General features: G+C 42.8%; 5 protein-coding genes and 1 long non-coding RNA gene across 9 annotated transcripts; 3 read left to right on the top strand and 3 right to left on the bottom strand.

Annotated features, from left to right (window-relative positions):
- Positions 1-61,943: 61,943 nt before the first annotated feature.
- LRP8 (LDL receptor related protein 8) lies at positions 61,944-207,583 on the top strand. 2 transcript variants are annotated; one of them, XM_075833009.1, is made up of 19 exons: positions 61,944-62,079; positions 63,153-63,275; positions 140,904-141,032; positions 154,143-154,271; positions 181,289-181,657; positions 181,750-181,872; positions 182,413-182,541; positions 185,112-185,231; positions 185,864-185,989; positions 188,327-188,498; positions 189,228-189,455; positions 189,799-189,917; positions 190,380-190,519; positions 191,118-191,259; positions 192,299-192,451; positions 194,058-194,294; positions 196,457-196,525; positions 200,232-200,410; positions 202,017-207,583. In XM_075833009.1, exons 1-19 carry the CDS (start codon positions 62,004-62,006, stop codon positions 202,053-202,055), a joined length of 2,802 nt encoding a protein of 933 aa, XP_075689124.1. In that variant the 5' UTR covers positions 61,944-62,003; the 3' UTR covers positions 202,056-207,583. The 2 variants fall into 2 exon arrangements, with proteins under 2 accessions (XP_075689124.1, XP_075689125.1); XM_075833010.1 differs by lacking the exon at positions 63,153-63,275.
- LOC142657714 (uncharacterized) lies at positions 165,723-174,739 on the bottom strand. Of its 2 annotated transcripts, none has more exons than XM_075833012.1 (2): positions 174,557-174,739; positions 165,723-168,444 (listed from the first exon to the last, which is right to left on the bottom strand). In XM_075833012.1, the coding sequence occupies exon 2, from the start codon at positions 168,404-168,406 to the stop codon at positions 166,742-166,744; it is 1,665 nt and encodes a 554-aa protein (XP_075689127.1). In that variant the 5' UTR covers positions 168,407-168,444; positions 174,557-174,739; the 3' UTR covers positions 165,723-166,741. The 2 variants fall into 2 exon arrangements, with proteins under 2 accessions (XP_075689127.1, XP_075689128.1); XM_075833013.1 differs by having other exon boundaries at positions 174,609-174,739.
- Positions 200,972-208,192, bottom strand: LOC142657715 (uncharacterized). Of its 2 annotated transcripts, none has more exons than XR_012849968.1 (3): positions 208,070-208,192; positions 204,938-205,355; positions 200,972-202,823 (listed from the first exon to the last, which is right to left on the bottom strand). It is a non-coding gene; the product is annotated as an uncharacterized LOC142657715 (long non-coding RNA). The 2 variants fall into 2 exon arrangements; XR_012849969.1 differs by lacking the exon at positions 208,070-208,192 and adding an exon at positions 206,140-206,258.
- Positions 208,193-214,157: 5,965 nt separating this feature from the next.
- On the top strand, positions 214,158-220,764 carry MAGOH (mago homolog, exon junction complex subunit). Its single transcript, XM_075832142.1, has 5 exons — positions 214,158-214,331; positions 216,990-217,048; positions 217,255-217,365; positions 218,109-218,191; positions 220,535-220,764. The coding sequence occupies exons 1-5, from the start codon at positions 214,244-214,246 to the stop codon at positions 220,632-220,634; spliced, it is 441 nt and encodes a 146-aa protein (XP_075688257.1). The 5' UTR covers positions 214,158-214,243; the 3' UTR covers positions 220,635-220,764.
- A 6,750-nt stretch (positions 220,765-227,514) lies between these two features.
- CZIB (CXXC motif containing zinc binding protein) lies at positions 227,515-240,596 on the top strand. Its single transcript, XM_075833008.1, has 8 exons — positions 227,515-227,619; positions 229,474-229,557; positions 230,755-230,811; positions 231,024-231,105; positions 233,060-233,091; positions 234,630-234,707; positions 238,753-238,818; positions 240,323-240,596. The coding sequence occupies exons 1-8, from the start codon at positions 227,614-227,616 to the stop codon at positions 240,398-240,400; spliced, it is 483 nt and encodes a 160-aa protein (XP_075689123.1). The 5' UTR covers positions 227,515-227,613; the 3' UTR covers positions 240,401-240,596.
- A 545-nt stretch (positions 240,597-241,141) lies between these two features.
- Positions 241,142-251,298, bottom strand: CPT2 (carnitine palmitoyltransferase 2). The gene is made up of 6 exons (XM_075833007.1): positions 251,194-251,298; positions 248,492-248,673; positions 245,895-245,975; positions 245,686-245,792; positions 243,235-244,539; positions 241,142-242,076 (listed from the first exon to the last, which is right to left on the bottom strand). The coding sequence occupies exons 2-6, from the start codon at positions 248,647-248,649 to the stop codon at positions 241,745-241,747; spliced, it is 1,983 nt and encodes a 660-aa protein (XP_075689122.1). The 5' UTR covers positions 248,650-248,673; positions 251,194-251,298; the 3' UTR covers positions 241,142-241,744.
- Between the last annotated feature and the right edge of the window lie 1,871 nt (positions 251,299-253,169).

The raw sequence follows: 253,169 nt of genomic DNA, 5'->3' as shown, positions 1-253,169 counted from the left end.
GAATTGTATCCGGCACACTTTTAGGTTTTTTTCGGTCGTTAGACATTCATCGGGCACTGAGACGTACTGGGGACTGTTTTCACATATAGCCACTGGCATCACGATAAAAAAAACTAAAAAAAACAAAATAAAATTCACTTTACCTTTCTATGAGTGTGCCGAATACAATTCCTTCCATTCCTTCAACTATTAGGCCCTGTTCATACAGAGTTTTTTTTGTTTCAATGGGATGCAGAGGCGGTTTTTTTTCCCCCGGATTGCTTATAGCGGCATGTCCTTTCTTGCTGTGGCTTCTGCCTCTGACCTCCCATTGAATCAATGGAAGGCAGAAAAAAACCTGCAGTGCTCGTTTACAAGCGGTTTTTGTGGCACTTTTTGCACAGAGTCCTTGCACTCAATGGCTGTGGGCGATAAACGTGGCAAAAAAGTGCAGGCGAGTTAAAATGTGCCTCAAAATTCCTGATTTTTTTATTTTATTTATTTTTTTACTTATAATGTTGCAATGTATTCATTAACTGTAATGCCATTCTGTGTGGCTCCCAGCGGTCCTGTGTGTCTGACACTGTTATGGAGGAGCTGCGCAGCTAACACTAATGGGGGGGGGGGGCATAAACTGGGCCTATCACAGACCTAAGGGGGAGGGCATGACTGGTATTCTCTTTGGTTCCCTTTGAATCCCTCTATCCTTCAATGTCCCCTCAGGCCCTGCACTATAATGCAGCATATCAGATTTACCCAGAGTGAGATGTGGCCAATGCAAGCTGTTCTCTCCATTGTAGTTTATGGGAGTTGCACAACACCCCCAATATTAGAACCCCACCTTCCAGACATTTATGGCTTATACAGTCGATATGACATAAATGTCCCAGATGGTGATACCTCATTATGTTTTATCGCAGCCCTTGGGAGCGGTACAATCTGGCATTGTGGCCCTCGGACCAGAAAAGTTTGCCGTAATCTAGAGGAAAGAGGAGCTGTATAAATCCATATGCAGTGAGCTCCCCCTAGAGGTGGCTGTATGCAACCAGAAATATATAATTTATCATGTCCGAGCTCCCCTTTACAAATATATTATGAAATTAATCAGAACAGAACTTTGGACCTAAAAAAGTGGACATTAACTTTGATGAAATATAAAGATTGTTAAGGTATCTGCGCTACCATAACCACTTCCTAATAAAAGTCATTAGGTCACTCCTAAATCCAAAGTATAGAATCTATAGTATAGATTATTAATTAATATACATAATATAAAAATGGCTGATACAAAAGATAAAAGGTACATAAAATAGAAGGTGTAGAGTCCACAACCTGTTATACATCTGCCTGCAGCTTGATCTATAAGAACAGGTGTAGTTTAGTTTGAGCAGTAAAATAAACTTTACTTTTGACGTAAATGTAAGCATTATGCAAACTACACGCACATAATGTAGTTATATGCAGTACCTATTAATGATATATAAATATAATTTTGATGTTGTGTCAATATATTTTACAGTGCTTTGCGTGTGACTAGGAATTTAAACATTAGGCAGTCTCTTCCTGTCACAGATACAGGTTCAAGTTGGCCATAGACACCAGATAGTTTTCAGCCAAGCAATCATTTGGCCAACCGCTATCAGCCCGGATGCCCCATTTGTCATCTACATGTGGTGGCACATTGCATTTCAATAGGTAGAAGATCTCGCGGGGAAACAATAGGATCGGGCTGGTTAAAATCCAACCTACCCGATCCATGATGCCCCTGATGGAAAATGCCATGGGACTATTATGGCAACCCCCAGGGACATCAGATTGTCAGCGGTTCCTGCCAAAATCCATGTGATCTGTCAATTCCTGAGAACCTGAACTCCTTCCCCTGTAGAGAGAGTACTTAGAATCTCTGATACATACAGTATGTCTTGCATATTTAAGAGATTTCACCCTTGGGAAAGATCTGATTATCACATTACAATGAGTTTGTTACATTTTCACCCTGAGGGAAAAGACGATGGCAGAAGAAGTGACAGGACAGGGGCGGAAGGTGATTCAGGTAAGCGTTAAAATGACAGGGCAGTGAAAAGGGTGGGGATCACCGGTGAAAATATGTCAAGGGTGGAGGCTGTATTTCGGAGAGAGAGGAGGATTCATACTTGTCTACAGGTGGTAATATTCTGCTCCTGCTTGTCTAGATCGGCCTACAAGAGATCGGGAGCACGCTGATGACGTCAACTGCCCGGCGCGATGACGTCACTGCATCATGCCGTCCACGCCGGGCCACTGAACTCGGTTAAAAATCATAAGTCAATTAGGTAATAAAAAGGGGGCATAGAAGATGTTAAACCATTTTCAGTGTTAATGCTGCGTTGCTGATCTATGATACTAAAGTAATACAGTAAAAAGAGTTCTTTAAATCTTTTCTATACATTAAACAGCACTTTACAAATAAACAACAAATGTTTTCCTATTTAAAAAAATTTAATATATTGCGTGTTTGATGTGTAAAGCCAGTAATGAGAAAACTCTGATAGATTGGGGGGGCGCCTTTTTATAGTTCGCCTCAGGCAGCAGAGGGGCTAGGTTCACCCCTGTCTAGATGTCATCAGATATTAACAGTCAGTGCTACAATAAATAAGTTAATTACAAACCGTTTAGTGAACTACTTGGGCTAATAGAATCAAATTAATCGGGTATTCCGGTTTCAGAAAATATTTATTGTCATTTATTCATTCAATATCTGCTTGTAGTCTTTGAATGGGGACCTTTATTGTTTACTTCCTGAGGCGGAAAATCTGTCCTTGTTCCTTGTGATGTGTTACACATTTGCACAACACATTACATTTAATGGTTTTGTTTAATTAAAAGTTATACAATTTTCCAATATACTTTCTGTATTAATTTCTCACAGTTTTCAAGATCTCTGCTTGTTGTTATTCAGTAGGAACATTGTTTACTTTCAGTGAATAAATTCTGTCCATGGTCATGTGATGGATACACAGGTGCTGGGATCATTAGAAGACACCGCTCTGATACACATAATGTAAGGGCTGATTCACACGAACGTGTTAAACGTCCGTGGGACGGCCGTTGAAACAGTGGCTGTCCCACGGACCTATGTTATTCAATGTGGCCGTTCACACAGCCGTTGTTTCAACGGACCGTGTGAAGGGTCCGTGGGAAAATAGGACATGTCCTATCTTTTCACGCATCAAGCATCCCTCCATAGACTCTCAACTATGGGGGATGCGTGACATCGCGTCCCGCAGCGCTGAGCACGGATGCGCAGCGTTCGGGTGAATCAGACCTAACTGTAACGAGCCCAGCACCTGTGTGTCCATCTCATGACGATGGAAAGAATTGTATCCGCTGGAAGTAAACAATGAATGTTCCTATGGATTAACCGCAAGCAGAGATCTTGGAAACTGTGAGGAATTAATACAGAAAATATATTGGACAACACAGCCCTGAAGAGGCCCCAGCATTGCTGTTTGTTGTGGGAACAGGGTTATGAAAGCATCATTTAAAAAAAACCAAAAACATTTAAACTACTCTGGGGGGGGGGGGGGCACAAAAGGGGGCATTAATTCTGTATGGGGGGGTGCACAGAAGGGGGCATTATTGCTCATCGGGCACAAAAGGCAATGTTACTGTGTGGGGCCTAAAAGGGGGCCCTATTACTACTGAAACAGTTTGGGGGCTAATGTCTGCCCGGTATTGTGGGTATCAGTTGCAATACTGCACAGCCATTACCCATCAAAAAGCTTTTAGCTGCACTAAATTTTAGAACCACGCCAACTTGTATCGCGGCCGCAATCTGTGAACACAGCCTGAAGACAATAAAGGTTGTTCATGAGAGGGGCCCTCTCATGAAAGCTTTGGACTGAGCCCACCAATGTGTTAAAACGACCCTGGTACATGGCAGGGACAGTCCCAGATTTCAGGAGCTGTTTCTGGAGGGTCTGTGTATGTCCCGCTAGTGCCACCCTGTGCCAACGCTTGCTCCCTCATTTCTTTATCACCTCATTGTGTCGGACCCACCTACAACAGGCGACGTTTGGATTTATTTCCATGGCCACTTTAAATTCCCAATCCACACCTGCTGGCAGCAGCTAATCTGCAGGTAACAAACATGTCACATCCCCTCTTTCCCCCAACACTGTCCAGAACGCTTCCATAGAAGGCAGCCGCCCATACATGTGAGTTGGTCGGCTGAACCCATGGCTATAAGCTGGTTCGGTCGACTTTTACCTTATGGCCTACTGTTATCAGAGCTCTGACTTGTAACACACCATACACCTGTGTGAGCATCGCATGACCAGGACATATTTTCTGCCTCTGGAAGTAAACACTGAAGCTCCAGTTTCAAAGACCACAAGCAAAGATCTTGAAAATGGTGAGTAATTGAAGTGCAAGGTATATTAGAAAATTGCATAGCTTTTCATTATAAAGTGAATACGTTTTATTTTCTGAAACTGGAGTGCCCCTATATTTTTTACTATTTTTTTTATTAAACTTTTTAAAATATGGGGTACTGGAATAAAAAGGAGGGAAAATAAAAAACAAAAACAAAAATAAAAGAAGGGGGGGAATCCCCAGAAGGCAATTTGGTTAGACGAGGTGCCCCTATATTTATATAAAACCCATTTATACATTTTCTCATAGATTCTGGCCTTATCAGTTCTGTTTCACAGCTACATACAGTATTGATGTAATAGCATACATTGTAAGTTACACCTGATTCACTTTATTGGCCTTTAAATGTCTTTATACATGAAGTGGTGATGTGTAATATAATAAAAGTCAGTATGTGTCTATTTACTGTCTTAGAATTTATTACATATTACACTGCCTCAGGTACATGTTTTCATATTCCTATGCCACATTACTTAAATATTCCCATTATAGGATTCGATAGACAAAGTTATATAATGCCAGCCACTCCGTACAGTCATGTCACGGACATTTCAGCTCCGGTGGCGTTAGATCGCAAGTAAGAAACCTGAAGATGTAACCGTAACATTAATCACACAGTGACATTAAATGACTGACGGATTAACACATTTGTACCTGCTGAACATGTCTTATGTCTGGAGGAACGAAGTTACACAATTTTTTTCAGACTAATGTATACATTGAAAATATAAAGTATTTAGTTACAGGATGAAGACTTGATATACAGTACCGTATTTTCCGGACTATAAGGCGCACCGGATTATAAGGCGCACTTTCTATGAGCGCCTTGTAAGCAATCATGTTTCATATATAAGGCGCACTGGATTATAAGGCGCAGCACATTACCGTTAAATAAACCATTGCTCAGACTGCAAGTCAAAATTTATTACACTTTTTAACAATAACTTGCAACTGGTTCAGCTGTAATTGCAAATCAAAACGTTAAGGGTATGTGCACACACACTAATTACGTCCGTAATTGACGGACGTATTTCGGCCGCAAGTCCCGGACCGAACACAGTGCAAGGAGCCGGGCTCCTAGCATCATACTTATGTACGACGCTAGGAGTCCCTGCCTCGCTGCAGGACAACTGTCCCGTACTGTAAACATGATTATACTACGGGACAGTTGTCCTGCAGCAAGGCAGGGACTCCTAGCGTCGTACATAAGTATGATGCTAGGAGCCCGGCTCCTTGCACTGTGTTCGGTCCGGGACTTGCGGCCGAAATACGTCCGTCAATTACGGACGTAATTAGTGTGTGTGCACATACCCTTACCGTACTTTTTCAGTTCATTCCTCCACCAGAAATCCATCAAATCCGTCATCTTCAGTGTCGGAGTTGAACAGTTGGGCGATTTCGGCATCAAGCATGGGGTCCTCCTCTTCATTATCCGAGTCGGTTTCGTTGCTGCTGCTAGGCTCTTCAGTGGTGATTCCAGCCTTCCTGAAAGCTCGGATGACACTGGAGACTGATACATTCTTCCAGGCATCCACGATCCACTGGCACATAGTGGCATAACTCGCACGGCGTTGCCTCCCTGTTTTGGTGAATGTGTGGTCACCTTCTGTCATCCAATGCTCCCATGCAGCTCGCAATTTAACTTTAAATGACCTGTTGATGCTGATATCTAGCGGCTGGAGCTCTTTGGTTAATCCACCAGGGATGACAGCAAGCTCCGAATTAGTTTTCTTCACTTGGGCTTTGACAGTATCGGTCAAGTGGGCGCGCATCGAGTCACAGACCAATAGGGATGGGGATTTGTGAAAAAAGCCACCCGGTCTCTTGACGTAGACCTCCCTCAGCCACTCACTCATCTTCTCCTCATCCATCCAGCCCTTTGGGTTAGCCTTAATGATGACACCAGCAGGAAAATTTTCTTTAGGCAAAGTCTTCCTCTTGAAAATTACCATGGGTGGTAGTTTCTGGCCATTAGCCTGACAAGCGAGAACTACAGTGAAAGAGGACTTCTCATTTCCTGTGGTACGTATAGATATCGTACTGGTCCCTGTTTTCTCAACAGTACGGTTTACGGGGATATCGAAAGTGAGGGGAACCTCATCCATGTTAATAATGTGTTCTGGCTGGATATTCTTTTCATTTATCTTGGTTATGCAGTAGGTGCGGAAAATGGCCAGCTTCTCTTCATAATCCTTTGGTAATTGCTGGCACACAGTAGTTCTGGTGCGAATGGAGAGATGACGCCTTTGCATGAAACGAAAGCACCATGAAGGACCTCCTCGAAAGTCCTTGATCTCCATGTCACGTGCTAAAGCAGTGGCTTTGAGTCTAATAGAGACAGTGGAGACGCTTCTACATGCGTTTCTCTGTTCCATAACCCACTGTTCTATTTTGTCCTCCAACTGTGGCCACCTTGCTTTGTTTCCTCGGAAACTCAGTTTGGTCTTCTTTACTTGGCGGAGGTCATCTTCTTGTTTTCTCCACTTACGCACCATGGATTCATTAATGTTGAATTCTCTTGCAGCTGCCCTATTTCCATGCTCTACTGCATAACTTATAGCTTTAAGCTTGAAACCTGCATCATAAGCATGTCTCTTAACAGGAGGCATTTTTTGGGGTAGTGGGTATAGTTAACGCTAAAGCAAAGATATATTGCAAGGATCCTACAGAGCTGTAAGTATCACTCAGTGTGGCTCCTGATTACGGTGGCCGTAATGCTCAATCCATTTATGGATACTGTAAAAACCCAAGTGAAGAATAAATTCATAGGCGCACGGGGGGGAGGAGCATGGTGTGTGCTGTGGTATGCCGCCGCCGACCCCTGCCGCCCACGATAGAGGTAAAGGATCCTGTATGAACCCCTCTCTTTACTGTCGGGTTCATATATAAGGCGCACCGGATTATAAGGCGCACTTTCTATTTCTGAGAAATTCTCAACATTTTATGTGCGCCTTATAGTCCGGAAAATACGGTAACTTATTGTGCCTTCAAAGAAATAGAACTTGCCAGGGCAGTTCTTGTGTTCCTAAAGGAGCAGCAGCATGGGCCCACATCTATCTTGTAGTGACTACTTGTTCCATATCAGTGTCCATATTGTGGCTGATCTAAATGGTTATTTATCACAATTTCCCCACCATCTAGACCCAAAATAGTGTAATACAGCATGTCTCTATCTAGTATATGAACACATGTATTATTATACATTAATCCCCTCCCCACAACACAAACTTTGATCCAATGATCTGTGCAGAAGACGCCAAGCTATATAATCGAATACATTCCTTGGACGAGATATATAAATTACCCCTGACCTCGCCGCCCTCGAAACACTGAGGGTTCGGGCATCCATTTGGCAAATGAGGTTCTATGTGGATAATTTTGCAACTGGGTCCAATAATCTGCATGCACCATGCAGTATGTCCTAGGAGCAGGGCCAAACCATCCATAAGGCGAAATGAGCATCTCGCCTCATGGGGCGGTCTGCTGCCTCTCCGAGGGGGCGGCGGCGCCAATGAAACCAGCCACCGTCACCCCCTCCTGCATTACAATTGTACCTGTGTCAATAGGATGCAGATACAATTACATGCATACGCACTGAATTACAGGGCACAGAATGGCTTGCTTTGCCACTCAGCGCCTTTTAACGACGTAAGCGGCACGATGACGTTATTGCGCCGCTTGCGTTGTTCAGCCCCAGCAGACCTGCTTAGAAGAGAGCATGCCTGCATTGCAAGAGGACGGCATGGGAACGCGTTTAGGTAAGTATGTAAAGTTGTTTGTTTTTTTTGTTAAAATTGTGAGGTGCTATATGTAGAGAACTCTCTACAGGGGGGGCGAGGTATGTGGGGTCTATATGTGGAGCACTATCTACAGGGTGGGGGATATATGTGGAGCACTGTCTACAGGGGGAGCTGTATGTGAGGACTATATGTGAAGCACTAAATACAGGGAGTCGGGGCTATATGTGGAGTACTATCTTCATGGGGTCTGTATGTGGGGGCTATATGTGGAGCACTATCTACAGGGGTGAGGGTTATATGTGGGGCACTATCTACAGGGGTGGGCTATATGTAGAGCACTATCTACAGGGGTCTATGTATGGGCCACTATCTACAGGGGCTGTATGTGGGGCACTATCTACAGGAGGCTCTATAGGGGCATTATGTATGTTGGGCAGGGCCTACTATCTACAGGTGATCTATGTAAGGCCCTATATACAGGGGGCACTATCTACAGGGGCTCTATGGGGGGCAGTAGCTACAGGATGCTCTATAGGGGGCACTATGTACATGGGGCACTGTCTACAGGGGGCTCTATGTAAGTGGGGCAATGTCTACAGGGGGCTCTATGTGGGGCATTGTCTACAGGGTGATCTATGTGGGGCACAGTCTACAGGGGGCACCGTCTTCAAGGGGCTCTATGGTGGGGCTCTATCTACAGGGGGCAGGGTGTGTGTGTGGGATGCATTGTATGGTGCTATTATAATCAGGGACACAGTGTATGGTTCTATTAGAATTAGAGGTGCAGTGTATGGCGCTCTTGTATTTAGGGCCGTTGTCTTCGTTTATAGGTGCAGAAATGTTTGAAAAATTAGAAGCTGAAGACATCAGAGCGGAAAATTACAGAAATGGGCCATGGCCGGGAGAAGTCATCATGGAGGTCTGGACCGGATGGAGACGTCAGCTGTGAGTCACTTAATGTAAATGTCTATTCTGCCTCTTATCAGTACTGTAGTCACTGTATGATCTGCAGCGAGATATTGGGTGGTATGATTTTTTTTTGTGTGTGGCTGCTAGTGATGTAGAACAGCCATGGGAATGTCAATCAAGATCTGGGGGGCGCCATTTCAATTTTTGCCTCAGGCAGCAGAAAAGCTAGAATCTGCCCTGCCTAGGAGCAGTTAAAATTCAGAGAGCCATTAGTGGAGAAGGGTTTGGGTGTAATTTTAGATCATACACTAAATTAGGCCACCTACACATAAAGCTAAATGTGTCCATAGGGCTTTATTAGCCCGATGGAGGCCCAAAAAGTTTCCTTTTGGCCACCATCGGGCTGGTATATGTCAGTATACCTAAAAAAAACCAGTATGGAATAGCGTAGTAGAGTACGCTATTCCATCCTTTGGATTCCAGTCACAAAACGTATACTTTAAGCATATACATTTTTTTACATTGGGAGCTTATAGGTGATGGACGGGTGGCACCCCTCACAGGCCTCCATTAAACGAGTACATCGGAAAGCTCCAGTGATGTAACTGTTTTTATATGGATAGTTTATCACTGGAGCTTCCCCATTTAAACTCACTTTTTGCCTGTATCTCCAAAGAACAGTCTCAAGAGAGCGGAGTCGGCAGTGTCCGATTCTCCGAGGCTGTTGTGTGAGGATGGCATAGGCTTGAGGAACGAATTGCAGCTTGTAGTGCTGCAGGATGGCTGGCAGCAGCGTTGGAGTGTCCCAGGAGAAGGAGGCTTCATCTCTCTGAATGCTCTGTGGGACCCTGGGGAAGCCCATATATGGACAGTGACATCATGAGCTTCCCCAGAGCCGGAGTCCCCAGGCAGAACGTCAGAATTAAGAGAAGGGAAGATCTGAATCCTTACGTTCTGTCAGGGGACGGCAGCTATGGCAGCGGCTCATGGGGTGAGGGGGCTGTATAGACAATAAATCCCACTATGTGCCTTTATATCAGGCTATACGCTGAAGCTTTCTGTCGGAGGACTCCTCCCAACGTATATCGATGATGGAAGGTTCAAATGTAAGGGTATGTTCACACGTAGTCAACAAAAACGTCTGAAAATCCAGAGCTGTTTTCAAGGGAAAACAGACCCTGCTTTTCAGACGTTTTTTTTACCAATTCGCATTTTTCGCGGCGTTTTCACGCCGTTTTCGCGGCGTTTTTTAGGTCCGTTTTTGGAGCTGTTTGCATTGGAGTCTATGAGAAAACAGCTCCAAAAACGTCCAAAGAAGTGTGCTGCACTTCTTTTGACGAGGCTGTATTTTTACGCGTCGTCGTTTGACAGCTGTCAAACGACGACGCGTAAATAACAGGTCGTCTGCACAATAAGTCGGCAAACCCATTCAAATGAATGGGCAGATGTTTGCCGACGTATTTGAGACGTATTTCCAGACGTAAAACGAGGCAAAATACGCCTCGTATACGTCTGAAATTTGGCCGTGTGAACATACCCTAAGGGGTCTAAAAATGTTCACTGCCAATCTGGTGCTTCTAAGGCCAGCAGGAAGCGGTCGTGTTTTAAAAGAGGCACTAGGAGGCTGGGTAAATTGGCTGTCTTTCAGGGGAATGTTCTCTAGTGCCACACAAAATAGTCATTATGTGATGTCTTCTCTGATTGTAGTTGTTCGCTTTCCCAGCATTCTTCATCTAGCCCAGAGTAGCATGAAGACTTCTTCCATTTGTAACTCACCTCTGCAGAGTTTGCTGTCCATAAATCTTTGGCTCCTTTCTTTTTCAGAACATGCCGACCCTCTTTAGCAACTCAAACTCCCTATCCTGCTACCCTCTTTAATACTGCCATCCTGCTGCATCCTTTATTAGTGCTCACCTGGTGCCCCCAATACAGCACCTGCTACTATCCTGTCAGCCACAATGTCACCCATGACAGGCACACATGCCCCCCATGACAGCCACAGTCACCCCCATGACAGCCATAGATCCCCGCAAGACAGCCACAGATGCCACATATACCCTCAATGACAGCCTCAATGACCCCTAGATATCCAACCACATATGCCCCCATGACCCCAGCCCGCACTTTTCTTGCCCTGGCCTTTTTCTCTGTCTGATATGCGTTGCTCAGGTCAGATGCAGTTAGGGCCTGTTCACATCAGTGTTGGGCTTCTGTTTGGATTTCTGTTAATTTGTTCCATTAGAGGAACAGGTGAACGGAAAGACAAACGGAAAATATTGTTTCTGTTTGTATTACCATTGATTTGAATGATATATTTTGTTTCAATTTGTCTCCGCTAGTTTTCCATTTCTTTTAATGGAAACAATAGTGTAGCACACTACGCTATTGTTTCCATGAAAAAAAACGGAAACGAAGCAGAACGGAGGTAAACTGAAACAAAAATATATCATTCAAATCAATGGTAATACAAACAGAAACAATACTTTACGTTTGTCTTTCCGTTCATCTGACGAAACAGATGACTGGAAATCCAAACGGCAGCCTAACGCTGGTGTGAACAAGGCCTTACTGACATTGCTCCAACATCAGACAAGCAGCCACCACATCACCCCCGCTTTAAAAATTGAAGCAGGCCGGGGGTCTGGCTTGAGAAACCCCTGACAATCCGCTGCTCTAGCTGGGGGAATCTGCGGCTAGCCATACATTTCCCCTGCAGTGGCTGCTTCATGGAAAATGTATTATTACATGAGGTCCGACTATGTAATGCATGAACGGGCTAGGTCCGCCAGAGTGACAGCTGTCCAGGACATATAAAGGGTTCTCATCATGAGCTTCTTTCCTGTTCATTAATACTCAATTGTATTTGTGTCCTGAAGACACAAATCAAATTAAAAAGAGCAGTCGCCAGGACCCCTGGAGTAATAAGCAAAAGACCTGGTGAACGTGCCCATTGTACCCAGTCCTAACGACGCCACTGATGTGAACTATTTGGGCTTCATGTATAAAAGCTAATGCATATAAACTGGCACAATACCAAAAATTCAAAATAGACAAAAAAAATTATATAAGAGTGGCTGCAGCATTTGGTCTGTACTAGTTTTAATATACAAGACGATTTATTTTAATCTATGTTCATTAAAATTTCAAGTTATGAGTGTGCAATAACAGTTATACCCATAAGGTGGCGCTGTTTTCTGTTTTTTCATGGCTGTGGAAGGAGAATTACATTTGTAACAGGCTCTTTTGAGACACACGTTAACCATATAAGAGCCATCAATGACTGAATGCATTGCTGTGGACAACTTATTTTGGCAGTACACATTAGATAAAATCGTCTGTACCGGAATCGGCCAATGGTGTATGGTGCAGCCAAACATCGGTTGTTTATTTCTCTCTCCGTATTAGAATAAATGGGTGCCAGCCGATCCAAGTAGGCATGTATGTGGGAGAGTCAGGAATTATAGCTGTCCACTGAACCAGCATTTAGACAACAGCTATCTTAGATGTATGGCCAGCTTAAAGAGGACATGTCAGCTCTCCTGACAGTCGCATTAAGTTGCAGACATTGTGCGACTCAAGACATTCTTATAGATGTTTCTGTCGCACCATTGTTGCCTGCCAAAAGTCGGCGTGTATCAAAGCTCTGTCTTGCACCATCACATGACCAGGACAGATTTTCTGGAGATAAACAATCAACATTCCCATTCAAAGACTGCAAACAGAGATCTTGTTTCCTTGTGAGGAAAGTGAGTTGGAGTTTAGCTGTCTCCAGCATAGACTTCAATAGACAGGGCCATCGTGGATGTGTGTCCACCTGTCCTATATGTGGCTGCGATAGGGGGTCAGAGGTTGGAAGGGGTCCCCACCAATTTTTAATCCAACCTTGGGAATACTCTATTAATCCCCACAGTATATACTGTATATCATGAGGCTTCGTTCATATCTCCGTTCATGGGTTCCGTCTGACCTTTCTGTCATGGGTTTCCATTTGTCCCCGTTCTGTCGTTTTGACTGAATGAATAGCGCAGTCGACTACGGTATTGGTTCCGTCAAAACGAAACCATTTGCAGCGGATCTGTCACCATTGAAATCAATGGTGATGCAAACGGAAAGCTATGGTTTCCGTTTGTTTCAGTTTGGATTCCGTTCACGGGTTCCCCTGAAAGCTCAGACGGAATCCATGAATGGAGTCCCAAAGTAGATGTGAATGAAGCCTTTATATTTTTTGCCATGTCCGTAGTTAGTGTCAAGCTGTTATGACGATCACACAAGTCACAAGTGATATGACCGTGTAATTTTGATTTTCTCAAACTGATAAGAACTCACAGCGTGATAACAACCGGAACATGCGAGAAAGTGTCCTGACTACTGAGGATTCTGCTCCTGAGGGAAATAAGTGTTTAAAAGACAGTATATCAGTAAAATAATAGACGGAAATCCTGCTCTGTCTAATTTTTTTCAAAAACATCACTGATCACGTACTCATTTAGCTTTTTCCCCAAAGAAATACAAAAATAAGTTGTATTTATTAAATGGCATCTCCCGACAGACCTCTTTACTTAGAGAAACCTGCTGTTCTATTGTTTTTACCATTGATGTTGATGGAGCTTAAAATAGAAGGCATTCAAAACAGAAGGATGTGTGAACAGATCCTTAATCAGTAAGATACATGGTTGTCACTGTCAAGTAGCGTTATATTACTGGTGTACCTGCCATAGAGGCAGGGCATGCTAGGATCATTGGGGGAAGGGGGTGCAGTACAGAACTGTTTCCCCTGAGTGTCCTGACACAGTCAAAGTGGCCACCTGCAGCTGCCACTAGAGGGAGCTCACTGCATACAGCGTAATGCGGCTACCATTGAGAATACTAGCTGTATACATCATATTCTGTTAGCTCCCCCTGGTGGTGGGTGCATGCACCAAGTTAGAACATTTTGCACATAATTTAGGACCTAAAAAGAGAATGGTGGACATCAACTTTAATAAAGGCGTATTAGATTTGGCAGAGCTCTGAGTGCGGGTGTTGCCTGTTCTTAATTTTGCTATAGAGCTCTCTGATTTCTACATTACATTTTCAGGATATTAGATGACCTCTTATTATTTTATTTGGAAAGTTTTTAGGCAAAATCCAACTGTTGATCATTATGGTTTTTTATCAGGGATAATTTGCTGCTTCTCAAGATGGATTTTTAAAAGCATTCGATATCACTAAGTTCTGACCGTATGCAAACACTAACTATATGATAGAACATTTCATGTGTCTGTAGCTGCAAAAAACCTCATCCACGGCGTAGAAACAATAATTGTATAATATAGCATATAATGTGTGTTTAGCCATTAGGAACATCATTCAAGGGCAGCGCATCTCTCAACACAATAAGGCTTTGTCTTCAAGCTTAGCTGTAACTTTCTCATTAATTCAAATGGAGCAGAACTTATCTTGCATTTTTACAGGAATGTCTATAAAAACACCACTTGACAGCTTAGGGTATGTTCACACGGCGGGGGTCCGTAACGGCTGAAATTACGGGGATGTTTCAGCCTGAAAACATCCCCGTAATTTCAGCCGTACCGGCATGTGCAGGCGCTTGAACGCCGCGTCAATTACGGCCGTAATTAGCGCTGCTATTCATTGGAGTCAATGAATAGCGGCTCCAATTACGGCCAAAGAAGTGACAGGTCACTTCTTTGACGCGGGCGTCTATTTACGCGCCGTCATTTGACAGCGGCGCGTAAATATACGCCTCGTGTGAACAGACAAACGTCTGCCCATTGCTTTCAATGGGCAGATGTTTGTCAGCGCTATTGAGGCGCTATTTTCAGACGTAATTCGGGGCAAAAACGCCCGAATTACGTCCGTAAATAGGCCGTGTGAACATACCCTTAGGAAGCTTAGGGCAGATTGTCTTCCATTTCCCCTTTCATATCTCAATAGGTACATTTGTCAATCACATTCGATGGGTCATGTGCCAATCACATTGCCAAGATGTGCCACATAGGATATCGGTGGTCATGCATATGTTTTTATAGGCAATCAATTTCCATAAAATCGATTTATAAAGTATTGAACAATTTAGTCTCAATCTATGGTTCAAGCAAGTTTACAGAAGTCACAAGAAAAACCACTAAAGGGTCATGAGTATACATCAAGCATAAGAAAAAAAAGACATGGGCGGCAATTTATTAAGACTGGCTTTTCATACGCCAATCTTTATAGCATGAAAAGTTTGAGCAAACTGCGACACATTTATTAAGAGGCGATAGCCTCTTAAGAAATGTGTTGCATCTTTAGGCTATGCTGTGCGCCGCAATTGTGGCACAACGAAAGCGGCCATGCGCCATCCATTCCCCCCCCCCCCCACATGGGCAATGAAATAAAATAAAAAAACACATTCTCATCTCCCTGCTCCTCTTCTTTCTTCCGGATCCCCTCAGCATTCCAGCGCGGCTCATTTAATAAACTGACGTCGAGCAGCGTCATCAGTGCTGCATCACATACAATGTCATGCTGACGGAGCCTGAGGGGAGAAGAGGAGCGGAGGAGTGAAGATTTAATTTTTTTTAATTTAATTTAGTTTTTAAATGTAACTGTCCAATGGGGGGTAGTTTGATCGGGGGAGGGGGGCAAGGTATGGGCATGAGCCTCTACCTTGGCACCCAGCCACAAACACTACAGAAGTCCATGGTGCTATGCCACAGAGACTATAAAGAAGCCGCAACGTTCGTAGCCGCGGCCCCTTCAGAGAGATGATTGGTGTTTGTGCCAGGAATTGGACCCCCACTCATCTGATATTGATGATCTCCCCTAAGGATATGCCATCAATCAAAAATACCTGGTGATTTTTCTGGGGAAGCCACGACTAGCCTGACATTTCCCCTTCAGCAGTATTACATGGCAGCCATTCAGATAAATGGCCGTCCATGTAAACTATGGCGGACTCATGTCTGCCAGAGTGGAAGACAATCCCCACTAATTGTGTGTTACCTGTGGCAAATACAAGGCACATCACTTCTCATTAGTGAAAGGGGCATCACTGGCCCTGATGTGCTGGGCACCCCGACATAAATAGTCGTCACCTAGTATCTGTTGTTTCCTGTGTAGGATTGCTGCGGTCAGAATGGTCTAATGGAGTATTAAACTATTTTGCACAAGATGATAATTTAAAGGCTTTGTACACCTTTAAAAGGCAATTTTTATTTTTATTTTTTTAATAAAAAGCTTAGTCAGTGTATTTGGTGCAACTTTACAAATACTTTTTATTAAAAATTTGTTTTACTTTTTTAGATACAGCTGCTCTGTATTCTCTATACAGAACAGCTGTATCTAGAGCAATTCACTGAATCTGTCAGTTCCGCAGATCTGACGGGTTCAGAGACAGCGGGTCCTGCGTGTCACAGGATCAACCTGTAATCTATCAGATCTAAGATATGAACTTTGATGTGATGGATAACAGGTGCATCCTGTGTGTCAGAGAAACGCAGGACCTGCTGTCATTGAACATGTCAGGTCAGCGGCACTGATGGATTCAGTGAATAGCACTAGACACAGCTGCCCTGTATAGAGAATACAGAGCGGCTGTATCTAAAAAAGTTAAACTAATTTTTAATAAAAAGTATTTGTTAAGTTGCACCAAACACATTGATACATCTTTTTATTGAAAACATTTTTTTAAATTGCCTGTCAAAGGTTTTACATAGCCTTTAAATTCTCTATAAAACAGAATACTACCCTGATACCCGCTTTCTTCCAGAAGTCATTAAATAAGCAAACAACACGTGTGTATTAAATATCAGATAAATTGATAATTCCCATCAAGTATTAAATATTTCAGAGAGAATTCTTGCAGCACAGATCATGAATGAGGGGAGTAGTGGTTTGCTGTGAGTTGTGTGATCAGACTGCCAGACGGTAAAACATAGATTCCAAAATTATTAAACTGCAGTACACTGGACAGAGCCCACATCTCAATGAGCTGATCAATAGGATATCCACATTGGCCCAATATGTCTTCTTGTCAGCTGCTAAATGGGCTGAATACTGATATCACAACTACTGAAAATGTAAGAACATGTAAAGAAAATATCTAGTATTGCTGGATAGAAAAACACTCAATAATCAAAATGTTTACTGATTGTTAGGGTGGCAAAAAAACAATAAAGAAATTAAAAAGGACAAAATGTGCTCAGAATGTGTAAATCAATCTCCTATAGAAATGTATTCCCTGAGGGCAGATCATGGGGTGACAGCTATAGATACAATGGTGCTTGTGGTATATTTACATAGTAAGATTAATAAAGGACACTCGATCATCAAGTTCAATGGTTCAATATCTTTTAGACCTAGCTCTTTGATCCAAAAGTAGATTTTAAAAAAAAACCCTCGCCAACTGTAGCCAATATTGTCCTAATGGGGGTGGTGTGTTAGAGAATCCTTCCTGACCCCTCACCGCAGTCGGATAATTTCATTCATCACTCCATTCAAGATCAATTTCAGCAGGTTGTGAGATAAATGTCTAGCCCTTTTTTAAATCCGACCGTTGTTTCAACGATTAATTACACTTAGTGTAGGGGATTCCAAACTTTGACTGCTCTTACAGTAAAGAACCCTTTCCTATATTGTTGTTTCAATTGCCTTTCCACCACCACATGTAAAGAATGTCTCCTTTGTTAATTTGTACAGTTCTTAGAATTGATAAATCATGTACCTGTTCTTTGAATTGACTCGCCATGATGTGTATCGCATATAGCATCATGCCAATTGCATCTCATTGTGCACCCGTGAAGTATCCATTATGGATATGTAACTCTGGCCATACACCGGGATACTGATGTTACGATAACGGTTTTTAGGCTAGGACTCCATGGTGACATTTGGTCGCCCACCAGTCATGAGTGGCATTACCACAACTCAATGTCTCTGTATAGGAGAAAAAGTTATGCGAAAAATTGCAAGAATTCTAAAGGGACTTTTTGACTCAGGAAAACATTGAGTTTGTGCACAAGTCGTAGTAAGACCTTATTCACACGAACGTGTCAGTTTTGCGTGTGTAAAAAACGCAGCGTTTTTCTAGCATTGCAGTTCCGAGTGACATCCGTATACGGTGCGTGTCTGCGTTTTTTACGTGCGTATGTCATCCGTATGTCACACGTTATTTACGTCAGCAAAATAAACTAAAGGAGGTGGTTTTTTTCCTCATCATTTCTTTAGCAACTGTTGCGTGAATCATGCATAGCACATGGATAACGTCCAAGTGCTGTCCGTGATTTTCACGCACCCATTGACTTCAATGGGTGCGTAATGCGCAAAAAATGCACAAGAATAGGACATACAGTGAGTTTCACGCAGCGGACACTCGCTGCGTGAAAAACACTGAATGTCTAAATGGTCCCATTGAATTGCATAGGTCTGTGTGACGTCCGTTGTTTTAACGCACGTAACACGGACGTGAAATATGCTCGTGTGAATAAGGACTAATACGCCTTGTCCAAATACCACTATGTTGCATTATCAGTGGTCCAATCAATAACAGAAGAAAATGAAGAATAAAACCTAAATTTACAATTATGGAGCTAAATTTTTTTATAATTTTAGTCCAATAAGCATCACAATAATCATAGATAAACATTTGTGGGAGCATTTACACAAAGTGGTCGTTTTTTTGGATGGCCAAAAACTGCATGTGGTTTTACTGCAAATCACCACAGTTTTCCAACATGGTTTCTACAAGTGAAAATTGTTAATTGGCTGTAAAATCGCAGACGACAAACTATTGCAACGTTTAAATACAGAACGTTTTTTGATCCATGATGGGCAGCTTTAGTACATATTATATACACATTGACTATCTGCACAGGTTTTTCCTACAATTTTACCATTATGTAATGACTTAGGGCTCATGCACACGAGCGTATTACATCTCCGTACTGCCTCTGACGTGTACAGAGCTATAATACAGCGCCCAAACAAGTGTATGGGTCCTCACCGTACCTCCGTATGGCTTAAATCTTGTATGGAGGTATACAGAGGTTTTTTTTCTGTGCAATTACATACGAATCCGTCAGAAAAACAATGGTGGCATGCTCCATTGGACGCCATATGTACTAAGGTATCTTCAGTAGAGAATAGCTTTGTACATACGGCACCGGACAAAGACTTTGCAGCGGCACACGGAGGTCATACAATATTTTTAATTAGCCCGTTGGAACTTTTACCCTTTAGGCCAATTGCTGTTGCCTCAGTTGCACTGCTGTTTCGACAGTCCCTTTTATGACATAAGCTGTGTCGTGCTGGACTGTCCTACAACTTGTAATAAAACTGCAATTTCCACAGTGAGCCGGAACATCTGCGGAGGCTGTAGTATGGGAATAGGCTTACTCCGGGAATTAATCATCTTTCTTACCACAAAACTAAGTTTCATCAAAGTTTAATCCTAGATCCATTCTGTCATCTCTCAGTGAAGTCCCACAATCTGGCATCATCAATCACTGATCTGTCACTGGTCCCATTTTACTTGCCATAAATCCAACAAACTGGTGCAGATTTACAGCATCAACAACACAATCTCTATCTTTATCGGATTTTTAGATCCGCTGATAACCAGCCGTAATCTTATTATCTGTTATTTATATACCAATATATTTCCCAGTGCACAGAATGGATCGCCCACATTGGTCACCTTCCTGAATGGGGCTCACAATCTAATTTCTCCCAGGCACATACATTAGGAACAGTTTCATAGAGAGTCAATTAGCCAAAGCATGTTTTTGGAGGCCCAAATAAGCAGTGATGCAAGCCAATAGTGTCTTTTTTGAGCCACAGTGCTATACAAGGTATAAAAAAGCATAAAAAGCATATATATATATATATATATATATATATATATATATATATATATATATATATATTATGTAACATGCAGAATTGCAAAAATCTAATTCGGTGTTCAGTTTTGGGCATTGGGAAATTTATATGCTGCCTTTTGGACATGATATATAGATTGGTACCTATGTCTTTTTTTTTTTTAGATCACGCCCCATTGTATATAGAGCTCATATCAACAAGAGTATTAAAGCCTCATGCACACAGCCATAATATGATTTGTGTTGTACGAACCCATAATATAGCTTTCATAGCCTTCTATGGGACCCATACGGTAAAACCATGTGCCTCCATTTATATATATGCCATGCAGACTTGCATACTGTATTAAACCAGGTGCACACGTACATTTTTCATGCAGTTTTTGGCTCCGTTTTTTGAGCCGAACACAGGAGTGGATGAAAGAAAAAAGATCCCTTTGGATCCACTTCTGGCTTTGGTTTAAAAAAGTGAGACAAAATGTGAGACAAAAACTGCATCAAAATTCTGTGTGTGATCTTGGCCTTACAGCAGAATTCCTCCGTAGAAAAATTGTTTCTAAAGGAGAATATGGTTCCTCCTGGAAAAACCATACGGTGGCACACACAGTGTCTACGGTTTCATAATTTGAAGCCATAGGGTCACTACGTGCCGCCCTACAGGGTCCATGCAAGCTGCTTTGCCACATGCATTAGCCCTATATTAGGGATCTACTTGTAATATATGGCTAATAGGTGAAGCATAACTATATAATACATCTCCACCTTTGGAGTCACTAAATAATGTATTCAGAAAATGTTATAATGAGCAACAATTTGCTGGTGGACTTCACAACCGACCCCCCGTGCCCTTGCAATTTCCACTGCTGTCATCCCCTATTATTAGAATTGCTCTCTGTCATTAAGGGAGCAATATGGATAATAGAAGTTTATTAGGAAATGATCTATTATGCAAATCCCTAAAATATTGAAATAGCCCAAAAGGTGAAGCTTCAGTTAAAAGGGGTTGTCCAGGCACAGACAACTGATGACCTATCCACAGGATAGGTCATCAGTATATGATTGGTGGGGTCCGACACCCGGACCCCGCACCAATCAGCTGCTCTGGCTGCCTCCTGGCTGAATGTCCACTGAATAGCGACCCTTTTCAGGGTACGGAGCCATCTGCTTCTGGCTCCGAACTCTACATACACTCAATAACATCCAGCACCCGGAGGCAGCCAGGGCAGCTGATTGGTGCAGGGTCTGGGTGTCGGACCCCCACCGATCATATACTAATGACCTATCCTGTGGATAGGTCATCAGTTGTCCTTGCCTGGACAACTCCTTTAAAATATTTTATAACCCTGTTTGCATTTGCAAGTATGAAACATCTGTATTTTCCTTTGATGATTCTCCTACAAATGCGTTATTCCCTATGGCACAATCAATTTCCCATAAATAAAAAATACCCCTCTTATACCAGGCATTAAAAGATAGTGACAATTTGTAAACTGTAACTGGATTGAATGTAGGAGGCAAAGCAGCAGCTTCCAAGTTTCCTCTTGCCATATTCAGAGATTTATGCTGGAATTAAAGCGTATTAATGAAATCCTCAGATAATAAGAAATCTAGTCTTTTGTAACCAGTCTACTAAAACATAGGCTTATTGTGGTGCAAACACATAAAGAATTGTTCACGTTAAGCAGCTTGGGTCTCTTATCCACGTGTTGGAAAGTGAATTCTCTTGTATATGGACGGCTAAAATTTCAAGGTGCACATTGCCACAGGCATTAACGCGTTCAAGGGCCAAGAGCAAAGCCGTGTGAACAGAGAATGTACAGCGGCACATAGAGGTCCGTACAGATACCTAGTATAGTCCAGTAGGCACTCTGTATGTCGCGCAATGGTGCCTCTGTTAGGCGCCAAATACTCTCCCCGGAGCAGCGCTTCTATGGGAGAATACTTCTATAATACAGCATGCCACAATTACCTGTCACCTTTCCTGACATTTTTATTTGAGTAAATTCTTATATTCCTCATGAAATAACAATTCTGGAACATCTTTTCTTAGAACTCTGTGTTGTGCCATTCCTCTGTTATTCCTCCTACAAATGAATGAATACATTGACAACTGGCTCTTACCATTCCCCTTGTCAAAGGGGTGTGTCCCTTCACAGTCTCACTCTGTCAGCACTTATTGGACAATGTCAGATTATGTATGGACATGCCCCAAACTGGTAACACCTACTTGTGAATTATTCATAAATTTCTAGGAGGAATAACAGATGAAGGACACAACGTAGAGTTCTAACAAAAAATGCTCTAGGATAGTTATTTCATATGAAATACAATTATTTACTAAAACAGACATGTCAGGAAAGGAGACAGGTCCTCTTTAATCAAGTAGAAAAACCTCCATATGCCTTTATATGAGACCTAATTTGACAGAATTCTCACATGGGGATATAATGTAATATAACATTGATTATAACTCAATAAATGGTGACATATACTCATTAAACAAAAACATCTAAAAGAAGTTCATCAAGCTTTAAACAGGTCAGAGCTAGGAACATCCACTGTACACCCTCCCAGATTGGAGTTTAGTGGGTTTAGTGGGTTTAAGGGTTTGTGCACATAACTATACTACTGATTTGTATGGTATTTGTAAGCTATTCTTCCCTTAAGGCAACATATGGTCGGCTCCTGGAGTCTCTCTGGAGTCTGTAGGGACTCTGTGTACTGCCATACTATGCACACACCATCGCCTACAAGCTGAAGTGGTCATCTGGGCAGCGGAGTGTGGGAGATGCCTTACCTGCGGATACTCAGTGAATCAGTGATTAGGCAAGAAAGAAAGCGCTTTTTCACACTGTACTATCTAGCTCATACACGGAAGCAGTCTACACATTATTTTAAAGGGCATATGGGCATGATATCAGAGGGTTCCCTGCTCAGGACCCCCCTCTGTGAGCCAGAATGGACAGCGCCTCTGTTAGGCTACATTCACACGACCACAGGGCCGCTCCATCCATGAGGCGAGGTGAGCCTGTTGCCTCAAGTGGCGGCCTGCTGCCTCTCTGAGAGGGTGGCGGCGCCACTGAAACCAACAGCCGCCACCCCGTCCTGCACTACAATTGTATTTGCGTCTATAGGACGCAGATACAAATACTAGCGCTGGCAGGGCAAGGAACATTATTTCTTTCTCCTCCATTCAGTGCTTTTCAATGACGTAGGCAGCGCGAAGACGTCATTGCGCCACTTGCGTCATTCAGCTCCAGCGAACCTGCTCAGAAGAAAGCAGGACTGCGTTGCCTGAGGACGGTGCTGGAACAGGATCAGGTGAGTATGTTAAGTTTTTTATTTTTTCGTTAACAGTGTGAGTGGCATTATGTACAGGGTGCTCTATCTACAAGGGGCTTTATCTACAGGGGGCGCTATATACAAGGGACTCTGGGGTGGCAGCATCTACAGGAGGCTCTATGGGGGGCACTATCTACTGGGAGCTGTTTGTGGGCTACTATCTACAGGGGGAGCTATGTAGGGCACTATCTCCAAGGGGGCTCTATAGGGGGCACTAGCTACAAGGGGCTCTATGTGGGCACTATCTACAGGGGGTTCTATGGGGAGCAGTATCTAGAGGAGGCTCTATGGGGGTACTATATACAGGAGGCTCAATGGGGCACTTTCTACAGGAGGCTCTATAGGGAGCGCTATGTATGGGAGCACTATGTTACAGGAGGCTCTATGAGGGGCACTGTATAAAGGGGGCTCTATGAGGTCACTGCCCACAGGGGGCTCTATGAGGGGCACTGTCTACAGGGTCTTTATGAGGGGCACTCTACAGAGGGCTATATGAGGGGCACTGTCTATAGGGGGCTCTATGGGGGCATTATCTACAGGGGGCTCTATGAGGGACACTGTCTACAGGGGTCTTTATGAGGAGCACTGTCTACAGGGGGCTCTATCTATGGGGGCACTATCTACAGGGGGCACTGTGTGTGTGTGTGTGTGTGTGTGTGTGTGTGTGTGTGTGTATGTGGGACACCGTGTATGGTGCTTTCATAATCAGGGACACATTATATGGTGCTATTATATTTAGGGCTGCAGTATATGGTACTATTATATTTAGGGGCGTAGTGTGTGGCAACATGAGAATTTTATCCTCGTTTATAGGTGTGAATATGTGTGAAAAGTGAAAATCTGAAGACATCTCAGCGGCAAACTACAGAGAGTTTTGGACATTGAGAAGACGCCACCTGTGAGTCACTCAATGTAAATTTTTATTCTGCCTCTAAAGTAGTCATTGTTGGATCTGCAGCGAGATGATGGATGGTATAATTTATTTTTGGGGAAACAGCATATCCTTACTATTGTTCGGGCCATGCTGGAAGCTGTAGTTTTATGCTGTACAAACCTATACAGCAGGGGTTAAACTGAATTTGCAAATGATCTCTGTAGTGAGCTGTATTTGTGCTGGTACTGTATATATGTACTGAGCTTTGTTCTGGTGCTGTATGTATGTACTGAGCTTGGTTCTGGTGCTTTATATATGTACTGAGCTTGGTTCTGGTTCTGTATATTGTAACACCCACGGCCTCGGACCGTCGTTCCGACTTACCCATCCACGGACTTGTGAGTGCTGGCCGGCATCGCCTTCCTAGGAGACGTCAGCACTCACTTCCATTCCGCACTGCGCACTGCGCTCGCGGCCGCTCGGCCTAAAAGGGACAGCACACGCACCTGTAAATCGTTACCAATTAGCCCATGATCACCCTGGACTATAAAAGGGCTCTGCCCTCTCACTCCTTGCGTGAGCGTTGTTCTGTATACCCATGTTAGTCTTAGAAAATGGTCCCATAGTGTTATCCTGTACCCTTTGTTCCAGTGATCTGCTACCTCTATCCTGTGTCCCATGCTGTATTTGTTCCTGAGCCTTAGAGTGTTGGTGTCGTGTTGTGCCACCTGTCATGCCTGCTGTCTTACACCACGTCTGGTGTCATCTGCCATGCCTGATATCATCTGCCACGTGTTGCATAATCTGCCTTCAAGTTTCATCTGTGCCTAAGCCTCTGCTACTGTTTGGACTAGCAAAGGTACTCTTGTACTAGGTCTTTGTATAGACTGTTGTTTGGCCAGCTGCTACTCAGCTACGGCGGTGCGGCCTAGAGGGTCCACATAGCCAAGGATCGTGACATATATATGTACTGAACTTGGTTCTGGTGCTGTATATATGTACTGAGCTTTGTTCTGGTGTTCTATATATGTACTGAGCTTGATTCTGGTGCTGTATTTATGTACTGAGCTTGGCTTACCATTGTTCGGGCCAGGCTGGGAGCTGTAGTTTTATGCTGTACAAACCTATACGGCAGGGGTTAAACTGAATTTGCAAATGATCTCTGTAGTGAGCTGAATTTATGCTGGTACTGTATATATGTACTGAGCTTTGTTTTAGTGCTGTATATATGTATTGAGCTTGGCTCTCGTGCCATATATATGTATGAGCTTTCTTCTGGTGCTGCAATTATATAGGATATATTTATAATAACAAAATTGCAGGGCTGATGGAATTGTTGCAATTCATTGCATATTTAATGGGAACCTGTTGTAGCGTCCATGGCCACGGGCCGTCGGGTTTACTCACCTCCCGACGCCCGCAGCCATGGATCCGTGAGCGCTGGTCCCCATCTCCTTCCTAGGAGACGCCAGCACTCACTTCCGCTCCAATCTGCTGTGTCCCGTAGGGTGCACGCGCACGCTCGTGCCCGACCTTAAAGGGCCAGCGAACGCACAGAGGAAATCGCCATCATCATCAACTGCCATGATTTCCTGGTCTATAAGAGGGCCCCAGGCCTTCTGATCCTTGCCTGAGCGTTGTTAGTTTTCCCAGTCTGTCTTTCAAATGGTCCCTTAGTGTTTCTTGTTCCAGTTGTTACCCGTGCCCTGTTACCTGTTCCTGTATCCCGTGCTGTTCTTTTTCTTGTGCCTATTAGTGTCGGAGTCCGCCACGTCCTGTGTCTTCTGCCACGTCCGGAGGAATTCGCCACATCTGGCGCAACCTGTGGCATCTGTGTCATTTGCCACGTCCTGTGTCTTCTGCCACGTCTGGAGGAATTTGCCACGTCTGATGCAACCTGCGGCACCTGTGACATCCGCCACGTCTTGCGTTACCTGCTGCACCCATCTCTATCAGTGCCAGAGCAGCGGCCACTTTCTGGACTATCCAGGTACCCTTGTGCGGGACTTTGTATTCTGGGGTTCCTGTTGTTTGGCCAGCTGCCTCCCTGCTACGGCGGTGCGGCCTAGTGGGTCCACTAACCCACCTCGTGACACCTGTCAGGTAGTTTTAACCACTTGAACCGCCACCATGCGGTAATACATTGTATTTTTGTATGCTTTTTTCATATGCAGCAAAATTTATAAAATCAACTTTTAAAACGGCGCACACTATATGCTAATTACTCTATAAAGGTTCATGGGGCGGTGCCGCTATCTTGAAGAGTCACGCAGTCCTGACTCCAAACCCACCTTTCCATGCTTGATTGACATCTCCCTGGCTGTTCTACATCACTACCAGTCTCCTCCAACTTTTTCAGATACGACATTGCTTTGTTATGTACCATGCAGCGAGGTTTACTCTGCCCGGCTTCATTGCTGCAGCGCGCATGCCAGGGGATTACAAGGCAACGGCGCATCTGCAAGAGTTGAAGGAGGCTGGTGGTGATGTAGAATAGCCAGTAGGATGTCAATTAAGATCTGAGGGAGTCACTTACATTTTTGCCTCAGGCAGGAGAAAAGCTAGAATCTGCCCTGAACGAAAATTGTATTTTGCGACCTGTAAATAACAGATCTGTTGTCCGGTTTTGCAGTCCGTGTGTCATGAGTGTGTCCTCCGCATCCATTTTGTATGTCTGCAAACATGGTCCGTATTGCAACCGTATTCACAGATCCACAAAAAAACAGAAGGCAAGAAATGATGTCAATAGCTTATTCCAAACCCCCTGAGAAGGTAACATGATCCCTGTTGCATAGGAGCTCATCCGCAAACCATGCACGACATATGGACAGCACATGGATGGCATCCGTGTGCCGTCCGTGGTTTTCACGTTACCATAGACTTGAATGGGCGAAACCGCGCCACAAACATGGACAGGAATAGGACCTGTTCGGAGTTTTGCGGCCCGGTCCCATGGCTCCCACACGGATCTGTGAAAAAAACACGGTAGTGTGCAAGGGGCCATAGAAATTAATGGATCAGTATCTGTTAAAAAAAAAAGGATAGCGCACAGATGAAAACAATTGTGTGCATGTTGCCTAGGAGTGGCTCCTACTTTGGCTGGCCTGTCCCATTCATGCATTAGATGGACAGCCATTCATTTGAACGGCCATTATGTAATGCTACAATTTCCCTGCAGCGGCCACGTCAGGGGAAATGTATAGCCTGACATGGCTACAATAACCGTTGATCGCCGGGGATTAGAAAAGTCTGATCCACAAACTTCTGTTTTAAAATAAGTTGTCTTCATGAATTGAAATCTTACAGATGACAGATATTGATGAAGCACTTGTCCCATGATAGGGGAACTTTAAGAAGTACTATTTGAAAAGATAAAAAGACCACCACACCATAAGAGAAAATTCAATGCACATTTTTGATTTATGCTATTTTATAATCTTTGAACCTTTACTATGGTCTTTGTGCAGAAATGCATGGAAATGTAAATCAATCAGCCCAAGTGTGAACAAGACCTGAGGGTTCTATTCTATAACAGAGGGGCAGAAATTCATGCCGCTAAGCAGAGTTTGAGTGACAGGTAACAGAAAAGGCTGTGGTAGGTCACGGGAATTCAAGTTTATAATTTGTACTAAGCCTCAGCTGAATGTTCTGTGTCTCAGTCACAGCTGAAATTGCAATATGTATTCATTGACTTCGTATGGTGAAAAGCAAATGCAGAAAGAATTGGGCAAAGGACAATGGGTGGTATCAGGTGTTCGCCACATAACACAAGAAGAACAAGTAGCTTACATGAAAAACCTTATTGTTTAAATGTAATTTTACGACTTCTCATCCCCCTAATCCTGACATTATAATTGTATACTGGAGACCTAAAGACATAAGGCACAAAAATAAGTTAAAACTACTTTACTTTAATAAAAAAGGAATTAACTGAACTGAAATGACTTTCCCTTAAAGCAGACTTGGTAAGGCCTGAGATTATGCTAAGATTCCTATGAACGCCAGCCTTATATACAGCCAAAGTATGTGGACACCCCTTCTAACTAGTGAGTGCAGGGCTTTCAGCCACACTCATTGCAAACAGGTACACAAAATCAAGCACACAGCCATGCAATCGCCATAGATAAACATTGGTTGTAGTATTGGTTGTGCTGAAAAGTTCAGTGGCTTTAAAGGAACAGTGTCACCACAAATTTTTTTTTCATGTCAGTTTAATGTTAGTGTTTTATTAAAAACATTTTTATTTATTTGTGTGTTTGTGTGTTACTTTTTTCTATTTTTTCACTTTTTCTTCCCTATGGGGGCTGCCATTTTTTTTTCCATTTCTGTATGTGTCGATTAACGACACATACAGACATGGAATACGGCAGCCATAGTCCCATAGGGACTGCGAACGTGGCCCGTCCCATCCACTTCTGTGTATGCCGTCTGTGTGGGAACTGCGCATGCGCCGCTCCCACACAGTCCAATTTGAAATGCGCGCCGTCCGGCGCCATTTTCCTGTGGACCGGAAGTCGCGGCCGGACAGTAAGATTACTACTTCCGGTCGCGGCTTCCGGACTTGTGCACTTGGACCAGCGGCAGCAGACGGAGCGGACGGGCCGGAGGGAGCCGCGGCGGCAGGAGCAGGTAAGAGATTTCTATGTATGTTCGTGTTTGTGTGTGTTTACTACTGTATGTAAACCTACTACACTGTGTGTTAGCTCAAAAAATGGCGACACAGTGTAGGAGGTTAGACCGTTCAATCCCCTCGTTTATCCCGGCACTAGCCAGGATAAAGGAGGGGGGATTCTCAGAGCTCACTAGAGCGAGTGCTTTTTTCCCAATTTTGCAGCAAAAAGCAATGTGGTTGCTTTACCACATGCAATGCTGCAATTTTGGGAATAGCTCCATCTAGTGACCAGCAATGGGAAATATTATAAATTAGAATCTAATTTATAATATTTCCTGACTCGTGAAAAAAATAAAAAAAATTTGAACAATGTTTAATCACCTACACACTAAATGTTTAATTAAAAAAAAAAAAACATGTTTTGCTGGCAACACATTCCCTTTAAAGAGTCTCTGTCACCAGATTATAAGTGCCCTATCTCCTACGTAATGTGATTGGCGCTGTAATGTAGATAATAACAGTGGTTTTTATTTTGAAAACTGGGCATGTTTTTACATTTTTACAACCTGTTCGTTGTAAAGAGAAGTGTATGACGCTGACCAATCAGTGACCAATCAGTGACCAATCAGTGTCATACACTTCTCTCTATTAATTTTTAGCAGTACTCTCAACACAGCGTGATCTCGCGAGATCACGCTGTGCAGTCACATACTCCCACATTAACTTTACCGAAGTGTCTTGAGAGTGAATGGACATCACCTCCAGCCAGGACGCGATGTCTATTCACACTCCCAAAACTTCGGTAAAGTTTCTTGAGGACTTATTCACACAGCACGGCGTGATCTCGCTGTCATTCACAGAAACTTTACCGAAGTGTCGGGAGTGTGAATAGACATCGCGTCCTGCCTGGAGGTGATGTCTATTCACTCTCAAGACACTTGGGTAAAGTTAATGTGGGAATATGTGACTGTACAGCGTGATCTCGCGAGATCACTATGTGCTGTGTAAATGAATGGGGAGAAGTGTATGATGCTGATTAGTCACTGATTGGTCAGCGTCATACACTTCTCTTCACAACGCCCAGTTGGTAAAAAAGTAAAAACTTGCCAGTTGTCTATTAAGAAAGTAATTAGCATAAATCTAAAATTGTGCATAACTTGCTCAAAATTGATCGTTTTTCAAAATAAAAACCACTGCTGTTATCTACATTACAGCGCCGATCACATTATGTAGGAGATAGGGCACTTATAATGTGGTGACAGAGCCTCTTTAAACTTGGCACTGTCATAGGATGCCACATTTGCTACAAGTCAGTTTGTGAAATTTCTGATCTACTATTATTGTAAAGTGGAAGTGCCTAGAACTAACAGCTCTGACTGGTAGATCAGGCAAACTAACAGAGCTGGGCCACCGGGTGCTGAAGCACATGGCACGTAGAAATCGCCTATCCTCTGTTATGTCACTCACTACAGAAGTCGAAACTGCCTCCGAAAGTGACAGCAGCACAAGAAATGTGCAACACGAGATTCATGAAATGGGTTTCCATCAGGGGCGTAACTAGGAAAGACTGGGCCCCATAGCAAACTCTTGACTGGGGCCCCCCCAGGTGCCACACGCAGCCCCCCTTATAGATAGTGCCCTCTGTAGATTGTACCATACAGCCCCCCTGTAGACAGTGCTATACAGCCTCGCCTTTAGACAGTGTCACACCCAACTTGTACATAGCACCCCTGCATCCCCCTTGTAGATAATGCCATAAAGCCCCCCGGTAGATACCGCCATAAAGCCCCCCGGAATGAGCCCTTTTTATAGTCCAGGGTGATCATGGGCTAATTACAGATATTCCTCATGTGTGTGCACTGGCCCTTTCAGGTCGGCTGCGAGCACGCGCGCGCACCCTACGGGAACTAGTGCAGCGATACGGAGGTGAGTGCCGGCGTCTCTCAGGTGGGAGATGCCGCCCGGCACTCACTTGTCCATGGCCGCGCCTGTCGGGGGGCAGGTAAGCATGACAATCCGCGGCTGTGGACGTTACAAGAACCAAGATCAGTACATATATACAGCCCAAGAACCAAGCTCAGTACATATTTACAACACCAGAACAAATGCTCCCAGCATGGCCCGAACAATGGTAAGAATATGCTGGGAGATGCTGGTTCACAAAAAAAAAGTTATACCACCCATCATCTTGCTGCAGATCACACAGTGACTACTTCCTGGTATTGAGACTGTCTCCGGAGGGCGCACCCGCTCACGCGTGCATAGTCTTAAAGGGCCAGTGCGCGCATAATTGCAGGAAGTCTGCAATCAAGCCCAGAATGCTACTGGACTATAAAAAGGGCTCTGTCCTCTTGTTCTTTGCCTGAGCGTTGTTCCTTACCCAAAGTTTGTCTTGCAAATGGTCTCCTAGTGTCTTTCAGTTCCCAAGTGTTCCCTGTTCCTGTATCCTGTATCCCGTGCTGTCCAGGTCAAGTGCCGTGCTGAAGCTGTTGTCGTGTTCTGCTACTCCACGCCTGACGTCTACCTGCTGCCTGGTCCCAGCTGAGCCTGCCTTGCTACTGTCCGAGTTGCCACAGGTACCCTTTCTGGAGTATAGACTCTGTACTATACCTGTTTGGCCAGCTGCCATCCCGCTACGCGGTACGGCCCAGTGGGTCCACACCCCGCATCGTGACAACTACAGTACTGATTGGAGGCAGAATAAACATTTACATTAAGTGACTCACTGGTGACATCTCAGATTCTAGTTCTTTTTCTCTTTTCTTCTCCCTCCGGTCCAGACCTCTATGATGGATTTCTCCCAGTCACATCCCATTTCTGCAGTTTTGCACTCAGATGTCTTCAGCTTCTCACTTTTAAAACATTTCTGCACGTATAAACGAAGATAAAATTCTCAACACCTCTAAACATAGTAGCGCCATACACTGCACATCTTACTATAATAGCACCATACACTGTGTCCCTGATTATAATAGTACCATACACTGTGTCCCACACACACACTGTGCCCCCTGTAGATAGTGCCCCCATAGCCCCCTGTAGATAGTGACCCCCATAGAGCCTCTGTAGATAGTGCCCTACATGGAAGCCCCCTGTAGATAGTGCCCTACATACAGCCCTCTGCAGATAGTGCCCACATATGGACTCCAGAGCTGCAAGGCAATAGTGATAACCACTGCGCCACCGTGCTGCCCTACATATAGCTTCCCCTATAGATAGTACTCCACATATAGCCCACCTCTGTAGATGGTGCCTCACATATAGACCACCCGTGTAGACAGTGCCCTACATATAGCCCCCATGTAGATAGTGCCCCACAGGTAACCCACCCCTGTATATAGTGTCCCACATATAGCCCACCCCTGTAGATAGTGCCCTACATATAGCTCCCCCTGTATATAGTGCAAGAGGGGGTGGCTGTCGCTAGCACCGGGGCTCCCTCCGGTGTTAGTGATGCCACCGAGTATGAGAGGGCCCGTGCCGCTTGGCCCATAAATGTTAGAAACTCGGCGGCGGTGGCGTCACTACCGATGTAGCAGCCATGGCGGCGCCACTGGGCATATGGGGGGGGCGTGCCGGCGGGCGGCACGGGCCCCCTCATGCCGCGGGCGCTGTAGCAGCAGCTATGGCTGCTACAGTGGTAGTTACGCAACTGGTTTCCATGGCCGAGCAGCTGCACACAGTCTAAGATCTAAAAGCACAATGCCAATGCTTGAATGGAGCACAATGCACAATGCCAAGCGTTGGCTGTAGTAGTGTAAAACACGCTGCCACTGGACTCTCGAGCAGTGGAAACGTGTTCTCTGGAGTGATGAATCATGTTTCACTATCAGACAGTCGCATGGACAAATCTGGGTTTGGCAGATGTCAGAAAAATGCTGCCTACCGGAATGCAAAGGGCCTACTGTAAAATTTGGTGGAGGAGGGATATTGATTCTGGGTTTTTAGGGTATGGGCTAGTATCCTTATTTCCAGTGAAGGCTAATGTTAATAATACAATGATATTTTAGACAATTGGATATTTCCAACTTTGTGGTAACAGTAACGAACGCTGCGGCTTCTTCAGTCAGCTGATCGGCAGGTGTACCAGGAGTCAGACACCCACCGTTCTTATATTGATGACCTATTTCTGAGCGTTGATACAGTTACGGCGATTCCAAATTTACAGTATATTGTACTTCTACAGCTCTTCTATTATAGGGATTGTACCAGAATTGACAATTATCACCTATCCACAGTACAGGTGACAATTGTCTGATTGCTGGTACCTCAACTGATCGTGAGAACGCAGATCCCGAACCCCCCAGATTCTTTCTCACTGATCGACCGCAGTGAGGAGGACTTTGAATGGAGTGGTGGTTGATCATGCGTGCTGCCATTCCATTCATTGTTTATGGGTCTGGCGAAAATAGCTGAGTACAGAGATGTTTTCATCAGTCCCATAGCCAATGGAACAGCAGAGACATGTTTGACCGCTGCTCCATTCAACCTTCTCCTGACTGCAGGTGGTGCAGTGAGAAGGCACCAGGGTTTTCAGAACCTCTGTTCTCACGATAAGGTGGGGGTCCAAGTGTTGAGGCCCTAAGCAATCAGACAATTATCACCTTATCAGACAAGAACCCCTTTAAAGGAGTTGTCCAGTCCCTAACAATTGATGGCCAATCCTCAGGATATGCCATCAATAGCGAGCGCTGCTTCCCCTTCATTTCTAGTTGCTCACTTTGAATCGTCGACACGGATCTAGCAGTGATTCACAGGTATTTCAGCCGCCTTCTCCCATTCACTTCAGTGGGAGAAGAAGGCTGCAATACCTGTGAATCGCCGCTACATGTGTGTCGACAATTCAAAGTGAGCAAGAAGAAATGAAGGGGAAGCAACGCGCTGCACCCCCTTCAAGACAGCTAATATATATGTATATGTATATATATATATATATATATATATATATATATATATATATATATATATATATACCCAAGTAGGTTTCTGTTTACTCATTGTTGGCTCATAATAAGGCAGAGTTGCAGCTGACAATACTACACCCGCTTAGCTAATGATCTTGTTTTTCCCATATCATTTTTCCTTCCGGTTGTAATTATACAGCTATTATAAAATAATCCAGCTGAAATCCCAGCTACTTTGACATAGAGTACTGATAATGACAGATTACAATTGGTATCATAAATACTAGGATTCAGCTCGGCAGATAACCTGAGATAACGCTCACATAATGATATTGCATCTGGGTTCATTAACACTTTGCCTTTCTCAACAGTCACACCCAGGGCCGGACTGGCCACCTGGCAGTTCTGGCAAATGCCAGACGGGCCACTGAACAGTGGGCCGCCTGCTGGCCGTCCAAACGATCAGTGTCGGCTCAGGCAGCAGGGTACAGCATTTGTAAGGGGGCGGCCGGCACAGCAGCTAAGAACTGCCGTCCGACTGTAATAGCAGCCGTGGTCTGTGCTGCTATTACTAAATCTCCCTGTGTAAAATCCCCCCTCCAGCCCCCCCCCTTCCCTGCTCTTCACACAACCTCTCCTCCTCCTGCTGCTGTTACCAGTCGGGACGTGAGGGAGGAGGAGGGGAGACTGTCGGTGGGCTCTGTGTTGGGCTGTGAGCTGAAGTGCTGGAGTGAAGAATCTCCCCCATCAACTGCTGAACTCCCTCCACAATTATCCTACATAAAAGTAAGTGCATGTGTGTTTACAATGTGTACCTTATATGTGTATAATGTGTGCATGTAATGTGCATATTTGTGTGTCTGTAATGTGTACATGGGTATATATATATATATATATATATATATATATACATATATATATATACACTACCGTTCAAAAGTTTAGGGTCACTTAGAAATTTCCTTATTTTTGAAAGAAAAGCACAGTTTTTTCAATGAAGATAACATTAAATTAATCAGAAATACACTCTATACATTGTTAATGTGCTAAATGACTATTCTAGCTGCAAATGTCTGGTTTTTAATGCAATATCTACATAGGTGTATAGAGGCCCATTTCCAGCAACCATCACTCCAGTGTTCTAATGGTACATTGTGTTTGCTAACTGTGTTAGAAGGCTAATGGATGATTAGAAAACACTTGAAAACCCTTGTGCAATTATGTTAGCACCGCTGTAAACAGTTTTGCTGTTTAGAGGAGCTATAAAACTGACCTTCCTATGAGCTAGTTGAGAATCTGGAGCATTACATTTGTGGGTTCGATTAAACTCTCAAAATGGCTAGAAAAAGAGAGCTTTCATGTGAAACTCGACAGTCTATTCTTGTTCTTTGAAATGAAGGCTATTCCATGCGAGAAATTGCCAAGAAACTGAAGATTTCCTACAACGGTGTGTACTACTCCCTTCAGAGGACAGCACAAACAGGCTCTAACCAGAGTAGAAAGAGAAGTGGGAGGCCCCGCTGCATAACTGAGCAACAAGACAATAGAGTCTCTAGTTTGAGAAATAGACGCCTCACAGGTCCTCAACTGGCAGCTTCATTAAATAGTACCCGCAAAACGCCAGTGTCAATGTCTACAGTGAAGAGGCGACTCCGGGATGCTGGCCTTCAGGGCAGAGTGGCAAAGAAAAAGCCACATCTGAGACTGGCTAATAAAAGGAAAAGATTAATATGGGCAAAAGCACACAGACATTGGACAGAGGAAAATTGGAAAAAAGTGTTATGGACAGACGAATCGAAGTTTGAGGTGTTTGGATCAGACAGAAGAACATTTGTGAGACGCAGAACAACTGAAAAGATGCTGGAAGAGTGCCTGACGCCATCTGTCAAGCATGGTGGAGGTAATGTGATGGTCTGGGGTTGCTTTGGTGCTGGTAAAGTGGGAGATTTATACAAGGTAAAAGGGATTTTGAAAAAGGAAGGCTATCACTCCATTTTGCAACGCCATGCCATACCCTGTGGACAGCGCTTGATTGGAGCCAATTTCATCCTACAACAGGACAATGACCCAAAGCACACCTCCAAATTATGCAAGAACTATTTAGGGAAGAAGCAGGCAGCTGGTATTCTATCTGTAATGGAGTGGCCAGCGCAGTCACCAGATCTCCACCCCATAGAGCTGTTGTGGGAGCAGCTTGACCGTATGGTACGCAAGAAGTGCCTATCAATCCAATCCAACTTGTGGGAGGGGCTTCTGGAAGCATGGGGTGAAATTTCTCCCGATTACCTCAGCAAATTAACAGCTAGAATGCCAAAGGTCTGCAATGCTGTAATTGCTGCAAATGGAGCATTCCTTGACGAAAGCAAAGTCTGAAGGAGAAAATTATTATTTCAAATAAAAATCATTATTTCTAACCTTGTCAATGTCCTTGTAAAGGATCTGCCAGGCACTGCTTCAGGGTTAACTCCCAGAATTAATCAGTCAACAGCTGAGTGTACATCCCTGAGACAGACACCAGCTTCCTCCACTCAGGCTGGCAGGCTTAGGAGTGGGAGAGCCTATCGCAACCTGGCCAGACTCAGCTAGCTCCCGCCCTCGGTCTATTTAAGCCTGCTCTTCCTGTCCATCTGTGCTTGTGAATTCTTTCCCTGAGGTTTCCTGGCCCAGCTACAGCTCCTGCTACTTTTTGATCCTGCTCCATACAGACCCCGGCTTACCGACTACTCTTCTGCTTTTCGCTTTGTACCTCGCACTCTCCTGGCTTGACTCGGCTCGTTCACTACTCTGTTGCTCACGGTGTTTCCGCGAGCAACTGCCCATTTCCCTTGCTTGTGTTCCCTTGTTTGTTTGTCGTGTTTGTCATGCACTTACTGAGCGCAGGGACCGCCGCCCAGTTGTACCCCGTCGTCTAGGGCGGGTCGTTGCAAGTAGGCAGGGACAGAGTGGCTGGTAGATTAGGGCTCACTTGTCCGTTTCCCTACCCCCCCCCACCATTACAAATTCACAAGCCCATACCTAGTCTACCCTGGTCCCTGACACCATTATGGAACCCCGTGAAACCCTGGCTCAGCAAATGCAGGGTCTCTCCCTACAGGTCCAGGCCCTGGCTCAGAGGGTCAACCAGCCTGATGCTACCTTGGTAGTTCCCCTCACCGCACCCCTTGAACCCCACCTCAAGTTGCCCGACCGGTTCTCAGGTGACCGGAGGGCTTTTCTCTCCTTTCGGGAGAGTTGTAAGCTTTACTTTCGCTTAAAGCCTCACTCCTCAGGTTCTGAGAGCCAGCGGGTGGGTATAATTATGTCCCGGCTCCAGGAAGGGCCCCAAGAGTGGGCCTTCTCCTTGGCTCCTGGCGCCCCTGAACTTTCCTCCGTTGATTGTTTCTTTTCTGCCCTCGGACTTATTTATGACGAGACTGACAGAACTGCCTTTGCCGAGAGTCAGCTGGTGACCTTACGTCAGGGTAAGAGACCTGTTGAGGAGTATTGCTCTGACTTTCGGAAGTGGTGCGTAGCTTCTCGGTGGAATGACCCTGCCTTAAGGTGCCAGTTTAGGTTGGGTCTGTCGAACGCCCTGAAAGACCTGCTAGTTAGTTATCCCTCTTCTGACTCCTTAGACCAGGTTATGGCTTTAGTGGTACGACTTGACCGACGTCTCAGGGAACGACAACGTGAACGTTTATGTGTTTTTTCCTCCGACTCCCCCATGATGCCTCCCGAAGTCCCGTTGCTTCGTTTCTCCCCTAAAGACTCAGAAATACCTATGCAACTCGGGGCCTCCGTGTCCCCTCAACAACGTAGAGAATTCCGCAGGAAGAATGGTCTCTGCTTCTACTGTGGGGATGTCAAGCATCAAGTAAACAACTGTCCCAAGCGTAAGAATGCTGCCAGAGAGCTCCCGCGTCTAAGTGATCATCGGGGAGGTCACTTGGGCGCACAGGTATTTCCCGTAAATATGAAACGTACTAAGATATTGCTTCCCTTTCAGGTCTCGTTTGGTGGTAGGTCTGCTACCGGCAGTGCCTTCGTGGATTCAGGGTCCTCTACTAATATCATGTCTGTGGAATTTGCTATGTCTCTCGCTATGCCTCTGATTGATTTGCCTAAACCTGTTCCGGTAGTGGGTATCGACTCCACTCCTCTTGCTAATGGTTATTTTACACAGCATACCCCTGTTTTTGAACTCCTTGTTGGCTCCATGCATTTGGAGCAATGCTCCGTACTATTGATGCAGGGATTATCGTACGATTTGGTTCTAGGTCTTCCCTGGTTGCAGTTGCATAATCCTACGTTTGACTGGAATACTGGGGAGCTAACCAAATGGGGTAATGAATGTTGTACGTCATGTTTTTCTGTTAATTCTATTTCTCCCCCTAAGGAGGTGAATACGCTACCCGAGTTTGTTCAGGACTTCGCTGATGTTTTCTCTAAAGAGGCCTCCGAAGTATTACCGCCTCATAGAGAATACGATTGCGCTATCGAATTGGTACCAGGAGCTAAGCTTCCTAAGGGTAGGATATTTAACCTTTCTTGTCCCGAACGTGAAGCCATGAGGGAGTATATCCAGGAATCCCTGGCCAAGGGTTACATTCGTCCCTCTTCTTCTCCGGTAGGTGCTGGCTTCTTCTTCGTAGGGAAGAAGGATGGGGGTCTTAGGCCATGCATTGACTACCGTGGCCTGAATAAGGTCACGGTAAGGAACCAGTATCCCCTTCCTTTGATTCCTGATCTCTTTAATCAGGTTCAGGGGGCCCAATGGTTCTCTAAATTGGATCTACGGGGGGCGTATAACCTTATTCGCATCAAAGAGGGGGATGAGTGGAAGACTGCGTTTAACACGCCCGAAGGCCATTTCGAATACCTCGTCATGCCCTTTGGGTTGTGCAATGCCCCTGCGGTCTTCCAGAACTTCATAAATGAGATTTTGAGAAATTACCTGGGGATATTTCTTGTAGTGTACCTTGATGACATATTGGTGTTTTCCAGGGACTGGTCCTCCCACATAGAGCATGTCAGGAAAGTGCTCCAGGTCCTTCGAGAAAACAAACTGTTTGCCAAAATCGAAAAATGTGTATTTGGGGTACAGGAGATACCATTTTTAGGTCAAATCCTCACTCCTCATGAATTCCGCATGGACCCTGCCAAGGTTCAGGCTGTGGCTGAATGGGTCCAACCTGCCTCCCTGAAAGCGCTACAGTGTTTTTTGGGGTTCGCTAACTATTACAGGAGATTTATTGCTAACTTCTCGGTCGTCGCTAAGCCTCTTACGGACCTCACTCGCAAGGGTGCTGATGTCCTCCATTGGCCCCCTGAGGCCGTCCAGGCTTTTGAGACCCTCAAGAAGTGCTTTATCTCGGCCCCCGTGCTGGTTCAGCCCAACCAAAGGGAGCCATTTATTGTGGAGGTTGACGCGTCCGAGGTGGGAGTGGGGGCCGTCTTGTCCCAGGGTACCAGCTCCCTCACCCATCTCCGCCCCTGTGCTTACTTTTCTAGGAAGTTTTCGCCCACGGAGTGTAACTATGATATTGGCAACCGCGAACTTTTAGCCATTAAATGGGCATTTGAAGAGTGGCGCCACTTCCTGGAGGGGGCTAGGCACCAGGTAACGGTCCTTACCGACCACAAGAATCTGGTTTTCCTAGAATCTGCCCGGAGGCTAAACCCGAGACAAGCTCGATGGGCGTTGTTTTTTACCAGATTCAATTTTTTGGTTACCTATAGGGCCGGGTCTAAAAATATTAAGGCGGATGCACTGTCGCGTAGCTTCATGGCCAGCCCTCCTTCGGAGGAAGATCCTGTTTGTATTTTGCCTCCAGGTATAGTCATTTCCTCTATCGAGTCCGATTTAGTCTCTGAAATTGCTGCTGATCAAGGTTCAGCTCCTGGGAACCTTCCTGAGAACAAGCTGTTTGTTCCCCTGCAATTCCGGCTAAGGGTACTTAGGGAAAATCACGACTCCGCACTATCTGGCCATCCAGGCATCCTGGGTACCAAACACCTCATTACCAGAAATTATTGGTGGCCTGGTTTGCCTAAAGACGTTAAGGCCTACGTCGCCGCCTGTGAGGTTTGTGCCAGGTCCAAGACTCCCAGGTCCCGACCAGCGGGCTTACTGCGTTCGTTGCCCATTCCCCAGAGACCTTGGACACATATCTCCATGGATTTTATCACCGATTTGCCTCCATCCCAAGGCAAGTCGGTGGTGTGGGTGGTGGTAGACCGCTTCAGTAAAATGTGCCACTTTGTGCCCCTCAAGAAACTACCCAACGCCAAGACGTTGGCTACCTTGTTTATCAAACACATCCTGCGTCTCCATGGGGTCCCCGTCAATATTGTTTCTGACAGAGGGGTACAATTTGTTTCATTGTTTTGGAGAGCCTTCTGTAATAAGTTGGGGATTGATCTGTCCTTCTCCTCTGCCTTCCATCCTGAAACCAATGGCCAAACGGAGAGGACTAATCAGTCTCTAGAACAATACTTAAGATGTTTTGTCGCTGACTGTCAATTTGATTGGGTTTCTTTCATTCCCCTCGCCGAATTTTCCCTTAATAACCGGGTCAGTAACTCGTCAGGGGTCTCTCCCTTTTTCTGTAATTTTGGGTTTAATCCACGGTTCTCCTCCGTTTCACCTGGTTGTTCCAACAATCCCGAGGTGGAGGTCGTTCATCGGGATCTGTGCACAGTCTGGGCCCAGGTTCAGAAGAACCTAGAGGCGTCCCAGAGCATACAGAAGGCTCAGGCCGATAGAAGACGTTCTGCTAACCCCCTGTTTGTGGTCGGGGATCTGGTGTGGTTGTCATCCAGGAACTTGCGTCTCAAGGTTCCGTCCAAAAAGTTTGCTCCCCGGTTTATTGGGCCGTATAAGGTCATTGAGGTCCTCAGTCCTGTCTCTTTCCGGCTGGAGTTACCCCCGTCTTTTCGTATACACAACGTGTTTCATGCCTCCCTCCTGAAACGCTGCTCCCCGTCCTTGGCCCCCTCGAGGAAACCTCCTGTTCCCGTCCTCACCCTGAGGGGGTGGAATTTGAGGTGGCCAGGATCGTGGACAGCAAGATGGTCCAAGGCTCCCTCCAGTACCTGGTCCATTGGAGAGGATACGGGCCCGAGGAGAGGACTTGGGTACCCGCCCGGGATGTTCACGCTGGGGTATTGGTCAGGAGGTTCCACCTGCGTTTCCCCAGTAAGCCAGGTCCACTTAGAAAGGGTCCGGTGGCCCCTCATAAAAGGGGGGGTACTGTAAAGGATCTGCCAGGCACTGCTTCAGGGTTAACTCCCAGAATTAATCAGTCAACACCTGAGTGTACATCCCTGAGACAGACACCAGCTTCCTCCACTCAGGCTGGCAGGCTTAGGAGTGGGAGAGCCTATCGCAACCTGGCCAGACTCAGCTAGCTCCCGCCCTCGGTCTATTTAAGCCTGCTCTTCCTGTCCATCTGTGCTTGTGAATTCTTTCCCTGAGGTTTCCTGGCCCAGCTACAGCTCCTGCTACTTTTTGATCCTGCTCCATACAGACCCCGGCTTACCGACTACTCTTCTGCTTTTCGCTTTGTACCTCGCACTCTCCTGGCTTGACTCGGCTCGTTCACTACTCTGTTGCTCACGGTGTTTCCGCGAGCAACTGCCCATTTCCCTTGCTTGTGTTCCCTTGTTTGTTTGTCGTGTTTGTCATGCACTTACTGAGCGCAGGGACCGCCGCCCAGTTGTACCCCGTCGTCTAGGGCGGGTCGTTGCAAGTAGGCAGGGACAGAGTGGCTGGTAGATTAGGGCTCACTTGTCCGTTTCCCTACCCCCCCCCACCATTACAGTCCTGACTATATTTTCTAGTCATTTTGCAACTCATTTGATAAATATAAGTGTGAGTTTTCATGGAAAACACAAAATTGTCTGGGTGACCCCAAACCACTAAATGATTTGACTTACGCATATGTGCATGGCCAGATTTAGCTATAGGTACAGTAGGTCTCTGCATATATGTGTGTAAATTAGGTAATCACAGTGCTGAGGGAATAAGAGGAGGACACCCAGGGGGGAACAATGGGAAAACTGCAGAGGGATCTAGAGGCTGCGAGAAGCACCCTGCAATGTTCTGCTTTATTTTGAAAGAGCAAGCAAACATTTTAAAGACATACATGACGTAAAGGCTATGAAAACCTTTTTTACATATAAAATTGTGTATAAGTTGATTTGGAACAACTTTTAATTAGGTTTTTATAAAAAAAGAGTTTTTACTTTTTGAGATACAGCTTCTATGTCTCCTGTATAAATAGAAGCTGTATCTTGCCCTCTTAGCCGAATCCGTCAGGTCAGCAGGACTGACGGCTCCAGTGAGTGATGGCTAAGAGGGCAAGATACAGCTTCTATTTATACAGGAGACATAGAAGCTGTATCTCTTTTTTTTTTTTTTTTTCTCAAAAAAAAAACCCATTTAAATGTTTACATAGCCTTTAAAGTGTGGCCTGTAAAACTGATGGAGGAAGATGATGGCAACAAATATGTAAAATCTGAGGAAACAAAATTTTCGAATGTGACCATATGGTCCGCAGCGTGTGGACGAGCCCTTATTACTCCAGCACTCTTTATATTAAGACTAGCGTATGATCCCCCTATGTATATTAGATAGTATAATAAAAGATTCCAGCTCTTTCAGCGTCTTCAATAATTCGGCGCACAGACATCGTCTAGGCAACAGCAACAAACAAGAATTTGGTTCAGTATTCCATGTAGCAATATTAGGACTTTATTGTAGAAGACTTGACGTAAATACGGGTCCATTGTCACACGTATTCGACCCGTATTCCACCAGTATTTACGGACCCTTGCCCGTAAATACGGGTCCGGTGTCACCAGTATTCCACCCGTATTTACGGACCCGTTTTCTCTTCACTAATCGGCAGCCCCTTCTCTCTATGAGGATAGAGAGAAGGGGCAACCATTTCGGGCAGAGTTTCTGCAGCGTTTGTAAGTAAAAAAAGTTCATACGTACCCCGGCCGTTGTCTTGGTGACGCGTCCCTCTTTTGACATCCAGTCCAACCTCCCTGGATGGCGCGTCAGTCCATGTGACCGCTGCAGCCTGTGATTGGCCTGTGATTGGCTTCAGCGGTCACATGGGATGAAACGTCATCCCGGGAGGCCTGACTGGAGGAAGAAGACGAAGAAGAGTTCTGGGTAAGTTAACTTTTAATACTATTAACTCCAGCGGTAGTTACTGTCCCGGGTGCTGAAAGAGTTACTGCCTATCAGTTAACTCTTTCAGCACCCTGGACAGTGACTATCCCCTGACGTCGCCTAGCAACGCTCCCGTAATTACGGGTGCACACACGTAGCCACCCGTAATTACGGGAGCCCCATAGACTTCTATGGGCCTGTCCGTGCCGTTATTACGGCCTGAAATAGGACATGCAAACGGGAAGGTACCCATGGCCAATAGAAGTCTATGGGCCCGTAATTACGGGCCGTAATTACAGCTCGTAATTACGGGCGTTTTTAGGTTTGTGTGCATGAGGTCGTAAGAACACGGTTGGCGTTCAATATGTGTGAGTATGCTGATCTTTTTACTATTGTGTTGGGTGTATTTTTTAAGTTTTCTACAATAAAGACCCAATATTGCTTCATGGAGTGCTGGACCAAAGTCTTGTTTGTTGATATTAGAGGATATCATTATTAAGCTTTAGTTAAATAAAACTATTCTAGAAAAAATGGCGGTCTCCACTGTGTAGCCATTCCACCTGTCAGATATGATACGTTAAAGGCTATGTAAACTTTTGATTGCATTTTTTACATATATATATATATATATATATATATATATATATATATATATATATATATGTATATATATATATATATATAAAAAGGTCAGTCAGTGTGTTTTGTGCAACTTTATAAATAGTTTTTATTAAAAATTATTTTTGCTTTTTGAGATACAGCTGCTCTGTATTCTCTATACAGAGCAGCTGTATCGTTCTGCCCCTGTCAGAATGAAGTAGACTACGGTATTGATTCCGTCAAAACGACGGAACCCTTGCACGACTGAGACGAACGGAAACCATTTGCACCGTGTCGTGGAAATCCATCGCTCAAAATATATTAGACTGAAATTTATACGAGTCCCAACAGACTCTCAAGGCCAGACTCCATTAGTCAGAATCCTAATTAGGATATTTCACCGATATATATCGAGAGACGAGAAGAAAACACACAGACACGCTGAAATGTTCAAAATTCTCATCTGAAGGATTTATTACCAAACTCAAACTGTTAAACTGAAATTCAGAAGGGGTGTAGGCTTGAGGTAAACCAATCAGAGACAATGTAACAATATTTGTTATTCAGTAAAAAGCATACAATAAAATACATCCCAGATACATCATTATAATTCTTCACACATTATGTTTACAGGTTTCTTATCTCTCTTTTGGACAGAATGTCCTCGTGGAGATGGGGGGAGACCTTCCCTCACGCATACTTGCCATCCCCCCATCTCACTCCCTATCCAACTTCACATGGGAACCAAGGTCAAAGATAAAACATACGAAATCAACATTACTTGTATTAAAGGAACAATGACTTTTCTATTCACTACAAAAGAACCAAGATGGGAACTCCAGACAAGATGGCTGCTGCACGAAACTAAATCATTTAAACATTATCATTACTTTCACATAATACATATCTTAGTAATTCGGCCTCCTGCTTGATAATTCACAATGTAATTTCATACAGAGAATATAAGCAAATAAATCATCCTTCACAAACCTCCCTTTTTCTCATATTAAATTACAGAAATTATATATTATGATTATGAAACTCAAACAATATATCAATAGGGCCACAACTAATATGATGCCATCACCAATGTCCGGTTAGGGTATGGGGTCCCACCAGTGTATCGACAAGTCATGTACATCATCGTCCTCTTCTTCTCCTGTCTTCTGATTAGAACACTTGATACTGCTGACGGATTCACTCAGGTCTTTGGTCTTTACTTGGAATTTTGCTGATGTCATCACGACTTGATTTGGTCCTTTTCATCTGTCAGACACCGTCTCTTTTAGTTTACGTCACCGGGCTATACACAACACCTCATGCTGTGAGCCTGGTGTGAGATCCCACGTAGGCGGATTAGTGGGGTGTTATTGTGACCCCACAAACCCTCCGCTCATCTGTCTTCTTACTTGTCTGGGCGGCTGCTTGGAATTGTGACACTGCCGTCAGTTCATGACAAACGCGTTGTACTGGCTCCGGCTGCTCCTGCCGCACCTCAGTAATGGAGTTCATCGTATTAAAAATCTTTTAGTTCATGTTTACTGCCACTTGCTCGGGGACCCCAACCCTTGTCAATTGTTACTAATCTGGTGATAACATCTACGTAACAATGTCAGGCCCTTAAACTAAATCAAACAAACACCTTTTATATAAGAAAAACGTCTCTGTTCCAATGGACAGGGCACCTAGAAGATGTGTAATTATTGGGTACATTTCATTTGCACTTGGTGTCACGCTTTCCAGCAGGATTTGTACCTTGATCTGATCTGATTGCCTGGAACATTTCCAGCTCACAAAAATATACACAGATTCAACATGTTTATCTGACAAATGTCGCAAACCAATTTTCCTTACTCTAATTTGTATTGCATGGGGAGGCCTCTCAAGGTCTGTTCTCTTTGTGGGAGGCGGGTATGATAAGGTTGGCACCGGTCTACCAGGACTGTTCTGTAGGCAAATCAAACAGCTCTAACAGAATTTAGCAGCAACAGCTGTAAAGCCTGGGACATACCAATTAGATCTTACCAAATCGATCCTTGCAGTCTTGGGGCCTATGTGAGGTCATACACCATCAATGCAAAAGCCATCAAGAGTGCCTTGGGTCTTACCGGTTCATGTTCCCTTATCCGTCCACATTCTGTTAGAATCTGGTTCTCACGCCTTCCGCTCCCAGTTGGACTCTTCCTGTGGAGAACAAGCTTTTTCATTGTATAAACATTAATTGATCTTAATCAAATAATTAATTTGAAGAAAAACATTAACAAATAACATCTTTACATCAAACATTCACATTGAGCAATAACTAGAAATGATACATGCAAACTCATTTTTCTTCTTTATATATATATATATATATATATATATATACACACACACACACGAACACTGCACAGAATTTTCCTTTCACAATAACAACAACAAAAAACAAATAACTAAAAAATGTTTTCAAATGGGAATATTCCACTTCTGTACCTTTTATCTGACGCATGACTCTAATAGTCCAATGCTAAAGCTGGTCCAGAACTTTACATAAAACTTAACTTCAGTATTTAATATTCCCACAACACTTCTTAAATACAATTATTAAACAAACTAACTTTGGAATAACATCTGGAGAACTGCTGATACCTTATTATTGTACAAACATCAGGTCAATACTTGGAATAACATTGTTCCCCTGTCACTTGCACACAACGTCTGCAGTGGGGAAAATACAGGCCGGGCTTCAGGCCCCCCTGAGAACAGGTCTACACACATGAGCACTTTGTCATACACTTCTACCTCGGGTAGTTGTATGTTCTGCAGTCGCTGGGACAGGTAATCTGGCCGGGCTGCACTTTTCACAGGTACCTTTGCTGTTTTACCTATGTCATGCCGTGCGCACATCATGCCGGCTGCTACAAACCTAGTGGTGGCATTATTGTATCCAGGGACAAGCCAATTTACTGACACCTGGCTGCATATACCCTTGTTGTCAGTTCTGTTTTCTCTTGCTCTCTCAATTGGCTTACCCAATGATCCAATAAAGTTCCTACTACCAATGGGCCCATAATTGTGGGCGATGCCAAAAGCGTACCTAGAGTCAGTGTAAATGTCGGCCGTCTTACCTTCTGCCAGGTTACAGCCTCAGCGAGCACCTCCAGCTCCGCTCCTTGAGATGAACAAGAAGGTGAGAGTGGTTTCTGGGTAATTTACCTTGTGCCTCGTATCCTGTTCTACACATGCTGTATATGATAAAGTATGTATACATTACAAATTTACATTGGAAACCCATGTCACATATAGATAGAACATTTCAAAAGGGTGGAGTTTTATTGTTCCACATTTATCTGATGATCCAGAACACTTGTAAATCCCACCCCACCAGGTCATGTAAATACCTGATTAATACAAAAACAAACAAAATATGTTACTGAAATCTGGCATAAAATAAACAATATTCAAACAATTTTTTTTGTTTTGCCTTCTCCCCATCTAAATCTGTAAAGACTCATCTGTGAGTGACGTCACCTCACCTCCTGTGTAAATTGGCTGGAGGGGGATCTGGAACCATCTACACAGAAAAACCTCAAAATATAAGTTACTGTCATACACATTTAATCTGGGTTACTCCTTGAAACTCATACACATTTTGTAGATCTCCTAGAACCAAATTCATTAATTCAAAACAAAATAAAACACAAAACAAAACTACCTGATCAGTCCCTTCACCATTGGGAAATCTTCAACCCTTTCTCAGCCACTGGGATAGGGCAGTGCTTGGCATAGCTCCCTCTGGCTGTGAAGGGGTCATAAAATTGCCTGTAAAAAGGAGAACAAAAAACAAAAACTAAAACTACCTGATCAGTCCCTTCAACATTCCCTCCTATTTGGACTCTGCGAAAGTAATGTAGCAGGGTTCAAAACTACATATTAACATAATGAGATTAGGCACTCTATCGGGGGAGCACTAGTTTAACCCCCTGTAATACACAACAGCCTGGAACAAAAAAGATTACTTTCTCCTGACAAAAATACATTTTATCTTTAAAATGACCTGCAACCATTTACCTGTAAAACATCTCACATTTTTAAAAAATAACATTTAGGCAGCACTATAGCACGTGCCTCATGTGTGAAAACAAAAACAAAACAATTGTAATTAGTTATTCAATAACACAGAAAATAATATATCTGGTAATATTAATTACTGCAAACCAATAAGCTGTACATAAGAATAGGGAACAGAGGGGGTACATACATTTTCAAGACCCCGTGTCTCACAATATCTGTAGTTTAATACATTTGAATTAACATTAAAACATTCCAACAATAAATCTTATCACATTATAACACATTAATCTGCAGTGTAGCTTTTATATTTCTACAAACAGATCCAGCCGGCTGTAATATTTTTCTCGCTTGGTGTAGTTACAGACGACTGCGCTGCGCGAAAATAAAACACGTTCCATAAAAAAATGAAAAAAAAAGTAGAACTGATTTTAACCCCATACACAAAACACTAACATTTTTAGACATTACTGCTGTTAAAAATAGGAAACATACAATATAGTTCTGCTTTTATTGTGGCCATTAGTTTCAAACTTCAGACATGTTACATTACACACATCACACAGATGTCTCATCACATCACACATGTTCACATTGCACACATCACACAGATGTCACATCACATTACACATTACACTCCCCCCGTTCTGACCCACGTTAGTCACTGCAATGTACCTGGCTGCTCCATTTTCTTCACTCTTCCAATGAAAATTTACACCTGTATTTAAATTGTTCTTTCTCACATGCAAACATCCTTCTTACGGCTGCCAGCCTTTTCAACAATTTTTTTCAGTGTGTTATTTTGCCTTCACATACTTTATAATTAAAGCCCCAGCTCCTTTTGCTCATTCTAATGTTGGCCGGGACCAGTGCCCCAAAGCATCTTTGTCCAACTTCCTCCTGACCCCATGGTCGGAGAGCAGTAGGGTGATTTCCGGTAAATCCCCCACCTCCAGGCAAACAGGCCACGTTTGCCGACAGATATCTCAGACCAGTCTATCTCCTAGACTGTCTTACCAATACGATATCAAAAGTCGTTCCTCCAGACATTCTAGCAGTAGGATCCTCTGATCCCTCACTGGATTGAACATCAAGAACAGACAAAATGCTGCCAATCAACAATTACAAGAGCAAATTCTTCAACACAATCGACATTCATGAACCTCCATTGATTCAAGCAGGAGTTGGTAACACTTCACTTATGCAGAACACTTGCTGCCGGGGGGTGTCTTTCAGTTCATAGAGCCCATGATGTAACATATATCCCAAACTCTTTCCTCTAGCACTTTGCAATGGTTTCACATGCAAATTATATTTGGTAACATATATATATTATCCTCCCCGCTCAGCCGTTCACTCTGTGGGTTGTAGTTTAGGGGGTTGTTATCTATGTTGGTGATAATTTCTTTACGGGCTATGGGTCTGATCCAATACCAATGTTCTTCACTGTAATTACTACTACGACACAGGTGGCACCTGGGATAAGTGTCAGGGTCATTCAATGAATACAGGATGTTATATTACAACGGTATTCAATCCAGCGGTCTGATGTTATACTACTACAGACTTAATTACTTGGATGTTATTTAACATCAAAGTGTATATGCCGGATTATCATGTGCTAGAAATGAGTCTGTACTGATTCCCACCTTATGCCAGTCTGGCAATGCATACAACTGGTTTATGGACCCTTACACACAATATCACTGTCTGGCAATGAGCCAGGAAAATATAAATGATTTTCTAATACAGTATTCAAAGTTTTCCCTATTGTACTGGGTAATGGTATTGAGTGCAAATTCAATATAGACACAATTGCTTCTCCTTGCACTGGATTCTACATTATCAGGACTTAACCATTGAAGCCCCTGTGGTACTACAGGATATTACTCACAACTATCTCACCTACAAACAGTCAATACCTCCCAACTATAATCCCAGACAAACGGGTAACAGAACAACTATTAATCCTCAACAATTTTACACAACTAAATAACAAATAACGCTACAACAAAGCAGCAAGCAGAAGTTTTGTTTTTTCCTCACAGTCCAAAACAACTCTTTGCATTTCAAATACTTCACATGTGAGTTACGACTTCTCTCTGCCATGCGCTACGTCACTGCATTCCAAAGGCTTCTCACAATTTTTCCTAGTTAACTATGTATTTGCTGGCAAAAATTCTCTCATGTCTTTCATATCAACAGTTTAAGATCACGTACACACCTGCAATCCTTCATCACACAAAAAGCTTCAACATACCTTTTTGGATCCATCTTGCAACCCACTGACTAAGGAGTCTCGTCCATAGAAGTGACGTTCTGACAGCTGGATTCCAAGGCTTACGCAATACATGTGTGAATGGTGTAAGAATAAGCTCCTTACCTACCGCGGTTTTTTGTAATTCACAGATGCAAAGCCAGACCTCTCCAGTGACAGCTTATCAGACGTGCAATCTTCCTGGGTTTTATCGGCACCATTACTGTCGTGGAAATCCATCGCTCAAAATATATTAGACTGAAATTTATACGAGTCCCAACAGACTCTCAAGGCCAGACTCCATTAGTCAGAATCCTAATTAGGATATTTCACCGATATATATCGAGAGACGAGAAGAAAACACACAGACACGCTGAAATGTTCAAAATTCTCATCTGAAGGATTTATTACCAAACTCAAACTGTTAAACTGAAATTCAGAAGGGGTGTAGGCTTGAGGTAAACCAATCAGAGACAATGTAACAATATTTGTTATTCAGTAAAAAGCATACAATAAAATACATCCCAGATACATCATTATAATTCTTCACACATTATGTTTACAGGTTTCTTATCTCTCTTTTGGACAGAATGTCCTCGTGGAGATGGGGGGAGACCTTCCCTCACGCATACTTGCCATCCCCCCATCTCACTCCCTATCCAACTTCACATGGGAACCAAGGTCAAAGATAAAACATACGAAATCAACATTACTTGTATTAAAGGAACAATGACTTTTCTATTCACTACAAAAGAACCAAGATGGGAACTCCAGACAAGATGGCTGCTGCACGAAACTAAATCATTTAAACATTATCATTACTTTCACATAATACATATCTTAGTAATTCGGCCTCCTGCTTGATAATTCACAATGTAATTTCATACAGAGAATATAAGCAAATAAATCATCCTTCACAACCGTATCCGTCACCATTGAAATCAAGGGTAATGCAAACGGAAACCTCTGGTTTCCGATTGTTTCAGTCAGGTGTGAACGAAGCCTTAGATGTGACAGATTACAGGTGGATCCTATGTGTAAGAGACAAGCAGGACCCGCTGACACTAAACCCACCAAGTCCACGGGTCATAGCGAACGATAAAGCTGCTTTGTATAGAGAATACAGAGCAGCTGTATCTCAAAAAGTAAAAATAATTTTTAATAAAAACTATTTAGAAAGTTGCACTAATCACACTAGCTGACCTTTTTATTACAAAATAAAATAAAAATGCCATTCAAAGGTTTACATAGCCTTTAAGAGAACATACAATTGATTCTTCCTCATTCCACAGTAGGAGTCATGTAATTCATGTTTGACAACTCACATGCAATACAGAGAAATCTCTTCCTCCTTCCTTCCTGTATTGATTCATAAGGGACAGTGCTAATTAGATACTTCATTATCGTAGACGTTAGGGTCTGTTCACACTCTTACTAAAAAATGTCTGAAAATACTGACAAAACAGCTCCTGATTTTCAGCCAGTTTTTTAGCAACTCGCGTTTTTCACGGCCGTTTTTGGAGCTGTTTTTCTATAGAGTCAATGATAAACGTCTCCAAAAACGGCATGACATGTAAGAATACTCATTATTGATACTGTCTTTTGTATGTTTTACATGAATAACTAGCTCTGAATTGTTTGTATAGTTATATGTAAACAACTTTTGCTGTATTTCCTATTGAAATCAATGGGCAGATATTTGGAGGCGTTCTGCTTCTGATTTTTCGGCCGTTTTTCAAAAGCCTGCTCTCTCTGCACAAATGATATATTACAAAGTCCTATCCTCTCCACAGACATGAGCTCCAAGGCAAAAATTTCCAGTCTGGTAAACAGCCTGCTTTACAGTGAGGCTGGGTTCACACGACCTATTTTCAGACGTAAACGAGGCGTATTATGCCTCGTTTTACGTCTGAAAATAGGGCTACAATACGTCGGCAAACATCTGCCCATTCATTTGAATGGGTTTGCCGATGTACTGTGCAGACGACCTGTTATTTACGCGTCGTCGTTTGACAGCTGTCAAACGACGACGCGTAAGTTGACTGCCTCGGCACAGAAGTGCATGACACTTCTTTGCAACATAATTTGAGCCGTTCTTCATTGAAGTCAATGAAGAACAGCTCAAGATTTCCGAGCGTCACAGACGCCTCGCATAATGCGAGGAGGAGCTTTTACGTCTGAAATGAAGCAGCTGTTTTCTCCTGAAAACAGTCTGTCTTTTCAGACGTAAAAGCCTCTCATCGTGTGCACATACCCTGATTGTTAGAACTAAGGGCCTGTTCACATCAGCGTTCGCTTTCCGTTCCGGGGTTCCGTCTGAGGTTTCCGTTGTGGAACCCTGCAACGGAAAGTCAAACGTAAACCACAGCTTCCGTTTGCATCACCATTTATATCAATGGTGACGGAAACACTGCTAATTGTTTCCGTTTGTCACCGTTCCGGCAGGTTTCCGTTTGTTCGACTGAATCAATAGCTCAGTCGACTGATTCCGTCGGAAAAACGGAAACCTGCCGGAACGGTGACAAACAGAAATCATTAGCAGTGTTTCCATCTCCATTGATATCAATGGTGATGCAAACGGAAGCTATGGTTTCCGTTTGACTTTCCGTTGCGGGGTTCCACAACGGAAACCTCAGACGGAACCCCGGAACGGAAAGCGAACGGTGATGTGAACAGGCCCTAACAGAGTGTATAGTCTAGAAAGCTCAGTGACTTTTACATTGTTACAAAAATCCCCTGTATTATCAACAAGCAGAAACTGTGAATATTTGCCAATAATGGTACACTTCAGGATTTGAACATTTGGTTTAAAGGGAATGTACAATTTTGCCACCATTTTTTTATTGCTCCAGTTCATCTACAATAAGGGTATGTTCACACGGCCCATTTTCGGACGTTTTTCGGGCCGTAAACGCCTGAAAAACAGCTGTAAAATTGAAAGCAGAACACTTCCAAACATCTGCCCATTGATTTCGGCGTTCTGTTCCGATGGGCCGTTTTTTTACGCAGCCGTTTTGAAAAATGGCCGCGTAAAAAAAACGGCTGCGAAAGAAGTGCAGTGGGACGTTTTTGGAGCCGTTTTTCATAGACTCTATTGAAAACAGCTCCAACGGCCATAAAACACGCTGCGAAAACTATGCGAAAAGCGCCGCGAATTGCTCAAAAAACGTCTGAAAATCAGGAGCTGTTTTCCCTTGAAAACAGCTCCGTATTTTCAGACGTTTTTGACTCAGCATGTGAACATACCCTAAGAAAGGAAGAAACTTTGCAATTAGTCTTGACAAAAAATATCCTACAGTTTTGTGTCTGCAGCTCCTATGATGTCTTATGTGTCTCTAATGTTACAGACTACAAACAAACCCTGTGTAGTGTGATCCTGGAGTCATATTCCCGTCTCTTATCAGTATGTTAACAAGAAGTAGAGGACAAAAGGACAGGGGAATGACTGCAGTATCAGACTACACAGGGTTTCTTTGTAGTCTGTAGCTATGGAGACACATAGGTCTGCAAAGGAGTTGAAGACTAATTGAAGAGTTGCTTTACTTCTTATTTTAGATGCATTGGAGCAATAATAATAAAAATAGTTGCAAAGGTATAAATGCCCATCCTAATTTATGTACTAGAATTGAGCTGAACCAGGCATTGGTGTTGTAGGTAGGGGAGGGCTCCGGTGTTTACTACTATCTATTTATACTGACATAGTCCTTATACATGAATTTCTATGCACAAGATTGTCCCAGTATAAATAAAGCTACGCTTTGGCCATTTCTTTCGAACATTGTCTGCAAAACTAAAGTGAACGATAGTTTGCAAATATCGACGGCAGATTATACCTGACGAAGATGTGATTGGCCAGGCTGGAAAATTTTCGGCCCTGGATCGTTTAAAGAGGCTCTGTCACCAGATGCTCAAATCCCTATCTCCTATTGCATGTGATCGGCGCTGCAATGTAGATAACAGTAACGTGTTTTTTTTTAAAAAAACGATCATTTTTGGCCAAGTTATGAGCAATTTTATATTTATGCAAATGAGCCTTTCTAATGGACAACTGGGCGTGTTTTCTCTTATTTCCAACTGGGCGTGTATTGTGTATGTACATCTGGGCGTGTTTACTTGTTTTACTAGCTGGGCGTTGTGAATAGAGGTGTATGATGCTGACGAATCAGCATCATCCACTTCTCTTCATTACCACCCAGCTTCTGGCAGTGCACAGACACACAGCGTGTCCTCGTTCGTCTGATGCGATGAAGTTCCTGTGGGAGGAAGTGACGTCACAGCGTGATCTCGCGAGAACACGCTGTGTGTCTGTGCACTGCCAGAAGCTGGGTGGTAACGAAGAGAAGTGGATGATGCTGATTCGTCAGCATCATACACTTCTATTCACAACGCCCAGATAGTAAAACAAGTAAGCACGCCCAGATGTTACAAACACAATACTTGGCCAAAAATGATTGTTTTAAAAAAAAAACAACTTTACTGTTATCTACATTGCAGTGCCGATCACATGCAATAGAAGATAGGGATTTGATCATCTGGTGACAGAGCCTCTTAGTGTATGGCATAATTGGCCGAATTCGGAGGATCATTTCCAACTTTGCACTGGCCCCGGGAGTAAATTTAAAAAAAAATTGATTCCGTTTGGCTAGTGTACTCTGTCATGTTGCTGGTGGAATCGTTCGTACGAACGATCCCACGGACGATTGATCGGCCGTATTCTGGCCGATCAAAGTCCTGTGTGTATGGCCTGCTTAAAGGGGTTGTCCCAAGATAAAATGTTATCCCCTAACCACAAGATAGGTGATAACATGCTGATCGTGGGGGTCCGACCGCTGGGACCCCCACCGATCACGAGAACAGGGATCTGGTTCCTCTGAATGAATTTACTGTCTATAGGACTGCTGGAGATACCCGATACAGCACTCGGCTACAACCGGCAGTGCGCGAGCTGCCGCTTCATTCATTCGGAGGAACGGGACCATTCTTCTGATCGCTAGGGGGTCCCCACCGCTCAGCATGTTATCACCTGTCCTGTGGTTAGGGGATAACATTTAATCTTGGGACAACCCCTTTAAGTGAGCATGGACAACTATCAATGAGACAAGATATGATATGAATATACTGGGAAAATGAAAATCACCCTGTAACACGCTGCTGTTCCCTGATGAGTATGAATTTCAGAACCAGGCTTGTGTACTGATCAGTATTTTTGAAGCTGGCTGCTGTGTCCTCTCGCCCCTCTTGAATAATGAGTGAGCCACCTACTGCTAGTGGCATAGTAACAGGGGTTAAAGCATTAAAAATTGCCCTGGAGCAGTGGTGCCACCGCTGCGTCTCCATATATTGCACAGGCTTAGCTCTGCTTGGATCTTCGACTCTCTTTGAGATCAATGATGCACCATGACAGCCCATTTAACATCTGTCTGACACTTTTTGAATCTAAACGTTGATGTTGTGTATATATAGCAGAGTTGACTCTAGTGACTTTCTGGCTCAGTATCCGTAGAACAGAGTTGTTTAGAGATGCAATTGCACACTCTGCGCCTTAAAATCTATGGCGTCAAGCTCATAGTTTACGACAGGGCTCGGTAGCTTCCAGTAAATTAGTAGTTTCTGCTTGAAGCAAAGTAATTGTGGATACAGAAGAGTGATTCCCTACAGTTCCTCTATGGCAATGTATCTTTTTAAAGGCTATGTAAAGCTTTTGAATTGCCGCGTTTTTTGCGGCCGGAGTTTCGGACGGAAAAAACGCAGAATACAGTAGCAGCATAGGGGATGATATTTAACAAATCTCATCCACATGCTGCGTAAAAATTCAGAGCAGAAATTTACCTGCGGTGCGTATTTTTCGGACTGCAGCATGTCAATTCCTGCTGCGGAAAGTGGACTGAATTGCTGTGTTTTTCAGTGGAGATGTCACCACCTCCTAACATTGAGAAAAACACAGCAAAATACGCACCATTTTCTCCAGTCTAAACCGCAGGAAATAGTACGCTTTTGCCGCAGCGGAAAGTCTCTGACTTTCAACGGACTTGCTGCAGAAATTTTCTGCAACAATTCCGTTGTGTTTGGACAAGCCCTAAAAAGGTCAGTGTGTTTGGTGCAACTTTATAATTCGTTTTTCTTTTCAACAAATTTTATTGAAAGTTTTACAACAAGGTAAAGGGCATATTTCGAAAACACAAATAAATAATACTGAACAAAAAATCAATCTATACACTCAGCAAATTATATTGCAATTATAAAGACAAAGTGTCGAATATTCGTGGTTGCAGTAACAGTAAATATGCAGGTTCGATATAATAAAAGAAACAGCATATAGACAAGAGACGAAACAGGGGGGAGTAGAAGGATTGGGAAGAGTATAGCGGAAAGCTGGGAAGGTAAGGGGGGGTTGTCGGCCAGAAATCTGCTATGAAAGAAGTCGTTTGACTTTAATAAGCAGTAATCATAGTGGCAGGCAGGTGAGGGTATGCGTAGCTAATCCAGGGTAACCAGAGCGACTCAAATCCGGCAACTCTATCTAATAAGATACTTGTAAGTTTTTCGTTCACAAATATCTGGTCTATTCTGGTTTTGACCTCTGCAAAAGTTACTGTACGTTTTTTCCAGGAGTGGGCGATAGTTATTTTAGCAGCCAATAGGATATAAGAGAATAGTCGAAATTGTGCATTCGTGAGTTCTGGAGGTTTGTAATGGAGAAGAGCTATCCTAGCGTCCCTACGTATAAGTATGCCGAATAAACTTTGGGCGAGGCCAAACACCCTACTCCAGAATCGTATAAGCCTTGGGCAGGACCACCAGATGTGGAGCATGTCACCGGGAGTGTGGCAACCACGAAAGCATGAGTCGGGGTAGGTGGGAAAAGCGCGGGCAAGTCGACTAGGAACCAGATACCACCTCATCATGACTTTATAGGCTGATTCTAAAATTTATAATTCGTTTTTATTAAAAATTACTTTTACTTTTTGAGATACAACTGCTTTGTATTCTGCAAACAGAGCAGCTGTACCTTATGCTGAACCCTTTTACCTGTCAGGTCCGCGGGACTAACGTCTTCAGTGTCAGCAGGTCCTGCCTGTCTCTGACATGCAGGATCGAGCTGCTATCGATCACACCTTGGCTTAGTTCATAACTTAGCACTCCAATGTAGCAAAAAAAGTTGTTTATTCAGTCAACACACAGTTACAACGTTTCCGTCCTACTATGGGACCTTTTTCAAGCCTTCATGCTTGAAAAAGGTCCCATAGTAGGACAGAAAGGTTGCAGCTGTGCGTTGACTGAATAAACCTATTTTTTTGCTACATTGGAGTGCTGTTGAATTTCGTCTACATTTATCAACAATCCTTGGATCAATCGGGATTACCCGCTTGCACCCATTACCATTTTGGATTTGGACATTGAGTGCTGCTTTTTTCTGTTTGTGTAAGTTCATAACTTAGATATGATCTTTTACAGGTGGATCCTGCGTGTCAGAGACGGGCAGGACCCACCGACACTGAACCCGTCAGTCCCGCTGACCTGACGGATTCAGGTCTTAGAAAACGATACAGCTGCTTTGTATACAGAATGCAATGCAGCTGTATCTCAAAAAGACAAAAATATTTTTAATAAAAACTAATTATAAAGTTGCACCAAACACACTGATTGACCTTTCTACTTAAAAAATAAATAAAAATCCCTTTCAAAGGTGTACATAGCCTTTAAGTTTCAGTTTTAGCAAGGATTTGGGTGAGTATAGATGGGTACTAAACAGCAACACCATCATCTTGAGTCTCAATAGCAGCAGCTATATCAGTGGTGGGACAATCTGACTGTTGGTTGGGGTTTCACAAAGCATTGCAGCATGGCCACATTGTGTTGCATGTTTCCAGACAGGATAGTATGATGCAATGAAATAATGTAGGCCTTGTCATGATGCAAGGTTACTATCTGTTGACATCCTATCTTGCTAGGTGGCTCAAATTGCCACGAAGCTCGGTCATAAAGCCATCATGGTCTATAATACTCTGGTACATATCAGCCTAATCACTTGCAAAGCCTCATTCTGCAGAGGAACCTATCATTATTTTATTAAAAGTTATAGGGGGGGGGGGGTGTACAAATTTATTAAAAAGCATCCCCTAGAAACCCCAACAATCTGTAAAAACTAGGAAAAGTCTGTAACATGCTTAAAGGGGTCGTCCAGTTTAGAAACTCCATATCAATATACCTTTTCAAGAAATTGGGAGTTAATAGAGAGGAGTCCTCTGTTCAGGACCATCATCTCTTGGCCAGAGTGGAAAGCAGTTACAAAGGATGTGCCCTGTCCCACATTACACAGAAAACCTATTGATATGAATGAACGCTGTGTAATACTTAATTTCCCCTCTGGTGGCGCTGCAGGGAAATTGAACACTTACTGTCAGGTTTCCCCAGGGATTACAGCTGATCACTAAGGATTCCAGCAGGGGGACGCTTTGTGATCTGCTTATTGTCGAGGGACCTTTCAAGTAACTGTTGTCCATAGTGGAGAACCCCATTAATGTCCTCACAGGTCTCTCACGCTCTTGTCCATCAACTAGGCTGTAGGTTCTGGTGACCTTGGCCGTGGTGAAATTTCGTCCATAGAGATGTAACGTTCTACGGCCATTGGATGATGACCTCACTATGGACAAAGTCCTACTTGCAGCAGTGTTCTCGTGAGGAATTTAGATAAGTACATTATAAAAAAAATGTGGTAGACAAGGGGCCCATGACCTTTATTGGCTAGAGGCATTGTGTGTCTCAGTGTAAATTAATGGCCCATACTGCACTGGCGCTATCAGATCACAGCTCCTGGGATCCGCGGTTGGCTGCGGCAGGAGTTGTATAGCCCGAGCCAAATTTTGGAAGGAGGATGGAAGCAGAATTTATTTAAGAAGAAGAATGTTGGCGGAATCACTATTCTGTATGCAAACAAGTTGATAAAATACGCCTGTCGTTCATATTACAGTAAATTGTGAACTTATTAGTATGAGTCAATCTATTAATTTGATGTTATTAGGAACCATTTAAAATCATCTGCCGCATAGTTGATCCTTATTTTAATGTAATTGGGGACATTTGAAATATTCATCAAGAAATCATGAATGAGATAACCTGTGACAAGAATATGTAAAGCCATCAAAATCCTGTTTCATACACAGTCCTTTGATATGGTACGCATGCCACTTCAAAGGCAATGGAAGCTTTTTTCACAATAAAGTAAGTAATACACATTTACTTGAAAGAAAGAGCGATATCGCCGTCTTTTTCAATCCTGTAGAAGTAAATTTCAAAGCAATTTTCAGGAAAAAAAATGTAAGAATAGAATCATTTATAAAAATGCAGAACTTTATTGAGGGGCTACTTGAAGATTATAAATATACCTTTGGGAATCGTCCCTATTTGGGACTTGAGTCTTGAAAAATAAAATAATTCTGATAAATCAGGATTTCATAATTCACTATCACTGAGCTGCTGAATATGGTGGGGCGCAAACTAAATTAACAGAAGTGTGTATCCGCTGTTTTGCAGAGTTGTCGGCAGCCCTCTGTAGGATTGGTGAATGGAGCATATGCCTAAAAGCAATATCTAAAAGATGGAGATGAAAAAGAATTCTCTGCAGATCCACTTATGACCAATAGGTGGTCACAAGCTGCAGAATTTGTACAGATTTTTGGTGCAGATTCCACACCAAAAATGTGCACCAAAATGAACATATAAATTCAAACACAGTGGAAAACATTGGCTCAGATATTAGGGCATGCTAGGAAAATTATAATCCACAGGAAATCTTATGGGGTCAGCAACCTCCGCTCTCCAGCTGTTAGGAAACTACAACTCCCAGCATGCCCAGACAGCCAAAGACTTTATTATTCTAGCAAAAGTCTGTTAGGGCATGCTGGGAGTTGTAGTTTCACAACAGCTGGATTGCCAAAGGTGGCTGATACCATTCTTTTCTGTCGTGGTTTGTTTGTGCAAATTGTTAGGAAAGCACCAGTGACCAGGGGCATGACAAGCTCTTTTGGCCCAAAGTATAAAGCTGGTAAAATGCCCACCTCTTAACATAAAACCATAAAATAGTGGCACACATAGATCAGTGCTCATACAGAAGTGGCATCCCTAAAAGTGTTTATATGATTGAACCAACCATCATAATAATAATAATATAATAACACCAGCCTGTCCAATGCCCATCTAGTAATTCAATTCTTATATCTGTCCATAAAGTAGAAGCAGTCACTCTGCATATATATCAGTGCCAGCCATAGCACCCATATGATGGTGCCAGTCAGTGCCCACATTATTATAATAGCACTAGCCACAATGACCATATAATAGCAGTATCCATAGTGTCTGTATAATACTACCAGCCATAGTGCGCATAAAATAGCAAGTAATAGTGCCAGCCACAGTGCCCATATAACTCATTGGGGTCCATCAGGAGGCAGCTGGGCCTTTGGCTGTGTTCACACTGGTGTTATGTCTTCCATTCATAACAGAAGCAATGGATCAGTCATTCAACGGATCCAAGCGATGAGGGATGGACCCCTTTGACTTAGTGTTCGTTTACACGATGCGTTCAATTCCGCTGCGGAGCATAGGCTGCGGAGCGGAATTTGGTGTCCGCAGCATGCTCTGTCTGTTGCGGAGCAGTGGCGGACTCATGGCGGAATTTCTCCATTGACTTCAATGGAGATTCAAAGTTCCGCAATGAAGTCCGCAGCTGTCATGCACATGTCATGTGTGCTGCGGATACGTCTTGCTTTTTTAACTTGACATTTCTTCATTCTGGCTGGACCTATGTATTTCTAGGTCTACAGCCAGACTGAGGAAGTCAATGGGGCTCCCGTAATGACGGGAGCGTTGCTAGGAGACGTCTGTAAATAGTCACTGTCCAGGGTGCTGAAAGAGTTAAGCGATCGGCAGTAACTGTTTCTGCACCCGGGACAGTGACTACCGATCCCAATATACATGTATCTGTAAAAAAACATATAAGTTCATACTTACCGAGAACTCCCTGTTTCTGTCTCCAGTCCGGCCTCCCAGGATGACGTTTCAGTGTAAGTGACGGCTGCAGCCAATCACAGGCAAAGCACAGGCTGCAGCGGTCACATGGACCGGCGCGTCATCCAGGGAGGTCGGGCTGGATTCCGAAAGAGGGACGCGTCACCAAGACAACGGCCGGTAAGTATGAAAATCGTTTCCTTTCACTAGGGAAAGTGCTGTCCCTTCTCTCTATCCTGCACTGATAGGGAGAAGGGAAGCACTTTTCCCGCAGTCTGCAGCAGCTAGTCCGCATCAATGTACTGCACATTTTGTGCAGATCCGCTGCAGAATCTGCAACGCAGATTCTGTGCGGCATCGATGCGGACAGTTGCGGAGGAATTCCGCCATGTGTGGTCATGCCCTTAGAATAGAGTCCGTCAGGATTCTGTCAAGGTTTCTGTCATTTTTACATCAAGAATAGCGCTGCACGTTGACTTCAATGGGGAAAACTGCAACATTGAGAGCAGTATATAAAAATATAATGGCAATTTTAACACATGATCTGAACCTGGCCTAAAGCTTTTTCCTTCTAAAACTTTTACTTGCAGTTCTCATTGCGGTGTTAGATTTCCCATTAAAGTCAATAGGGAGAAACCGCCAAAACACAGAAGATCTTGCTGGGTAATAGCCTAAAAATCCAGTTCGCTACAATGTAACATCCGGCCACTGCAGTAAATTACACGAACACACATTCACATATTTTTACTATCTAAATTTATATTCGGAATTTTTCTGCCACGTTAAATAGAATTAGGCCCCGTTCACATGCTGCAGATTTGGATGCAGAAATTTCTGCAGCTGAAAATCAGTTCCAATCATATATATGAGGTTATTTCTGCAGCAAGCACAACATCTGCAACATTATCGGTGTGCACGGGGCATCAAAGTTTCCTGCTGTCCTGGGACTATACGGTCTATCCTGAGCACTGCTGAGACTTGTAGTCCCTGGTTACAGTGCAGCCTCTAGAGAAGGTTATCTCCGGGATAATAAAGAGTTAACTGTAGTTTGTTTTGCATTTCCTCTCTTTCCCACCCACAGGGGGCGTGTTACACACGGCAGGTTGACAGCAGCCACGCCTATCCTTCTGATTGTCTCCGCATGGCTCCGCCCCCTGCTTGTCAACTCTTACGTGTAAACGCTTGAAGGTTCCTGGAGTCTCCGCCCACTGCAGGTCACACCCCGTGGGCGGAGCGCCGGCCGTCAGTGCTCAGGCTGCCGGCTCCATGCGCCCCGGGACCCGGTGGAGGCACCATGAGGAGCGGCTGCAGCAGCGGGGCCATCCCGGGCCTCCTACTGTTGCTGGCGCTGGGGACCCGTACTTATAGAGGTAAGGACATGGTTGACGGGGTCGGGGCGTTTTGCCGTACAGTTTTCATTATCATGTTCATCCTTCTCCTGTGCGGTGTCTCCTCCTCCATCACATCCAGGCCGGGCTACATCAGCACCAACAGCCGCTTCTGACTCCGGCTACCTGCCATACGTTACCCTCATCTGTCTGTGCCCATCTCATACCCCTGCCGCCTCCCACTCCCTAGATCACCTCTACCCATGCAGTTCACCCTCTGTGCCCTTTCCCACACAGCACACGTCACACGATGCGACTTTCTAGCGATTTGCAGGCATGCGACTTTCTTTTACTCTCCATAGTGTCAGTGGAGCTGCCCCTCAGTTATGCACCATTCCCATTGACCCCTATGGGAGGTGACTGCAAAGTTTTTCTAGGTTGCTGTGTGAGACTGTGTATTGAGTGGCCCGTATTGGGCATCTCAGTGCTTGCCCATGGGCCAAAATATGGCACAATGACTCCTGCGAAATACCAGTGTAGCAGAACTTTGCCATCTAACCCTGATCCATACAAGGGCAGAATGTAATAGTACCAAGTGGTGTGCAAGTATGTAATAATGTAGTATGTGCCGCCTTGCCCAAGACCACTCGTGCCCACTGGAATACAGCACAGCTACATGAATTCTCTAGAAATACGTTGAGTAGCACAATATCGTGACTACATTGGGAAGACGCCGACAAAAGTAAGTTTTGTGTTATGTGACACTTTTTTTTTGTTATAATGCCAGGAAAATAGTCAGTGCATCGCCAGTCACACAGAAGTTACATCGTGCAACCCGAATTGTGCAACCGGGCATTGCTTGGCACATATCCCTGTGTAGTTTCACACTTCGCTTACCCCCTCGTTTAGTCTTGAGCTTCCCCTGGTACATTATCTCCGGAGTGCACCCCTGATTTACAATGCCAAGTCTGTACTGGATCATCGCCCCCAGCCTACCCCCACTTACCATTCATATTCACATCACACCCATCATGTACCCATCACAAATTGGCTCATCCTCCATTCACCCCCCTCACCAGCCAGTACCCAACTCACCATCTGGCTTTTTCCCCCAGCGCTGCCCCCCTCCGATTGTGAGGAGAACCAGTTCCAATGCTCGAACCAGCGCTGCATCCCCAGCCTGTGGAGATGTGATGAGGATGATGATTGCTCGGATAACAGTGATGAGGAGGGCTGCCGTGAGTGTGGGGTCCGGGGGGGGGGGGGCGGGGGGCGATTTGTTTATGCTGTTCATGAGCTTTGGGGAGAAAAATCTTCATAATGTTCTCTAGATTCCAGTGCTGTGTCCTGTACGTCTGCTTTACTGGCTGAGCTGAGATTCCCTTAGGGCCAGCGGGATGCTGTTGGTAGTGAAATGCCCATATGGGCATATGTGTGTCTACACAACATTGCATTGATTGACATAAAAGAGACATTACATTGACGATGATGCAAAGAAAAGAGGTTCTTAAGCATCTGGTCTGGAGGTGCATTCGCTTGTATAGTTAACTTCATTCTCTGCAATCACCTAAAACGCCTTGTTCACACAGTGCAGATTTGATGCAGACTTTGCATGCATTTTTTAAGCCAAAACTAGAATTGAATCCAGGAGAGGAGACACTTTAAGGGTATGTTCACACTGAGTTTTTTTTGCAGGCTGAAAAATCTGCATTCTGAGGCAGATTTTGACCTGCCTGCGCTTTGTTTGCTGCATTTTGCTGTGTTTTTCGACCACGGCCATTGAGCCCCGTGGGCAAAAAAAACAGTGAAAAACTCTTTCTCTGCCTCCCGTTTATTTCAATGGGAAGTCAGAGACGGAACCACGGGAAGAGCATGTCGCTGCTTTTTCCCACTAGCGTTTTTTTCCTGCTTGCGTGAAAAAAAAATGCCTACGCCTCCCATTGAGATCAATGGTAGGCAAATTTGGGAGTTGTTTTGGCGTGGTTTCCGCGTCATAAACAGTGCCATAAAACTGTGTGAACTAGGCCCAAGGCCTTCCTTTATATATTTCTTCTATTTAGGTTCTGATCCTGGTTTGGACTTGCAAAATCTGTATGAAATCTCCCCTGTGTGAATACTGACTGTAAGCAGGAACAATGTGACGGCAGATCGAGGGGTGACCATTCCCAATGATTTCCCTGGGAACCTGTCAACAAATTACACAGCGCCATTTATGGCTTGTCGTACAATTGTCTGTGGCCTGTTCATGGATTGCAGAGACTAGGTTTAACCCACAGCTGCCGTAATGTGTAGTCAGCCCTCTCCTCCTTACAGCAGGAGCAGAGTATATTCGGTTATACCTTGTAATGCATTTTTGTAATATATGAGATTGTGTCCCAGGTAGCCGGTGCGCCTAGAAATTTGCTGCTGGCTCCTGAATTTCCTAGTTGGCACATCAGGGGCATAGCTAGGGGGGCGAGCTCTTGGTGCATGTGCCAGGAGGGCACCAATAAGCCAAGAAAAGCCTAGCAACGACTCAAGTACCCTTCACTAGGGCTGGGCATTTATGACCTAAATCAAAGTCTCGATTAATTGAACATGTAACCTCGATTACTTAGGCCACACCCATTTTTGCATGCTACGCCATTGAATTTATATTGATCTCCTGAGCCTGCTGTATATAATATACTCCCTTACACTGCCCCCACCCATTATATTGCTCATCCTAGTGCTACCCACGCAGTATATGCCCTATAGTTGGCCTCTACATAGTATCATGCCCCTATAACTGACTTCCACGCAGTATAATGCCCGTATAGCTGCCCTCACACAGTATAATGCCCCCATATATCCACCCCACAGTATAAAGTTCCCCGTAGCTGCCCCTACGCTGTATAATTCCCCCACAGCTGCCCCCAATAGTGTCTGATAAAAACAACATACATACTCCCCTAACTCCGTTCCAATGACGAGTGGAGGAGATCCCTCTGGGCTGTTCGGCATGGCGCAGACCTGCGCGATGACGTCACTGCCTCGTGTCCAGCGATACATCATGAAAGGTAGAGCAGAGACCTTACGGTCCACTGCTCTACCATTGGATTTAACTGTATCTGCGTCCTGAAGATGCAAATACAGTTTAAAGCGGAAAAATATAATTGATAAAACGCGCTTATCAATTGCGCTGAATTTCGGTTTTGATTATTTTTCGATTCATTGCACCGCCCTACCCTCCACTCAGATAAAGTGCATCAAATATCCCCAAGTCTATGATCACACACCTATTGAAAGCACAGCATGAGGACAGTGCCCGGGTCATGGCATTTACCCCCTGGGAAACCCGTACCACACTTTAGAACCTAGGGCATGCGCTTGTCAATAATGGCAATATGTCAATGGTGTAACGTGACGAGGATCTTATATTTCACATCCTGGAGCCGCAGTGTTTGGACAACGTTCTTGTCCTCCAATAATCCACAAAATCCGTTAATTCTATTTGTGACCTCCGTCTGACGAGCAATGGCTTCGGTTTGACCTGACTTCACATGACCACCTGAGAAGACACCTGTTGTATGGGCGCTCTGCGGCATCTAGGAGAACGGGCATTTCTCTAGGTTTATGCTTCTCCTTATTCACATCATATCAATGTTTATCAGATCCTCTGGATATCGCCGCTCTTTCTGAATGAACACGATCACCCAGATCTCATTGGCTGCGGCACAGCATCAGATAAAGTCACGTGTAACAGAGGTGCCCAGTAGTAATGCCGAGCTTATACACACACCCCTGACCCTGTGCACTCGAGGGTGTTTCTAGCATTAACCATTGCAAGCTCCTTCCCTCCAGCACTGATTCCAGTGGCATTTCTTACACCATGATGGCTGACGAACATGTGGCGGGTGTTTATGCCATCTGGGTGTACACTGCATTAACGTGGGTTATAAATCTTTTATATCCCCAGTGATGTATTACGTTGCTGCTTCTGGTATTGTCTCGCACGTCTCTTCTGTGAACACACAAACACCGCAGTTTCTGGTTACACGAGGAAATGAATAGTCGTCCTGCTTTGTCATGCTGTCAGGGCATTGTCAGTCGCCACGCCTCATGGTGACATATGTGCCATTAATGCGGCCACACTTCCTATTCGGGAACATTGATGTCGTCATTTGATTTGCATTTACTTTTTTTTTTTCCCTTACATTGCCTGAATATTTAGGAATTATACTAATGAATTTTCTGTATGATTGTGTAGATGTGTTCAGTGTGTTACTATTCTCTCCATTGCAACGCTTAAAATTACGCTTGTCTACATGTAGGGTGAGTTAGATATTTACGGCAGACTGCACTTGGGTGCACTGTAGGTTCAACCAGTTAAATGTAAATTTTTTGGGGATGGAGAGAGGCTTCAAGATGCATTTTGGTTACGCTTATCTCGGGAACTAAAGACCGGTCTGGGAGACCTCATACACATTGGATTATTAAAACCAACCCTTTTCCTTCTTAAAAAAAATGCCATCTGGGACACAACTTTTCCTGATGGGACAACTTTTTTCATTATGCCTTTTGCAGCCAGTGCCCCTTACACATCACGTCTGCAAGACTCGTTTTCCCGTTCATTTTAGATCAAAAGGAAGATCGGATCACCGTACAGCACGATGTGAAACGGGCGTAAGCTGGAGTCAAACAGGGTGTTACTAAAGGTGGTGGCTGAAGGGGCGGATTGGCCACCCTGCCACATAGTAAAACTGTGACGTTATTGTGCATTATTTTTGTATTCTGATGCGGTGTTCATTCTTATGTGACATCACTGTGCACACTAATCCCACATGTGACATCACTATATGCAATAACCCTTTCCTATGACTTCACAGTGATTTATTATCCATGTACTTTGTCATCACTGTGTAAGGCCCCATGCACACGACCGTAAAAAACCTCAGTTTTTGCGGACCGCAATTGCGGTCCGCAAAAACGGAGCCATTCGCTTTCATTCAACACTGACCCCTTTCCGTAGCACTACGGAAGGGTGTCAGTGCCGTGGAAATGTTCCGGGAATTATGGAACATGTCCGTTCTTTCGCATTTTGCGGGCCGTGCTCCCATACTTTGTATGGGAGCACGGCCCGAAAATGCGGCTGTCAGTCAGCGGCCGGCTGTGCCCGCAATTGCGGGCCGTGATAGCGGGCACGGTCGTGTGCATGGGGCCTAAGACTTCGTTCACATATCCGTTAGGGCTCTATTCTGACATTCTGTCTGAGCGTTTAGTCAGAATGGAGCCCTGACTGAAACAAACGGAAACCGTAGGTTCAAATGGTTCCCATTTGTCTCCGTTGTGCAAGGGCTCCATCAATTTTATTGAATCAATAGCGTAGTCGACTACGGTATTTATTCCGTCAAAACGACGGAACTCTTGCACAACGGAGACAAACGGAAACCATTTGCACAGGATCCGTTTATTATCACTGGACTGTGACATCACTATTATGCCTGTACTGTAACTTTGCTCGGCTTATTATCTCTGTAGTGGGATATGTATATGTGTATTTTCCAGCTTCTGCGACATAACTAAGATTTATTCCTGTGCAGTGACATCACTGGCCTTTTTCATGGACATAAGTATATAAGGTGCAGAGTAGGGCTGGGCGATTTTGCCAAAATATAAAATCTAGACTTTTATTCAACACTTTGGGCGATTTTCGATTTGAATCTCGATTTTTGTATTTTTTTTTTCCTCTTATTTTTCTCCCCGCTAGCACCAAGCGGGCACTCGAGCGAGATTACATTATAGTGTCTGTAGTGTAATTATGGCCCCATAGACTTCTATTGGCCACGGGTACCTTCCAGTTTGCTTACGGAAAGGTGCCCGTGCCGTTGAAAAATATGGAACATGTCCTATTTCAGGCCGTAATTACGGCACGGGCAGGCCCATAGAAGTCTATGGGGCTCCCGTAATTACGGGAGCGTTGCTAGGCGACGTCAGGGGATAGTCACTGTCCAGGGTGCTGAAAGAGTTAACTGATAGGCAGTAACTCTTTCAGCACCCGGAACCGTGACTGCCGCTAGAGTTAATAGTATTAAAAGTTAACTTAGGGCCTGTTCACATCACTGTTCGCTTTCCGTTCCGGGGTTCCATCGGAGGTTTCTGTTGGGTGAACCCCACAATGGAAAGTGAAAGTGAAACCACAGCTTCCGTTTCAGTCACCATTGATATCAATGGCGACGGAAACATCGCTAATGGTTTCCGTTTTAACGACGGAATCCATAGTGGAGTCGACTGCGCTATTGATTCTGCATAGACTGCAGAAATCCAGGTCATTCCAAAGGGTTCACTTTTGCTTACAACTGCATCAAGGCAAAAAAAAACACACAAAAAAAAACATGACCGGGACACCTCCCAGAGGGAGGAGGATAAAGCTTTTTGTTTTTGAAAAAACTGCATGGATCCAATGGAGCTTTCTTTTTACCTCAATGTGATCCGTTGCTACTTTCTGTAAGGCTTTGTTCACATGGTGCATTTGTTTTTTGTTTTTTAAGAACTAACAGGGGTGTATCCTAAACCGAAAAAATGTATAAAGGAAAGGCCAAACTGCTCATACTGGACAGAATCCATGAGGAAAGCAGGGTCCTGCTCCCATAATATCTGTATTACAGAGGTATTCTCCCTTTTACTCAATGCCTGATGGAGGCTTCATACAGCAGTACACAGAATAATTTGGACCTGTAGTGACTCCTTGTGCCGCCATACATGAGTCCTGGAGCTACACGGTAGGCTTTGTTCACACAGTGCAGTTTTTGCACATATCACAAAAGTTCAAGTTTAGAAAGCATGAGCTGTTCAAAACGTATCCACTTTGCTGCTACTGTAATACGCGGCAGCATATTTTCACAGAAATTCCACAGCATTTCCATCTCGTGGACAGGAGGCCTTAGGGCTTTATGCACGCAACCGGATTATGTTTCCGTATAACCACTGAGTTATTGAACGGAGTCGTAATATAGCGCCCATACAAGTGTGACGCCCTAGTAATATGACGCCCATACAAGTGTATGAGGCTCTAGTAATATGATGCCCATACAAGTGTATGACGCCCTAGTAATATGACGCCCATACAAGTGTATGAGGCTCTAGTAATATGATGCCCATACAAGTGTATGACACCCTAGTAATATGATGCCCATACAAGTGTATGACACCCTAGTAATGTGACACCCATACAAGTGTATGAGGCACTAGTAATATGCTGCCAATACAAGTGTATGACACCCTAGTAATATGCTGCCAATACAAGTGTATGACACCCTAGTAATATGCTGCCATTACAAGTGTATGACGTTCTAGTCCTCTTCTGTATTAGAAATGTGGTTTAATTTTTTTTTTTTTTTCTGGATGGAAGGTGCTTTGGGTACCAGGATGAGATACGCTGCGTGATTTTTATGCAGCGTGTCCGACCCGTGGGAACCCGGCCTAAGGGTATGTTCCCACACACCGGATACGCTGCAGATTTGATGCAACAGAAAGTCTGCAGCAGAATCTCAAGAAAAATGCTGGTAAATCTGTTACGAAGATCTGCACCAAATAGTGTGTGTTTCTTGCTCCTATTTCTGCGGAAAAGCTGCGTCTAATCTGCAGCGGGTTTACCTGCGGATTTAGTATTAAACATTGGTTATAGCAAAGTATATGTGCGCATGCGGACTTCCAGCGGTTTTTACTGCGTTTCCGCTGTAAAAACAACGTAATCAAAACAAATCTGTTCTGCTCCCCATTGAAGTCTACGGGCCAAACACGCAGCATCTCCGCACAGAACACGCAGCATAAACTGACATGCTGCAGAATTGAAAGTCGCACCACAGAACACTCTCTGCAAGACTTTCCTGCGTTTTTTTTCCTGCGCAGCGTGGGCATGAGATTTTCTGAATCTCATTCACTTTGCTGCCGAAAATGCTGCTGAATTTCCGCACAGATTCCCGTTGTGGAAATTCCACAGCGTTTACACTACACTGACCATAGTGTGTATTGACGGGGTTAAAAACTGCACAATAAAATTGTACCCCCGTTACCACGCTTTATCAATACACGTAAAAAGCACGCAGGCAAAAATGTATCTGGTTATGCTGCGCCGTTTTATGTAATAGAGACAAGACTTGTAGTCGCCGGTAGTTATTGTGCACGGCGTGGATGATGCAGAACAGGAACTGACCGTGTAATTGTATATTCACGGTAAACAATCTGAAGTTTTTGTGAATAGGATCATTGAAGACGATCTCTGCTGCGAAGTCACATGCGTTATCTGCGGGGAGAAGTCTGGGTGGGGACTGGATGGATTCTGAGACGTCTTGTAGAGATGTGTGAAGTTATAATGCGAGCAGTAGGGGTTACGGGAATGTTAAACTGAATTATTAATGTCAGTTGTGCCGGATATAACAATAATTGGTAAAGGGCCATTAGATTTTGAGCTGAGCTTTCTTTATGCAGAGTTTTGACATTGCATGTGACGGCTCTCTATGAAGATTTGCTCGGTGTGCACTTATCTGATGTACATATCACGCTCCTCCATTCTGGCAGTGGCGGATGATGGTAAGATACAGGATGGAAATAGGCAGATCAGTTAGTTGCAATGCTGGGTGCTATATTTATACCATATAACTAATGAACAGTGTTAAGCTCAGCTCTGCTACACAGTGCAGCTGAATCAGCACCACTCACAGAGGACAGGGCTTACATCGCTCAGAATGACATCACTATTTCAGGATTTAAAGGAATATTCGAGGAGACCCTATAGATGACCGCCACATATACTAGTTTTTTGTTTTTTTTAAATAATTCATTTTACCCCTTGTGTGTGTTATTTACCTGTGTTTAAAGTGATTATCTGGTACTTCTCAATCGGCAGCAGGGCAGGGGATTGCATTACGTAATAAACTAAGATACCCCTCCCCCCCCCCCTCGTTCCAGCGCGGAAGGCCTGTTCTCCCCAACTCGGGTCCAGAAAAGTTTCGGTCACATGCCACTGCAGCCAATCGCTAGCCTTCGTGATGAATCTGCCATGAATGGTACATGAACAGGAGCTTCCTGGATCGGAGTGGCGGAAAATGGGACCTCAGTGCGAGAGCGAGGGGCACTTCAGGGGTGTGTATATGTTATATGTTCGTTATGTAATCCCATCCCCTGCCCTGCTGCCAATTTTGAAAAGTCCCAGATAAACCCTTTAAGCTAGGCCTTAAAAGGGCACAAACCTAAAGGCTAACTTTAGCCAATTTTCCAACTTCGTAATGCACGAATGTGCCGGATCCTCCAGCGTGATGGACTATGGTGCTCCATACAGTGCTGTATTGGAGATATTCTCCCTGAGAAGCAGTACTTCTTCTCGGCTAGCGCTCCGTAATTCGGCGTCCGATGGATCACGTCAGGATTTTTTTCTTCTGTTGGATACTGAATGTTCTTTTGTACGAAAACGGAGGCCTATAGAGATGCAGTAGGTCGTCTTGGAAGTCTCGAGTAACGTATTATGGTTCCATAGAACTCAGAAGCTTCACAAAGCCGTAATACGCAGTTGTTCATGTGGCCTGTATCACACTCCTTCCCCTACTTTTATTTCTTGTGATATTTATCATGCACACAAGCAAGTACACGTGACTTTCATTTTACTGTATCAAGAAAAAAGTTGTGCATTTTTTTTCTTCTTGGAAACATTTTCTAGAGACGTAAAATATAAATCACATTTCGCTGTCATGACGTTTTCACGTATGTTTTGATTGCATTCCTCTAGACAAAGCCTCCGTCTAGTCCAGGCCTAAAGCAACGTCGGTAATGTTTGTCCAATGCGGTTGTGTGACAATACGTAATATACGGCATGCCCTAAGTTTTCTGTTATTGCCGCACCTTTAGAAAGGATTGTATAATATTTTAAAATCATTTTATTATCCTTGTAATAAAGTCGATCTACAAAGCCGACGGGGCTGTATGGAGTGCTCTGATAATCTAACGTTGCTTTTGGTGAGACTTATTTAGCGGTCCACAGTTTTGTGTAAAGCTCCCTTCTCTGATCCATAGCTAAAAAAAATAGTCTATCTAATGTACCCCATGCTCCAGCTGGGTACTCGAAACTGTAATAACCTGCAAAATGTGGAGCTGCTGTGGAGATCCAGTGTGGTCACCCGTGGTGGCAGGGCCTGTTGCTAAGCAACCACCTAAGCTCACTTTTAAATTATATTCACTAGGGAGCCTGAAGGATTCCCTAATGAATGGGAAACTCCAGCTAAGCCGTTGTGATATGGTGTATGGCTTTGCTGGTTGACTCTACGTAGATGTAAAATTGACCTCTACGGAAGTGTTTCCACTATCAAGCACTAGACCTTGTTTTTTTTTTTTTAATGTGTTCTTCTCTAACTTTTTTTATTTTTTCCTCTTAATTTTCATTTACAAAGCAGGACGAGTGGCTTATCTTTTCATATTCTGCTTTTAAGCGGATTTTCCTCAACCTGACTTGGGTACGCGGCTTGTATTATGTTTACCTAAAGATCTGGCAATTTCATTCTCTGTTTATAATAATCCAATTTAATGCAGGGTTTTATAATAACCTTGTTGAATAATTTAATCCAATAGTGATTTAAAAATGTGCAGGGTGAGCACATGTATAGTCTGTATGCAATGTGACACATAATTATAAAGTCGAAACCTGGACATTTTTATATTGGATTTTGTTTTTTTTAATACTCTCTAATCTATTTGCTGCGCTTTAGACATGAGACATCGTAACATTTGGGGAATTGCTTCCTAACCAGTCTGGGTACTAAAACCGGATTGACCGTTTTGTAAGTATTTAGAATTGATATATATTTTCTTTTTATCAGGTATTGACAAACTTGCCAGAGGCAGGCTGAGACGTTGGTATGGGTCCCCTGTGGCTAAGGCCCTGTCCACATCAGAGTTGCCCTTCCGTTGAGTGGTTCCGTCTGAGGTTTCCGTCGGGTTAACTCCTCAACGGAAAGGGAAACTGCGCTATTCCGTCAAAACAATGGAACCCGTTCACACCGGTGACAAACGGAAACCATTAGCAAAGTTTCTCTCGCAATTGAGATCAATGGTGAATCAAACGCAAGCTAAGGTTTTCGTTTGCATTTCCGTTGAGGGGTTACCCGACGGAAACCTTGGACGGAACCCCTCAACGGATGTCAGACTTCTTTACCCTCGAGTGATAATTCCTTTTACTGCTAGAGGCAGAAATCTGATGCGTTTGCTCGTTCATAGGCACATTGCTGCCTTGTTTACACAGAGCAATGATCCGGAGCGAGCGTTTGTACGAGCGCTCAGTCAACTGTTCATTGGCCCGTGTCAAAGGGCCTTAAGGGAATATCGCTAGGACACTAGTCCTGGCCTATGTCCAAGAATTGGCAATGCTAGCGGGAGTGGTGGGGATGGTTGGTTATGCACATTTTTTTGGATGGGACTTCTCATCTGTGTAGTGTTTGTTTTTTTTTTTTTTTGAACAATCAAATTTTTATTAAATGTCATAAACTTATAACTGGGATGTAAATCAAACCTCCCTCATCTGTGTGTTTTAGTAATAGTTGAAATGTTGTTTTATGCATCCTCCCTTATTTGTGTCCTGTGTGTGTTTTTTTTATTTTTTTTGTTTGTTTTTTAATATACTTTTTTTTTCTTCCGCAAATGCAGAATTTTTTGCATTTCCTGGTCATTTCTTTAATAAACATGTCCCTTTTAACATTGAAATAATTGTTGGGCTATATATCTATATGCACTTAGAGATCGAGAATGACAATTTTGAATATAATTATAACCCCAGTTAAATAGATGTGGACGCTCGTCGCTGATGTTGCTACACTTTGATCCGTCTCGTCCATTAGTCAGATTGTCTCTGGAGAAACCTTTTAACCTGCATTGTTTCCGTTAGTGGGCCTCAGTGAAGGGCCCTTGAAACATGTCATATGCATTAGTACACTTGAGTCTTGGGTAAAGGCTGTGAATTTCCCTTTACTTGTACTTTACACTTAGATGACGGAGTCATCAAATCAAACTGCTTTATTTCAGAACATCGGAGCAACGTGTTTCGAAAAGTATAAGTCTCCATCAGGGCTTATTCAGATGAACGGGCTATACGTCCGTGCAACGCACGTGCTTTTTCTATTCTGCTCCTCGGACATAGCGGAACAATGGAAAGCTGAACGCAGATGTGAACAAGGCCTAACGTTGCTGTGTAGGTTAAGCAGTGAATGGACAAACCAATATTTATTCATATATTTCCAGGAGGAATAACAAAAACACAAAATAGTTCAATGAAATAATTTAATGGAGAATGCAATTATTTACTAAAATTTACATGTCAGGACAACTTACTGGTTCATTAGCTTTGCAGCCATCGACTCCACACATGTGCCAGTGTCTTATAAAGGGATTCCTACAGTATGTGACTAATTCTGACTATAAAGCCCATTACGCAGTTGCCTTTAAACACCATTTTACAGTTTACATATAGATATAATCTACACAAACTGTTGAGTCTTTATTTCTATACATTGCATTGCTTATCTTGTACTGGTCCTAAGTTACAACCTGTATGATATCCCAGAGGCACATAGTTCTATACATCCTGTGGCTATCAAGGTATGCTGGGAATTTTTTAACAGCTGAAGAGCCTCAAGTCGAAAACCACTAATCTAGATATTGAGCCAGCAAAGATTTCAGCTCTGAAGGCCTTTAAAAATACGTGGAAATTATTACAAATATTGTGCAAGGAGCCTAGTTTTGCTTTTCCTATAGACTGTAGCACTTGTATGTTGAGGTGTATATATTAGATCCCAATGTGGGATTCAAACGTTGCACCTTTTTTGATGTTGCCTGAATATATCCGTCTTATACCCTAAGATTCGGAGTGCTGCAAGATTTTATATATATATATATATATATATATATATATATATATATATATATATATATATACATTTAAAAAAAAATTACATGTGTAATTACATTTTTTTTATTTGATTTTTATAAAGTGTATAGTCGGCTTTCACTGAAAACAGTCACTTATGCATTTACTAAATTTGTGAAATCCTTGCAAACTCGCAGAACCTAGAATAACGGAAATGTCAATGATAAGCTGGTGGGAACGTATAACAGAACTACTTTAATAACTGAGATTTATCATATAGGATTTGTGTAATACATCTGGGGATATGTTTAGTAAGTCACCATTGAAAGCCACCGATTACAGGAAACCTGCATTAGATGGGAAATACTGGAGGGAAGATCAGTGCCTCATAAATAAGGACTAGTAATAGAGCAGGGCTCTGATTCTGCTGGAAATAACACATCTGCTGCATGGACAGTTCTGTTGTGTATTCATGGCAGTGATCTGCAGTAAAGATCCACTATTTTGCCACCCAATGACTTTCATGTTCCAAATACAGAACAAGAATCACAGGAGGATTGGGATGGATCGGAAGCTAATTTAAAACTACTGCGGAGATATCTTGGAGGTGTCAGGAACCAGACCCAGAAGGGGCTGTGCATGACTTCTATCTTTTGGTGTTCTTTGAATCTGTGAGCCATGACCCGCACCCTCAGGCCCTTAATGGGGCGTAACGCAGTATGGGGATGCTCAGTCCTTGTTCCCTGAAGAGGAGCCCCCCTCCATTAAAGGGTTATTCCATTGTTGTGAAGGACCTTGGTATTCTGGTTACAAATAAGCTAAGCATCAGTACTCCATGTCAAGCAGCAGCTGCAAAAGCAAATCTGATTTTAGGGTGTATAAAAAGAGAGATAAAGACCTGTGATTCAAATGTAATATTACCCCTCTAAGTCCCTTGTAAGGCCAAATCTTGAATATGGAATTCAGTTTTGGACTCCACATTGTAAAAAGGATGTAGGAGGGCTGGCGAGGGTTCAAAGACTGATGACTAGATTATTAATTGGGATGGTAGGTGTCCCTTACAATGAAAGGCTGGAGAAATTGGGCTTTTTCCACTGCGGTAGAGGTGATTTTATTGACCTGTATAAATGTGTGGTCAAAGTACTAGCACATAATATGTTCTTTCCAAGGACTCTGCTAAAGACAAGGGGACATTCATTGCATGTGCAAGAAAGACGTTTCAGGCATCAATATAGGAAAGTGTTCTTTTCACTTAGTGGTTAAACTATGGAAGGCCCTACCCCAAGAGGTAGTAGTGGCCGATATGTCAAAATTAGAAAGACTAGATTATGCTTTACTGACAAAAGGCATTGACGGTTATGATCAAGCAATAAGACGTGTAATTGATTAAGAAAGGTTGAACTTGATGGACCTGCGTCTTCTTTTTTTTTTTTTTTTCCAACCTATGTATCATGCAAAGTTGACATGCACAGGCGGCCGTTATTTGTGTATTTTAAAGAGGATCAGTCCTCTCTCCTGACATGTCAGTTTTGGTAAATAACCGTAGTCCCCATGAAATAACAATTCTGGGGCATCTTTTCTTAGAACTCTGCATTGTCCCGTTCTCCTGTTATTCCTCTTATAAACTTACGATTTAAATTGACAACTGGGTGTTACCAGTTGAGGTTTTGACACTACATAGACTGACCATGACCAATCAGTTTGACAAGGGAAATAGTAACACCCTGTTGTCCATTTATTCATACATCTCTAGTAGGAAGGAATGAATGAGGAACCGCAAAATGCAGATTTCTAATACAATTTTTACAGAATTTTTATTTCATGGGGAATAGAAGTATTTACTAATCTAGACATGAGAGGAGACAGGTCCTCTTATAGATGTGCCACCTCAGGCCGGCCCAGAAGTCAATTTTATTTTGACTGCTCAAATCTGTGGTTTCGGGGGGCACTGTATGGTGCTTCTTAATCTGCATCTCAATAAGAAATATATGACCATCTCCTATTTACTGTAGGACAGTGACACTGTAAATGATAAATTAGATGCTGGAAGAGTTTTTACTTTAACTGTGATCTGCCTTAAAGGAATTATCTGGTGAAATAAAATTGATGGCCTATCCTCCGGATAGACCATCCATATGTGATCGGCGGGGGTCCGAGACTCGGCACTCCTCTGCCGATCAGCGGTTTGAAGGAGCAATGGTGAGCTTTGCTTCCCCTTCATTTCTTACATAGCTCAGCACTGCACAATGCCAACCCATTCGTAGCGGCGGTCCAGTTCTACAGCTTCCTCACATTCACTTGAATAGGAGGAAGCTGTAATACTGCGCACAGCCGCTACAAATTTGACCGCATCGTGCTGTGCTGTGTGCGCATTGAAGTGGAAACAGCGCTTCCAGAACACTGCAGCCCCTTCAAACAGCTAATCGTCGGTTGTGCCGATAGTCGGACCCCCACCGATCAGATATTGATGGCCTATCTTGAGGATAGGCCAACAAATTTTATTTCCCCGGATAACTCCTTTAACATGTTGCTTTCGTTTTTTGTGGAATAAATCCTTCCAATTTCACAGTTACACTTGTGTGTAGTGTTTAGGGATCTCTCTATTAACGAGAGCTGATAGAGCCGCTAACAAAGAGCATTTCCTTAAGTGGCTGGCGGCATTATGACTGGCCACCGCTTCCCTTATCAATAACCGCTGGTCACCGTGGGTTTCAGGAGCTGAACCCGCTGATCGCTGGGCTGGCTTCTATCTAGTTGGCTTTATAGCCCAACCCTGTAAGCTGAATGGTAAAAGAGCACCGTGGACACTTGCCCTCTCTGGACCTTGGTAGGTGTTAAGGCCCTTTTAAACGGGCCAATAATTGGGAAAACGAGCGTTCACAGAAAGCTCATTCCCGATCATTGTGCTGTGTATACAAGGCAACGATCAGCCGATGAACGAGCAAACGCGCGTTCGTCGCCTGATTGTAACGTTTATGCTGCAATACATATTATCGTTGTCGGCAGCACATCTTCTTGTGTAAACAGAGACGTGCTGCCAACGTGATGGAAATGTATGGGGACGAGCGATATTCGTAACAATCGCTCGTCCCCAAACATAACTCCTTTTTTTTATTGCATTCATACTATGTGGTTAATAACTGCATGTTTTATGTTGTTTTTGCCCTATCCCTTATGTAGTTCTAAAGGATAGTATCACTGGAGAGCCTGGTGCTGATAACCTCACCCATTGCTGGGACGGTGTGGGTTGTAGTACTCATCAGTGTTCACTGCACCTTCAGCCCCGTTCACTCTCTTGGGCCAAGTTATGTCAGTTTTACTATTTATTTTATTCGCTAATATATTGTTAAATATTACGTTTGCTAATATATATATTTTGATACATTAAAGGGACACCATTATTTTTGTGATCGCAGGAATTCCCTCTTACTTAAGGACTCCCCTTCTTTGTGACCACCCCCCCCTGTAGTTTAAAAGATTATTCTTGAAGTTTTTTTTTACGCATTCTTTTCCGATTCGAACCTTTTCTTTTAACACCGTTGATCAAACCTCTGTCTTGTTCTACTGTCGTCTTTAAGCTGGAAGTTCCGCTTCAGGGTGTGTGACCCCCAAATGGCTTTTGTTGCTGTGAGAAACCACTGATGATCCATTCTATGGGGTATAGATACAAAGTCTTTTATAGAGAACGTTTGTTTATTGGGATTTCTGTAAAGAGAAGTGTGAATGAATAGTCCTAGGTGGAAGTTTTGATACAATTTTGACATGCTTTTTATTTTTCCGCTTGTCTTAGTCTGTACTCTGCAGAATTATCGTTATTGTGTCTTTTAATTGGTTCTTCTGTTTCACAGATTAGCAAATTTAATTACCTTGATTTTGTTCCTTTAGTTAAACCAATTATCATGGGTAGCGCCATTCTGCTGTAAGAATCTTTAATACGCGATCTGCCGACTTCTTCAGTATTCTGTATCGACTTTCCGGGAGGAATTCTGTCTTGTAGCTCTCCTGCATCATTGGTTTTACACGGAAGTTGTGGGTTGTTGTAATAACATAGGGACCAGCTACTTATTACCTATATCAGGCTAATTTACAAGAATCGGGATCACTCACTAATTCTTTTTAATAAAACGACACAAAACCGGAATAGACCAAAAATAAATTTGTAGTATAATACGCGTCAATAGACATTTTCCGTTGACCTGTCCTGTAAATAATATTTGTGTTAATATAACATGCTGATGTCAGAATCTGGCAAATATAGAGATAAGTGGCGCTGCATACTCGCCGCTCATCTCTTCTTGCAGAAAATCTGACCGCTTTTTTCAGGAAGTTCCTTCTCCTGTGCCAATCACTAATTGTCTGACCTGTAGTGTTCTCTCTTTTTAAAAAAGAGGTTCTTCAGCAGCTGCAGTGTGTATTAGGGCAGATTCACACGAACGTTGCGTTTTTGCGCGCGCAAACAACGCAGCGTTTTGCGAGCGCAAAAACCATTTGACAGCTGCGTGTGTCATGCGTGTCTGATGCGCGGCTGCGTGATTTTCGCGCAGCCGGCATCATAGAGATGAGGCTTGTCGACGCCCGTCACTGTCCAAGGTGCTGAAAGAGCTAAATCTTTCAGCACCCTCGACAGTGAATGCCGAACACAACAGCGAAAAACCTGTAAAACAAAAAAGATAAAGTTCCTACTTACCGAGAACTTCCCGGCCGTTGCCTTGGTGACGCGTCCTTGGTGACGCGTCCTTGGTGACGCGCCTCTCTTGACATCGGGCCCCACCTCCCTGGATGACGCGGCAGTCCAAGTGACCGCTGCAGCCTGTGCTTGGCCTGTGATTGGCTGGAGCTGTCACTTGAACTGAAGTGTCATCCCGGGAGGTCGGACTGCAGGAAGGAGACAGGAGTAATCGGTAAGTTAGAACTTCATTTTTTTTTACAGGTTCATGTATTTTAGGATCGCAAGTCACTGTCCATGGTGCTGAAACAGTTTAACTCTTTCAGCACCATGCACAGTGAATGTCTACCGACGTCGCGGACCGGAATTTTTTTTGCCGGGTTCGGCCAAAACGAGTTTGGCCGAACCCGGTGAAGTTAGCTTCGGTTGTCGGGGTTCACTCCGTTTGGATGCTTGGAAACAGAAAAGCACGTGGTGCTTTTCTGTTTCCATTCATCCTTTTGACAGCTCGTGCGCTGTTCGCACGGAAGTGCTTCCGTGCGACCTGCCTGGTTTTCACGCACCCATTGACTTCAATGGGTGCGTGATGCGTGAAATAAGCAGAGTTATTGAACCTGTTGCGTATTTTTCGCAGCGAACAAACGCTGCGCAAAATACACGGACTGTGTGTACTGCCCCATAGACTTCTATAGGGCATTGCGTGCCGCGCGAAAACCACGCGCCCTACACGCTGCCAAATCACGCTCGTGTGAATCCCCCCTTATACAGTGTAAAAGCTCGGCAACCAAACCCTGTGAAAACCATGTTGGTAGTCACCTGGCTTTCCTGGAAAAAGATGATAAAGGCCTTATTCAGACGAACGTAGAATACATCCGTGTGACGGGCGTTAAAAAAAATGGCTGTCACATGGAACGCATGTATTTCAATCGGGCCGTTCACACAGCCGTTGTTTCAACGGACCGTGTGAAGTGTCCGTTAAAAAACAGAACATGTCCTATTATATTCCGTTTTTACGGATCCCGCCATAGACAAGTCTATGGAGATCTGTGAAAACGGGAGCCTCGCGGGGCAAATTGGACGTGAAAAACTGGCGTTTTTCACTGTTCGAGTTTCCCCACGTTCATCTGAATAAGGCCTAAGGCTAATTAGAGTTTTTATGCCCTTGTGGACCCGGCTAATATTTAGCTTTTTCATCTTTCATTCCGGCGGTCATCACTTTTTTTAATGTTGTTCAATGTAGCTGTATGAGGCTTTGTTGTTTAGCAGGACGAGATGTACTTTATGTAGGTGGCGTTTTTTGGTATAGATAGATTAGCGTTTAATTTATAATATTCTTGTCAAAAAGTAGAAAAAAAAGCAATTCTGCTGCTTTCTTTTTTTATAAAAATATTTTTAAGGGTAACTAAACTTTTTAAAAACCTTTTGGTATCTCATAGTGACATGTCAGAAGTTTTGATCGGTGGGGGTACAAGCACGGAGACCCCCACAGATCGCTAAAATGAAGCAGCAGAATCGCTCGGGTGAGTTCTTTGTTTCTGATTGGCGTTTCTCAGTAAGCCGATTTAGCGGTGTATGGGCTCAATAGAAAGTCTGTACACTGCTCGCTCCACTTTCCGAGAAAAGACGATTAGAAAGTGAGAGGCACAGCGCCTGCCCGAGTGCTTCTGCCACTTTGTTATAGCGATTGGTGGGGGGTCTCAGTGCTTGGACCCCCACCAGTCAAAATTTCTGATCGGTCACTATGACATGTCAAAAGTTCTTTAAAAGTTTAGTTATCCTTTATGGCATACACCGATCATCATAAATGATACTATAAATGTATTACGCAGGTTGTTACAGTTGTGGTGATGCCAAATATGTGTTTTAATATTTTATGTTTTGAGACTTTGATCAAGTTTATTATAAAAAATAAAAAAGTGTATTTTTTTTTTAACATTAGTGTTTTGTTTTTTCTGTTTTTCTGCTACTCTTGGTCATGAATCAGATAGCAACTTGAAAAGGATGATGAAACCATTTAGATTTACATGAACTTTAAAGGGGAACTCTAATCAGGTCTGATGCCTTTTTTATTTTAGGAATTCCTCTTCAAGTATAGGCTCACGCATCGCTGTCAATGTTTTTTTTTTTTTTTTTTGTGCGAACTGCAAAGCACCATCATTTTGCAGCGATTCGTGTAAAAAACGCATATAACCTCGACATGGGGGGAACCCAGTGGTCAAGGTGGTGAAAGGATCATAAGTCCTGTCTTCTATTTGGACAAATAATGCATTGTTGGTCGATCTCATCTCTTCCTCCTTTTCCCTTTAAGTTTGAGCATAATTTCCTTTTCCTATGAATACCTGTTCTGGTATTATTTGAGGACGCAGAGTCTGTTTTGCTTTCCACGGTGGTTATTTGGGAGGGGAAATGCACACAGGGCGAAAGTTCCTCTTGTTTTATCTGCTGGGCTGTTAATAAGAGTTCCCACATAAACCCTACAATGGACAAGAAACTCCCTGCCGGGATAAATAAGGAGTGATGGAGATCGTCTCTGCGGGCGCTCCAGCAAAGAAGAACTTCTGAAAAAATTCTAGCCGTATACATACAGAAGCTCTGGGAATATTAGGGCGTAATAAACAATGTTACTGGCTGTGTAATAGAGTATGTAAAGTAAAATTCAGATCAGCCCGCCGGTGCTACCGACGTCCTGGATTGGAAGTACTTGCATACTGCTCAGGGGGGACCCCATCATTTTGGAGTCCATAGTGCTCCAAAGTAACAACACTGAACATCAATGGCAGATATTCTACACTCTGCCACACTGATGATGCAATGCACTAGTATTGCCGATAACTCATTTGGGCACTGATTCATTCACGCCAACATGTATGTGCTCCATCTACACGGTGTGCACCGCCAATAAAGGGATTATCTCATTACAGACAACCCTTTCAATCTAATCGCAGCTTCCTAGACCCCCCCAGAAAACTACTGATTTTGAAGATTTAGCCGGCTAAGTATTCGCCTTTCCCCTGGAACAGCCAAACGGTCGTTTTACATGGGGAGCCATTCAAATGAATGAGAGCGAGACTCTGCTGATCAGTGTCTCACCACTCTCGCTCATAGAGTGGGATCCTGACTGGAAGACGCCCCCCCCCCCCCATGATGTCCATATCCCCTAATAGGCGATATTTCATGTAGTTTAATGCAATATCACAAGACAAAAATTGAATGCCTAAAATCACATGCAATTTTACATTTGCTTTTCTGCTGTTTAGGTCGGGAGCCTTCTTTTTTTTTTTTTCCGGTTAAAATCATATTGATATCCCTTAAAGTGTAACTAAACTGCTGAAAAACTTGTGACATGTCAGAAGCGATCGTAGTAACGACCGTTCGTCCCCATCCATAGCTCCGTGTGACAGGCGCAAACGAGCGCCGATGCACCGGCTGATTATCGGCCGGTGTATTAGGGCCTTTACCCTTTAAAATCTCTTATGATTTTCGTTACTGGGGTTGCATGAACTCTCAAGTACAGATACATTAGGGGCGCTATTGTACTGTGATCACATTACCGCACTAATCTTGCTCGTTTTCTTTTCCATGGAGACCCAACCAAATACCGAACACTAGCAGCATTTTGTATCCATAAAAAAGGGCCCCTGTGGATAGGCCAATAAGGACTGGAAGTGCTGAGTGATCAGGTCAATTCCTGTAATACCAGGATTTCCGGATTATCAGATGGCGTACTGACAGAATTCTACTGCACTAGAATCCACAGAACTCTCTTAGGGTATGTTCACACGCAAACTCAAAAATGTGTGAAAATACGGAGCTGTTTTCAAGGGAAAACCGCTCCTGATTTTCAGATGTTTTTTTTTAAGCCACTCGCGATTTTCGCGGCCATTTTTGGAGTGGTTTTCTATAGTCCATGAAAAACGGCTCCAAAAAAACGGCCGAAGAAGTGACATGCACTTCTTTTTCGCTTCCATTTTTTTTTTACGCGCCTGTTTTGAAAAACGACCCATCGGAACAGAACGCAGTTTTGCCCTTTGAAATCAATGGGCAGATGTTTGGAGGCATTCTGCTTCCAATTTTTCATCCGTTTTTTTGGCGTTTACGGCCCAAAAAACAGCAGAAAATAGTCTGTGTGAGCATACCCTTAAGCCTCACTATATTGTTTACTGGCGCTTTAATAAGGGAATTATTTGCCCAATTTATGTTTTGCGTGTTTGCCTAATACTATGGCCATCAGGATACATTGGTGAATTGAGTGTGAGATATGCTTCTGACAGATTTATGGGAATAGTACCTGAATCAATTCTCTCATTGTATTTTCCGGACCCGCAAATCGGTGAAACAGGTGAAAACATCAAATTGATTGACTGCTTTCTACTAGGGAGATATTTCTCTCACATGAGCATTGCTCGTACTCACTAATAAAAGTATTTACACTATTTTTAAATCTTATATTCCAAGCAATTGTTTGAAGAACTTGTCATAGCCGGAGGCATTAATATCTAATGCTGTCATGTGCGCTCCAACCCGGATATAGCGGGTTGGATATATTTCTTCACCCAGTATTTCCTTGCCTAATCTGATGGTGGAGTTGAGTAGATACTTGATATTGTCGCTTTTCAAAATTAATTACCAGAAATCAGAGGCTCTCAATATCTCATTGTCGCAGTCTCTTGTGGAGGATCTGGCGGAGTCATTCTCCTTTTAAATGGGCTAGGAATTCACTCAAATATTTGGGGGTACTGCTTACCAGTGATCTGTCTCGCCTTTATGCGGTGAACTACCCCCCACTTCAACGGATAAAGAGCGATTTGGAATCCTGGACGACGGGCACCTTTACCTGGTTTGGTCGGTGCGCAATATTCAAAATGAACATTTTACCCCGGATTTTGTACCTCTTCGAAGCTCGTCCACTTTCCTCACCCCTTCTTCCAAACCCTGTTGTCAATACTACATAGATTCATATGGGTGGGGAAATCAGCCCAGGTTGACCGTTCTATGCTTTTTCGTGCTAAATGTGAGGGCGGTGTTGGCCTCCCAGATTTTGTCTCATACCATCATGCCTCACATTTATCGCAAATGCTGGACTGGTTTAGACATTCTGGGGTTAAACAATGGGTGTCTATGGAACAGACCTGTTTTGATATCCCTCTGCAGATACTGCCCTGGTTAGGCAAACCTATTCCCTTATCGGCACGGACACACCCGACTATTGGGCCCACCAAGGCGGTTGCGTCCTGGCTCTTTCCTTGGAAAGAAATCTCGCCGTCCCCCTCCCCATTGTTCCCTATTATGGGCAATCCTTCGTTCCCTCCTGGACAGGAATGGGTCCATTCCAGCACTTGTTGCGGGAAGGTAAGGGACACACGGCTCATTTCATTACGGGTGGGAATTGGATGTCTAGCCAACAATTAGCATCTCTAATTGACCCTCACTCCTTTACATTTTGGCAGGTTACTCAGCTCAGACGTTTCCTCGCGTCCTTACCTAACCCATCGGAATACTCTCGTTCCCCTTTTGAGCTTCTTTGCACGGGCACAGTACGTCATTTCCCGTCTCGACTTTATGCTCTTCTGATTTCCCCATCCAACCTCTCCACACCTTCCTGTTTGGTTAGCTGGGAGAGGGACTTGGATCTAACATTTACTGGGGAACATAAGGATCGTTTGTTTACAATGACACAAATCCTCCATAGCTAGCAGATTCCAGGAGGCAGGATTTAAGATCTTCTCGCGCTGGTATAGAGTGCCTTCCAGATTACACGTATTAATACCTGCCGTCTCCCCGTTGTTTTGGAGATGTGGAGAGCATGTGGGCGCGATTTTACACACCTTTTGGGACTTCCCGAAGTTGTCAGACTTCTGTACGGAAGTATGGCGTATCTCCTCCAAATGTACGGACTTTCCCCTTCCATGTTCCCCGGCCTTCTTCCTGCTCCATCTGTGTGATATTCCATTAACTACATACAGGCGTTCAGTGGTTCGCCATCTGGTGAATGCGGCTAGAGCATGCATTCCTGCGGTGTGGAGACCATCTCGTCCTCCATCGATTGGTATGTGGTACGGCAAAATTCAGGAGATTACGAGAATGAAGGATCTCACTGCATCCATGAGAGGGACCCATGCTAAATTCCTCAAGACCTGGCATCATTTGATTAGATTTCAATCTTCTGTGGAATTTAGGACCATTGTTGCCTCTTGACTTTAATTTCTCTGATCCGGTGCTTTATGTAAGTTCCCTATCCTATCTCTTTTCCCTCCACCTCCCTTCTTCTTTCTGCTTCTCTCGATCTTTTTGCCCTGTTCTTCTTACTGGTTCCTGTGTATGTCTGTTGGTATCCGTGTGCACAGGACGGTTTTTCTAGTGATGTTCACAGTTGTTCAATACTGTTTTGTCACATCCCCTGTTGCTGCTTATATTGCCCTGCGTGCCGATGTTTGTTTGTGCTTCCTCATGTATGCACTTTTATCTTTTGCTTGTTTTTGAAAATGGAAAATAAAAATTTATAGAAAAAAAAAATCTAATGTTACAGTAGTCTGAGTGCGAGGAAATCCTTTTCAGGTGTTGTAAATTTATTGCATGCTGCGCTTTATGCCGAGCAAGTCGTTCAATGGTAACAAACGTATCTAATGGTGAGGCCATACGTCACTTTTTTTTTGCTGCGTTTAGTTTAAAAAAAAAATTTGTATCTAATTGCAAAGCCGCTTTGTCTGGACTCGCAATGAGACCTTTAAAAATGCTCAACAAAATCATTTTTGCCGTTTTGCACTTCTAGAATTTAGAAATCCATTTTTTCTTAATTTAAAGCAAAAAGAAAGCGTTCACCAGTAAATACAAGTCCTTGAGTTGTCAAATGTTAAAATTCTTTTCTGCGATTTCACCTTCTAACACTACTAAAAATAATCAGTGTTACAGGCCCTAAATGGGTTGTCACCCAACATACCAAGTATTAGGCTAAGTTCACACGTACCAGATTTGTTTCCAGAGAGAACGGCAGGAAAATCCGCACCAAATCGTGCAGATATCCCGCCTGGATCAGCTAGAATAATAATAATAAAAAGTTGTATACTCCCCTTCCTCATCTTCTGCTGCTTGCTTGATTACCCTAGCCTGGTCCTTTGCCAGTCTCTGCTTCGTTGGGCTCCACCGTTGACGTGTTGTGATATATGCCTGTGATTGGCTGCAGCTGTCACTTGTCAACACAACACGGCGTCAATGGAGCTACAGAGACCCGCGGGGTTAAGGCCAGCATTACCAGGGGAATGGCAGAAGATTGGGAAGGTGAGTATAGAGTACAGTGGGATTTTTTTTGGTGTTTTTTTTCCCCCCCCCCTGTCCAGACCTGCAGGTAATAGACAGCAAAATCCGCACCAATATGTAATTTATTGCAAATTTTGTCTTACCCATTGAACTCAACAGGAAATATCTTCAACAAATCCGTTCGCTTTCCGCGGTAGGAATTGGCATGCTGTGGATTTAAAAATCTGCGTATTTAAATTTCTGTGGACATCAATGTTCAAATCTCATCCAATTGTCTGCTACTGTATTCCGCTGCGGATTTATAATCTGCCAATTTCGACAGAAAATCCACAGCAAATATGCGCCATGTGAACATAGCCTTAGGGTCAATGGACGTGACAAAGATGTGTGCCTGGAAACCAAAGGGTGACAAACAGATGCCCTATGGTTGTGTATTGCAGGGCAGTAAGCACTCCACATGCCACTGTATGGTGTCTCTGGCAAACACTGTATTCTCCGTAGACTCCATGCTACTATAAGAGAATCGCTCAGTAATATGGTACAGTATGTTGCAACATGGTTTTTTTTTTTTTCAATCTGAGGAAATTTCCTCCGTGTGGCTGAATAAAATTGGAGGGGCACGGAGTTAAAGCATCGGTCTATAGCAGTCTATGGGGCTCCATATACCTCCTCTATCCAACACAATCTGCCTAGGTATGAGTCATCCGTGTCCTGCACACGTATTGCTGCGTAGTTGGGCCATTTAGGAGTCTAAAAGTTGTGTGACGACCCTTTTGAGAGTTGGTCAGCCCTCTGCACACGGGACGAAAATGCTGCAGAATTTCCTTGTGGAAATTCCACGGCGTATCACAGTAGTAGCAAAGAGGAGATTCCAACAAATTTCCTCCACACGCTGCGGAAAAACAAGTGTGGAAATTTGTCTGCGGTGTGGACTCTAAATCCACTGCATGTCAATTTATTTTGCGGAAGCGCTGCAGAATGTCTGCACGGAAATCCCGCAGCATTTCTGCCCCGTGTGCAGGAGGCCTAAGGCTGGGTTCACACGTATTACGCCTCGAATTACGCCTGAAAACACAGCTCAAATACGTCGGCAAACATCTGCCCATTCGTTTCAATGGGTTTGCCGACGTACTGTGCCGACGGTCATTTTACGCGTCGCTGTCAAAAGACGGCACGTAAAATAACAGCGTCGTCAAAAGTGCAGGACACTTCTTGGGACGCAATTTGAGCCGTTTTTCATTGACTTCAATTGGCCGTAATTGACGCCTTTCAAAACGCGAGTACGAGCAATTACGTCTGAAATGCAGGAGCTGTTTTCTCCTGAAAACAGCTCCGTAATTTCAGCCGTAATTGACGTTATCGTGTGCACATACCCAAAAGGTGACCATATAGATTGTCATCTAGCTTTTTCAGAAATGGATAGAACTAAAACTGGTGAATATCATTTTTTAACAACCTAGGACTTTTAACTGTATTTATATTTTAGGTTGAAAATCTCAATAATTTTTTTATTATATTTTGTTTTGCCGTCTCCCTGCATTGCCACAGACTGTGCTAGGCAAATGGGACTAAAGAAATTGATTCTGTAGTATTTTTCTTTCGACACCAAAAAGAAAAATGGCTACTGACCTTGTGATTTGGGGAGGGATAGGAAATCGAATTGCAATAGTTCCTTTCTGTTTATAACACACACTCAATTAAATCCTCGTTTGAAATTTAAAGGAGCACAATGTCGTTCCTGTTAGTGGCCGCTTTAATCTCCTAGCAGCTATTTATTAAGAGCGCTCCACTTCATACCCTGTTACCGCTGCGGCTGTGAGCAGTCTTTTGTATGTGGAGTGGGGCAGAGAGGGTGTTGTGAGGAGGTGGCTTTGTATCCCGTAAATTGTATTTGCATGCACGTTGTGTATCCCTCCACCTATATGTGGGCTTTTAGAAGCCATGGATGTATAGAGCTGCTGTTGTATGTACCATTCTTGTCTCCTGAAGGATTTGTTTCCTTTCTCCATGGAATCAGTATGCGGCCATATACGTCATGCTAGAGATGCCAGGCTGGGCATGAAGTGAACAAAGAATGTAAGAGTTTGAGCAGTTCCTGAACGCGATCAGACTGCAGAGTATAATTTGGAACAGGAGGCTTTGTGCAGAGGGGCATGTAGGCCAGCAACCGCTCCCGGAGAGGGGAAAAGGATGGAGGATTCAGTCTTTGCCCAGATTTGCATTACCTATTCTTAAAATGAAGGAATTAAACCATTAGAGTTGGGTATACGCTGAATTATAGCAGCTAAACACTCGGAAACTCCAGTTTGTCTGTGTAAGGCCTTGTTCACACTTAAAGGGTAACTAAACGTTCAGCAAACTTCTGACATGTTATAGTGACATGTCCGAAGTTTTGATTGGTGGCGGTCCAAGCACTGAGACGCCCACCAATCGCTAAAACGAAGCGACAGAAGTGCTCGTGTGAGCGCTCAGCCGCTTAGTTTCTGTTCGGCTTTTTCCGGAAATCAATGTAGCGGTGTACCTGCTCAATAGAAAGTCTCTGAGCCCGTACTCTGATACATTGGCTTTCCGGAAAAAGCCGAACGGAAACAAAGCGGGTCACGCGAGCACTCCTTGGTGCTCAGACCCCCACCAATCAAAACTTCTGATGTGTCACTATGACCTGTCAGAGGTTTGTTTAACGTTTAGTTACCCTTTAAATGATAAAATTTTATCTGCCAGCAGCTACCAGTTACCCTTTAAGATTTTTTTGGCCTACGTTTGACGTATACGTCGGGAGCAACGTGGGCTATGACTAATGCCTAACTCTGGCATCCTTCACCAAAGACTTTAATGGTGTCCGTTTAACATATACGTCATGAGCGTTCATGACTTATAGGTTAAAAGAATACCATTCTAGTCTATTGGCGACGGGTGACACTATTAGGCATCCGTTTCACGGATCAGTCACCCATAGATTATAATGGTATCCGTTTAATGGACACGTCATGAAAGGCGATGAAAAAAACCCAACGTATACGCTACACGGATGCCTGTGACTTATGTCATACAGTGGCGTACGCTACCCATAGATTTCCACGTTAAATAAACAAATGGCGCGCTGTATAAGTTATTTTTTCGGGATCCGCTCTGTCACGATCCGTGGGTATGTGGACCCGCTAGACCGCACTACCGTAGCGGAGTAGCAGCTGGCCAAACAGTCCTAGTACAATAGTACCTTTACTAGTCCAGACCGTAATGGAGGCTCGGCACAGATGAACTTGTAGACACCAGGCGTGGTGTATATCAGCAGGTGTGACAGGTGGCACAACATGACTCCAACAGGTTAAGGCACAGGAACAGATCTAGTACGGGATACAGGTAGCAGGGTAGGACTAACATGGGTAAGCACAACAACGCTCAGGCAATGAGTGAAAGGGCAGAGCCGTTTTTATAGTCCAGGGTGATCATGTTGCTAATTACTGATCTTACTCATGGGTGCACTGGCCCCTTAAGGCCTGACGCGAGCGCGTGGGGACCCTACGGGAACCAGTGCAGCGATGCGGAAGTGAATGCCGGCGTCTCTCAGGAGGGAGGTGCCGCCCGGCACTCACTTGTCCATGGCCGCAGGTAAGAACGACGGTCCGCGGCTGTGGACGTTACACACTGGGATGAAAAAGTGTAGTCTACTATGCTATTTCATCCTTTTAAAATAAAGGTATACTGATGTATAACAGCACAACGGAGTCCACAAGGGACAATCTTCTGACCTCCGTGAGACTAATGGACCACTATGGACACGTTTAGTCTGTCCTGTCGGGAGCTCCTCCGACGTACACACTAAATGGATATCACAAAGTGATGTGAACAGGGCCTTTCGGTTCTGTAGGTGTAATGACAACTGGGGAAAAAACTAGAGGGCAGAAGATAAAGATTGGAAATAGTTGTGTGTGTGTGTGTGTGTGTGTGTGTGTGTGTGTCTATGTGTGTGTGTGTGTATATGTATATATATGTGTGTGTGTGTGTGTGTATATATATATATATATATATATATATATATATATATATATATATATATATATATATATATATATATATATATATATATATATTATATCTCCAGCAAAGTTCGGATAGTCCAGCTGCCATTAAATATGTGATACTAACCATTTTTGGACTACAGATCATCCACATATAATACTTCCACCACTGTGTGCACATAGCCAAGGGTGAATTCACATTCTACCAAATTACTATGAATTTTCAGTACGGATTCCACACTGAAAATCTGCAGAAATTTACAGTACAAAAGACCCCATCCACATGTAGGGGAAATATTCATGCGGAATTGAAGACCTACTCAGTGGGTTTTGGCTGTATGTTACGATCCCATCGGCCCCCCTGTGACACGATAACAGGGGGACGATGGTTGTCATGGCAGCTTTGGGGCCTGAAGAAGGCACCCGGATCTGCCATCTTCTTCATCCTATTAATAGGAAACTGGTAAAATTACAGTACACTGCAATACAAAAGTAACTAGTCTGAACGATTACAATATAACATTATTTATCCCACTGTTAAAAAAAGCGTCGTTTTTTATCACCACACCAAAATGGAATAAAAAGAGCTCAAAAACCATTTGCAGCCCAAAATGGTACCAATGAAAACTACACCTCACCCCGCAAAAATACAAACCCTCACCCTACTCCATCTGCAGAAAAATAAATAAGTGTAAAAAGATAATGGCAACACAAAAAATTTTTTTTGTAAAAGTAAAACAAAAACGGTGTCCATTTGCGATCACCGTAATCGTATCGACCCGCAGAATAGACTAAATTAACAGAATTTATGTTTGCTACATAAATGCAGAAAAAGAAACGCCCCCCCCCCCATAAAAAAAGGAAGGTATTTCTCTTTTTTCTATTCCACTCCACTAAGAAATTTTTTTCAGTACAAAATATGGTACTTTAAATGGTGCCATTAAAAACTCCAACTAGTACTTAAAAAAAAAAAAACAAGTCCTTATACAGCCACGTCAACGAAAAAATACAAATTTATGGCAATTGGAATGTGTGTATGAAAGAGAGAAAAATGTCCGATTCGGGAAGGGGTTAGACTAGAGGGATTATACCAACTGAATAACCCCGGTCCATATGCCTTATTAGGCACATGGACCTCATAAAGTGAGGAGCCCCACTCGTGACCCCCTCTATTTGCCAGAGTGGAGAGACACTGCTCTAGTGGACTCGGCACAACCATGTGTAACTGCTCCTGGCTGATCGCTAAGGGTATGTTCACACGACCAAGTTTCAGACGTAATTCGGGCGGTTTACGCCCCGAATTGCGTCTGAAAAAACTGCTCCATTACGACGACAAACATCTGCCCATTACTTTCAATTTGTTTTACGATGTACTGTGCCGACGACCTGTCATTTTACGCGTCGCTGTCAAAAGACGGTGCGTAAAAAAGACGGCTCGTCAAAAGAAGTGCAGGACACTTCTTGGGACGTAATTGGAGCCGTTTTTCATTGACTCCATTGAAAAAGCGCTCCAATTACGTCCGTAATGGACCCCGCGAAAAAAGCGAGTACGAGCAATTACGTCTGAAATTCAGGAGCTGTTTTCGCCTGAAAACAGTTCCGTAATTTCAGACGTATTTTGCGCTGTCGTGTGAACATACCCCAAGGGCTTCCTGACGTTTGAGGTGTTTTCAATAATTAAAGAAGACAGACCTGTATATACTTACATGCCGGATCATTACTGAGGCAAAAAAAAAAACGCAAAAAAAGCAAAGTTTGTGTTTTGGGATCCCTTGTGTATATTTGAAGACTCCAGGCATCTGTAAAGCACAGCATTATGATAAAGAGCTATTCCAGACGGCCCCCATAGACTGCACATGCAACTTTGCTTACTGATGATTATCACATTTCATTTTAAGAATTCTATTCATCTTGTAATGTAAATGCGCTCATTTTTCCTATATTCTCCTGCATCGTCCCTCTATATGGGATGGACCAATATTGTTCGTCCTGAGCAGCCTGAGAATGAATGGGAGGTCAGAACTAATGTGATAAGTGACATTCACACATTCAGAAGAGAAGGTGGCTAGAACTTATTCTTACATAATGTACATTTATATGCCATTCAGGGTCTTTGGAAAGCTGGGCACTTTAATAGCATTAATAGTTTTTCGCGTCTGCTACCCATGTAAGTCAAGACAACAAACGCCTGAACAGAATGTTAATAAACCAATAAATACAATACGTGGACTTTTTTAAATTTATTTTTTATTGTAGAGGAAATTCTTTCTAATATCTGCATTACACTAAAATTATTCTTAAAAGATCTGATCAACATCACTCTTACACATACGGCTTCATTTGCATTTTGACTGCTGGGATATTGCTATGTACTATACTTCATCACAATGAATATCATGGTGAGACTGCTCCTGGGCTGTATTTTCCTCTCCTCGTCAATCTGCACAGTGCTTATCAAGCTTTGAGCTAAACAGCTGGGAGTCTGGTTGCTATGGATACACTTCCTAATCACCACATTATTTTCAATGGGGTTGCCAAGCGGCCTGTCCCTAGTAACCAGTCTGCCTGAGATTAAACAAGCCGAGGCCTACAAGCTTGTAGTAAAATTGCCGCTGGACAGAACCTAACCGCACTTTTCTCTATCACTTAAATTTAGAATTTAGTCTGGTTAATGCAGCATTAAGTGGAGGACATTATATTGATGCATTCCATGTCCAAGGCAGCCATTTGGATTAGATGTACAATAAGGCTGGGTTCACACGACCTATTTTCAGACGTAAACGAGGCGTATTATGCCTCGTTTTACGTCTGAAAATAGGGCTACAATACGTCGGCAAACATCTGCCCATTCATTTGAATGGGTTTGCCGACGTACTGTGCAGACCTGTTATTTACGCGTCGTCGTTTGACAGCTGTCAAACGACGACGCGTAAAAATACAGCCTCGTCAAAAGAAGTGCAGGACACTTATATACATTATATGCAGGACACTTCTTTGGACGTTTTTGGAGCTGTTTTCTCATAGACTCCAATGAAAACAGCTCCAAAAACGGACGTAAAAAACGCCGCGAAAACGCCGCGAAAAATGCGAGTTGGTCAAAAAACGTCTGAAAAGCAGGGTCTGTTTTCCCTTAAACAGCTCTGGATTTTCAGACGTTTTTGGTCACTACGTGTGCACATACCCTAACAAACACTGACTTTTTTTTTCAATTCCGGCAATGATCTGATCTTCAGGCATCAACATGTCCCAGCGTTAAAATGCGGCTCCTGTTTTGTATTCGGCACACTATTTGGAACTTATGTGCTTTGGAACAAGGTCCCCAAAATTGTCAAAGATGTATGGAAGCTCAGACTGGCACTTATAGGAGCTCTTCAGCTGGGGCACTTGGCTACCACTCTTTTATAGGGAGTTTGAGGGGGGACTGAAAATGTGGCATGTGAGAAATTAGATATGTACACCTTGGCAGAACCTGACAGACCCCATTGTAAATCAGTGGGCGTACATCGGACGACACTGGTAACCGTCCTCCGATACATCAGGCACTGCATCTTGGCCTCCATTATAACTTCCATTATTAACGGTAGCCAAGACGCAGATGTGAACGGAGCCTGAGCCAAAAGTGGCCTTTCAACATTGTTTGGCAGGGTTTGCTGCCTAAACACCTTTTTTCTTTTTAGGGTTTATTCACAATATAATGTACGTTTGGCATATGTGCTGGGAAAACTACTCCTGGCGCCTACGCTGAACGTATACATACAGCCCCATTTATCCAACAGATGCAAAGAGAGTTTTCTTTTGGCGTCTGTTGGTCGTATATATTCTTTTTATTAAAAAAATATATGGAATAGTTTACTCCATATTCTATACAGAGGTATCCAGTGAAAAAGTGCAGTATAAGACATTTTTTTTTAACATGGGAGCCTATTGTCGGTGTATGTCGGAGTTATATGTCGGGAAAAACTTCTGACTCCCCTTTAACAAACCCCGCTAAAAATAATTAGACCCTTTTCAGTATGTGAATAGACCCTTACTATACGTAAAAATGTAGGCTGCTACACAAAAAAAAAAGTCCTATGGAAAGGCTGAATTCCCACTTTGCAGTGTTTGCTTGGTGAATGCGTCAAGGAAGCTCCCGGTCTATACATCAAACGTATCCATAGGCGCCCATTTACCCAATAGAGGCCAAAAGAGTGTCTTTTTGTTTCCTCTGTCGGGCTGGTATAAATTGATATAACTTTTTTTTTTTTAACTGTTTATGGAATAGGTCAGTCTGCTGCTCTATTCCATACAGAGGCATCCCGCAAAAAAAAAAAATCTAAATATTGCACTAGGCCATATTCCAACCTATTTTATTTTTTTACACCAGTGGTAATTGGTCTACATGTTCCTTGTCGTCTTCTGCTATTACTTCGCCACGGAAGGTGCGACTATAAACAAGAAAAAAACACAAGAAACTTCTAGATGTGAAGATTTTAGAAGTGAACATGTTCTGCAGTAAAGATGAAAGAGAATCGTAGATTAGATATGTATGAGGAGCTCTCATTATACTCAGTGGTGAGGGTAGCCTTCAAACGTGGTCAAGCCGTGTCAGATCTTTTCAGAATTGCAGCCCTTATAGGCTGTGAAAGGCACAATTACCTGTATGGACTCGCTGGAGATGACTATATGAACATTTAGACATCCTCTGACCAGATACAGTATATGGAAATATACCCTCATAATGCTGATATACGCTCAGCCATGTCGGGAAGTGGTAACGATAGAATAAAATGCTCATTAATAATTTAGCGAGAAGGTACTTTGAACAGTGAAGAGTATATCAAGGCAACATTCACCGCAATATCACGGCCTGTATACTATATACAAATAGGTCTGTGTTAAATGATGGCTAAATAGTTCAAGTTTATTAAGAAAATGAACAAAGATCTGCATTTGGAGTAAAAGAAGATCTGCCTCTGACCATTTTTTTAAAGCCTTTTCCGTCGACATAACGTTTTATTTCTGTTTTTCTTCTCCAGTCGCATCTAAAGCCAGGTTACAATTTTTGCTAATTTCCTGATAATGAAGTACAGTTAAATCACATGTATCTCTGCTGTGTGGATAAGTCACAGACACGTTGTAAGAGAACAAGCAGAATGTTTGATTTACTTTGGGTGTTATTGGAGAAGAAAACAAGATCCCCAAAATTGGCAGAAGAAAAAGTATTCGCATAGTTGTCCAATGTTGTATGTAGATTTTAATTGTGAAATGTAAAAAGAGAACCTGTCCCGGTTGGCCAAAAGCTCTTGCTGCGACGTTGACACCCTCGGCACTGCTGAATGTTTAAGAAGAGATACTTAGAATTACTGCCACATATGTTCATCACCCCTTGGGGTAGGTGGTTAGTGAGAGCAATTTTTCTCTTGCTTTATTGGGTTTATCTAAAATACCTTGAATTCGAAGGATTTTTCTGGTGACCAGTTACCGTGAAATTATTACATACAACTGCGTATAGATATATAGTCAGTGTATGGCCCTGTTCACATCACTTTTTGGCTTTATTAGCCCAACGGAGGCCAAAAGAGCACTGCGTGGTATAAGTTTTTCTACATAGAAGGCTATTGGTGATGTATGCCACCCTATTGCGTATGTCATAGACATCCGTTTAAAGTATAAGTCATGGGCTTCTGAATAGCTTTTCATGACGTATACGTTAAATAGATGCCATTATAGCCTATGGGTGACCGGTACCTGTGGCAGATGCCTAACAGTGGCTTCCATCACCCATAGTCTATAATGGTATCTGTTTATAGGATACGCCATGAACTCTCATGAGGTTTTTGGTGTATTTGTCAAGCATAGGCCCAAAAACGTGATGTGAACATAGCCTGAGGGTTCATGCTATTTTATTATTATTGCATTCAATCTTTGAGTTGTATGGAGCCATAATACATCGCTCAGATTTCTATGGGGCCTTACTGTACTTGCATATATGCCTCCGACTTCATACTGGGCATATGCAGTTTTTATTTCCGATTCCATATGAATTCGAACGCAAACTGTTGTGCCATGTTCCATCAGCTGTGATATGCAGTTATTCACCTCTAGGAGGTATATCTCAAGAATATGGCTCCATATGGCCGCCTCTGTACAAAAGGAGCCGTAGATAAAAATCAGTATGACAATGTGCTTATTTTTTTAGTTTGTTTTTTTTTACATGTTTTATTGCAGGAAGCTGCGTTAAAAGAAGCATTTTTCTTGATTGTCTTTGGGATTAGTAATTTGAATCCTTGAGACTTGACACACTTGACTAAATAACAAAAATCTATAAAACCATAAAGCCATAAAAAAGTGATTATATTACAAAGCTTAATAAAACAGAGAAGCCCTTCTACATCTGCTCAACATAAAAGTGCTTTATATCTGCCGCAAATTGGCCTAGATGAAATGCCCTATGGGCAGGCTGTCTAATCGAAGATTAGGTCCAATGTTCATAAAGTTTCTTGAGAAATTCCTCAAGTCATTAAATGGACTGTTGTAGTTTTATATATATATATATATATATATATATATATATATATATATATATATATATAGAGTGAGATACAGTGTTGACTTTTTAGTTGGTCATCCTGGTGTTAATGTTTTCCTCCGTTGTAAATGCAGGGAGTAACTATTGATTTACTGTACCACAGGCCATAACTGGAGTGACTCTTGTGCCTGAACTGACGAGAATCATGCTGCAAAGTGGGAGCTAAAATGTGATGCAGCTAAGATTTTCAATCATGTTACATGTTCTAAAGAATAGGGAGGCCTAAAGAAAGACAGACATACTCGTAGACTTAATAGCTTCTTATGATATTGGCCTCAGAACATAAAATTTGTGTTTGTCTGAAATGGGGAGATCAAATTGTGAGTATCAAGTAAAGCGGGACAGGGACTGAATAAATACAGCACTGTGTAACGTGTTGCCTTTCTGTATAGTGAGAAATAAAAATAATCAGATGCGTCGGCATTCGAGAAACTGCAGAGAGACCGGGTAGGTCTGAAACTGGTTTAGGGCATATGGACATCATAGAGAAGCATCTGCTGGGGATCCTAATCTATTACCCAGTGTGGAGAGCTACATTAAAGGGAACCTGTCAGTAGGTTTGGAGCCACTAAACCATTGGCATGCCGTTCTGCAGCTAGGGTTTATTGTTCCAAACCTGGCTGCCTCAAAAACGGACATTTAGGTAGTTAACAAGTTACATTACAACTTGCCAAGATGAGACCAAAAGCGGCATCAGGCGCGTGCGCATTGTGCACAAGAAGCACAGGACGGTACTCCGCGCAGTGAAGTGCGGTGTATTGTCCTCTCCTTCATGTGTGCAATGCTGCCGGACTCCTTACGGTAAGTTATAATTGACTTAACAAACTATTCTTTAAACATCTGTTTTGGACGTGGGCAGGTCTGGAACGCTAAATGCCATCTGCATAACGGCATGCCGGTGGTATAGTAGCTCCAAAGCTGCTGACTTCCAGACTGCCTCAAGAACTTTGCAGGAGAGGCTTCCTGCGTTGTATAGTCACCGTTGTTTTTAATATGAGATTGTTTTAAAGGCTATGTACACTTTTTTTTTTTTTTTTTTTTATATTTTTTTTATAAATATCCGTGTATTTGGTGCAACTTTCTAATTACTTTTTTTAAAGAATTTTTTGTAACTTTTTGAGATACAGCTGCTTTGTATCCTGTATACAGAGCAGCTGTATCTAGCGCTGAGACCTGTATCCGTCAGCTCAGCGGGACTGATGGGTTCAGTGTCAGCAGGATAGAGCTGTTACTGATCACATCTAAGTTCATAACTTAGATGTGATCGATAACCGGTGGACCCGCTGTCACTGAACCAGCCAGTCCCGCTGAGCTGACAGATTCAGGTCTCATTGGTAGATACAGCTGCTCTGTATACAGGCTACAAAGCAGCTGCATCTGAAGAAGTCAAAATACTTTTTAATAAAAAGTATTTAGAAAATTGCACCAAACACACTAATAGACGTTTTTATTAAATAAAACAAAAAAAAAACCTAACCGCTACTTAAATATTCACATTTTACCCAGTTTCCTGTTCTCGAATTTGATTAATTTTACAGTAAAGCCGTATCTCTATAATAGCATGGCAGTGTAATCCGTATCTCCTGGGGTTTTTCGCACCATATGCTGCAAAGTTCATATTATTTTTGCCCTACATTTGACAGTCTGTTTGAATAAAAACAAAAAATGTCTGATTGGCGCATGCACAGCTTTATAGGTATGACCCACTATTGAGCATCGTACATGCAAATGCATTAATTTTCATGCTACGTTCAGCAATGACCTCCAGTGAAACCAACTTGTACCTACTATATCATGTAATTCTCTAAATAATCTACCCTATTAATTGAGTTCATTCAGCCTCTGCCTAATGTCAGGTTTACTGCCGGTAGCTTTTTAGTTTTCTCCCGAAGGCTCATAATTACATATGTTTCAGAATTTCGCTTTCATCATCCCCCGCACATAAGGTGTGGTCTTCAGGGACTGTAAGGTCTTCTGAGATGATTACAATTTTTCTAGTGTCAAGAGAAACCTGCCGCCTCCTGGGGAATGAATTGTAATTCAAGTTAATTATTTACCCCTACTTGACAAAGACTGAAATACTTTATTATTTTTTTCAATATTCTTTGAAGGAGTCTTCACTTGCCATTATGTGCTAGATCTTACTTAGGCTGCGTTCACTTCTGCGTCAGGGCTCCGTAGTCGACTACGGTATTGATTCCTCTCAAAACGACCGAACCCCTGCACAACGGAGACAAACGAAAAACCATTTGCACCGGATCCGTCACCATTAAAATCAATGGTGATGAAAACGGAAACCTATGTTCCGACGGAACGTCAGAACGGAGCCCTGACGCAGATGTGAACGCAGCCTTACAGAGTTAGGGCTGATTCAGACGTGCGTGGAGTTTTTGCGCACGCAAAACACGCAGCGTTTTGCCTGCGCAAAAGCCACTTGCCTGCTCCGTGCGGCAGCATCATATGATGCGCGGCTGCGTGCTTTTCGCGCAGCCGCCATCATTATGACACGCCATTCGGATGTTTGTAAACAGAAAAGCACGTAGTGCTTTTCTGTTTACATTCATCCTTTTGACAGCTGGTGCGCGAAACAGGTAGTTCGCACAGTAGTGCTTCCGTGCGACCTGCGTGGTTTTCACGCACCCATTGACTTCAATGGGTGCTTGATGCGCGAAATACGCGGAGATATTGACCATGTCGCGCTTTTTGCGCAGCGGACAAACGCTGCGCAAAAAGCACGGACTGTCTGTACTGCCCCATAGACTTGTATTGGTCTGTGCGTGGCGCGTGAAAACCACGCGGCCCGCACGGACACAATGCACGTTCGTGTGAATCCACCCTTAGTGTCTTGCTAATATTGTGTATGGTTTTCCCTAAATTTTGGATTTCAACATGCGACCAATAGAGCTCATTCCAATTTTATGCATATTTAATAAAATTAAAAAGTGGAGTTAGGGCTTATTCACACGAACGTATAATACGTGCGTGATTTTCACGCGTGTCACACGGACCTATGTTAATGAATGAGGCCGTTCAGATTGTCAGTAAATTTCACACAGCGTATGAGCGCTGCGTGAAACTCACGACATGTCCTATATTTGCCCGTTTTTCACGCATCACGCACCCATTGAAGTCAATGGGTGCGTGAAAACCGCGCACGGTACATGGACGCGCTACAGTAGTCAAAACTGAATGAAAACAGAATAGCACCATGTGCTTTTCTGTTTACAAACATAAAAACAGTGTCATAATGATGGCGGCTGCGCAAAAATCACGCAGCCACGCATCATATGCTTTTACGGACCTTTTGCGCGCGCAAAACGCACACGCTCATGTGAATCCGGCCTAAGGGTATGTGCACACAAACTCAAAAACGTCTGAAAATACAGAGCTGTTTTCAAGGGAAAACAGCTGATTTTCAGAAGTTTTTTGAGCAACTCACGTTTTTACGGCCGTTTTTGGAGCTGTTTTTCTAGAGTCCATGAAAAACTGCTCCAAAAATGGTCCAAGTGACATGTGCTTCTTTTTCGCGGGCACCTTTTTACGTGCCGTTTTTTTTTAAAAACGGCCGCGTAAAAAAACGCCTCTTCAGAACAGAACGCCGTATTTCCCATTGAAATCAATGGGCAGATGTTTGGAGGCGTTCTGCTTCCAATTTTTTTCAGCCGTTTTTTGGGACGTCTACGGCCCGAAAAGCGGCCGAAAATAGTCCGTGTGAACATTAAAAGCACTCAGCGGTGGGTAGGTCATCAGTTGTCCAATAGTGGACAACCCCTTTGAAGCTTATGTTATTTGTGTGGTTGTATCACTTTGTAGATTATGATTGTCGTGTGCGTGTGTGTGTGTGTGTGTGTGTGTGTGTGTGTGTGTGTGTGTGTGTAAAGTGAACGTCTCTCTGTTGCACCAGCTACAATTTTTATGTTTAGAAATTGTTGGTAAGGAATGTCACTGAGCACCATTCCCAGACCCTCCCGTGACATAACTGCTATATCACATCTGATGACGTCATGAGCTTGTCTATTGGGCGCTTTCAACCAAGTTTTTCAAAGTGCATATTTCTACTCTAAATAACGTTAGTGTTGCATCTTGCTCTATTTTTCCAGTGTTTGTTGATGCTTCAGGCAATAATGAGAACTCTGCTCACCTTCAGTTTTACTATCGCCGTTCTAAATCTTCATAGAGGAAGAGTTTTATACTGCAGATTACCGCTCCAGAGAATCTCCGAATATATTTGAATATTGCAATCAAGTTACCCCCTTCGTGAACCATTGCAAATATGTCAATGTTGGCTCGCCAATAATGTTGTGGTATTCCCTTTTACGGCAGTTTTTGTGTTCTCTTGAATTCGTTTTTATATTCAGGTTTCAATATTTATTTAATATTTTATTATTTTGAGGCATTCTACAAAGACCGTTCGTACTTCATACTTCATGACTTTGACTTGACAGGTGCATGACGTTTCCATTATAATCCGTTTTGTAATGGATACGGACAAATCCCTTTTGCTGATATTGGGTCTTTTTTTTTTTGTTTGTTTGTTTCTTTCAATTCAACAGAAGATAACGGAAGTCTGGGCAGCGTTTAAGGGTATGTTCACACGCTGTTTTTTTCAGGCGGACAAATCTGCCTCAAGATTCCGTCAGCAATTTTGAGGCAGATTTTGACCTGCCGGCAGAACACTTGCCACGTGTTTTGCCGCATTTTGCCTGTACATCCGTGCAAGGAGGCATACATTGCCTGCACACTGTTGTACAGGCTCTGTCGGGTGCCGTATGTTCGGAGATATATACAGCGTTCAATGTAGCGTACCACCGTTTTTTTTTTTGTTTTGTCTTTTTACTGTCTTGTATGGAGGCATACGGTAGTACAGTCGAGGGCTCATGCACCTCTACTGCAGCCCGTAGATTATACTCTCCAACCTGTAGCTCTCTAGTTGCAAAACTACAACTCCTGACAACACATTACGGACATCTACTTTGATCAGGTTTTTTTCATAAAGGAAAAATCCCAACAAAAGTCATATAAAAATATATTAATAATTATAAGGGTATTTACAGGTCACCTTTTAGAAGTATTTCTTTGACTGTGCCCCAATGACAACACTGCTGTCCATGAGCTTCGGTTGTTCATAGGGGCATTTTGTGCTTCTACGTTCTAAAATCGGCATCCATATCAATGTGCGAGTAATGACTGAAGGAAATGAAGATGTGGACATTTATGTGAATACTAGTTTGGATGCATTCGATACTCTTTGACAGCACGGAACCTGCAGTGCACATGGGTTACATTGTTGCCTTTGGCGTAACTTTTTGACAAGTGACCTATAAATACAAATTTTTTTAACATTTTATTTTTTTATCTAAAACTCCCTAAAGAGGCTTCTACATATCTTTTCAGAGTATTTATTTCCTTTTTAAAACAGTTGTCCATGATTACTATATTTTTTTCTTTTACTAGAAATTTAAATACATTTTGTAATTGATCATCGTTCTTAAAAATGACCCCTCCCCCCGTATCTCTTATACAGGGTCGCGCAACATAGAGGTTGACAATGTGGTCGTGATACTACACATGATCTTAGGCAACCATGACACGATCGTCGTAAAAATCCAAATAGGCTGGATTTCTAATCACAAGTGACTTTTTTTTTTTTTTCATCTGTGACATGTCCCATTTTTGTATTTTTTTTTTTAAGGGTTGCAAATTCTAAATTGCACTCCGACATGGTTTTACGACTTTAATACAACAACAATTTGCTCACAAATCGCATGCATATTTTGTTGCAAGACTTGTGCGCGACTTAATTTCGCCATGTAGCCCTATCCTAAATGGCTGCATTGATAAACCAGAGATAACATAAATATGGTAATTGCGCATTTTGGGTGGAGTTACGTTTTTTAAATATGTGACATTTTAAGACCTTCTTAAAGAATTTTTGTGGGAATTGTGTAATATGTCTTTCATGATGAAAACAGATGACAGTTATTATGATTTATGAAACTAGGCTTTGTCAATGAGTCGTCTTTAACTCTTTAGTCCCAAGAAAATGGGGCGGTTTCCATCTAAAATCCTCTTATTCTGCCTGATTAGGTCCTGACTCTTCCCATCCATCTCGTGTTTGGCATTTTTGCTTTTACTTTAAGTTTTCCCGAAACAAAAGTTTTCCCTTTTTGCAGTCAAATTCCTGCCTTTTTGCCCTGAATCACCAAGGGTTTCTATTGAGAATAAAACAAACAGCTGTTAATGTTCTGTCTAGACTCGTACAAGAGTGTCATGATTGGGGCTTGTATTGGGGTTTGTCAGAACCCGGCTCTAAGACGGAAATAGGACATCCGTCTTCCGAGAACAAAACGGCAGCTTTATCTTAAGCGGATCCCTGGACAGAATCAGCTCATTATTAATCGAGAATCGATGTATAACAGAACAAGGACAAGCGAGGTGTGAGAACAGAGAAAACGTATTGTTCACCATGGCCATTGTGTTACCGGCTGTATAGACCCTGCACATTGCTGTATGGCTCCCATTTGTCACTTAGCTCGCATCCCTTAGCAGAATTAAAGGCGGGACCACTAGTACTATACAATTGATATAATAATCGTAGGCATTATATGCTTCAACCTCTCGGCTACATGCCTCCAGGAAAGCCGCATCCCAAAAAAAAATTTTTTCCCTTGTATTTAATTGGGACAAAATTGTATATCATAATTTTCCTGTGTTGTGCAAGACATTTATTCAGACGTTACATTTCGGAACTGATAAACTTTTTATGCTATAAGGCCTCGTGCCCACTTCAGTCTTTTTCTTCAGGGTGCTAGCCGTTTTTCTGACGGCTAGCACCTTGACCCATTAATTTGAATGGGGCCATGCACACTCCAGTTTTTTTGACGGTCCCGTTGCTCCGTTCCGACCATAGTAGATCATGTCCTACTTTGGTCCGAGATTCCGTGACAAGTCAATGGGGCCGTCAAAAAAACAAGGCACACGGAAGGCATCCGTGTGCCGTCCGTGTGTGACGGAGCCGTTGCCTAGCACCGGCCGGGTGGGCAGAAGTACATTAGAGATATTACACTAATCGGCAGCCACTTGTCTCTATCAATCACTGCATTTCATACGTACGCCGGTCGTTGTCTTGGTGACGAGTCCCTCTTCTTCCTCCAGTCTGACTTTTCTGTATGACGCGGCAGTCCATGTGGCCGCTGCAGCCTGTGATTGGCTGCAGAGGCGGTCACGTGGGATGAAGCGTCATCCCTGGAGGCCGGCCTTCTGACGTCATCCAGACTTGCGTGACCGCCACTATAGCCTGTGATTGGTTGCAGCAGTGACATGGGCTGAAACGTCATCCCAGGAGGCCGGACAGGAGGAAAATGCAGGGAGTTCTGGGTAAGTATGAGCTGATTTTTTTTCTATTTTTTATTTCATTAAAATTGTATTTTGCTAGGGCCGAGCATGGTCATTCTTCAGCGCTAGTCACTGTCCTTGGTGCTGAAAGAGTTACCGCCGTTCAGTTCAGCCCATTAACTCTTTCAGCACCCTGTACAGTGACTAGCGCTGAACAACCCTGCTCTTTCAGCACCCTGGACAGTACCATGCTCGGCGCTCGGAAACATGGGAGTGCGCACGGCCGCTAAAACAGGCACACGGATCCGTCAAAAACGGCCGTGAAAACGGTGATGGAAGTGTGTACGAGGCCTAAGTCTCTGTTCCAAAGGGAACAACATATATAAATTTAAACGGCTACTCCACCCTTTTAATGTATTTTATACATGGAGACAATCAGCATGCATATATTAATACAGCTTTAGGGGCAATTAAAACAAATAGGACAACCTCCAATGCCAGTGCTAAATTGGAAAAGGCATTGGGGAGATTAATCAAAACTGGTTTCCAATAAAACATGAAGTAGTTGCCTATAGCAACCAATCAAATTGAGTCTTTAATTTTCAGAAGGGTCTCTGAAAACGAAAGCAGTGATCTGATTGGTTGCTATGGGCAAGAAAAATGTGGCTGCTATGGCTGTTTTGTAACACCGGGGTCCGGAGCAGGGTTGCCAACAGTCTGTAAATTCCTGGACAGTCCGCAAATAATAGTTAAAAAAAGGTTCTTTTTTTTTTCCAGTGTATGGAATAATAAATTTTAAAAAAACGATACGTCCCGTGATTTTGTATTTTTTTTTGTCTGTTTTAATTTTTTAAGGAGGAGCCTGAACAGATTATTGGGTTTATGAGAGTGTTCTACGCTATAGACCTATATTACTTATCTTTTTGATTAATTCTGGTTTTCCAAGTTTTTGGTTAATTGTCCTAAAAAAGAAGGTAAGATTGGCAACCCTGGTCCGTAGTTTGACTCCAACCACGGCCACATTTAGATGGCACTGGAACTCGGCGCTCCTCCTGTTTTTTACGGTTTTCTTCTAGATACTCGAGTTTGCCCCAATAAATCAGAGAACATACGCATTGTTCAGTTCCTATGAAACTGGCCCTAGTATATTTATGGGCTTAAAGTGACTATCCGGTGCGACAGTCACTTTTAATATTTCAGGGCATAATAGATCTTGTTAGTCCTGACATTCCTTTTTGCTATAGTATTATGCTAGCAGCTAATGCGCACAAGTGCCATCCCAGTGGTAGTCATGGTGATGGAGGTAGCCATGACTTTAATATTACCGCCTCTCCCAATTTAGGGAAATGGTTGTTAAATACTGGTGATGCCTGTATTTGGACGTCAGACGTCAGCCCCTCTGAAACCGGAACTAATATCTAGAGATACTAAAGTCTTTATATTTTTGGTGGACTGTGTCGGTCCTACATAATGGTTGGTTGCAGAACATTAGTGCTCTTGCATTTAGGGTGGTTAAAGGGGCTGTCAGAGGTCATTCGCTTGAATGGGGCTGAGCTACAATACCAGACATCCCACAGACAAGAGTGGCACTGTTGCTGGAAAATAAATAGACCTATTTTTCTCATCTCAGGCAACCCCTTAAAGGGGAACCTGTTACATCAAACATGCTGTCCCATCTGCGGGCAGCATGTTATATAGCAGGAGGAGATGAGCAGATGGATACTTAGTTTTACGCGAAAAGGTTTAGGATAACCTGTAATTTATTCATTTAGACCCCTGCTCACTGCGGGCTAATGCCAGTGGGCAGTCTACCTCAGTGATTGGCAGCTTTTTCTGAATTCAGACTAATGCTGGGACCGCCTACTGGACTCTTTAGCCCACAGTGAGCAGGAATTTAAATCAATAACCTGCAATTTATGCTGAATCATTTCCCATAAAACCTCTATCAGGCTTCTCCGCTCTTTCAGCTGTACAACCTAACTCATGCAGATGGGACCGCATTCTTGACGTGACCGGTTCCCTTTAACCCCTTAAGGACTGAAGTTTTTTTCATTTTCGTTTTTCCCTACCTGCCTTCCAAGAGCCATAACTTTTTTTATTTTTACATCTATAGCGGTGTGAGCGCTTATTATTTGCGTGAGGAGTTGTAGTTTCTATTGGCACCATTTAAAGTTTTGTTTCACCACATTCCGACAGCCATAATTTTTTTTTTTCATAGATTGAGCGGTGCGAGGGCTTATTTTTTGCGGGGCAAGCTGTAGGTTTTTATTGGTACCATTTTTTTGGTACATACAGCTTTTCAATCACTTTCTTCTTACAATTTTTTGGGGCGCTAAGGTGACTAAAAAACAGATCTTTTGTCATTTATTTTTTTTACGGGGTTTCTCCGAGTTAAATAATGGTATATTGTAATAGTTTAGACTTTTATGGACGCAACTATACCAATTTTATTTAATTTTTTAATTTTTCACAATTCTTTAGAGTAATAATGGGATCACTGGTACAATACACTGCAATTCTAATGTATTGCACTATATTGTCATTTTTACAGGCTTGTGTTCAGCCGTGCCACAGGTAGGGCTTTACAGAGGCAGGGTGAAGGCAGTTCTGGGGGGCCTTCATTTAGGCCCCTGGACTGCCCTGACAACCACCGACACCCTGCGATCCCGTCGGATGGGACTGCCCCCTCTTTTTAACCCCTTAAATTCTGGGATTGACGGCAGCATTTGACGGGTTAAACAGCCAGGAACAGCGCGATCGCTGATCCTGGCCCTTAGTCCCAGGTGTCAGCTGTAAAACGCAGCTGACACCCGCTGATTATAGAGCGCTCTCAGCCTGTGAGCGCACTCCATACTTCCCCTTAACGCTTATCACGTACATGTACTTGATGATAATGCGTCAAGGGGTTAAGCACCACAGCTGAGTGGCACGGTTTTCAGACATGTCGTATAAGAAGTCGTTTAGTCTCCCCGCTCACTTTCATCCTCGTTTTCATAAAATGTTGTGAATTATTACGCTTATTATCTTATTTATCGTTCCCCTAGTATGTACAGTAGAAAACCTCAGCATTCTAGTTCTGTAACAATTGATGCCACCAAGAGGTATATTTATTATTGTGTATACAGGGACTGGCTCTAAACTATAAGCAGCTATTGGTTTTTTATTACACGCGCTTCGTCTTAGTGGAAACATAAAACTTTTTACATCTGGTTTCAAGCTGCAACAGAATCCAGAACTGTGAGTTCTTCCTCTTTAATATTAATGATGTAGTAATACACCGCTGGTGGGCATTCTATACTTCTCAGGAAAAAATATTAACGATCATCCACCTCGCACTATTAGAAACTAATCTATAATTGTCGACTCACTCACTCACTCAGGCTTGTAGTATAGCGAGACATACAATTAGGGATATAGGCACCGATTCACAAAAGCATAATTTCTGACACATTAATGAGTTAAGGTTTAGGGTATGTTCACACGAGGGCGTCCGTAACGGCTGAAATTACGGCGATGTTTCCGCCTGAAAACATCCCCGTAATTTCAGCCGTAACGGCATGTGCAGGCGCTTGAACGCCGCGTCCATTAAGGACGTAATTGGCGCTGCTATTCATTGGAGTCAATGAATAACGGCTCCAATTACGCCCAAAGAAGTGACACCTCACTTCTTTGACGCGGGCGTCTATTTACGCGCCGTCATTTGACAGCGGCGCGTAAATACACGCCTCGTGTGAACAGACAAACGTCTGCCCATTGCTTTCAATGGGCAGATGTTTGTCAACGCTATTGATTACGTCCGTAATTAGTGCGTGTGAACATACCCTAATAATTAAATCCCGTGAGCATTTACCAAAAGAAAAAACCTTGACCCACTTGACCGAAAGTTGGGTGGCAACCCCCCCATTATACCGAATCAATGGAAGGACGGGTGGGTGCTGATTGGTTGCTTAACAGAACGGGAGCCGACCTTCTTCCTTAGCTTCATTATATGGATTCCTGCTGTCCCGCCATATTCGCCTCTTCCAATCATTCCTTTTGTTAAAATACTGCCTGCAATGAAATATCTGGAACTGTGCATACATCTGGTATTGCGGAGTCCTGAATTGGCTATTACAGGGGTTTCCCTACTATAGCAAGTTACGGCTTAAAGATAGGATATGCCTTAAATAGTCACTAACTTTTCAACAAACTTTGCCTAAATCATTAGTACAGGTGAATATATGAAACTTTGTAATATATCTTATTGGAGAAAAATGCCTCTGCACTTATCAAGCCCCTTCCCCTCCCTCCTAAACTGTTCACTCACTCTGAATTAACTGCTAAATCCGTCTCCTCCAAGACTAGACAAACTATCCGCTTGTTGCGGGATCAGGTTACAGCTGCCCATAGAAGTCTATGTAGAAGGGAGGGAGGAGCAAGAGCAGAGTAAGAAGCAGAGAGCGACACGGACACTGCTGCAGCTTCCTGGTGAGAGTTATATTTTTACCCAGTGCTGGATTCACAGCTACTACTCATTACTGCTGTATAATGTTTTCCCTGCTGCTGTTGTGGTGCTACACAGATGTTCTATTCTCCATGTACAATGTATGACAGAGATATCTTTTAGGCTCCAACCAATAGCTCTGCACACGCATACACACACATATGACCGCTTATTCCAAAAATTCACCTGAAAGGTTAGGTACGCTTTATTTGACTAATTAAGGGGTTCCAGCTGCAAGGACACCCACTGATCACTAAAAACAAGACCGTAGCCCCTTTTGCCACATTTTCTGCACAGCGACTGGTCGGAAAGATACTGTAACTCGGCCCCATTTAGAAAGAATCGGAAGGGACAGCTGTGCTCTACTAGGCTTGTGGACCCTTTGTTACAGTGATTAGTGGGATCCCAGAGGTTGGACCCCACTGATTTAGATAGGATACATAAACAATCTATTGTGTATGGGGACAGTATGATTATACTCTAGAATCTACCTTCGGGAGAATAGTTTTAGCCTACCTGGTTCTTTGTTTCCTTGGGAGATAAGTGGCACCAGGTTCTTATAGCTGCTTATTGAACCATCATGTGTTTACGGTTACACTGAACATACATGTTAATAAGGGATTTGGGAAATCTAGCTAGCAGCTGTCAGTCGACCATGTATTTATTGCCAGCTAACAGAGATCTGTTGGGTCCCCAACGCTGACATAACTGAGGGCAGGCCATATAGCGTGATTGATAGCTTTCCCTTGCTACGAGTTTTGGCGGAATCATAGACCTTTTATTTTTCAATAGTTTACAGGTATGCCCAAAAAAATACAATTCTAAAAAAAATCCCGGCAAAAAACGCAACATTAACGGCATGTGTAAATACAGTGCAATAAAACTGCTTGCTTCAACAAAAACCTTGTCATTTTACTACATACAGTTTTCTACTTTGGAAGTCCGTGGTAAAAATGGGCATCAATGGGGTGTCCACCATGCCCTCAATACTCAGTAAGGCCTCATGCACACGGCCGTGCCCGTAATCATGGCCCGCAAATTGCTGGCACGGCCGGCTGCGGGCTGCATTTGCGGGCACGGCCGCCACATTCGGCTGCACAGTATGGGAGCACGGCCCGTAAAAAAACTAAAAGTAGGACATGCTCCATAATTTCCGGCACGGTTCTACGGCACAGAAAGGTGTTCACGGCCAATAGAAACGGGCGGGTCCGTAATTGCGGACCGTATTACGGTCGCTTGCATGGTGCATTAGGCCCCATAAACATGACCGTATTCATCTATCCTGAAATACTGTCCGTAAATATGGATCCGTAAGCATCCGTATTTCATCCGTATGTACGGAAGGGTGTCCGTAGATACGGTCCATATCGCGTCCGTATGTACGGATATACGGATCCGTGAGAAAGAGGGAGGATGCAAATGATTTCGGTAGCATGTCGCATAGCAATGCTTCCGTAAATACGGACGGTGTACGGCTGCACATCCGTAGACATCTGTATTTACGGAGGCTCCCATAGGCTTCCATGGGAGAGTCCTTGCCATAATTACGGACAAGAATTTTCAGCACTGACACCCTTCAGTAAAAATACTGAAAGGTGTCCGTGGCCAATAGAAATGAATAGGTCTATAATTACTGATGAAAAATACGGTCGTGTGCATGGAGCCGAAGGGCCAGTTCACACAGTTTTTTGACGCAGCAAACGCGGCGGAAAATGCGCCAAAAAAGTCCGAAAATGCCTCCCATTGATTGCAATGGGAGGCGGAGGCGTTTTTTTTTCTCCTACGAGCGGAAAAACCGTCTCGCAGTAAAAAGAAGCGACATGCCCTATCTTGAGGCGTTTTCCGCCTCAAAAACCCCATTGAAATCAATGGGAGACAGAAATAAACGTGTTTTTTGGCAAAATACGCTCGTGGTTACTCATTTCTGTTGAAGAGATAGCTAAAAAAGAAAAACAATGCGGCAAAAATCGCGTGTGGTGCAAAACCACTTAAAAAAACCGGAGCTGATTTTTCCAGGCAGAATTTTCTGCCTGCAAAAAACTCTGTGTGAACATACCCTTAGTGCTAATTTAATGCAGCTGCAAAACGAGGCAGAAACTCTGCATGTGAATACACCCTATGGTCGCTTTAATGTGTCCTTTGTTTTTACTGGACTGAACGTATAATAATAGCTTACGGTCCACGCATTGTAGCTGTAATCCAGGCGCTAAAATGCCGATGTATTATAGCCACATGAAACCGGCCTGTATACACTCTGTATTTTGTAATCACTAGGCCTCTAAGTTGTTGTTGTTAACAATAATTGCTTATTTTTTATATTTTTTTATCGATTTTTATACAATAATTGACTTTTGCTTTGGTGTATAGTTCCTTTTAGCCTGGATCCACTCGCAGCGTTTTCTCGCAGCATACTCTGTGTATTGCGGTGTTTTTTACATAGTCTTTTCTATAGGACTTCAAGAAAAAAAATAACGTACTAAATAACACGTTACATTTTAAAAATCTGCTATGGAGACCCGTTCACTTCTTTATTTTTTTTAATTTTATTTTATTATGCAATACATAAAAATATCACTTTTATAATTTACACCAAACATCCACAAGAATAATTTTTAGAAATATAGAACAAAATTTCCTCCCATCGCTGTACTCCTTGACAGCCGTTCACTTCAGTATGGATTTTTTTTCCATCACACTTGGTGCCACATACAAAAGACTTTGCAGTTACAACAACGCAATACGAGAGTACAGGTATTGTCACAATGTTATCATCGAGGATCCTATGGATCCTCATGTATGGTTCACTCATGGCCGCTTAATCCTGGGTTAACCTTTTTACACATGGAGTCTCCTCCTGGCTCTTGTTGCTGTAGGAATGAAACGCGTGTTTGATTGCAGTTGGTTAATCCCGATCATCTCCTGCTTATCTCATAGCCTCAGATCAGGACGTCTCGCATAGACCCGACTCCTACAGACAGATGGAAGCCAGTTATATAACTTGCCAGTCTACTTTGCTCCTCAGTCTGTCTCTGTCTTGTGCCAGTTACTCTTCTGGGGGTCTTAAGAACTCTTGCCAACTTCGAGATCCATTTTTATTAAACGTGTAGAGTAATTGTTCCAAATACACTGTTAAATTAAAAATGTACTAATGTGTGAGGCACCCTGACCTCCTCAATAATGAGCAGTCACAGCGTGCATGATGAAGTGAGAGGAATAGGTAGATTGGTGCCCTTGTGATGGTCATTTTAGGGAATTAGATCATTTGGAGTGTTTGTAAGGGAACTGTCAAGTTGTCAGTGTGACATTATGGTGAAGTGTCTCGGACTGACTGGTCTCTTCTAATGAAGTGGTCTTGTTACCATGGCACGGAGGTAATCTGCAGGAGCAGTATAATAGTCTATGTAAAGTATGTTAGACTATCAAATATTAGGAAATCTCTCAAATAATAATAATGCCCTAATATATAAAACTGTAGTTTTAGTTGGATAATGAACTTTAAAGGCTGTGTACACCTCTTAAACTATTTTTTATATAAAAATGTGTATCAGTGTGTGTTGTGCAACTTTGTAATTACGTTTTATTAAAAATAATTTTTACTTTTTCAGATACAGCTGCTTTGTATCTTGTATACAGAGCAGCTGTATCTTTTGCTGAGATCTGAATTCGTCAGGTCAGCGTGACTGACTAGTCCAGTGACAGCGGGTCCTTTGTGTCTCTGACACGCAGGATCCACCTGTTATCGATCACGTCTAACTTATGAACTTAGATATGATCGATAACCGCTCGATCCTGCGAGTTAGACACGCAGGACCCTCTGTCACTGGACCGGTCTGTCACGCTGACCTGATACAGTATATAGTGGGCTCCCCTAGTGGTGGCATAATTTTATAATTTAGGCCCCATGCACACGTGCTTTTGCGGCCGCAATTCCCCAGAAAATCCACGGGAGAATTGCGGCCCCATTCATTTCTATGAGTCCATGCTCACGACCGTAGTTTTTACGGTCTGTGCATGGCCCGGGAGCCCGCACCGCAGAAGACGGCCGTAATAAGACCGGTCCGGGCTCATTGAAAATAATGGCCGCGGCCATGTGCATGGCCCACAATTTGCGGACGGCTTGCGGCTGACAGTCCGCTGCCGGCCAACCCGAAAATCACGGCCGTGCACATGACTACGGTCGTATGTATGAGGCCTTAGTCATATTGCTATGCTGGAGATTTGGAACTTTGTATCCGAGAAACTGAGCTTCAACTGCTATGAAGATATTTGGAATTCAATCCACACAGAATGAAGTAATTTAGAACGACAGTGTAAAAAGGTTGACTGTCTCTTTTAAAGCTGTGGACACCTTATTTTTACACATGTTAGGCTCTTTTCACGTCTGCGTTGGGGTCCCGTTCTGACGTTCCGTTGGAGCTTTCCGTCAGAACGGGACCCTGAACAAACTGAAAAGTTTCAAACATTGATTTCAATGGTGATGGATCCGGTGCCCATGGTTTCCGTTTGTCTCTGTTGTGCACTGGAACCGTCTTTTGCCAGAAGCAATAGCGTAGTCTACTACGCTATTCATCCAGTCAAAACGACTAACCCTTGCACAACGGAGACAAACTGAAACCATTGGCACCGGATCCGTCACCATTGAAATCAATGGTGATGGAAACGGAAACCTTTTGGTTTCAGTTTGTCAGTCAGGGCTCTGTTCCGACGGAAAGCTCAGACGGAACGTCGGAATGGCCTGACGCAGATGTGAACATAGCCTTAGCTGTAGTCACTGGGAATTGCTCCTGGAGCATATACCAAATGAGTCCCTATAGATCCGAAGGAGGTAAAAAATGTGGTCTTTTGGCATCTGCACGGCAGGAATATCTTGGTATACTTTTTTTTTTTTTGCCTTCTGTTCTTTCTTATACAGTCGACTGCCACAGATAAATTGTATACTGCAAAGTATACATTTTTTTTACAGAGGTGTCTTTTGGACGACGACGTCAAAGTTTTGCATTCGGGGCATACGATGGCAGATTTCCCTGGTGTATGTGCTGAATGTATAGTAAAAACGAAGTATGAGCATATTGTTTTCTGTTGTATGCCATTATGTTATAATTATGTTGTCTAAATAAATAGATCTCAGAAAATGTATCACTTAAAATATATACGGTAAATCATTACTTCTTTTTGGTCACAATTGGGAGGAGCTTATTTGATTGCACCTGACAACTGACACCTGTGTAAGGAGGAGTAATCTGCATATAACGGACAATTCCGGCCTGGATAAAAATGTGTTGTGTAAATCGTTACCTGATGTTACAATATAACAATACCACAGAATATATACAGGACAGAGTCTGCTTTGTATGGAATATTACAATAAATGGAAAAAGAAATTGGCTGAAAACTAGCTCTGTACGAGAGTGATATAATGAATAAAGATGCCGTTCACAAAAACCGATATCTCCTCAGTCCTTGCAGTGCCGGCGGACGGTCTCTGTTGTACTGCCAGCAAATCAGCCATTCGATTGTGTGGCCTTATTGATATTTGTAGATCAAAGTGGCTAAGCTGCGGTTTCCCAGGTGATGTGACGGCATATAGCCCACATGCCCCGCCAGCCTGAGATAATGCATCATTATGCACCAGAGAATAAGAAGTACATGTATGGATCGCTTCCAGGTTCTCTGTCGGCACTTATGACATGTCCTTGTTACCTCCCCATAAAATAACAATTCTGTAGCATTTTTCTTAGAACTCTGCATTGTGCCCTTCCTCCTGGAAATGTAGGAATGAAATGACAACTGGGAGTCACCATTCCCCTGGTGAAATGCGCATGAGCCTACACAGACTGGCAATGTCCAATCAGGGGGATGATAACTCCCAGTTAATTTATTCATACATTTCTAGGAAGGAATTGGGGAGGAATGGTGCAATGCTGAGTTTAAAGATTAGATGCTTCAAAATTGTTATTTCATGGGGAATATCAGTATGTACTAAAACTGACGACATGTCAGGAGAGCCGACTAGTCGTGTTTTTTTGTTTTTTTTTTGTTGTTTTTTTAGCATTCTCCCCAAAACATTTACTTCTGCCGTTTCTGCTACATTTTCTGCCTCCTTTTGTGCACGTCCATGTCTCTAAGCTCTCGCTTCTGACAGTCTTAGGGTATGTTCACACGGCTTATTTTCAGCCGCTTTTCGGGCCGTAAACGCCATAAAACAAGCTGAACGTCTCCAAACATTTGCCCATGGATTTTAATGGGAAAAACGGCATTTAGTTCCGAAGGGGCGTTTTATACGCGGCCGTTTGAAAAAATGGCGTGTAAAAAAACGCCCTGTAAAAAGTGCATGTCACTTCTTGAGCTGTTTTTGGAGCCGTTTTTCATTGTCATTAGGAAAACCGCTACAGAAACGGCCGCAAAAACACCTCAAAAAAACGTTTGTGCTTTCAAAAACTGCTGAAAATCGGAGACTGTTTTCCCCTGAAATATTCCCCTGAAGTATTTTACAGCCGTTTTGCGTGTGAACATACCCTTAGTGCACTTGCAGTGTGTGTGTGTGGAGGTACCATTAGGACACCCGTGATCCAAAGAATACAGTAATTCATGAGTAATGTAGCAGATGGAGGAAGTTGATCTCACCTCCAGCAATAACCCCTCTTTATAGCTAAAACTAGAAGCAGATTGTGCTAATGTAGGTCAGTGGGTGGGAGGAATGAAGAAATATTTTAAATATACTACACCAGAATAACTCTCATATTACATATAGTCACATGTAGGGCTCTGTGCACATCAGGTTTTTTTTGGCTTACGTTTAACTTATGCGACAGGAAAAGCTTTCGACATATACGTTAAATGTAGGCTGTGATAGATGCCTTAACAGTGGTGTCTGTCATCATTGGTTATATACGTTAAATGTATAAGTCATGAACTCACTTGACCCTGTTCATGATGTATACGTTAAGCGAATACCATTATTGCCAATGTATGACTGATTGCAATGTTAGGCATCCGTTTAACGCATACGTCGCCCATGTACTATAACGTTAACCGTCCAACGTATGTCATGAAGGGCTATTAAAAGACCATGAGGTTTACGTCTAACGGATGCCTGTGACGACTGCCATACAGTGACACACTTCACTTATAGACTTCCATGTTAAAACAACGTATACCACACGTGTTTTTTTTGGGGGGTTCTTTTTTGCAGGATCCTTTCGGGATGGAAAAGCGGAGTCTACTCCGCTATTCCATCCTCCAAAAAAAAAAAAAGGTTTACTGATTTATACCAGCCCGCTGGAGGCCAAAAGGTCAGGTCGGGCTAATGGAGCCCTATGGACACGTTTTGGGAGCTTTCCTGATGTACACATTAAACTTAGGGCCAAAACTTTGTGTGAACAGAGTAACGGAACAGTGTTTTCAGGCTGTCATATTGCAGTAATTGGTTATTCTAATCCAGTAACTGGGAAAATTGGGGACATGCTGCTGGTGACAAGTGTCTAGCGGGATAATTATGTTTCGGTCCCAATTAGAGAACACCCTGCAGATGGTTATATTGAATTTTTGGCTTCCAGTATAATTCAATGTACTTGTATGAATATTTTGGTTGCTTGTTGTGTATTACTCTGCATGAAATGCTTTTGTCTCTTATCTCTGATGAATGCCAAGCTGTCACCGGTGGGGGTTATAAACCCATGTGGTCCTTAAATGAAGCAGTCACCGACCATAAAACATCTTGTTTTATCCTGTTTTAGAAAAAAAAAATGGAAGTTAGTTGATCTGCACTCGCCACATATAGATAGTGAAGTAATCTGTGGATCTTGTCCAGAAATAAATGTTATTTATTTTGAAGCTCATTGACTAGAATTACATCTATTGAAATACTGGATTCAAACCGAGCCGGGGCTACATTTGTATGCGGTTTGTATGTTTTCCCTAGGTATCTTCTGGGTACTGGTATTGGCATAAGAGAGAAAAAGATGTGAGTACCCCCCCCCAAAAAAAAAATAAAAAAAAAATTAAGATATAAATAAAAAAATAAATATATATATATATATATATATCGGATATATTATATTTTTGGATTGTTCTTCTGTCAAGCCAATAAAATTATCTGCATCACTTGGTTGTTTCTGGAGAAGTTGGTTGATTACCAATATGGTTGCCATTACAGCTGCCTCCTGGGCGGTCACATATCATTCCCAAGCTCAAAGTGATGGCGTATGGATATGCCACCACCTACTGACCAATGGGGTCCGACTTATGGGACCTTGTACGATCCTTAGAATGAAGGGGCTCAGTCACTGATTTTTCTTTTCGTAGTGACGCTCCCAGCAACCCGCTGTGCAGGGATCTATAGCTGCAACCAATTCACTTGAATGGAGCGGTGTTGTAGTTGCCCGCACAGCGGGTGGTCAAGAGCACCGTAGTGCAGGTACCCTTTCGTTCTCTGGATCGACGGGTTACCCAGGGGTCAGACCCTCCCCGATCAGAATGTTCAAGGCATATCCGAGTGATCTGCCATAACACTAAATGATGGGAATACTCTTTTAACCCCTTAAGGACGCAGCCTAGTTTGACTATTTTAGAAAGCCATAACTTTTTTTTAATTTTATCATTGACGCAGCTGTATGAGGGCTTGTTTTTTTGCTGAGTAAGTTGTACCATTTTGTGGTACATATTTATTGACCAACTTATCTTATTCATTGAAACTTTTTTTTTGGGGGGATCAACTTGTGGGAAAAATTTGATCTTTTTATAAAGTTTGGGTCATTACTGACGTGGCCATTATACGTCGTTCTTTTTTTTTTTTGTTGTTTTTTTTTTACTTTTCTAATGTTTTTTTCCCACAATAAAGTATTTTGTGTATGGGGAGTGCGGATTTTACAATATTTTTTTAGAGCCACTATGGAACTTGAAAGTGTGAATGTTCTCTTTAATAATACACTGCAATACTTCTGGTTATTACAGTGTACTATGCTTGTCAGTGTCATACTGACAGGCCTCTAATTGAGGCAGGGCCTGAAAGGGCTCACATCCCTGATGGTCTGTGGCCTTTGTTAGGCCCCCAGCAGCCATGGCAACGCCACGGCACCCCGAAATCACTTTGCAGGGATGCTGATGGGCTTATAATGGGACCTCTCCCTCTCTGATGATGATTTGTGCCGTGGGCCCTTTAGAAAACTGTTTTTCACCATTGGTCATTCGCACGGAATGGCAATGTGATCCTGGTACAGTGTCAGGAGTTGGAAGTTGTGACACTGAATTGGTCCTCCCTCAAGAACCGATTCTGTAATCTGCTTATAGGGGAGGAGTTCATCACTAAATCTCCCTTCCATTGGCCCGTACTAATCTTATAGAGTGCACTAAGGGTGGGTTTACCACCAGCCCTCATTAGGTTCACATACTGTTCTTATGGTGGAGCTTTGTGATAACTTGCCCATACACGTCATTGCTCAGGTTCTGTATGGGAACATCACCAGTGTTTTGGATTGTGGAAAGGACCAGGTGTTCCAAGATCTTGGAAAATTCCCACATACTAAACATATAATGGGCCTCATTTAGAAAAACTGTCTAACAGACTGTCCTTGATTCTCATAGCAACCAATCAGAGCTCCGCTTCCATTTTTAAAACTGCATTAAAAAATAAAAACTGTGCTGATTGGTTGCTATGGGAAACCAGGACAGTCTTACTATTAGGCACTGGGGCCCAGTCTATTTTGTTTCTCACAAAAAAAAGAGAAAAATGGGCACTAATCTGAGGTTGACGTCAGTGAGACATCTTGTCTATGGCAGTCCATATACTCTGTGCATGTACATATATACGCTCACACCCACCTCCATCAGGTCTATACACGTCTATGCCTCCACGTCCGTAACTGAGGTGATTCACCTTGAAGGGAATTACGTTCTAGAGGAAATGTTTCCAGAGTGACTCACAGGAGAAAGCAGATAACAAGGGAGGAGGTATAGGAAATAAAGTAGCTGCTGCCTGTAAATTCTTATGGAGATCCCGCTGTGTATCCGGTTATAAATCACTGGGACTCTGAATATATTAATCACCAGGTAGAGAGGACGGTGCCACGCTCAGGAACTGTTCTTACCCTGGTGGGTAGAGTAGCTGCCATGCCCTATGGGGTTTCTTCACATTCTCCATCTCGAAAATCCATTTTTAATGAGCGATGTCAATGTGTAGGGAATATGGACATTCACATTTCGCAGCTGCTCATTTAGCTGCGTATAAACGTTTCATTATATATCACGTATAATGCAAGGTGATCGCAGAAGAAATGGTGATTATGTATCGTTCATCCAAATGTGTGTGTTTATACAAATGTTACTGCTTTGTGGCTATGTAGCAATGTAAAATACAGTAGGGACAATACTGTCCTAAATTTATACAGGTTTAAACTAGACCAGACGGGCAGAAGCTGCGCCAAATTTATCACCATGGTGCATGCTGTATGATAAATTTTGGTGCAACTTTACTAGACCTGACAGACACTTTTCTCAAAATTTGATCTGCGGTGCGTATTTTTCAGACCGCAGCGGAAAGTGGACTGAATTGCTGTGTTTTTCAGAGGAGATACCACCATCTTCCAGCATTGGGAAAAACACCGCAAAATACGCACCGATTTCTGCAGTAAAAAAAACAAAGGTATTGGTTCATTTTTTCTGCAGCGCGATGTCTGCTACTTTCTACTGAATTGCTGCAGAAGTTTTCTGCTGCAATTCCGTTACGTGTGGATAAGCCCTATTCGTGATAGAAAGTACACGTGATACTGAAACGATAGATGATTAGGCCTTATACACACAGTGCAGTTTTGGTGCAGTTTTTGAAGCCACTACCAAAACTGCACTGTGTGCATATATCCTTAATAGACCTCCTTTACAGTGGTGGCCTCATCATAGACAATGGTTGCAAATCTCAAACTTTTTTAGGAGAATCAAATTGTATTTTTTCGTTGTCAAATTAAAAAGCAACATTATTACATGGAAAGTAAAGAAAGCGTATACACTAGACTGTGGACTGAACATTGGAAGCGTCTATACTAAACTGTGGACTGACCAACCGCAGCATTTACACTAGACTGTGGACTAATTCACCTTTCGCAGTGTTTACAGAAGAGAATGTGCCTTACGTTCTGGATGCCTGCAGCCGCCATTAGAGGGATCGTAGAAATTTACTGCGCATTGAACTCTATAATGTCGTAGTATGCAGTAATCTCCCATGCTCCCTCTAGTGGCAGCTGCAGGCGGCCACAATGTTGTTGTAAATCTATGAAGATACGCTCCAGGCTAAAAACAAATAAATGATCATTTGGGTGCCTTTTGGCTCCTAAAGTCTAAAAATGTAGGCAGTGAATGATTTCGATATATTTTTTTGCTCGCCGTTCAGAGCCTATATAGAATACAAGTCTTATATAAACTTTGTTTTATGTTATTTGAATACATTTGACAAGTTAAAAAGTTTAAATACTGCTATCGGTGAAGTAGGCTTCCTGTAGCTTTATTTTCTGTCTGTGTGTACATAGTGATTCTAATAACCGATTGCCAGAGACAATCCATGTTCAGGAGAATGCAGGTTATTGATCGACCGGATGAAAAATCGATCGTCTTTAGCCTCATGAATATTAGCTTAGAAATTGACTTCTCTGAACGCCGGCGGCAGGTGTTTTTCTTCTTTGATTTTATGTTTTTAAGTTCTTCAGGACTCGACTTAATTTATTGCTTTATGACTAGAACATATTCAGACATATAGTAGATGAGAACTACCAATGCTCGACTATTTCATGCCTATGAAAATCTTGAGACGCGTGATTTTTGCGACTTCGTGTTACCGTATTAGCGGTTCACATAAAAGTTGCCTTTAACAGCAGCTGTAGAGCAACTCTGGCACCTTGGGACAGTCCAGTAAATAGGGCATTCATGTGCATTGCCATTTAATTTTTTTCGGACACACGGTGAGGGGGATTACACGATTTCTAACCAAGGTTTGCTTCACTGCTTTTAGAAAAGTTCTTTTCACTACACGATGTCTGGGGACATGAACTAATAGGAAGAAGTTTTCATCTGTAGAAAAAGAGCTATTTTTGTGTAGTTGGTCAATATTAATAGACTCTCTTACGGGGAAAATGTTTCCATAGACCGATGTGTAACCCATTCATTTTGAGGTTATTTTAGAACTCCATGGCCGCATAGAAGAGAGAACATGCTGGAAAAACTCCAGATTGATTACTACTTTAAATGTTTTATTATTTTACATATTTTTGTAAAACAAATACTTTTTGCACTATATTCCGTGAGCTCGTCACCAAACATAGCTCCTTGTGAAAGGAGCAAACAAGCGCCGTCCAACAAGCTGTCTCGTTGATTGCTGCTCGTTTTCACGTCCAATGTTTGGCCATGTAAGAGGACCCTTAGTCTATGGCCTGTTTTTGAGCGTCCGTATATTTACTTTAATTAGGAAAGAGAGGGTCTGGTGAAGACTATTGAATACAGAATTTGGAGTAAATGGCAGATAAAATGTTGCCTTAAGAGGCTCTGTCACCACATTATAAGTGCCCTATCTCCTACATAAGATCGGCGCTGTAATGTAGGTGACCGTAATGCTTTTTATTTAAAAAAACGATCTCTGTTCATCACTTTATTAGCGATTTTAGATTTATGCTAATGAGTTGCTTAAAGCCCAAGTTGGCGTGTTTTTACTTTGGTCATTGTCATACACTCCTCTCCATTCATTTAGTCAGCGCATAGGGATCCTTTTAGATCGCTATGTGCTGTCTTATACTAACACATTAACAATACTGAAGTGTTTAGACAGTGAATAGACATTCCACGGGATGTCTATTCACAATCCCTGCACTTCGTTACTGTTTCTGTGGTAGTTACAGCAACGGAAGCGTGATCTCGTTGTAACCTGTCATCTACAGCGTAATCTCGCGAGATTACGCTTCCTCTGCTGTAACTACCGCAGACAGAGTAACGAAGTGCAGAGATTGTAAATAGACATCCCGTGGCATGTCTATTCACTGTCGAAACACTTCAGTATCGTTAATGTGTTAGTATAAGACAGCACATAAGGATCTAGCAGGATCCCTATGCGCTGAGTAAATGAATGGAGAGGAGTGCATGATGCTGATTGGTCAGCGTCATACACTCCTCTGTACAACGCCCACTTGGTCCAAAGTAAAAATACGCCCACTTGGGCATTGAGCAACTCATTAGCATAAATCTAAAATCGCTAATAAAGTGGTGAAAACAGATTGTTTTTTTAAATAAAAAGCACTGCTGTCACCTACATTATAGCGCCGATCTACTTATGTAGGAGATCGAGCACTTATAATGTGGTGACAGAGCCTCTTTAGGTTACATGCGTATGTTGCAGAATTTGATGCCAAAAATCTGCATCAGAACCGCAGCGTTTTTATGTTTTTAGGTGCAGCTTTCACATTTTGATGCAGAAACAGGTGCGTATTTTATGCTGCGTATTTTGTTGCTTTTTTTTGTTTTTTTTTATTTATATAAACTTGTCAGATACAATTTTGAGATGGAAACTCAAGATAAATTGACATCCTGTGGGTTTTAAAATGTGCGCCGCAGGTCAATTTAAGGGCAGGAAAATTCTGCAAGGTGTAGATGAGATTATTTGAAATCTTATTTACTTTGCTGGTACTGTATTATGCTGCGGATTTGCCACAGGAAAATCTACGTTGCAAATCCTCACGTAATACGCATGTGGCCTGAAGGTGTATTCACGTGTTGCAGTCCTATCTAAAAAAACGCAGTATGGCCACGTGTGAATCGATCCTTACGGTAGTAGTAGTTGCTGGTGTAGGATTGAGAAGTAAGTATCACAAAGGGATCTAAACTGGGTAGAGAAGGGACTTCAGAACAGGGGGAGGGGAATCCCACTCGGGGTTTACGATCACAGAGAAGAGACGCAGCAGAGGGTGAGGGTTTCCCTTCTTCTCAAGCAAGTGTCCCTTTCCAGCTCCTGGTATTCATGCTTTATAGCAGCTTGCAGGTTGCCACTATTGGCCGTGTAATCAATGCACTTGTCTGATTCCATCAGCTGCTCCATCCATTATTTGCTGCAGAGTCTTGACAGCCGCCGGGAAGATGGGGAACAAACTGAGAGTTCGGCAAACAGATGCTGTAGAATAAATAGCTGAACATAGAATTAATCTGGGAGGAAATTATCGGCATTTAACGCCTTTGTGATCTATAGACACTTCTAAAGGCTTGGTATGCATGACTTTGAGAAAAAAAAATCCATATGAGACACATTTTACAATTTTATTTTTAATTATACATGACCCCCAAATGACACTACACATAATGAGGCATTGTTATACTTTTAAGCCTGTGTTACTCACAAAAATAAAAAAAGGACACTTTGTTTTTGTTTCTTTTACCAAAACTGCTTGTTCTAATTTTCATTGAATCCAAATGCTTCATGCAAATGGCCCTTAGGGTTAATGCCCATAGTAAAGTCGTGATTACAGACCCTTGATGATGCTGCACTGTGTCCCTAAGTGTCCGAATTCCAGACTCATAGGCGCTCTGTGCATTACCGTATAGTGGTGCCTCTGTAAGGCCAGGTTCCCACGGGACGGATACTCTGCGTGAAAATACTTACGCAGGCCGTTGTTATGGCGACGCATCCCTCCTGTGCCGTCTGGTCCGGTCTCCCTGAATGACGCCGCAGCCCTTGTGACCACTGCATCCTATGATGGCCGCATGGCGGTCACATGGGATGTAATGTCATCCCAGGAGGCCAGCCCTCTGACGTCATCTAGGTCACCTGCGATTTTTTTTTTTTTTTTGCATTGTAAACGCTGCGAATATGCCGCAAAGTCGCAACACTTGGCTTTCTGTTGCGGGTTTTGCATCCCCATTGAATTCAATGTGGAAAACCCGGAACGGAAAAGCAATGAAAACGAAGCATAAATTCACATGTTGCGGAATTTAATTCCGCACCGCAGGTCAATTTTATTAACATGTACGCTGCATTTTTTTTCCGCAGTGTGGGAGTGAGATCTTCTAAATCTCATTGACTTTGCTGCTACTGTAAATGCTGCGGAATTTCCCCACAGACTTCCGTTGTGGAAGTTCCGCAGAGTTTACACTACGCGGTAACCCGGCCTAAGACAGTATTGTCCCCTAGAAGCAATGTCTCCATACCCGGTGGAGTATGACACAATTCTTTCTTTCTAGCAGACTACAGGTGTCCTATCGGGTCTATGATACAGTTGTGTGCTTGAAGGCCTTCTTTTGCCCATACTACGTGTCGTATGTCTTTGGAAGGCTACATAAGGTGTTCGCTTGTGATGGGATCAGACTTTTACTTTTGCCTTTAAAACCATTGTTGTCTAGTAACTTTTGGCCCATAGACTCAACCTGGATCGAAAGGTTTGCACAGTTGTTGAAGTTTCTGGATCGCAAGCGCTGGTGTTAAGGTTATCCAGGGCCACAATTCTTCATTATCGTCTTCGCTCATCGAATGATGCCTATGTTTTCCAATACCATTTCAAAAACGATGGACTGACGCATATCAGCCATACGTGTGCCGAATCATGAGGGCACACATTTGATGTACACTACCGTACAAAAGTTTGGGGTCACCCAAACAATTTTGTGTTTTCCATGAAAACTCACACTTAGATTTATCAAATGAGTTGCAAAATGACTAGAAAATATAGTCAAGACATTGACAAGGTTACAAATAATGATTTTTATTTCAAATAATAATTTTCTACAAACTTTGCTTTCGTCAAAGAATTCTCCATTTGCAGCAATTACAGCATTGCAGACCTTTGGCATTCTAGATATTAATTTGCTGAGGTAATCGGGAGAAATTTCACCCCACAAGTTGGATTGGCTTGATGGGCACTCCTTGTGTACCTTACGGTCAAGCTGCTCCCACAACAGCTCTATGGGGTTGAGATCTGGTGACTGCGCTGGCCACTCCATTACAGATAGAATACCAGCTGCTGCTTCTTCCCTAAATAGTTCTTGCATAATTTGGAGGTGCTTTGGGTCATTGTCCTGTTGTAGGATGAAATTGGCTCCAATCAAGCGCTGTCCACAGGTTATGGCATGGCGTTGCAAAATGGACTGATAGCCTTCCTTATTCAAAATCCCTTTTACCTTGTACAAATCTCGCACTTTACCAGCACCAAAGCAACCCCAGACCATCACATTACCTCCACCATGCTTGACAGATGGCGTCAGGCACTCTTCCAGCATCTTTTCAGTTGTTCTGCTTCTCACAAATGTTCTTCTGTGTGATCCAAACACCTCAAACTTCGATTCGTCTGTCCACAACACTTTTTCTCAATCTTCCTCTGTCCAATGTCTGTGTGCTTTTGCCCATATTAATCTTTTCCTTTTATTAGCCAGTCTCAGATATGGCTTTTTCTTTGCCACTCTGCCCTGAAGGCCAGCATCCCGGAGTCGCCTCTTCACTGTAGATGTTGACACTGGCGTTTTGCGGGTACTATTTAATGAAGCTGCCAGTTGAGGACCTGTGAGGCGTCTATTTCTCAAACTAGAGACTCTAATGTACTTGTCTTGTTGCTCAGTTGTGCAGCGGGGCCTCCCACTTCTCTTTCTACTCTGGTTAGAGCCTGTTTGTGCTGTCCTCTGAAGGGCGTAGTACACACCGTTGTAGGAAATCTTCAGTTTCTTGGCAATTTCTCGCATGGAATAGCCTTCATTTCTAAGAACAAGAATAGACTGTCGAGTTTCACATGAAAGCTCTTTTTTTTTTTTCTAGCCATTTTGAGAGTTTAATCGAACCCACAAATGTAATGCTCCCGATTCTCAACTAGCTCAAAGGAAGGTCAGTTTTATAGCTCCTCTAAACAGCAAAACTGTTTACAGCGGTGCAAACATAATTGCACAAGGGTTTTCAAGTGTTTTCTAATCATCCATTAGCCTTCTAACACAGTTGGCAAACACAATGTACCATTAGAACACTGGAGTGATGGTTGCTGGAAATGGGCCTCTATACACCTATGTAGATATTGCATTAAAAACCAGACGTTTGCAGCTAGAATAGTCATTTAGCACATTAACAATGTATAGAGTGTATTTGTGATTAATTTAATGTTATCTTCATTGAAAAAAACTGTGCTTTTCTTGCAAAGATAAGGAAATTTCTAAGTGACCCTAAACTTTTGAACAGTAGTGTATGTCCGGCCCATTTGAAGCTATGGATAACTTCAGAGTATATTCCGATGATAAAGACCGAGTGCAGTGTGAATTTAGACGAAGATGCTCATATTGTCTCAAATGTCTGCATATAGTATATTGAGGTATATGATGAGCACATTATAAAGCTCCCCCCTGGATTCTGCACTGCTATTTAGGATCAAAGTAGACGGGTGGTGACATCTGATGAAAATATCCAGACCTGAGTTATAGTTACAAGGATGTGATGTCACTAAACAAACAATAATGATAAATGTAGGATTGTAAATGTAATTTCTTTCTTTGCGCTTCTTCACCGTCTTGCCTGGCATTTATCTGATATGCTGGGAACACAGCCGTCTGAACATCTTTTTTCTGTCACAAGGTTAGTTTACTGTAGAGCAGCAAGGTGACCAGTTTGCTGTCAGCCCTCACACACTGCAGAATAAGATTAGTCTTATTAGACCAGAGACGGTCCCTGGGGAAACGGGGGAGTTCAAGGTTGTTTTCTCGTGTAGAATCTGAAGTGATGTGATTTAACCATGATGTTAAGTTGACGCTGATCATTATGCCTTAGATTGTTGTGTCTGTAATCTCATGTCTGTCTTATTACTAGAGTATTGCACATACAAGGTTACTGGTTAGTTGTTTTTCCCTCTAATTTAGGTCTTTGGCTTGACTTAACCTACCTCATTTTTCGGACTATAGGATGCACTGGACTATAATGCGCACGCATAATTTGAAGCATAAAAGATACGTTTTTTTTCTATGGGTAATATTCATGCGATATGGTACAGATATAGTACAACCAATACCACAATGCCAGCCACAGTGCCCCAATAAATTCTTCCATACCCCTTCACTGCAAGGACCTGTGAAGCACGGAGCTCAGTATCCTGCTTCTTCATACACTGGCGCACCAGAAGATTACAGCAACGGTTTTAGGACAAAAAGTACCTCTAATAGTCCAAAAAGTACAGTATTTGAATGACTCTGCATCAAATGTCATGACTTAAAGGCTTTTTTTCATCTTAGAAATGTATGGCATATCCACAGAATATATTAAATGTCTGATAGGTGCTGCAGATGCAGCACTCTTGAACGGCTGTTTCTCCAGAGGTGAGACCTGCACCGATCAGACATATGTGTATGGTATATCCTGTGGATATGCCATAAATGTCTATGATGGCGTAAACGCCCCGAAATACGCCTGAAAACACTACGGGTGCACATTCCCTAAGGGTTTCTCAGGATGAAATACATTTTTTTCAGAGGTTTCCCCTATGGTATTAAGGCTGAAGATCACTGCAGTATACAGTCTGTCGATTTCAATGGGATTTGTGTCATTCTCCATTTCTCCTGTGGAGGAGCTGCAGGAAAATTACTTGCTACTGGGTTCCTTTACAGATTACAGCTGATCGCTGCTTGTCCTAGCAGTGTGATCTATTATCTGCTTATTGTTGAGGGACTCTTCTTCCAATAGGAATTGTCCAAAGCGGAGAATCCCTGTAAAATAATGGTGGATCAAAGACTGGAGCAAGATTCTGCATGATCCTCATGACAACAGTCATGTAGAGACCTGCTATCTGAAGGTGCCACATTACAGCAACTGCTTGTCATACTGGTTTGAGTATAAGACTCATATAATTACACATCATACATGTAGCAGTTCTATTAAGGTTTTGCCACGATTTCAAGCAAACCACGGCAAAAACATGGTGGATTTTCCGTGATTTAAAATAAATAAATAAATTATAAAAAAAATCCTAAAAGGGTTATTGGAGCCCTCTAATTAGCTGCAACAGTCATATGCTGCCTGCATGTGAACAACCGGTATTGCTGTTGGAGTGTCAGCGCTGGAACGGTGGGGTGGAGAATAGGCAAGTACTGCTTGTTTTGTTCATTTCATTTGCAGCCATTCGAAAAAAATGTGGAACATGGATAACCGCTTTTTAAGACTTTGTACTTCTTCATCAATATTCGGGAACTGCGCTACGACCCTTGCAAGGCGTGTTTACCCTTGCATCTCATTGTATCTAAATACATTGTGTGAACACAGCCTAAAAGTGGTAACATTGTTACATTGTAGATTTATGGGGGGTGGGGGGGATCAATAAATAATAATAAAAAAAAATAATTGAATTTAAAAAGGAGACCTTGACACCTGTGCTCTAAATTGTGCATTAAAATATTCCAGTTACATTATTAACTGTGCTGTTAATTTGATCAGCACAGATTGCGTTTTGGTTCACAGCAGCGTAATCAAAGCGTGTCACCGTAGTTGATGGCAGGTTAGAGCCAGGGGATTTTTCTTGTCCTAAAGGTGTTTAATCAGGAGCTGTCCCTTTTTCTAGTGATGGTGTTGCTTGTTTTCTGCGGGAGCAGCATCTTAATTGATTGAGAAATACAGTTTGTTGAAGTGTGTAAAGCTGTGAAACTTTGATAGACAAAATTTAACGGCCTTATGAAAAGTACAGAGATATAGTAATGTTAGGGCACTGGGAAGTCTGTCTTCTCTGCATTTTATGTGCTGTTGGCTCCAATCTATTGTTCTCTAGTATCAGCCAATTCAGGATGGCGAGGGGCTTACTGTCAATGTCTTAAATTAGATTAGTGATCGGAAGTTCGGGAAAATCCCTGCCCCCGTGATCACTGCTTTATCGAAGGTCCATTAGCCTGACCGAGACCAAAAGTCTATTTGGTCTCAGTCGGGCTGGAATACGTGTGGATGGAATAGAGTAGTGGACTATGCTATTCCATCCTGATGGATCTTGCAAAAGAAAAAAAGTATACCACGTGGTAAACCATTTTTTTTTAACATGGAATTCTATGGGTGTGGACTGCTACTGTATGGCATGTCAAAGGTTTACCTTAAACTTATACGTCGGCAAGCTCCCGACATTACTGTCTTTATATGGACAGTGATGTCGGGAGGTTCCCGATGCCGTAGTCCCTGGGCAGAGCATCGACCACCTCCTGGCTGGGGATTCCGCCCCTGGAGAAGCCCTGACGTCACTCTTCATATATGGATAGTGTCATCGGGGGCTTCTCTATGGCCGGAATCCCCGGCCACATCTTTGCCGGCGCAGAGATGGACATGGACGTCAAGGGCTTCCCCAGGGCACTTCCAATGCTCTGGCTGGGGACTCCAATATTGTAGCTCTTGACATCATTGTCCATATATAGATAGTGACATCAGGGGCTTCTCCAGGGGAACTTTGGAAATAAAAAGCTCTTGCCATCACTGTCCATATATGGATAATGACATCAGGAGCTTTCACAGGACCAGTCCCGGGTGACACATACCACTGTATGCCATACAGTGGGATAAGTGTTGGCTTTCCGTTTGGAGGTAAACGTTGGAAGTCTTCCCAACGTATACATCTGACGGAAGACAAAAGCCCGATGTGAAGGGTGCCCATCATATCAAGTCCTAAAGGAATATGTGTGAGGTGGTAAAGGCAGTATTTCTATGTTTTGTGTTCTTCTTCGTCTTCTGCCAAAACCATATTGGTGGCGTAAAAGATGTTCACACAAATAGTTTGGTGTCAAAACTCATCGCTCAGCCGGGAGCTGACGCCGTACAATGATTACAAAGCATTCTACTAATCAATAGTTTGTCTTTTTTTTTGTTTTTCTTTCTGACACGACATTACTCCAGATTCTAGAGAATTGATCTCATTGAATTCTTTACCTGTGTCTTGAAGCAGCACCCCTGTTTAGAAATTATTTCTTAAAAAGACAAAAATACAGAGAGCCCGGTTGTGCATAAATAAAAAAACAGATGAACGACGCAAGGTAAACCATAAATATGCTCACCTATGGAGGTTGTGCTGGCACAGGCACAACCCTGGTGTAAGCTTGTAAGGCCTCGGCATAGTCACAATAAACTAATTGCATATAAAGAAGCGTCCTTGTCTGATAGCAGCGCTGGGAAACATCCCCCTTTATTCGGCTCACTGTTTGGAAAGTACACCGGGTAAAAGGTAGGGCAGTTAATCCTCCTACCAGGTACTTTGTTGAAGAACTATCTCCACCGTGACGTAACAGGAGCCCGGATGGGAGAAGATGGAAGGCAGTTTTTTTGCGGAACTAAGTGGGTTGCCTGCCCCAATTTTTACTGGGTGCACTTTCCAAATGGGGCAGTGGGAGAGAAAAATAAAATGACCCCATAGTGTTCCTTTGTGTTCAGTTTTGCTTTGGTTGCATTATATATAATATATATATATATATATATTTTTATGTAGCATCTACAATATTGGAACAACAAAGTTGCCACATGCAACACCACGTCACTTTCACCTTGCTTGCTTGTGTTAAGATTACATATGAATCCCTTATTATCTTTTGTACCTTTTTTATGTGGTAGCTGTTACCCAGTGACACTCGGGTCATACCCATGTCGCACCCATTGCAGCTAACCGTCCTAAAAAGACTTCTGTGCCATCCATCCAAGTCTCCTGCCTTCATATCCTGTTATCTCTTAAATCCCCGGCCAATCTTTGTTTCTGTACCAGTTTATATTGGCTTATGCCCATTATTAGATTTCTGCCAGAAAAGTCAGTTAATGCTGATCATGTTCTGCCTGTCTGTGTCTATTTCGCACTGAGGCCTCATGTACACAGCTGAGCCATGTGAATAGACCCTGTACGGCAGTGCGGCCTCCATGTGCTGGCCTACCGGTTCCATCTGGTGCCGTATGTACGGACCTATTCTCCCCTAGAAGCAATGCTGGCACAATTTTTTTTTTTTCTGTTGTCCTACCGAATCCGACACAAAATACCTACGCATACTCCGTAAGAAATCGGAGGCATGCGGAGGTGCAAAAAAGGCTCTGCACCTCTATGAAAGCTCTATTACGACTCCGTACAAAACATGCAAGCTGGGTCATCCTTAACTGGCCACATAAACACTATGAAGTTAGTCTCATAACCTTTCACAAGTTCCCAGCATGCTTGTACGTTCATGCTTCCAAATAGTACAAGTCCTTCCAACCAGGCTGTAAAACCCAGCGGAGAAAGAAAAAAGAAAGTACTCTGCCAAACCACTCCCAGGTACCATCTGACAAGACTGTTACTGGAATGGCTGGTGAAAATGGGACGCTGCCAATGTTATTAATAGGGAAGACTGATACGAAGCGGTTTTCATTGTAGATAATGTAGACATTACAAAAAAACAAAACTAAGCATTCAGATTTTTATATAGACATCAGGTCATATTGTAAGTTTCTCAAATAGTTTTTATGTATTCTGCATAATTCAGTATTTATTTTTTTATAACCTTTTATTGCTTTTTTGTACTCCTTTTTGACCTTTTTTCCCTTTTTCTATATATTCTTCAGTCATATTCATAACTGCAGTAAAAACTCAACTTATGTTGATTTTTCACTGTAAATTGTCAATTATGGCTCAAAAGCTTAATAAATGCTTGGTATTTGCTGCGCACATATAATTGTCATTCACAAAGAGCCTATATTATATGTTTAGCTTTGTCTATAATACATTATCAGAACGTGCCAAGGTAGAACAATATGGTTCATAGAATTTTCTGACCGGTCCAAGTGAATACAGTGGATGGTTCTGCTCTCACATGAACTTCTCACCCCCTTCCACCTCAACGTCAAAGACCCCAGTTTGCCTGATGGTGTCAAAGGAACATAGACGCTTTAAAAGGGCTTTTGAGGGTCTAATAATGATGGCCTTTTTACTGGAATGGGGCTGAGCTGCAGTACCAGGCACAGCCGCCAGTGCGGACTGGACTATGTGCCTGGGTAAACAATGAGGGCTGCAGCACTGTGACCCCTCTGTTATGTTGACCAGCGAGGGCCCTGGGAGTCAGATGCCCACCGCTGGCCTTTGGATAAGCCATCAAGGTTTGACCTGTGGGGTCCTGGAAATCATTTATTTTTTTACTCCTGTAAATATATTTTAAGCAAGGGCATCATTAAGATGGATGTAAAGGCTAAACTCGTGGGTTTCTATTAACTCTCCGTATCGAGTCCTCAGAACCAAAGTTTAGGGTGCTGAATATTGTGCCTGGCATCCAGCTGAAAATCCACATATGTGTTGCCCCGTTGACTAAAATTATCCCATGTTTTAAAAGTTTCCCTTTACTACACAGCGGTGTTGGAAGCAGTTGGGAAGTGTGTGGCAGTATGAAGATTCTCTGCGCTAGATTAAGAATAATATGGATTGAACGGCACTTCAAACAGTTTGTAGTGAAGTGCGGCCAATGGAACCGTAATTAAAGCACAAGGATCCTGAGGCTAAGTTTCTTCCAACTCTCCATGCTGTGCAGTAATTATTGGGAAGCTGAGTAATTACAGCGCGCTGTCACTCAATTTCCTTGATCCATTCTGTTACCGTTTTCTGTAATACTGCAGCGGTATTTTATGTGAAAAGACCCTCTCCTCGCAGTGTCATAATGGATACAGTGGCCTTTTCTAAATCTTTGATATAATTGCATTGATTTAGGCCTCATGCAGAAGGCCATATTACGGCTCCGTACAACCTAAAAAAAAAATTTCCCATGTTCCATCGGACGCTGTATTACTGAGCTATTTTCCCCTATGCTGTGCATGAGGCCTAGCAGTCATTTAAAGGCATGAGGAAGATGCCTGAGGAAGATGCCGGTTCGGTGTCGAAACGCGTAGCCTTGTTGACAAAGTCCTTTTATCTACTTTTATCCATTGAGATGGTCGTATAATACCTTTACTTAAGCAGCGCCATTGGTCCAATTTTCTTCTTTTTTCAAATACTCTACAAATCTGACATCAAACCCTGTTTTGGCTGTGCTTTGGACCTGGCTGCAGCTTTCCATACCCTATTGACACCTAAGGTGTCCATCACCCGAGGTGAGCGTAATTATCACATCCACCGTGATCCTTTACCATATCCGTTTCTCATTTGGTTTCCTGTGGCGCCGTGTTCCTTTTTTCTAATATTTAGTCTTCTTTGAGTAATCCTAAGAGAAATACAACCTCCAGGCTTAGTGGTATTAAGAAAGAAACCACCTCCGATAAAAGTTCTACCATCTCAAACAAAAATTTCTAAACCCTCTGGCGCTTAAATACCAAATGCCAAAAGGGTCATCTGGTATGCTCGGCGGCAGGTACTCTGTGTGCCACCGTATGATGATTTGTTTGTGTGATGCTTTGTGTTTTGGAGCAAGGGTTCTGGGGGAGAATACCTCCTTAATACAGCATGTGATGGAGCATGGCATGATTTTCTCTGATGTTGTATAAAGCCTTGGTATAAAGTTGAAGACCTATGAAGGTACAATAAAGTTCCATGCACCTCTATGGGTGCACTATTAAAGCTCTGTATGAACTGGAGCTGTAATACGGCTGCGTGCATAAGGTCCTTTTGAACGCTTCCAAGGCCGAAGAAAAAAAAATTACAGCAATGACACCATTTCAGTTGTCATTTTATGCAATTGCCTAATAGAATATAGCTCCAAAGGAGCAGCTTCATTTTAAAGGGGTTTTCCAGAATCATATATCACCTATCCACAGAATAGCTGATCATCTTCTGTTCGCTGGGGCTCCACTGCTGGGACCCCCGCTGAACATAAGAATGGGTGGTCTGAACACCTCGTTCCTTCTCACTGATCGACCGCAGTGAGGAGGACATTGAATGGAGCCGCGGTTGAGCATGCATGCATGCTGCTGTTCCATTCATAGTTTACGGGACTGACGGAAACTGCCGAGTACAGCACTTGGCTGTTTCCGTTATTCACAGACATTGAATGGGGAGGCGGGCACATGCTTAACCGCCGCTCCATTCAGGCACCTGTGGGGGTGCAGTGAGGAGGATCTAGGGGTTCTCCTGAACGGTGCGGGCCCCAGTGATCAGAAAATGATCATCTATACTGTGGATAAGTGATAATTTATGAATCTGGGAAAAACCCTTTAAGTTGCAGTAGGCATTCTGTAAACCAGTATCTTTCCCTTTGTTATATCTGGGCAGTTTGCGCATAAAGCGTATAAGATTCTTTAGAACACTATATATTGTTTCGAACACTAGTGGAAAACCAGATTTACGTGAAAGGTCTATTGTGTGCTGCCATTTTTCTTATCTGAATAAAAATAAGCATTTAACTTTGTCCTTTAATTCCGGTTCTTTATCCCTCCTAAGGGTCCCTTTTGTATTAAACCTAAAGAATATCCATGGTTGTCTCAGATATTTCATGTGTTGAGTAAGAATCTCCCTGTGTCGTACATTCAGAATTGTACGTCATGACCCTGATTGAGGATGGGGGGAGGATACCCTTCCTGCAGATACAAATGATGGGGCTGTATCCCCACAGAGTATGTGTTTGTGTGTACAGTCTAGGTCAGAGGATTAGGGGGCCTAATTCTCCCAGCAGAGAAAAACAAGCCTTGCCGTTCAGCTCTGCAGGACGGCACCAAGCCGTGGTCTTATTTTTTTGAAGCTTTGAAGATTTATATATATTTTTTTCCAACGGTTTGAGATATTCAAATGCGTTCGGTATCCGGCAAACGCCACTTAGAAATAGAGTAGAAAAGACCGAACGTAATTTGTTGACTTTGTTACACACCTACGCAATGTGGCGACATGCAGCTATAGAGTAGTTACTGCTATTCCATTTTATTGTATACAAGAGACCTATGCACCGAGACATTGTCGCCTGCTCTTTGGAGACTTAGCGGGTTGGATAATATTGGCTTCGAGCTGTTCTGTATTTTTGAGCTACTTATGTTTCTGTCTTGCTCTGTAATCCTCGTTGAATTTTTTTATTTTTTTTGGAAACTCCCTGGGGTTAAATGACTAGAGCGGAGGTTACTATGTGACCCAGGCTTTGTGGCGCAATTCACAACGAAGTGACAAGCTCGTGCTTACACATGATAATACGCGCGGGCCCCCATGCATAATAGTTGAGCGATTGCTGTTCCCATGGAGCAAGGGACTGTGTAGGACATTAATAACCTACCGCTTTGTACACTGTTTGTCTACCGTGACCCCAATGACTCCCTGTTTACTCAGTCGCCCCTCACATTTGCATGCAGCTTTGGTACTTGTTGCAGCTGAGGTGATTTGTATTCTAATGGCGGCTGTTGTCTTGGCAACGTGCTGGAGACCTGGAAACTTGTGTAAAAAAAAAAAAAAAGGGATGTTTTCTGTAGGTCCTTAGGATGAGCGAAAAACCATGCTCCCTGTCACAGTCCGTTGTTATTCCTAGAGGAACTAGAGGTTGGCATAGGTTATCATCCTGTCCTGGCGTCCCTTTATGCGCGCCCATCCTCCTGTAATCCCTGCCACACTGAAGGCTTTACACATTATTACATTTTAATCCTGTTCTGCCCATGCTGGTTCAGAAGGCCGGAGCATATTATGTGCGTGTTCTGTTCCGTTACAATAATAGCTACAGATCGATGTTCTAATGATGGACTCTCTTACATCTTCTACATGAAAATCTATGGCCTGGATGTTCCGATTCTGGAAATATCCACGTGGAATTTCATGAACGTTTTGCAGGTTCAAAGATATGGATTTTTCTGTAATTTGTGATCAATAATGGCTTCCTTCAGAACAGAAAAAACGTGTGTCTTACTGCAGGGATAAAGCAATTGATTTCCATTCTCCTAAAGACAGAGCACCTTGGTTTTCTCTCAATCTTTCTGACACTTCCAAAGGTCATCACGTCTGGTCTTACCTGGATGAGTTTTACCTGTTGTATGGTTTCACCAATGCGAAGGCTACGTTCACATAGGTCGGATATGCTGCGTAAAGATACACAGCATATCCGCCATTCTCCGCTGCGGAGAACTGCACGTAAAAAAACACATCAGACCGGCCTCCTGGGGATGACGTTTCATCCCATGTGACCACTGCAGCTGTCACATGGGGTGAAATGTCATCTCAAGAGGTTAGTCTGGACGAAGAAGCACAGAATTCTGGGTAAGTATAAAATGTTGTTTGTTTTTTTTCCAAGGGCCTGTTCACATCAGCGTTGGCGGGTTCCGTCGGGAGAACCCCTCAACGTAAAGGCAAATGGAAACCTTAGATTCGGTTTGCATCACCGTTCATATCAATGGTGACGGAAACATTGCTAATGGTTTCCGTTTGTCACCATTTTGTCAGGTTTCCATTTTTTTTGACAATCAATAGCGCAGTCGACGCAAAAGCAGCAATTACGCTAATATAATTGACATGCGGATTAAAAAAAACGCACGGCGGGTCAATTTCTGAGCGTTTCTTCTGCTTATGATTTACGCAGCCTGTGGATGAGATTTGTTAAAATCTCATCCCCCCCTTTGCTGCTACTGTATTATGCTGTATTTCACAGGCGCTATAATGTAGGTGACAGCAGTGCTTTTTCTTGAAAAAAACAATCTGTTTTCTCCACTTTATTAGCGATTTTAGATTTATGCTAATGTATGCTTAATGCCCAAGTGGGCGTGTTTTACTTTGGTCAGCGTCATGCACTCCTCTGTACAACGCCCACTTGGTCTAAAGTAAAAACACGCCCACTTGGGCATTAAACAACTCATTAGCATAAATCTAAAATCGCTAATAAAGTGGTGAAAATAGATAGTTTTTTAAAATAAAAAGCATTACTGTCATCTACATTACAGCGCCCATCTCCTTATGTAGGAGATAGGGCACTTATAATGTGGTGACAGAGTCTCTTTAACCCTTTAAAGCGAAAACCACAGGGTTGATTGAAATCCCATGTGGATCCCTCCTAAAGGTCCGGACTCAATCATTCTAAAAAAATTGAATTAAAGATGAGAAACTAAGGAGCGCACATCCACAATATTAATCAGTAAACCTGAACATGAGGTTCTTAACATTTTGTTTAAATTGTATAAGCCCATTAGCCACTTCACGGCGACCTCCTTTAAGTGGGTCCCTACTCTATTGGTTGCAGCACCGCATGGCGGCGCCCGCCACCACAATACCGCACCTGCAAAGTCAAGAGTGTTTCCCTCTTTGGAGTGCCCAGCACATCTGTGAATTACATGATTCTGGATCGTCCATGTAATCCTTCATTTATCCTGTGGTAGCGCTGTAGTAGAGTTTAACATTTCCTGCCAGCTTTCGCCACAAATTACAGGTGACTGATGGGGCATCCGGTGGTCAGCTCATTTTAAAGGCATCATTCTAATAAAATGGGGTTCGCCAAAGTGGACATTGCCTTTTAATTATGTATCTTCCTGACCAGTATTTTCAGGGGGCGCAAGTTTTGAATAACTTATTTTTTTTGCTTTTGAGATTTTCTTTAAGCCAGTATGTTAATGATTCATGAGTGCTGTCGCTTCTTAAGGTATCTTTACATATTATAGCATACTATATTTCATGAAAGTATGTCAGGGAGGCTGGGATACTAATGCAATGCTGTGCACTGCAGTACATGGCTTTTTGAGGATATTACAGAAGGAATTTAAATTCATACATTTTACCTGCTGTCGGAGCAGCTCGGTGAATTAAATGCGTTTCCTGAATAGCAATGACACTGGCATACTGTCAGGGCACCCCTGTTGTCTATGACCTTGGACAAGTGCATGCAATTTGCTGGTCATTTCATATAGACATGGACAGGGCTGTGTCGGGGACTGCAGTGAAGGGACCGTAAACCTTTCAATCCTAACATTAGAGCAACTTAACCCCACTACATCTGTATATGTGTTGTGTACATAGTGTGTATCTCCAGCCGAAACTGGGGCAGAGACGTGTAAAATAAGGCTGGGTTCGCACGACCTATTTTCAGACGTAAACGAGGCGTATTATGCCTCGTTTTACGTCTGAAAATAGGGCTACAATACGTCGGCAAACATCTGCCCATTCATTTGAATGGGTTTGCCGACGTATTGTGCAGACGACCTGTCATTTACGCGTCGTCGTTTGACAGCTGTCAAACGACGACGCGTAAATTGACTGCCTCGGCAAAGAAGTGCAGGGCACTTCTTTGCAACGTAATTTGAGCCGTTCTTCAATGAAGAGCAGCTCAAGATTTATAAGCGCCACAGACGCCTCGCATAATGCGAGGAGGAGCTTTTACGTCTGAAACGAGTCTGTCTTTTCAGACGTAAAAGCCACTTCTCGTGAGCACAAACCCTAATTCTCATATTCCCATTTTCACAACTCCTCTTCGGTAGGTCTTTTGTGTCCAAGCGTATGATTCTGTCTCCTGTTCGATGCAGGTAATGAGTGTTGTCAAGGTACTTGGACAATATTGTAGTAGTTAACTGTCAGGAGGTAAGATCTCTTGTTTGACTTGTGAGACATTTGGGGGGATCTGTTAGAGCAGAATTCTGGTGAATGCAGTCGTAAAATACTTTCCTTGTCCCCGTGTGTCACAAACTAATTTTCTAACTCCTGGACAGATGGGGAACACCCTAGATTTCCATTGCAAAGTGTGCTAAAATAATGGAGTACATGATGCACAATTATTGGTGTAAACGTAATAAGGTCGTGTAAGGAAGATACTCATAATGTGTTTAACAGGTCTTACGAGTTTCCCCATAGTTGCAGAATCTAAAATGAATTTATTTTATGAATCTATAGGAGTCTCCCACTTTCCACACCAGTTAATTTCATACGAAGCCGGCTAAGTAGGCATAATTATGGAAAGTTAATAAAATAAGTAAACGAGAACCAGGGGTGTATCTATAGGGTGCGCAGTGGTATCAGCCGCAATTGGGCCCTAATGCCCCACTGCAAGATAAAGTTACTGGTATAAATGGCACATAGTAGATGGACCTGTTACAGATTTTGCATTAGGGCCAAGGGGCTTAACGTTACCCAGAATAAAAAATTTGAGCATAGAATTTCCTAAACTATTTAGTAAGGTGTAAAGTACACGTTAGGCCCTGTTCGCTCTTTTTGCGTTTTTGGTGCTGATTTTGACGCGTCGGAATCCATGCCAAAAAAATGGCTGAATTCCCCCCCCCCCCTCCCTCCCCCCGTTCATTTCAATGGGAGGCAGAAGCGTTTTTTTCCCCCGGCCGGCTCTTAGCCCACGGGGCAAAAAAGCAGCATGTCCTTTCTTGCCTCGCTTTCTGCCTCTGAGGCAGAAAAGACCCACGGTCCTTGCATTAGCTGCAATGGCCGCGGGCGGAAAACACTGCCAAGAGTGCAGGCAACTCAAAATTCCTGGATGAATTCGGAGCCAGAATTTTTCTGCCTGCAATAAACGGTGTGAACCGAGCCAAAGAGGGTACTGATAAGATTAACTGGAAAGACTATTTGAGCATATTCATATGCACACCCGGTCCAGTCTACGTCCAGTAAAAGAAAAGCAGCGAGCAATATGGCTGCGCTTCCTGTTGTCACTTTTACCAAAATAGCAGCCACAATCAAAGAATTGTGGCCCCATAGCAAACATTAGGCCCGTTTTCAGGTTCGGCTTTACACCAGCAGACTCCTGACCACCTGTGACTGGAGGATGTTGTCCTAACCCATTTTCATGAGTCAACATTTTCCACTTCCCTGTTTGCTAGCACCTCACCACCTATTAAAGTAGGGATGAGACCAACCTGAAATGAGCTCCCTCTCCTCAGGCGCCCCATAGTAGTCGCATGGCCTGCCTATATGGTACGTACACCTTTGACCTCAACTTAAAGGGGTTGTCCACCTTCGGACAACTGACCTATCCACCAGATAGGTCATCAGTATATCATCGGTGCAGGTCCGACACCCAGGCCCCGCACCGATAAGCCGCACCGGTGGCCTGTGGGCACATAATGCTATGTACGGAGCAGTTGGTTCCGTACATGGCACAGCGGCCGTGCTGCAGAACTGCAGGTTCGCTCCTATTCAGTACTGCAGCTCGGCCGCTATTCTGTGGCCGGAGCCAAGTGCTTCCAGCGTGTACCTCCGGTGCATGGAGGCACCAGACCAGCTGATCTGCGTGGGGCCCGGGTGTCACACCCCACAGATCATGTACTGATGACCTATCCGGTGGATAGGTCATCAGTTGTCAGAAGGTGGAAAACCCCTTTAACAGGAAAATGCCCATATCTGTGTAAGTAAAATAAACCTTATAACCAAACTGATCTAACCCCTGATTTACTAGTATATGACCTATTTTATGTTTTGGGTGAAAATCCAGTTTAAATACTAATAAGTGATACATAATTTTATAAACAAATTCCAACTTAAGCACTTTAAAAACTAAAATTTATTAATAAGTTCTTTGATTTGGAGAACTAGGAAGTAAATCAGAATGTATCCTAAATGTATCCCAAAGAATTTAATTATAGGAAATATACAAGTTTTTAGTGGACCATCAAAGGGTCTCTCCTCCTCTCCGTATTTATTTACTAGGAGTCTTTCACCCCAAAAATGTCTCCGATCCTTGCGCTAGCATATTCCTAGACCCAGCTTGCTCAGTAGGGCCATAGTCTACATCTGGGATTTTGAAAAAAGGGGCTTCTTAGGTGGAACTAGATTGTCCGAGGTGATGCAGATCTTGTGTTTGTTTTTTTATAAGGTTATTCCATCACTGACTGGTTGTAATTCCTTTTACAGCTAAAACAACCTGTGCAGAGACCGACTTCACCTGTGATAATGGCCACTGTGTTTCAGCCCGTTGGAAGTGTGACGGTGAAGAGGAATGTCCTGACGGAAGTGATGAGTCTGAAGCCACCTGTACTTACAGTAAGTATGCATGGGAAATAAAGAGGATTCTATCCTTTCTGTAGGAGATATCAGCCCTACTAAAGCTTTAGACGCCTTAAAAACAGACATCCATAGATGGAAGCATCTGAAAACGAGTACATACATTACTGCTGGTAATGGATCAGTGGGTGGGCACTTCTTGGGTAGGTTCTTTCTAGATGTCCACTCGAGAAAATAAATTCAGAATAGACAGCTTGGTTCCACAGTAAAAGCCTTATCATTTCCAAGATCTAGAGACCAAGAGTTGCCAAACTTTTGGAAACCACCTACAATAAAGACTCCATTTGGGTTTTTTTTCTATTTCATATTAGACTTTGATATTAGGGAGTTCAAACTGTGAGGAAGAACAAATACAATAAATAAAGTACTTTTTATTTCTATAGGAAAAGTGGTCGTCCTGCTCGGAGATCCGAAGATCTTTGAACTAAGGGCAGGATGCTTGGAAGAGCACTGCAGGCTCGCCAATTCTAGAAATCGGTGGAGGTCCAAGCTCATGGACCTTCACATCCCTCCTCTTCCAAATCTATTCCGAAATTATTGCTGATGAAAATTGGTTGTAAATACGTAAAAATTATCGTTTATCCAATCGTCAAAGGGTTGGTTTCGCTATGATAACCCCTTTTGCAATTGAAGGGCCTTATGATCAACTGATTGCCATGGCCGCTGCAGAAGATTTGTAGTATTACTTGCATGCCAGCTTTTCATATGAATGGCCGACCATGTACTACACTGATGGACTGGGTCCACCGGAGAGAGTTGGTCTTTGTTAGATGTGCTGGACTTTTCAGAGTCTTGGCTTCCTATTTTTATAGTAGAAAACCTTTACAAACCCAACAAGTGTTTTTATTAACATACATTCCACTCCCATCACAAGTCTCTGCCGGTATCTCAGTCCCTTCACTCCTAGTGTGATCGGTTTAATTTGGCCTTCAGGAGAAGAGAAGCCAAGCAATCTGTAGGATCCCGAGCATCGTTGAACCTTGGGTGGTTGCCCCATGTTTCTCTATTATAATCTGCCCTGGGTTTATGCTTTTAATTAACCCCATATGGTTTTTCTTTTGTTTTGAACTTTTGTACTTTTACTCCGGCTAATCCGTGTGGAAAGGGCAAACATTAATGTCTAGTCTTGCAGTTTAATATAATGTGTGATTCCATGCTGTTCTGGTGCCGCAGGTCACGGTAGCAGATTCAGAGCGGATAATTCCCACGCTATTTCATGCATCAGCCATTCTTTGAGTTTCCCGTCCATCACACAATCTTCACATCAAACCGGCAGAATCTGCAATATCAGTTTTTGTAATGCTTTTATTTCCCTTAATAACAATGACTGAGATTTCATTATCAGTGTGAAGAGCGGCCGGGATGTTTCTGAGACTGTAATTAATCTGACATCTGTCTCAGGGACGCAGATCTGATCATAGACCCATCTCTTCAAATCTCTGGAGTGGGGGAGGGGAGAACTTCATAGAAAAACAGCTTTTTTTTTTTTTTTCCCCCTTGAAAATATTGTGTGTGATGATGCTAAAATGTCAGCGTCCCCGGAGATTGTAGGTAATATTTGATTTCAAAACACATTTCTTCTCTGGAGAGTCGCACTGTACAATTATAGAAATCGAGGCTGTGAAGGCAGATGACACGAGAGCAGGACTTGCCCAGGGATATTTTTTGGCTTTATTACTGCATGATAACCTCCTATTATTCTAAGAGAGAAGAAATTGTGTAACGTAAAGAACGCTATTTTAACCACATTGTGATGATGGCTTCAATCATTACTATATACTATAATATATGGGATAATGTGCTCCTCACTGTAAATTATAAGGACGTTTGAAGTCAGCATTGAGTTCCGTGATCATATAAAGACCTGAGGCCTAGTCACAGGGGTTTTCCCATCTCGGACATTTATGGCATATCCACAGCATATGCCATAAATGACTGATAGATGCGGGTCCCACCTCTAGAATGGGGCCCCCGACCCCTTTCATATCTTCTGTCGTTCATCTACAGCCACTGAATTACGAAGTGGCTGGGAGTACGGAAATAGCTGAGCTACACTTTTTCCCGTAACTCCCATAGAAGTGAATGGGAGTTATGAAAATAGCGTAGCTCAACTGTTTCCATATTCCCGGCTACCTCGTGAGTTGAAGAGCAGTGACGGCAAAAGTAGGCAGGACGAGGGTGAGTGGACCCCGTTCTAGAGCTGTTGCAGGTCCCAGAGGGGGTAGCCGCATCTATCGGACATCTATGGCATATACTGTGGATATGCCATAAATGTCCAAGATGGGTATACCCTTTTAATGATTTAAAGTAGGTAGATACATTATTCCTAATAGACACAACAGCTGCTGCAGAACCTCTTTTTTGAAGATTAAAGGGCGATCTTCCTCTTCAGTATTTATTGATTAATAGATCTTTTTTGAAGCATCTTAGAGGTGTCTTATGTTTCGCAGCAGCTGGGGTACAGAAATGTATAACAGCTGTAGATGTTAGTTAGACCCACAAAATTACATTTGTGTATTGTGGATATCCCAACAAAATTCTCAGGTTTGTGTTTTTGAGAACCAGGATCATGCTAACGTAAAAGCAAGTTTCACCTTTAAACATCTATTGACATGTCACTGGGGGTAAGCCTACGCTGTATGATCTCAGAGACTGTAGTCGGAAATCTTACATTCACTGCAATGAGACTGCGTGCGTAGTACTATAGTGCATGCTATAGGCAACTCCTATTAATAAGGCTAATATTTGCTATATCGCATTAAAGCCCATGTGACTACAGTTAACGGCAGTATACTCCCTGCCCCCCTCCAAATTATACTTCACAGGGTCGAGAAAACTTTAATATACGACTTAGGGTATGTTTACACGCAGTCATAAACGGCTGGAAGTCTCTGATTTTCAGCCGTTTTTTAAGCTGAAAACGTATTTTTCTAGAAGTTTTTGGAGCTGTTTTTCGATGGACACAATCAAAAAACGCTCCAAAAATGGCTCAAGAAGTGACATGCTCCATTTTACCGTTTTTTTTGTTTTTTTTTACGTGCCGTTTTTTTTGTTTTTTTTTTAAACATCTGAACGAAAGTCTGTTTTTGCCTTTGATTTCAAGCGTCAGATGTTTGTAGGCGTTCAGCTATCATATTTTCAGGCATATTTTGGGACGTTTATGCCCCGAAATACGCCTGAAAACAGTGTGGGAACATACCCTTAGGGTATGTGCGCACACAAACTCAAAAACGTCAGAAAATACGGCGTTTTTTACAGCCGTTTTTGGAGAGTCAATGAAAAACTGCTCCATAAACGGCTCAAGAAGTGACATGCACTTCTTTTTCATGGCCGTTTTTAAAAACGACCGCGTAAAAAAATAGCCCGTCGGAACAGAACGCTGTTTTTGCCATTGAAATCAATGGGCAGATGTTCGCAGGCGTTCTTCTTCCGATTTTGCGGCCCGAAAAACGGCCGACAGTAGGCCGTGTGAACATACCCTTATTGTTGGGTCACAACTGATTGTTTGGAATTTGAGTTGCATCTTTTTCCTCATCCTGGTGACTTTTTTTTAAATTATTTTAGGTTCTGAAGAATTATGCAGTAACTATGAAAACCTGCCCTTTGTTTATAATTACTTGGCCTCGGGGCACTCTTATACTAAACATGGTGCCTGCGTAAGCCAGATGTAATGTTTGAAGATTTTGCTTATGAGCGCCGGCATCTTGGTAAAATGTTTGTCTTACAAATGTCACCGCTTGAAGTGCGTTTCCCATTAGCATAAATGAAGACTTTAGGTGTAAAGTGTAATCTCAATAGGCAGCGAACAATGCTTGATATTTATGTTCTGTGCCCGGTAACGATGAATATGGATATATTAAAAGCTCCCGCACACAGAGGAGGCCGACATTTTATCCACTGCAGCACTTCACTATAATGTAGAGTACAAAGTCACCAGGAACAAAAGACAGATCATTAGTCGTCCCATAACCTGTCCGCTTCAATGGCAGAATTAGCCAGATCATCACCCAAAGAGTATATAATATGCGCCTTCAAACTAGCGGTCCCACTTACCATTGTATCCACAGAAAAAATAGAGACGAGGCAGCACTTCCAAAATACATAGGGATTTATTCACCCACCAGTGCGACGTTTCAGTCCAGTCGGACCTTTCTCAAGCATTGACTGGACTGAAACGTCGCACTGGTGGGTGAATAAATCCCTATGTATTTTGGAAGTGCTGCCTCGTCTCTATTTTTTCTGTGGATACCGGCTGTGGGACTTTGGATGGGGTTCCTCTGGGGCTTGCTCCCAGCATTTTTACATCTTTCTCCGGAGCTGTGACAACCACATTTTTTTCCACTTACCATTGTAGTCCTTGCTATATACATTGTCTACTAATAAAATGTAAATTTGTCAAATGTATTGGCAAGGACCGAGTGGTCCTTTTTTTAGTCTTAGTTGTTTTATTTTGTGCCTAAGAATGCTTTTATGTGTTTTTTTGTCCATGGCAGCCAGTGTTGTATACATGAGATACATTGTATTTGGTACTCCCCTATTCTCTGTTACTAATAGTCAATGGGTGTATAGCATCCTCTCTCATGAGTAGTCTTAGTATATACTATGCCTTGTCGTTCTTGGTCTATTAGTATATACCATCCTCAGTCATTAGTATATTGGTCTATACTATCATCAGTCATTAGTAGTCTTTGTATATATTATCTCCTGTCTCTAGTAGTGTATTGGTATATACTATCCTCTGTCATTCGTAGTATATTGGTATATACGATACCCTGTATTTAGTGGTCACTTGGTATATACATCCTCTGTTATTAGTAGTGTATTGGCATATACGATCATCTGCTAGTAGTACGCTATTGGTATATGCTATAATCTGTCCAGGGGCGTAACTAGGAAAGACTGGGCCCCATAGCAAACTTTTGACTGGGCCCCCCCCTAGGTGCCACACGCAGCCCCCCTTATAGATGGTGCCTTCAGTAGATTGTGCCATACAGCACCCCCTGTTGACTGTGTCACACCCCACTTGTAGATAGCGCCCCCACCTCCCCCTTGTAGATAGTGCCACACAGCCACCCTTAGTAGATAGTGCCACACACACCGCATCCTGTAGATAACGCCACAGCCCTCTCCTTGTATATAGTGCCACACAGATCCCCCTGTACAGTGCCACGCAGCCCACTTGTATATAGTTAACAACCAGAATGTCTCACAGGTATGGTAATTTGGCTAGGTATCACCCACAGAGCGGTGTAAAATACCTCCAAAAACGTCACTTTAAACTAGCGAAAACTCCGAAATTACATTGAAAACCATGAGAAAAAGGAGTCGTGAACTATAAGTACACAAAAAAATACTTTTATTGTTACATCCAAAATACAAATTATAAAAACACAAATACACAACGAGGTATTAAAACTGAGAGTAAATGCGTGGATCAATTGTCAAAAACCCTCCACACGGGTATGCTATAAGTACTAAACGTTAAAGGTACTGTTAGTTATGGGTACATTGGGGGAAAGGTAGCACAATGCTGTCCCATACAGACGATGCTGATTCACTGAAACCGCACTTGTGCTATCCCACCACCAACTGACACATGCATATCAAAATAGGAAGAAATGACATCTACAAGGTAATGACGGGGGAGTTACGTCTAACTCCTCTATTGCATGGTTCCAGAAATAGGGCAAGGAAAAAAGGGGGTTAACCCAAATATAGCCCGATGTAAAGAGGAACCAGAGTCCACATTACAGAAACCAAGGGAATGATTAAATCAGAGCTTACCCATGGAGGTATTTAGAAGTAGAATGATCCATCTGGTATTGAGGCAACACTTGTGTATATAGTGCCACCCTGCTCCCCCCTTGTATATAGTGCCAAACAGCCCCCCCCCCCCAAAAATAACAATGGTGCGACGGACGGAGCGCTGAACAGACACCGGTCGGGACACAAACGCAGACCAGCGTGATGCAGTAACTTCATCACGCTGGCCTGCGCAGGGAGTCTTCCCAGCACCTTATAGGCTGCAGGCCTAAAATTTAAATGCCCAGATTTTGATGGACATCCCCCTGGGATGATCTACATCACTACCAGCCTCCTCAAACTCTTGCAGATGCGCCGTTGCCTTGTACTTCCCTGGCATGCGTGGTACAGCGATGAAGCCGGGCAGAGTACACCTCGCTGCATGGTGCGTGCACAAGTAGTACAAGGCAATAGCACATCCGAGAAAGTTGTATCTGCCAGGGGGATGTCAATCAAACATGGAAAGGTAGGTTTGGAGGCAGGGCTATGTGACTCTTCAGGATAGCGGCACCGCCCCATGACCCTTTAATGAGTAGCATATAGTGTGCGCCGGTTTAAAATTAGATTTTTTAGATTTTGCTGCATCTGAAACAAACATACAGGGGAATGTTTGGAAATATTGTCTGGTCATGTATTACCGCATGGTGGCTGTTCAAGAGGTTAAAACTGCCTGACAGATTCCCATTAAATATACAATGAATTGAAAACCATTCCATCTCATCTGCCCTGCAATTTTGTTGTTCTAAATAGATCTTAAATAATTACAGCTCCAGAACCAAGCTCATACATATATATACGGCATGAGTCAAGCTCAATACATATATATATACAGTACCAGAACCGAGCTCCGTACATAAATACAGCACCAGGACCAAGCTCCGTACATAAATACAGCACCAGGACCAAGCTCCGTACATAAATACAGCACCAGAACAAAGCTCAGTACATAAATACAGCACCAGAACAAAGCTCAGTACATAAATACAGCACCAGAACAAAGCTCAGTACATAAATACAGCACCAGAACCTAGTTCAGTACATAAATACAGCACCAGAACCTAGTTCAGTACATATATACAGCACCAGAACCTAGCTCAGTACATAAATACAGCACCAGAACCTAGCTCCGTACATAAATACAGCACCAGAACCTAGCTCAGTACATAAATACAGCACCAGAACCTAGCTACGTACATAAATACAGCACCAGAACCTAGTTCAGTACATAAATACAGCACCAGAACTTAGTTCAGTACATATATACAGCACCAGAACCTAGCTCAGTACATAAATACAGCACCAGAACCTAGCTCCGTACATAAATACAGCACCAGAACCTAGCTCAGTACATATATACAGCACCAGAACCTAGCTACGTACATAAATACAGCACCAGAACCAAGCTCAGTACATAAATACAGCACCAGAACCAAGCTCAGTACATAAATACAGCACCAGAACCAAGCTCAGTACATAAATACAGCACCAGAACAAAGCTCATTACATAAATACAGCACCAGAACCTAGCTCAGTACATAAATACAGCACCAGAACCAAGCTCAGTAAATATATACAGCACCAGAACAAATACAGCTCAAGTTAGTGCAACCCCTGCCGTATAGGTTTGTACGCCATAAAACTACAGCTCCCAGCATGGCCTGAACTATAAGAAGGATATGCTGGGAGACGCGGTTTCACAAAAAAAACAATAATACCACACATCATCTCGCTGCAGATCATACAGTGACTACATTACTGATTAAAGGCAGAATAAATATTTACATTAAGTGACTCCCCGGTGACGTCTCAGATTCTAGTTGTTCTTTTTCTCTTTTCTCCTCCATCCGGTCTAGACCTCTATGATGACTTCGCCCGGCCACAACCCATTTCTGCAGTTTTCCGCTCAGATGTCTTCAGCTTCTCACTTTTAAAACATTTCTGCACCTATAAACGAAGATAAAATTCTCAACACCACTAAATATAATCGCGCCATACACTGTGTCCCTGATTATAATAGTACCATACACTGTGTACCACACACACCGTGCCCCCCATAGAGCCCCTGTAGATAGTGCCCCCCATAGAGCCCCTGTAGATAGTGCCCTACATACCAGCCCCTGTAGATAGTGCCCCACATACAGCCCCAAATAGATAGTGCCCACAAATGGACTCCAGAGCTGCAAGGCAATAGTGCTAACCACTGAGCTACCGTGCTGCCCTACATATAGCTTCCCCTATAGATAGTGCTCCACATATAGTCCACCTGTATATACATTTGCAGCTATATGTGAGTCACTATCTACAGAGTCCCACATTTAGCCCACCACTGTATACAGTGCCCTACATATAGCCCCCCTGTAGATAGTGCCCTTCGAATAGCTCCCCCTGTAGATAGTGCTCCACATATAGTGCACCACTGTATATAGTGTCCCACATATAGCTACCACTGTAGATGGCGCCCTCAATATAGTGCTCCACATCCCCACATATAGACCCCCCCCCCTGTAGATAATGGCACTCTGTTTTATTAGGAAAAAAAAAACTTTACATACTCGCATGATCCCGTTCCCGTGCTGTCCGATGGCAATGCAGGCCTGCTCTCTTCTGAGCAGGTCTGCTGGGGCTGAACGACGCAAGCCCCGCTAGCGTCGTTGAAAGGCGCTGATCAGCAGGGCAGAATGACTTACCCCTTCAATTGCCGCCTTTCAATAATGGAAGCGGCGCCATTACGTCATCGCGCCGCTAGCGTAGTCGAAAGGCGCTGATTGGCGGGGCAAGTCATTTTGTCCTGCCAATCGGCGTCATTGCAAAGAGCTGAATGGTCGGGCACGGAATGTGCCTGCCATTCAGCGCTAATGCATGTAACTAGATCTGTGTGCTATAGACGCAGGTACAGTTAGTGCAAGAGGGGATGGCGGCTGGTTTCAGTGGCGCCATCGCCCCCTCAGAGAGGCAGCAGCCGCCTATAATATTAATTTGTATCTACGTCCAGGGGATGCAGATACAAGTGAATATGGCTGTCGCTAGCACCGGGGCCCCTTTCTGTGCTAGCAACGCCACCGGCATGAGGAGACCCGCGCCGTCTGGCCCATAAATGTTAGAGGCTGGGCGACGCGTGCCCCATAGTGGTGTCTCTACCCATGTAGCTGCCATAACGGCTGATATCGGTGCCACCAGGCATGGGAGGGGCGTGTCGGCGGGCGGCACGGGCCACCTCATGCCGCGGGCCCTGTAGCAGCCTCTATGGCTGCTACAGCGGTAGTTACACTACTGAATCTGTCACTGGTAGTCCAGTAGTATATACTATCCCTGTCATTGGTATATACTATCCCCTCTCACTGGTAGTCCAATGGTATATACTATCCCCGCTCACTGGTAGTCCGGTGGCATATACTATCCCCGCTCACTGGTAGTCCGGTGGCATATACTATCACCGCTCACTGGTAGTCCGGTGGCATATACTATCCCCGCTCACTGGTAGTCCGGTGGCATATTCTATCACCTCCCACTGGTAGTCCAGTGGTATATACCCTGTAACTTTTGGCCACTGGTACATTTTTGGCCCGGTCACTGGTAGTTCAATGTATTGTTATAAGTTACTGTATAACTCATGCCTCATTAATGTTACAAGCTCCTAATGAATTGACATGCTGCACTGTAATAAATCAGCCCCGAAAATCTGTCTTCATTCTGCATTGAGACATAAATATCAGTGGCAAGTAGAGCCGGAACGTGGAGACAAAGAATCTCACATTGTTCTTAGGAAGGAAAGCGGGTGCAGAGTAATTCTGTGAGCCAAACAGCTTTTTCCTTTTAGAGATCAGCTCACAGAAGTAATCTGGGCTTTATATATAGGGAGTCCTACAAATATAGAACTAATTAACTGGCAAATCTCGCAAGAGGAAGAGTCTGCTTAATTCAGGGCTCTGATAGGAGGCAATGCAATTAGTGGCATGCATATTCATTAAAAACCCGGTTGGGTCTATGAGCAGTGCGCCCTGGCGTGGTGTGAGGGGGGGGGGGGGCGCTGGCATCGACCCAGTACTCTGCAGAGATTTTTATTCTTTTCTTAGGCCAAAGTCTTTTCACTTGCTACTGTCCCCACCCTCTGTTACTCCCCTACTTAAATATAATAATCTCTCTTTGCTGAACAGCCATTGTAAATTACATTTCTTTCTGCCGCCTGGATGGGGTTTATTAATAAGGCTTGATCCGGATGTCTTGGCAAGAATGGCAACTTTAACAATTTCCATCCTTTTTTCACTACCTGCTGGGTCTTTGTTAGCCGGCAGTTAGTATACTACAATGTAAATAGTGCAGCTCCCTAGACGGGAAAGAAATTTGTTGAAGCAGTCGATGCTTTACTAGGGGTGTAAAAATGAGTGTAAAAACTCTGAAGTTATTTACGAACCTGTAACCTATAGCAATCAATCCACAATCTTATTTTACCTAGTACAAAGACCATAAGAGACAATATTTAGTTGTCATGCAGTGGCTCAGGGGTTAATCGTGCTTATTTGATGCACTAGGGGCCCGGGGTCAAATATGAAAAACTAGCATCTGCATGAAAGTGTAGGTTCTCCTGTTTGCAAGGTTTCCATACCAATATTGTATGCCCTACGTTTAGCGTGTACACCAGGAAAGCTCAGGATTTACATGCTAAACATGTCCATAAGGCTCCATTAGCCCAACGGAGGGGCAAAAGAGTGTCCTTTTGGCCTCCGTCGGGCTAGTATGCATTAGTATACCTTTCTTTTTTTTTTTTAGATCTGGAATAGCTGTAAATTAAAAAAGCATATACCGAGCGCTATACATTTATTTTACACGGAAGCCTATGGGGGACCTATGCCACTTGCGGCATACGTCACAGGTCTCGATTCAACCAATCAGTGATTTAGCACCATAATTGGCTCACATTGTGGTTATTTTGGGTTTAAGAAACAAATTAAAGATTAAAAAGAAGAGAAATTTTAATTTTGGCGTGGTCTTTAAACAATGGAGGCCCAGGCATCACCTTGTTCTGGCTGGTGAGGCCCCAGTAGAAAAACATAGAGAAGCCTTGTTCTAGAGGGATGAAGGACAATATACCGATCTGGCCTAGATCAGGAGTGGTCTTCTAAAAGAGGTCCTCTTTTAAAGGGGTTACACTTGTATATTGACACTATATAATAGTATTAAATCAACCCCTCAGTTCTTGAGTTATCACTAAACCTAATAGTGCTCTTCTCGCTATATAGTACATAACCTGTAGTAGTAACGCTGATTGGAGAACCTCACAAACTGGAGGATGCGCTCAAAAAAGATAATTATATTTACGACAATAGTCCTACTTTAATGAATGTTTCTCATGGTAGGACTCTTCAGCTCTTGGTCATGTTGGGGGTAAAGGCCAATGTCTAGAATAGAGATTCAGATCTTCAAACTTTTGTCTTGTGTACGTGCAAGTGACCAACACCTTGCAAGATGTTGATCATTTGCTTAAATACTGTTTCAGAGCGAGTAACCGATATAAGGCAGACATAGGAAGATGGTTATTTGCACACTAGGCAAAAAAAAGACCTGAAGGTCTAAATTTCCAGACCCTGAAATTCGTAATGGCAGGAACAGGACCTCCTGAGTCATAGCAGACCATACTTTAAACTTTACCATCATGAAAGATTTTCTTAAATGCGATCAGTAATGTCATTGGCTAATTTTTCTTTCTCCTGATAACAAAATTAATACCTATGAGAACGTCTTGTCTGTTATGCTGCTTCACCAACACATCTTAAGTGGCTCGCTCTTGGTTTTAACCACAAAAATAACCAATTGCTTGGCTGATTTGTGTGTAGCTTCGACATCGATTTCCCTGGGGTACTTGGTATTTCCACTCTTGGATGCAGCCAACAGTAAAATCTTTTATGGTTGGTTGGGTTTCTCAAGTAAATACTTTTAATGAGGTAAAATGGACAGACGAGACGCTTGTTAAGATCTTTTGTTCTTGGCATCTTGATTTATTTTATGTGTGAGGATAATCATGTATTTGCCAATTTACTTTATTTTTGTTCATAATCAAAAGCCCTTTTTCATGTTACACCTCTACTCTATACACGTTGTATGTCTTGCTCTTCTCTGACTCTCGTCTTGTTTCTTCACTCCCTTTATTTATATAGTGGGACTATATTCTTAGTGGTGTACAAAGAATTCACTTCTATATCATGAACTATACCAACATGTCACCGTCTAGATTACAGATTACTGAACTCTCTTTCCCAACTCAAAGGCTTGTTCTCCAAGCTTTGCCTCCTAGATTGGGCGGAGAATTGTCTGCTCCTGACCTACACTATATGGCTAAAAGTAGGTGGACACCCCTCCTAATTAAAAAAAATAAATAAATCCTATAGTACTTCCCAGTTAGTGCAATGAATATTGCACGGTGCCGTCCAAAATAATGACAAAATAAATTTGTCCGAAAAATTTATTTTTGGTCACCCTCCTAATTATTGAGTTTTTGTTAGCCACACCCATTGGAAACTGCTACATAAAATCAAGCCCACATCCATGAAAGCTCTATAGACAAATAATGGTAGTATTATGGGTCGTACGTCAACCCCATCAACCACCTTTGGGATGAATTGGAACACTGATTACGAGCCATACTTTCTCATCCAACATCAGTGCCTGACCTCAAAAACGCTCTTTTGGCTGAATGGTTACAATTTCCCACAGACGCACTCTTGTGAAAGCTGTTATAGATGCAAAAGGTGGCCCGACTCTATATGATCATCCATAATTTGGAATAGAATGTCCAACTAGCTCATATAGGTATGATGGTCTGGTGTCTACATACCCATGGCCAAATACTGTAGAATGGGGTCTCGAGTTCCATATCTGCCATCCTCACTATTCCTACTGCTCCCTACTTTTTTTCCTTTCTCTCACTTTTCTCTTTCACCTCTCCCGCACATTTGACTTTTCACCTATGTTTGTTTCCTTCTCGAAAAACCACTAGGGCCCATGGCTGTAGGGTATGGCATGACGTGATGTGATTTTGCCTACTCTCAACACTACATAGAAGATGCATGTTAATCACATTATAGGATCTGCAAAACAGAGGACCTTACTACATATACTTTGTTTTGGAACTGGAAGCCAAAGCATTAGGAAGGAAGACCACCTACAAATCTTGTACTATACTGTCCAAAGTGTTTCTTGTTTTGAACTCACAAATTAAAATCCTTTTTTGTCATTCTCTATCTTGCTGACCACAGGTAAAACATATAAGATTTTTTCACTTTTCCTTTGCAGTGAAGCAGATATGTGCTGCTGAAAAGTTTAGCTGTGGAGAATCAAGCAATAAATGTATCCCAGCGACCTGGAGATGTGATGGTGAGAGGGACTGTGAAAATGGTGTGGATGAGAAGGACTGTCCTACTGGTGAGTCACAATTAAGATTAAAAATGTATTTCAGTCAAAGCTTAAAAACGTTTTACCTGGGACCAATGACCTCTCCCCATTCATCCCAGAGACCCGATTCGGATATTCACTAATGCTGTCTTCTTTGCACAGTATAAAATGGCATTTCTTCCCAATGGTGCTCAGGGCATGTTTGAAAGGGCAAATGTAATACGTTGCCATAGGAGGGTGGCTACATCACACACATTGAAGTCCTGCCCTGAGCGTTCCCCCCTCAACCCTAACAATCTATATTTCACTCAATAACGATCATGAGGGGGCAGTGCATGAGTCATTCTTTTTTTAGGCCTGGGCTGAGCAGCACAAAGAAGAACTGCTTGTATTTTAGTTTTCTTTTATGCACCTCATAATTATATCAGATAAGTAATCTCCATATATAAATCAATTAAAATAAGTCCAGTCATTAAAAAAGAGGAGACATTAGCTGGTTATCCATTTGGGCCTCACTAAATGCTGTTATTGTGGGGTCTCTTTACCCAGAAACACCACCACCCCCGAAGAATGTTTTAAGGAGCTGTAATGTTTATCCTCATTCTTAATTGTAATGATCGTGGCACCACCATGTGGGATTTTGCTTTCCTGACCCTGCCTAGATCTGCACTAGACATTGGTCCCAACTTTGGCTACTGGAGGAGTGCCCCAAGTGGAGGAACTCTGAATATCAGCTAAACATGTCCTAAAGTTGAATTAAAAAGTTATCAAAACCCAGGCAGCTGTTAGGCCTCATGCACACTACAGTATTTTTTTGTCCGTTTGCTATCTGCAATTATGCGGATAGCACACGGACCCATGAATTTCTATGTCCCCATGCACATGACCTTGGTGTTCACGGATCCGTGTGGGGCCTGTGAATCCGGGCCGCAAAAGCTCAGGACAAGTCGTTTTACAATCCTGATGATACACAACAAATGTTTTTTTTGTGGCAAAATGGACCACAACAAATCCCTGGTTTTGCGGCCTGCAAAACCGCTATGGTCGTATGCACTAGGCCTTAAAACCGCTATGGTCGTATGCACTAGGCCTTGATCTTCTCACACACCACACACACCCCACACACACACCCCACACACACACCCCACACACACACCCCACACACACACCCCACACACACACCCCACACACACACCCCACACAAACCACACACACAAACCACACACACACACACTAGAAGATGAACAACCTACTTCATTAGGCTATGTTCACATCTGTGTTGTGGCTTCCGTCAAATGCATGCTGCACTATTATTGCCGACAAATGGGACAGAATTGGTGAAGGTGGCAAAAGGAGCCTCCGACGGCAGCATGAATAGAGCCTTACTCTTACAATACTTGGTCAAACATATGCATACGTGGGGCATGATTTGTCTATAATCACACGTAAATATCCATCGAAGTCAATCCTTAAAACCGTTCATATTCTTGAGTCGGATGAACCAATATTTTGCGACCAAAAGGAAGTTGTAGACCCAGAGTGGCTTAAATTGCCATGACCACATCTAAAACAGACTGATTCCATGCATTCTTACATTCCTTCATGCTCCTTTCTTTATGCGCAAGTACTTGGTATTCTCAGTAGTGCTCTTGGATTAGGATAACCAATGCCATTGGGCTATCCCATCCAAGAGTGCTCATCAAACAAGAATTAGTACAGCTGGTGGACTAGTAACACCTTCGGTATTGGCATAATGAAAAAAAGCAACCGGCATTGAATGGTTTTAGTTGGCATCAATCCCTACAACAAATAGATCTGGCCAGACACATATTCTACAGGAATTATGCAGACCAGGGCCCTTAAGCCTCAACAATGGATATGTCTGGCGTAGATTCGTTTTGGGAAGTAACCAAATTTACAAGAAAGGCCATGGTAATCTCATAATTCACCTTGATATCCCACGACAGGAATGTCCCTTTTTTGGGCAGGAGAAAACACTACGAGTACATGGAGTCTGAGGTTAAGAACGATACATTAATTGATCAGTAGAAAAAAAGAAAAGCAGGAAACCCCAAAACTACACTGGGGGAGAGGGGGTACACCATGGCTGCTTTTATGGTGCCTACTTGTTTTCAATAGGTTGTGTACTCGTCCGTGGATTGGAAGTTTTCCATTAAATTATTTACAGGAATGGCCCTTCTTCAAGGAAACTTAGGCTAACCGCTATAAAAGTATGTCCGATATATTCCAGTAATTTCTACAAAGCTTATAAAACTTTCTACATAATCCCATCACATTTTTACATTTTCATTACAAGCTTAAAAATGGATACCTTATGTGAAGAGATGTAAGAACTATGACCACCATTATCCACCTTGATCTGACTCCATTATTTGAGATGGTTTTTAAATAATAAAATGGGCTAAATAGTGAGGGCATTTCCTGTGCTCACACTGTAATATATTGTAAAAACTTTCTGGGTACAAGGATCCAATGCAATTACATTTTAGTGTCCTTATTGTGGACACATTACCAAGACAATCGACCGTTACACTGAACCGAACTTAGATCGTCTTAGGGTTGCGTCATACGGACTCACAGCTGTATGAAACTGTTCCTCAATGGGGTTCTGAGGCGCAACTTGGCTCCGATATCAGCTGGAAATGTTTGCAGAAACTTTATTCCGAATTGTGAGAAAATAATTACAAGTGACCATGTCGATTTTGGAGCCACTTAAGTATTACAATAGGCAAATGCATTATGGGAAATTGTCGAATATAATGTAAAGGGGGAAATCCCATTATCTACGAGTGTAAAATATTCTGATATTCGCCCCCAGTGGAATCAAAATCCCTACTGCTTCCCTGCAAGAATCTTCAGCATAACACAAGTGCTGTTTGCAGTAGCTTGTATTCTGTGACTGGAGTACAGACTGCTGTAACCTGTTCTTGTGTCCTGCGGACTGTACCTGCAAGGCAGCATTGGAAAGCGTAACAAACCCAGCAACACTCTAGGCTTATATCAGAACTGCTTGTTTCACAACTTTAAAAAAGTTTTCATGAGAAAACAACACTTTGGCAGATATGATGAATCCTCCACATTGTCCCTGATGGGGATTAATATACCCGCATGGCAGACATCAAATACAGAATGGACTGTGGGAGCTGTCTACTTGTCCTGAACATTTTACTTCTGTAAGATCATGCCTCATGCAGTTGGCTTTGTATAAAACATCACAAGCTAAGCTCATATATGTTTTATGAAAAAAAACAACTTGGCACCAAATTCTCTCTGTACACAGTGAATGCAGATAAGGGCACGCTGACGGTGTTCCTAAATAAGGGGGTCCCCGAAGACAGCAGATTACCAAAATGATAAGCAAAACATACTGGAAGAGCATTAAATAAACAAGCTGCTTTCGAGAATATGCAGATCAGGACATCAGAAGAAACAAATCCACATTTAACAAAGTAAACTGCTCCTTACGGGAAAGCAAATCCGTACATAGAGATGACAGACTAACCTGTTATTTATTCCGGCTGTGCCAGATCAGATGCCAGGTAATGTATAACCTCAAGATAGATTTTACATTGAGCACAATGGCATTTAGCAATGGTGCCCATGGAAACTACAAAAAAAAAAATGTGCTTAGAAATGGCACCTAATTTTTTGTTTTTATTTTTCTATTAATGCCCATGGCTACTAAAAAGATCAAACCAGCTACTGGTGCGGTCTTACTGGTGCCTAAAGTCTACCGCTGCAGTATGAGTAATTACCTTTGTACTAGTATTTCAAAACCTCACCAATTCCGGTAAAGTATCGGGAATTTATTACGACTGGCATATTAAACTATATAAAGAAAGTTGGAGTAAAATGCGCCTAATTTATTACAAGGTACACGCCTCTTAAGTAAGTTTAAATGCATCTCTGGTCGTCTGTGTGCCAAAAAGTGGAATCTACTGGTCTCTGGCGTAAATTACGGTAAAGGCCGAATTCACACGAGTGTGTTAAACATCCGTGGGACGGCCGTTGAAACAGCCGCTGTCCCACGGACCTATTTAATTGAATGTGGGCGTTCACACAGCCGTTGTTTCAACGGACCATGTAAAGGATCCGTGGGAAAATAGGATATGTCCTATCTTCACGCATCCCTCCATAGACTCAACTATGGGGGATGCGAGACATCGCGTCCCGCAGCGCCGAGCACGGATGCACCTCGGCCGTGAAAAAAACTCGCATGTCACGTCCGAGGTGCGCAACGCTCGTGCAAATAAGGCCAAATCTGTTGGGCCATGGGCACCTTCTTCTGCCTAGGTCCACCCGCTTTTTAGTGAAATGACAGCGGAAAAGGTATCAAATTCTAAATATTTACCTCCATTTGCGACTTTTCTATGCCAGAAAACAGGCGTAGAAAAGTTAATAAATTCCTTCCAATGAGCGCATATAAGTTGCCCATTGACCGTTCATAAAGTAATCTTCCTCTTCCTTGCAGCAAAAGTAGCCGTTTTATGTACTGTAGGTGTGATGTGAGACCGCAGGTTTAAGAATGCACTTGGTATTGTTAATGTCTCCTATGTAATCAGTGGGGGTCTGACCGATTGGGACCCTCACCTGTCAAGAGAAAGGGCTTACTTGGCCGTACCCTGTGCGCCCCATTTGAATGGCGCTACTGCGCGTTCTCGGATACCGCTCCATTAATTTTCTATGGAGCTGCTGAAGATAGCCGAGGGGCAGCTGCATAGAAAGGGAGTGTAGCGGTGGCCGAGCATGCGCAGTATTCATATGGGATGCGCAGGGATGTCAAGGTAAACCCGTTCTCTAGGTTGGTGGGGGTCTTAGCGGTCAGGCACTCATTAATTAGATATTTATCACCTATCCTGTGGATAGGTTTTTAATATAGATTATAGGCAAACTCCTTTTAAGGCCTCATTTTACATACCGTTTTTAGAGTTTTTAAATGCTTGTAAGAAACACCATGAACTTCAAGCATTTTTCATTCTGTTCTTTTACAAGTGTTTTTGGTGGCACTTTTTTTATTTTGAAACTATTCAAACATTTTTAATTTTTTAATTTTTTTTACGGGCCTGTGGTAAGTACACCATACAAAACGCCATACCTATGCTGCGTTTTGTAAAGGTCACCAAAACGACACAAACCAAGCACTGTGTATGTAGACCATATTCAACTATAAACCTCAAAGCAACATCTGGCTCCCGTAAAAACGCCACGATAAATGCAGCAAAACGTGGAGTGTAAATCCAAAAAGGTTTTCCAGCTTTAAAAAAAAATTTAAAAAAAATTACAAACTCAAATCCCCTGCTGCTCCAGTGGTCATGTGCTGTACAGATCAATGTCATTGCTGCGACCAGTGATTGTGTCATGTGTCAGGACGGCACATTATCACTGGTCTCTCTTTACACCGCTGCAGTGAGTGACCACGTGATCGTAGGTGCTGGATTGACTGAGGTTTTAAACGGTGAATATTTGATATTTTTGGCCACAAGCCACTGCCATAAGATTTTTTTTTTCAGCTGCAAAAACCCTTATAAATAAATACAAAGCGATATAAATTAGCCGGTATCACAGGCTGAAAACTCCTGTGGGATATTATACTTGTTTTATTCTAGTTACGTTACTGTAGGGAGTCACGGACCGTTAGTACAGATCTACGCGTGTTTGTATAGGAGACTCTGTTAGTGTTTATATTGGATTTTGGATTTTCTCCATTCTTTTTGCTTTGCATCTAGCCTGCTTGTTCATTATAGTTGCCATAGTAACCGCCTGATACGGGGAGGACTTTCAAGCACGTGTCCCTTTGTCTTCCTAGAAAGATTAAATGACTGACTGGCCGTAAGTCATGTGATGTCACACGAGGTCATGGGTTTTGTCTACTGGACGAGATCCCCCCCCCCCATATTTAACTCTTGACTCCCCTTTACACTCCCAATCTTGTTCCTCGTTTTTTTACTTACTATGTAATGGCATGTAGCAGTAATTGCTTCATTTCACAGACCAGATATCTACCCATGCTTGTTAATAATCAGTAATAATGATGGCATTTCAGCACTTGTTACTGTTTTTGAGGATTTATTTGCATTAAAAATCAATTTGAAAAAGCCTTTTTCGTGTACCCTTTTAGGGCACGCTCACTTAGAGGGATCTTGCATTAGGGACCTCAATCAATAAGCTGGAGCGTAAAGCAGCTACAAAGAGCTTGTTTCTCCTCTCTATCTCTCTGGATCGAGCCTGTCCATGTGTTTAGACTGACAGCCCCTTGATTTTAATATGCATAGTGTAATGCTTCAGTTCTCCTGTGGCGGCACTGCAGGGAAGTTAAACACTTGCCCCAAGTGTCTCCTGCAGATTACAGATGATTGCTGGGGGTCCCAACAGTAGGACTCCCTGTGATTAGCTCATTTTTGGGGGGGGGGGATGGCTCTAATTAAAGGGATTGTCTGCTTTGGGCAATGCCTGTTTAAAGACATATGACTGCACAAACGTACACTCCCTGCCAGCCACATCCAGTACGTCCGTTCCAGACATAGTCTATGTATACATAAACTTCACTACATGTGCAGCAGCAGCATAAAGAAAACTCAGTCTTAAGGCTACATTCAGCTGCGTTTCTCTTTCATTTCATGTCCTTGTGCCATCAGTGCGCGTTGTGTATTGCCAGCAGGGTGCTTTGCATGTGGCATGCGTTTTTGACATCCGTGCTAGCGCATTTTTTTTTTTCTATTACTCTGCATTTCTTCGTAACTAATGCGTGAAACACTGACCTCACACGGATGTCATCCATGTGGTGACTTCAATAGGCGTCTAGATACACAAAAACGCACCAATATAGGACATACATTGAGTTTCACGCAACGGACACGCACCGCATGAAAACTCACACGTCTGAATAGCTCCATTGAAATGAATGCGTTCGTGTGCTGTGAGTTATTTAAACGCACAGCACACGGACGAGGAACACGCTCGTCTGAATGAGCCCTAGCGCAAGATTCACACGCACGAGTGCCAACTCAGATGTGAAAAGCTGCAGTTTTTTCACGTCCGAGTTGCACCCGTGTGGGACCCGTTTTCACAGATCCCTCATAGACTTGAGTCTATGGAGGGATCTGTGAAAACGGAAGAAAATAGGACATGTTTTATTTTTCAACGGACCCTTCACATGGTCCGTTGAAACAATGGCCGTTTGATCAGCCCCAATGAAATATATGAATCCGTGTGACGGACGTTTTAATCGATGTCACCGGACGTATACTACGGTCGTCTGAATTCAGCCTAAGGGAGAAGAGAGAAAAGAGAGCTGATAAACTAATCTCTATCGCCGCTAGAACATTCTAGTGATCACTGTATTTTGATAAATAGGGGCCTGTGATTGAAATAACATCACATATATTTATATGATTACAATTTCTACACTTTTTTCTAAATTCCTATGAAAGTAAACATGCAACAATCTACGCATTTAAAGGGGTCCTCGTGGACTTTTTAATTTCGGCAGCAGGGCAGGGGGTGACCTAATATAATAAACTAGCAGGTTCTCCCCATGAAGGTCCTGTTCTGTCCCTACAGTATCGGATACTCCTGCAGCGGTCCTGCGTCGGTCCTGCGGTCCATCGCTGGCCTCCGCGTTCACGTGTCCTTCATGGCAGCATCACTCCTGAGGCCAGTGATTGGCTGCAGCAAGATGTGACCAGTGAATTGTATGTGACCATTGCGGGACCTTCCGGGAGCGACGACAAGCGCGACCTCCGTGCTGGAGCTGGGGGCACTTCAGGCGGTGAGTATTTTCTGGTTTATTATGTGATGCCATCTCCTGTCCTGCTGCAGATTTTAAAAAGTCCTGGATAACTCCTTTAATAAATTAATACAATATTAATATATATTTTTTTTTATTGGAGTTGGTACATTGCTAACTCCAATTCCACCCTAAACTGACCCTGACTCCAACTCCACAGCCTTGGTTGTTACTGATTTACTGTTTGCGACCTCCTTCCCTGGTACCTTCACTGTTAGGCCGAATTCAGACTACCGTAGGAAACGTCCGTGTGACCGCTGTTAAAACAACGGCCTTCACACAGACGCATGTATTTCAATCTCGCCGTTCACATGGCTGTTGTTTCAACTGTGTGAAGAGTCCATTGAAAAATAGAAAATGTCCTATTTTATTCAGTTTTCACGAATCCCTCCATAGACCAAGTCTAATCCGGGAAAACTGGTGCAATTCGAACGCGAAAAACTGCGTTTGCATTCAGTCGTCTGAATTCGGCCTTACTGACGACGTCAACCATGTCAATATCTTCGCCTGGCAGCGCTTATATCCTTTCCATTTCAAAGCTCATTTTAGTTTTCATTGTACCATCCATTGTCCGGTGACTGTCACCTTATGAGACTTGTGTGATGCTGATCCCTCCAGTGGTCATTTGTGGAACTGCATTCAAGCTGGATCAAAGTGAGGTACTTGCAGGTTGTACATAGAAAAAATGTATGTAAAATTCCCTGCCTTGCCCATTTTAGAAAATAAATGTACAAATAATTTTGAAATTGTATGCTGCTTAATAAAATGTTCAACTATGAGTATACAGAGGCCGTCTTGGATACTGAGCCACAGTCCCTGAGAGCCAGTCTTGTGGCATTGAATTAAATGGAGTAGTCAAAAGTGTAACTCGAAGTTCCTGGACCCAGATGCAAAATCTTCTTAAACGTCAAAGGAACCACTAGTCCAGTTACAAGGTGCAACTGCAACCTCTGCACCTCATATACTTATGTTCTTAAATATGTACACAATGATGTCACTGCGCAGGAATAATTCTTACACTTATGTAACAGAACTCGGATAATGAACATAATTATATCCCTCCAAAGGAATAATGAACGCAGTGAAGTAATAACCAAAGTGACGTAACCGCACAGGAATAATAGTCACAATGAAATCACGGTGCAGGGAAGATGTGCAAAGTGATGTCACAGAACAGGAATAACACAGTGATGTCACAGTACATGGATAATAGTCACTGTAAAGTCATTGCAAAAGGTTAATGTACAGAGTGATGTCACTATAATGGCATGATGTCACAGCTAACGGGTCTGGCCCATGGTAATGTCACAACACAAACATTTTATACATAGCATCATACTTCAAAGACAATGCACACAGTGAGGTCACAGTACAGAGAGGATGAACAGTGCAGAAATAAACACACTGGTATTTCCAGGGCCTTAAGGGCAACCTCTGCACCACCCTGTGCCTCTGTTCGCAAGCTTTGGCATTGAAAACAACCTTGAGTTTGCAACTGAAGCTATAGAAGTAAATTATGTGAAAAGGTTCTGATCACACGGACGTCGCATGCTCCCCTCTGCTGTTTCCTACATGTACATTTTCTCTCCATGCTCGATGAGTGGGCGGAGTCTTCCTAGTGTGATGTAAGAGCTGTGCTCTGTGCCAATCAGATGCCCCCTCCTCTTGCTGCTCCCCCTCTAAAAGCCTGAGATTGAGGCAAAGAGTCTGTAGCTGCATCTCCCTCCACCCCCTAAACACATCTTTAGTTTTTAGTGACTCCAGTGGTCTCTTTTGGCCTTACAGAGTGTGGTGGCAGGGAAAGGGGGAATACAGGGTGTCGGAAAGTGAGGAAGATGACACGTTCCCCTAATAAAATACATTAAAAAGTTTTTTATATATTCACATGTACTACTAAGTGCAAATAAATTAAAGCAATAGGTACGCGTTAACAAGTCTTGTGTTACTGAAAGATCTTTTCAGCCACTTATGTATTCTAATGAATATATTTTATGTATTCTATCGAAGTAGCGTGATTTATTTACATGATGGTGATGAAAAGCCTGATAAGTTTACTGTAGTTAATTGGTGTTATTAATTATTATACATGAGCCATTTAGGTAGAAATCTGGATCTGCCATTGGCGAAATAGAGAAGTCGAAAGTTTGGTTTACCGACTCCACGGCCCTGCTTCCAAGAAAATGTATAAAATGCCGCTTTTTCCCGAGAGGGAAGGTGTTCACCCAACCTCCAAAGTTATACTTAACTGGTTCCGGAGATTCATGGGGTTCCTCACAGAGACCGCTCGTTCATTGCGGTGTGGCCTGTTCGGGGAATAACTGATTCCAAATGCATTTGGGCCCTTTTAATAGTGGATTACACCTAACAGGTGGGACGTGATCCATCAGGGACATGAAGATTTTTTGGTGGATTATCTATAAATATTATTGGAGTTGAGGGTCATACTGTGAGCCATCTACTAGTCTAGAATGTCCTATAAACCTGAAATTGGAATTGACAATAGTCTAGATACAGTGTAAAATAAAAGCCCTTTCACACGGGTTAATGATCGGAGGAACGGTGTTCATATGAACGCTCTTTCCCGATCATTGCCCCTGTGTAAGCAGGGCAGCGAACAGCTGATGAACGAGCGAATGCTCATTCATCGGCTGATCGTATTGTTTATACAGCACTAAATAATATTGTCGGCAGCATCTCTCCCAGGTACAGTAGATGTGCTGCCGACATGATGGAAATGTAACTAGACAAACAATCGTAGCAACGATCGCTCGTCACCATACATAACCAATTATTGCTCCCTGTAAAATGAGCAAACGAGCGCAGATCACTGATCGGTCTCCTTGATCGGAGCTCGTTTTTGTGGTCCATCTTGGCCCGTGTTAAAGGACCCCAAGTTTACTCAGGTTTTGACAGATAAACTGAAGCATTTAGCGGGCCATACGTGTGTTGGATATCACAATTTCACACCGCTGTATTGACCGAGCTGGGTATAGATATAACTTACAGACAAAAGTGAGTCTTAAGAAGAAGTGCCCCCTTCCCTAGTTGGTTTTTTTATCATTCCTCTAAAAAGAAGGTCTCTATTCAATATTCAGATGTTTATTCTATTTATTAATATGTCGATCGATATAATGTATTAACACATTTGATTACAATACTACCCTCTCCGTCCACATCCAATGTCCTAAACCCATACAGGGTTGGAGATGGACACCAGGTGCAAGTAGTCAAATATGGCTGACCAGAGATGACCATAGTGTAGTCAACTGCGCTATTGATCCTGTCAAAACCACGGAGCCAAACAGTGACAGACAGAAACCATTAGCAAAGTTTCGGTCACCATTGGGATCAACGGTGATGCAAGCGGAAACCTCAGACGGAACCCCTCATCGGAAAGGCAACGCTGATGTGAACAGGCCTCAATTCTGCCTTTTATCACGTATTGATTATTGGTAGAAGCTCACTATCTTATCCTATGTTAACCAATTATTTAACCCGATTATCAAGTCAGTCAGGTGGAGCAAGTCCATGTGTGGACCGCAATATGTCTGCTTTATAATTCACCAGCAGTGCTTTATATACATGAGAAACCCAGAAAGCCATGTGTTTAAAAAAAAAAAAGTGATTCTCACAAACAAACAAAAAAAACACAACTTTTAGGAAGTCATACACTAAAGTCTATTTCATAGAGGCCATATAAAAGATGAAATAGAAAACCAGTCTTGCAAAAAAAATAAAAAATAAAAAACAATCCAAAAATTAAAATGAAATAAAACTTTTGCAGCTCTTGCGCCTTTTGGCATATTTCAAAGCTTTTGTCCACTAGATGGCGCCGTAGCTTATGCGTGAATTTGCCACACTTGGTTTCTGCAGATATTAAGATGGTATATATGTAGTAGGTCACACATTTCATCACGTTCTGAGGCAACTGATCAAGTAACTTCTCCAGAGCCTCTCTCCCGAGTCCTCGCAATTGTTCAATACTTTCTGTTTTGTAGAGAACCTTTCAGCTTGTGCTGTGTACACTGGAGGAGAATCAAGTCATCTCATTATTACAGCAGGTTTACTTTTGAGATGTAACACCTCTAGTCTAAAGCTAGAGGCAGATAACACAGGATCCACCTTTGATAGGTGATTGAAACCGCTCAGATCCTCCCCCTCCCTGCACAATGACCCCTGCACATGTCATAGAGCATGCCCACAACACCCTCGTGTAGGTGAAAAATTCCCTGTAAAGAGACACTTATCAGAAATGACTTTTTTTTTTGCAGCGTTTGTTTTTTTACTTTGTCATGTTTATCCATGTAAAAAAAAATTGCAGTTTTCACATATACTAATATCTAGTAGCTAAACAGGAACCCCCAACACACACACACGAAATAGCTTCAGTCCTGTCCATGAGCTGTGTCTGTTGGAGCAGCTCCTGGATGGGTTGAGCTGCAATACAAGACACGGCCCATGAACAAGTGTGGCGCTGTTTCTGTTAGAAAAAAAGGTCCAATTGCTTTTATTTATTTATTTTAAAAGCCTTTTTTCTTTTTTACGTATCAAAAGCTATTAATCACGAGATTTTACTAAAAATTACTCTGTGTTACTGTATTACTCTGTATCTTACGTCTAATTGCATTTATCCACTTAAAACGGAAACTGGTCATTCTGGTTGAAAGATTAATTGTACGGTAGATCAGGACCATCACAGATTCTGAGGCCACGGAATTGGTGGTTTCCGGCCACTGGCAGGGACTACCTTGATCTTGCATCTCGGTCTCTTTAGGAAGTCCAGATTGAGTCGTTTTCCAATTGTAACACTCTCCGGTTCATCCTTGTAGCGTGCAATTTCTGGACTCTCCACCTCCCATTCCACATCTCTGCTTTCCAGAACAAATTCATGTCTTTTCCAAACCTCTTTCATGGCTTTGAGCTCTTGCGTTGCAAAGACATCCTTACTCTTAAGAGGTTCAAGTACCCCACTTCCAAAACGATAGGGTTTCTTGGCGCTATTTAAGATCTGTGCCATCCAGGCTCCGTCGTTGACAAATATCTGAACCATGCAGGCCTCTCTTTCAGCCAACCCAGAGACCACAAAACCGTTGACCAGGATTTGATTCTTCAAATGAACCAATGTTGCCTCATATTTACCGTTCCAAACAAATTCACATTTTTCTCTGGTTAATTCATTCAATCTTTTGCTGAAAATGCCATAGCCCGGAGTATATTGGTTTGCATCATCTAAAAAGCCGAGGATTGATCTTAAGTGATGTGTATTTCTTGGCAATTTTGAATTCTTTACCTTCCATATAAAATCCTTACCCAGTCTAATTCCATCTTGCGTTATTTCTCTTCCTAAAAACTGCACGACCGGCTCGCTCTTTTGGCACCGTGTTTGGCTTATTTCAAAACTATTGTCCACCAGATGGCGCCATAGCTTATCTGTGAATTTTTCACACTCTTCTTTGGTTTCTGCAGATATTAGGATGGTATCTGTGTAGTAGGTCACACGTTTCCTTATGTTCTGAGGCAGCTGGCTGAGTACCTTCTCCAGAGCGTCACTAAGTCGATTGGTGGTATTTTGAAATGATCCAGGCAACCTATTCCAGACATATTGCTTGTCTAGGAAAGTAAATGCGGTTTTGTACTTGGTGTATGTGTCTAGAGGGATTTGCCATTCTGCATAGAAAAGCTTAAAAACCGAATAATAATTCCCCAGGGTTATATCCTCAATGGCTCTTGGTCTGTGCACCTTCGGGTGGGAGGGCTCCTTTGTTGAACACTTATTCAAATCCTCAAAATCAAATATAATCTTGACCTTTCTATTCCCTTTCATAGTAAGTGAAATGGGGGCATTGCAGACACTATTGCAACGCTCAATTAAACCTTTTCTCACCCAACTAGCGATCACTCTACTTGCATCGGCTATCAGATACGGTCTTAAATCTCCCTGTGAAAAATTGTATGGGTCTGTGTCTCCCTCTATTAACACAGGGGGGACATCCATCACAAAACCTCTGTGCGTGTTGGCCTGTATCAAACCCAGTTCATGAAGTTGCTTCCATCCAATTATGGTTTTTGGGAAGGTGCGTACATATACGATCTGCCCAGCGGTTGCTTGGTCATTAACATAAATACTTCCGGTGACGATTCTTCCATTTGCTTTTTTCTTTCCGTCTTTCAGAGCAATTTTTATGTCCTCTCCCAGGAGGCCTTCTTCTAGAGGCACATTCAGGATGGTATAAAATGAATGAGGATCTGCTTTTGCTATGATCTCGATTTCATTTCCGTTCACATTTATCCTCACAGTCATAGTCTGTTTTTTCTGGTGCGGAGTGGGTAGGATTGTTGTTCGATGTATGATTCTCATTTGTTGTCCGTGAGGGATGGCTTTTTGCTTCGGATATTCTGTAAAAGACGGACAGGTTAGAATTTATAGGGCCACAAAAAGTAATAGTGTGTGTTAATTGTTTAGTGTAGACTAAGGGTCCTTTTACACCGGCCAATATGAGCCGTAAAAACGAGAGCCAATCAACGCGACAGCTCGTTGATCATCACTCGTTTGCTCCTTTCACAAGGGGCTATGATCAGTAATGTATGGAGACAAGTGATCATTACTGCGATCGCTCGTCCCCATGCATTTCCATCATGTCGGCAGTACATCTCCCTATTCTGCATAAACGATATGATCAGCCAATGAATGAGCATTTGGTCGTTCATCGGCTGATCGTTGCCCTGTTTACAGAGGGCAAGCGTTCATATGAACACTCGTTTGCCCAATCATTTGCCCATATTAAAGAACCTTTAGTCTGGACTCTGTCTTGTCTGTAGCATTTCAAATACATTTATTAAAGGGGTTGTCCAGGATTAGAAAAGTGTTTGCCCCACCCCCCTCAGAAATATTGAAAATCGACTCTATTGGCCATATCTGGTATTGCAGCTCAGCCCCATTAATTTGAATAGTCACAGGAGCTTCCAGAAATCCAAGGCAGGAGCAGGTTACTCCACCTGTGATGTGCAGCTTTGTTGTCAATTGTGTGATACTCGTACTCCCATTGTTCTCTCATCGTTTTAAAGAATTGCTAAAAAGGGTAGGCTATGTCATGAATGCCTGGTAGGTGCGGTTCCCTATTGTGGAGAATGGGGCTTCCAGGCTGCCACACTCTATATACAGTCTAGCGTTGACGTTGCAGCGCTCTGCTCTTTCCGTAACCCCCATAGTGTCCAGTGGAGTCCATTCCACTGTATAGAGACTGCGGCAGCCAGGAATCGGCAAACGGGTCACCGAACCCACACCTATCACGCATTGATGGTACATCCAATAGATGCTCAGAATGGTGGAACAGTAATTCCACAGTATAATCATATCAAAATTATTTCCTCTGGCGGTTGCAGTGATCCAAATCTACTGCCGGGGGAATTTTTTATTTTTTTATTTTTACAGCTTTTGTACTGATCTTCAGTAGATTAAATGTGGAAGAAAATTTCTGCTGCAGATATGGTCAAGTCAATGGCAAAATCCATATGTGCACAGTCAATATCCGCAAAACATCAGCGCTATATAGGGTATGCTGCGGAATTGAAGATTGGATGCACGTCCTAAAATTTCTGAAAATGTGAATGGGGTGTTGCCATAAAAGTGAGTCACATATTTAATTTTTCAACCAATGCTAAAATATAAAATAAAAAAAACTGTTTAAATCTGTTTGCTATGGGTAACGCTCCTTTTTCTTGAAAGTATTCCTATATAAGGCCCATAATCTGCTCTATTTCGTGACCATACGGTCATGTGCCACGTTGCTGCATTACAGACAGTAGACTTCATTATTGTTACTATCCTACATTGCATAGCAATTTCCTAATATTATTCTTTTAGTGGGCAGCCACACACTGCAGATTTTGTTGTAGGAATTTTTGCGACTGAAAATCACTTCCATTCATCTGAATGCAGTTTCTGCAGCAGGTGTATGGATATTTGCAAGTTTTATTCCGATGAATGGAACTAATTTTCAGGCGTAGAAATATCTGCAACAAAATCTGCCGTGTGTGCTGCACTCTAAGGGTATGTGCACTTGTAGTGTTTTCAGAGTTATTTTGGGGAGTTTACTTCTCGAAAAACTCCTGAAAAATCTGAATCAGAATGCCTATAAACATTTGCCCATTGATTTAAATGGAAAATACGGCGTTCTGTTCCGACGGGGCATTTTTTTTACGCCTCATTTTCAAGAAAAGGCGCCTAAAAAGACGCCCGTGAAAAAGAAGAGCATGTCACTTCTTGAGTTGTTTTTTGGAGCCGTTTTTCATTGACTCTACAAAAAAACGGCTCCAAAAACGGCCGTAAAAAACGCGAGTTGATAAAAAAAGTGGCTGAAAATCAGGAGCGGTTTTCCCTTGAAAACTGCTCCGTATTTTCAGACGTTTTTAGTGAACGTGTGCACATACCCTTACCGTTTTTGCTTCCTGAGGTATCAACCCAAGAAGCACTTGGAAAAATTGGTTACAAACTGAGAATTTATTGAGAAACTGCTTTTCCGTAACAATCTGACACTGACCAGAGCGTCTCCTGGTTAAGAAAAATTTATTTGTAGCTACAGACCTCTGAATAATTGAATGCAGAACGGTCTTCGTAATTACGGAGACAGAATTTATACATAGGGCTACACAGTAGTCAACCAATTCTCTGTAGTGTAATTTAATTATTATATCAGGTGTTTCTATTATATTATAAGGTACTATTATGTCTTAGGACACTCTGCCCGCTTTACCAAAGATAAGCTTGTCGATCAGGTCAGCATGACCCTATTTCTTTCCTTCACATGCACTTTTTTTTTGTAGGACTTCTTTTTTAATAAAACGCTTGTAAAACAAGGACTTTTTTTTAGGATAAGCCATAAATGTCTGACATGGGAAAAACACTTTAATGTTACACTGGGTTCAGGAGGGTTAAATTGAGTAATAATTTTCAATTTGGCATGGACTTCGACCATTGGTATTGAGGCCCAGGCGCATCATGATCTGGATGCTGAAGCCCTGCCCTAGGTATCGCTGGTTGTCCGGCCTCCGGGGCCCTAACCATTGCTGAGAAGGACATTCGACTGTTTCCTCTCTATTTAGAGGGACAGTGCATGCTCGTCCTGTAACCCCTGCCAAAAATGAGGATTTGAAGCCCCTCGTTCTCTGCAACAGTGGAGGTCCCAGAGGTCAAAACCTTCACCTAACATTTATAAATGTCTAATTGACAGTAATAAAATGTAAAAAAGTTGTTGTGGGATTCCCACTGTTTAAGAGGAAATTATATAACGTTTAAAGTGACCAAGGTGTAATTCCCTCCCTCCGCTAGACCGTTTTAATAAACATCGACCTCCTATAGTTTGCCTACTGGATACCAACAGTGCCATCCTGTTTAGGACCGGCACCCAGCTCTACCATGGATAGATGGATGTGGTGGCTTTTTATTTTTTTAATTCCATATGCTACAATTACAAGACAGTGAAGTTTATACCCCCACCCCAATCCCCCTGATCCCATGCTGCTGCAAACGAGAGAAAATAAAATGCGGTGGTTTTAGATGGCCCTGGCACCAGATAACAACCATCCAAGGTGGCAGGTGTTACAAAATATAGTCTTTAGTGAAGAACGTTTCCGTGTCTGTAAGGACATCCAGGACGGCTTAGTTGAGGAATAGTGACGCTTGTTATAGATGAATATAAAGCTCTGTATAATGTGGGGAAGAACTAAAGCCATTATTAAAAGTATGAGTATCTAGGCCCTGTTCACATCTGTGTCGGGGCATTCAGTTGTTCTGCTCCGTCAGAGGAGCAGAACAAGGGAATGCCAGACGCAACAGTTCAGTTGCAACACGGACACCACCGGCGGCCAACGGAACCCATTGACTTTAATGTGTTCCATCGGGAGGGTCCATGGTTTTACCAGAAACAATAGCGCAGCATTTAATGTTTCAGGTAGTCTCTGCGGTGGAGGCCCCTAACGCAGACTCCAACGCAGATGTGAACAGGCCTTTATAGCCAAAATTAAAACAATGGCTCATCCCCACCACATGAGTCATATCGTACATTAATGTCATTTCCTGATCTGTTTATTGACCCCGGCTTTCCCTTTTTATCAAGCACTGTTTTATGAGCCAAGTTAATATGTAACCTCAATATAATTGCCGTTTTAGGTTTTTCTTTTTATATTTGTTCTCATCAGATTCCTATGGGTACAAAAAAAACTAAAATCCTTTTCCATGTACATTAGTTTCACTGCTATACCAACACACCACGTGACGTCATTATGGACGAAATGTCACCGAGATTGGAAGAGAAATCAATACAAGGTCACACAAAAAATAAAAAAATGTATTAAAAGTTTTAGTTTTTACAGAATTGAAAAAAACAAACTAATAACTAACTAAAAGCATCAAATCATGGGCCAAAAATATCATAACTGCACTCGTAAATGGACACTGAACATAAATTCTTTTGATTTCCATTTTCTTTGCATTTGAAAGCAATCTATTACTAGCAATCTAATCCCTGTTATCAAATATTTTATACTGGGTAGACTAATGTTCTTTAATTGTATGGCTGACCGGAAACCTTTTCCTTTAGGGTTAGTGACTGTATGCAGATTATCCATAGAATCACTTTATAGACGCATGCAAACACATATACTCCCCCATAAAGTGTTACCCAAGACCCAATGTCCAGTATGAGCTCATTTTAAATGTTATATACTCCCATGCTAGGGGCAGGTAGCCTTATTCGTTAGTCCCAGTCGTCCTTTCTAAGTCCCTCTATGGCTCAGTGTCACAAAATGCATAAAGTTATGTAGAGGATGTATTATTCTTCAGTACAGTCATGTCAAGCCTGAAATACAGTATTTTGGGTACCTCATGTGTGACCCAAAAACAGTGGGCCTATTTAGTATCTTTACACTGATTAGTAACATTGCACTTCCATTGTGTATTTTTGGACGACTCCTTTAGAAACGCCTCTTGGGTATTAGAATTTTATATTATATATTTTGTCATGGTGTCAACAACCACCAACGAACTTGCAGACAAAGGACAAAATTTCTCTGAGAGGGGGGGCGGTGGCTACGGGCTGCATCAAAGCCCTTTTATTTTTTTTTCCATACGTAATAGATTGACACTGTCAATAACCCCATATTACGCAATCTCAAGAGCAGTGATCCCCAACCTGTGAGTATCAAGCTATTTCAAAACTACAACTCCTAGCTGCGGTCAGGGCATGCTGGGAATTAAAGTTTTGTAAGGGTATGTTCACACACACTAATTACGGACGTAATTCGGGCAATTTTTCCCCGAATTACGTCCGAAAAATGCTGCTTGAAAGCGTTGACAAACATCTGCCCATTGAAAGCCATGGGCTGACATTTGTCTGTTCACACGAGGCGTATATTTACGCGCCGCTGTCAAATGACGGCGCGTAAATAGACGCCCGCTTCAAAGAAGTGTCCTGTCACTTCTTGGGGCGTAATTGGAGCCGTTATTCATTGACTCCAATGAAAAGCAGCGCCAATTACGTCCGTAATGGACGCGGCGTTCAGGCGCCTGCACATGCCGTTACGGCTGAAATTATGGGGATGTTTTCTCCTGAAAACATCCCCGTAATTTCAGCCGTTACGGACGCTGTCGTGTGAACATACCCTAAGAGCGAGGTACCCACAGGTTGGAGATCACTGCTCTAGACCATGTTTGATCGGAGCTGCCTGTACACATGCGCATTAAAAAAAAATGACCAGCCGGGACTTAAGCTACGTATTTGCACGGTTTTGATATTTGGCGGTGTTATTTTAACACCTATCCTACTTACTGGCCAATTTATTTATTTTTTAACGCCTGGAAAACCCATTTGCAGGAAGGTCTCTAGATACTTTGTCCAGTGCTCTTAATAGCCATGAATCTTGCTGATAGAAATAGTCTGTATAGACATGACTCCTACTGGGCACCATATTGTATTTTTTTTTTACTACAGCAGGGTTTTCGTTTTTTTTTCATTCTTTTTTTTTCATTAACTTATAGAATCACTTTTTCCATAAACACTGGAGAGGAGTTCTTGTCATAGGTTTACTACTCTAAGGTACATCCATTAATATTTGCAGGGTAACATGCTGCGTTTTTGACACTTTTAGGCAGTGTTGCACAGCATTCCCCGACAGGCCACATTGAGACATGGCAGAGTTTTTGCAGATTTTCTGTGCGGATTCTGCGCCAAAAATTTGCCACAAACTACAGCACAATGTGAATGGATGAGGTTTCACAAACCCTTTTTACACGTGGTGGGGGACAATCTGTGCAGGTTTTTTAGGGCATGTTGTGGATTTTCGTATCGTTAACTATAAGTCACAGGCTTGAGATCCACGACTGAGAATTTCTGCCACTACTGAACATAGCTTAGGAAGATTTCGGGGAAAGCAGCGCTGTGTAAATACAGCCTAAAAGTGTCAAAAAAGCAGCGCCATCATACATAAGATATTTGATGCATTCAACACTTACTTCAATATCCTGATTCTGGATTTCACAATCCCAGACTGTGCTTCTTTTTTACCTTTTTCGACTGTCCTAGGATTGTTTTGCTGAAGGTTGTGCTACAACCAGTCACACCCCTCCTGCTGATAAAATCTGTCCAGCTGTGCGCAGTATACTCTCTTCTAAAAACAAGAGAACAAAACTGTGTTCATTATGAGACAAGTAGAGGAAATCCCCTACCACACCCCAATCATTTCACCACCCCTTTCAGAGGGCTGTATTTACAGCAAGGCCAAAGATAGGAGAGCACCGTGAAACCTAAATGTTTATTGCTGCAGCTTTATACCAGTGACGACACTATCTAGTATATTAGAGAATTGTATGTACATCAATTCCCAAAATACACATCTAAGTTTGAGGCGATGCTGATGTAACATTCCGGAGTCACAATAGTTAAAAATTACTTCAAGCTTAAAATCCAGTTTATTAATTTAACAGAACTTGCATCAGCAGTAACAAGATGTAAGTGTTCTCATTCTTCATTTTATATATTACAAACACCATTTTGTATTATTTTACCCTCCGATGATCTCATCATGATAGATGATCCGTCGATGGAGAGCGGTGAGGGCTTGTTTTTTGCGGGCCAGCTGCAGTCTTTACCGATTCCATTTTTTGGGAGCTAAGATGATCAAAAAAAACAGCAATTCTGGCGTTCTTAATTTACGGCATGCACACTGCGGGTTAAATAAAGTTTTTTGGGATGCAGCGATACCAATTATGTTTGTTTTATTTTTTACACTACTTTAGGAGGAAAATTGGGGGGCCTTCATTACGTCCCCAGGCTGCCATGGCAACCATTGGCACCCCGTGATCGCTTAGCGGGGGTGATGGAGGGACAGAAGGGCCCCTCCCCCTCTTTCTAACGGCTTGGATGTCACTGTTGACTGCTGTATCTGTGATTAAACCACCAGGATTGGAGTTCTCTCCAATAGAGTAAGGTATCCGCTGTAATGCACAGCATCTGGAGTGGGCTCACCTCCTCGGCTCGCTCTATACTTGTGCCCCCCCCCCCTTGGCCATGATGTATAGTTACTATAAGGGGTTAATGTTGAGGGCCATTTCCATGCCACTGCACCCTTCTCCCTTTATATCATGGGGTAGGGTATATAGCACTACATCCTCCTAGCAGCGCTGATGATCTTGCAGTGCCAACGAACAATTTCCGAACACTAGGTTTTGTTTCCTTTGTACTGTCTATATATAAGATTAGTGGTTTCTTGCAGTGTATCAGTTAATTTATTTTTGCCATATCGTTAATTGAGATATCTATTTGCCATGTCATTCGCTCTAAAAAACATTAATTAAAAAAATAAAAATAAATATGAAATCTTGCAGTTTTCACTCTGGCCACCGAGCCTCATAATAGACTGACACTTAAGCCACTTTCACAGTATTTTGCATCCTTTTTTAAAGCCAAAACTAGAAGTGGGTCCATGACATGACGTGTTGGTCCCACTCCTGGTTTTAGTTACCGAATATTGATCAATCTACAGCTGTGTAAACGTGGCCGTTCTGTTGAGCTCACTCCACAGCAGTCATCTCATTATCACAGGCAGGATTAGAGCCTGTTCACACCTGCATCTGTGTTTCTGTTCCTCTGCTCTGTCAGAAGGGCAGAACAACAAATACCGGAAGCACCAGTTCCGTTGCATGACTGACGCCATTTTCGCCCCGACGGAACCCATTGACTTTAATGAGTTCCATCAGGTTTCAGTCATGGTGTCTGTCGTTTTGCCAGAAACCATATCACAGCAGGTTGTCAGGCCTCTGGGGCCCTCACCATTGCTGAGGAGGACATTCGGCTGTTTCATCTCTATTAGAGGGACAGTGCATGCTCGTCCTGCTCCCCTGCTAAAAATGAGTATTTGGAGCCCCTTGTTCGGCAACGGTGGAGGTTCCAGAGGTCAAAACTTTCACCTAACATTTTATAAATGTCCAATTGACAGTAATAAAATTAAAAAAGGGGTTGTTGTGGAATTCCCATCATTTAAGAGGAAATTAGATAACGTTTAAACGATAACTAATATATATGGTGACCAAGGTGTAATTCCTATCCTCCCTCCGCTAGACCGTTTTAATAAACATTGAGCTCTACAGGGTATGCCCACGTGATTCCAACAGTGCCATTCTGTTTAGGATCGGCACCCAGCTCTACCATGGATAGATGGATGGCGTGACTTTTTTTTTTTTTTTTTTTTTTTTTTTTTTAAATATAAATTATTTTATTAATTCCATATGCTACAATTACAAGACAGTATTTTGGGCCGGATCTGTGACGGAGGTCCCTAACGGAGCCTCCAACATAGATGTGAACAGGCCTTTACAATAAGAGCTAAAAACCTATATAGAGGGAACCCAGGGTTCATCATTGACAATAGGTCATGGGATGACGGAGCGGCATCCCTTTTCTAATGGCTTAAATGCCATGGTCACGATTGACTGCGGCATCTAAGTAGTTGAATGGTCAGGATTGGAGTTCTCTCCAATCCCAGGCGTTAAAGTGATGTCGGCGGAGCCTGCTCCGTACTCTCCATTCCCGGCCATGTCGTGGAGTTACGTCAAAAGTCAGAAAGGGGTAATAAATTTAACGCATCCTAAGCCAGTGGGCTACTGAGACTGGTGTGTAAAATGCCAGTCTTATTAAATTCCCCCCATAGAGTATGGTTCTTATGGTAACAAAAATAAATTAGGTAAATTCTGGCGTCTGTGGAATCTATGGTACGGTCCATGCTGATTTTTGTTATTTTTCTTCTCCTCTACGAGGAAGGTGGGTTTAAATAAAAACAGATTAGAAAAAAAAGTCTCACTGGTTTTAACTAGTGAAAGAATATAGAAATGATACAAGGAAGAACAAGGTGCAGTAAATAAGGTATTTCACGGAATTCAGTTTTGTATGTCGTAATATCCCCCTTTAGCCACCCCTTCTTTACTGGAATAATAGTTAATTCTGAATTCGTCTCATGAGTTAATGGATTAAAGGGGTTGTACACTTTGGACGATGCCTTTTGGCTATTACAAGGTATTCCGCTACTTTGACCTCACATCGATCAGCCATAATCTGCTGGCACCTGGTCACATTATTTCAATTCCCCTGCAGCACCACCACAGGTGAAATGAAGCATTACGCAGTTTTCATTAAAATCGATGGGCTCTATGTAATGCACGAATGTTCTGGGTCCTCCAGAGCAAAAGATGCTCTTTTCTAAGCACTCTCCTCTCTGGCTAATAGATAGGAATCCTGCAACATCGTCTAGAGTCCAATGGTCTCTAATCTGTGGCTCTATGCAAAACTACAATTCCCAGCATCCTCTAACGGTCGCAGGCTGTCCAGACATGCTTGGTGTTGTATTTAGGAAATAGCTGGAGAGCCATCGGCTTGGGTATTATAGGATTGGATAAACAGATTTAGGCAAAAAGTATTGCTGCTAATTATTTCAACCTTTTGGTAAGTTTATGATAAACGCCGTGTGAGAACAAGCTGGCGTGGAAACGACATAGCAAGATGGATGGAACAGAAAATAATGAGCAGTTATTTGGGTAATGAGGTTTAGAATGTCATCTTTTTCCTACATACGTATTTCCATTGTTGTGACTGTTACAAAGTTACGATAATTTACAGCGGTGAGACACAGTGAGACACAGCATGACAAATGTGGCTTACTATTCATTTGTAGCGGTTTATATACATCATGAGACGGCAAGAATGCTAAAAATACACCATAAGTATTGTGTCAAAATGGGGAGAGTCATATGATGCAACCCAAAAAGCCCAGGATAGTCCGAACCCAAAATATAAACTTTTCCCGCTTCCTTTTCTGCCATCGGCATAGACGGTCTGTTCACCAGCAATCCTATAAATGGCACCCTGTAGTGTACTGATGGATCTGCAGGGCAGCTATGGGGTAACTATGAATAAGCAAAGTCTGCTAATCCAAATATATCAGAGAATTGTTTTATGCAATCACTTAATATATTAGGGAACGTCAAAAAAAAGTTATGTTTGATACACACACTTAAAGGTGTAGTCCAGACATTTTTTTATTGATGGCCTATCCTTAGGATAGGCCATCAGTATCAAATCGGTTGGGGTCTGACTCCCTGCACCCCCACCGATCAGCTGATTTTCACAATTTACAGGAATTGGTCCCAACCTTGTGAGTAGGTCACGTGATCCGAGTCATGTGCATGGGGCCATATAAATAAATAGGTCCGTGTGCTATCCGCAAAATTGCGGATAGCACAAGGACAAAAACCACGGTCGTGTTCATGAGGCCTACTGGGTAATGAGAAAAAAGCAATGCTGTATCTTTAGCTTTTGTCTTTTTATACACCGTTATTTGTATTTTTTTTTTTTTGTACTTTTTTTGTTTATTTTCTATTGTGCCCCCTTTTTGAAGTATCCAAGTGGACTGAGGTGTGAAGTCTATCTGTTATTTCAGATAAGGACCACAATGAAGATGATCCTTATCAGGGGGTTGTAAAAATTCCTATTTGCTCTGTGTTATTTCAAGAGCCTTTGCTTCCATGTCTGGTTATCACCTCTGTCGTTTTTCCAGGATATATTATTTCCTGTTACTTATGTTACACCACCATATTCCACGGCGCTGTACAAAAATTTTAATCGCTCCCTGCCCCATTGTGGCTCACCATCTAATTTCCTGATCTCAGACACACACAATGATTATTTCGCAGGAATCCAACTAACATATCCGTAGTATTTTGGATTGGTCGAAGACGTCAGAACCTTCTTCACACTTCCAGACTTTCTCATCATTTATGAAGTTTCCTTGTTACTTTTGTCTATTCCCTGGACTCATTTCTGCCGTGTGATTTTCTTCCAAGAATTTACTCTGATCTATTCAATAACCTTGACATTCCCAGAACGCTGATAAATCCTGGTGTTTAATTAAAACATTCCTTTCTCTTGGTGCAGACTAGTCTGTGTTATCTCTTATGGAAATAGACATTTGAGGAGGAAGAAACATAATTGATGTTTTGTGTGACCACATCAAGAAGGTTACTAAAGAAAACAGCCTTGAACAGGGGCACCAGGCTGATAACAGAAAAACGTAGTCACTTTTGATTTTGTTAAAGGGATGAGAGTAGGAAAAAGGGGATGTTTTTTTTGTTTGTTTTTTTGTTTCTTTCCAAAAACACTGCCCCTCCTGCATATGGGCTGTTTCTGGTATTGCAGCACTGATCTATTCACAACCCCTTTAAAGATAAAGCAAATTTTTCCAAGACCCCTCCACACAAAAAAAACCATTATCAATTTCCTTAACTGTAAGCAACTTGATGACTATATTTCTATATAAAAAAAAGTTGTTCGTACCATGACCCACGTTCCCGTCATGGCTTTGGGGGCGTTTGTTTACGTCTGCTTCTTTGCCCGCTCTGAGCAGCATGAATTAGGCTCCAACCTGTTGTTAGTTTGTGTCTCCCGCTTGACGTGCCGTATACTGGGCTAAAACTATAGACTCCCTATCCCATGTGATCGGTATACAACACCTTGCTAGAGACTGAAGGAAACATGACGACAGAGGTCACGTGATGCACGGCAAGAGCAGAGGAATGAGGCACGTTGAATCGTAAGTTAGTTAGGGTATGCTCACACTCAAAAACGGCTGAAAATGATGAAGCGGTTTTCAAGGGAAAACAGCCTCTGGTTTTCCGCCATTTTTGTAGTCGAGAACGTTTTTTCAGGCCTTTTTCAGAGATGTTTTTGGACATGTTTTTCCATTGACGCAATGAAAATTGGCTCCAAACACGGCTCAAGAAGTGTTGTGCTCCTTCTTTTTACGTGCCGGTTTTTAAAAACAGCGACGTGAAAAAACGTCCTATCTGAACTAAATGGGCAGATGTTTGAATTCAATGGGCAGATGTTTGTAGGCCGTTTTGCCTTTTTTCCATGCATATTTCAAGGCGTTTATGCCCGCGATATACACCTGAAAACTCTGCATGTGAACATACCCTGTGGAGGAGAGCCTAGGTATAGTGACCACATAAAACGCAAACTCGGAAAAACCCTTTAATGTACGTACTTAAATACAGATTGTTGTTTTGTTAATAGGTTTAAAATTCTGTGCGAAATGTGTCAATATATCTTTATAGCAATCAGAGCATTGCTTTTCTGATATAGAGCTCCAAATCCACTGCATAGACAAAAAAAGGAGTTAAAGGTGTTAAATGACATTGATAAAATGTGACTGCTTTGTTCCAGAAACCACACCGCTGGTGTCCATAGTCTGTCTATGGTATTGCAACTAAGCCCCATTCACTTGAATAGGGCCAAGCTGCAGTACCACACAGCCCATGGACAAAGCAGCCATGTTTTTATAATTTATGTGTAACCGTTCTACATGATGACACCCTACCTGCTGCTGCCGCCACTAGAGGGAGTTTAGAAGCTTACTGTTATATATTGAGCTCCATAACAACACCGTATACAATAAGCTCCCCCTAGTGGCGGCTGCATGCATCTAGCATGTATCTTTTAAATCTCTCTATGCAGGGGATTTGGTGCTCTGTATCCAAAAAAAGGAGCTGTGACCACTAAAAATATTGCAGAACCTAAAAATAACTTGATGATAAAAGGTGGAGATTATCTTTAATTAAAATAAATGTATAGTTTTTTTTTTTTGTTTTGTTTTTTCATTTGCGTTGGGTGATGTCTCCATTTCTGTCTTTTTTTTGCAGGTTGTCCACGTGGTGAGTTCGAGTGCAGAAATAAGTTCTGTATCTCTGCAAGCTTTGTGTGTGATGGCGTCGATAACTGTGGTGACGGAAGCGATGAAGAAGATTGCACTTTAGTCACGTGTAAATCGGGACAGTTCCGCTGCGGAAAGGGTGTGTGTATCCCCGAGAAGTGGGTATGTGACGGGCAAGCTGATTGTGCGGACCAGTCAGATGAATCTGAGGATCGCTGCGGTCTGAAGAGTCAACCACAGGCAGTGACACAGTGTGGCGCACTAGAATTCAAATGCGGCAATGGCAAATGTATTCACCTAAACTGGAGATGTGATGATGACCAGGACTGTAAGGACAACTCCGATGAGAAGGATTGCCGTGAGTACAGACACATTATATTTATGGGGGAAGTGACCTGCTAGAATATGGTCAAAATAACAATGTTAATGTGCACTTTCCTATTATTACAGCTATGGTGTCCTGTCGTCCGGATGAGTTTCAATGTGGAGATGGGTCCTGTGTATATGGGATGTATCAGTGTAATGGGGTCAGAGACTGCCTTGATGGCAGTGATGAGACGGGGTGTCGTACAGGTGAGTCCAGTCTATTTGAAACATATACGGTTATGTGCGCAAGGCTGGGAAAATCTTAGGTTTTCTTCATGGAAGAACTGTACGGTAGACATTTGTTCTCCGGATCGGCGGGGTCCCAACAGTTGGACCTTCATTAAGCAATTCTGGTCTATCCGATCATAAAACAATATGGTAAATGTTTTTTTTTAAATTTGAACATATCCTGCAAATGCAAAGGTTGTCATCCAGCTTTCTCCTTACAAATCTGCTATGTTGTTCTGCTATATGGGAGCAGGAGGTGAATAACTAGGAAGACTTGTCATTCAGGAATCTGGGAAAGCTGGTTGACAACTTCTGTAGGTGCTGAAATGGCGGACATATTGGAAGGTACCCAGCTTTTCCTAGTATCAGATATAACAGAAAAAGATCTGAAAATAAGTTTTTACCAACTTGACAAAAGTGAAGAACTCATCAACTTATATCTTCTGGGTCTTTTTTTGGAGGAGGGGGGTATACGGAGTGATAGTGTAACTACAAATAATAATAATTTCATCTTTGCAGCAGTGGAAGCTCCATGTGATACAGAAGGGACATTTCAATGCAAAAGTGGGGAATGTATTGACATTCGGAAAGTGTGTGACTCTCGTCAGGACTGTCGTGACTGGTCTGATGAACCTATGAAGGAATGTGGTGAGTTTCTTCTCTGTACTCCATTTGTTTTTGGAAAAATATATTTTTATCATGTTGATTATAGAACTCCGACTTCTGATGCTTCCAGATGAAGAGAATAGATGTTGCATTTTACAGCAGTTCTAGTCACATGGGGCCCAGAATCAGCATTGGATAACATTGAAGACTAAGCAAACCTCATGTAATAGTAATGTGTTGATTTTCTGTAAACTTGGATCCTTGTCCTCATTAAACTTTAATAACTCAAACAAACTTCATGATTTCATCTCTCTGAGCTCTTACCCAAATCTCTTACATTAAGCTCCAAGTGTAACAGGGACCTACATAATAACTAGGAATTAGAGTTTGTACATTGAGGAATAAATGAACATTTCTGTTAAGAGGACCTGTCTGCTCCCCTGACATGTCTGTTCTAGTAAATACTTATATTCCCTGTAAAACAACCATTCTGGAGCATCTTTTCCTAGAACTCTGTGTTCTGTTCCTCTGTTACTCCACCTGGAAATGTAGCAATAAATTGATGACAACTGGGTACCCCTGCATTTTATTGAGCAACGGATTAAAGAAATACTACCAGATGCCTCACTATTCGAAGTATATGCTATAGAACGTGCACACAGGGTACCTGCCCGCTGACCACCACCAGGGCACTTCCACGCACAATGCTGGCCTGCCTTCTAAGGGCTCTTGCACATGACCGAGTGCCACTCGGGTGTTTTTCACGGCATCCAAGTGGCATCCAATATTTTTCACAGACCGATTCACTTCCATGGGTGAATCAGGTCTGTGAAAACTAACCCGACTCCACGATCCGTGGAAAGATAGAACATGTCTTGTCTTCTCTTTCCACGGATCACGGACGGGACTCGAGTGGCACACACGGTCATATGCAAGAGCACGAAGTAGCAGAGACCGATGCCATGCTCACATACCAGAACGGCCACGTTTCCAATCTAGCTGAAGAAGTTCCCCACAAAGATAATTTGAGTTCCGTATCTCTATAGATTTCCCAATGTGACCAACTAAAAATTGATTGTATCCAGAGAGAGCTGAAGGTCTGCACCAGGATGAGTTACGATCTAGCTCATTGTCTATAGTGCTCATTTTGTGTGTATAGGTTATCAGTCTAGTGCCTCTAAATTTTACTTACTACAACTACTCAGAAGGATACTGAGGGCAGGTTTGTATTTGTTCAGGCCTGGATAGACTGCCAATCTTATGTTCTCCTTGGAGCTCCCATGACTATTTTTTATGCGGTGGCACGATTCACCGCTTCTTTCACGCAAGCCGTTGTCATATGTATAGGAGATTACATTCTCCTTGCTGACCCTGTTATGGATACATTTTATCCAGGCCCAATGAAGGTGGGCACACCAAATACAACTCCTCTTAGCCTCTTAATGATGGCACGATCTATGGCGCTACCATTATCCAAACCTTAGGGCCTGTTCATATCTGCATTGGAGGATCCGTTAGGGGCCTCCGTCTCAGATCCTGTCAAAAATACCAGAAACACTACCGCCCTGAAGCCCAACGAAACTTATTGAAGTCAATGGGTTCTGTCGAGTGCTGATTGTCTCTTTTGTTCAACGGATCCGGCACTTACGCCGTTCTGCTCCTCTGACGGAGCAGGACAACGGAATGGCCCAACGCAGATGTGAACTTAGCCTTCGCTGCGGCAAAATCAAAGCCTGCTCAATCCTAACATTTCCTTTTCACCTTACGAGAGTGGCATCTGATCATTCCCCTGTAGCGGCTGATTTTACTCCAGCACCTTCTCGACTACTCCAGGCTTGAGCATCTTATCTTTGCTTTTTGGCTTACATTAATCGAACAACTGGATAGGATCCCAGACCAACTAAAAATCTTCATTTTACAAAAAAAAACTATGATAATCACTCTGCTTTTTGAGACTCTCTTAAAGCTACTTATGTGGATATTTATTATTAAGAAACTAGTGTTGCTGATCCCACTGACGATTACTGACCAGCCTGGCTACATCTAGGCAGACAATACCTCGTCCATCTACAGGAGAAATCAAACTACTATACCCATTTTCCTAAAAATAAATATTTTGAGCAGGGGAATCGAGCAAGTAGTCAAAAGGCATGGTAACACCAAGTTGTCAATTTATTCATACATTTCCTAGAGGACTTGGGGGTCAATTCACATGATGCGTATTACGTGTGGCTTTGCTGCTCGTATTTACGCGCGGCAACACCGCAGCATAATACAGTACCAGCATAGTCAATGACATTCCAGGAAATCTCATGCACACGCTGTATTACGGTCCGCGGTTTTACGGACTCATTCGGTTCTATTGGCCACGGACACATTTCCGTAGCGCTACGGATGGGTGTCCATGCCGTAGATGTCCTATTTTTCGTATTTTACGGGCCGTGCTCCCATACTTTGTATGGGAGCACGACCCGACAATGCGGGCAGCTGTCAGCTCCCGCAATCGCGGGTTGTGATTACGGGCACGGCCGTGTGCATGGGGACTTAGTGTGTGTAGTTCATCCCTGGCTGTTTACAGGTTACAGACTCTTGCATTTATTTTTTATTTTTAGGTGTCAATGAGTGTTTGATAAATAATGGAGGCTGTTCACACATCTGCAAGGATCTGAAGGTGGGGCATGAATGTGACTGCCCCACAGGCTACAAGCTTATTGACAAAAAAACCTGCGGAGGTAATTAATATACAAGTTTTTTTTCCTTCTGTGCTTTAATAGATGTGTTCCTTTTATAAGCTATACACTGTAATTATGCAGAAACATCGTTCCCTATAATTAGTGGACATAATTTGTAGTTTGTGGACAAACCCTTTAAATTCCGATACCTGAAATCTGATCTCGGGGACCGTAGCTGAGGAGCACACAGTGTTTTCTTACATTGCTGCAGCCGGGATGAGCATTGTGCATGGATTAAACAGTGTGCCCTCCTCAGCTGCGATACCTGAGATCAGCTCCTAGGGGCCACAATTTAACAGCTTGTTGCAATGTGTTTGCACTAGAGGTGCTCTCTCTATTAGAGGGGTTTTACGAAATAAGAAAAAATAATCTGAATTTTTCTAGAAACCGTGTCGCTTTGGTTTATAGGCTGTCTGGGTATTGCAGTACAGCGCCATTCAAGTAAATAGGGATGAGCTTCAATATCAGACATGGCCCAAGGTCAGGAGTGACTTTTTGTAATTCTGGACAACCTGTTAGTTTTTGTTTTTTTTGGCAAAATATAAATTCCCCAACCACCCCAGTCCTGCAGGTCATCTAGGTTTATATTTCATTGCACATTCCCATCTATTGCCTTGTATGTTTGATTTCAGACATTGACGAGTGTGAGAATCCTGACGCGTGCAGCCAGATTTGCGTCAATTATAAAGGGGACTATAAATGTGAATGTTATGAAGGATTTCAGATGGACAGTGTGTCGAAGACATGCAAAGCAGCAGGTGAGTTGTGCTTAATTATTTGTAACGGTTACATTACGGTGCATTCACATGAGCAGTTTTTGCAGCAGTTTTGCGTAACCTCCCACTTATTTTTTGGCTACGATATTCACTAGACCTGCTCGTGTGAATATTCCCTTATAGTTACAAGTACGTTATTCACAGGTTTACAACCAAGAACATGTTTACAAGATGTAAGGGAGTCTAGGAACCTGGAGTGAATTGCTCACAGGCAGTTAGTCGAGGTCTAAGGCGGACCATGCACTTTCATGCTCGGCTGTGTTTTCAATAGGGAGAAGTGAGAAAGCTGCTGCCAGAATCCTCTGGCGGCAGCTTATCTCCAAACAAACAAACAAACAAACAAACGGATCGGGTATGTTGAAATTCAACACACCTCACCCTTCTCTCCCCGACATCTGCCATGGGGGAGTCGGGATACCGCCATACACATTACATGGTTGGCCAGTCCCACCGAAATTGGCAGGGTCGGTCGACATCCATCTAATATGTATGGCCAGCTTTAGGCCTCATTCACAATATTTGTGTTCGCAATTTATCTGCATTTTTGCAGATAAATTGCAGACCAATTCATTATTATGGCACCATGCACACGACCGTGGTTTTCACGGATCAGTATTGGGACTATGAATCCAGACCGCAAAAACTCAGGACGAATAATTTTGCGTTCTGTATTTGCGAGTTCACGCTACTGAAATCCTTTTTTTTTTTGTGAATCCTGATGACACACAGATGCACAACAACGTTTTTGGACCGAAGTGAATCAGTGGCTTTGCAGCCCGCAAAACCACTATGGTCGTGTGCAGGAGGCCTTAGTGGTATGTGTAATTTTTCATCCTGACCGTTCCTAGATTACTAGTCCATCTCAATGAATTAGAATATCATCAAAAAGTTAATTTATTTCAGTAATTCAAATCGGAAAGTGAAACTCGTATATTATATAGATTCAATACACACAGAGTGATCTATTTCCAGCATTTATTTTCTTCTAATGTTGATGAGTATAGCTAAAAGTTAATGAAAACCCAAAATTTTGTGTCTCAGAAAATTAGAATATTATATAAGCCCAATTTCAAAAATAATTTTTTGATGATATTCTAACTCATTGAGATGGACTAGTATGTGTTTGTTCAGCTGGTCATTGTGCACACTCACATAACATATAAGGTATTGAAAAAAAAATGGTTTGGTAGAGATGGATGTCCGTTATTATAAAAACAGTACGGTATAATATCATCGATGTACATTAGCCGTAATACCTATATATTTTGCTTTCTGTTTCTTTTAATAAAAACCGGATCGAAAATGGGCTTTAAATACAATTTGGATGTTGGAAATCACGGTCCAGAGCAGGGTACAGATACAGTTTGAAGGGGTTTTCCAAACGTATTAAAAAAAACAAAAAACATACAGAAAAGTACCTGTAGGTGTAAAAATGCTCACCAGATGATGCCACCATAGCTCAGAAATAAATATTTTTCAATATATTACTCAGCTCGGTACAGCATTTCTGCTTTGATGCTGCCAGAGCTTTCTGTGGGTGGGATTCCCATGTAGAGGCCTACAGTTCCCATGATTCCTCTCCCCTCTCGGACATTGCCTATTTTTACAGCTGCCTGCATGCCCCTCTATTACAAGGTATAAGGTAGTGCTGTAATTACTCACTGTCCGTAGCAATGCCCTTTACTGCAGGGAGGGGGAGAGGGATGATAACCATGTGGACAGTGTCAAAAAGGTCACACAAGCAGGTGCTAAACCCCGGGAGCATGGTCACGTGACTGCATGTGAGACTGGCTTACAGAGACATTTCAGCTACAGACAGTACATTAGTAAGTGATTTATCTTACTGCAGTTAAACCATCTACGCACAATTTTTAAATACCGGAAAACCCCTTTAAGCAAAAGGGTTCACTAACCCGAAATAGCAAAAAAGGCATACTCCACTGTAAGTCAATGGGTTCGGGGTGAGATATATTAGGCAGCAAGTATATTAGGTGGCAAAACATTCAGTTTTGTCGTTGGTTTGTTGTACCACGATCCTCGATAGTTTTTACTAATACTAAAGAACACTCTGCACCCCCGATTTTAATTAAATAAAATGAGATTTATTTACCCATGATGAAAGATTGGAACATGTCATCCCTTATGTGCTGGCTTCGAAAAAGCGCAAACCTTGTCGGCTAAAATGTTGCAGTCCTCCAAAATGGTTGACTAAACCTCTTATGATTTCACTAAATATACATAGAGAATTCACTTAGATGATGATCAGGCCACAGTTTAGTCACTTGTAAGAGGTTGTGTATCTCTTCCTGCTTTCTACAGGACAGAGTCCATATCTGATCTTTACAAACCGCCATGAACTCCGCCAAATTGATCTGGTCCGCAGAGATTACTCACGTCTTGCCTCACAGTTAAAAAATGTTGTATCTCTCGACGTAGAAGTGATAAGCAAAAAGATTTACTGGTGTGACCTATTCCATCGGAAAATTTACAGGTAAGCATTTCACTCTATATAGTATTTCAAGGTTATTTCTAGTAAGGAAAATTAAATCCAACACAGATCTAAAGTAACCCACAATGGACATGTCTGTGAAGTTGGCCCCTTATATTCACTCATAGAGTTAAATGATCAAATTCTGACTGCCTGCAGTTGACACTAGAGGGAGTCTACTGAAGACTGATTTATACAGCTCCCATTGGACATAATAATAATCTCAAACTCCCCCTAGTGGCAGCTGCAGGCAAACAGAACTTTATAATAAAACTGAATGGCTGTTGGAAGAGAAGCTGGGGATTTGGAGCTCTGTATAATAAAAATGGAGCTCCAACCCCTATAAAAACATATCGTCAAATTAATCCGCTCCAAATTTTATTACATCTTTAAACAAAACAATATGTAAACTTTAAGACATTCCCTTTGCAAACAATTCTGTTGATGCACTTATTTTCCAATCAATTGGTTGGTTATCCTGTACTATTTTCATTGCTCTAGTTTGCCACATCGACTCCTGGGAATGCCAGGTATTTAATCTAGTTCTGTACAGTAGAAATATATACAGCAGATTGTCAGACTATGGATCCCTTGAACTTTCCTCCAGCAGTCACACCGAGACACCCCAAAGTAACGGCAGATCATCCTACTACTCTTTGGCAAAGTCTGTGCTTGAAACCCAAACTTTCTTTAACTTCTATTTCACTTGATTTTTTTTTTTTTTTTTTGCAGTGCCCCCCTGGATCGTGCCGCGGACCCTGCAGAACATGTTGTTTTAGTGAACAGTCATCTCTACTCTCCTGAGGGTCTCGCTGTGGACTGGATCCACAAGAACATTTACTGGACGGATTCTGGTAACAAGACCATTTCTGTTGCAACCACTGATGGATGCAAACGAAAAACACTCTTTAACCAGAGTCTGGGGGACCCAAGAGCCATTGCGGTTGATCCTACAACAGGGTGAGTTCCAGCATGAAGATGACACAATGTGGAAATATCTTAAAAGTTACTAATGAGGAATTTTATAGTGGATCATACCAAGCGGTAACGTGCCTATCAGTGTAGTCCTGGTTAGACAATAAAAGCAAATGTTCACTTATTATGGGTTCCTGCATAATCATGGGAATTCTCCATACTGCAGTGTACGGCCCTGTTCACACCTTTACCTTCAGCGCATATGCCTGAAAAATCTGAACGAGTATAGGGGCTGTTCTGTGTATGTATGTATGTGTGTGTGTATACATATATGTTTTTACATTAGTCATGAGTGCTTTAGTAGTTTTGTATGTTTACTTGCTTTTAGGTTCATGTTCTGGTCGGACTGGGGAGATCCAGCAAAGATAGAGAAGGCTGGGCTGAATGGGGGTGACCGCCAGGTGCTGGTTTCTGATGAAATTGAGTGGCCCAATGGGATCACATTAGGTAGGTCACAGTATAATGCCTGGAAGCCCCTGTATAAGTGAATTAATTTTAATTCATTCAAACATGTCAGGATCCACCACTTTCAATCTGATGTGAAAAGCCTAGGTAAACATGAAGAGAACCTGTCTACTCTCCTGGCGTGTCTGTTGTAGTAAATACTTGTATAACATTTACCATAACAATATTTTTCTTAGACCTCTGCATTGTGCTGTTCCTCTGTTATTCTTCCTGGAAATATATGGTTACATTGACAAGTGGGCGTTACATATTCTAATAAATAACAAAAATAAATAAAGTGTATCATCGGGGTTTGCTCTGGAGACAGCAAACACTAAATCTATACAACTGCTCTCCTTACCAGCCTGGAGCTTTGCCTAGAACCTTCAGGGTCAATTTTCCCATTTTTACTCATTGTTCCATGCTTCTGTGCTCTGTCACTGATTATTTAATCTTTAACCCTAGATGTACTGACGCATCGTTTGTATTGGGTGGACTCGAAGCTCCATACTCTCTCCAGCGTGGACTTTAATGGCTCGAACAGGAAACTGCTCATCTTCTCCGAGGATAAACTCAGTCACCCGTTCGGACTGGCAGTTTTTGAGGTGAATCTACAAGATATGTGAGAAATCTGTTCACAATTAAGGAGCATTTTCTTTATAGCATTGGGGCTGATTCTACATAAAACTGCCTTTTAAAGGTTTTTGACACGGTCAGAAAATTAGGGACCATAACCGCAAGTGCCACATTTTCAGTTCTCCAGGGCAGGTCTTCTAAATTGAGCTTAACTTACTAGCACCATCAGAGAAAGTAGGGGATACTTTATCTAAAGGCACTTTTTCATGGGCAAAGATCAGGCAAACGCTTGTTCATCGGCCGTTCTGCTAGTTTATGCGGCCAATGAAATGGTCGCTGGTCAGCAGCACATCTCCCTCTGTAAACAGGAAGATGTGCTGCAGACATGAGAAAATATATGGGGACGAATGATCTTTGCTCCTTGTTAAAGGAGCAAACGAGCGCCGATCAACGAACTGTCTCGTTGATCGCGATTAATTTCACGGCCCATATTAGGCAGTGTTAAAGGACCTTTTATAGTAATGTGTTCTCTAAAAAAAAAAAAAACATGTTACAGTATTAAAAATCGAAATCGACAGATTATTTTTTTTTCTTCTCTCTTAATTTTCCCTTTTTACGTTCCTCCAGGATAAGGTGTTTTGGACAGATCTGGAGAATGAAGCCATCTTCAGCGCCAACAGATTGACAGGAAAAGACATTCATGTACTGGCTGAAAATCTCAACAATCCTCATGATATTGTTGTTGTTCATCAGTTAAAACAACCAAAAGGTACCTTTTTGTTCTGTAAAATCTGAGATAAATTATTGGTTGGCTCGCGTATGTGCGATAAATAGATAATTGGGTTAGTATGTAGTTTAACCTGGGCTATCCACACTACAGGAGACTGCCCGTTGATTGATCGGTCCTGACATACCGGTTTTTAGTATGCAGTTACTAAGGTAGTTATTGTACGGTTGTCTGTATGGGGGTACCCCATCCCCCATGGCTCTATCCAAATCCGGGACAGCTACTGGTGTACGTGGGTCCTTGTGCGGCAGAGTCACAGTGGCCGACCTGCCTACCACACTTTTGGCTATACAAGTGTAGGGCATGTTTACCTCGATAGTTGTGAGCACCCCGAGTTCAGTAAATCTTGGCATCTGCTAAGTTTTGCCTGGTGCGGACGCCAGCCCTGATCAGACCCATTCATTTAAAACTCTACTTCATTGTTAATAAGACTACATGAAAGTATTCCTGATTCTTGGCAAATGTAGCATAAGTTTTGATGGATATTAAAGGGGTTGTATGAGTCCCTTTGTTCATGCGACTAGTCAATCAGACATTAGTGGTATATTTTAGCAATAGGTCATCAATGTGCTCGTACAATCCCTTCAAAAAGGGGTTGTATGAGATTAGGGAATAGGTCTGCTTTTTTCCCCCACAAGCCGTGCCACTCTGGTCTATGGGCGATGTTTGGTATTGCAGCTCATCCTCATTCAGATAAACTGTAGTGAGCCATAGACCTGTGAGCAGCACATTTTAGTAAAAAAATTTTCGTTTCTGAATTTAAACGTTTCTATTCACGAACAACAAGCAGAGACATTGAAAATGAAAACATGTTCTTAAACCGTGATTAGTCTTTAATACATAAAGCTGTGTCAAATAGAAGGACTATGTGGTGAGTGACCTCTGCTTCCCACAGTCCTGGATAGGTCCCTGTACATTCATGCGCACAGTCCTTCCTACGTGTTTTTTTAATCCCTCACTGAATTGTTCTTCATTTCCATTAATTCACTTGGTGACCTCTGACTGATTTAATGTTTTGCAGCTGTAAACGCCTGTAACCAAGGCCCTCTACCGAATGGTGGCTGTGAATACCTGTGCCTGGCAGCCCCACAGATTTCTGTCCATTCTCCCAAATACACATGTGCCTGTGCAGACGGTGTGGGTTTGGGTCCGGATATGAGGAGCTGTGGGAAAGGTAAGTGATTATAATAGGAGGGGTGCAGTGCATCAGGGACTATATTCTCTACGGCCGGTTATTGGCCGTGTGATAAGCTCTGGAAGTATAAAAGAAAGTAATAACATTAAGGGTGCAGTTACATGTGGCGTCATTTTTCAGAGCAGAAAAATCTGCTATGGATAATCCCACCATGTATTCCTATAGATGGTAACCATATCTGCAACACATACATGGTGTAAATTTCTGTGCGGAATATTCCTGCTGAAGACCTTTTACACCGCGTCTTCTGTTTGTGTTGCAGAATTTGGATGCGGAATTCAGTGTTATATGAAATTCTGAACAGAAATATTCAACGCAGCAGATTCTCCACAAAAGCCTCAAAATTAATTCTGCTATGCGATTTGCTGGGAATGACTGTTGAGTATTTTGTGGTGTATTTTTATTCCACGTGTGGCTGCACCCTAAAGCGGATATCCTGCTGGAGTAGCATAGATTAGAGGGGGATATGTTGGGCTTTGGGATATTTATAGTTTTCTATGATTTGATTTAGTATTTTCATGCAAAAGCCATTTAATTGCTGGCAGGACTCATAGATAGTGCAACGACTTGCAGGTATGTGGAACCACTGGGCCACTTCGCCGTAATGGAGCAGCTGCTGATCAACAGAGTCTGTGAGGGTCAGTAATGCTAAAGTACCTGGAAGGTCAGAAGTAGGTAAATGTCAGGGGGAAGCAGCCAGTGCAGGATGACGACGTGAGGCTAAGGAGTAACGCAGTCGTCTTGGACACTGGACTTGGCTAGGAAACAGGACTGGATTATTAGTGCAGTCATCCCAGACACTTGGTTTGGCACGGGCACCGGATACAGATGGTGAAGTAGTCTCGGACACTCTGATTAGGCACTGGAACTAAATACAGATACTGGGTACGGGAAACAGGATACAGCTAAGGAACCATTTGTAAGAGAAATGTAGGGAAGACACAACATTGCTCTGGTAATGTAGAAGTGGGCAGAGGCCTTCAAGTCTCGGGTGAGCTGGGATTGGACAGGGACAATTTTACTGGTGCGCGCACTGGCCTTTTAAGACTGGTAACGAGCGCGGGCACCCTAGAGGAAGCAGCGGGGAGATGCAGCAGTGTGTGCCAGCGTTTCTGGGGCAGGAGATGCAGGCAAGTCCTGAGAGCCATGCGGTCGCAGCTGCCAGTAAGTGGAGGATGCCAGCGGTCAGGGACCCCAGGCATTACAGAGAGAGCCTGTGAGTCCTGCTCCCCCCCGCACCCACGCACAGTGATTGACAGGTATTCTTGTACAAGTTTCTATACAGGTAGAGCTGTCCATCAAACTGTGTGGGCAGAAGGAAGCAGGACTCACAGGCTTTTTCTGAGTTCTGGCATCTTTTGACATGAAAATACTGATTAAAATCATAGAAAACTATATATTTGCCTGAGCTCAGCATCTCTCTATTCTATGCTGCATTTAGATAGGCAACTTGATAGATCCGCTTTAACTTTAGGGCATTGAAATATGGAATTAATAAAAATATAATTTTTCTTGGTCCTTTATGTTAAAATCTGAACATTTTGTAAGTAGGAATATTTCTAACAATTATGTTGTGTTTTTTTAGTTGCAGTGACTACAACTACTCAAGCAACTTTATCACCGCTCTTGACTGAGTCCCTTCCTACAGAAGCTATTCCTACTACAGTTACCCAGACTACTGAAAAGCCCCCCTCCACCACAGTCTCTACCACAGAGAGAACACATCATTTCAGCTCTACAGACAACCTCCGAACTACCTCTATCTCCAGCCACAGAGAAATCCAGATTACGACTACGAAGAACAACAGTGTATACCAGCACTGTAAGAGTCTCTCATTTTGTGATGCTATTTTTATGTGTAGTTTATTATAGCTACCAAAGGCTATGTTCACACGGAGTATTTTGGGGGAGGAATATCTGCCTCAAAGCTCCAAACGGAATTTTGAGGCAGATATTCCTCCCCCAAAATACTCCGTGTGAATAGCAATGATCGCGCCGTTTTTCGCCCGCGGCCATTGAGCGCCGCGGGCAGAAAACACGCTTTCTCCTGCCTCCCATTGAAGTCAATGGGAGGTCGGAGGCGGAAGCGCCCGAAGATAGGGCATGTCGCTTCTTTTTCCCGCGAGGCAGTTTTACTGCTCGCGGGAAAAAGACGCCGACGCCTCCCATTGAAATCAATGGGAGGCGTTCTCGGGCCGTTTCTGCCGAGTTTTGCGACGCGGTTTCCGCGTCAAAAAACTCGGCAAAAGACCCCGTGTGAACATAGCCTAATTCTCTTGTGGCTATAAGCTTTTAAAGTGGTCGCCCGGTTTCAGCAAATTAATATACATTTTTTTTGTAGCATTAAAAGAAGTACAATTTTCCAATATACTTTCTGTATTAATTCCTCACGGTTTTCAAGATCTCTGCTTGTTGTTATTCAGTTAGAACATTGTTTACTTCCAGTATACGAAATTCTATCCATGGTCGTGTGATGGACACACAGGTGCACAACTTGTGACAGTACGTGTATCAGAGCTGTGTCTTTTAAAGAGGCTCTGTCACCAGATTTTGCAACCCCTATCTCCTATTGCAGCAGATCGGCGCTGCAATGTAGATTACAGTAACGTTTTTGTTTTTTTAAAAACGAGCATTTTTGGCCAAGTTATGACCATTTTTATATTTATGTAAATGAGGCTTGCAAAAGTCCAACTGGGCGTGTTTAAAGTAAAAGTACAACTGGGCGGGTATTATGTGTGTTACATCTGGGCGTTTTTACTTCTTTTACTAGCTGGGCGTTGTGTATAGAAGTGTCATCCACTTCTCTTCACAACACCCAGCTTCTGGCAGTGCAGACACACAGCGTGTTCTCGAGAGATCACGCTGTGACGTCACTTCCTGCCCCAGGTCCTGCATCGTGTCGGACGAGCGAGGACACATCGGCACCAGAGGCTACAGTTGATTCTGCAGCAGCATCGGCGTTTGCAGGTAAGTACCTACATCGACTTACCTGCAAACGCCGATGCTGCTGCAGAATCAAATGTAGCCTCTGGTGCCAATGTGTCCTCGCTCGTCCGACACGATGCAGGACCTGGGGCAGGAAGTGAGTGACGTCACAGCGTGATCTCTCGAGAACACGCTGTGTGTCTGTGCACTGCCAGAAGCTGGGCGTTGTGAAGAGAAGTGGATGATACTTCTATACACAACGCCCAGCTAGTAAAAGAAGTAAAAACGCCCAGATGTAACGAACACAATACACGCCCAGTTGGACTTTTACTTTAAACACGCCCAGTTGTACTATAGAAAGCCTCATTTACATAAATATAAAAATGGTCATAACTTGGCCAAAAATGCTCGTTTTAAAAAAAAACAAAAAACTTTCCTCTGATCTCCATTGCAGCGCCGATCTGCTGCAATAGGAGATAGGGGTTGCAAAATCTGGTGACAGAGCCTCTTTAATGAGCCCATCACCTGTGTGTCCATCACATGACCACGGACAGAATTGTATCCGCCGGAAGTAAACCAAGAATGTTCCTACTGATTGATGACAACAAGCAGAGATCTTAAAAACCGTGTGCTTACCAAAAAAAAAATTAGAAAGCCCTTTGTGTCCTGTTAAATAAAAAAAAAATATACAAATATTTGGGTAGACTAAGAAAAAAAATATTACAGCCTCCTTTAGGATTCCAAAATGTGAAATTTAACTCTGGGTGTCAAGACCCATGGTTATAACGGATTAATATTATTGCTTTGGTTGTTAGCATTTATAGTATAGGTAATCTAAGATGTATCGCTGAACGAGTGGATTAACACACGGCAAAAATCTGCAGCAAAATCTGCCCTGTGTGACTGAACCCAACTAGTTCAGGCTCAAGGCCCTGCAGGATTAGACTATTGACAACACTAAAGGTTCTATTAATCCTTGTTTACAGATTTAGCTGCTGGGTCTTCCTGCATTACGGTCATCTGTATTGTTTCATCTTCAGTAAAACTTTATTCTTTCAGATGGAAATGCAGATTCTGACCTCAGGTCCACGCTGACTGCGGCAGTCATTGGTGTAGCGGTTCCAGTGGGTGAGTAAAATACTAGGCCTTATGGTTGGTTTTCTGGAGGAAACCCCATATGTATAATTGAAGTTGGCATAATTTATGGGCTGATTGTGACACATGCAAACAAAATGAATACAAAAAGTCCTTGGTTAACGGTTGGTAATGACTGTAAACCACAGGTAACACATCTACCTAACCGCAACATCGAAACTTACACACGTGATGGAAACATAACCATGAGGAGTTTTGAAGGAATCTGCGTTACCAAAACATGCTGAGTGCGCTCAGGCGCTGTTTTACGTGTAGACGACGTCAACTCTTTATGCAAATTCGCATAAATCGCACCCACTTTGCGATCCGTTCGTGGAACAGTCCCCTGAAAAACAGGACGGTTGGGACTTCTGGTAGAGTTGATGTGAATTACTCTTTGCCTTGCATAGTATTGCTGCTTTGCATTATATGATCAGTTGGTATCCAACAGGTAGCATGGGATCATGTACCGTGTTGTTTTATTTCAAATTTTTGGCATTAATTAAAGAGCAATTCCATTTGCAGCAAACTTTCTTAAACGATTCTTTACTGTTTTCAAGATCTCTGCTAGCAGTAAATGTGAAAAACGGTCCTGGTCATGTGATGCCCACACAGGTGCATAGCTCGTCACTGTACAGTTACCAGAGCGCTATCTAGTAGCCAGTCCTGCGCCTGTGTGATCATCACAACACCGGGAGAGCTATTTATCCTTTGGATGTAAACCGTGACGGTCCCCATTCAAAGACTGCGAGCAGAGATGTTGAAAATGGTTAGGAATTGATACACAAAGTATATTAGAAAATTACATAATACATTATTTCCATCAACCAGAAAATTACTTTAACCCCTATCCGCACGAGGAGGTACAGTTACTGAGTTTTTCCCGGTGCACACTGTCGACGACAGTGTGCACTGGGAACCGGGAGGTCAGCTGTCGCCGACAGCTGACACTCCCCTCTTGCCAGCCACCGGTCCTTTGCCGCTGATTTCGGCGAATTAACCCCTTAAATTCGGCGATCGGTTGCAATCGCCGAATTTTAGGGGTTTCTATCATATCGGCAGACCCCGGTCCGAAATCGCAGGGTCTGCCAATAGTATTGCAAACGGAAGCCAAACAATGGCTTCCGGGTCTGCCATGGACGGAACCCCATCAAGACCATCCTTCGGCTCACTGTCCCCGACAGCTGACACTCCAGTGTAGCCGATCAGCGGCTCATAGCCGCTGATTTCGGCAATTAACCCGTTACATGCGGGGCTCGATTGCGATCTCCGTATGTACAGGGTTTGTACCACATCAGTAGCCCCCATGCAATTGTGGGGGCTGCTGATGCTTGTGATGGCACCCGGGGGCCAGGCAACGGTCTCCGGATCTGCCATGTATGGAAGCATATGAGGACCAGCCTCTGGCTGATCCTCGTAGACAAACTGTCAGAGTGACTGTGACGTCACACTGACAGTTAGAATACGTTACACTACCTAGGTAGTGTAATGTATTCTAGCAGCGATCAAAGCTGCAGGTCAAAAAGATAAAGTGTAAAAAGTAAAAAAAAGTTAATAAAAATGTATTATAAAAGTGTAAAAATAAAAGGTTTTGTTTTCCTATAATAAGTCATTTATTATAGGGAAAAAATGAAAACGTTAAAAAAAAAAGTACACATATTTGGTATTACCGTGTTCGTAACGACCCAAACTATGAAACTATAATGTTAATTTTTCCGCACGGTGAACGCCGCAAAGAAAATAAACTGAAAACTGTCAGCATCGCTATTTTTTGGTCACCACCCCTCCCAAGATATAGAGTAAAAAGTGATCAAAAAGTCAACCCGTCCCGCAAAAAACAAGACCTCCCACAGCTTTTTTGACGAAAAAATAAAAAAGTTACGGCTCAGAATAGCGTGTCTCAGAAGATAAATTATTTTATAGAAACGTAATTTTATTGTGCAAATGCTGCAAAACGTAAAAAAAACTATACACATATGGTATCGGCGTAATCGTACCGACCGGCAGAAAAAATTAAAACGTTATTTATTGTGCACGGTGAACGCTGTAATAAATAAAGAATTGAAAGCGCCAAAATCGCTGTTTTTTGGTCACCTTAGCTCTAAAAAAGATCCTGAGGGGCCAAAATGCTCACTATACCACTAGAAAAATTCCTTGAGGGGTGTAGATTCCAAAATAGGGTCACTTTTGGGGTGTTTCCACTGTTTTGGTCCCTCCGGGGTGTTGCAAACCCGACATGGCACTGAAAACCAATCCAGCAAAATCTGCGCTCCAAAATCCAAAAGGCGCTCCTTCCCTCCTGAGCCCTGCTGTGGGTCCAAACATCAGTTTACGACCACATATGGGGTATTGCCGTAATCGGGAGAAATTGCTTTACAAATGTTGGGCGGCTTTTTCTCCTTTATTCCTTGTAAAAATGAAAAAATTCTTATGTTTCCACAGAAAAATAGGTGATTTTCATCTTCACAGAATAATTCCACTAAATTCTGCAAAAAAACTGTGGGGTCAAAATGCTAACTATACCCCTAGAAAATGCCTTGAGGGATGAAGTTTCCAAAATGGGGTTACTTTTTGGGGGTTTCGACTGTTTAGGTACCACAAGACCTCTACAAACCTGACATGGTGCCTAAAATATATTCCTAAAAAAAGGAGACCCCAAAATCCACTAGGTGCTCCTTTGCTTCTGAGGCCGGTGTTTCAGTCCATTAGGACACTAGGGCCACATGTTGGATATTTCTAAAACCTGCCGAATCTGGGCAATAAATATTGAGTTGCGTTTCCCTGGTAAAACCTTCTGTGTTACAGATTTTTTTATTATTACAAATGAATTTCGGCAAAAAAAATGAAATTTGTAAATTTCACCTCTACTTTGCCTTAATTCCTGTGAAACGCCTAAAGGGTTAAAATACTTTCTGAATATGGTTTTGAATACCTTGATGGGTGCAGTTTTCAAAATGGGGTGATTTATGGGGACTTTCTAATATATAAGGCCCTCAAAGCCACTTCAGAACTGAACTGGTCCGTGAAAAAATGGCCTATTGAAATTGTATTGAAAATATGAGAAATTGCTGCTAAAGTTCTAAGTCTTGTAACGTCCTAGAAATATAAAAGTACGTGAAAAAAAAATGATGCAAACATAAAGTAGACATATGGGGGATGTTAACTAGTAACTATTGTGTGTGGTATTACCATCTGTTTTACAAGCAAATACATTTCAATTTAGAAAAATGCAAATTTTTGCTAAAATTTCAAGTTTTTCACAAATATTGAATTTATCGACCAAATTTTTTCACTAACATAAAGTACAATATGTCACGAGAAAACAATCTCCGAATCACTTGGATAGGTAAAAGCGTTCCGGAGTTATTACCACATAAAGTGACACATGTCAGATTTGAGAAAATCATCTGTGTCCACAAGGCCAAAAAAGTCCTAAAGGGGTTAAAGACAGACACAGACCTCATAGTGCAATATGTCTTTATGAAGCACAGGTTTATCTTCAGTTCTTTATATACACGTGTCGCAGAGATGAGTTTATCATTTGGCGCAGTTCATCATTATGTGACTTGTGGTTTTTCCCAGGACCTCAGGTAAACCTACTGTATATGTAAACCATACAGCGCCAAAGATAAAGACGACAAATTTAGTCTGTGCTCACTCCGCCAGCATTCCTAATATATCACCTCTTTCTTTCTTCTAGCTGTTCTTGCCCTTCTCTGCCTGTCCGGATACCTGATTTGGAGGAATTGGAAGCGGAAGAATACAAAGAGTATGAACTTTGATAATCCAGTCTACCGGAAAACAACTGAAGAGGAAGAGGAGGAGGAAGAAGAGATTCACATTGGTCGAACATCACAGATTGGGCATGTCTACCCAGCTGTGAGTGCTACAGCTACAGTCACAAAACAAATATAAAAATATACTGGTAGCTAAACACGTCCGTCAACTTGTAACTTGATTGCTTGTTCAAGTCCTTAATGGTACTAAGAAAAGTTTAAAAATGTAAATAACGTTTTTAGGAATGTACAAAAAATAACAACCCCCTTTTCCGGTTTCCTCTAAAGTAATGTAAAAAATAAACATAATTTGTATCGCCGCATCTGTAAAAAGTCAATGCTGTTACAATAGAACATCATTTAAGGAGGAACGCTGTAAAAATTAAAAATTACTGAATTACTGTTTCTTGGTCACCTTACCAAAATCGAATTCAAGGTAATAAAGACGTATGTACCCCCAAAATGAACCCCCAATAAGAACTACCTTTCACCCCACAAAAAAAAAGTCCTCATACCACTCCATCAACAAAAAAATAAAGTTATGGGTCTCCGAATATGAAAACACAATTTATTTATTTTTGTAACAAATTGTTTTTATTTTGTAAAACTAGTAAAAGGTGTTTTTGTTAAAAAAAAAAAAAAACAACTATAAATTTGGTATCCGTGGAATCTTATTGACCTGCTGAGTAAAGTTAACATGTAATTTTTACCGCTCGGTAAACGCTGTAAAACGAGAACAAAAATTAATGAGGAATTGCTGTTTTTTCCATTTCACCCACAAAATTCATTTTAAGAGTTTCCCAGTACTTTATATGGCACATTGAATGGTGCCGTTAAAAACTACAACAAGTCCCACAAAACAAAAAGCCCCTCATTCGTCTGTTGATGGAATAATAAAAAAGTTGTTTTTATGAAGATGGGGGTGAAAAACAAAACTGGCTGTGGGGGGGGGGGGGGTTTATATAAGTTTTGGGAATGGTAAACATTTAGCAGATGACCTTAAACCAATTTTTAATGTCACTTGTACCCGGTTGTAAAACCACTTCATACTTCATCCTCTTAGGCTCATTCAGACAAGCGTAATACTCAGCGTATGCTGTCCGTTGAAATAACTGACCGCACCTTTTCGCCCATTGAAGTCTATGGGTGCGTGAAAACCATGTACAACATCCGTGTGCGGGCAGTGTTTCACGCATCCGTTACAAAGAAATGCAGAGAATTTTTTTTAAAAAAGTGCTTGCACGGACGTGAAAAACGCATGCCACACGGATTCCAATACGCAACGCACACTGATGGCACGCGAACATGAATTGCTGGAAATGCGCTGCATTTTTTTACATGCGCAAATCTGACACGCTCGTGTGAATGTAGCCTAAGAGATCCTTCTCTTTATCCAAGATACATTGTTGTATTCCAGCAAAATGGTCATTGCTATTGTGAAGTGGGCAAGACTTCTTTTGAGGTAAACGTGCGAAACCGCAAAAAACGTTATCCCATAGTTTCTAAGCCAAGTCCAAAAACGCTATACTGAGCCCACCGTAAACCGCAGGTTGCAGTTCATCTTGCAGACACCAGGCTGTGCTCTGTGATTGATGTGATCTATCCTCCCTCGCAGTGGAATCTCCTAGCTCAGTAGTCACTTTGTTCTACTCCTTATATCATCATATCCTCATTTAATATTCATCTTTCTGTTTTGTTTTTTTCTCCAGCGAGTGGCATTGAGCCTGGAAGATGACGGTTTGCCTTGAGGGTTGAAACAAGATCTGACACTTTCTCAGTTGAATGAATAACATCAGAAAATCTGTCACTGGTGCCGAGTGTCTCAGCATGTGACAAGTCAACAATATCCTGTTATGTTCTGCTGCGCCAGAGCCGACGAGGCAGATCTGTTACCGATCTGTGACACGTAACCGATTGAGTCTAATGCGTAAGGTGTCCTGATCCCGGGAACTACGAGACTTTCTAGATCTTATGTGACGGGCAGCAGATAATTTTTTTTATACGCTCACTACTGAAATTCTTAAACCCGCTGTTATTTATTTTGGTGATGGACAACCACGAAAATGTAATGATTCAAACATCCAAAGGATGTAAGGGTTTCTACGTATAATCTTTTATACAGATTTTTACTTGATCCTCGGCCGAGGCATGCCCTACTCTCTCTAATCCTCCGCCTTTCTGTACATAGCCGTCTCCTGGGACAACCTGCCGTTTTAAAATATTATATTTATAGACCTTTTTTTGTACATAACAAAACTTTTGTGGTTCTCCATCAACATATGCATTAAATTAATGATGAAAATTAGAACTTTTTCTAGGATATTTATTAACCTGGGCGTGTTTGGGGGCGATTGGGAAAGGGAGGTTCGCTCTGTAAATATGACAGGGATGAGAGTATTTATTTTTTTGTATGTTCTGGGTTTATATGTTTGCAGTAGTAGAACTCCGATCTGTTCGGTTACTGTAGGAGGAACTTTAACTTGTTACTTTTCCGATTTTTGGCTCGCTTTCTCAGTCTGTGTAAAAAAAGAAAATATAGTTACGTTTTAATCTGATGGCTGGAGACAAAAATATAGAAAATAAAGTTTTTAGGTATAAAAAAAATATGAAAGTAGAAGACATTTTTTGGAAGTTGAGTTTAACCCTTAAAGTCCTTAAACATATTGTTGGCTAATACGCTAAACAGCAATAGGTCTTCTTTGGGAACAGGTTGTTGATGATAGTTTTTTGTTGTATGATTGAGACACCAGTAACTCAAAACTGTTCTGAAACTCAATGGTTAATGGAGTTTTCTCATCTTTGACATTTTTTGGCATATCCACAGGAACTCAGGAGCTACGGAAACAGAGTAGTTTGCCCTTCTACGCTGTTCCACAACTCAGTCTTTTCTATGGGAGTTATGGAAACCGCAAAGCTCAGCGAGCTCTGCTTTATCCGTATCACCCGACCACCTCATCAGGAAGTGGCCGGGAAACCGTTGGAGCCGAGCAAAGTAGAACGGGGTTCAGGGGGCCCCGTTCTAGAGATGGGTGCAGGTCCTAGAAGTGGGAAGGCCCCTTTAGAGGGCTGGCATTGTGCATTTGAATTATAAAAATGGTGGCAATGTCTTCAGTTTTCAAGTTTCTTATTGTCACTGTTTTTTTTTGTTGTTTTTTTTCCCCCAGTAAAGACACACTTTAGACCAATATCACAGATGGGATATAATGTTCTATCTACCATATGCACAATGTGTCCATTTTGGAAGCTATTATATTGGATCAGGCAACAAAATTGCTTCTTATATAATCTATACTCTGAAAGAGAGTTGGCCACAACTACGATTCTGTGAATATTGTTGTATAAGGCTGAGTAACACTGGATTATGTACCTTATAGGCCCTGTGTATTAAAATGAAGAACAAAAAGTGAGGGGTTGCCCTTAGCAACCAATCAGATTAATGGTTTCTTTTTCTAACCTGCAGTGGAATAATGAAAGCTGGAATCTGATTGGTTGCTATGGGCATTTTGTGGCTGCACTTCTTTTTTTTTTTCTATCTTTTTTATCAACTCTACTCGTAAATTATAGGTAGAAGGGAATAAATGTGTCAAGTAAAGAATACAATCGCTTTATATTGACTATAATAAACCCTGGGTGCTAATAAAATGTACAGTTTACTATTTTACTCGCATGGGGCTACATGGTAATTTACTAGTCTTTTAACCGTTTACTTGTATATTTAATTGAACCCCAAAAATACATATATGGAGTCATATCAAAGTGCAAGCTCTTGTCTTTGGTATATCTGAAGGCATTTCACGAGTGTTTTCTATTTTATGTGGTCTCCCTGAAGCTTGCAGGACCTTTTTGACTTTAAAGGAGAACTCCACTCCTTTCATCTACATAAAATATCTGCGTTACATTCTTCTTCATTTACATTCAAAGCTAAATTCAAAATTCTGCTGGTTTCCGGTTTCCAAGAGAGCAGTGCATTATGGATGCTCAGATGACGGGCTTGTATGGAGGCACACCGAGTCCCTGTGACTCTGCACTACTGAGTTGTAGGCGCTTTATTTGCTAACTTTTTAATATGGCATCCAATATAACATGGCACAATTCATTTTGTTTTTCCCACAAATTCATCCAAAGTACAGGACAACTCTATAGACTTTTATGGATGTCGTATTACTGCTCCATACAAACCACAGGTTGTACGGAGCCATAATACGGTCACGTGCATGGGGCTTTAAGCTGGCCATAAACATTAGATCAATAGATCACATGAAATAAAACATACTTTCAGCAGACATCCATCTCTCCATGTATCAAATATGTCAGTCCGGATTTAGTAAGAGCTCAGGTCACATGTCTGACAACAGGGTAGAGTTGAAGCCTTGTCTGTTTCCAAGGGCAACCAGCAGAATTTTGAAAGCCGATCGGGATATGAATGAAAACATACATGGAATAACTCACTCGGCATAAAATAAGTAAAGCAAATTATTTGCAAAGTTACTCAACTCAAAATGCAGATTAACAGCAGTGAAGATTTGATAAGAGCAGAAATGTGTTCGTCAACTAAAGTTTTTACAAAGCCCTAAAATCTGCCCCAACGACAATATTGATAAATCAGCCAAGTTCTGTATGACCCCTTTACCTAGGTTTCTGTTTCGCACTCTCACCCTCCATGGTGTTCCTTTTTCCATTGTTTTCATCTTTTTCCATTGTTTTCATCTTTTTCCATTGTTTTCATCTTTTTCCATTGTTTTCATCTTTTTCCATTGTTTTCATCTTTTTCCATTGTTTTCACCTTTTGCCATTGTTTTCACCTTTTGCCATTGTTTTCACCTTTTTCCATTGTTTTCACCTTTTTCCATTGTTTTCACCTTTTTCCATTGTCTGCACCTTTTTCCATTGTTTGCACCTTTTTCCATTGTTTGCACCCAAGACCAGCAGGCAGATCTGTTTTATCCTGTTACATGTGTTCTTGTCATATATTACTTTTCATATTTCCCATTTAAAGGTAATGTCTTCAAATCTCACACTAGAATACTGCAAAGATTTGTGTCATCCCACTGGAATAAAAATATTTTTGTTTTAATTATAATGTTATTTTTTATTTTATATCTGATTTATTTTTCGCAGTTTCATACATGACTATAGATGATATTTTCTTGTGTTGTCTTCATATGATCTATTATTCTTTTTCTTACTCCAGATTCCAAATATTGAGGCTGCCTTAAATAAATGGTGTGTTTCTTTCAATCCCTTCTGCTGTCCTTTGTCACATTCCCAAACTTATTTCCCTAAAGTTTCGACAATAACACCGCTTTAGTTCTCAATTAAGGCAGACCCCTTAGGGTATATTCACTCGGTGCAGTGAAATTGTGGTTTACTTTTGAGATTTTGTAGCCAAACCACGGCAAGGCCGCAACACTTTTTCGATGGTGGCAAAAAAACAGGATTTGACTGCACCGTGTAAACAGATCCTTACAAAGGCTTCTTTGCATTAGTACATTTAGTAAATCATCTTTTCAATGGAAGTTTATAATTTGTTCTGGAATTCTAATCTCCCTGTTCGGCTTGTCGTGGGCTTGTGTGTATATGTAGCAACTCATCTGGAAAAGCAAAGATGCAGTGTAAAGTATGAGGGATGGACAAATCAACAGCCTGAGCTACTGGTAAGACAGAGGTCAGCCTTTAGACTGCCTTAGATTTAAATTTAGTCCCAAAAGGAAAATAGGCCAGACTATTCAGAAATGCATTCCCCCCTCTATGAACAGAGGTCACCTCACATCTGTGACCTGGTATTAGGCCTCCTTTATTCTTTATAGGAAAACCTCCCTACTTTCAACTTACATCTTCTAGTATAAATCATAGTGGAAGATGACACCAAGTCAAATCCTATATACACAATGAGGGAAAACTAGTGCAAAATAAGTGTAATAGTTGCCCATAGCAACCAATCAGATTCCACCTTTTTGTTTTGCAGAGGTCCTTTGGAAAATGAAAGCAGAACCCTGATTGGTTGCCACGGATAACTACTCCCCTTTTCCTTTGCACCAGTTATGATAAATTTCCTCCATTAATTCCAAATAAATCAGATAGGTAAAACCGTATTGTGATGTCTGATGATATGCCAGGTCCGGTGTCCTGATCAAAGTGCCAAATGGGTGGCTTAAAGGAAAGTGATTTCCAAATACTAATGATCATATATGGTAGCTCCCATCATTGTTTCTTCTCAGCATTGCTGATGGATCATGTGGCCAAATTCACATGATCCCCCTTGACCAACCGGAATCAGGAAGCACCATATATGCTCATTTATGCGGCATGCTTCCTTTTGCCCCCTTGTTTGGCACTCGGGGGGAGAGGGGGTGGAGTATTTGTTGGGTCCCTGTGTTAAAGAGCTATCGCCTAATAACTATTTATAAGTACCAGCAACCGTCCATTTAGTTTTGTCTGTAATGAATTACTTGTGGCGTTACTTAAAGCCATATAGAATAAATTCGGAGGCAGGTTATATTGGCTGACTGTACCCCCATAAACCTGCAGATGCAAAGGATGCTGGGTAACAATGCATCTGGTGACTGACCTCAGGGTAGGAAAATATGGATGTTTTTTTTAAGAGTTTCTCCTCATCAGAAAACAAATGTAGTACTTCTCATTGTCGTCTTTTATGGGCTTTTGGATATTTAATAGGGCTCTTGGTTGGTAATCCGGACATTTTGGTCTGGCAAACAAACCTTTTTGCCCATAAAAGGGTTAATCTAAAACTCCACATTAGTCAGTGACTCATAGCACAGATATAATGCCAACTACAGCATGTTGGTCTATGTGTATATATATATATATATATGTGTGTGTATGATTGTGTGTATATATAGGTATATACAGTGCACATCTGTCAGTGGATGCATTGCAGGCTGGCCTAGCATTGTACGAGGGCACTTTACATTAATCTAACCGACATAGATACAGATCAACCAAAGCTGTTCATATTTTTTAAAATAAGGGTTGAATTTCTTAAAATTACATTTTGTTTTGTGTGACTTTTTATATATAATGTTTACCTGAACTCTGGCTCACATGATATTAGAGGTCATTTAACCCCAACATTTCTGAAAGTGAGTGTGGAAATTGACATTCTGGCTGGTGGTGGGCAATGGGTTTAGAATAAGATGTGGTTTCTGATGTTTGGGTTCAGGGGAGACATCTGTAAATAATTGCCATGTCTTAACCCATATTTTTAACTTCTTGTACAATTATGACCCGTTTCTACATAAACAAATTAAACTTTTTTTTACCCTATGTTTGTGGTGTTTGCAGTTATTTCTGTTCCCAATAGAGCCTTAAAGTTTGAAGTATAAGACCGGGTCCACACATGGGGAAAGATCTTCCACGAATACACCGCAAAATCTGCATGTTTAACATATTTCACCCTTCTACATTCGATTCCCCCCCCCCCCCTGCATTAAAGCCATTGTCCGGGCACAGACAACTGATAACCAATCCACAGAATAGGTCATCAGTATATGATCGGTGGGGGTCCGACACCTGGGCACCACACTGATCAGCTGCTCTGGCTGCCTCTAGGCGCCAAATGTTATGCAGGCTATGCAGAGTTCGGTGCCGGAAGCAGATGGCTCTGTACACTGCATAGCGGCCGTGCTGCAGCTAGAGTCTAATTTACACAGCTGGTACTGTAGTCCACTATGCGTAGCCGGCCTAATAATATGGCGAGGAAAATAATCAGTCACCTGGCATACCCCTTATACAACACACCTACCTTTTTAAATTATGACAATTCTAAGGTTGGGGCCACACAGACTTTTCTTGTGTTAGTCTCAATGTACAGTTTACTATAATTTCTTCTGCAATTCTAATCTCCCTGTTCGGCTTGTCGTAGGCTTGTGCCTATATGTAACAACCCATCTGGAAAAGTAAAGATGCAGTGTAAAGTATGAGGGATGAGACAGCCTTAGATGCTCTAATCACTCTGGCTCCCATGATATTAGAGAGATCATTTAACCCCAACATTTCTGAAAGTGAGTGTGGAAATTGACATTCTGGCTGGTGGTGGGCAATGGGTTTGGAATAAGTTGTGGTTTCTGATGAGTTCAGGAGAGACATCTGTAACTAATTGTGCCATGTCTTAACCCATATAATAGTGGGTGCAATTACCTTGGTAGTAGTAGTAGTAAAAAATGAAGTGCCACTCATTAGGGAGCGCTCTTAACCAGTGAGAAGTGCTGGTATACTGTGGTGAATGAATAAGCCTGATGCAGAAGTTAGTACAGCCTCGAAACACGTTGCTATTGTAGATGTTCGTTATTCAAGAATCCTTTGGAATTCTCTTCCTTATACAAGCTACTTGTCCTCCAGCAATCTAAAGTCTATAGCCTTTAGAACTAGTCACCTACCCATACATGTGCATCTGAGTGCAGCATGTAATGGGGAGGGCTGCACAAACCCTGGGGCACTTCACATTTTTTTTTCTACCCTCCTCTGTTATTTAGATATCGGTGCCGTTATATTTGGCGCCCGATATTTAAATAACCCCCTGAACTGTCAATGGGACGTGTAATGGCAAGGGGGCATGTTACATTGCTGTTACACTGTCCAATCAGCTATGGACCGTGTCACCGCAAGTGCTGGAGAGAGGAGCGCATGCGCGCGCGCACCCTCTCATTCTTCAGCTCTCGGCAGACAAGGACAGGACTGATCTCTCGTGAGAGATCAGTCTTGTACTTTTCTGCCGAACAGGCAAGGGGGCGTGTTACTGCTACGGACAGTGCAAGAGCTGGAGAGAGGACAGCGCGCATGCATGTGCGCTCTCTTCTCTCCAGCTCTTGCACTGTCCATAGCAGTGACACGACCCTTGCCAGTACAGGCCCCCTCGCCAGTTCGGCAGAAAAGTATAATACTGTGTGATCTCTCGCAAGAGATCAGTCTTGTCATTGTCTGCCGAGAGCTGAAGTGCGATAGCGTGTGCGCTCTCTTCTCTCCAGCTCTTGCACTGTCCATAGCAGTGACACGCCCCCTTGCCAGTTCGGCAGACAAGTACAAGACTGTGTGATCAGTCTTGTCCTTGTCTGCCAAGAGCTGAAAAGTGTGCGCACACGTTCTCCTCTCTCCAGCTCTTGCTGTGACACTGTCCGTAGCTGATTGAACAGTGTCACAGCAATTTTACACGCCCCCTTTGCAGTTCAGGGGGTTATTTAAATATTGGGTGCCAAATATAATGGCACCGATATCTAAAAAAAAAAAATCTACCCTCCTCTGTTATTTAAAGTGCCCCAGGGTTTGTGCAGCCCTGCCCATTACATGCTGCACTCAGCAGTTTTCACTCTGGCCACTGAGCCTCACAATAGACTCAAGGCCCTTTTACACTGGCCAATTATCAGGCAAACGAGCGTTCATAGAAGGCTCGTTCCCAATAATCGCCCTGTGTAAACAGGGCAGCGATCAGCAGATGAACGACCAAACGCCTGTTTATCAGTTGTTTTAAAAGTGCAAAATATTATCGTCTGCATCACATCTCCCTGTGCAAACAGAAAAACGCACTTCCGACAGGATACAAATGTATGGGGACGAGTGATCGGAGTAACGAACTCTCGTCCCCATAATAGCTCCTTGCGAAAGGAGCAAACGAGCGCCGATCAACGAGGTGCCTTGTTGATCGGCGCTCGTTGCACCGGCCAAAATGTGCCAGTGTAAGGGCATGTGCACACAAACTCAAAAACTTCTGAAAATACGAAGCTGTTTTCAGAGAAAACAGCCTCTGATTTTCAGGCGTTTTTGAATCTGAGCTTCTTTTGAGGCTTCTTTTCAGGTGGGTTTTATTTAGGCGTTTTTTATAGTGTTCAATGGAAAATCCGCTCCAAAAACCGCCTCAAGAAGTGACATGCTACTTTTTTACAGAGCGTCTTTTTATGCTCCGTTTTTTAAAACAGAGGTGTAAAAAGACGCCCCCGTATGAACTAAATGCTGTTTTTCCAATTGATTTCAATGGGCAGATGTTTGTAGGTGTTCAGCTTGCGTTTTTCGAGGTGTAAATGCCCTGAAATACGCCTGAAACCACTGCGTGTGAACATACCCTAAAAGTACCTTTACACTTCCTGTTCTGTAGAGATCTCTTCTCATTATCCCCTGCAGGATGCTGTATATAACGCCTCTATATAGATAAAACAGGATCCACCATTCACAATAGACTGGCGTGAGAAAATTTATATATAAACTGGCTTTAAAGAGGCTCTGTCACCAGATTTTGCAACCCCTAAATGCTATTGCAGCAGATAGGCGCTGCAATGTAGATTACAGTAACGTTTTTATTTTTAAAATACGAGCATTTTTGGCCAAGTTATGGCAATTTTGTATTTATGCAAATGAGGCTTGCAAAAGTACAACTGGGCGTGTTGAAAAGTAAAAGTCCAAGTGGGCGTGTATTATGTGCGTACATCGGGGCGTGTTTACTACTTTTACTAGCTGGGCGTTCTCACGAGAAGTATCATCCACTTCTCTTCAGAACGCCCAGCTTCTGGCAGATCACGCTGTGACGTCACTCACAGGTCCTGCATCGTGTCGGACGAGCGAGGACACATCGACACCTGAGGCTACAGATGATTCTGCAGCAGCATCGGCGTTTGCAGGTAAATCGATGTAGCTGATGCTGCAGAATCAACTGTAGCCTCTGGTGCCGATGTGGCCGACACGATGCAGGACCTGTGAGTGACGTCACAGATCTGCACTGCCAGAAGCTGGGCGTTCTGAAGAGAAGTGGATGATACTTCTCTTCAGAGCGCCCAGCTAGTAAAAGTAGTAAACACGCCCCGATGTAACACACATAATACACGCCCAGTTGTACTTTAACGTTAAACACGCCCAGTTGTACTTTTGCAAGCCTCATTTGCATAAATACAAAAATGGTCATAACTTGGCCAAAAATGCTCGTTTTTTAAAAATAAAAACGTTACTGTAATCTACATTGCAGCGCCGATCTGCTGCAATACGAGATAGGGGCTGCAAAATCTGGTGACAGAGCCTCTTTAAAGGTAAAAGTCAATTGGTGAAAGCCCTCAATGAACAAACTTCAAGCTTCATCCTGTGGGCCAATTCTGAGATGAGCAGACCCTAGACTCATTTGCACATTATTTAAATTTATGGGAAAAAAAAAGGACAAAGGGGACTTGAGAGATGTCATGGCATTGATTATGCCTTAGGGTATGTTCACACGGCCTATTTACGGACGTAAATCGGGCGTTTTTGACCCGAATTACGCCCGAAAATAGCGCCTCCATAGCGCTGACAAACATCTGCCCATTGAAAGCAATGGGCAGACGTTTGTCTGTTCACACGAGGCGTATATTTACGCGCCGCTGTCAAATGACGGCGCGTAAATAGACGCCCGCGTAGAAGAAGTGACCTGTCACTTCTTTGGCCGTAATTGGAGCCGCTATTCATTGACTCCAATGAATAGCAGCGCTAACTACGGCCGTAATTGACGCGGCGTTCAAGCGCCTGCACATGCCGGTACGGCTGAAATTACGGGGATGTTTTCAGGCTGAAACATCCCCGTAATTTCAGCCGTTACGGACCCCCGCCGTGTGAACATACCCTAAGAGAGTATATGGTACAGTAACATTGGTTGTAACCTGATCCTGTTGCTATCGAATTGCGTTGTACAGAAAAACTGATCTGTCGGATTTCATTGTTCAACGGGTAAGAAAAGTGACGCAGTCTTTGTGTATCCTGATGAAAAAATTAATCCTGAGTGTAAACTTGTCAAACGGAGACAAACAGACAGTTTTATCCATGACGGAAGCATAACTGAAAACCTATATATCAGTTAACAGATCCATTATAGAAAAAATTAAAAAAAAGATCACGGAGGTTTGGAAAAGATTGCAAAATGTGGTGCGATTCTCGCCTTATGGTCAATGTCCATTGATCATAGGAGTCTGTGCCTTCATAATATTGTCATAAAGTTTCTATTGTTGGGGAAATGTGGCACCTATAAAATTTGGCGTGGCGCAAACAGTCAGGGCTGCGAATCAAAAGATCTGGGCCCCATACAATCAAATTGTCAGGGCCCCCTATGTGGTGAATCTTGGAAGGAAGATGGCAGCAGGCAAGTTTGGGCCCCTGACTACAGTACCACCTGTACTGCCCTGCGTACAGCATGCCATAAACCTGTCCTTATTTCACACTTCTAGAAGGGCCCCTGACTATCCATTAACCCTCTAAGCCAGAAGACCCCACAAGGCTCAAGGACAGGGGGCCACAACCCCATAAAACCTGTCTGGTGCTCTAACATCTGCCTATGTTCCCGCCCAAATTTCACTGCAAGCTCCCCCAGACGTGTCTAAAATTAGGGCCTGCACACATCTGCGTTGGAGAATGCTGCGCTATTGTGTCCAGTAAAACCAGATACTCAACTGAACCAATTAAAGTCAATGGGTTCCGTCGGGCGCCGATAGTGCTCATCATTGCGTCGGAACCTGCGCTCCGGTATTTTAAATGTTCGTCTCTTCTGACGGAGCAGAACAATGGAGACACAGGTGTGAAAAGGCACTAAGTGGGATCCCCCAGTGTTTTTTGGGCACCCCATGGACAACACTCCTGTTGTACTTCTGCATTTTTGGCCTTTCTTATTACTTAGGGCTTATTCAGATGATTTTCACGCACGTCGCACGGACCTATATTAGTCTATGGGGCCTTGCAGACAGTTCCGTGACTTTTACGCAGCGTGACTCTGCTGCGTAAAACTCACGACATGTCCGTTCTTTGTGCGTATTTTGCGCATCACGCACCAAGCAGTGAAAAGGATGAATGAAAACAGAAAAGCATCACGTGCTTTTCTGTTTACAAACATCCAAACGGAGTGTCATAATGATGGCGGCTGCGCGAAAAGCACGCAGCCGCACATCATATGATGACACACGGAGCTGCTAAGTGCCTTTTGCGCACGCAAAACGCACACGCTTGTGTGAATCCGGCCTTAGCCTATGGCTTTGATCTGACACAACTCCCCGTTTGACTATGAGGGTATGTTCACACGTAGTCAACCAAAACGTCTGAAAATCCAGAGCTGTTTTCAAGGGAAAACAGACCCTGCTTTTCAGACGTTTTTTACCAACTCGCATTTTTACCAACTCATTTTTTTACCAACTCGTTTTTGGAGCTGTTTTCATTGGAGTCTATGAGAAAACAGCTCCAAAAACGTCTGAAAGAAGTGTCCTGCACTTCTTTTGACGAGGCTGTATTTTTACGAGTCGTCGTTTGACAGCTGTCAAACGACGACGCGTAAATAACAGGTCGTCTGCACAGTACGTCGGCAAACCCATTGAAATGAATGGCCAGATGTTTGCCGACGTATTGCAGCCCTATTTTCAGACGTAAAACGAGGCATAATACGCCTCGTATACGTCTGAAATTTGGCCGTGTGAACATACCCTGAGTGAGAAAGTGGTGAGTAATATTATGGAAACCTATTCCTCTGCATTTGGCAATAGTAAAAAATGGCAACCATTTTCTCATATGCCACACCGTACTACGCCACCTAGTGGCCAAGAGAAAAAATTGCTTTTAGTCACCCCCATCACCTATTCACACGGGTCATTTCTTTAGCATCCATTTCATATTTTTTCAGTTTATTAATCTATAAAGCACTGGTAGGTTTCCTGACACGACACACATTACGCTGATTTCTGTACGGCTAGTTGCCATTTTTATGGAGACCAAATCTGATAACATTACATAGAAAGTCCTCCCATGCCAGTGCGCAACAAAGAAATATCATGCGCCCTCTAGTGACATCCAGCAGCACATACACCTCATAGGACCGCCCCTTCCCCTCATTGGTTGACTCACTAGGTGCGTAATTTTAGTCACCAGCTAGTACGTCATTGTTTTGCGCTTGGTGCACGAGGTGTCGTCATTCCAGAGCGCGAACGGTAACATCATGGGCAGCGATTTCTATCTCCGGTACTATGTGGGTCACAAAGGCAAATTTGGACACGAGTTTTTAGAGTTTGAATTCCGACCTGATGGTAAGAACCGGGAGCTGGAGGCGGGCCTGCTAGGTGTAGGGCTGGACTGTGTGTAGTCGGTTAGAGGGACACTGCGCGGAAGTTGCTATGAGAGTCGGCCGCTCTGGTCACTATGGATTCCCAGCAGTGAACTACTATGTTTGGCCTTAAAGGGGGGCTCCGAGTATATAACTTGAGCCCTCCGGGTAAGCTGGAGGAGCAGCTCTCGACGATTTAAAGTTCTTCATTTGGGCTATGACCGAATTGTAAAGCTTTTTTTCTTTGTTTTTTTTCTATGGTGTGTAAATCTTTGTCAGTATATAAGAAGTTCTGCAACTTTTTAATCTTTTAATTCACTATGTTCAAGATTTCTGCTTGCTGTCAGTGAATTAGGTATTTTAAGAAAATGACTAAAAAACGTCCCTGGTCTATTATAATGTGTGGATCACTGGTCTATTATAATGTGTGGATCACTGGTCTATTATAATGTGTGGATCACTGGTCTATTATAATGTGTGGATCACTGGTCTATTATAATGTGTGGATCACTGGTCTATTATAATGTGTGGATCACATGTCTATTATAATGTGTGGATCACATGTCTATTATAATGTGTGGATCACATTTACTTAGGGCAATTATTAGGAACGTCTGTTCTATGAACGCTTGTCTGCCTGATCGCCCACTGTAAAACCCCCTTTACTGCAGGGAACTTAGAGTGAGGTCAAAGCTAATACTTATATAGTTGGAATCTGCATCTCCTCCGCTGTCCGCACAATAGTAGTTCAAGGGACCATTTGTCATGGTGTCATATTCCCTTTAAGCAGACCTCGTGATGAGCTATTATTGAAAGGCAACCCCATCTCTGCTGCAAGAAAATAGGGTGTTATATGCCAGCCTGCAAAATGAATGGCTGGCCGGGTCCGCCAGTGTGGGTGCTGTTCTTACTGACCTGCGCTCGGTTCTGACTAATAGGACAATGCATATGGACAGGTGTTTGTTCTTATGAGACAAACCGTTCGCTCCAATCTAATATAATTTACCCACACTGATACATTGTAGCAAACTATCAGGACAGTAGAGAGATTTGTGCTACTGATGGGCTTAGCTCATAGGGAAGTAAGCCATGTATCTATTTGATGACCGCAAGTAGTTATCTGTAGATTTGAATGGGTTTAAGAGGGTGTTCCGGTGAGAGAAAATTGATGGCCTATCCACAGGATAGACTATTAATACTTGATGGGTGGGGGTCCGACTCTTGGCACCCCTGTCGAACAGATTTGAAGGGCACAGGAAGCAGCAGTAATGGGAATGGAGGTGAACCAGCACTTGGCCCCCTACAAATCATCTGATCGGTGGGGGTGCTGAGACGGATCCCCACCGATCAAATATTGATGGCCTTTCCTGATGATGCCATCAATTTCTTCTCACTGGAAACCCCCTTTAACGTTTGCTGTTCAATGTATTGAGTTCTGAAATATGTAACGGGAGCAAGATGGACAATATTTGTAGGTTGCTTTTTTTAATTCCTACATTCACCCGTACAGTTGTATGCGTTAATCTCTCTGTATCTTGCTCTTCTATAGACTCAGTGCCCATACAGTACCAGCTTCCATGTACCCTGCCCAGGGGCATGGGGAATAGACTCTGATTATGACTGTACAATAACGACTAATCATCTATAATAATTTGTATCCTTGTACGGATATGAAATACACAATCCTATAAATCTCTACCCTGATCAACGTCTGGGACATAGTCATTTATAATGCATTGGTAGCTCTCCTAGTGTACTCCTATTGGATGATGTGGTCATGTGATATCAGGATGGAAGTGTTACGCCTCATGCACATGACCGTTGTGCCACTCGGGCCGTTTTTGATGGCATCCGAGTGGCACCCGATAGTCTTCACGGACCCATTCACTTTAGCAGGTGAATCGGGTCAGTGAAAAATGATCCGAGGAAAGATCGGACATGTTCTATCTTTTCTTGGATCACTGACTGGACTCGGTCGGCGCACGTGGTCGTGTGCATGAGGCGTTCATGTACATCAGGTGAGACCTTGTTCATATCTGTGTAGGTGGCTCCGTTAGAGTCCTCTCGCAAATCCAGGCGAGCATACTGGAAACAATAGCGCAGTAGGAAACCACGGACACCCCAATGGAACCTAGTAAAGACAATTGGTTTTCTCGTTCGCCTGTGGTGTCTGTTGTGCAATGGAACTAGTGCTTCCAGTATTTATGATGTTCTGCTCCTCTGACGGAGCAGAACCATGGAAAGCTGAATGCAGATGTTTACAGGGCCTTGTCTGCGATCTTCAGAGAATTTATCAGAGTATATACATTTCACAAAATAAGCATGTTCTTATACGGATTAGAAAAAGACCACATCCTGGATAACCCTTTTTGGAGCTGTTGCGTGCTAAAGATACCTCAAAATGCTCGGCTATCTCCAGCAGTCCCAAAGAAATGGAGCGTTGGCCGAGCATGCAAAGTAGCACTCCACTTACGTAGGGTACACTCGTTCTTGGTGGAGATCCCAATGGTCAGACCCCCACCGATAAGACTGTTATCACCTATCCTAAGGATGGGTGATAAATTGTTTTCGTGGGAATACGCCTTTAAATCCAAAGTGTATGTCTTAAGAGGGATTAACTTTTTTTTATTTTCTTTTGCAGGTAAACTCCGTTATGCCAATAACAGTAATTACAAGAATGACGTCATGATCAGGAAGGAGGTACGTCTCCGTTACACAGACGCCGCTAGTCTTATTACACCAAAGCAATAAGTGAGATCTATTTATAGGCTGTAGATGTGAATTTTATTATCCTGGTGATTGCCGGATCATGGTTTTCTCCGGCGTATTCTTTATTATAAACTAAAAAATGTTGTTCCCATGGATCAATGCAGCCTCAATGGATTTTGCCAATCCTCTCATTCCAGGCATATGTGCATAAGAGTGTGATGGAGGAGCTGAAAAGGATCATAGACGACAGTGAAATCACAAAAGAAGATGATGCCCTCTGGCCCCCGCCTGACAGAGTTGGCAGACAGGTAAGTTTTGCTGTCATTCTGATTAGTGTTCCTGTCTGTACATGGGGTTAACGACCTTCTATGTAGAGTGACCTTCAGGTGAAGACAGACGAGAATTCAACCAGACTATATAATAAGAGAAACTAAAATCTAAAACCGTGTATTGTAGTGGTTTTGATTCACAACATTTTCAAGGGGTGGTGTAGTTTTAGGCAATCTTTTTATCAAATGCACTTTTAGGCCTTGTTCACATGGCGTGTATTCATTGCGTTTTTGCCGCGTTTTACGTGCCCAAAAACGCATGCTTTAAACTTCCCAGTGATATCAATGAGAAATTGCATTGTAGTGCATACGACGCGTTTTTTACGTGTGTAAAAAAAAAAAACCAGGCGCATTTTACACAACAAGAATTAACCTAATTCCCATAGTTAATGGGAGTCCTAATTACGTGCCACAAAAGCGTGACAAACGCATAAAAGGCCTGCATTTTAAAAAGCACTTTACAAAAACGCTAGCATTTTCAACACTTTTACATGTTGTTTTTCGAGCACCGTGTGAACAAGGCCTAAGGAAAAGATCTATCCATACAAGCAGTCAATTTCTGTTGTTTGGTCTTGGGTGGATTGTTACAAAATAAATGTTTTGCTGCTTATATTTCTTTTAGTGTTTGGTTTGACTTTCTCTGTAAATAAACACAGGATACTTGGATTTGTGTGGCTCATATTGAGGAACATATGTAACGTTCTGCCTTCCTCATGTTGCAGGAGCTGGAGATTGTGATTGGTGATGAACACATATCTTTTACCACTTCAAAAATCGGTTCTCTTATAGATGTGAATCAGTCCAAGTAAGTTTATCATCCCCCATTATGTTTTTATTTTATTCTTTTAACCCCTTAATGACCGGGCCATTTTGCACGTTAATGACCAAGGATTATTTTTTGTTTTTTCATGGTCACATTCCAAGAGTCGTAACTTTTTTTTTATTCCGTCGACATAGCCGTATAAGGGCTTGTTTTTTGCGGGACGAGTTGTATTTTGTAATTGTACCATTTTTAGATGCTTATAACATATTGATTAACTTTTATTAACTTTATTTTAGGAGAGAATTTAAAATAAGCAGCTATTCCAGCATTAATTTTCACGTTATAAATTTACGCCGTTTACTATGCAGCGTAAATAACATGTTAACTTTATTCTATGGGTCGGCACGATTAAGGGGATACCAAATATGTATAGGTTTTATATGTTTTCTTACGTTTGCACAATAAAAACCCTTTTAGAAAAAAATTACTTGTTTTTGCATCGCCGCGTTCCAAGAGCCGTCATTTTTTTATTTTTCCGTCGATGTGGCCGTATGTGGGCTTGATTTTTGCGGGACAATGTGTAGTTTTCATTAGTACTATTTTGGGGTACATAGGACTTATAGATGAACTTTTATTTTATTTTTTATGGGGGGAATGGGAGAAAAGAGAGTTTTGCCGTTGTTTTTTGCGGTTTTTCTGGACGCCGTTCATCCAGCGGTTTATTTAATGTGTCCATTTTATTGGTCAAGTTGTTACGATCGCGGTGATACCATATATGTGTATGTGTGATTTTGTTTTGACACTTTTACTGAATAAAACCACTTTTTGGGCAAAAAAAGTAGTTTTATTTGATTTTGACTGTAATTATTATTATTTTTTTTTCCACAAACTTTATTTAACTGATTGACATTTTTTTTTTTAGTCCCACCAGGGGACTTCACTATGCGATGTGCCGATCGCATATATAATGCTTTGGTATACTTCGTATACCAAAGCATTATTGCCTGTCAGTGTAAAGCTGACAGGCAACCTATTTAGGTCATGCCTCTGGCATCGCCTAACAGGCAGATGCTGAAGACAGACCTGGGGGTCTTTGTTAGACCCCCGGCTGTCATGAAAACCCGACGGCGACCCGCGATTTGTTTGCGGGGGCGCCGATCGGGTGACAGAGGGAGCTCCCTCCCTCTGTCAAACACATTAGATGCCGCTGTCACTTTTGACAGCGGCATTTAATGGGTTAAACTGCCGGAATCGGAGCGCGCTTCGATTCCGGCAGTTGCAGCAGGAGCCAAGCTGAGTATAACAGCCGTGCTCCTGCCGCTGATCGCGTGGGTACAGTGACAGTACCTGCACGATTACAGGACGGATATATCCGTCCTCCTGCACGAACTAGCAGCTGCTGAGGACGGATATATCCGTCCTTCAGCGTTAAGGAGTTAATTTATTTTGGATTCGCAGACATCGTTTACTTGGGTTTCTCACGGTGCTTTTTTTTTTTTTCATTTTCTGCCCAAATTCGCTGAGGTCAGATGTTCTTAAAAGCTATAGGAGAAATATATGGCCCTGTTAATACCACGTGTATTTGACTCATTTTTCTGCGTGATTTGCGCACCGAAAAACACAACAAACGCATGATTTAAGCTTCCCATGGACATTAATGGAAAAGCGTATTGTTGGTGTATAAAAGTTTTTTTTTTTACACGCGCATCTAAAAACCACGTAGTGTAAACAAAAGCGCCAGGTCAATTCTTTGGTACGTAAACCGCGCCTAATTCCCATAATGTGTGCTGAAAACTTGCACAAAATGGATTGGAAAAATACGACGAAAATGCGTCAAATGTCTGTATTTTTAAAAAAAAACTATTTATTTTTTTTACACTATTTTTTTCTAGCATCTGAACAAGGATTGAATTGTTTATACTAGCGCCATTATATGTGCCACTTCCCACATTTTGATATTTCAGATTTTTTTTTTTTTTTTTTATACGCAATTATGTATTCTAGTAACTACCGATGTCTGTGCATTCACGTGATGCTGTCTAATGGGACACGGCAGAACTTTGCTATTTATTTTTTACTAGCCTGCACCCCTGCAGAATACAAACATTACTGAATGGACTTGGTAGCTTGTGTCCTGTTTATAACTCTCAAAGTACTGCCATGAGTCAGCCTGCGGCCCCAAATGCCAGCATAAGGTCCCCTGCATTACATTCCGCAAGCACCAGTTGTGCCCCTGTATACTCCGCACATGATACAGTGTGTATGGTCCACATTAGGGATTTGGATTATGAGCGCTATTAGGACAGGGGTGGGTGTGAGGGAATAAATTGGTGCTATAACCATGTGAACGTTTTTATCTTTTTATCTTTTTTTTTTGTCTTGCAGAGACCCTGAGGGACTCCGAGTTTTCTATTACCTCGTTCAGGACCTGAAGTGTCTGGTCTTCAGTTTGATTGGACTTCACTTTAAGATTAAACCGATCTAATTGTCTGGGGGGAGGGGGTAGATGCACATTGTATTTTATTTACTTTAAATGCGACTGAGGTTGTTTTATGTATGTTCTCTTTTGTTTTTACGGATCTGACTCGCTTTAATAAAATGGGAAATTTCTATAATGTGAGCAACTTCTTTCTTGCTATTGCAGTTGAAATGTATTGTCCCAAAAATCACCGGTTTTTTCACCTATTGATACTTGTCTGCTCCACTTGTGATCTTTCCGTCATCATCCCACTTGTACAAATGAAACTGCGCATCTGAAGCTGCTACCTCCGTAGCTGAAGTCACATCTTCAGGAAACCCGGGATGTGATTTAGCCTATTGTTTTTAAAGGGGTTGTCCCACCAATACATCGTAACTATCCACAGGATAGGTGGGAAGTTTGATCACTGGGGGTCCCACCAACGTTCCTCCTCCCAATGATTAAGAACAGGGGTCCCGAGTCCCCTATATAAACGGAGCGGTGGTGACTCATGTGCGCTGCCGCTCCATTTATTCTCTATGGGGCTGCCAAATATAGCAGAGCGCTATACTCTACTGTCTACCGCAGTTCCATAGAGAAGGAATGGAGCAGCAGTGTGCTTGGTCATTCAGGGGACTCTGGACCCTCGTTCTCAATCATTGGGGGGTTCCCAGTGATCAAATACTAATCACGTATCCACAGGATTGGTGATCAGTTTATAACAGGATATCCATAACAATTCACTACACCGTTGTTATTTTAGCCACTGGCACGCTTCCAATAATAATCTGTATTGCTGTGAGGAAATGCAAACTCCCCATGCTTAACTTGTGGATCATTTAGGCCATGTTCAGATGTGACTGATTACGCACTGAAAATCTGCAACAATTTACCGTACAATACATGCGAATGGTGTTTTCAAAACCCCCTTCACTTGTAGCAAGAAAAAAAAATGGAGGGGGATTTGAGGGCATGCTATAAAAAAAAATGTATCCACAGCATGTCAATTCTGTCGTAGATTTCCATCGATTTCACCCTTTTCAATTTATAGGGTGAAATCTGCGTCAGTCTGCATATAACATGCACATTTTGCTGCAGAACCATTACGGATCTGCAGAAAATATTTGGCGTTACTTTAAACTGGCTGTTCTTGCATGCTGTCAAAATGGCATTGATTGAGCTTCTACATATTACCAGAGTTGTCCCCCGGCTAAGGAAGTGGCTTGATTGTGAGTTTTTCACTCTTAATGTATATAAAGCCTTTTTTTTTTCTGTAACTAACTTGAGATCTTAGACCTTTCAAGATCAAGGCCTTCCGATGCCTGATGGATCCACAGGATCTGCCATAAATGTCTGATCGATGCGGGTAGCAGCTCTGGGATATCTGTATCTTGAGATATGGAGTCCCCTGCCCCACCTGCTGAGATGGCGGCTGGCCACCAAATCCAGGCAGGGAATCGGCACAGAGGCGGCTGTACTTGCGTAAACAGGCAAGTCTACTGAGCTACTGTTTCCATAACTCACATTCACTTCTATGGGAGTTAAGAAAACAATGCAGCTTGGCTGCTTCCGTAAGCCCGGCTACCTCTACACTGATTCCCTGAATGTGGTGGTCAGTGACCATCTCCTCAGACTGAGTCTCTGGACCCCAAAGCTGGGCCCTGCATCTATCAGTGATCTATAGCCTGCTGGCCATTGGATCACTGTTAGCAGAGATCTTCAATGCTGGGGGACACATACAATCATATAAAGGGACCTTCTGGCCAAAACTATACTTTCCAATGTGTATCATTATGGTATTCCATGTGTCACTCTCACCTGTTATTTTTCTTGCTGCTTCTATCCCTATATATCAGACTGGGATGGTTGCTTAGCAGCAGTGTGAATCCGGCTCGGTGACACGTTTTCTCTACTTGAGTCAATGGAGATCTATGTGTCACCCATCACAGGTTTCAGCAGGTCCTGTACCACACTAGTATTACACAGGGAGGGGGGGCAGAAACGATCATCAGCCACCACTGATACTTAGGTTCCTATCACACAGGTGTAGAATATAGTGCAGCCTCCCTGTCTGTTTACTTATGGTGTCTCAGCTTATTTAGGAGAATATAGAGAGAATGATGATCACAGTGTCCCCCAGCATGCAGAAATGGTATGGTCTTTAGCTGGTCATGTGATGCTGTGCTGAATCATCATGGGATTGATAGCAAAGCAAAGAGGAAGAGAAAGCTGGGGAAAAATAAGGCTGGCTTCACACACACTATTTACGGACATAATTCGGGCGTTTTAGCCCCGAATTACGTCCGAAAATGCGGCTCAAAAGCGTCGGCAAACATCTGCCCATTCATTAGAATGGGTCTTATGATGTTCTGTGCCGACGGTCATTTTTTTTATGCGCCGCTGTCAAAAGGTGGCGCGTAAAAAAGACGCCCGCGTCAAAGAAGTGCCTGTCACTTCAGACGTAAATGGAGCCGTTTTCCATGGAAAAACAGCTCCAATTACGTCCGTAATGGACGCAGCGAAAGACGCCTGCACATGCCATTACGGCTGAAATAACGGTGCTGTTTTCTCCTGAAAACAGCACCGTAATTTCAGCCGTAACGGGCGTGTACGTGTGAGCATACCCTAAGAATCAAGATGGAGGCTTTTTTAAAGCACAGACAAGGCAGCAGCTCAAAAAGTAAGTACAGAATACATAAAAAAAATGTGTAGAGTGTGGTATACAGCCAGGTGGGGAATGCAGAGATGGAAAGTTGTGTTTCCACTGGCGGTCTTTAAGCTCCCTCTCACTTCTGGAGGATCGAGCTGATGCACAAAGTTATAAATCTTATGAAAAATGTAGGCATATGGGAAATTGAGCTTAGATTAGAACAAACTCTTTCAAAGCAAGCAAGATTTCTATTAATAGAGTTGGGGCACAGTTTGCGCTCCACACTGGTAGAGATTTATATGATGTCAATCCCCTCAGCTACCCCTTATCGTATGATTTAATCTAAAACTAGGATTATTTTATCAGAAGATGGAGTATGATTTGGAGGGCCTTTTAGTGGTTAGTGAATCAATTCGTGCTGAGAGCCCCTTCAGGGTAGATTAATACGCAGCTTCTATTTTTTTCCACCCAAAACCGCTGCGGCCTATTTGTAGCATTTTTCGGGTCAGTAGCTGTATGCTCTAAGTATGGCATTTTTCTATAGGGCTTCAAAAACACCTGTACAAAAGTGGACAGTCCCTAGGGGCATTATATTTTAATGGTAATGGTCTGAGTTCTGCAATAACATTGCATCATATATAAAACGTCTCACTGTAATTGTGCAGTAAGAAGGAATGGCGGGCTTTGGACCACTGCTCTAGTAATTGTGGGGGTTCCAGCGAAGGAAACACCAGCGATCATACGTTCATCACCTGTCCTGTGGATAGGTAATAAATGTTCTTAGTGGGACATCCCCTTTACATATATACATTTAGACCTAGCCGTTATGTTGCGGTTTTTCTTATTTGCCATGACTACTGCAAAATTGTGTCAAAATCCCGCAGTTCTACAATGATTCCTCAAAAACTGCTGGATCTTGCGGTAATAAACCACACTTTGAATGCACTGTCTGAACTTAGTGTTTAGGGCACCAAAAAAATTGCAGGATATATACACAGTACAAGGCCTGTGAATGTTTTTTTTTTTTTTTTTTTTTTACAAACCCCATTCACACGATGCAGAGGAAAAAAAAGAAAAACATTTTAGGGAATATGCTGTGGATTTATGAAAAAAAATCTGGTACGTCTGAACTGACCTTAAAGAGGCTCTGTCACCAAATTTTGCAACCCCTATCTGCTATTGCAGCAGATCGGAGCTGCAATGTAGATTACAGTAACGTTTTTATTTTTAAAAAACGAGCATTTTTGGCCAAGTTATGACCATTTTTGTAGTTATGCAAATGAGGCTTGCAAAAGTCCAAGTGGGCGTGTATTGTGTGTAACATCTGGACGTTTTTACTTCTTTTACTAGCTGGGCGTTGTGAATGGAAGTGTATGATGCTGACGAATCAGCATCATCCACTTCTGTTCGTTAACACCGAGCTTCTGGCAGTGCACAGACACACAGCGTGTTCTCGAGAGATCACGCTGTGACGTCACTCACTTCCTGCCCCAGGTCCTGCATCGTGTCGGACGAGCGAGGACACATCGGCACCAGAGGCTACAGTTGATTCTGCAGCAGCATCAGCGTTTGCAGGATGTGTCCTCGCTTGTCCGACACGATGCAGGACCTGTGAGTGACGTCACAGATCTGCACTGTCAGAAGCTGGGCGTTGTGAAGAGAAGTGGATGATACTTCTCTTCAGAACGCCCAGCTAGTAAAAGAAGTAAACACGCCCCGATGTACGCACATAATACACGCCCAGTTGTACTTTTACTTTTAAACACGCCCACTTGGACTTTTGCAAGCCTCATTTGCATAAATACAAAAATGGTCATAACTTGGCCAAAAATGCTCGTTTTTTAAAAATAAAAACGTTACTGTAATCTACATTGCAGCGCCGATCTGCTGCAATAGCAGATAGGGGTTGCAAAATCTGGTGACAGAGCCTCTTTAAGGCCTTATGTACACGACCGTAGCCATGTGCGCAGCCGTGATTTTCGGGTCGGCCGGCGGCGGACTGTCAGCCGCAAGCCGCCCGCAAATCCCGGGCCATCCGCATGGCCGCGGCCATTATTTTCAATGAGCCCGACCCGCAGAAGACGGCCGTAATAAGACATGCCCGTTCTTTCTGCGGTGCGGGCTCCCGGGCCATGCATGGACCGTAAAAACTACGGTCGTGTGCATGGCCCCATAGAAATTAATGGGGCCGCAATTCTCCCGTGGATTTTCGGGGGAATTGCGGAAAAGCACGTTCGTGTGCATGGGGCCTTAGCTCATGCGCACAGTTGTATTATGGCTCAGATTTGTACCAAACTGTAATAGCTCTGCCATAGAGGTGCCTGGGGCCCTTATTGTACCTCTGTATGCCTCAGATTTCATATGGAGTTTTTTGTGTTGTTTTAAATGCCCTGTGGCTCTATACCAAGGCCCCTCGCACACAGCCGTGCCCATAATCACAGCCTGCAATTGCGGGCATGGCCTGCTGACGGCCGCCCGCATTTTTTTTGGCTCTTCTCCCATACAAAGTATGGGAGTACGGCCCGAAAAATAGGACATGCTCCATAATTCCTGGCACGGTTCTACGGCACGGACACCCATCCGTAGCGCTACGGAAAGGTGTCCGCGGCCGATAGAAGTGAATGGGTCCGTAAAACCACGAACCGTCATGTGAATGGGGCCTTAGGAACTAGACTTCCGTGCACTGCTGTATAGGCTCCGTGTGCGTGATCCCTGAAGGGGTATTTTGGAAAAACACTTAAAAAAAAAAAAAGGTTTAGTTCGTGACAAATTCCCTTTAAGTAAGTTACTTATTTCTATTAGATTTTTTACATTTTTTGCTGTATTTTTTTCTTCCACATGGCGGAAAGTATTAAAAATTAAATAATAATTTTACATGTTTTCCTATGTTGGCCACCAGAGGGAGCACTTCCCAGAATTACAGCAAGGTGAATAAGGCAAAGCAACCTGACTCACAGCTGCCGTAAATGTGGGAGGGAATCTCACCCCCCTCCCCTCCTACAAGCCCGGAAAAGGTGTCTTCAAATTGCCAAGCAGTGTCCAGCTGCCATTTTGGGTGTGATTGTTGAAATGCAGCTGGCAGAAGCTACAGGACACACCAAAAGGCTAAGGCTCTGTTCACACGCTTACTAAACAAAGGGAAAACAGCTCCTGATTTTCAGACCTTTTTTAATCAAACTCGTGTTTTTGGCGGCGTTTTTTACGGCTGTTTTTGGAGCTGTTTTTGTATAGAGTCAATGAAAAACGGCTCCAAAAGCGTCCCAAGAAGTGATATGCACTTCTTTTTGGCGGGCGTCTTTTTACGCGCCGTTTTTGGAAAATGGCCGCGTAAAAAAAAACGCCCCGTCGGAACAGAACGCCGTATTTCCCATTGAAACCCATGGGCAGATGTTTGTAGACGTTCTGCTTCCGAATTTTCAGCCGTTTTTCGGGACGTTTACGGAGAATGGGTCCGTAAAACCACGGACCGTCATGTGCATGGGGCCTTAGCAACTAGACGTCCGTGCACTGCTGTATAGGCTCCGTGTGCATGATCCCTGAAGGGGTATTCCGGATAAACACTTAATGGCTTCCTACCTATCTAACACCAAGGATGCCCACTGATCAGCAGAACAAAGGCGCCAAAATGCGATCTGGGCTTCTGTGTGTCAGTACATATGGCTGTGCTTGGTACTGCAGCTCAACCTCATTCCCTATCCTATTCTCACATCACTGACCACTTCTGCCTTGCATGGTGACTTGTCTGCTCTGCTAGGAATTCGGGCGGTCTCCCCTACCTTTCAGGAGATTACACAAGAATAGCTTATCAGAAGTCCTATGGAGCACCAGAGGGGGAAAAAACAAAACATTGGAATATCATGGCAAACTGTGCCGCATTACAAACTCCCCTCTGCTACATCTATGCATACATTTTGCCTGTGATAGGCTACACAGATGTAGTGCTGACAATTTAGTTTTCACAACTCCCACAGAGCCTCTTCCTCAATGCAATCCTAGGTATATTCAGTTTGGGTGAAGTGAGTTGGAAAAACCAAACCTATATTACAGAGTAACAAATTACATTTACAGAATTTTGAAGGATATTGGAAAACGTTATATACAAAAAATCTTTAAAAACGGTAAAATATCTTGTGAGACCGTAAAACACATCGGTCCTTTCTTTCACTACGTCCATGAGGAAAAGATTTATTGCTGCATGTCAATAACGCTACTACCAGCAGATGGCGATGTTCTATCATCTCTCAGCATCAAATGCTGAACTGCAGTCTACTCGGTCACGTGATGCTGCTGGCGTAGAACTCTTTACGACGAGTGCAGTTTTCGTTCTATGCCGTAAAGCAAGCACCCCGTGACGTCATGGTGGTAAGTTCTCGGTTAAGTTTTAATGACTACAGAATTGCATGTTTCTTTTTTTTCGTATTACAATAAGGCTATGACGTAGCAGCCTGCAGGAATATGAAGGGTTAAATATATCTGCATTATATATATACCAGAACCGAATGTACACTCGAGGAATGGCTTATGGTATAGAGAGAAATCTTATGGTATAAGCAGTGGGCAGCTCGTATGTAAGAAACCACACAGGCTGCACACTGTACTGCTCATTAGTTGTCATTCAATCCTGATGTAACTTCTCTGTGTTATTGCAGTTTATAAATTGCCACCATCAGTATTGTTACAAATAAAACCGCTGCATCAATTGTTCGATTGCACACTTCAAAATGTCGCAATACGGTGCACAAGGTAGGGTCCCATGTAGTAGCGTCCGCATGCGACCAGAACCCCACCCACATGCGGTGGCGAATGGCCACACATACTTGCCCATAATACTTGCCAAAATATGGGTGGGGGTTTTGGCCAAATGCAGATGCTGCTACGTGGGACCGTACCGTAAGGCTTCGTTCACATCTGCGTCAGGGCTCCGTTCCGTCTGAGCTTTCCGTCGGAATGGAGCCCTGACTGACACAAACGGAAATCAGGTTTCCGTCACTATTGATTTCAGTGGTGACGATCCGGTGCCAATGGTTTCCGTTTGTCTCCGTTGTGCAAGGGTTCCGCCGTTTTGACGGAATCAATACCGTAGTCGACTGCCTATGGTTTCCGTTTGTGCCAGTCAGGGCTCCGTTCTGACAGAAAGCTCCGTCGGAACAACCCTGACGCAGATATGAACGAAGCCTAAGAGACTGCCCTATTGATTCCATCAAAAAAACGGAACCTTGTCACAATGGTGAGAAACCAAAACCTTTAGCAACGTTTCCGTCACCATCGAGATCAAGGGTGATGCAAACGGAAGCTAAGGTTTCCGTTTTCCTTACCATTGAGGGGTTAACTTGCCGGAAACCTCCAACGGAAAGACAACGCCCATGTGAACACGGCCGAATAAAGGTTATTTTATATTTTGTTTCATGATAGTTGGGATATTGGGCTTCTTTTGCCTTCAGTTGTTAGTAATTATTAGTTCATGTTCCCGCCAATTAGCAGGGTCTTTTCAGTGTTTTGGGTTGCAGTGCTAGACACAGCCCATGGACAAGGGTGATGGTGTTTTTGGGGATAAAAGACGTGCTCTTTTTTTTTTTCTTTTGTAATCTCATATTGCCCTTTTAAAACAGTGATCTCCTTTAGTTTGCCTACAAAATGACATAGGTCTCAGAGCGTTGCCTTCCTGTTTGCTTTTTCTCGGCCTATATCTTCCTCTGCAATATGTAGGGATAAGCTTAATGTGGTGTCATAGCGTGCTCACCTTGACGCCTGTTGTATGGCAATGAGGGGGAAAACCTAGACAAAACAGTGGCCTGAGTGGGCACTGGAAAAAAAAAGTTGGCACATGACGTAAATGTAAAAAATAAATAAATAACACGTTTTTCTGGGGTTTCTTGTTGCATTATGCGCTCACGTGTGGCGTATTTGCATTGTTTTTCCGCAGCGTATGTATACTGTGTGCGCCTATGGGAAACATATTCTGCATTGCAGACAGATTTCACTAGTTCTTGCGTTGCAGAGCATTTTTCCCATAGGCATACATAGAATAAATACGCTGCGGAAATACAATGCAAAAGGCCGCCAATTAGTAGTTCAGTGTAGCCTGTTAATGTGCGCCCGTGCTCTGCCCCATGTGGCTCTACAACTTGTACACTGGATTTGTGATCTGTTGAAATCAACTATTATAAAATGTTCACCGTTTTTTCTCCTTTTTTTACGTCTTATGAACGTTTGTAGAAGTTTGCATTACAGTTGAAGGCCAATCTAGAAAACATCACTAAGCTGCGGCCTGTGGGTGATGATTTCCGCTGGTTCCTTAAGGTGAGAGGATATTTTTGATTTTGGCACAGTATCTCAATTTATATTGAAATCAGATATAGTGTCCCTGTTATACAGTAAATAATGTTTATGCATCACATAAAGATAACAGATGTGCAGTTGTTTCTATTCTCTTTCCAGTGAAATACATGACTACTACTGGCATATGGGAATTGTATGCCACTTCTATGTGGACACCATTGTTTAGAGGGTATATCACCATTATCTATTGATTTGTGAGCTGTTTGGATATACACCAACTACATTTTTCATAAGATAAGCGGCGCTCTATGGAGCCCTTAGGCCTAGTTCACTTGGAGTTCTTTAGCGCGGTTTTTGACGTGGAAACCGAGTCAGAATTTGCACCAGAATAACGGGTGACAACGCCAACCATTGATTTCAAGGGGGGAGGCGTTTTTTTCAAGTGGGAAAAAGAAGCGTCATGCCCTTTCTTCAGGCGTTTCCGTCTCTGACCTGACATCAATAGGAGGCAGAGAAAGCAGTTTTCACTGCATTTTTTTGCCCGCGGCGCTCAATGGCTGTGGCCGAGAAACACGGCAAAGAGAGTGCAGGCAGGCCAAAATCTGCCTCAAAATTCCTGAAGGAGAATTTTTCCGCCTGCAAAAAAACTCAGTGTGAACAGGGCCTTAGGATTAGCAATCCATAAATAGGGTAGCTACATTTTCCTCTCGATAGCCTGACTTTTTGTCAGCATTGGTCTTCAACCTATGGCTCTTCAGATGTTGAGAAACTACAACTATATATAGGACTATTGGTTCTTATAGATTTAAGGGGGTGCTCCAGCCTAAAGCATTTTTCACCTATCCACTGGATAGGTAATAAATGCTGGGTTGGCGAAGGTCCGCTCGACTGGACCACCACTGATCGCCAGAATTGAGGTCCCCATTTCACTGAGCCACAAGACGCTGGCTAGATGGAGTTGCAGCCGACATGCCGCTCAATCCAAAGTCTGTGGGGATGACAGACCCCCGATCGTGATCGTTGGGGTTCCCAGTGCTCCAATCCCCACCAATCTAGCATTTATAGACTATCCAGTGGATAGGTGAAACATGCTTTAGACTGGAATACCCCTTTAAAGAGTACCTGTCATGCCTGTCATAGGAAGGTGGAGATCCCTGATCTAAATCTCATAACACTTCTTTTTTTCCATCTGTTTTTTTTTTTTTTTTCCCCTCATAGTTAAAATGTGGAAACTGTGCAGAGGTATCGGACAAATGGCAGTATATCACATTGATGGTGAGAGAGAATACTATTTTTGCTGTTTTATTATAATAATTGCATATGGCAGCTTTTCATTGAAGGAATGAGATGTGAGAGGCAAATGTGTGTTTCTGATGGCGGTTTTATATGATTATTCAGGTGTGGATGAGTGTTCTCTAGATTTCAGGTATAGGTCTGCTAAAAAAAAACCTTTTCATTATTTAGGGCTTTCATTTATTTACTCCTAGGACAGTGTCCCTCTAAAGGGTGGCAGAGGCAGCGCCAGTATGGTACAGAAGTGTAAGCTGTGTTCTCGAGAAAACTCCATAGGTGAGTCATATTAAAGGGTGGACTGCCATGAAAAAAGTATTTTTTTAGAAGGGTCCCCCGGCAATAAGTTGATCCTAGGATGTCCCAATGCTGTGACCCCAGCAATCAGCTGTACTCTGTAAGGGAATCCGGCAGCAACTGTTCAATTTTACTGCAGCGCCACCACAAAACAAATTAAACATTACACACAGGGCCGGCGTCAGCACCCGGCGAACCTGGGCAAGTGCCGGGGCCCATTACAAGTGCCGGGGCCCATTACCCTTGGGGGGACCCACGTGGCTGCTGGGTGCTGACGCTGCAGTCATGGCTCCTCCAGGAGTGGAATCCCTGGCCAGAGCGTTGCACACATCATGTTTAGTGTGTCTGTTCGCCATATATGCCAGGAAAATCTCCCGATCCATACAATGGTATACATCATCTACAGGTCCACATGTTTAAAAAAATGTACACTGCGCAGGATACGCACTGGCCAACTGTATAGAAAAACTAGAACAAACTATGCATTCCTATATAGTGAAGTCAGTGACACCTCCTTGAGCTGAATTCTCAGCCAGAGCTTTGCCGACGCTCTGGCCGGGGATTCCGCTCCTGAAGAAGCCCCTGACGTCACTACCCATACATGGACAGTGACGTCGGGCTCCTCCTGGAGAGGAATCCCCAGCCAGAGAGTCAGCAATGCTCTGGCTGGGCATTCCACTCCTAGAGGGAGCTCCAATGGCGCTATCTATAAGTAGGGGGGGGGTGTGTGACACTACCAGGGAGGGGGGGTGGTGTGACACTACCAGGGAGGGGGGGGTGGTGTGACACTACCAGGGAGGGGGGGGTGGTGTGACACTACCAGGGAGGGGGGGGGGGGTGGTGTGACACTACCAGGGAGGGGGGGTGGTGTAACACTACCAGGGAGGGGGGCTGTGTAGCATTATCTGGGAGGGGGGCTTTGTGGCACTAGCGGGGGGCTGTGTGGCACTATCTAGGTGGGGGGCTGTGTGGCACAATCTACAGGGGGCACTGTGGCACTATCTACAGAGGGCACTAAATATATGGGGGTGCAAAATGGGGGCCTAACTTCTATATGGGGGCACAACATTTTCTACCATTTTACTGCTGCCGCGAGTTCCCCCGCGATGGGGCCCACTAAGTCTGTGTCACCCAAGGGCCCACGTAAACCTGGAGCCGGACCTGATTACACAGTTCCTATTGAAATCAATTGGCTGCGTGTGTAATACATTCAGATGCCCTTTATAGCTGCACCGGGTGATAGATGTGGGTCCTGAACAGCTTTTCTAAACCATACATCCCCTTAAGGCCGGGTTCAAACATCGTGCACACAAATGTTGCAACAAGGTACAGTACAATGTATGTGAATGGGGTTTTTAACTAATGCCATGCACTTACAATGTAAAAAAAAATCCACAGTGGATTCTAGACATGCTGCAGATTTTCTATCGGTTTATATTTATTGCAGAAATGCCACAGACTTTCATCACAGATTAAATAACGCACCATAGGTCAATTTCAAGGCGTTTTTTCGGCTCATCATTTACGCAGCCTGTGCATAAAATTGGTTCAAATCTCATCCACTTTGCTGCTACTGTATTAGGCCCCATGCAAACGACCGTTCCTGTAATCATGGTTTGTAAATACGGGCACGGCCGGCCGTGGACAGCCACCCATAAAGTACGGGAGCACGGTCCGTAAAAAGCAAAAAATAGGACATGTCCTATATTTTGCGGAGGCTTCCTACGGCACAGACACCTTCCCGTAAATGCACGGGAAGGTGTCCGTGGGCAATAGAAATGAATGGGTCCGTAATTACGGATTAATTCTACGGTCGTGTGCATTGGGCCTTATGTTGCGGATTTACGGCTTTGAGTGAAATCTGTGGCTATATCTGCAGAAGTGGTAAGAGAAACTGTATTAATCCGCCCTTTTCTGTTTTTGTTTTTTTGCACAGATATATTGCGCACTTCTTTGCAGCCGTACAATGTAAGTGATTACATTGGTTAGAGCAATGTTCTAGTACATGTGTAGTTTTACGTTTTATGCATGGCCAACATGAACAGATTTTCACAGATAAGCTCTAATGTCGGTCAGATTATTAATGTCATATTTATTCAGTATCCGAATGTTATTCCAACGTCGTACTCGTAAGAGTACAGTAAAATTCCTTTAATTTGGCATCCGATAATCCAGAACTTCTGACAATCCAGCACTATTTTCAGATCTGCAATATAATGTGGAGTTTCACAAGAAGATGAGCAAAGAGAACCAATAAGAAACCTTTTCTGATTTCAACACTTAAAGGGGTTTTTCTGGGTAAAAACGTTTTTTGTTGCTTTAAATGAAAAGTGAGGACTACTTACTTATAGATGGACGCTGCATCGGTGAGATGAGCCGTACCGTCGCTTTCAGTGTCACGTGAGCAGTTCATTGCTAGTCAGTTCATTGTCACCCTGTCACTGGGCTAAGCGCTCCCCCAGAGGTCAGTGCGTCACAAAAGCATGTGATCTGAATACACTCCCCTTGTGTTCTGTCCTCGTTGCGATCCCCCAGCACATGCGCTGCGCAGTTAGGAAGCATTTTGATGTAGAGGAAAGGTTTAGGAGAACAAAAGCTCCTAGTGACCCGCCCACTTCATTGGCCCGAAACTGAGAAAGCAAGTTTTGTGGTCACGTGACTGCCACTGAAAAGAGAGGAATGGCGCTTTTCACCTATGCATCGTCCATCTATAAGTAAGTAGTCCTCATTTGTCATTTAAAGCCACAAAAAAATCTTTTTTTACCCGAAAAACCCCTTTTAATTATTGTAGTAAATTTATCCCCTGTACACGCAGCGGATTTTGCGTTTACGAGTACCGCCGAAAAAGTCAGCTGCAGAATTATTCCCGAAGATCGAGCAGGACGCTTCTTGTTTCCGCTAACTTACAAAATCAGCTATTGGCAAAAAGCGTGCGACTCCCATTAAAATGAACGGGAGACAGAATTTTGCGGCAGAATCTGTTCTGGGTTCTGCCATAAAATTTCCGCCGTGTGAACAGGACCTTAGTGTTAACATTATATTTCAGCTGTCTTCCTAAAGATTCTCTGCCTTTACAAGTGGGCTTTATATACTTTTCTATGGCTGACTAATAATCCCAAATATTTGATAATCTGTTACCTTTCAAGTATAAGGCCTTGTTCACACAGTGCAGATTTGCTACAGATTTTGCATGCATATTTTATGCCAAAACCAGAATTGGATCCAGGAGAGCAGACTTATTAAGCCTTGTTTTATATATTTCTTCTGTTTCAGTTCCGTTCCTGGTTTTGGCATAAAAAAAATACTTGCAAAATCTGCAGCAAATCTGCACTGTGCGAACAAGGCCTAATTGATAAATTTGAAAGATCCATAAATCAGCTGTTTATGAAGGGAAAGACACTGCCTGTATGTAATAAGTTGGTGGTCTATGAATAGGAGCTTTACCTGAGTGTTTCTCTGTTTCGTCTCTCGTGTAATATTTTTGTTTTGCTTTTTATCCTATTCAGGCTGAGAACAGCGAGCGTTTTAAAACTATAGTGGAATTTGAGTGTCGAGGTTTGGAACCTGTTGATTTTCAACCTCAGGTAAATTTTGAAGCAGGTGTTTGTTCCCCAAGCAGTATGTCCGTAAACCTCTCTCCGTACAGTCGTCTCCATCTCTCATTTGTGTCAGTCAAATGGATCATAGATTCCTAATAAAATCTGTCATTAACCCCTTAATGACCAGCCTATTTTGGACCTTAATGACCAAGCTAATTTTTTACGTTTTTCAATCGTCGCATTCCAAGAGCTATAACCTTTTTATTTTCGCTTCGACATAGCTGTATAAGGTCTTGTTTTTTGCGGGACAAGTTGTATTTTTTAATAGCACCATTTTTAGGTACATATTATTTATTGATTAACTTTTTTTTGGGGGGGAATAGAAAAAAATCAGAAATGTTGCCACTCTTTTTTGCGTCCTAAATCTACGCCGTTTACCGTGTGGTATAAATAACACAATAACTTTATTCAGCGGGTTGTTACGATTGCAACGATACCAAATTTGTATCGTTTTTGTTTGTTTTACTACTTTTACACAGGAAAAATGCTTTTTTTTTCTAAATTATTTGTTTTTGTGTCTCCATATTTGAAGAGCGGTAACGTTTTTATTTTTTCGCCGATGCGGTTGTGTGAGGGCTTTTTTTTTGCGGGAAGACTTGTAGTTTTTATTGGTACCATTTTGGAGTAGATGCAACTTTTTGATCACTTTTTATCACATTTTTTTAAAGTCAGTATTCACAGAAAACAGCAATTTTTCCATAGTTTTTTATTAATTTTTTTTATGGCGTTCACCGTGCGGGTTAAATAATGTAATAGATTTATAGTCGGGGTCGTTACGGACGCGGCGATACCAAATATGTGTAACTTTTTAACTTTATTTTGTTTTTTTAACAGTAAAGCATTTTGTAAGGGGAAAAGCTGGGTTTTACATTTTTTTTCACATTTTTTTTAAAATTAACTTTATTAAACTTTTTTTTCACTTTTTTACTAGTCCCATTAGGAGACTATAATATGCGATTCTGCTATCGCATTTATAATACACTGCAATACTTTTGTATTGCAGTGTATTACTACCTGTCCGTTTAACACGGACAGGCATCTGCTAGGTTATGCCTGCGGCATGATCTAGCAGGCATACACTACAGGCAGACCTGGGGGCCTTTATTAGACCCCCGGCTGCAATTAGAGACACAGACACTCGGCGATCGTATCGCCGGGTGTCAGTGGGATGAGAGGGAGCTCCTGCCCTCTCTCCAAAACCACTCAGATACGGTGCTCGCTATTGAGCGCCGCATCTGAGGGGTTAAACGTGTGAGATCGATACTAATATCGATCTAACACGGCAGAGCAGGGACGCTCCCAGCCCACAGCTGCCTCTAGCAGGAAGATCTGACAGCTCCCTGCTCTGTAAACTTATTCCGATGCCGCGACGTAAAAAGTCTATGGCATCGGAATAAGGCCCGTTAGTGACCGACGTAGAAACACGTTGGGCCGGTCACTAACAGGTTAAATTCCGATTTAAAATAGCGCTGCATGAAAATACTGCACAATGTTTTTGAATTGAGTTTTCCCCTATTAGGCCAGTATCACACACCATTTTGATGCAGTTTTTGGCTGTTTTTTTTATAGATTCAGTCTTTTTTCTTTATAACTTTCCTTCCTTTTGGATCCACTCCTGGCTTTGGCTTAAAAAAAAAAAAAAATCACAAAAAAAAAACGGCAAAACTGTGTGTGATCCTGGCATAAGGGCATATTCATATGCAGTAAACATGTCTCATTCTTCTTCATGGGCTTGCAGAAATAAATGCACGTGCTGCCAGGATCACACACACACACAGTTTTTATGCAGTTTTTGTGGCCCTGTTTTTTTGAGCCAAACACAGGAGTGGACACAAGAAAAAAGATGCATCAGTCTTTTTTCTTTATACCTTTCCTTCCGCTTGGACGCATCTTCTGACTTTGGCTCAAAAAGCTGAGCCAAAAACCGCACCAAAACTGTGTGTGTGATCCTGATCTTAAGGGTATGTTCACACGCGGAGTCAAAAACGGCTAAAAATACGGAGCTGTTTTCAAGGGAAAACAGCTCCTGATTTTCAGATGTTTTTTTAAGCCACTCGCGATTTTCGCAGCGTTTTTTACGCCCGTTTTTGGAGCTGTTTTCAATAGTCTATAAAAAACGGCTCCGAAAACGTCTGAAGAAGTGACATGCACTTCTTTTTCGTGGCCATTTTTTTAACAAAACCCCCGCGTAAAAAAACGGCCTGTCGGAACAGAACGCCGTTTTTCCCATTGAAATCAATGGGCAGATGTTTGGAGGCGTTCTGCTTCCGATTTTTTTCGGGCGTCGACGGCCCAAAAAACGTCCGAAAATAGGCCGTGTGAACATACCCTAAGGGTGCAGCGCATTAATTGAAAATCCACAGCGTATTACAGTTGCAGCAGCGCGGGTTAGATTTCAACAAATCTCATCCCCTCACTACGGAAAAATGCAGCCGATAAAAACGCACATAAATTGACTTGCGGTGCAGTTTCTTCAACCAATTAATGTTGCGGATTCGCAGCTCTTGTTGCAGGTTTTCCAGTTTAATTTTTGGGGTGCTTAAACCCGCAATAAAGTTGCGTGTGTGTTGCGATATTTGCAGCGGAATCACAGTAATTCCGCCGTAAAAATCACAAGTAATTATGTCACCTGGCCTGCAACGTCATCCAGGGAGGCCGGAGCGGACGTCAGAGGAGGGAGGGTGTAAGTATGTGCGATAATTTACGTCTGAAAAAACGCACCACAGCGTGGTGCCGAATTTCGGACAGCCTTTCCTGTGGTGTTCAGGGCGGATACTCTGCTCAGCTTGACACAGTGTATCTGCCCTGCATACGCTGTGTGTGTTCCAACCCTAAAGGGGCAAAATACTGCAAAAACACCAGGGATAGTAGTTATTCTGTTTTAAAAAGAAATGCAGCCGGCCCTTAAAACCACACAGTGCAAATAGATAATTAAAAAAAAAAACACACCCAGTGCAGCTCTGCACTTGTAAAAGGGAGTTTATAATTTTCCATACACTCGCATACAACGGCCACGACGTGTAATATAAAAGCCACATTATGCTTTGTGTGGACCCAGACCTGTATGCTTGTCTGGTCTGAAGGCAGCACCACGCTCATACAAATACTGCAGACTTTGGCGCTCATTTACCGGCCAGGAAATGTACCCCTAAGGTGGTCTTAGGGTATGTTCACACGGCAGCGTCCGTAACGGCCGAAATTACGGGGCTGTTTTCAGGAGAAAACAGCCCCGTCATTTCAGCCGTAACGGCATGTGCAGGCGCTTGAACGCCGCGTCCATCACGGACGTAATTGGCGCTGCTTTTCATTGGCGTCAATGAATAACGGCTCCAATTACGCCCCAAGAAGTGACAGGTCACTTCTTTGGCGCGGGCATCTATTTACGCGCCGTCTTTTGACAGCGACGCGTAAATATACGCCTCGTGTGAACAGACAAACGTCAGCCCATTGCTTTCAACGGGCAGATGTCTGTCAACGCATTCAAGCTGTAATTTCGGACGTAATTCGGGGGTTAATACGCCCGATTTACGTCCGTAATTAGTGTGTGTGAACATACCCTTACACGGCCCGACGTGGACCGTGTAAACGAGCGCTGATCAATGAGACAGCTCGTTAATCGGTTTCACAAGGACCTATGTGTGTTCGTTTACTGCCCTATTGTGGGAATAGTAAAGATTGCTGCTTTTTTTATGCACCTTTTTAAATCTGTAATCTCTTTAGTAGATTACAGATTAGTCACAGCACGGGTCTGATGTAACTAATTATTGTCTATTCTGTAAAAGGGACCACTCCGCAGGGACTACAAATCAATAATATACCTAAACTGAGTCATAGACTGTCATTATTTATTCACGGACATATTTACTTCACCCACTGTGGACTGTACTGAATTCTGCATTACTTGTGCGTGCTGTATACCGTTTATTATTCTCAATGTAAAAAGGAGATCTCCCATTTATCTATTTATGGGGTCGAAATAATAGAAAAACACCAAGTAATGACGATTGTTCTTTTTATGATCTCCCTGCAGGCTGGATTTGCTGCAGAAGGGGCAGAAACTGGGACTCCCTTCAATGACATTAACCTGCAGGAAAAGGTTTGTGTTTGGTTAGGCTGGATTCACACACAACGTTTTGCTGCGATTTTGTGCATTTTTTAATGCTTTTTTTGTGGCCAGTTGTTACATTAAATTCTATAGTAAAATATAAAATGCGCTACATACAATTGCGTTTTGATTTGTGGTGTTTTTGAGGCAATTTTGTGATCAGTGGCGTTTTTTCCAAACACAGAATGCTCTTGGTATGGTGTTTTTTTTTGTCATTTTTCCCATAGGCTTCCCTATAAGGGTATGTTCACACGGCCTATTTTCGGCCGTTTTTTGGGCCGTAAACGCAGAAAAATCGGAAGCAGAACGCCTCCAAACATCTGCCCATTGATTTCAATAGGAAAACGGCGTTCTGTTACGACGGAGTGTTTTTCGCTGCGTTTTTTTTACGCGTAAAAAAACGTCCGCGAAAAAGAAGTGCAGGACACTTCTTGGGACGTTTTTGGAGCCGTTTTCCATAGACTCTAGTGAAAAAAGCTCCAAAAACGGCCATAAAAAATGCAGCAAAAATCGCAAGTGGCACAAAAAAACTCTGAAAATCAGGATCTGTTTTTTCTTGAAAACAGCTCCATATTTTGCGACGTTTTTGACTCTGCGTGTGAACATACCCAAAGACTTAAAAAAACGCCACAATAAAAGTATGTACAAAATGACGCTAGATAAAAAAAAAAATTGCATGTTACATTTTAATAACGCTGGATTTTTAATGCAGTTTTAACTTTTCAGAAAAATTGTGTGTATGAAGGAGGCCTTAGGGTAAGTTCACAGTGTAGATGCTGCAGATTTTCCGCAACGTATTTAGTTGCGGAAAATCCGCAGCATATTACAGTAGCAGCAGAGTGGATAAGATTTGAACAAATTTCATCCACATGCGGAGTAAATTATAAACAGCAAACCCGCTCAGAAATTGACCTGCGATGCGTTTTTTTAATCCGCATGTCAATTGTATTTGCGTAAATTCCAATTTTTTGTTGCAGGTTTTCTCCATTGAATTCAATGGGGAGGTAAAACCAGCAACAAATAGCCGTTTTTGCGATGGAAAAGCTGCGATTCCACCGCGAAACTCGCAACGCAGGAATTTTTTTTTTAAATTATACTTACCCAGAATTCTGTCTGCTTTGTCCAGGCCGGCCTCCTGGGATTACGTTTTGCCCCATGTGACCGCTGCAGCCAATCACAGACAGTAGCGGTCACATGGGATGAAACATCATCCCAGGAGGCCGGTCTGCAGGACATCAGAGGGTAAGTATTGTTGATATTTTGGCTTCTGTTTTCCACAGCAGACGTTCCGACCGAAAAACTGCACAAAAATTTTGTGCGGTTTTTTTGGCCACAATTCCCTGTAGCCGCCAGAGCGGATATGCCCTAACATAGAAAGGGTTGTCCAGATAAGACCACCCCTTTAAACAAACTTGTAATATAACATGTGTATGACTTGCTGTTGATGTATCGAATAGACCAACGTTAATATTGACAGGCATTTGTTCTCACATAGGACTGGACGGATTATGATGAGAAGGCAAAAGAATCTGTAGGGATCTACGAGGTGACACATCAGTTTAAGAAGTGCTAACACCGTCTTATTTCTATAACATTTGTCATGGGGTTAGTGATCTGTCAGAAACCATCAATCTCACACAACTGGGTCCTTGTTACACATCAAATGTGGATGTTACCGAAACTTTTACATTCAGCAAGTTCAAAATGTAAATAATTCACGCGTCTTATTATTGCAAGTATTTAACGTGGAATAAAACTTTCAAACCTTTTCCATTGAGTATTTGGAGAGATTTTTTTTTAGCAGTAATTCTGTCTATTAAAAGACTAACAATTTGGTTACAATGTGATTGACAGACTATTTGCCTTTTCCAGAGCTAAACCAAGCTTCACTGATCTGAATAGCTCTTGATTTAGTATGTTGTGTCAGATTTCCAGTGATGGAAGTTTCTAAGCAGCGCTTCATACTTTTAGGTGCTCTTGGAGATCCTGTCAATTATCTGTGTCAATTCTGACTATGTATTGAAGAATGTGTTACTTCAGAAGTTAACATCAGAAATCCAGAGGAGTCTGCGGTCTAACTCTACCGTATATCGATCTGACAGAAAATAAAACTTGCTGTATTGTGGAGGAATTTGTCCCAGCGGCACAATATCTATACAATATGTTGCTGCGCAGAGCCAGAGGGACTCCTGGAGCCCCTATATAGTCTCCGCGCACACAGCTCTGCCATGTGAACGAGGCCGAAGACCGAGGCGACAAACCAATAAAAACCTGACATTCTCAGCAGCCATTTCACAGGTTACATTAACATTGCTAAAGAAATAAATCTTTGAATTTATTGTGAATTGGTGACACCATGAAGCGAAGTATATAAATCATTAATAATGGATATGACACAATTCCAGGATCATTGTGGAGGAGATACTTATACTGCACGGTTGTGCCTCTTCTGCATGTTCAGGGGACGAATAGCCGGTCACATCAATTACTACATGATAAAAGTGCTTTACTTTGGTATAAATTATCCTGATCAACATGAAGTCCTCGCATGTTCCGAGAAAAGTGTGTCAGAGGGTCACAGACGTGACAATCTTCTCACTGAACCAATCAGATCATACACAATCAAGATCTACAAAGTTTTCATTGGACATTAAAAGATTTGTTTTTCCTATTGTTACATCTTAATTGAGCTCAAACTGATCATTCGATATAAACATTAAAATAGCTTTTTTTTTCTTATTCTCTTTATGGGATCCGCTTGTCGTTCCCTAATAATCCGAACATTGTAACATTTTAGATCAAAATTGTTATGTCTATGGCCAACTCCACTACATTGTACAATCTAAGCTGTGAGTACAGAGGTAAGAAGTGATAAAAGGCAATGAAATCATTCGCTGTCCAGCTGTCGATGCATCGTCTATTTATTCACGCATTTGTCTTCTAATACTTTGAAGATGTCCTCCAAGGATTGATGCACACACTGCACAAACTGCTTAACATCACGAGCGGGATAGGCAGATATATTGCAACCAATCCAGTTATCGTGTACACCGTAGCCCACGCCAAATCCATCTGGGACCACAGGGGCAAAACCTCCAAGCTGCACGGCTGGGCTGGTCAGGGTGCTGGTAGATAGGACGTTATGATTAATCCGTGCGTAGGCCGGATCCTGGAATAGGTCTGGAACATTCATGCCCTTGCCAGCTGCGAGGTATCTTAAGGCAAACAGGTGCCTGTCAAAGCCCTGACCTGTAGAGGAGGGCAGGTATAAATGAACACATAGAGTAAATACAATTGTAACCGTAAGCTTCTGGTGGTAGAAAAGTTTGGCCAAAACTTTTGATTGCACACCAGACCTTCCTCTAAAAAAGTCACTGGTGTCTGTCTACATCTAAAGCTGGCCCTACACATAAGATGGACGTTGGCCAACAGATTTTTTTTCTTATCTTCCCATAAACGCGCACGCTCGGCTTGTTTATTTCTAGGGGTAGAGAAGCCGCTGGGACCACAGCCTTTTTCCCAGCAGAACAAAAGAATTGGGCATGATGAAATCCAACGTGCCCGATTCTCTTTCCCCCTCCCCTTGTGGATTTTCCTACTTTCCTCTGATGAAATCTACTCCTTCACAAGAAATATGCAGTTAAAACACAAACCAAAAATATCTGTAAAAGTCTATTAATCAAAAAGGTCCAACAATTTGTATTATGCCCCTAAAAAGGAGTTGTATTTTTGAGACTAGTCCTAGCTATATGCGCCATTAGTTCCTGCTTAGGACTCCACTATATAAGGGTACATTTACCCACCGTTCCATTTATGGAGTTTACGGAAATCCATGTGAATGCTGCAGAAACAACCCCATTCAGATGCACGGAACAGATCTTTAGAAATTTCTGCCATGTGTGAATATACCCTTAGGCCTTGTGTAAATGTCAGTATGCCGTCCACTTAAATAACTGACAGCACACTGCCCAATGCAATTCAACGGGGCTATTGCCAACACACTGTCCGTATATCACGGGCCAAACACGACCCTCTCAATAAGGCCTAAGTCAGAGTGGAGAGCAGCGGCTGTGTAAATCTTTATATGGGCCACAGCGCTAGTACTTGCCGGCAGCTCGTGATAAGGCGATCTGTCGGTGTAAGTGTATGTCCAACAGGACAACCCCTTTAAAAAAAGACTTGTGTATTACACTGTTCCGGGAACTCTACACCTTCAACTACGGAATTGCCTGCAGATTTCTATAGTGGATTCTCTAAAATTGAACTGGTTAAAGTTACTTATATTGTTATAGTTTAACATACATAATATGTCACTACCTACGTGATTCCCGTTTTTTGGGGCCATTTTTTATATTCTTAGTAGGTGCGCACAAGTCTTTAGTTCTCGCCGATCAGAATATCACTCACCCATTGCCGCCTCTTTTGTTAGCTGTCCGTGATATTTGGAGCAATCTTGCAGCATTTCCTTAAGCTCGGCTGAGGTATGTTTTGAGGGATTCTTCACAAAAGCTTCGGAGCACTTCTTGGTATAAATAGAAGCAGGGCGGATGGTCTCTGTTCGGCCATGTTTGAAGGCTGCTGTGCTGCACGATTCATAGGTTGCCGTTGTCTGACCATACTGCCTGAGAAAGGCCATTTGGAAGGAGAGCTGAGAGACTGCATCAGGACTGAGCCTCTGAGTTTTCAGGAACTCCTTCCCTCCTCTCTTAAATTCCATGGCCTCAATGGTCAGTGAACCCACTAATGCATCAAACTTCTTTTTAGCATCGGATACGGCGGCTTTGAGCGAGTCGTCAAGATTGAAGGTAAGTTTTTGTACGGCTGTAGTGGAGTCCACGGCTGCTGGAGTGCTCTGCGGTGATACACTGGGCCGCTCTGTGCTGTCCTTGAAAACCTCATTTTGGAATCGCAGAACAGCGACTCCATCTCCCCACGAATGCTCAAAGTTAATAGCAGCCGCGCCGTCCCCCGTCATGACGACACTGAAGGATTTATCAAACCAGCGGTTCATACCAGATCCATGGAGCATATTGTGTGACAAGTGAATGTGATCTCGAGTTGGAAAATCATCCAGGCACAAACAAAACACTGCAGAATCGATTTTCCGTAGAGCCTCTTGGTTGCCGTTGTCAAGGAGCTTCTGCCTTACTAGTGCCCATGTATTTCTATCTTCACTTGTCAGATACCCCAAGGGGAGCTCAGGTGCGGGGCTTAAATCGGACAGGATGTGCTTCAGATGGGCATGGATTTCTGAGGCTTTCACTACGTTCCCATCTTTATCTAATACATCAAATACATAAAAGTTTCCCCTCCTGAGTACCAGTAGATGTCTTTCTTTCTCATCTGTCATCAGTTCGTCTTTGTTCAGCTTTGGTATACGGGTGGAGTTAAAGAGACGGAAATATTGAGACATGTCTAAGGGGTATGCATTCACCATGTACGCCCCATACCAAGATAGGGCGGAAGGCACAAGACGAATAAGCTTCCTAAATTTCTGCGTGTCGCTTTTAGCAGGATTCAAGTGGAAAATCTCTGGCTCTAAATAACCGGCTCGAATGGTTTTTAGAAAACGCATGGCAGACACGGTCATGTTTGTGGCTCGGAGCAGCTGGTTGTTATATTCTGGCCTTGGATCCGAAGTAAAGGACATGAATGGGTTAGAATTAAGAACAATGGGCTCACGTGCACAGAGATACATGTCAAACCACGGACCTGCAAGTGAAGGAGATGACGAAAATCATTACAATGAAAGATCTTATAGTCAATGTCTACCTTTCGAGTTCATATCAATGAGGGACATAGAGATGACCTTGGGTATAGCTTCTGCCACTAGGAGGCGTGATACTAAGAAGAAAGGGATAGCTCCCCCTACCAGCAGGCACGAAGGTTAACCAGTTTTTGCAGCTGCCACTAGAGGGAACTAATGAGCTTTCTGCATACGGTTCTATTATGTAGTTCCTTCTATAGACAAGTAGGCAGTAAACTCATAGGCTCCATCTAGTGGCAGCTAGACACCATTTTTATTTTGTTTTTTTAATTTCTTACTATATCTTTATATTGATCGGAAGCTCTGTTTTTCTGATATAGAGCTCCAAATCACCTGCATAGACCTACAGTTACAAGATAAAATTTGGGCTGCCTGCAACCACCACTAGGGGGAGCTTAGAAGTTTACTGCATATGGTTTATACACTGGACTCAATTATAAGACAGTATGCAGTAACTTTTCAAGCTCCTTCTAGTGGCAGCTGCAGCACCCAAATGCCATTTTTTTTTTTAACTATGGGGGAAATTTATTACAACTGGCACTTCATACAACAGTCTTAGTATGTTAACACAGCGTTTTTTGACCTGCAGAAAAAAAAAAAATTCCTTTAGGATTTTTGAGGCAGATTTTGAAATTCAATCGTTTCTTGATATCGTTTTTCTTTAGGCGCTTTTTTTTTTTTTTTATTCACTGAAGGTAAACAATTTATGTTCCTACAGAATAACAGCAAGCAGAGATCTTGAAAAGCGTGAGGAATACAGAAAGTATATGGGAAAATGGTATAACTTTTAATTATAGAAAGAATAACATTAATTTAAAGTGGACAACCCCATTAAACAGCACAGATTTTTGGAGCCAGGAACGCCATGGTGTTAAAACTTGGAGATTAACTATGGAGCAGTGTTATAACATAAGGGACCGTGTTATTGTACAACAGATTACTAGGCCCTTCATATCCAGCCATGCTATAAATATGGAGTGACACGGACCAGGTCTGCGGCTTGACAATCCCATTCCTAGCAATAACTTACTCTAGCGTTAATAATAAACCCCATTGTATTTAGAAGCTACCTATTCATTTTGGACTTTTACCGGAGATGTAGCTTGTGTGTTTATTCTGCTTATCCTGCAGGACGAGCTCCTCGTGCAGCTGTTTTCCCACCCTGCTCTGGAAATTACGTGCCAGCTGCGAAGTATTGCTGAAAGATATAATGGCCGTTATAATGGTGAATGTGATAACTTCTCGCTGTTTAGAAGGCATATTAATGGGCACCAATACTATTCCGATATTATGCCCGTACCTGAACTGTTCATCGTCTAGGAGCGGTCGTTGTGCATTCAAGTATCTCCTTATTGTGTCCTCAAGTTTAGGAACAGGCAATCTGGGAAACACCAGAGAAGAAATTACACCACACCGCATAATAAATACGTAGAAAAGCACAGCGAATGAAGTGACACAAATATACAACGCCAGTGCAGACTACGTACGCTAGCAATACATGTCAGAGCTAGGGCTGGGCAATGAATAAAAGAAAAACAAATCGAAATTCAGCACAAATAATCAACGTCCTCTTGCAGAATTCTGGGTTTTTTCTTACGTTTTTTTTGTTCCCGGTATAAACTGTATCTGCGTATTTAGAACGCAGATAAAGTTGAACCCAATGGTAGAGCAGGGAGCCATAAAGTCTCTGCTCCACCATTCACTATGTATCGCCAGACGCGAGGCAGTGACATCATCGCGCCTGTCTACGCCGAGCTGCACAGACCGGAGGAGCGGAGGGATCTCCTCCACTCGTCGTTGGAATGGGGTTAGGGGAGTATGTAGATTATTATTTTTATCAGCCACTATTGTGGTTGTGTGGGGGCAGCTATGGGGGGCATTAAACTGCGAGGGGCGCAATATACTGTATGGAGGCAGTGTCAGGGTGAATATTATTTACAGTAGTATACAGCAGGCTCAGGGGATAAATATTAATTCAATCATTCCATCAGGCTGTGATAGGGTAAATATTAATTCAATGGCGCAGCATACAAAAGGGGGTGTAATAACTATACCGCCGACGTATGACAATAACCATGTCTATATATTCACATCAATGCTGGTTATACAAATAATGCAATAACACAGATCGGCATTGCTCATTTAGGTGTTCAGTTAATACCATAGCAGCAACACAGATCCCAATACTATTATACACTATTCAGATTTCTTATTGCACAAGGAGACATCTCGCTACATTAATTAAGACGTTAATAAGACTAAGCTAATGGCTCCGAGCTGCAGTACCAGACACGGCCTATGTAGAATTGTGGCGTTGTTTGTGGAACCCCTGTAAGGATAGCCCCCTGTAAGGATAGCCCCCTGTAAGGATAGCCCCCTGTAAGGATAACGTGCATCCCTCTTCACGGATTGCCAAAGAGTGATAACCTGAACAGTGCAGGAAAACCGGATACACTCTGTAAGGCCGGGTTCCCACGTAGGGCAAACGCTGCGGAATTGTGTGTGGAAATTCGGCAACGTTTACAGTAGCAGCAAAACGGATGAGAATTTGAAAATCTCACGCCCACTCTGAAGAAAATAAATGCAGCCTAAACGTTAATAAACTGACCTGCGGTGCGGAATTTAAACCCACAGCATGTCAATTTACGCTGCATGTGTTGATTTTCTGTTGCGGGTTTTCCCCATTGAATTCAACGGGGATGCAAAACCAGCAACAGAAAGCCAAGTGTTGCAACTTTTGCGGCATAATCGCAGCAATTACGCCGCAAAAATCGCAACTCGGGAAAAAAAACAAAAACGAATGCCCTCCTTCTTCCAGCAGTCTTGCCCCCTGAGATGACGTTTCTTCCCATGTGATGCTGCAGCCAATCACAGGCTGCAGCATAACATGATCTGCAACATCATTGTAGGAGGACTGACTACGTGCAGAGAAGAGGGGGTAAGTATGGACATTGTTTTTTTGTTTTGTTTTTCAAGCGCTGCTTTCCACAGTGGAAATTGCGTCCGAAAAACCGCTTCAATGCGGCGCAACTTTTCGGACGGAAGGTGCTGCGGGTTCCAGGTCGGACACACTGTGCAGTTTTTACGTAGCGTATCCGACACTTGGGAACTCGGCCTTAGGATAAACTGCATAAAACTCACGCAGCGTATCCGACCTGGAGCCCGCTGCACCCTTGGGACAAGATTTGGGTCTTTTTTGGCGACGATAACAACATGGTTTCCGCGTCAAAATCAGTGGCAAAAAAAACAAAAAACACTGTCAACTGGGCCTTATGCATAGGTTTTTTCTGGAGAATTTCTCGGTCATATGATCCCAGCTGAGAGGGAAGTTCTGTTTTACATACAGAACCCAAAAAAAAACAAAACTTAACGTTATTGGGGAACTTAATAGATATCCTAATTTAAAAGGGTTCTTCATCCTAACATTTTCTCTTTAAGTATACACAATGGTCTAGTGGAATAAATGCCTCGGAGCCTAGCCTGTGCCTGAATGCTGTTTGTTTCCAGTCACACAATCTCATACAGGTTTGTTTAGTTTAGAAAACCCATTTTCAATACACTATTTGGTATTTCTCAGTTTATGGACAGTCTCCAATTCAGTATCCTCACCTATTAGCCGGGTAGAGATTGGCTACAAAGAGTGTCTCTTTCTCTGGAGGACCAACCATGTTCATGCATTATAAGGACGGTTAATTGATTTCAGTGGGCACTATGCAATGCTTCATTTCTCCTGTGGTGGCGCTGCAGGGGAATTGAGCACTGCCGATTTCCTACACAGATAACAGCTGATCAATGAGGGTCTCAGCAGTAAGACGACCTATGAGCAGCTTATTTTCAAAGAATCCGAACAAAAAGGTAAAAACTAAAAATATGAAAACAGATATTACGGATTCCCACCTCGGTAGACTTTTCTGGAAGTGCATGGTTGGGACAATGCTTTTGTGCAAATATTCTGCGTCACTGCTTCCAGAGCTGTATGCCCTGAGCAAGATGGAGCCTGGGGCACATGATGAACCACCTTTCAGGAAGCCGGATTTAGTCAGTAGGCGAGCCATTTCAGTCAACAGAATCTGTAAAACCTGGAGAAATACACAAGTCTGGAGAGTTACAGAAACAAGACCAGAACCGATTTACGTGTAACAAGCCAAAACCAGGTGTAAGAGGGTCCTGAGAAATAGGGGGCACTCCACATTTATCAAACAGCTGTTAAATAGTTTGAAACAATTAGGGCCTATTCACACGGTACAGTCACATTGCATTTTTTTCAGTGATTTTTGCAAAATGCCAGTTTTGTGACACAATTACAGCAAAAGATACGATATCACTAGAATGTGTGAAAAGGACCCAAAATGCAGTTGTCCTTAACGGTCAGATTTTTATCCCTTTCTAGAAACAGCGCCCCTCTTGCCCATTGGCTGTGTCTGGTATTACAGTTGATCCACGTTCACGTGCACTAAGCTCAGCTGCAGTACAAGAAACAGCGTCCATGAACAAGCCAAGTATACTTTCAGATTTTATCATCCAGACGGGCGGTTTGTTAGTCAGAGCTCTGCACCATATTTATCAATGTCTAAAGACAGACAGGAAGATTTATTAAAGCTAGTGCAATATAAAAGCAACCAATCCAGTTGCTGCTTTTATTTTCCATACGGCCTTAAAAATATGAGAGCTGGAATTTAATTGGTTGCTATGGAAAACTCCTTCACTTTTCCTTTGCACTAGTTTTGAAAAGTCTCCACAGCGGAATATTAGAAATCGTTATGAACCGTGCAACATTTTAATACGCCAGTCCCAGACAGAGACATAAAAGTTGCTTACTTAAAAAAGTAGGTGCGGTACAGCCAAAATACTGCCATACAACGCTGAAATAAAGCCATAAAATAGTTTTTTTTTTACTCTGCAATTCTGTACAGAATTGGAAATGAAAGTATATCGGGGGGATAAAATCATATCCTAAAATTAATGGTTAAGGCCCCACGCACACGACAGTAATTGCAGATCAAAATATGGTTCCATTCATTTCTATGGCCCACGGACACCTTCCCGTAGACTTAGAGGCCATAAAAAATAGAACGACGTGTCCTATAATTTGATTTCATGGACAGTGCTCCCATACTTTATAATGGGAGTACGGCCGGTAAATGCGGGTGACTGTCCGCGGCCGTCTATGCCTGTAATCACGGACCGTAAAACGGAGCCATTCACTTTCATTGAACACTGACACCTTTCCGTAGCACTACGGAAGGGTGTCAGTGCCGTGGAAATGTTCCGGGAATTATGGAACATGTCCGTTCTTTCGCATTTTGCGTGCCGTGCTCCCATACTTTGTATGGGAGCACGGCCCGAAAATGCGGCTGTCAGTCAGCGGCCGGCCGTGCCCGCAATCGCGGGACGTGATTGCGGGCACGGTCGTGCGCATGAGGCCTAAGAGTTTTAGGTCTCCGGATAACCCCATCTCTTGGCCAGAGTGTAAAGAGTGGTTACAAAGAGCGTCTCTCACTCTGGAGGACCTGTCCTGTCCAGTATTACACAGACAACCCATTTACATGAATGTACACTGTGTAATGCTTAATTTGCCCTGTGGTGGCGCTGCAGGGAAATTGAACAAGTTATCAGGTTTCTTCACAGATTACAGCTGATCTCTAGGGTCCCAGCAGGATGACACTTTGTGATCAGTTTATTGTCAAAGGGACCATTCTAACAAGAAGGGATCGCTCAAAACGGGGAACCCCTTTAAAGGGATTCAGAAAAATCTGACCGACAGTGCAGCATGAGAAGGAATGGTATGACTGCTGCCAAATTGCTTTCGCCTTCTCTGCCGCCAGCACAGTGCCATTCTAGCTTGCAGCTGAGGCTCTTGAGACAGACTGGTTGCTAGGGATAGCCACAGCATTTATAAAGAATTGACAGGCAGCCAGTCCCTAGCAACCAGTCTAACGTTTCCCAGGTCTAGGCAGACTAGCCTCTAAAAGTGTCAGAGAAGGGGCAATGAGGCCTGGCAACCATGCTCCTGTCTCATACTGCTGGCATTACCCATATTTCATGCAGACATCACATCCCGTCATGGCGGTTTCTGCTGTACACTAGTATGGGCAGTCATAGACAACGCAATTTCACGTTTCTAACTAAATGGTTCGGATATAGTTCACATATAAACGGTCATGCAAAATTGAAAATTCCACAATAAACATGTATACAAGGGTTAGCTGAGCACGTATGATTATCGTGATAGGGAGAAGGTGATAAGCAGCTGCCAGGTGTCTATGTCCCCGCTTATCTCCCGAGGAAGAAAAGGATCAAGAGTTATTCTGAGGCAGCACGCCACTTCTATAGAGCGATAATGGAAGACCTTGCTGTGCTGCAGCTGTGTAACGGATCTCACAGACCCTCAGATACAATATAAATCCTAAATAAAATCTGACAGTATTCATCTACTGCAAAGTGAAGCAGAAACAAAACTTTCCCAACACCTGCACAGAACTTCTGAAATGACAGGTGTGCAACACCCTTATACTTCCGGCAGGTGCGTTAACAGATTCCCCTTACATTAGTTAATCAAATTATATTTATTGAGTGGAGGATCTGGCCTCTCGCCATACCGGAGTGTATGTCCTCCCGCTCCGCGAACTGTCACCTCGTCTCTCTCCTCCGTACCGTCCCGTTTACCTTTGTCCTAGTTCCCTCTCCCTCCTCCCCTGCCCCCGATCTCACCTTTCCCCCACCCCTTCTGTCCTACCCGGCTTCAAAACAAGGATAGGTGTAACAAGCAACTCTGTCCCCCGGAAACTTTCCCCACAGGCGGATGTTCCGGGGAATAGATACGTGCAGAACACTAACTTATTTCAACGTACACATGATGGAGAATACAAGTCACTCACTCATGACATCCTTAGCATTAGAGCTTAGATATGTTTTATGTGCAGCGCTGGCTAGATTTACACACCATTTTTTTTATTTTACATTTGTATGTTTTTTTACAGCGTTTTTAGGTTACCAGAAGAACTGCAGTGACAGATGTTAATCGTAAATTTTAGAAACATCTCATTCACATATTGCACCTGAAAAGTCCGTGATTGTTAATGATTCACTGTATTTCAGTTGCTTCGAGTATATTAATACTTTGTACTGAGATGCAGCCCAAAATCACACTCAGGGTATGTTCACACGCAAACGTAAAATACGTCTGAAATTACGGAGCTGTTTTCAGGCGAAAACAGCTCCTGAATTTCAGACGTTTTTGCAAGTACTCGCGTATTTCGCGGCGTCCATTACGGATGTAATTGGAGCTGTTTTTTAATGAAGTCAATGAAAAACGGCTCCAAAAACCTCCAAAGAATTGACATGCACTTCTTTGACGCGGGCGTCTTTTTACGCGCCGTCTTTAGACAGCGACGCGTAAAATTACACCGTCTGAACAGAACATCGTAAAACCCATTGCAAGCAATGGGCAGATGTTTGCAGACGTAATGGACCCGTCTTTTCAGGCGTAATTCGAGGCGTAAAACGCCTGAATTACGGCTGAAAATAGGTCGTGTGCACATACCCTAACAGATGCACCAAAAAAAGACTAAAAAACCACAGCAGAACTGCTGTGCGTACGATTATCCCGAAACAGGCCTTCGCAGTCTTGGTTAAATAAGTAGTGGCGGGAAATGTTCCAATAGTGATCTTTTTACATGTTTTGCTCGGTTGCACTTTTTTCCCATTTAGGTCAGTGGGGAAAAAATCCCCACAAAATGTGTCAGCACACATCTAACACAGGCAGGTGCTGGGGGTTCCCTCTACTTGGTAGGGATAGAGAATGGGCCCTCTGGACCACCAATTGGCTTGTGCAAAGGAATGTAGACGGGTTTATGTTTGGAAGAGACCTGTGACTTAGGCCTCATGCACACGACCGTGCAGTATTTACAGTCAGTAATTACTGCTGCACGGGCAGGCCGTGGAGTGTCACCCGCATTTGAACCGCAAGACGTTTCCTATTTTTTGCGGGTCATTTCTAAGTTTCGCCCCCCCCCCCCCCATAAATATACGGGAAGGTATCCATGGCTGATAGAAATTAATGGATCAGTATTTTATACGCAATTACGGATCCAGAATAAAAATAACGATCGTGTGCATGAGGCCTAACGCATCTGGACAAAGCATTGGATGATACTGTATGGCACTATTTACATTGGCACTGTATTAGTCTATAGGTATTTATCTGGGCACTGTATAGTCTTATTTATCTAAGCATAGTTGGCACCATTTATCTGGGCGCTGTATGGCACTGTATATCTAAACACTGTTTACCTCAACTATATGGACGCGGTGTGACACCATTTATGTGAGCACTGCACCGTGCTATATTTCTATCCTCTCCTATTTATCTGGTCACCATACTACTCTTTATTTTTTATGTATATACGGGAGGGTGACATAGAGAACCACACTCTGTTACCAACAAGAGAGCAGAAAAATGGACCTGTCTTTGGGCATACTGCAAGGACTAAAAATGCACAAACTAATAATTACATTTTCACATATCTCATTCAGATTATTGAAACATCTGGATTCTACAGTTTTCCCATTGCAG

Source organism: Rhinoderma darwinii, chromosome 7 (assembly GCF_050947455.1).
Source record: "Rhinoderma darwinii isolate aRhiDar2 chromosome 7, aRhiDar2.hap1, whole genome shotgun sequence".
Classification (NCBI taxonomy): Eukaryota; Metazoa; Chordata; class Amphibia; order Anura; family Rhinodermatidae; genus Rhinoderma; species Rhinoderma darwinii.
The sequence above is the reverse complement of the archived record's forward strand: the minus strand, read 5'-3'. Positions and strand labels throughout refer to the sequence as shown.

What these genes read in the sequence shown, in the direction of transcription:
- LRP8 (XM_075833009.1), top strand. Translation starts at nt 62,004, where the DNA reads ATGAGGAGCGGCTGCAGCAGCGGGGCCATCCCGGGCCTCCTACTGTTG. An exon ending in TGAGACGGGGTGTCGTACAG is followed by an intron (nt 181,873 to 182,412) that starts GTGAGTCCAGTC and finishes TCATCTTTGCAG; the next exon opens with CAGTGGAAGCTCCATGTGAT. An exon ending in GCGGTTGATCCTACAACAGG is followed by an intron (nt 189,456 to 189,798) that starts GTGAGTTCCAGC and finishes ACTTGCTTTTAG; the next exon opens with GTTCATGTTCTGGTCGGACT.
- LOC142657714 (XM_075833012.1), bottom strand. Translation starts at nt 168,406, where the DNA reads ATGAGAATCATACATCGAACAACAATCCTACCCACTCCGCACCAGAAA.
- MAGOH (XM_075832142.1), top strand. Translation starts at nt 214,244, where the DNA reads ATGGGCAGCGATTTCTATCTCCGGTACTATGTGGGTCACAAAGGCAAA. An exon ending in GTTTGAATTCCGACCTGATG is followed by an intron (nt 214,332 to 216,989) that starts GTAAGAACCGGG and finishes TTTCTTTTGCAG; the next exon opens with GTAAACTCCGTTATGCCAAT. An exon ending in CTGACAGAGTTGGCAGACAG is followed by an intron (nt 217,366 to 218,108) that starts GTAAGTTTTGCT and finishes CTCATGTTGCAG; the next exon opens with GAGCTGGAGATTGTGATTGG.
- CZIB (XM_075833008.1), top strand. An exon ending in ATTTCCGCTGGTTCCTTAAG is followed by an intron (nt 229,558 to 230,754) that starts GTGAGAGGATAT and finishes TTCCCCTCATAG; the next exon opens with TTAAAATGTGGAAACTGTGC. An exon ending in GGCAGTATATCACATTGATG is followed by an intron (nt 230,812 to 231,023) that starts GTGAGAGAGAAT and finishes ATTTACTCCTAG; the next exon opens with GACAGTGTCCCTCTAAAGGG.
- CPT2 (XM_075833007.1), bottom strand. Translation starts at nt 248,649, where the DNA reads ATGGCTCGCCTACTGACTAAATCCGGCTTCCTGAAAGGTGGTTCATCA. An exon ending in CTAGACGATGAACAGTTCAG is followed by an intron (nt 245,793 to 245,894) that starts GTACGGGCATAA and finishes TATATCTTTCAG; the next exon opens with CAATACTTCGCAGCTGGCAC. An exon ending in ACACACAAGCTACATCTCCG is followed by an intron (nt 244,540 to 245,685) that starts GTAAAAGTCCAA and finishes CTTCACTTGCAG; the next exon opens with GTCCGTGGTTTGACATGTAT.